The sequence below is a fragment of the Falco cherrug genome, chromosome 7, assembly GCF_023634085.1.
Source record: "Falco cherrug isolate bFalChe1 chromosome 7, bFalChe1.pri, whole genome shotgun sequence".
Taxonomy (NCBI): Eukaryota; Metazoa; Chordata; class Aves; order Falconiformes; family Falconidae; genus Falco; species Falco cherrug.
The window spans coordinates 2,256,073-2,526,494 of NC_073703.1; the positions used below are offsets into that span (position 1 = coordinate 2,256,073).

General features: G+C 55.5%; 19 protein-coding genes across 40 annotated transcripts; 9 read left to right on the forward strand and 10 right to left on the reverse strand.

The window, feature by feature from the left end:
- Positions 1-4,112: 4,112 nt before the first annotated feature.
- CPLX3 (complexin 3) lies at positions 4,113-7,672 on the forward strand. The gene is made up of 4 exons (XM_005437449.3): positions 4,113-4,736; positions 4,879-5,122; positions 5,478-5,565; positions 6,958-7,672. The coding sequence occupies exons 2-4, from the start codon at positions 4,962-4,964 to the stop codon at positions 7,180-7,182; spliced, it is 474 nt and encodes a 157-aa protein (XP_005437506.1). The 5' UTR covers positions 4,113-4,736; positions 4,879-4,961; the 3' UTR covers positions 7,183-7,672.
- Positions 7,673-11,833: 4,161 nt separating this feature from the next.
- ULK3 (unc-51 like kinase 3) lies at positions 11,834-16,248 on the reverse strand. 7 transcript variants are annotated; one of them, XR_008733294.1, is made up of 16 exons: positions 16,079-16,245; positions 15,686-15,826; positions 15,359-15,479; positions 15,171-15,275; positions 14,941-15,084; positions 14,765-14,847; positions 14,509-14,664; positions 14,326-14,431; positions 14,161-14,201; positions 13,946-14,048; positions 13,764-13,828; positions 13,567-13,645; positions 13,437-13,477; positions 13,314-13,384; positions 13,182-13,236; positions 11,834-12,910 (listed from the first exon to the last, which is right to left on the reverse strand). XR_008733294.1 is itself a non-coding variant. In XM_055717046.1 (15 exons), the coding sequence occupies exons 1-15, from the start codon at positions 16,178-16,180 to the stop codon at positions 12,894-12,896; spliced, it is 1,500 nt and encodes a 499-aa protein (XP_055573021.1). In that variant the 5' UTR covers positions 16,181-16,247; the 3' UTR covers positions 11,834-12,893. The 7 variants fall into 7 exon arrangements, 6 of the variants coding, with proteins under 6 accessions (XP_055573021.1, XP_055573023.1, XP_055573024.1 ...); XM_055717046.1 differs by having other exon boundaries at positions 13,314-13,361; positions 14,765-15,084; positions 16,079-16,247; XM_055717048.1 differs by having other exon boundaries at positions 11,834-13,236; positions 13,314-13,361; positions 16,079-16,246.
- A 1,007-nt stretch (positions 16,249-17,255) lies between these two features.
- Positions 17,256-30,110, reverse strand: SCAMP2 (secretory carrier membrane protein 2). The gene is made up of 9 exons (XM_055716319.1): positions 29,948-30,110; positions 24,844-24,924; positions 24,080-24,169; positions 22,962-23,079; positions 22,147-22,275; positions 21,466-21,625; positions 20,857-20,958; positions 18,983-19,100; positions 17,256-17,911 (listed from the first exon to the last, which is right to left on the reverse strand). The coding sequence occupies exons 1-9, from the start codon at positions 30,002-30,004 to the stop codon at positions 17,765-17,767; spliced, it is 1,002 nt and encodes a 333-aa protein (XP_055572294.1). The 5' UTR covers positions 30,005-30,110; the 3' UTR covers positions 17,256-17,764.
- Positions 30,111-30,575: 465 nt separating this feature from the next.
- Positions 30,576-34,182, forward strand: MPI (mannose phosphate isomerase). The gene is made up of 8 exons (XM_055716318.1): positions 30,576-30,712; positions 31,029-31,156; positions 31,433-31,633; positions 31,723-31,864; positions 32,087-32,269; positions 32,391-32,564; positions 32,712-32,920; positions 33,378-34,182. The coding sequence occupies exons 1-8, from the start codon at positions 30,697-30,699 to the stop codon at positions 33,594-33,596; spliced, it is 1,272 nt and encodes a 423-aa protein (XP_055572293.1). The 5' UTR covers positions 30,576-30,696; the 3' UTR covers positions 33,597-34,182.
- A 312-nt stretch (positions 34,183-34,494) lies between these two features.
- FAM219B (family with sequence similarity 219 member B) lies at positions 34,495-39,748 on the reverse strand. Its single transcript, XM_055716320.1, has 6 exons — positions 39,657-39,748; positions 37,443-37,545; positions 37,074-37,164; positions 36,593-36,670; positions 36,270-36,318; positions 34,495-35,718 (listed from the first exon to the last, which is right to left on the reverse strand). The coding sequence occupies exons 1-6, from the start codon at positions 39,732-39,734 to the stop codon at positions 35,560-35,562; spliced, it is 558 nt and encodes a 185-aa protein (XP_055572295.1). The 5' UTR covers positions 39,735-39,748; the 3' UTR covers positions 34,495-35,559.
- An 841-nt stretch (positions 39,749-40,589) lies between these two features.
- On the reverse strand, positions 40,590-48,691 carry LOC102048594 (cytochrome c oxidase subunit 5A, mitochondrial). The gene is made up of 5 exons (XM_055716755.1): positions 48,533-48,691; positions 44,777-44,893; positions 43,561-43,682; positions 42,063-42,185; positions 40,590-40,750 (listed from the first exon to the last, which is right to left on the reverse strand). The coding sequence occupies exons 1-4, from the start codon at positions 48,615-48,617 to the stop codon at positions 42,072-42,074; spliced, it is 438 nt and encodes a 145-aa protein (XP_055572730.1). The 5' UTR covers positions 48,618-48,691; the 3' UTR covers positions 40,590-40,750; positions 42,063-42,071.
- A 1,747-nt stretch (positions 48,692-50,438) lies between these two features.
- RPP25 (ribonuclease P and MRP subunit p25) lies at positions 50,439-54,096 on the reverse strand. The gene has a single exon (XM_027802883.2). It carries the CDS (start codon positions 53,292-53,294, stop codon positions 52,578-52,580), a length of 717 nt encoding a protein of 238 aa, XP_027658684.1. The 5' UTR covers positions 53,295-54,096; the 3' UTR covers positions 50,439-52,577.
- Positions 54,097-59,916: 5,820 nt separating this feature from the next.
- On the forward strand, positions 59,917-68,119 carry SCAMP5 (secretory carrier membrane protein 5). 3 transcript variants are annotated; one of them, XM_027802863.2, is made up of 8 exons: positions 60,883-61,023; positions 61,259-61,354; positions 61,826-61,903; positions 62,209-62,337; positions 64,372-64,528; positions 65,292-65,393; positions 65,610-65,727; positions 65,847-68,119. In XM_027802863.2, the coding sequence occupies exons 3-8, from the start codon at positions 61,897-61,899 to the stop codon at positions 66,039-66,041; spliced, it is 708 nt and encodes a 235-aa protein (XP_027658664.1). In that variant the 5' UTR covers positions 60,883-61,023; positions 61,259-61,354; positions 61,826-61,896; the 3' UTR covers positions 66,042-68,119. The 3 variants fall into 3 exon arrangements, with proteins under 3 accessions (XP_055572982.1, XP_027658664.1, XP_005437505.1); XM_055717007.1 differs by lacking the exons at positions 60,883-61,023; positions 61,259-61,354 and adding an exon at positions 59,917-60,030; XM_005437448.4 differs by lacking the exon at positions 61,259-61,354.
- Positions 68,120-69,168: 1,049 nt separating this feature from the next.
- PPCDC (phosphopantothenoylcysteine decarboxylase) lies at positions 69,169-95,041 on the forward strand. Of its 7 annotated transcripts, none has more exons than XM_027802830.2 (7): positions 69,169-69,356; positions 69,901-70,123; positions 71,296-71,462; positions 76,842-76,937; positions 80,004-80,132; positions 82,174-82,342; positions 94,585-95,041. In XM_027802830.2, exons 3-7 carry the CDS (start codon positions 71,310-71,312, stop codon positions 94,776-94,778), a joined length of 741 nt encoding a protein of 246 aa, XP_027658631.1. In that variant the 5' UTR covers positions 69,169-69,356; positions 69,901-70,123; positions 71,296-71,309; the 3' UTR covers positions 94,779-95,041. The 7 variants fall into 7 exon arrangements, 4 of the variants coding, with proteins under 4 accessions (XP_027658631.1, XP_027658632.1, XP_027658630.1 ...); XM_027802831.2 differs by having other exon boundaries at positions 69,984-70,123; XR_008733208.1 differs by lacking the exons at positions 69,901-70,123; positions 94,585-95,041 and adding exons at positions 83,678-84,102; positions 87,129-88,429 and having other exon boundaries at positions 69,172-69,356.
- Positions 95,042-112,704: 17,663 nt separating this feature from the next.
- Positions 112,705-123,396, forward strand: C7H15orf39 (chromosome 7 C15orf39 homolog). Of its 3 annotated transcripts, none has more exons than XM_055716564.1 (4): positions 112,705-113,090; positions 118,009-121,240; positions 121,716-121,749; positions 121,979-123,396. In XM_055716564.1, exons 2-4 carry the CDS (start codon positions 118,069-118,071, stop codon positions 121,980-121,982), a joined length of 3,210 nt encoding a protein of 1,069 aa, XP_055572539.1. In that variant the 5' UTR covers positions 112,705-113,090; positions 118,009-118,068; the 3' UTR covers positions 121,983-123,396. The 3 variants fall into 3 exon arrangements, with proteins under 3 accessions (XP_055572539.1, XP_055572540.1, XP_055572541.1); XM_055716565.1 differs by lacking the exon at positions 112,705-113,090 and adding an exon at positions 113,496-117,890; XM_055716566.1 differs by lacking the exon at positions 112,705-113,090 and adding an exon at positions 113,496-116,736.
- Positions 123,397-133,654: 10,258 nt separating this feature from the next.
- COMMD4 (COMM domain containing 4) lies at positions 133,655-135,879 on the forward strand. The gene is made up of 8 exons (XM_055715324.1): positions 133,655-133,891; positions 133,972-134,043; positions 134,218-134,283; positions 134,544-134,583; positions 134,695-134,814; positions 135,010-135,090; positions 135,197-135,373; positions 135,673-135,879. The coding sequence occupies exons 1-8, from the start codon at positions 133,889-133,891 to the stop codon at positions 135,711-135,713; spliced, it is 600 nt and encodes a 199-aa protein (XP_055571299.1). The 5' UTR covers positions 133,655-133,888; the 3' UTR covers positions 135,714-135,879.
- A 142-nt stretch (positions 135,880-136,021) lies between these two features.
- Positions 136,022-140,567, forward strand: NEIL1 (nei like DNA glycosylase 1). Of its 2 annotated transcripts, XM_027802793.2 has the most exons (9): positions 136,025-136,514; positions 136,628-136,747; positions 136,913-136,991; positions 138,123-138,222; positions 138,367-138,491; positions 139,004-139,031; positions 139,586-139,647; positions 139,817-140,018; positions 140,176-140,567. In XM_027802793.2, exons 1-9 carry the CDS (start codon positions 136,096-136,098, stop codon positions 140,193-140,195), a joined length of 1,155 nt encoding a protein of 384 aa, XP_027658594.2. In that variant the 5' UTR covers positions 136,025-136,095; the 3' UTR covers positions 140,196-140,567. The 2 variants fall into 2 exon arrangements, with proteins under 2 accessions (XP_055571298.1, XP_027658594.2); XM_055715323.1 differs by lacking the exons at positions 139,004-139,031; positions 140,176-140,567 and having other exon boundaries at positions 136,022-136,514; positions 139,817-139,978.
- Positions 140,568-140,800: 233 nt separating this feature from the next.
- MAN2C1 (mannosidase alpha class 2C member 1) lies at positions 140,801-154,735 on the reverse strand. 2 transcript variants are annotated; one of them, XM_055715320.1, is made up of 26 exons: positions 154,590-154,735; positions 153,890-154,015; positions 152,666-152,789; positions 151,672-151,742; positions 151,257-151,434; positions 150,583-150,772; positions 150,019-150,125; positions 149,735-149,845; positions 149,256-149,348; positions 148,745-148,861; positions 147,901-147,996; positions 147,434-147,579; positions 146,863-146,986; positions 146,263-146,384; positions 145,354-145,439; positions 144,657-144,827; positions 144,466-144,548; positions 144,208-144,302; positions 143,972-144,076; positions 143,617-143,773; positions 143,132-143,275; positions 142,907-143,016; positions 142,221-142,300; positions 141,980-142,125; positions 141,492-141,595; positions 140,801-141,412 (listed from the first exon to the last, which is right to left on the reverse strand). In XM_055715320.1, exons 1-26 carry the CDS (start codon positions 154,679-154,681, stop codon positions 141,295-141,297), a joined length of 3,096 nt encoding a protein of 1,031 aa, XP_055571295.1. In that variant the 5' UTR covers positions 154,682-154,735; the 3' UTR covers positions 140,801-141,294. The 2 variants fall into 2 exon arrangements, with proteins under 2 accessions (XP_055571295.1, XP_055571297.1); XM_055715322.1 differs by lacking the exon at positions 148,745-148,861.
- A 2,809-nt stretch (positions 154,736-157,544) lies between these two features.
- SIN3A (SIN3 transcription regulator family member A) lies at positions 157,545-190,767 on the reverse strand. Its single transcript, XM_005437446.4, is given in 21 exon segments — positions 157,545-157,715; positions 157,717-157,911; positions 160,239-160,446; positions 161,010-161,104; positions 161,438-161,530; positions 162,973-163,146; positions 164,289-164,458; positions 165,002-165,575; positions 165,757-165,940; positions 167,070-167,308; positions 168,030-168,146; positions 170,263-170,473; positions 172,548-172,666; positions 174,123-174,212; positions 175,526-175,684; positions 176,024-176,176; positions 176,689-176,940; positions 179,227-179,509; positions 180,003-180,109; positions 181,580-181,756; positions 183,375-190,767. Coding segments are annotated over 21 exon segments (3,897 nt in total). The 5' UTR covers positions 183,636-190,767; the 3' UTR covers positions 157,545-157,679.
- A 5,664-nt stretch (positions 190,768-196,431) lies between these two features.
- Positions 196,432-209,239, reverse strand: PTPN9 (protein tyrosine phosphatase non-receptor type 9). 4 transcript variants are annotated; one of them, XM_055715727.1, is made up of 13 exons: positions 208,883-209,239; positions 203,985-204,128; positions 203,387-203,476; positions 203,152-203,276; positions 202,236-202,341; positions 201,471-201,581; positions 200,431-200,759; positions 199,940-200,033; positions 199,736-199,805; positions 199,066-199,144; positions 198,660-198,810; positions 198,356-198,563; positions 196,432-198,060 (listed from the first exon to the last, which is right to left on the reverse strand). In XM_055715727.1, exons 1-13 carry the CDS (start codon positions 208,913-208,915, stop codon positions 197,834-197,836), a joined length of 1,767 nt encoding a protein of 588 aa, XP_055571702.1. In that variant the 5' UTR covers positions 208,916-209,239; the 3' UTR covers positions 196,432-197,833. The 4 variants fall into 4 exon arrangements, with proteins under 4 accessions (XP_055571702.1, XP_055571701.1, XP_027658642.1 ...); XM_055715726.1 differs by having other exon boundaries at positions 203,985-207,841; XM_027802841.2 differs by lacking the exon at positions 208,883-209,239 and adding an exon at positions 205,918-208,386.
- A 108-nt stretch (positions 209,240-209,347) lies between these two features.
- On the forward strand, positions 209,348-210,425 carry LOC129736462 (translation initiation factor IF-2-like). Its single transcript, XM_055715730.1, has 2 exons — positions 209,348-209,778; positions 209,933-210,425. Exons 1-2 carry the CDS (start codon positions 209,539-209,541, stop codon positions 210,350-210,352), a joined length of 660 nt encoding a protein of 219 aa, XP_055571705.1. The 5' UTR covers positions 209,348-209,538; the 3' UTR covers positions 210,353-210,425.
- Positions 210,426-211,712: 1,287 nt separating this feature from the next.
- On the reverse strand, positions 211,713-221,430 carry SNUPN (snurportin 1). Its single transcript, XM_055715729.1, has 8 exons — positions 221,238-221,430; positions 220,895-221,051; positions 220,028-220,132; positions 219,798-219,894; positions 219,135-219,232; positions 218,720-218,797; positions 216,749-216,829; positions 211,713-212,782 (listed from the first exon to the last, which is right to left on the reverse strand). The coding sequence occupies exons 1-8, from the start codon at positions 221,387-221,389 to the stop codon at positions 212,453-212,455; spliced, it is 1,098 nt and encodes a 365-aa protein (XP_055571704.1). The 5' UTR covers positions 221,390-221,430; the 3' UTR covers positions 211,713-212,452.
- Positions 221,431-223,062: 1,632 nt separating this feature from the next.
- SNX33 (sorting nexin 33) lies at positions 223,063-227,293 on the forward strand. Its single transcript, XM_005437445.4, has 2 exons — positions 223,063-224,509; positions 226,377-227,293. The coding sequence occupies exons 1-2, from the start codon at positions 223,072-223,074 to the stop codon at positions 226,628-226,630; spliced, it is 1,692 nt and encodes a 563-aa protein (XP_005437502.1). The 5' UTR covers positions 223,063-223,071; the 3' UTR covers positions 226,631-227,293.
- A 9,204-nt stretch (positions 227,294-236,497) lies between these two features.
- Positions 236,498-265,229, reverse strand: CSPG4 (chondroitin sulfate proteoglycan 4). Its single transcript, XM_027802884.2, has 10 exons — positions 265,078-265,229; positions 251,241-251,404; positions 246,543-250,124; positions 245,762-246,241; positions 245,135-245,311; positions 241,535-241,733; positions 241,200-241,334; positions 240,881-241,035; positions 239,850-240,033; positions 236,498-239,485 (listed from the first exon to the last, which is right to left on the reverse strand). The coding sequence occupies exons 1-10, from the start codon at positions 265,157-265,159 to the stop codon at positions 237,573-237,575; spliced, it is 7,071 nt and encodes a 2,356-aa protein (XP_027658685.2). The 5' UTR covers positions 265,160-265,229; the 3' UTR covers positions 236,498-237,572.
- Positions 265,230-270,422: the final 5,193 nt, after the last annotated feature.

The following is a 270,422-nucleotide window of genomic DNA, read 5'->3' on the forward strand; positions in this document are numbered from 1 at the left end:
CCCGCTGAGGGCTGCTCTGCAGGCGCACGGGGGCACGAGAGCTTGGGATGCAATTAAACACAAGTTCAGAAAAGCAACAACAACAACAACAAATTAATTACATGAAGCAACATGTGACATATAGCTGATGTGATACATAACTCTCCCTCAGTATAATTAAGGCCTAATATCAAATAAGAACAGTAATAACACACACACCCACCCCCGCTTTGGGATTTCTTCATCCTTAGGCGATGATGACAGATTTTTGGAACTTAAAGGCTTGGTTCTACAGGAGTAGGAAGGCTTTACATCGGAATGGCCTCCTGAGGTCACGACAAGGCAGCTTTGATTTCGTTTCCGTACAAAGCTGACTGCTGCGTTGCATTTCATCTTCCTCAGCCAAGACAAACTGTGGACACATTCAGCTTTATTTAATTACATCCAAGTGACATGAAAGGAAGTAATTTTATTTGATAATTTACACCACCATTACCCTAAACTTTCTTTATTTCCTATGTTAATGACACTGTGGCACTTTTACCCCAGTGAGTGCTGGGCAGAAGAGAACCTGCTGTCCTTTGAAGGGGTGTTTTGCTCAAGACCGCAGGGTATTTTCTCTTGAGCTTTTGGCAGCTGAAGCTCATGGTGGTCTGTAACAGCGCCGGAACTCTCTGGCCAGGCTGTCCCCACCAAGGCCGCTCTGCACTTCCCGCCCCCCAGACCCCAGTGCTTCAGTGCCTCAGCATTTTCGTAATAACTTTTTAATAGCTGTCACGGAGTAATAGTTACCTTCTCACAGCTAAGCAGTTTACGTGGAGAAGCTGATTGCGTCTGTGAGGATAAAAAAACATACTTTCACCAGCTGTTCTATGGTAAAAAAATGGATGTTTCAGCAGAGATTAATTAGTATTGAGATTTAATCAGTGGTTGCTCTATTGCTTTTTTGCTGGTGAAGACCTCAAAGAAAGGGGGCAGGTGTCTCCCTCTGTCCCCAAGGCAGGATTCACACTGCTGCTGGCCGTAGCTCCCTGCCCAGGGGATGCTCAGCTCCCGGGTCCATTCCAGATGCCACCGTCACCAGACGGATGTCACTGTGCCCGGAGCAGGCAGCTGCCCTAGCTGTGTGGCAGCGATGGGCACAGCAGGGTATCCCTGTCCCCATCCCGCTGGAGCATCCCCATCCAGCATCCCCACCCGCAGGCAGGAAGAGCAAAGGTGACTCCACTCCTCTGTGCCCAGGGTCAGGGCTGAGCACGGAGGTCCCTGTGTTTGCAGTGCCTGTCCCCATCACAAGAAGTGACAATCAACTGCCAAGTGCAAGCAGCACTTCTGCCAGCAGAGAGGCTGCCTGCTTTGTTTAGAAATTCCTTCTCGTTGCCTCCCCGTCGGGTCTCCAGCACACACACACAGAGGCATGTCTTTCCAGCATTAACTCACCTACTCAGGGTCTTCAAAGGTTTACACCTTTGAGTTCCCCTGGATTTCAGGCTGGCAAGGGTCAGATGGCTGCCCTTGGGCGGCCTTACTGCTACTGCATTGCAACTCAAGGTCACAGACCCTTCCCCGCCCCTGTACAATCTATGGGATAACCTCAAGAATCAGCTGCTCCGGGAAGTCCTGGCCATTTCTGGTCCCCTTCAAGGGTCTCTGGAGCATCATATGAAACCCTGGTTGAGGGGAGAGCTTCCAGCTGTGGCTTTGGAGCCAGTTCTCCTGTTACCTGGAAAGAAGAACTGAAATGATCCCTCTCACCGTGGCAGAGGAAACCGAACTGCTCGCATCCTATTTAAATCAGGTGTCGATGTTGCGAGAGGATCCTCTTAACTTCCACCAGCTTGTCTGAGGCTGGCTGCTACGGGGGGACGTTTCATCTCCCTCCTGTCTAATCCATGGAGATGTGTGATATAGCATAAGCTAATATAATAGGTCATGCAAGGATTTACATCTCATTACTGCAGGTTAGAGTCCTGGGAGGAAGGATGAGTCATTCTTACTTGAATATATTTCAGGGATAAGGAACAGTTCAGCTGCCCAAAGAAAAGCAAACAGGAAATCAACCACCTCGAAGCATCACCGTGGGCTCAACCACCAGCCCCCTGTGCCCTCTGGTTGTCACCTCTGCCTCCAGGTGGGACACTGGCCTCCCTGGGAAGAGCACGGGCCGAAGAGCCAAAAGGACAGGAAAGCTGCCAAGCAGCTGCAGGACCTCGCTGAAGGTCCTTTCCTTTGCCTTTTGCTCCATCCCTATAAAACCAGCGCCCCAACCACCCCTGGCTGCAAGAGGCTGCAAAAAGGCCAACCTCGCGGCATGTCCATCGCCTGGTGAGTGAGCAGCCCTGCCGCAAGTGACCGGGCCCCAGCTGCCGCCAGTAATCGTGTGCTCATTTTCACCTAGCTGCTTTGGCCAAACATTTCTGCTCATCAAGAGCTGTTTTCTTTTAGTTTCTCAGACAGGGAGGCTACATGGTAGCTGACCCATCTAACCCAGCTGGAAAAAATCGGTCCTGACTTCAAGTCTCTTACTGTTAGTGAATGCTTAGATAGAAATCCGGACTGAGCAAAGCTCCTAGGACCAGTCCGCTCTGAACTGACCCAAGGCTCAGACCTGCCCGGCATCCAAGGGCAAAGCAGCTCTGGGACACAAGCAGGGATGCTTCTTCTCTCTGCCCCTCTTTTCATCCAGTCTTTGTCTCACTGACAGCCAGAACTTGAACACGCTGTTGGCAATGGGACATCTGCAGGGTGCCTGGGGCTGTCAGCCTATTCCTGAGCAGGCTGTGAAAGCTCACTGTGGGTCAAAATTCCTTTTGCATGGGCTGTCCATGGAAATATGCTTAGGGGGTCTGCAGATCCTGTGAAAAGGGAAAATCCTTGCTTCAAACAGCAGCTAAGGCTCACAAGCACCCAGCTCAGCATTCATCAGGGCGAGCGGCAGCCACAGGGGCATCTGCGTGGTGGGGAGATGCTGTGGGTGATGCCAGAGCTGTGCCAAGCGGTGCCTCGGGCAGGCGTCCCTCAGCCCAGCCCCTGCATGCAAAGGCATTTTGCACATGCAGGTGAACTCAGGGGAACGGCTGGCATCGCTCAGGGGGCTCTGGTCCCCCAGAATTTAACCCTAGCCCTGGGGAGCCGAACAAATCCCCTTTTGCCACTTCCAAAAGTGGGCTCCAACTCTAACAGCAGCGGTCACTGCCTAATTGCTGACAAGATTATTACCCAAGAAAAATACATGGGGTTTTTCAAGTTTTCCTTTTAAGACAAATTTTTGCTTTTTTAGACAAATGGTGCTACCTCGGGCAAGGGGGGAAGGGAGAAGATGGGCCGATTCCCCCTCCCTCTTGCACTTTATCGCTTCGCAGCTGTTCCATCATTTTAATCTGCAGAGATTGTCTTTAAATTTCGGAAATGAAATTATTTCCTGCAAGCCGGGCTTGGGGTTTGGCTCCACACTCATTTTTCATGAGCAGAGAAGAAAAAAGGAAGAAATGTATGTTAAGGCCAGGCTGGCCATCTGGCAGGGAGGTGCGTTCCTGCTGCCATTAATTGCTCACTCCCCAAGGCCTGCGATGCGGCCGCAGTCAGAGGGGATGGCAGGAGTGGGGGTGGGGGTGGGATGGGAGCCGGGGGAGCCGGAGGGGCCGAGGGAATTATGCAACAGGATCGATGCTTGCTCCGTCCTTGGCCTCCAGACCGATGTGACTCGTGAGCCGAGGGTCCCAGGGCCGGCACCCAGCAGCGGGGCAGTGTCTGTGGGGACCGACCGCAGCATTAATGTTAATTAGCAGAATTAATACCACAGGGGAAGGGAGGAGGATGCTCTCGGGCACGTCAGCTTTTACACCTACGGGTGGGCTCACGTACGGTGCCCACCCAGGCTCAGGCCTGGCTTCTCCTTCTTCCACAGCCCGATGATGGGGAATGAAGTGCGAAAAGAACGTTTCGGTGGGTGGGTGCCCCGCCGAGGTGGCGGGGGGGTAAGGCTCCCGCAGCGCCCCCGCGCCATCAGCCCCCGCCGCTGCCCCGGGGACGGGCACCCGCCCCGGGGGCTCCAGTGCGGATGGCTCCCGCGGGGGGGCCGGGACCTGCCGTGCCCCCGGGGCGGGGGGCGCGGCGGGGGCGGGGCGGGGGGCGGGGCGGGGCGGGGCGGGGCGGGGCGGTGGGGAGCCGCGCGCACACCGGAGCTGTCCGTGCCCCGGTGCTGCAGCCCCGGCCGCTCCCGCCCGCGCATCCCCCCCGGGGCCGCGGGGCGGCGGGGCCCCGCTCACCGCCCAGTCCGGACACTCCCGCTCCCGCACCCCGGGAACTCGGCTCCACAGCATCCCGGATCCTCGGTATCCCGGTGCTTCGGCGTCCCGGGAACTCGGATCCACGGCATCCCGGCTGCTCGGTACCCCAGTGCTCCAGCATCCCAGGAACTCGGCTCCACAGCATCTCGGATCCTCGGTATCCCGGTGCTCCGGCGTCCCGGGAACTCGGATCCACAGCATCCCAGCTGCTCCGTAACCCGGTGCTCCGGCATCCCGGCTGCTCCGTAACCCGGTGCTCCAGCATCCCGGGAACTCCGCTCCACAGCATCCCGGCTGCTCGGTAACCTAGGACTCCGGCATCCCAGGAATTCGGCTCCGTTGCACCCGGGGATCCCAGGAATTCGGTGCTCCAGCTTCCCAGGAACTCGGTCCCGCTGACCCCGGCTCCCCGATAATCCAGTACTCCAGCTCCCTGGGCACGTGCACCCGCTGCACCCCAGCTTCCCGGTAACTCCCTACCCCTGGCACCCCCGCACCGGGCACACCCCGGCTCCCCGGGCTTCCCTGTAACTCAGCATCCCCATCTCCCCCCCACCTCGGTATCCCAGCACCCCAACTTCCCATTAACCCCAGTTCTCCTGCACCCCAGCTCCACAGCAGCTCCCCACACCGGCTCCCCAGCACCCGTGCCCCCCTGGCCCGTGGGCTCCCCAGCCCCCCGGGACCGCGACCATGGCATTCATGGTGAAGAGTATGGTGGGGGGGCAGCTGAAGAACCTGACGGGCGGCCTGGGTGGCGAGGAGAAGAGCGAGGGGGAAAAGTCTCCAGCTGAGGCGCAGGGCATGACCCGCGAGGAGTACGAGGAATATCAGCGGCAGCTGGTGGAGGAGAAGTAAGTGCAGCCGGCACCGGGTACTGGGGCAGGCTGGGCACCGGGGGGTCCCACCGGGGAAAGGGGTGCTCCCTCCGCAGCCCCCCATCCCGTGCACGGGAGGCTGGGGGGAGACAGTGCTGGGGGCTGCAGAGCCATGAGGGAGCTTAATGAACCCCCTAATCCCTTAATCCGCTTCCTCGCCCTGGAGATGGGATTGTTTTCTCCTTTCAGGCTGCGCTGGGGGGAGGAAATTGTGGGGAACCGGGACTTTGCAGAGGAGATGAGGGGTACCCGGTTTGGGGGGGGAGGGGGGAAAAGATGCTCCGAGCCGGACTCGGTGCCCTGTGTGGTAACTGCCCTGTGTGGTTCGCAGGATGGAGAGAGATGCCCAGTTTGCCCAGCGCAAGGCAGAGAGGGCCACGGTCAGGTCCCACTTCCGAGACAAGTACCGGCTCCCCAAGGTACAGCCGTGCCGGGCACGGGGGGGGCACAGGGAGGCGAGTCCCCACACAGCCCACCAGCGGATCTTGGTGGATGGGACTGGGGGGACAGACAGCACCCCTGCTCTGCAGGCTCTGCAGGGTGGGGAAGGGGCACCAGCCTCCCTTTGCTGGGTGGGCTTTGAGCCACAAAGCCTAGGTGCAAATCAGTTCCTGTGAAAAGCATCCTTCCCCCCAAATCTTGGTCCCTCACCATCACCCCTGAGCACCGCAAGCCACCAGCCCCAAACAGTGGGACCCCCAACACCCCCCCTCTGCCTTGCTCGATCCCCCTCTTCCTCTTTTTTGCCCCCTAAATCCAGCTGGAGGAGGGAAAGTCACCTTCACCCTGGACTCCCAACCCTGTAGCTGGGAGTGGAGCCGGAGTTACACCCTCCCGGCTGGATTAGCCAGCTCCTCTCCTCGGATTATTTGGCAAACATTTCCTACCTCAACTCCTATTTTGGAATTTCTGCCCAGTGAATGATTCACTGAAAACAAATTAATCAAGAGATAATTCAGCCATTCTTGGAACTGCCACAAGCTCTTCCGCCCCCAGATCCCCCCTTTATTCAGCCAGAGTCTCTCAGTGGTAAATACTCTAGATTGGAACCGGGCTAATATTAGTTGGGGAAGGTCAGCTAAGCCAAGTGATATTGTTCAGATTGTTTGGTGCTGTTCAGCCAGCCTGGATGCACACCCCACTGCTTCTCACACCCCTTTGATTGCCAGGAAATAAACAACTAGAGAATTTATTTTTCCCCTGCCAAAAGCCAGAAAAGGCAGAAAAAGAAGAGACGGGAGATTTTTTTCTCCAGGGGAAATGGGGGTTTGTTCAGATCTGGCCCCCCGCTCCTTTTGCTGCTTTCTCATGCTTGAGATGTCCCTTCTAATCTTTCAACAAGTTTCTTCTGCTCATTACTGATCCTGCTTGGCAGCCAGGCTGCCTCTTGCAAAGTCTCCCTGTGGCTCTCCCGCACAGAGCTGACCCCGATCTCCGGTGGGTGCCGCCGTTAAGCATACGTGTAGATTAATTGGGTGCCTAAACCTCCCCAGCCTCTCCAAAGCCAGCTGAAAGCCAATTTATACTGATGCTGGCACACTCGGGTTTTCATCTCACTTCTTGCTGCGTCCACTGGTGTGTGCCCTGGCTCTGTCAGCCCTGTCCCCTCCGGGTCAGCATCCTACCCACAGCACGGGCATGGCAGTGAGCCCCAGGGACCAGCCCACACAGACCTGAACATGGAAATAGCCCAAAGCCCACGCAGACACTGCCATGAACCTTGCACGTGCTTTTAGTGCCTCCAGAAGCCCACCACCACCACCTTCCCACCTGCCACATCCCCCGCCTGACTTTCTCCTGGCCCATTTCAGAATGAGACGGATGACAACCAGATTCAGCTGGTGGGAGGTGACGTGGAGCTGCCCAAAGAGCTGGCCAAGATGATTGAGCAGGACAACGAGGAGGAGGAAGAGAAGAACTCGGTGATCGGCCAGCTCAGCAACATCCAGAACCTGGACCTTGATTCCTTGAAAGACAAAGCTTCGGCCACACTAGAGGACCTGAAGCAATCGGCTGAGAAATGCACCATGATGTGAGCCGGCTGAACCCCCTGCTCCCCGTCAGCGTGATGGGGGGGGAGACGGGAGGTGATGCAGCCCAGGGTCTGGCGGTGGCTGCTGCCTGCAGCGGGGACCCCACTGATGTTGTCACCCTTGCTTTGTGTGAGTTGGGTCCTCCCTCTGAGCCATGTGAAGCCTCAAGTCCCTGACCCAGATGTCCCTGATGTGTGGTTTTTGTTTTGTTCTCCAGTCTGAGGTTAAAGCAAAGAGCCAGCATGTCCCCCCGGTGCCCCAGCGCCTCCTCCTGTGCCCATGGTAGTGGGTGTCTTCAGCAAGAGCTGGGGGGGTTGCAGGGAAGGAAAGCCCCGAGTGACCTTGGAGTGTTATTGAACCATGTCAGCATGGGAAGGCAAAGGCTTTCCAGCAGAGTGGTGGCCATACACCATGCCTCTGCCTACACATTCCAGCCAAGCCTCCTAGAAATTACAGGGAGTCTCCAATTTGCTTTGCAAGGAGGAGGCACAACCCCCCAGCCTCACATCCTATACCCATCACATAAGACATGACATCCCATCTGTGCAAGAAATGCCAACCACCTTGTCCCTGAGAGCCCCTTTCAAAGGAGTCAGCTGGGAAGGACCTGCTGTGTGATCCCATTTAGCCCAGCGGGAAGGGGGGTGCTGAGGACCAGAGGGCTGAAGCCTGAACTAGTGCTAGAGAGGAATAAACCCCTTCCCCGGTGCTCATCTGAACCCACAAAAGCCCTTCCCCAGAGCAGTGGTGGCACACCCTCCCTCTCCCAGGGTGGGATCCACTCCTGTCCTTGTTCCTTTCAGGTGAAGAACAAAGTAATAAGGGAAAAATCTCTGCCCCCCCCCCCTCCCCCTCCTCCTCCTCCTCCTCCTCCTCTGTCGTGCTGTACTTGTGCACTGTGCTCAGTTGAGTGTCTTCCACCTCCTCTCCTGTCCCCATGCCATGGTACTGTTATAACCAGTGGAATAAATACCAGGAGATGTCTATGCACTTATTTCTCTCCTCGAGCAGTACTTTCCTGCTAAAGGTCTTGGGGTGCCCCAAGGCACGAGGGGCGTAGACAGACCAAGCACATCCCCTTTACAGGGCAGGGGGGGAGCAGTGGTGGGGCTCAAGGGAGAAATCTCTTGTGGCATTATCCAGCAGAAATTATCACGCCTGATTGTGCTTGGCTGTTTTGCCATGTTTCATACCAAAGGGATGCTACGTGTGGCTCTTTGTCAGCAGCTGGGTTTAAAAGCAAACAAAAACCCCAGATTTCACAGATTTGGGGCTATTTTAGTAAAAAGCCTTCAGCTCACTCACCAGCTCCCCGCCTCAGTCTCATGGGCACTGTGGGACGTCTGCGGCACTGCTCCCAGCAAGGACACATCTCCACGGGGACAAGACCATGATAAGTACAGGTGTGACTTCAAGCCGGAGCAGCTCCAGCCTGCTGGCATCTCGGCAGGCGGTGGGCTCCTGCAGCGAGGCTTCCTGGAAAAACTTGGCACAGGCTGGGAATTTACTGTTCCAAATCCCAATGGAGTTGATTAGCTGCGATTTGTTTTCACAGGGGAGTTTGGTTATCCAGGAAAACAGAGGAGAGGGAGCTGGGAAGCTGGTGTAATCATCATTACTGTTATTATTGTTATAATAATAGCAAGGATGCAGGATTAGGCCGTGTCTGGGGCTGCTGGGCTGAGCAAAGCTCCCCGGCAGGGCCAGCAGATTGCTTTCTGCCCCCAGCCCCCTGGGAGAACCGTGTGGGGGCCTGGGAAACTCGGCGTACGCTCCGAAATCAGAGCTCGCCTCACCTCTTAGAGGAAAGCAGGCAGGGCTGTGGCTGGCAGGAGGCAGAGGGAGGCAGCTCAGGCGTGATGCTCTGCCCGTGGGGACGCACGTCGCCAACCCTCTGGCCCCAGGGACCGGCTGCTCTGCAGCCCCCCGGGGACCCGGCGGCAGCTCGGGGGTCACCGGCCCCGGGCAGAGCCTGGCCCAGCCCCGCACAGCGCTGGAGGCTGGTGGGAAGAGAGGGAAGAGTGGCAGAAGCAGCTTTAGCTCCGAAAGGAGATCATACCTGATGAGGATCAGCCCAAGCTCGTCTAATCCCTCACCAGGAAAGGGATAGCAGAGAGCAGGCACTGACCAAGCCAAGCCCTCCGGCACGGCACAGCACGGCACGGCTGTTAAATCCCAGGCTGATGGCAAGGCATGATCAATAACACATCCCGTGGGAGAGCAGGATCCCGACCGGAGCAGGGGGAGGGAGATGGGTCTGGAGGATGCAGCCCTTCGGCTCGCCCCCACCTGTAACCCGCGTAGCCCCACCAGCACACAGCCTGCACCCTCTCCCCCACCTTGTATTCTGCCCCCCTTCCCCACTCCCCCAGCCACAGACCTTCAGCTCGGCGCTCGCTCCTGGCCCACGTGCCGCCACACAAAGGCCGCGTGAAGCTCGGCGGGTTTATTTTAGGAGGCACCATGACCCCCAGGCATGTGAAAAGCAAGCAGCACATGCTCTCCCTGCTTGGCTCCGTGACGTGTTAAGCCTCAGCAAAGCATTCCCAGCAAAGCGTCATGAGCTCCAAGGATGCTGTGAGCCTGCAGCCCTGCTCTCGTGGCTGGCCCGGTGCCCGTACCGGGGAGGAGAGCTTGGGATGGGGGGAGCAGGGCCAGGCAGCCCCTCTCCTGCCTGTCCCCTGCCCATCGAGAGATGCAGCCCATTTGCCAGCATTCCCCGCTGCCACATCCCCGAGCATCCCTGCAGCCGCGCATCCCCACTGCCTGCACACCATACCACCGCTCCGGGCATCAACACGCAGGCTACAAAACTTAAAGCAAAGAATTAGTGCAGATTAAAGTAGAAAATCTAAGTTCTACGCTATAAACCTCTATACAATTCCCTCACCTGCAGGGCCAGGTTTGGGGTGGATTTGTCCAAGCAGGCCCTTGCTGGGTGCTGGGGTGTCTCTGCTGGCAGCAGTGCTTGTGAAGGAGCGTGGGTGGGCAGAGCTCCGCTCCCCCACCAGGCGTGGAGCCACCCTGCAGCCGTGTGCAGGATCGGGCCTCCCTTCTGCTGGTAAGCATGGGAGGATGCGAGTGGTTTCCCCAACGGACAAAGCATTAAATGAGCAATCGTTAAAGCACCGAAACAAATGAACCGTCACCGGAGGATGAGGGATCTCTGCTGAATGCTCCGTTTTTCTTTTTGTAGGCAATTAAACCTCCCTGTGAGCTGCTGCGGGAAGGGGTGGCCCCATCCATCCTACTGCACCATCGCTGTGCTGCTGGTCCAGATATCGGGATTAATCTGGATTAAAGAGCACGGAGGAGAACCCACAATTGGCTTCACACACTGACCCAGCTTTTCCCAACTCTTTCTTTAAAGCCCATTGAGTGTTTGAGCTCACATCACCGAGAGGCCTGTGGGCTGGTACAAGGTGGGTGACAACCCCTCTGCCTCTCTAGGTGACAACTGTGACCCCAGAGCCACCCTGTGAGTGATGCTGGGGATGCTCTGGCTCAGAAGAGCCTTTCCTTTGGGAAGGCTGGATGGTGCCAGGAGGCAGGACCGCTCTGGCACGCGTCCCCACCGGGCTTTGCCATGACACCAATGGAGAAGGTGGCCGGAGCAGCGCTTGTTGCTCCCCACCGTGGCCGAAGCCATGCCGAGTGACAAAGGCCACCGCCGCGGCCAGCCCCTGCTGCCGGCTGGGCACTGCTCACCCCGTGCCTTGTCCCCTCAGCCCGGGCAGTGACATTCAGGCAGCACCTTGCGAGCCCTGGTGCAGAAACGACTCGCATCCGTGCGACACAAAGCCGGGACACCCCCAGCTCCGTCACCCCCGGGGAAGCAGCTGGAGCCTCTCCCAGCTTCAAAAGGCTCCGGATTCGGCCGCATCTTCGGCAGAGCGTAAAGGCAGATGCGATTATCCGCGCCGGCTGCACAGCCGTTCCGCCACCCCGGCAGCTCTGTGCTAGCCACGGGCCGGGGGAGGGCAGGGGGTTTGAAAGCTCTTTAAAGCCTCAGGATATAATCTCTGCTCAGAATAATAATAACAAAGTAATAATAAAATAAATAAAAAAACCAAACAAAAATGCCTTGCCACATCTGCCTGGGAAGCTCTCCAATGGCTTGGGCATGGAGCAGCCCAGACTAAAAGCTAGGGGCTGGGGGGGGAAGAAACCACGTTATGGAGCTGCACCTGGGGTGAAGGCGGCCCTGGGAGCTTTGCTGGGTTCACAGCTCAGACCATCCCTGGGGCCCCCCCAAAATAACCCCACCATTTGCTCCAGGCCCCCTGCCTTTCCCCCACACCTCCCTGCCCAGCCCCGCCATAAAAACCTATTGGAGAAAATGTGATTTTACGTCATCTTTCATGTTGTTCTGTTTTACATGCACACAAAGAAAAAAAGATCTGAAGCAAAAACAAGGTCAAACCTTGCTTTGGCTGCCTCATGTCCCCAGGGAGCACGGGGAGGTAGGGCTCCCCACCAGCACTGCCTGGGGGAGAGAAGGGGACCCTCCGGCTCTGGTCTTGGGCAGGGGGGCAGGGAAGAGGGGTCCCCAGCCCTCCTCAATGGCTCCAGGCACCCCAGGCTGCCTCTCGCTCCTGGGCTTGGCTGGAGACCCCCCCATGGGTCTTCAAGCGCAAACTCGTGACTGGAGGAGTTGGAGAAATCAAAGCATTTATTAAAGACAATAAATTACATTCCCTTGAAATACAGTAGCTAGTGAGACAAGTCCCTTGCTTGGCAGGACAGGCGGACCTCACCACCCTGGATAAGTGACTTCGGCAGGGCTGGGGGGCTCCTGGGATTACGATTGGGATACCGGTGTGGTCAGAGCCCTGAGGAGCGGAGTGGGCAGGATGCCGAGGCTGTGCCTTTGGGGAGGTATCGCCATTTGCAGCCGTGCGACTCTTTCCCTGAAGGTGATTGATTTCTGCTCATCTGTGTTTACCATACCCGTGCAGCACGCACCGTTACCCCCTGCCGAGCACTGCCAGCACCTCGTGACACCAGTGACGAACGCAGCCAGTACCTGCCAGCCCCATGCAGGCAGGTTTAGGAAGCAAATGCCTCGACCTGACGCTCCTGCAGTGAGAGGGAGGCAGGGCCGGTGCAGCTGGGTGCTCGAGGCCAGAGGAGCGACAGCAGGCGCAGAGGTAGTTGCTGGGTGAGAAAGGCACAGCGGAGGGTGGGCACCAGGAGCATCCCCGACCCTCTGCCTGCTGCCGTCACCGACAGCCCAGAGCTCTCAGTGGGGCTCTGTGGGTCTGGGCTGCGCATACACCCACGGCTCCCCTGGAAGAATTTGGGAGGTGGAAGAAACATCCAGCTGAAGAGGCAAGAGACGTATGTGACTGGCAGGGGGGATATGCTGCCGGAGCCCGGTGCCAGGATAAAAATACCCAGCCCGTCGCAGCCGGTGGAGGGAATTAGAGTGGAATAACCCGCCCACTGTGGTCAGGGGAGGCAGACGGTCGAGGCAGGGCCAGGAGGGAACTCTGCCTGTTGGGAAATGATGCCAACGTCCAGGGAGAAGGGCAGGTGGCTCTACACACCCACCCGTGGGACCCTCCCGGGGTGGGAGCCCAAGGGTGAGCCCCTGAGGCGGTTACCCCAAAGCAGTTGGGACAAAAGGCTCATCCTTCCTCCACCCCGGCGGCACCTCTTCGCACGGCAGCGCCAGGGCGGTGAGCAGCATCCCGCCGGCTGGCTCCCGGGCATCACTGCAAGGTACAGGCTGTGCCGGGCGGCACAGAGACCGTTCACTCAGCTGCACACGCCATCGTCACCCAGCCGGGTGGGATCCCAGCCACGCACGGCCCCATGCTGGGGGGAGAGGAAGGCGTGCGGCATCGGGATTACCCATGGGCAGGAATATCCCCGTGGCTGCAGCAGCTGCCGGGATATTGCCCACCACTTCAGCGAAGCCACAAGGGGGGACACTTCCCCAGGCCCCTTTTGTCAAGTCCCCTCCCAGGGGACAAGAGGAGATGGAGACAGGGACTCACTGCTCCGGACGGGCTCCGCCAGCGCCTCCTTGCCCATGGACTGCGCCTCCCGCATCTGCCAGGGGAGAGGGGTGTTTTCCAGGCTGCAGCCCCCCCAGCGTGCTCCAGAGCCCCCCTCAAAAGCAGCCGTACCTTTATCTGATCTTTCAGGTACTCGGCTCGGGCCATCAGGGTCTGGATCTGGTGGACAGAGAGGAAAGTCCCTTCAAAGCCATGCCAACAGGGACACGCCGCAGTCCCACAGCTGGCACTCACCTCCGCGTGGAGCAGCTCCCGCCGCCTCCCTGCAGGCTCCGCTGCGGAGGGAAGAGGGATGTGCCGTCCCATCAGCCCCGCGCGCAGGATGCGTCCCTGCCCCGCAGCACCCACCGCAGCCACAACTCACCGGCCAGGAGGAGCAGCAGCTCCCCCAGGCTCTGCTGGTAGAGCTCCAGGGTGTCACGGTCATCTTTGCCTTCCTCCTCCTGCAACAGACCCCAGGGGCCGGGCTGCAGCCGGGGGGATACACCAGCTCCCCCCTGCCCGGGTTTGCTCTTTCCCCTTCCACTCGAGGGGAGACGGGACCCCCAGTGCACGACCCACCTTAGCGATGGCAGCAGAAGCCATTTCCAGCGCAGCGCAGAGCCGAGGCTTGTCCTTGGCCATCTCTGCAAGGGGATGTCGCAGTGGGAAGCACCCCGGGGAGGGGGTGACACCCTTCAGCCCAACCCCCCACCGGGTGTCCCCTTCCTGCTCTGAGGCTGGGGGTCCCCACAAAGCGCTACCTTTAAGGAGCTCTCTGGCTGGGTTTTCTTTCTGCAAGAGGCTCTTGTTGCTGGAGGTGACCAATGCCTTCAGCTCCTCTGCTCGGGAGATGTACTGCCCCACCTGCCCACAGCAGGGGGGTGAGGGGACCCCCACCACGGGGACTGGGGGGGCATCTTGCCGAGCTAAGCTGGGAGGATGCCATCCCCCACCTCCCCAGGGGTTTTTGGCTCACCTTAGCCCGGATGGCTTCTTTCCGGCGAGCATCACTTTCATCTGGAGGGAGAGCGAATGAATGCTGGGGTGGGTGGGCCGCAAACTGGCCTCTCCCAGGGTGCTGCCCACCCCCCAAAAGCAGCCAGCACTGCCCAGGACCCACACAGCCCCCGGGTGGACTCACAGTGCAGAGCCGGCACAAAATACTCCAGAGCTTTGCAGTACAGGGAGAGGGCGGTGGAGGCGTCCCCCTCCTGGTCCTTCTTCACCGCCTCCACCACCAGGTTGGTCTGGGGGAGACAAGGTGGGGGCTCAGGGCTCAGCCCCGCCATGTCCCCAGGGACCAGCTCCCCAGCACCCCGCTCACCGCCTTGCAGAGGCTCTCAGGGCCGGGGACGTGCTCCATATCCACAAAGGGGTGGGCAAAGAAGCGCTCAAAGGAGATGCGTTTCAAAGGGTCCCTCTCCAAGAGCTGTCCCAAGAGGTCCCGGCACTCCGCGGAGAGTAGGGGTCGGCTGGGCAGCTGGGGAGGGGCAGGGGCTGAGAGACCCCCGGTCCTGCCGCAGCCCCGGCATGCGGATGGACTGCAAGAATCCACCCAGCACCATCCCCTCACGCGTTACCTCAACAGCCCGGTCGCTGCGAATCTTCTCCTCCAGCTCAGCGAAGGAGCGAGAGGCAAAGGGCGGCCTCCCAAAAAGCGCTTCTGCAGGGGGCAAAAAGGGAGCGGCATGGGGAGATGGAGACGGGGAAATCGGCCCTGAGCCAACCCCTGGTGAGCACAAAAGCAAAAGCCCACCATAAAGGATGACGCCCACCGACCACAGGTCCACCCGGGCGTCATACTGCTGGCGGCACACCATCTCGGGAGCCATGTAGAGTGGGGAGCCCCGCAGAACGTGCTTCTCGTCCCACGGGGACATGTGCTGAGCAAACCCAAAATCTGTGGGGCAAAGAACGAGGAGAACTTGTGGGGAGTGGGGAGAAGGAATTACCACCCCCAGCCCCTCCCTGGGGACCTGCCCTGACCTGCCAGCTTCAGCTGGGGGTTCTCCAGGGTGCTCAGGAGGATGTTCTGTGGCTTGAGGTCCAGGTGGGAGATGTTGTGGTCGTGAAGGAACTTCAGGGCACAGGCTGGGCAGGCAGATGGGCACGTGGCAGCAGGAGAACACCTCTACAGCCCTGTCCCCCAAAATCTGCGGGCCAGAAGCCCTTACCGAGCTGCTGCAGGAAGATGCGTGCCACCTTCTCGGGGAGGATCCTGCGCATCCGGATGAAACGGGAGAGGTCTCCCCCAGCGCAGAACTCCATGATCAGATAGATGTGGTCACTGTCCCACTGGGAGGCAAGAGGACCCTGTCACGCTGCGCTGGCCGGTCCCACTGCATATCCCACCCACACAGGGTCCACCTGGACTGGTTTGCCCAGTCACAGGCACCAAGCCCCACGGACACACCCCTGGGGAGCCAGGGGGGACCCCAGGACCTGAGCTGGGCCGGTGCTGGCTCAGTGTCCCCCCTTCGCTGGGAAACACCCAGCCCCACCTGGAAGTCCTTGAGCTCCACGATGTGCGGGTGTCGGATGGTCTTCAGGATCTCGATCTCCGTCAGCAGGTTCTCCACTGACGCCCGGTTAAGGCTCCTCTTGCTCACACACTTGATGGCCACCACCTCGCGCGTGTCCCCCTGCCAAGGGGCACCAACTCTAGGGTCCACCCGTAGCTCCCCCCAAACAGCCACCCTAGGGGTCCTCCCCCAGCCTGGGAGGGGTCCCGGGGGCAAAGGAACCCCTGCCAAGGCGGGGGACAGGTCCCATATAGGGGCTACAGGGCTGGCACCCCATATAGAAGGCTGTGAAAAGGGGGAGCGCCGCACGGGGGAGGAGGCGGGGGGGGGGGGGGGGGGGGGGGGGCCAGGCCGCAGCGGGCCCGACCCTACCTTCCTGTAGGCCTTGTAGACGGTGGCGTAGGTGCCGGCACCGAGGCGCTCGGTGAGGATGAACTCATCGAGGCGCGGCGGGGCCCAGCCGGGCCCGGCCATGGCCGATCGGCCCCGGACCCGCTTCCGCCTTCCCAGCGCGCCACGGCCGCAGGCCCGCCCACTACTTAAGCCCCGCCCAATAACCGCCCACAGCCTGGCTCAGGCCCCGCCCGCCGCTCAGGGCCCCACCTACCGCCCAAGCCCCTCCCACCGCGCAATCAGCGCCCGCCGCACGGCTCAGGCCCCGCCCGTTACCCCAGCTCAGACCCCCGCCCACCGCCCGCAGGGGGATTTTATTCTGAGCACATCTAGGTTTCATTATATTAATTATTAATTTTATTTCATTTTTTTTTTACATGAAAAGATCAGACGCAGCAAAACCCACCCCAGTACCCCCGGAGGAAGGGTGTGTGAGCCCACTGGTGTGTGGCCAAGGGGGCTGGGAGGGCAGTGGGCAGCCTCCCCCCCCCCCAGCACCCACTGCCCCCGCAGGATGCGGGTACACACCGCGACCCCCGCTGCTGGGCAGGCAGAGGACAGGGGCTGCACGAGGTCAAGTCTGCAAGTAAACCCATGGATGGATGGATGGATGGAGGGAGAGCTGGGGGGCTGCAGCGCACAGCCCCCACCACACCATCAGGCCCTGCCCCACACCCCAGGGATGCTGGGCACAGCTCCCAGAGCTGCACACACACCCCAAACCTTGGGCAGAGGAGGAGAAGGAGGAAGGCAGGGAGCTGTCCCTGGAGAAAGATTCATTCATGCTCTCGCCTGGCAGGCTCTCAAGGTTAGCCGGCGAGGGACGTCGCTGGCAGAACTGGCGTCCTCGGTGCCGCTGGAGCAGCGCAGCCAGCGAGTCGGGCGATCCTTCTTCCCCCTCCCTTCCCTGGTTTAAGGCCGCGGTGAAGACTCGGCCCCCCACTGATGGCTTCTCCCCCTCTCCATGCCTTGGGCTGCTGCCCAAAGGGCACAGGAGCCCCGAGGGCCATGATCTCTGCAGGATCCTTGTGGAAGCAGAGGGGGGTATCTGCCACAGAGGGACAAGGAGAAAGGTGTTTCCTCCCTTCTCCAACCCAGCCCTGCTCCCAGGTTTTAATTCATGCCACATTACCCCAACTCTCAGGCAGCCGAGCAGTTAAGAGGTCAAAATGCAGCATTGTTTAAGTGTAATAAACCAAAAGTACAGTTTCTGCTCTTAAAATTAACAACATAAACTACATGCAAGTTACAACCACCCCCACCCCACCCTCCAAAACAGCAGATAATCAAATTCTTCATAGCAAAGGCCAATAGAAGAGAGGAAAAAAAAAATCAAAAAGCCCTTCCCCTTGCCTTCCTGCTACAGGCAGGGCAAGGAGAGGAAGAGAAACAAATGCTCCGTATGTCCTGGACAGAGAAAGGTATTTGCTTCAGAGAATGTCTCCCCTATCTCCCCACACCCTAAAACAAGACAGGGAAAACTAATAGTCATAAATGTAGGCCAGCTGAAGCTAAAAAACCAGACCTCTTCTCATCTGGAGTCGGCATCACAGAGCTAACATGGTACTCCCAAAAAGTGCATCTTCAGGGAAAAAAAAAAAAAAAAAAAAAAAGGTTGGGGTGACAATGGCAGAGGAAGCGAGGGGGTGGCAGCCCCAGGAAGGGCTAGTTTCCCCGGAAAGCACTCTGTGCAGCTGAGGAGGCCACCCCAGCAGCTGCATTCTGGAAGCCCCTGTTGGTGAGGATTCCTTGGGAAAACTCCTCCTGGGCCCTTTGGAAACTGGCTCCCGTGCGCCGATACAGGGAATGCACCTGGAAAACAGAAAGAGAGCGGAAAACAACACAAAATCAGCATGCAGTCATGAGCTCGCTGCACACACCTTGCTTGCCAGCTTGCTTTTCCTCGGCCCTATTGCTAAGCAGCTCTCTTAGCAGCTAGAGAGGATGGGCCGGAGCCACTGGCTTCCACCTCACCCAGCACGTGATGCTGTGGATTTCAGGAGACCCTCAGTTGTCATAAAACGCGGAGCTCTCAGCCAAATGGCAGGCATCAGACCAGAAACCCCGCTCTCCGCACTGTGACGGTATGGACACTTAGCCCCTGCATTTACAGATACTTGCAGAGCAGGACCTGAAGGTGCCCACAACTACAAGCATCAGGTATTTCCTTCAAGACACAATTTAGGAGAACATGAGGAGGAAGCAATGGGAACAGGACCAGTTCAGCCTGTCCTTGCCTTCCCCAAAGCTACATTTCTGCTGTTAATTGCAGAAATACAACCCTCACACAGTCGCTCAGAGGAAGGAAGGGGGGCTTGTGGCTGGGAGCCAGCAGGAAGGTGCTTGTTTCGATCCCACCAGGCTTTCAGAAGTCCCACAACACTGTGGTAGCAGTGACTGTAAGGCCCTGGAAAGCCAAACAAAGCAACGGCCACCTCTGCTCAGCCAGCTCCGGACACACTCAAGGTAAAGGGAGGTGCAAGTTTGATGTCGGTGTTCAGTAAGGTGACATTTGGGACCTCGCTGGTTGTCTTTGGATGGCAGCTGATGCAGCACACCTTGCTACACTCTCCTTTATTCTAACATGCACGGTTAATGGCATGCCTTACTGAAGCACTTGTGCATCCTCTTCCCTCCCCAAAGGCTACTTTCCCACCTGCAAGTCCCCTTAGTGTTCAAGCAATGTGGCATCAATACAGGAAGCACAAGCAAAATTACTTCCATTAAAAGCTCTTGACCTGACAGTGCCCCAATTACACCTTCAAAAGCAAGCTAATCCCCAGAGAGATGAGAGGAGGTGGCAACCTCAGGATACCCTAGGAGCAGCCTGATCTGTGGCTCTGCGATTCAGCCAAAGTCACACCTTGCCTCCGAGCCACTCACCTGCTTCAGGAGGAAGAGTGAGAGAACCGCACACAGCGTGAAGAACCCTGCCACCACCATCATTATAACCGTCACGGCCAGGTTCCCGTGCAGCTCAGACAGCGCTGCAATCCATCCACTGCGAGAGAGAGGAGAGCAGGGTGAGCATGGCAAGCATTCAGTTCACAGGATGAGAGGGAGCAGAGGGAGAAGACGCACCGACAGTTGTGTAAGAGCCTTTGGGGGAAGGCTGCAGGGAAGTGCAAAACCAGCCATAATGGCTGTGGAAACAGGGACCCAGGTGCTCATCCAGGCACTTTTTTGGGGGCCAGAGTTTCCATTCTCATTTTTACAAGCAATGTGCCTCTACACAAGAGAGCTGTGCTCACCTCACCCACCCACGTTACAGCCCTGGCCCCTAGCCCACCCCGCCTTAAGAGGCAAACCCAATACCCTTAGTGCCATCATACATCACGTCACTTCTACAAGCAGCTTCTCAAAATTCAGCCACGTAGCGCAAAGACAGGCTGACACATCTAAATTGGAAATTGGAAGAGATCAGCTGGCAGATCCGAAGCCTAGACTTACATGTCACCATGACAGCTCTGTGTGGCCAGGGATGTAAGTGTTGGATAGGGAGGAAGAGGAAGGAAGGGGTGAAGTCAGAGCTACAGAAAGGAGGAAACTGGCAGTTGTTGAAGGGAAGGGGCAGGGGGGGACGGTGGGAGTTAACAGTGCTTGGCTGTGGGTGAAAATACCAAGATGCCTCACTCAAAACACCCTCCTACGTGCTGGAGAAAGGAACCTTCCAACTGCTAAACCAAGCAAGCCGTGTGCCACCAGGAGAGAGGGAATCAAGTGAGCCAAACCATCCCATTCGATGCACTGCACAACTTCTTGCTCGTTACCAGGAAGCGGAAAGGCACACCATGCACTACAGCCAAAAATAAATGTGCTGCCTGGCTCGAGGAAACACAGCAGAAAGCTCAAAGCACGCTCTCCAAGTCAGCTTAAAAACAGAGTGCCCCCTCCCAGTCCCCCGTGACTCAGGCAGCAGCAGCTAGCAGGGGAGGGAGCACGTGGACAGCTTTGCCCATGAGCCCTTCTGCAGGCAGCGGGCAAAAATAGACAGCAGTTTCATTGTGTTCATCACCTGAAGGCTCCCCCTCAGGAGAAAACACACTAGATGTTAACCTTTTCACTGTTCACAGAAACTCTGGAATCTGACCCACAGCCAAGGCAGCAAGGCGAACAGCAAGACTGTGCCCTCACTGCAGCGAGGCACTGCTGGCAAGAGGATTGTTGGAGCCACGCCAGAAGCCCAGACTCCCCCTTCTGTACAACACCATCCAGAAAGGGTGAGGGTAAAACCCTCTCTGCTTATATTTTTGAAGCACAGCCCACCACCAACACACTTAAGAAATTCAGTAAGAGTTTGGGGACAGAATCAAGCTGCTAACAGCAGGTACCATACCCAGACTCCAGGTCAGAGAGCCCTCCCCTCCACACACTACAGCCCCTGCCAGGGAAAGCTCCATTTTAACACAAGGCAGATGCGGTCAGCAAGGTTCAGCATCAAAAGGGGTAAGTATTATATGTAATAAGTGATGTGGAAGGCAGCAGAGGAGGCATGGAAGGTTTCACATACTCCTTTCTGCACTGGCCCCAAGCAGAAAAAGTACGTGCCTTCGCTGGGGCTAGGATGGGATGAGTGGAGGAGAGAGGCAGCCCAGCTGGGACCTGCCAGACTGTGTGTCGGGCGAGGGAGGAAACCCACGGGAGAAAGAAGAGACAGCTGTCAGAAACGGACCCCAAAGCTTCTGACAGTCACAGACCTGGTGAGAAAAAGCATCCATGCAGGGCTGTGACACAGCAGCGTGTGAAACCAAGCTTACCTGTCTCCCCAGCCAGGAATGCCGACAGCCTGGATGATGTAGATTGCTATTTGGCAAAAGAAGATGAAAAAGAAGACGAAGAAGCTGAAGGAGCTGTCAGACCTGCAGGAGAGACAGCAGCAAGAGTGAAACCCAGGGACGTGATCTCTGCACAGACTCCCTTCTCTACAGGGAGGGAAACTGTTTCAGTGAACTCCCTTCTCCCGGGGAAAGCTGCTAAGGAGAAGCAATTTCAGGAGGAACTTACGCAGCAACACAACTTATGCGTCCACTTCGTATCACTAAACCAGAGCTCTGCCCAGTGCAAGATGGGCCAGAGGCAGCCAAATGCACTGTGCTCAACACACAAATGTACCAAACAGTTTCTCAGAAATTAATAATAAAGCAGGACCCTGTGATTGGCTAGGCTTAGATTTCAAGATGAAAAAGGACCACCACAATTAAGCTCCCTCAGCGACTTCTAGTATGTTTAGGAACAAGTGGCTTTGATCTATTTAATGAAGCAAAGAGCTGGAAAAGTCCTGCAGGCAATGTACGATTGGAACAGATAAAACCAAAACTCCACGCACTAGAGGACACACCCCTGTTACAGAAAAAGCTAGTACTTGCCTGAAAGCCTTGTAAATTGGTCGGTACCAGCAGAGAAAGGCACAAGGTGTGAATAAAACAAACCACAGGATCGAGAGACCAAAGTCTACTCCCCTTTCTGACTCGACTGTGAACCATGCCAGGCAAGCAAGCAGGTTTAGGAGCAGGGTAATCGAATGCACTGTGCAGGATGGGAGAGAGAAAAAAATATCAGTAAGTTCTTGGAAAACTCGGACGCATCCCTAATCTCTCGCTGAACACCTGGAGCTCCACAGAAATTAAGGAGACTTTAGGCCATCTAATTTCCTTGCCTTGCTTGAAAGGAAAACAGAGCTTAACCTAGAGAACCTCATCTGATCCTGCTGCTTACAACCAAATCTTAAATCTTTTCAGAGCACCAAAACTGCCAAATACAGTTGAGACTGTTTTTCACCCAGTCTCTGAACTGTGCTATCCACTGTTTTTCAGAGTCTCAGGAGAGTTGTTAAAGTCTCTCCATTGCGCAAAACCAAAATTCTGTCATGAACAAGCTATTCCCAAAGCATAAACTTTGAGTCCTTTACATTTGCCTTCACAAAAAAGGGAGACATTACTTTACCCTTGCAGACAACACCCACAGAATTTACTGTAGGGCAAAGCTCAGCATTTGATACAGAATCTTCTTAGGAAGAATTTTTAATTGCAGTTCAAGCCATTACTTACGCATCCACAAGTAATACAGCATCTTGCATATCCGCTGGTAGTCAGCTGGGATGTCTGCAGAAAAATCCTGATAAAAACACGGCTTGATCGGACACTTCTTGGGAAGAGGTGGCCAGTTGTTTTGCCTTGCTGTGGAAAACAGAAAGGAGCAGTTCTTCACTTGGTCTTCTCTCATTAAAAGACTAATTTGCATGCCACAATTTGCAAGTAGCCATTCATATACACTGACATTAACAGCTTGGAAGAGGCTAGGTCTTGATAAGAGCAGGTGGCACAGCAGGGATGTGTAAAAAAAATCCGTGGGAGGCAGGACTCCCCTGCAATGGCCCAAGGGCTGTCACAACCATTGCCACTTGGCACTACGAGTCCAGATCCAGCCATCTCAAACCAAGATTAGAGGGTAACACTGTTTTGCAGTGGTTAAGAGAGCCTCAACACTGGAAAAACGCTTTATTGCTCCCAGTGAAAAGCTTCAGTGTGGCAGCATCACACATCAGCTCAGGCACCGATACAAAATTGGTGTCTGAAGAACTTAATGTAGCCAAATGCAGATGCTGAGAGCACGCTCGAGGCAGAGACCCACCAGAGGTGGTCTCCAGAACCTCATCTCTGAGCTCATTTCCTATCTTGTAAGTTATGGGATGACAGGTACAGTCCCAAGAGGGTTGCCACAGCTGTGAAGGACTAGAGGAAAGACACATGGCTTCTAAAAAAGCTGCATACACTCAGACAGGCTGAGCCTTCAGCAAATCCTGACAAACCAAGCGACCCAGGCTTCCCTGGGCATCACGCTCACTGCAGGAAGCAGTACTTACGATTAATGCTGGCTGCATTACTCTGCAATTCCCTTTCCTTCTTCTCCAACTCAGCTGCCTTCCTCTCTAATTCTGCCTGCTGCTGAAGAAGCCCAGCCTGTGCTGCCGCAGCCACAGCCTAGAGCAGGGGGAGAAAAAGGTAAATCCTTCTCTCACTGAGGCACCAGCAACACCACCAGCAAACACAGCAGGTGCCAAACTGGAATGGAAGCAAAGGCAATTCAACAGCAAGGGTTAAGGACAATTTGAAAGCTGAACACCTGTGGCTGAGCTGAAATGTCTTGAGGCTTTCTGCCTTACCTGCTGGAGGATGAAATCAAGATCAATGCAGAACTCCACCCAGACATTCCTCTCTTATCCCATGGGAAGATAGGGCTGGAAGAGCCCTCAGGAGGCTATCCAGCCTGCTGCCCATCCTCTATGCCCTTTCCTTTCAGCAAAGCTATGCTTTTCTTGCAGTTTCTTCTACCTCCCAGTTCACCTCGCTCCTCTAGGCACCTCGCAACAGAGCGGTTGGCGAGACTCCTGAGCTTACCTTCCCTTCCCAGCTAGGAGAGGACGTTCAAAGGAAAGGCAAGACAGATGCCTACCACACCTCTTAAGCATCTCTTCTGCCTACTTGCTAGTCTGAGAACCGATCCTTTCTCCTAGCAGCCTTGGCTTTTCTGCTCTTTGGATGAGATGCTCCTGGCAGCCGAGTACTTGCCAGCCAGTCCAAGCAGCAGCTGCAATATATAGCTAGACTGCATTTACACTCCTGGAACAGAGCACGTCTGAGCAGTCACCAGAACTAAGCTAAAAGCATTAGCAGGATACATTTCAGTGTTTGCAGAGGGAAAGCCAGAGCAAACAGACTACAAGGCAAAGTGAGCTCCGCCACCAGGGGGACAGGGAAAAAGGCCTAAGAAGAACGTATGCATCTATGTACTCCCTATAGAGATCTGCTTCAGCAGGCAGGTACAAATCCAAGTTTAAAAGATCACCTGCAGCTTTCCACATCCAACACATCCAAGAGAATCCTGTTCCCTTCCTACTCCCACAAGCCTCCAGAGGCCACAGGAGCCCTTCACACTCTCTAGCCCAGCTCCTGGGAAGGCAGCAGTGAGGGGCTGCCATACCTGGGGAGTGGGCTCCACGGACGTCTGCAGAACAGCAGGTTGTGAGTGGCCAGAAGGCTGCACGGCTGGCGTCGTCCGTGCCGCATTTGTCTGCAAATAAATGACAAGCAACGAGGCAAAAACATTACATATCGCTTCTTTTAGCAAAGGATAGTTCAAGTTTTAGCGCTACTAAACCAGAAACCACTAGCAGGAAGCAACTCTACATTTTCACAAGTTTGTTAGCTCCTTAATGCACTGGGGGCACAGCACTTGAGGATTATGGCTGTTAGGCAAAGGAGAAACAAAAAGGGATTTCCATCAGTTGTTTAAACCACAAATATTGCTTTACCCTGGTTTCCTGTTCTCCTTTTCCCATCTCACACACGCAGCAGCCAGGAAATAAGAATGAAGTTCTTGCAGCGATCCATCAATGGTATCGCCACAGCACCTCAGCTCCCAACCCAGAGACCAAATAAATATTGATGTGTCCTGCCACAAAACATCTTCCCCTTCACACTTCATATAGCTTTACTGCGAGCCAGCAGTGAGTTTGAGAGAAGCTGTTCCACACGAGTGGAGAGCTCCAGCTGGGAGTTTATTAGTGCTTAGGCGCAGCAGCGGTGGCTCGCAGCTTGCCACACACGCAATGAGCTACACCGTCCGTGAGGAAATCGGCTGCAAAAGCCTCGCTCTTATTTTTTTCAAGCTCCTCCTACCAAGGGACCTTCTACACCACTAAAACCACCACCAAAATACCTAGTGCAAAGACACGTGGCACGTACCAGCTGGGAGTTCTCAGAAAAGGGGTTGAATTCATCCAAGCCACTTTGGCTCGTGTTTGTGAGCTGTGTCACAGAGGGATCCTGAAAGGAGACAGAGCAAAACCAAATCAGCATCGTACATGGCTCATCACGAGCTTATACATTATCTACTGCCTGCCTTCCATCCGCTCGTTAACTGGGAACCAGATGGGGTAAAACACATGCCACAGGCGTGCCCTTGGCTGACAGTGGATTTGAATAACCAAGGAGATGACTATCAGCAAGGCAAGATTTGTGGGCAGAAGTAACCTCCTGTTCAGCCAGGAGTACATCTGAAGAACCACAACACGCTCTCCACACAGGAGCCCTTTCTGCAGATTACTACTGCTTACCTACAGCAAGTTATTCCTGATTTCCAGGGACTCAAAGCAGGACATGGACTCATTCCCCACAGTCAGAATGTTGCTGGGCACCCAGGACCACCTCCCAACCCTCACATGTACCACAAAGCAAGCGAGGATCCACAAAGCATAGGAGAGCCTCACCTCACAAAATTAAATTCCTGGTACAACTGGTCCTGCTATGTCAGCTGCCACCCAGGACATCTGCACCAGCAAGCTAAAATGCCAAGGGTTGCTCTGAAAAAGTGAAACGCCCAGGAAAATTGAGCTGGGTGTGTGACACCAACTACTTCTGGAGGTTTTAATGCTGCTGCCATAACAACTGCGTTCACCTGTACTCACAGCATCTCCCAGTCACTTCCATCAAATAGTTTGATTGTTTAAAAAAGGCTCTCTGCACCTCTGCCGAGAATGCCTTTCTTCCTTCACCTGCAATGCACGAAGCTATTTTTATCTTCTTTTTTATACACACTGCCTTCCATAAAGAAATCCTTCTTTGATAGCCAGAGTTTGACCTCCGGACTGCTTCCCTCCCCAGCTACTAGAGAAACAAGGTGCTTTTTGAACTCAGAAATCCTACTACGAGAACAGCCCGGCAACCAGATAGCTAGGTGTGGGTTAAAAAAAGAATTTAAATGTGGCTTTTTCTCCCTCCCTCCCCAGCAACTCATGTCTCCAGATTGGTCATTTTAATTTTGTGGTTAATGGGGTGAGAAGCAATTGAGACTGTGACAAGGTGAGAGTTACCAACGGAGGCGTGCAGGGGCCGAGCAAGTACCTGTGCTGCAGGAAAGTCATTTGGCTGGTCTGTAACTCTGGAGCCGTTCCTGAGGCTTTAGCGCAGCCTTCTGCTGAACAAGCCTCGTACAGTACAGTTAATGAGTAACTTCACACATCTCCGCGATAGCAGGCACTCCCTACGCAACAGGTTGCACTAGTTTATGAATCACCCTGGGCTGAGGGATCTCAGACAAGTAGGTTTTAGATGCTGCTTGATGAAGTACAACTCCCCAGCCAGGCAGGGCTGTAACAAACGGGGAGCACCAGCAGAACGGCCACGCTGGAAATAAGGGCTGCAAGGACTCCAGGCACAGGTTTTATTTCACCACTTACTCCTCTGGAGGTTTCAGCTTAACCTGTTTTGCAGACGCATGGGCTGTCTACGGAAGCTTACAAGTCAATTAATGCACACTAGCACGACACCCTTTAATCCAGACCAGGCAAGGTCCCAGCCTGACTTTAGTCCAGCAGACAACGACTGCACAAGGAAGAGAAACTCCCTTAAAGGTAGGCGAAGAGGAAAGCAAAGGCTGCGTAATGACCTGAAGAGCTTGAATGGTCAGACTGGGAAGAAAAGTGCTCAGAAATAAGGAGAAACACTAGAACACTGAGGCAAAATACACATTTTTCTTCCCTTTGCTCACCTCCATTCAAAAAGATAGCTCCCAAATTAACCAGCACAGCACTGCTATAGAAAGGGCAGGCTGCCAGCGGCCTGTGCAGGGCAGGGAGAGCGGCACCACCGTTTCACGGCTTCCAGCTGCAGAACAGTTTGATTTCAAAGGGAGACGACCTCTTATCAACCTCTTATCTTACCACGTAGCTTAGAAAAACCCCCACAATAATTTAACTCGGTGGCATGGACAAGGCAAGGCAGCTCAGCTTAACTTGCTTGCTGTTGTGCAAGTCTGTGTAAAGTAGATATACGTAGAGCAAGGAATTTGCAACAAAGCTGAAGTGTGTTTGGACACGTGCCTCTGCACCCTGGCTAGGGCAGGAAGGAAAACAGCAGCTGTGAAACAGAGGGCGATACGAAGGCACCAGCTTCCGCAAGCCTGGACTACACAGTGTTAAGGATGAGTAAGCAGAAGAAATGGAGGGGAGATGAACAAGAAGTTGCCCACAAGCTTCACATTTTACAGTTACTTTCTGCAGGCTAGAAAGGAAAAGGCAGTTGACCCTCTTGCAACAAGCACAGGCTTGATCCTTAACATCATGAAACAGGGACTTAATTCATCCGCTGCACCACTTGAAGCCACGTTAACCAGCTGTTCCCCTCCAAGGAAGTAACGCTCTCCTCTGCTCTGAAGGTCCCCACGTACCTTTCCTTCCAGAGGGTTTAGGTGTTAGGACCCCCAGTTAAACTCAAGCAATTCTCCTCAACTTCTTTCCTGCTTCAGAGCTATGGAAAAGCCTGAGCACCTGAAGGCTCTCTCCAACTATTCCACTCGATTTAATAAGCCCATCCAGCCACAAGCCTCACGCTCACACATCAATTATTAGCTCAACTCAATCTCCAGAACGCCAGCAAGCAGATCCCCATTTGCTGCCCTTCCTACCATTGCTTCCTCAAGCAGCAGGGATAAAGTCATGAAAAATGACATCAAGTTCCCCAGTACAGAATAATTTTGCCTTTCGACCAAATTGCACTGACAGGAAGATTAAAACTGTTATCAAATGCAATGATTAATGCAAATATGTAGTTGCTGTCGCACTGTGACAGCTGACAGAGCTGCTAAAAGATTTTGATACAACAGGTCTATGCAAGAAATTACATTCTTCCATTTCTATCTGTTCCTCCAAGTTAAAGAAACAAAACGAGATGCCTCTCTAGATGAGATTGAGGCATGAGAACTCAATTGAGAGTCACCTGGAACTTCACACAATTGTCTAAATATCAGAGTAACTGCCCCATATATCACCAGTCCTGCAGTCAGTCACCAGCATGAGACTCCGGAGCACTGCCACAGCCTGGAAGATGAACCAAGAGAAACCTCAAGGATTTTATTATCAGTATCTCTAAAAAGGATGGCAGTTGCCAGTCCTGTCTGAAGCTTATATCAAACATCTGGAAATAGCTGCCACTTATAGCAAGTTACTGAATAAACAGAGGCATTTAATCATCTCTCCTTAACTGGTTATAATAAGCAACAGAAAGAAGAGCCACAGATCTTTTCAAGAAGACCAAAACAGCTTATTTTATACCAAGCTTATTGAAAATTGTGAACAAAGTCTCCTTAAAAGGCAAAGATCCCCAGTTAAAGCAGGATTTACAGAGTACGAAGCACTACACTGGGATCCACAGCAAGGAAAGACGACCTGGTGCTCTGCCCAAGAGATATTCATCAGCGTGACAAGGCTGCGAGGGTGAAGATGCTTCTACACTTTCAGCAAGATCTCCAGAGCGTGTGGAAGGGGATGTCAGCACCAGCTGGGTGGCCAAACAGCCTCCCCAGCCCTGCACGGCACCGAGCCAGTGCGTGGACCCAAACCCTGGCAGGGAATGGGGTCATTTCATCAGATTTACTAGAGCAGGACAGCACTGTCCTACGTCGTCAGATGCCACTTTCAAATTGGAGAGACAGGGCTTTGAGGCTCCAGGCAGCAGCAGTCAAGACATTCCTCACATCCAGCTGCTGGCAACTGGGGAGATTTTTCTTTAAAAAAAGGGACAAAGGTGAACATGAGACCTCATGCTCCTGAAAGAAGGATATAAAGGCCACAAAGACCAGCTGTAGCTGCGAAGAGCCATCAGACAATTGCAGAGGCATCCATGGCATGACATATATTTGACCTCATTAAAAAGTAAGCGTGGCATCAGAGCTACCTGCTGTAAATTGCATCCAATCTTTTTTGTTTAACAGTGAGTAAAGCACGGGCATGGCCCTGTTCCATCAGATACCGGGACAGCTTTAATATTTATTTCCTCGTTCCGAAGCGACAAATCCCTGCGTGAACAGCAGCTGTACCCATGAGCCACCCTATATTCCCCATCCCTGGAAGGGATACTATGGGCACAGTCACCCAAACCCTTCCTGAGACACACGAGAGCACATTACAGTGAACACGAGGGTAAGGAAGCATTTTTTTCCTTCTGATTTCACTTGAGATCCTCAAAACACTCAGCTCCATCGATAAACAGTTTCACTTTGGCTTGGCCATGAAATCAGAGGGGAGGACATCACCCCGTCCTGCCGCTCACGTCCCGGCCAGACGGCAAAGGCCAGGCAGTGGGTGAAAGCCAAAGCCCGGACGCTCTCACACCGGAGGGGGCCGGAGAGGCCGTTCCCGGCCAGCTCCCCGGGGCGTCGGTGACCCCCCGGTTCAGAGCGCGGAGGCTGACCCCGCAGATGAGAAACCCGCCGAAAGGAGACCAAGTCCCCCGGAACCTCGAAGGCAGCCCCAGGCCCGGGCCCCCAGAGCCGCCGCCCACGCCGCGGGGTGCCCCGCGGGCCGGTGGCAGGAGCTAGCCGTTACCGGCGGACCCCAGGCGGCAGCGCCCGCCAGGCCGCCGCGCAGCGCTCCCTAAGGGCTCGGCCCCCCGGTTACCGGCCGTGGCTTCCACACCGCCGGCACCTGCACCCAGCCGGGGGGCGCCGAGCCCCCTCCCCAGGCCCGGAGAGGCGGGGCTGGCCGCGCAGGACGGGGGTCCCCCGGGAGGGCTCACGCCGCTCCTGGGGGGTGGGGAGGGGGCGCGGGGACCCCGGGGCTGGCGGGGGGCGACAAGCGAGGCGGGGGGGGGGCGGGCCGGGCCCGCGGCCCGGCCTAGGGGGGTCCCGGCCCCAGCACGCCCCCCCTAGTCCCGCCCCCTTCTCCTGATTGGCCGCGGCGGGGAGAAGCGGCGCCGCCACTGGCTAGCACCGCGTCAGTCAGTGCCACGTCCCGCCGGCGCCGGGCGGGGGAGGGCCGGGCGGGGGGAAGGGGCCGCAGGGCCCTGCGCCCACCTGGAAGGGGTTGATGTCCACCGGGTCGGCGAACGGGTTGGTGTCGAAGCCCGACATGGGCGCGGTCCCCGCTGCTCCGCTCCGCCGCTCCCGCCGCCGCCGCGCCAGGTACTTCCGGGTCAGCCGAGGCGCCTGCGCCGCGTGACCGGCCCGGCGGCGGGGCGGGTCTGCGTGACGTCACAAGGGCGGCCACCTCCTACAGCGCGTGGCGGGGGTTAACCCTATAGGCGGGGCCGGGCTCCATAGGGGGGGGCACCTATAGCGGGATCTGGCGGGGAGGGGTGGGGGATCAGCCTCTGCACGGGGTGTCCCCGCAGGATCTACAGCACGTCCCCTATGGAATGTCCCCTATAGAAGAACGTCCACCACAGGCGAATGTCCTCCATAGAAGACTATCCCCGACAGAAGAGTATCTTTCATAGAAGAACATCCTCTATAGAATATCCCCTATAGAAGGATATCCCCTATAGCCCCCATAGGCCCTGCAGATGTTCCTGCGGGCGGGCATTGCCGGGCCCAGGAGCCTCCGGCTGGGCTCCCCTATGGCCGCTATAGGGTGCGCGGAGGGCGCTGCCCCGCCCCGCCCCGCCCCGCCCCTCCTCTTCCGGCCCCGCCCGGCTCCGTCCCGCCCCGCCCGGCCGGGAGGCGGTGCCGGAGCTGCCGCCGCGGGACTACGGCTCCCGGCCTGCCCCGCCGTGCCGTGCCCCGCCGTGCCGTGCCCCGCCGTGCCGTGCCCCGCCGGCCGAGCCATGACGGAGATCCGCGGTGAGCGGGGCCCGGGGGGGCTGCTGTGCGGGGGGGCTGTCCCCAGCGCGGTGGGGACCCTGTGGGGATAGGAGGCCCTTGGGGGGCAGGTCACCCGCGCGGCCGAGGGACCCCCACGCCCCCTATATAACGATTTGAAATTGCACACGCACCCGGTCCGCACGCCCTGCGCCACACACACACCCTTCCCGCAGGGCTGGGGTCTGCCCGGCCGGGACCCCCCCCTCCTGCCGCGGGGCCCGGGAGGGGTTTGGGGGGGCAGAGGGTTATTATTGTCTCTGTGTGTCCCGCCCCCAATTCTGGCTTCCCCCCGCAGTGTTCCCCCTTTCCTGCGTGGTGCAGAGTTACTCCTGGGGGAAGGTGGGGCTGGAGAGCGAGGTGGCCAGGCTGGTGGCCAGCAGTGACCCCCTTGCCCACATCCAGCCCGACCAGCCCTACGCCGAGGTGAGTGTCCCGCCGTGTGTCCATCGGACTGTGTGTCCGCCCATCCCATCCATCCGTCCATCCATCCATCCATCCCAGGTCCGGCCGGCTAGGGGTGGAGGTTGGGATGCGGGTCCCCTGCCTGTCCCCGGTCCCCTCGAGCCTCTGCGTGACTCAGCCCCCGTGGGAGCTGCCTTGGCCTCATCGATCGCTGCTGGGGCCAAGCAGCCTTGAGAAAAAAACAAGTCATCTCCGCTGGCTGCTCGGCTCAGGGGTCCGTCTGTCTGTCTCCCGTAGCTCTGGATGGGCGCGCACCCCCGGGGCGATGCCATTATCCGGGATAACCGCATCCCCCAAAAAACCCTGGGCCAGTGGATCGCTGCCAACCCTGCCTGCCTGGGGGCAAAGGTGAAGGATGCCTTCCAGGGTCACCTGCCCTTCCTCTTCAAGGTGCTGTCGGTCAACACTGCCCTCTCCATCCAGGCACACCCCAACAAGGTAGGGGGAGCACCCCGAGGATGGGGGGGGCAGCTCCGGCCAGCCCCCGTGTCCCTGGGGAGCTCACCCAGGTCCTCTGCCCTCCGCAGGAGCTGGCGGAGAAGCTGCACGCCCAGTTCCCTGAGCACTACCCCGACGCCAACCACAAGCCCGAGATGGCCATTGCTCTCACCCCCTTCGAGGGCTTGTGCGGCTTTCGGCCAGTGGAGGAGATCGTCTCCTTCCTCCAGAGTAAGGATGGTGAGGGAGGGGGGTCACAGGGGGCGGACCCCTGGTGCCACCTTTCCTTCCTGCAGGGGGTTCGGAGTGGGAGGCAGTGGCTGTGCAATGGTGGTGCTGGGCTCCCCGGCGGTGGGGGTGCTGGGCTCCCGGGCGGTGGGGATGCTGGGCTCTGGGGATGGGGGCGCTGGGCTCCCTGGCGGTGGGGTGACGTGTGCTGGTCACCCCTGGCAGGCGTCCCCGAGCTGCGGGCGCTGATTGGGGAGGTGGCGGCGGAGCAGCTGGAGCGCAGCGGCAGCGATGACCCCCGCGGCGTCTCAGCTGCCCTCCGTGTCTGCTTCACCCGCCTGATGAAGAGTGAGAAGAAGTTCTTTGTCGACCAGTTGAACATGCTGGTGAAGAGGATCTCCCAGGAAGGTGGGTCCCCTCTGCCCGCCGCAGCCCTCCAGGACAGCTGGGGGGGGCTGTGTTTAGGGGAGGGGATGGGGCACCCCCCCAGCTCCCACCCTAGCATTGCGCCTGGTCTCTGCCCACACAGCGGCGGAAGGGAAGGACACGTCAGGGAGCAACGGGGACCTGCTGCTGCGGCTGCACTCCCAGTACCCAGGGGACATCGGCTGCTTCACCATTTATTTCCTCAACCTGGTGAGGCTGGAGCCAGGGGAAGCCATGTTCCTGGGAGCCAACGAGCCCCATGCCTACCTGCACGGAGGTGAGCACCATCGTGGGCTTTCCTAACCCTGCAAAGACCGTCCCCCAGGGTGGCCACGGTCTCCTGCAAGAGGTTGGACCCCCCACTGCCAGCCAGGGACGTGCAGGAGGGCTGGGGTGGGCTGACAGCGCTGCTTCATCCTCGCAGACTGCGTGGAGTGCATGGCATGCTCGGATAACACGGTGCGCGCCGGGCTCACCCCCAAATTCATCGACGTCCTCACCTTGTGCGAGATGCTCAACTACACGCCAGCACCCAGCAGCTCCAAGATCTTCCCGGCTACGCAGAGCCAGCTCGATCCCAGCATCTACCTCTATGACCCACCCGTGCCAGACTTCGCCATCATGAGGATAGAGGTGAGCAGCGAGGGGGACACTTTGGGGACGCAGAGGGAGACCCCAGCCTTCTGCCGCCTTGGCTGTGCTCATGGTAGGACAGCTCGGTGTTGGCTGGGGTCACCTCGGCATGGGTTTGTTCACCCTCATAGCTCCAAGTGAGAATGGAGGGATGCAGGGGATGCTTGTGTCGGCCCTGGGCCGTGCTGCAGGCTCCTCTCCCTCCCCTGTTCCTGCTGCCTAGAGCTCGCTCACCTTCTCCAGCAGCTCTGGGCAGAGGGAGGACCGGGAAGAGGTCTTGATGGGGATGCAGCTTGGATGTTCTCAGCTAAGCCAAGGTCCCTGGATTTGGGCTGCTGCAGGCACAGGGTGGCCTGGGCACAGCAAAGGCTGCAGCGGGGTGGAAATGGGGACAACCCCCTCCAAAAAGAAGCAAAACTGGGGGAGTCTGAAGCTGCGGTGACCCTTTCCATTGCAGATCCCCGCCTCCATCAAGCTGTACCTCGTCTCCGCTGTGGACTCTGCCAGCATCTTACTGGTGATCCAAGGGACAGCCGTGGGCACCTCCACAGCTGCAGCCTCTGAAATGACTCTGCGTCGTGGCTCCGTGCTCTTCATCTCTGCTAATGAGAGCATCTCCCTCCACCTCTCCTCACCAGACGGGATGTTGCTCTTCCGAGCCTGCTGTCTCCTCTGAGCAGGACCTGGGCTGCTTCCCCCTGCATCACTCCACATTTGAGTAGATAGAAACTGGCCTGGGCAAAGTCATCTCGCTTGGAAGTTTCCCTTCCATCTGTTAAACCCCAAAACCAGCCTGCACCTGACATACAGAAAGAGCAATTCCACCAGTCGACTCCTCGGACGTGGCATGGAGCAGAGCAGGCAGAGGAAGAGCATCTCCCCTCGCAGCTTGTTAGCCACATCCCTGTAGCATCGTCCCCTCTGGGTGCTGCTGATGCCATACGATGCACACTCCGTATTTTTATATATTTTTTCCCCCTTCCTTCTTACCAAGAAGAGGGGGGAGGCCCGAGGTCTGCACCCTGGGTCTTGAGCATCTCTTGCCTGGCTTCTAGGAGCTGCTGCTCCCTCCTTTGAATGTGATGCTGAAGTTTTCTGCTGCTCCTGGGTGCCCGGTGGGCTCTTCCCAAGCCTGGCCGACGGCAAGCAGTCCTCTGAGCCCTGTCACCCCTCACCTGGCTATAAAAGGGGGCTGCTTGGCAGGGTGATGGAGCTGGAGAGCCTTTGGTGCTGTGAATAAAGTGATGACTTTGTCCTTGGCACAGGGCAGTGTGGTGCAGGGAGCAGGAGGATGGGGAGAAGCACTGGTGTTTGCAGGGTCAGGGACTGGAGGAGGCTGGGGGTCACTCCAGCACCCCCACCCCAGCACCAGGTGTGACCTTCCCCACATCACCCTGCAGCACCATCAGCCCAGGCAACACAGTAGCTCCCCAGGGAAACGGGACAGTGGTGTAAAACTTGACCAGGGAAACCAGATCACTCCAAAAACCCTCCGGGGCCAGGGAAGGAGCCCTCCAGAGTGGCACTGCTGGGGGGAATGGGGCTGAGCCCCCCGCACAGCACCAACACACCTCTGAGTAATGAGATCGAGTTTATTGAGTGTTCCCTTTAACAACTAAAATACAAAAAACCGCAACAGTTCAGATCTCTAGACATGACGTATTTAAATAAGGTTTCTTCGTAAGAAGCTGATTGTCCTCTATGTAGCAGAGCAGGACGGTGACTTAAGGCAGCTTTGAAGGTTCACAGCTGGCACGGGGGGCTGGGCTGCCCCGCACCTGCATCAGCAGCTTTGGGGACAACTGCCACAAGCCACTCACTCCAAACCCAGAACTTCATGGGTCCCTGGAGAGATGGAAAGCTGGGAGGTCCCAGCGACAGCAGCTGGTGGATGTAACAAGTGCAGGAGCTCGAAGCTCAGCAGCCTGCCGGTGTCTGCTCCCTTGGGTTCCCCCAGCTTCTCTTCTCCATCAGAGCTGCAATCTTTGGCTCAGATCAGCCCAGGGTTTAGGAGGAGGGAACCCGGCAGCAATTAATTGCAAGCAGCACAAGATAAGTAAATGAAGCGGCGCTCTGCCAGCCTGTGCTGACCCCAGCCTCACTGGCTTGGTCTCAGCCTGCCAGGGAGGAGGGGTGACTAAAGCAGAAATAAATAGAAAAGGGGTCTCAGGGCTTCCCAGCCTGGTCCTGCACCGTGGCAGTTCGACCCCACAATCAACTGCCTCTTCATTAGGGAGGGCTGGGGAGCGCAGCCTGCGCCTGGGGACAGGTCCTGATCCTTGATGTGGCTCATTGCAGGAGGAAAAAAGGAGGTCAGGCAAACCGAAGAGCATTTGCTGCTGCACCTCCCCGTTCCTTCCCTTTACACGCCCATGGAGGTGCCCGGGCTCTGCCTCCCCTCCCTCCCCAGCGCAGCCAGGTGACAGGTCCCCTCCCGTGCCACCTCTCTCTGATATTGCTGAGTGTCAGGAAAAGTCCTTCAGGTGGGTTGGTTGGTGCTGCTCACCACCAGCAGCATCGCAGCATCACTCAGTTCTTGTGTCACTGTCCCAGCATGAGACACAGACGCCAACAGCCATCCCACAAGACAAAAAGTGCTGGCTTTTGACCTGTTCCTGCATGGTCCCGGCCGAGCGGCATTACTGGATCACACAGGAGAGATTTTCTCTGAAACAACAGGGGCAAGAAGAGGAGGCGACAGGTTTTGTGGGGATGAGATCCAGATCTTCATCATCGGGGACCTCATCGAGGTGGTACCCATCCTGCAGCAGCTGCCGGCTCAGGTCCTGGTTTACCTGCTGCCAGGGGGGACAAAGGAGGCAGAGCTGGTTAAAATTAGTCCCCGTTTAGCTAAAATTTAGGTCCCAGGGCTTGCAAAGAGCAGGCATGTGAGCAGGACAGGCATCGCATCCTCCCTCCAGTGCCGTTGTGTGTGGAGAAGCAGCACAACCAGAGCAGAGAAGGTAAAGACAAGACCAAAGAGCTTTTCCTGGGCTGCAGCACCCCGACACACACCCCATGCACCCCAAAACACCCCGCAGGCTGTGACACCCTTGTATGACGGAGCTTTTCAGCTGCCCCGCTACAGGGTCTGGGGACAGATGATGCTTTAGGTGCAAAGGGCAAAGCAGCGGCAGCCAGCTGGGGCTTGCAAAAGGGAGATTTGTGCACGGCTGAAACGCATCGGGCAGCAGAGGCAGTGGGTTGCAAAGCAGAGCTCTGCGGGATGGACACACACACATCCCATGGGGTGATGCTTCATCACAGCCCCTACACAGAGCCCTAAGGCATAAGCGGAACAAGGGAGGCCGCGGGAACCACATCGTCAGAGTCAAACCCCTGGACTTGCCTCGGCGGAGGAGTAGCCCGAGGAACATCTGGATCCCAGCTCCCCATCGCTAAGAGAAGAAGGAAACGGTCAGAGCCAGCTGGGAAGCGGCATCTTTGCTTGGGATGCAGACAAGGGAATCTCGGGGGGGAAAAAGGGAGCCAGCAGCATAATCCCGAGGGATTTAAATCTGGGGACAATGGGCGTGTTTTGCTGCTAAGAGATGCCCAGTGCAATCAGGGACACTCTACAAGTGACAAGGAAAATCGGTCCCCCCCCAAAAGCCAGCTCTGAGCCTGCAACAGCCCCCACCCAAAATCCTGGGATATTCATCCAGTCCCCACCTGTCCGAATCGAGGGAGACCAGGTTTTCATCCACCGTCTGGCTGAGCGCTGTGTAGCCCTTGTTAAACCTCACCGATCTGCAGGGAAGCAGAGGAGTGAGCCCGGAACAGATGTTTTGGTGCGGAAATGCAGCCACAGGGCTGCTGGACTGAGGAACTAGGGCAGGAATCCTGGTCCTGAATGTCCCTTGCCAGCCAGGCATTGTCCCAGCTAAGAATAAATTCCACCTAAGCTCTAGACTTCCCGATGAGATCCTGAACACCAAACCATCCCCAAAACCATGAGGAGGAGCATGGCCCCTGCTAGAGCATCTCCTAACTTGTGCAGGAAAGGTGCAATCCTTTGGTCTATTGAATGCTTGCTGGCCACAACACAGCAGCAGACTAAGGTCCCAAACTCATTTTTTAATCCTCTGGAGTTTCCCAGTCTCCTCAAGGAACATGACAAATACATCTTGGGTAAAGAAAAACGGGATCAGACCTTTTAGCTGCCGGCTTCGGCTGGTGCGGCACGGGTCCCCCCAGCAGCCCCTGCCTTCGCAGCGCCGCCTTGGCCAGCTCGCGCTGCCGCTCTGAAAGCCAAGCACAGGGGCAGAGCTGAAAGCACCCAAATGCTCCCCAAGGGTCCTGGTTTTGGGGGGTTGGGGGTGCAGGGCAGGTTGGCCCTAAGGAGAGCATGGAGGCGTTGCGGTGCTTTCCATAGGCAACACCTATGCGTTGCTTTTTTTTAATGGGTTTTGGTTTTGTGGGTTTATCCCATCAAGGAGTAAAAAAGCTTTCAGTCACTGCCCTGGGTGAGAGGTGTCAATGACTCCCCAAATCCCGGCAGAGTCCCCGGGGTGTCACTTACGCAGCTTGGCCTGAATGGAAGGAGGCTTGCTCATGATGTACGGTCCCCTCTTCTCCACCGCATCCGCCGCCTTGCTCGGCCTCTTGCTGTCAGCCCAAATCAGCTAAAACAAGGGGAGAGCAGCGCCGTCAGCAGCACCTCTGGGCGGATGAATTAAACCGGAGTCAGCTCAAAGCATCTGGTTGTTCTGGGGAAAGGTGCCGGCAGCCGGCTGGGAGCTGGGAAGGGACGGCTCCTCCCAGCCCTGCGCCGTGGCCACAGGAGGGAGAGGAAGAGGAATAAGCAGATCTATTAGCAGATGAAGGGATTATTGGGAATGGCGATGCTAAAGTAAAAGCAGTTGCTTTGCGAGCCTAACTGCTGACCAGCAGCTTCTTTGCGAACCTGACTCCAGTAATACTCGGGAGAAAATGTGACGGAGAAGATTTAACTAGCAGGTTCATCAGATAAAATATAAAGATATTTTATTTTAATTTCTCCACAGGTTTTGAGCCTTTCAAGCTTCTTGCCATGCTTTAAGGAAAAGCCTCCCCTGCCTGTAAGGCACTTAGCGCCAAGGAGAGCCAGCACCGCTGAATGACACGGGGGGTGTGGAGGGGTGGAACTTCTATAAATACAATAACTAATGAAGAAAATAGAGGAAAAATCAGAAAATGGAAGTTGGGGGCATCAGTGTGGGAGGGACAGGGAATTAGAGGAAGCAGTTAATGAGGAAACAAGGCAGAAGGGCCCGGGGTGGTGACTGGAGAGCACAGCCAGGGTCAGCGTCAGTGTCTTACACTGGGATTAGCAGGGCAGAGCCTTCCGCGCGGGAGCCACGGTGTGCCGGGAGCCCGGGCAGCGGGATTAACCGGGCAGGCAGCAACCCCCTGCCCCTGCCCTGCATCCCTCTGTGTGTGCCGGACCCCCCCGTGCCCCCCCATACAGCCCCCCTGCACCTGCCCAGCGCTGGGCTAGCACGTGTGTGCCCCCCTACAGCCAGGTGTGCCCCCCCCATACTGCCCACACACACACACCCAGCCCCATAGCCACGATGTACAGACCCCATACAGCCCCCCCACACCTCCCAGCCCCATAGACACGATGTACAGACCCCATACAGCCCCCCCACGCCTCCCAGCCCCATAGCCACGATGTACAGACCCCATACTGCCCCCCCACGCCTCCCAGCCCCATAGCCACGATGTACAGACCCCATACTGCCCCCCCACGCCTCCCAGCCCCATAGCCACGATGTACAGACCCCATACAGCCCCCCCACGCCTCCCAGCCCCATAGCCACGATGTACAGACCCCATACAGCCCCCCCACACACACACACCCAGCCCCATAGCCACGATGTACAGACCCCATACTGCCCCCCCACACCTCCCAGCCCCATAGCCACGATGTAAAGACCCCATACAGCCCCCCCACGCCTCCCAGCCCCATAGCCACGATGTACAGACCCCATACTGCCCCCCCCACCTCCCAGCCCCATAGCCACGATGTACAGACCCCATAAAGCCCCCCCACACCTCCCAGCCTCATAGCCACGATGTACAGACCCCATACAGCCCCCCCACGCCTCCCAGCCCCATAGCCACGATGTACAGACCCCCATACTGCCCCCCCCACCTCCCAGCCCCATAGCCACGATGTACAGACCCCATAAAGCCCCCCCACGCCTCCCAGCCCCATAGACACGATGTACAGACCCCATACAGCCCCCCCACGCCTCCCAGCCCCATAGCCACGATGTACAGACCCCATACAGCCCCCCCACGCCTCCCAGCCCCATAGCCACGATGTACAGACCCCATACAGCCCCCCCACGCCTCCCAGCCCCATAGCCACGATGTACAGACCCCATACTGCCCCCCCACACCTCCCAGCCCCATAGACACGATGTACAGACCCCATACTGCCCCCCCCACCTCCCAGCCCCATAGCCACGATGTACAGACCCCATAAAGCCCCCCCACGCCTCCCAGCCTCATAGCCACGATGTACAGACCCCATAAAGCCCCCCCACGCCTCCCAGCCCCATAGCCACGATGTACAGACCCCATACAGCCCCCCCACGCCTCCCAGCCCCATAGCCACGATGTACAGACCCCATACAGCCCCCCCACGCCTCCCAGCCCCATAGCCACGATGTACAGACCCCATACTGTCCCACAGCCCCCAGCCACGTGCCCCATACAGCTCCATGACCCCCAGCCCCGCACGTACCCCCGGGCCCCGCCACGCGCTGGCTCTGCCCACAGCGGGACCGGCCCCAGCCCCGGCTCCGCCGCCGCCCGTCGCCATGGCCGCCCTCGCCCCGCCCCTGCCCCGCCCCTCGCCCGCCCAGCCAATGGGAGGCGGGGAGGCGGAGCGCCCCCGCGCCGCGCATGCGGAGCGTGCCCGGACCCCGGGCCAGCCGGATCCCGGGACCGCCGGGACTGCCAGATACCAGACTCCCAGGCACCGGGACCACCACACTACTGGGGCAGCTGGGACACCAGACGTCCGGCCCATCAGATACTGGGGCAGCTGGATACGGGCGCCTCCAGGACAGCCAGATGCCAGACACCAGGACCACCAGACACCTGGGACCACTGGGACACAGCAGTGGGTGTCCCTGCTGTGACCCCACTGTGCGACAGGGAACCGCTTCCCTGCACAGATTCCCCTTTTCCTAAAAAATGCCCTTTTTCTGGAGGCAGCTGGAAATAATAAAATATTTTCCTTTTTCTTCCCCTTTTTTTGTTGCCAAACCCCTGCCTGCACCAGAACAGAGGTGGTAAACAGGGTCTTCAGAGCAACGTCTATTCTGGAACAGATCACCAGCCCCACTGGACACCAGCAAAAGCCCACCCCTTGCAGGAGCCTCCCACCCACCTTGGAGGCTTCTTAAGCCCCAACTTTGTCACAGGGAAATTGTTGCTCAAGGGCAGGGGGAGCTTTGCAAGTACTTGTTGGTGTCCTCCTCCCCAAAGGGGTGTGTACCAGAGGGTCACCATGCCCTCCAGGTCCTTTCTCTTCCCAAAGGTGGAGCCAGGAGCTTGGGCAAAGCCACCCCATGCCAGGATTTATAGCCGCCTACTCTCTTGGGAAAGCACATTGTTTCTTCCTTTTCCCCATAAAAGCAAAAAAATAATCACACAAGCCACCACTACCACATCAGTCAAACCAGTTTTTCCTTTATTAGGTCCAACTTCACATCACATACATTGTGACTCAATAAAGGAAGTTATTTCAAATAAGGTAATACGTTAACATTTGTGTCTCCAGGCAACTGTGTACAATCAGGTAAGCACTGGTAAAATGCTCGAGTAATGCACCTGGAACAGAAAAGAATAAAGAACAGAAAAAACGTTAAAGCAGCAGCCCAGTATCTTCACAGAGTTTCCATGGGGTCTCAGATCAGTTACTCCACTGCTTGCTTTTAAGCTCAAAGACCCGTTTAATCACACTCAGCCCCCAAGAGGCATTCCCAGCACAGCTGCCTCACCGTTCCCTTGCACCAAGACATCATATCCCAGGGCAAGGGGGAGGGTAGGGACTTAAACGATCGAGAATTAAGTACTATTTGCCATCTGACCCCCCACACCTCTATTCTGAGTATAAAAAAAAAAAAAAGAATATGACATGGGCCATCTCCTGAAGAATGTTAGACTGCCTTACCTAACTTCACTTCCATGAGGATTTTTATGTAGGGCTTAATTTTAGTCTGGGGTTCAAGTACATTCAGCCTTGCCTATACTTAATGAGAGATCCTCATTTATCAGAGAAATCGCTGTTTAGTAACAACACCTTCATATGCTGCAGCTCACATAAGAGGCTGGTACTTATGACTGAGATCTACATGTCTTAGTTACAGTTGTTTTCAAGTTTAGAAAGCATTCAGAAGTTCAGCTGTAAAAAACCAGTAAAACCAGTGGCTTTCTAAGACCTGAGGCTGCTGGAATCAGCATGAAATATTACATGCCCTGCTCCTGAATTATCAATTGAGGCTAAAGGATATTCTGCACACAGGTCAGCTAAGCTCTGGCTACACTACAGCTGATGTGTTTATTCTGTAAGCAAAGCACCCTTTAATGTAACGTTTAATTACACTAAAAGATGCTATTTTAAGTGTAACATGAAGAAACTTCAGTGTTGCTGGATGACTACCATTAGTGGGGCCTATTTTCTAGCATAACCTAGTAATTAGTATCTCCCAGTTTTCTAAATTGGCTAGACTGTGACAATAAAATGAAAGTTTGTGCATTTCCAGTGGAAATGATCCTGCCGTTTGCTAAAAATGCTTCTGCGGACAAGGTGACAAGGAGCAAAGGTCAACAACACGCTGCCAACAAAGTGCTGCAATACCCATTGTCTTGGCAACTGCTATCTAGAAATTTCTGGGAGGTTGCCAACCACCCTACCCCTTCTCAAGCAACTGCACTGTTCTTTTTTTAAGCCTTCTTTGAAAAGGGTTAGTGCCTTTCCAAGGAGACCTGCAGTGACATGAGATACTTGAAGAACCACATTACAATCTTGAAATTCACAGCCTTTCACAGACCCATGAAGGCAAGGAAGAGGACTCTGGCAGGAGAGTTTTAGGGTACAGGAGTCCCATGCAAGAGTCTCAGAAGCAAGGACATCCCTTACCAATAAGGTCTATGCTTTGTCCAGGCCCAGTTCCTCTGGAGTGGAGATTCCCAGTTCACTCAAAGTTGGTCTAAGTTCCTGGATAACGTAAGGATAGATTTCCTTGTGAGGTCCTGCCTTGTCCTAAATAAAAAGGAACCGTGTTATTTCGACAGCAAGCTGTTGTTAAGGTCAGGTTTGCAATCAAGACGTGTTCACAAATGTGTCTATGGCCTGATCCACCAACTGCTCATGAAAGTAGCTCCTGCAGGACAGGAGAGCATGGCCCAGCTCCACCTGCATGTCAAGTAAACAAGACCTGTATACAGCTACACTGGAAAGTCCTCCTACCATTGACTGTGGCTGCAGAGCACCCCAGAATAATACTGAGCTCCCCTTCAGGGGATTTGCAGATTATTCTTAACACCTGACACCTTTCCCTCATTTGACATCACGCTGATGTGACCCGTGACTTGTGCCAGACCACACAAAACTCAAAGCGGAGCCAGGCTCAAGCTCCTTCAACAGGAGATGCTTTGCAAACCATCCCAAATACCACTTACACCTTAGGAAACAGAATGAAAATGATATCCAATCAGTAAAATGGGAAAAATAAAATCAGCTTTTGGGCAGAGCTGGGAGAAAATTTAACTTGCTCGGAAATCAGAGGAAAAACATCACTCCTTGAGTAATATTTACGTGGAGCTCCACAAAGAGCATATACCTGTCTCCAGGTTCTGATAAACTGAGTTGTCCCCTAGATGGTGGGGACAAAAGACAGGAGAAAAAAATAAGAGAGTTAAGAAAAACATATGAAGGTTCTTCCATTGGTCTTATGTCTCTAAAACCATTAAAAAACTTCCACTATTACAGAAGAATACAGAAAGCAGAAGTGGCAAACTGGGAAGCAACTGATTGTGGAGTAAAGTTTGAAGTGTGTATTTGACAGCTAGCAGCAAAGACCTCCACACCAGTCCTCACTTGTGGCAAAAACCAGTTGGAAGAGCACAGCTGGCTTCTACAACTGAAATAGAACGCCGGCCTCCATCCCCACCCCCTTTAACTCCCTGTTAAATGAAGGCTGGACTCAGGTTTCAAGGTGCTAGTTTATGTTATTTTTCAAGCCTATGCTGCTTCCTGAGTTACTACTCCCAGCCAGCTCAGTATTCATACCTTTTAAGAAGCCAGTAAGGTGCCTTCATTTGAGATATTTCTAGTAATGCTTATTAAAAAAAAAAAAGAAAAATCCTTAAAGACTTTCCCACCAGAGTCAGCATCAAGAAAGGAAAACATGAACGTAAGAATGCTTTACTTGAAGCTGTGCTGTTGAGTACTCTGACCTCAAAATAATTATTTCAAGTCACTGAGCACATGCTCGTAACAAAGCTATTGATTCTGGCAGCAGGAAACAGTGGTTTCCCTTTGCACCACTAAGAGTAAGCCAAGAAAAACTCTTCTGCTGCTGGGCTCTCGGCAGTGCGAACACAGCAGTTACACCCTAGGCTGCCATTCCACTCACCTTTACAACTTCTAAAATGCGGACGGCACTGGCAAAGTCATTTAACCGTCTGCATGCCCTCAGAGCTGCATCGATGATTTTTGGTTCCGGAACCAGGTCATAACCCACAAGTGTGTTTATGCCTGTAAATATAAGGAAATGTCAAAAGGAAACTGGCATCAGCTCATCACGCTACCAAAAGAAACCTGCCAAGCATTACTTTGCTCTCTCGTAAAAGAATAAAGTACTACCAGAACACCAGTCCCTACTAGAAGCTGATCGCAACTTTCACTGCTATTTTGGGGACACACACATCCCCCCCCCCCCAAGGATTTTCTTTTGCTTTCCTCCCTCTCACTTTTGCTCACTGATGTAGATTTTAAGTAGATTCAATGAAATCCCAGTGGGCCAGTTCTATCCAATCTCCCAACAGGAGTCAAGTGTCTGCACCACAGCACATCAGCTATGAAATCTTTAATAAACCCAAATTACTTCATTCCTACAGGTGTTAACGCAACTGGAACTTGAGCTGCTTTCTATTCCCTCCCTCTCCTTTCCAAGGGAAGAGCCCAACACCTTGTCATCCAGGTGATGCTGGAATGATCCCTCTGGCTGCCAAACACATTTTTAGGCCCCAGTTGGGGTATTTTAATGGGACCTGGCAACTCCACAGCAAATAACAACTGGAGACAACCAGGCAAACAGCCTACAGCGTGTTATGGCCAAGCCAGTAAGTCAAAGACCAAAGAAAAATGTGTGTGGTTACACACCAAGCAACAGCTGAACTCGAATACACTTTCCTCAGACCAAACATTTCTCTCCCTCCCACCCAGGTGTTAAAATGCATGTTCTGGGCTACTAAAACTTGCAAAGCCTGGACTCCCACTGTCTTATACCCCTGCTCTCCCTCACTGTGTGTGCTGTGGTTCCTTCTGACCTGCTTGTTTGGTTGGTGAGGTGCCATCACCTGCAGCACCAGGCTCAGAGCTGAGCAGACGGCAGCATGCCAACCACAAGCACATGCAGAGCAGCCAGATAACTCAGAACAAATAAGGCTCACACAGTGCCTTGCCCCAGCTGAGTATTTACAGGATTGCTCTCCTACACCGAACTCCCAGTTTTCACTATTTCTGGTCTCCAACAGCAAAGTAAAAATAAGTTGTTATTTCTGGTCACGAAACTATTACAAACCAGTTATATTTACTCCGTGTTACTGCCCCCTTTTCACTCAACATACCTTTCCTGAGCTCCCAGGCATCAATATCTGGCTTGTTGAAATACGTCACCCAGCGAGCATCGAATTCTTCATCTGATTCTTGTGACCCATGAGAGTAGCAGCGGGCATGCAGTACAGCTGAACGCAAAAAGAACCGAAGAGACTTTGAACAAACAGAAATAACTGCATTTTTAGTCCTGACCAAGAGACCAAAAGCCATAAAATACATATTTCACTCACTACAGTCAGTCTGGATGAGACCTCAGCCTGGATAAGCACTGGATGAATACAGCTTATTAAGTATCGGTTGGGTTTTTTGTGTCAAAGTGGGTATTTTCTGTACTACATCAGACTTCTGAAGTGTTCCCAGACCCTTTGGTCAGAACAGGATTACTTAATGACAGGGGGAAATGCAAGAGAAAAACAATTCTGTGAAACCAGTCCTTAAGAGAATTTTTCTGGGATCCCAGTTTCTATAACATACAAGAATTTTCCATCTCCCCAGAGCCAAGCAAGTCAGAAAAATGTAACATACACATGCTTCATCAACAAGACACTGAAGCAGCACAATCGTTCTGTTCCCCACATTCAATCCTTCTCAAAACCACAAGACTTGTCCATGCAGCGAGTTTAGCTGGGTGAATCAGTTTTGCAGTAGCATTCCTGCCAGAAATAAAACCCTATACCCTATTAGTATACCCATCCACTTCAGATGAATATTCCGGTTTCTTCTGGAGTAACTTCCTACTCCTGAAATTGCTCCATAACCGATTTTGTAATCCAGGAAAAGCAGATTTCCCAACCAACAGACTGACTTTGATGGATGACTCAATAGCAATGAGCTGCAGGTCTTTGATTCCAGCACAAGTTCAGAGCTGATGAAGGCCCATTTTAAAGTGGTTTTAGGAATCTGTGCAAAATGACATGAGCTCAACTATAAAGGCTCTCAAAAGCAAAGGGATGAGAGCTATTTCTTCCAACAGGCTACTGAAGGGTTGAAGGAGAAAAAAAATAATAATAAAAAAAAAACCTGCTGTCTCTGCACCTATCCAAGATAAAACTCCTGGATTCAAGGTTGTAATTGCATTAGTATTTGATAATTAATAAAGCAGAGAAGTCGATTGTACTCCAACGGACAAATAAGGCTGGTATGATTCTGAACTCATTTCTTCCCTCAACACTACTCTTTTATCACAAATTGTTTTTTTTCATTTGCGTGTCTTGTCTTTTTCAACCCACAAAGGTTGGAACAGTTTTTCAAAAGGAACTAAAACCTAGGGCACAGCCAGCCCCACTCACATCAGAGCTGTGCTGGGTCCTCCCTGCAAAGTCCGAGCGCTCTGCAAGCTGCCTTACCAGCAGAACACAAGCCTGGCAAGAGACCACCTCCTCTCCCTGATGGCAATTTCACTCCACTCATATTTGCAGAGAGGTCGTACACCAGATATGACCTTGCCAGTCTGAAGCTCCGCTTCAGAGGAAGTCAGATATAGCTAGTTACTTTTTCCTACTTCACCTAGCATGAACTGCTCATACTGACCCATTACAAAGCTTTAAATAAAGGAAGAAATCCCCAAACTGGGTTGCATTTTCATCTTTCCCAGATAGACTTTTCTACTTTGAAGATCACAGCAAACAGCATACTGCGAACCAGCATCCTAATTCTACATAAAATACAGTGGAGCAATCCACAGCGGTTTCAAGGAGTATCCTCAGTCTCATTAGCTGTCAGCCCAATCAGAACGCAATCCAGATTTTTAATAAAATTTAACATGGTCCAGCATTTCAGCTGCAATTCTGGTTTATGCAATCCCTCCCAAAACATGAAAATATCTTCATTTATCTACGTAAGGGAAAAGTAAACAACAGGCCAAGTCAGAATCATAATGCTCTTTTGCTGTTCTATAGGGAGATTCCCCATCCTCTCCCCAGCTCCAAAACCCACCTTTGACCCCGCTTTCTCCAATAAATCACGTGCACAGCTGATAGCAGAGCAAGAGCACTCCCCTTTAAATGCTCCTGCACCCAGGCAGGGAGCGAGCAGACGCTGCTGAAAGGCCCTCAGATGCTGGCCCATTTGGGGGAAAATACTTTTTTTCTTAATCACAGAGAAAAAGAGAAATAGCAGGTTTCAGTTTGAGAAAGACCTAGTTTGAAGCTCTCAAATGCCATCTCTATGTTGATAAAGTAAAGTCTTTTTCCATTGAGTGCTCAACAAAACCCTTCCCTTTAGTCTTAAAGGACTGACTCAGTTAAAACTAAAAGGATCCTGAAGAAAAATAAAAAAGACCACAAGAATCTGAACTCTGGATTTCCAGGATGCATTTTTCAATTGCTGCTATGTTTCTTTCAAACCCTTTGTCTTCCATCCTAGAACATTTATGTATCGGAGAGCAGGCTCTGCGAGCCTCTCTGGCAAAGCAGAGGGGCTGCAGGAGTGAGCCTGGTGCCTTGCCTTTCAGTGGGGTCCCTCAAGGTCACTGTCACACACACGCTGCATATATGACAGCTGAACCACACCAACCCAGCCGTGTGAAGATTCCCAACTCACGGAAGAAGCAAAGGGCAAGTATGTTTGCAGAGGCGCGTTTTCAAGAGAACTCAACAAACTTCGAGAAGCCAGGAGGCTAAAGTCACCTAACATTATGCAAAGGGGTGTTAAATCTTCCTGGAGCGTCAGAATTTGTCAGCTTTCCCTGTTAATGAGCACAGAAGAAAAACAAACATCAAGAGGAGCATTAATTTACAGAAAAAAGATGGGCAGTGAGAAGCCCAGGAGTGCAAACACATTACAGGCAGAACATTTTGCAGCATTATTTAATGTAAACCTAAAGCCACAGGCACGTGAGGTGGCCCCAGCGTGTCAGATCTGCCGAAACATAAACCGCCGGGGCCAGGAGCAAAGGCGAGGAGGGTCAGAAGTGTTAAGCGAGGCGTTTGTAAGACAAGACCTTGGAGAAGAAGAACACGAGCCCGCGCGGACGGAGAGCAGCCAGCATTCAGCAGGAGCGCAAAGGAACTGCGGGCAAAGAATTTTAATGGATATAAAAGGAAAATGGGGGGGGGGGGGGGGGGGGAGAAGTATGAAAGAAGTCCTAGCGTGCAGACAGAATGACCACAACTGATTTCTTCCCGTTTTTTAAAAATCGCAGCCGTATGCTCGCCGTTGCAAGTATTTGACTCAGCGGTGCTGCAGGAGAGGCATGCACAGGCCTCCCAATGCTGTCACCCTGATGGGTGCCTGCTAATTAGCTTTTAATTGGGACAACAGGCCCTGCAGCCCGGGTGCTTTCGCTCTGCTTCCAGGCAGGCACCGCGCTGCCTGCGGCTGCTCTCCCTCCCGTTCCGATAAACTGGGGGGTTAATGGGGGGGCGGGCTGGGGCAGGGCCGCCCCGGTGCCCCCCGGGGCCGGGCTGCGCAGGTCACCGCCGACCTCCGTCAATGTCACCTTGGCGGGCGACCCGGGGACAGCGCCGCCGCCCGCCCCGCCGCCGCCCCCGGGAAGGGGCCCAGCGCCCCGCAGGAACCGGCGGGGCCGGGGACGGCGGGGGGGGTAGCGGGGGCGGCGGGAGCGGGGCCGCGGCCCGGCCCGCGCACTAGGCCGCAGGGGCGGCCTGCCCTCGAGTGACGCCGCCGGGTCATCGCAAGGACACGGCGCCAGCCGGGCCGGGCCCCGCCGCCTCCCGCCCACCGGGGCCGGACCCCTCAGGGCCGGGCCGAGCCAAACCGGGCTGGGGTCGTGGCAGGCGGGAGGAAAGACGCGGGCGGCCGCTCACCTGCGGGGCCGGCGGGCCGGCGGACGGCTGCGCGGAGGCCGGAGACAGCGCAGCGGCGGAGGAGCGCGGCGGCGGCGGGCAGCATGGCGGCGGGGAGGCAGCACCGGGCAGCGGGGGCGCGCGCCGCTCGCTCCTGGCACCGGCAGCGCGAGGAAGGTACGGCGGCGCCGCAGGGACACGCCGCGCCGGGGCGGGAGGCGGGCGGGGCGCGGGGCGGGGCCGGCCGCCATTTTGTGTGTGTGCCGCCCTCAGCCGCCCTGAGGCGGCGGGCCCGCCGCCCGGCTGAGTGGCCGCGCTGGGCGCCTCGGGGGGATCGCTACGGGGCGATTGCTAGCCGGTCTTAGTGGTGTTATTTTGTGCTCAGAGGGAAAGTCATCTAAAGCTTGTGGTCGCTGAGGCGGCCGTTGTGTGGGTGAGTAATTAAACTCTCCCTGTGAGGGAAGTACATGGAGGTTCGGTGGTCAGTCAGCTGTAGCTGTAGGGTCGACTATCTGGGACCCTTTAAAAGACTCTAAAACGCCCAGAAGAAGCGTGTTTGACGTTTAATCAATCTAGTGCTGCCTACTGAATAGGACTTTCCCAAGAAATGTGATGCATAAACATAAGCGTAGGCTATATAATTCTGCTTGAATGAACGATACAGCATGCATGTTAGGTGGAGTGAGTCCCCCATGCATCCAGCTGTGTGATAAAAGAATACCCACTTCTTCATGCTGCATTAGTGTTCAGGGGTTTCTTATTCCTGATCTTGGTGACATGGCTGCCATTGCCCGTGTGTGGCCTGGCAGCCCTGTTAGCCAAGGTGGTGGAGCATGGCTTGGGGAGGCGAGGGAGGCCCTTCCCTGGCCCTGCCCGCCATGGCTGTGTGCTGCCAGCTCCTGTGAGGGAACAGCACCCGGCTCCTTCCCGTGAGGGGAAAATGGGGGGCCCAGCCCGGCTTTGGCTGCAGCATCCCGCAGCTCTCCAAGGCTTGCTGTGGCTCTGCCCCAGGGCCAGGCCTGGCACCTGGGAAGACAGCCTCCATTGCATCCTTGTGCCCAAACCTCACGGCCCCGGCTGCAGCGTGCTGCCCTCGGCCGCTGCTGTGCCACGTGCTGGCAGGAGGAGAGGGCTGGCCCAGCCACAGCCTGGGCTGCCGCACCGGGCACCGCCGCGCAGGGCACCACCGCGCAGGGCACCGCCATGCAGGGCACCACCACACAGGGCACCGCTGTGCAGGGCACCGCCACACTGGGCACTGCCGCGCAGGGCACCGCTGCACCGGGTACCACCACGCAGGGCATCGCCGTGCAGGGCACCGCTGCACCGGGCATCGCCGCGCAGGGCACTGCAGCGCAGGCCACTGCCACACCGGGCACCACCGTGCAGGGCACTGCCGCGCAGGGCACCACTACGCAGGGCACTGCCACGCAGGGCACCACCACGTAGGGCACCGCCGTGCAGGGCACTGCCACACCGGGCACTGCCACGCAGGGCACCGCTGCACAGGGCACCACCATGCAGGGCACTGCCACGCAGGGCACCGCTGCACAGGGCACCACTACGCAGGGCACCGCCGCGCAGGGCACTGCCACACCGGGCACTGCCGCGCAGGGCACCGCTGCACCGGGTACCACCACGCAGGGCATCGCCGTGCAGGGCACCGCTGCACCGGGCATCGCCGCACAGGGCACCACCACGCAGGGCACCGCTGCACCGGGCACTGCTGGGCTTGCAACAGCATCCTGAAAACTGTTTTTTGCAGGCTCCTGGGGTTGTGCCTCAGCAGTGCAGCACAAGATCATTGTGACAATTTTGCTCGCCCCATCTCCTTAGGACCCTGTGGAGCCAGATGTCATCATGCTATTTTAAATGCTTTGTATTTTTGGTTACAGTCTTTTTATTTTTTAACCATTTTCTCATGCAGGAAATACTTGGTCCACAGCTAGCAAAGCAAGGAGTACAAAATCCCCAGGCTCCTGTTGCCTCCAAGATTGGAAACTGCCTGCATATAGAATCAATTAAAAATAATTTTGCGCATTAATGGAATAATGAGAAATGAGTGATTTGGGTTTTTTTCTCTCCTTGCTGGGAGCAATGTCAGACAGCAGCAGTGGGGCAGGGTTGTGGAGGTGAAGGACTGTTAGTTCTCGGCTGTGTGGCTGTGACAGTCTTTAGGCTTCGATCAGAGCATTTACAGAGGGGTTTATGTATTAGCATGATTTTTAGCACATATGGGCTAAGAGCCTGTACCTGGTGCTCTGGCTCGCGTGTAGGGCAGAGGGTTGAACCAGAATGGTGGCTGCACTGGTGAGAGGAGACTGGGGAAGAGCGGTCACTGGATGGGACAGAGCCCAAAGCTTTCTCAGCCCCAAACCACCAAAAAAATAATTTAAAAATTACAATGGAAAATTAATATTCAACTACATAGTGGCAGATAAGTGAAGTGAATCAATCTGCAGCAGGACAGATAAGGGCAAGCCTCTGGCCCGGAGGAACAGCTGCCTGCTGAGGGAGATAACAAGGTCATCACCAAACAAAACAGACCCCTGCTTCCTCCTCCTCGTCGTTCCCCGGTCTCCTTTCATTCCTGCTCCCAGCCAAGCAAAGCACTTGCCAAGCAAGCCCTTGACAAAAGAGGGGACGCTTGTCGTTGCGGAGAGCGGGAGCGAGGTGGGGAGATAACGCGGCTGCAGCCAGAGCATCCCTCCCGGCTGGCTTTTGGGAAGCAAATGCTTATTAATACCAATTTAATTCATCCCACGGTGCCCCTGGGGGCTGCCTGGGCTGGATCGAGGGGAACCAAGTGGATTGGGGCTTGCTCAGCCTCCCATAACCCATCCCCTGCCCTCCCCACATCACCCTGGTCCCTGCTGTGCTGGCCTGAGGGGCTGACACAGGGGCTTTGCCAGGCTCTGCCATGCCAGTGGGGGCCAGGCTGCTGCCAGGGCACATAGGAGACCCCCATCCTGGTCCCATTCCAGAAAGGGACGGGATTTGGCTGGGATCCCTTGTCCTGGATCAGTAGCAGCCCTCACTGTGATCTGTGCCGTGGTCGGCAGCCAAGGTGATCCCCCCATTTTCCCATAGACTTATTTCAACTATTTCTAAAGAGCTTTTATTTTCTGTTCATTTCCCCTTACCCCCTGGAAGAAGCAGGGATTTTGTTCCAAAGGGCTTTCCCAGGGAGCCAGCCCGCGGCAAGGGCTCTGCAGCCGAGCCCACAACCTGCGCCGAGCACCACATCCAGCCACGACAACAACCCACCTAACACTCCCACTGCCCCCAGCTCGTGATGTCAGGGCTTCACCCCAGCTCCAGACTACAAACACCTCCAGGAGAGCAAAGACCAGAATATCTGATGCGGGAAGAAGAAGAAGAAGGGTTGTTTTATTTTCTTCTGCTGTCCCACAGACAGGCAGCGCAGTGCTTGGCTCCGTGGGCACAGGGAGGGAGCAACCCGTCTGCTTGTTTGTGTGTTTTATCGGGGATGAATCATGGTGCTGCGGGGCACTGAGCCCGGCATTAATAAACCTGACAGCTCCTTGCCAGGCGTAATTGCAGCAGTTTTGATAATGAAGGTATTACTCCAACAGGCTTGGGGCAAAACCATCTCTCCTGATGGCTGGTAAATCACAATGGGGAGCGACGATGTGCAGCCACGTTCCCTGGTCCGGCACCGTTCGGTGAACGGCAGCGGGTGCTCTGGCTCCCTGGAGTGACTGCAGAAAGGTGGCTGGTGGTGGCATTGCCTCTGGGTGGCCAAATTTGGGGTCAGCAGCTTGCCCCGACACATTCTCCCCTGCTTCAGTCCATAACCAAGAGCTGGTTAGGTTTAACCCTTTAACCCTCACCCCAAGTACACAAGGTACACCCCCCCCAGCAGCAAGCCCCCATGCACGGGGCTCAGCTGGAGCAGTAGCAGCGAGTGGGGACACGCTGCGGGGGGGCTGCAGCACACTGGTGACCCCGGAGCAAGCATGACACAGGCTTCCCACTGCCTTTATCCACAGCAAAGCAGCTAAAAAAAAATAACCCGGAGTTCCTCCAGCATACAATCGCCTGCCTATATAGAGGGCATACTCCTGCACATATAGCTGGCATACAGCTGGTCGGGGTGGGAGGTGGTGGGGTCAGTGGTGGTGGTCTGGCTGGAGGTCGGTGGTCCCGAGCCCCTCGGGCTGTCAGGTACCTGTACCTGCAACTTCTTGGTCAGCAGCTCCTCACAGGGAGGTGGCAGGGGCCGCTTCAGCCCCTTGGTGGAGGAGCTCGACGTGTCATCTCCTGCCTTGCCGAGCTCTGTCCCCAGCCCGTGCCAGGGCTCCGGGGGCTGGTAGCCTGTCTGGTTGGGATCCAGGGGGTCTCGGGAGAGCAGGATGCAGATGGAGGGGACATTCTTGTGGACAGTCAGGTTCTGCGCTGGGCCACCAGGCAGTGGGTCCTGGTTCTCCCAGACCTCCAGCAAGGTTTTGTAGCGTACCTTGGTGACCTGGTGAAGACCTCCCAGCTTCCGTTTCATGATCTCCACGCAGGTGATGGTCTTGGTGACCGCCCTGCCACAACCACTGAAGACGATCTGCCGGCTGCCCTTCAGCTCCATCTGGGCCATGGCGAAGTTCATCAGGTTCCTGATCTTGCTGCCCTCCTTCACTTTCATCTCCACCACGTCTGGGGGCAGGTCGGTGAAGGGCAGTGGGCTCTCCTCCTCTGACGTCCTCACCTTTCGGAAGTTCTCCATCCTGGACTGGGTAACAGGCTTGGCTGTCCCTCCTTCAGCAGTCATCCTTCACCTCTTCCCGATGGAACTGCTCAGGCTCTTAGCCCCCCAGGACCATGGCAGGCCTGACTCCACTGCCCTCCAGCCCAGCCCGCAGGAGGGCTGAGTTTAACGCTGCATCCCTGGGACCACCAGCCCTTTCCCCTCTGCTCACCTGGGGCTAGCTGTGGAGGAGCTGGCAGTGGGTCGGTGGCTGTGCTGGAGTCTGTCCCCCAGGGGCTGCAAGGTCCCCTGGGTGCCCCCGGTTGCTCCCAGCAGGGACGACAGCCAGCTCTGGCTCCTGGTGATGCTTGAGCTGCTCCGCTCCCACTGCAGCACTTGCTTCTGCTGCTCTTTGCTTCATTCTGGACTTCAGCAGCCCCCAGAGCTGTTCTGTGTAATTAGCAGATCCTCCCCCTCTCCCTCCCCTTCCTCCCCTCCTCCTCCCCTCGCTCTGCCTCCCATCCCAGCACCCAGCTCCTGCCTTCATCCCTGCTCAGTACCCAGAGTTGGGAAAGGCAAAGGGGAGGGCAGGGAGCCCGGGTCCCCATCCGGGAGCATGAAGGCAGGGAAGCAGCGGGCAGGGAAGGGAAGGTGGAAGGCAGAGGGAGAAGCTCACTCTTGCCTTCATCATGCTCCCGGAGTCCTGCCCCCTTAAAGAGAACCTGGTCTCTTCTGTCAGCGCTTGCTCCCCTCAAGGACGCCAACTGCTAACTGCGAATGTCAGCAGAGTGCGGGCAGCTGGCCTCCTGCCTGCCTCCTGCCTGCCTCCCTGGCACCCTCTACCCGGCAGCATCCCCAGAGGGGTAGGGAGTCCTGGCCACGCTGTGCCCGGGGATGGCATGGAGATGCAGGTGGTACTTTGGGAAGTACCGTGGAGCTTGAGCTCAACCCTTATTAGCCATCAGAGAAGCTAGTGGGACGAGCAGCCAGGAGAAATCCTGGCAGATGGCACTGTGGCCATGCCCGACTGCCTGCTGACCAGCTGTGGGGCTGGGGCATGCACCGAGCGGGCTGGGGCTCTGCTCCCCCGGCACCCCACAGCCTCAGCCCTGGCTCTGCCTGCAGGAAAACCTTTCCATCCCAAAAGCCCTGAGGAGCAGATGCCATGGCAGGCCCAGTTTTCATGGGTGATTTCTCTCCCTCCTCCTTCTCCCTCCCCAGCCCTGCTGCTGTCCCAGCCCCTGTCCCTTGCTCTGTGCCACATCCCTACCAAGGAGCTGCCTGCCGTGGGGTCACCATCATATTTACTGGCAGTACATCCCAGGAGATACCTATTGCAGGCCAGAAAATCTCCCCTTTCTGCCCCCAATGCCTTCCCCGAGCAGAGGCGATGTCCCTGCCCCAGGCCGGCCTTCTGCCTCCCCCTGTCACCTGCTCATCCCCTGCCTGCCCCAGCACCCCCAGCCTCCCGCCCCGCTGGCTGGGGGATCATTGCACAGTGGAAAGACATGCCAAGTATTGACTTGCAGTCAAATCTTATTGGCCTCTGGAGGCCCCTGGATTGTTTTCACTCCAAGCCAGGCTTGAAAAAATACATAAATAAATAAATCAATCTGATGCCCATGGAGGTGAAGGCTGTGGCAAGGCAGGATGTGGCCATCCCCTCCCAGACAGGGCAAACCCCCACATCTCTGTGGTCCCCACAGCAGCTTTCTGTGGGTGCTGCTGCCCTAAATGGGGGCAGGTATGGGCCACCCCCTGATCCAGCCACCAGACTGGGGTCCAGGGGGTCTGCAGGTGAGGGGAGGACAGCACCAGTGTGGGATGGGATGCTCCAGCTAAGAGCAGTGCCCCGCTTCATTGGAAAATCCAAGGGATGGAAAGCATCTTTTTCCAACCCAGCTAATGCCCCATGAGGCCCCTTTGGCACAGAGGGGGAAACTGAGGCAGGGCCCACCATGACCCCAGACTCACCCCCAGCACCGGTGGCAGATTCAGGCTTTGAGCACCCCCCAAGTCCCACCCAGCACTCTGCAGTAGCAAGCATGCCTGGTTGCTGTCCTTCCACCATGAATCCCTCACTCATATGGGACAAAACAATGTCATTTCCCCCCCCTTCTGCTTGATGACTACTTGAGGCATCCTTACAGAAGGTGCTTGGCTCCTTCCTCAGGCAGGCAGGGATGGATTAAGCCTCTCAGGGAAACTGCTGCCTTCAAAAGATGCTAAAACCCTAGGAAAATAATCAGGAAAGATTTTAGCAACCATTTGCAGAGTGTGTGCAGTCGAGGGAGCTGAGAAATCCCTCCGAGTCGCTATTCAGGTGTTCAAACAGCCACCACTGGCACAGGAGGGTTACGTGGCCACCGCGGGCTGATGGCACCAAGGCCCCAGGCGAGCCAGTGCTGCTCAGTGCCGAGCCTGCAGCCGGATGAGTCCCTACTGCTGGGTGAGCCACCCAACCCTTCTTTCCTGGCCCAGAACCAGCTCCTGCCTCCTGTGGCCCATTTTTTGTGCCATCAGGGTGCCTTCCCTACCCATCGCATGATGGAAGCAGCAGCAGCTTCTCCCACCCCCCACCTCTAATTGCTGCTTAACAAACTCTGCTTATTGCAGCCTCTGAAATGGAGGCAGACGAGGTGCAATCACAGCCAAGCCTTTCTGCATCCCTCAGAGGGCTGCGGAGGGTGCCCTCCCCCCAAGGCAAAGGCTGCGGCAGGGGGGCATTCATGACAGGGTCTTGCTTTCCCTCTGCAGTGCTTAAAATGTAAATGAAATTCATTATTAGCAACTCCATTGCTAATTGCCATCTGAAGCTATTCATTGGCCTGTCAGCTTATTTGTTGGAGGACAACAGAGTGGATCGGTTATTCCAAGTGAAGGAATAGCTGAAATGAGCTCAGCCGCAGCAAACAACAGGATGGGAGAGGATGGAGAGTGAGAATGGGGGGACAAAGGCACAGACAGCCCTAGCCTGGGGGGGACTGGTTAAAAAAAACATTGGGAAAGATGGGGAGTCATTTAAAATGGAGAAGAGGTAAATGGTAAAGGCAGGAAAGGAAAAGAAATAAGAACAAAGCAATTACACCCTGCGTATTGTCTGTCTGTCCTGAGCATCCACTCCAGTCACAGTGGGACCCAGGGACAGGTTTCTTCCCCCTTTTCCCCACTATGGTTTCTCTCTGAGCATCCCACATCCCAGTGCTATGGGCTGCCAGCACCCTACAGGGCTGGGGGGGGGGGGGGGTGTGTCCCCCTTCCCTGCAGGACCCTCTTGCCTGGCTCTGACCCCACAGGAGGTGTAAGTTTGGAAGGGGAGCCGAGAGGGGAGGGCTGGCAGTGGTGGGGATGGAGAGGGCTGCAGGGAATGGCATGGAGCCAGAGCTGACAACAGCCCTAGCCAAGCCTGGAAAAGCGGGGAAAAAGCCCAGAAACATATTCTTAATAGACAGGAGGGCAGCTGGACAGGAGCAGTAACCTGAGCCCCTGTCCTCCACCTGCCCTCTCTGTATTTTCTGTCATCCAAGGCGGCCCTGCATGGGAGTGGGTCGGAAAGTCAAAGCATCTGATACAAGGAAAGTCTCAGCGCCACTCTCCATCTCTGCGTCACATCGGCCCCGGCTCAGGTCTCAGGTGCTCATCACATTGCACTTGGCAGCAGGCTGATGCCCAAGCTGATTGCAGCCCCAGGACAGGGTCGGGGGGTGTACGCAGATGGACCCCCAGCGTGCCACAGCTGCAGGGATCCCCTGCTCTGATCTTAACTAAGGTCCAGGGGCCACTGCTTCCCAGGATCAGCCTCCAGATGATGCAACCTCCAGCTGCCCGGCCTGCAGGGGCTGTCTTGAGATGCTAGAGGAACACTAGGAGTATCCTTTGGTAGCACCAGCTCCCTGCTAAGTGAGCCAGCAAGGGAAGTCCCTTGCTCTTACCATAAACAGAAAATAACAGACAATCCTCGTTTTGAGTGGGGCAGGCAGTAAAAGAAGTTCCTTTGCAAAGCTCCAGCACAGCAAGCATAGGGACATCATAAGGGCCCTGAGGGCTTAATAAACCCTAATGGTCCTGACCAGTCCCACCTGGGACCCCACACCCACACCCTGCCCATGGTGCAGGAACTCTGTTTCAGCTCAACTCAGTCCCAGTCTGAGCTATGATGTAGCTGGTCTCTAGGTCAGTTGTAGCTGTCCTTATGTCTGATCTCTGCTGGTCTGGACTCCAACCCATGGGCTGACCCCTAGACCCGACCTGTAAATTGACTTCATGGCTTGCCTTTGAAGCTGTTTGTTCGCTGGGAACTTGCTGGTCGACGTGGACTTTTGGTTGAACCTGCCCAGCCTGCCCTGCTTATGTAGTGCAGCATGGGCAGTGAGGTTCTTACCCTGCCCTGGCATCTGCTTGGCTCCCTGGCCGTCCTGACGAGCAAGGGGAGCACACATCCATTTCATTTCTGAATATCTCTTCTTGTAAAGCCTGCAGGCAGATGGAAATGTGGTGGTGGGGCAGCTCTGCGGTTGGCCATCCTCAAAGCCTCAGTGAGATGGGAAGGTGCTGGGGGAGCTGAGGCAGGCAAAGAAGCAGGTTGGGAGCAAATCTGGCTGAGAGAAAGCTCATGAGATGTGAAATAAGGGACGCAAAGAAGTCCCTGTGGTCCTGGGCCCAGGGGAGGGATCTTGTGGCCCATCTGTGGTAAAATTGGGACTGAGCTGAGTCTGCAAAGGCATCTTCCCCAGGGAGTGGGGGTGGGCGCTGTGGCCAGCCCCAGATCCCCGGGGTGCTCAGTGCCTGCAGGCAGGGCAGTGAGGCAGAGCTGGCACAGCACTCCAAGTCTCAGAGCACCCCCGTGAGGTCTCGCACATGGGTGAGCAGTGGTGCTTGGCAAGAGTGGGGATCCACAGCCATGTCTGTCCCCTTCCCCCCTTGCTCTTCATGTTCTTCCCCTTGCTCTGCTGCTGTCATGCAGGGGATGGAGCTGGATGCACAGGGGTCCCACTCTCTGCAGGGGACAACAACTCCAGGTCCAAGACCCAGAGGGTGCTTAGAGTGGACAGCTGGGTCCCCAGATATGGGGTCGTGTGTGGCATGCTATTTTTCCTGCTTCCCTCTATTTTACCATCTGTGAAATGGGCATTTTCCCTGTTTCTGCCAGGTTTCCTTCCTAGCGTTCCCACAGAGCGATGCTGTTCATCTGCCAAGGGTGTTTGGTGACCAGGGCTCACTGGTGTAAAAAGAGATTTAGCTGCTTCCCTGCCCTGCACACATTCCCACAGTGGGATGCTCTCCTCCATGCCCGATAAAGCATGACCGTATGCCGATGCTGGAGGTTGGACCCTGGGAAGGGAGGGTGATTTAATTGTCAAATAAAGTTGTTTCCATGACACTGCACCGACATGCTCACAACCACCGAGGCAGGAGGCCCAAGCGATTTGCACAGGGCTCCTTGTGATGACACTGAGGACAAGGGACCCTGCTTAGAGTCCTCCTCATGTTGGTTGGAGTTCTCAGGCTGATATGGGATTTATGTCCGCTTTAGGAGCTTTTTGTCCCTGTTCTAGCCCACCTGTGAGTTAATCCAGTCCCTTCCCCTGCCCTTTGCATCCCAGCCTTGGCATTGCTGACAAAAACAATCAAGATATCTTCTGCCCTTCGTGTGGGCCATTAATTAATTACTGCCCGAAGCAGCACTGGGTGTGAGGCAGACCACCATGGGAACCCAGGCAGGGTGGTGGGGACAGTGGCTTCAGGCCTGTCTTGGACAGCGGGAAACTTCCTGCTCTTGGAAGCAGTGATGTGGGATTTTTGACATTCCAGCGAGCAGCCCTGCAGCTGCACGGCTGGGCTGAGAGAGGGAACAACAGCAGCACAGCAGCTCCTCCAGCAGCCCTGGCAGCAGGACTGGTGGCAACCCAGAGGGAGAAATGGCTCCCGTTGTATTGCCAGCACACTTGCTGCAGCGCCTGGGGGTTTTTTAGACTGTTTTCTCATTAAAATACCAACTTCCCTGATGCTGCTTGCAGGCGATGGCTAACAGCCACCTGTGAGCACGGCTCCAGTGGGCTTTGCAGGGCACGGGCTACAAAGCCCCCAGGCATGCATAGACATGTGTGAGCTGCGTGTGCCCATTACTGCTGCTGCAGCTCTGTTGTGCTTGGCTAAAGGGTGAGTAAGGTGACTTAAAAAGTAGTAGTAGTCCCAAAGCATTGTGTAATTCTGCGGGGACAGTGCGACAGCAGTGACACAGAGCAGGGCACTGTGGGCAGATACTGGCTCTGCAGGAACCCGGCCAGGAGCACAGCAGGGTGTGGACATGGGGTGCCCTAAATTTGGTCCTGCTGGTGGGACCTGCAGGCTCAGACTTAGCCTCCTGGGTACAGGCAGCCTGCACTGACCCCTGCCTGCTCTGTCCCCCAGAGCCCCTGCCCCATAGAGGGTCTCCCCTGCCCCATAGAGGCTCTCCTCCTATCCACGTGGAGCTTCCCATACCCATGCTCAATAGAGGGTCTGCCCCACGGAGGGATTACTGTACCCCTGCTCCGTTGAGCTCCCCCCCCTCAATAGAGCCCTTCCCACCCATAGAGCCCCCCAACCCTATAGGAGCCCCGCCCCCTTTCGGCGGCCCCGCCCCTCCCCGCCGGCGGCAGCAGGACCCTGGACAGCGGCAGAGGCTGTTCTCGCGAGATCTCGGGGCTGCCCATAGTGGGGCCGGCGGCGGCGCCGCAGTCTCGCGAGATCGCGGCCGCTGCGGCAGGAGCAGCGCCAGGCGGGCGGGCGGCCGCCGCCACCCGCCGCGGGACGGGTCGGGTCACGCCACGCCAGGCGGGTGAGCCCCGGGGCCGGGGGGCGGGCTGCCTCGGGGTGGGGGGGGCGGGCGGATGCTGCCCCCGAGGGGGACGACCGCCTTCTGCACCGACCCCCGGTCTGCACCCCACGCGTTGGGGGGGGAGCTGCGCGACGTGGAGGCGCCCCCGGGGCTGCCCGCACCCGCGTGGGTGCCGATCCCTGCCCGCGGGGACCGGGCGTGAGGCGGGCCGCCGTTGTCCCCTCGCCAGGCAGCTGCGGGAGGCCCGCGCCCGGTTTCGGGGCGGGGGGGGACGGGAGGCGTGCGTGGGGCACGGAGCCCTTGGCCCGTGGAAACCCCCGGGGGGCGATGGGCGCCGCGGCCGAGCCCTGCTTGCCCTCCCCACCACCCCCGAGCAGCACGCGGGGGGCTGGCACCCCAGGCACGGAGAGGGTGCTGGGGTTTCCCCTCGGGGTTACCGTCCCCCCCATTGCATTGCAGTAGCCCCCCCCACCCCCCCACCCCCCCGGTTCGCAAGCCCTCCCCATATTGTAAAAGCCCCCCTCGGACAGCAGCCCTCCCCCAGTTCTGCGGCAGCCCCCCCAGCTTGGCCAGCCCCCTTTGTTTTGGCCAAGGTGCTGCAGTGCCGGAGCAGGTGTCGTGCCGGGGGGCACACCCGGCCGCATGTCCCCGCTCCCGGCACATGTGCGGGGGCCGTGTCACCCAGCCCTGCCGCGAGACGTCACCGCGCAGGCAGGCGGCTCGTATTTATAGCGCCCAGGGGATGGAGTCATCCGTGGGCTGCCGTCGGATGTTGGGAGACGGTATGCCGGTGAGCCACGCGAGTCTGCTTTGCCTGGCCGGTGTCTGGCGTTGGGTGATGGTTTTGCCCAGGCAGGGACCCTCAAACCCTCCGGAAAGCCCAAAGCGTTGACCCCTGGGACCCCCATCATGAGAGACACGTTTGCTGCTGCCATTCCTCTGCCCGAGGTTGCCTGGGAGAGGGCAAAACCTGGAGGCAGAGCTAGCAGGCAGGTGAGGATATGCAGAGTGGCTGTCTTCACGCTTATATTTAAAACTTCAGCTCTTAATTTTTGCTTTAATTTTGCTTAATTTTCACTGCATGAGTATGGCATGGTCTGGGACTGTCCTGGGATGCTAAGCTCCCCACCTCTCCCACCTGCAAGGTGCCAAGTGATGTGACTAATCATTAAGCCAGCACTCAGGTGACTCATTAGTGACAATCACAACTGATTATTTTTTTTTCCAGCTGATATTTTCAGCCAATTTCCCTGCTCCCTTTTGGCCTGGTTTCTGGCTTAGGCTTGCAGAGATGGGAGCTGCGATGCCATCAGGATGCAGCCAGGTAGTTCCCTGTGCTGGAGCTCTTTGCAAAAACAAAAATGAAAAAAAAAAAAAGTTTTGGGACAGGTAATAAACCTGAGGATTTCAAACTGTCCACAGCTGCCCCATTGCTCAGGGGGCCATGTCCCTTCCCCTGCCATCCAGCCTGGTCCCTCTTCTGGGGCTGGATGTAGGTCAGTTGGGAGTGGGAGGCTAAGCCCGTGCTCTGCCTCACATCACTGGATCTTCTCTTAATCTTCTGCCTTAACTGGTGCATAAGCCTCGGGCCGTAGGAGCTGGGATTTATTCTGCTACCAGCCAGGTGCCAGCGGTAAGCCTGGATGTGTGAATAGTGTAGAGCGTCCATGTAAATAAAGCAAACTGCTTTCTTATAGCACTGTCCTTGAACTATTTTGGAGTGGGGAGGAAGGTGAAGGCTCTTCAGGGAGGTACCTGACCACTTCGTATCACTTTTTCTCTTGTTTTCCTCCAGCTTTGATAAAGCTGCTGGGTTTTTTCCCCCCTACTTTTCCTGCGGAACGGAAAGGCTGAGCGTGTGCCGGCATGGCAGGTATTGGGGGGTCCATGGTGGGGCTGCTCCTTGCCTCTGAAGCCCATCTGGGATGTTACTGGCCATAATATCACATTATTAGTCCCCAGTGGGGTTGCAGGTGTCCACACTTGCAGGATCCATGTGGCCAGTGGGGGCTAAATTTGTCTTGATGCTTTTCTGTGGGTTGGTGGTGGTAACAAGGGGAAATCCTTAATTCCTGCATGAAACTCAATTCCTGGGGCTGAACAAGAATAATTAGGAAGCCTCTTGACCTATGTGCAGCTCTGTGCAGTGCCCAATGCTGGTGAAACTTTTTATTGCAGAAAAAGTGAACAACTTCCCTCCCCTGCCGAAGTTCATCCCCTTGAAGCCATGTTTCTACCAGGACTTCGATGCGGAGATCCCACCGCAGCACCGTACCATGGCCAAACGGCTTTACTACCTCTGGATGCGTGAGTCGCTGGGCGGGGAAGGGCTGGGGCAGGTTTGCATTCGCCTCTCTGAAGGCAGCTGCTCTGGAAGTCATGGGCTGAAAGAGCAGAGCAAGATCAGAGGAAGTCCTTCTGCCCCTCCAGGCCTTGGTGTCTCCTGTTCAAACTCCTCAGGCATGGGACATGGGCTGCAGCATCCCTTGGGTTTCAGCCCTACCAGCTCCAGGAGGCTGGAGCTGGCTTAGTGTCCAAGGGCCATCGGTGGTGACCCTGACATCCCACTGGAGTCCACTGCGAGGAGACAGCTCTGAACCCGCACCTCCTCCTCCTCCGAAAGGATTTACTCCCCTCTCCATCTCGCTCAGCTGCTGGCCTTGTGCCCCAGGAGAGGAGAGGTGCCAACCTTCCGCTGGCTTTGTTTGGTGGCTGGGCAGGGGAAGGGCTTTCTCTGCCACCCCAAGCTCCTTGCAAGTCCTTCGGCAGCGGCCCAAGGCCAAGATGCTGCTTGGACTGGAGGGCTGGTGTGCCTGCTCCCCAAAATGTGGGAGCCCAAGGCTTCCCTCAAAGGTCCTGCCTGTTCCTCTTGCATGCCTCTGTGTGCCGTGCTGTGCTAACAGGGCTGTTGCCATCTTCTAACTCTTAAAACTAGCCTGGATCTCTCTTCCTTACCAGCCCCAGGTGGGGAGAAGAGCCAGAGGGACAGATCACACCCTGCCATACGTGGAAATGTGCGTGGTTCAGGGCAAGCTGGCACCGTTTTATTTCTTTTTAGAAGAACTTAGTTCCTTAATAGGTGTTTTCCCTGAACGCTGGGAGCATCAGTGCCCAGGGAGTGCCTTGTACTTCGGAGGCAGGTTACGAGCTGAGCTGACAGCAGAGAGGTCGGGTGCTTCTGCTCTCAGCACAGCACCAGGCTGGCACCCCTGGGGTGGTGCCTCGCTCCGGCTTTTGGGGGCTGCGTCCCATTGGGAAGGTGACCCTGGGGTAACTTCCCCCATCGTGTCAGGAGGGTTAGCATAGCTTGCCTATGAAAGGGGAAGAAAATAAAACTATGCTTCCCTGGGGAAGCTGTCTTGGGGCTGTTCAACTCCCTCCCCATCCCCATCTGGCTGTTCTCGCTCTTAATTTAATAGAGCTCAGTTCTTGCTCCAGCCTCTCCCACAGCACAAGCACCAGCGCTCTGAGCCAGTCGCCTGTGTCTTGGTTTCTGTCTCTGGAGCTCCTCTCTGGATTGTTTTCTCCCCAGCTCCCCCGCAAACACCCAGCCACACGCGAGGCTGAAAAGTTCCCTCATGTCCTTGGGGGCTCCGGGAGCAGCGAGTGCCCGGTCAGCCCAGCCGACTGAGCTGTCTTTCTTGCCAGCTGCAGCTCTCTTGCAGGCAGTGGTGGGAGGGTTTTAATTCTCGTTGAAATAATGAATCATTCTCAAAAATCAGAGGCGTCAGAATGCAGATGAGCCTCCTCTGCTTTGTCCTGTGTCTGCTAAGCTGGGCTTCATAGTAATAGCCCTTGTATTGTGTAACCCCAAGCAGGGGTGGGAGAAACAAACATGCACCCCCCTGAACTGGCGAGGCGGGGGCCAGGAGTTCAGGACTTCAGCTCTCAGTGATGCTCGGGGAGCACTAGCACAAGCTCCTTCTGCAAAACTGTAGCTGGAGACAAGTGAGGAAGCTTCACTTTGATTCCTCCAGTTTTCTTCTGTTGGTGGAAATGTGCCCCGGCTTGCTGCTAGCAGGAGGATGTGGCTCTTCCCTGTCCTCAGAGCCCCATGAGCCCTGGACCTGCTTAAGACATTACAACTCTGAGTGATATATTTTTATTTTTTTTTCCTCTTGCTCCTCAGCTGAGGTTAGACCTCCTTTGGCTGAGCCAGCCTGGCGACGCTCTCCAGACTCAGCCGGCTTAAGGGCATTCTGGCTAGGGTAACACACTGCTGGCCAAACCCGCTGGAGGTCAGCCCCGCATGGGCATCCCTGGGGTTGGGGTCTCATATTGCACTGACGTCCTTGCGTACACGCTACTCTGCTCCCTCTGTGTGTGTGTGTGTGTTTGCAGTGAACAGCATCACCTTGGCGGTGAATCTCGTTGGCTGCCTCGCATGGCTGATTGGAGGCGGTGGAGCTGTTAATTTTGGACTGGCAATTCTCTGGCTCATTCTCTTTACGCCCTGCTCCTATGTCTGCTGGTTTAGACCTATTTACAAAGCTTTCAAGTAAGTGGTCACACCTGAGCCTGGCTTCTCATGTTTTTTGGTTTGGGTTTTTTTTTTTCCCCTAAATGGTTAGTGCTTAGCTTGGGGCACTGCCTGAATATTTGGGGGAATTTCCGCTCTTTCCATCTAGCCCTTTAACTTTCTAACCTTCAAAGCAAGAATTTGGAATTTCCTGAGGGCCAAAGCCCCAACCATGTGATACAAAGACGCCCTACGTGAGCCTCTGTGCAGCGTTGGGGGGATCGGTGAGGATGCAATGGGGGTGCCACCTTTCCCTCCCTTCCTGCCCATCCTTGAGGCTTCTTTTGTATTTTTCCACAAGTCCTCGAGGTGCTTGTATGGATTATCCGTGCTGCTGAGGTCACTCCCCAGTGCAGTGTCCCCAGATCTAGAAAACTGGGGACATATTTATTCGCGGTGGGGGACAGTTGAGTTTCATGGTAGGGTAGCATGAGCTGAGAGCTGTGTCCGAACACAGATGCCCTCTCGCCTGATGCGCAGAGCTGGCTGAGCCATGGGGAGGGTCTGATGCCCCGTGGCTTTCCCAGGTGCCCCTTCACTACCTTCAGCCTCCCGCAGTTTCTCCCTTGCCTTTAGTTTTTCTCTGATGCCTGCTGTCTGCAGGCAGCTCCGCTTCTCACCACCCTCTCACTAAACCACAGCCACTTCTGCCCTGAAAGAGTCCGAGATGTGGGAGCATCTCCTTTCCCTTGCAGAGCAGCAGGGGTGGAGAGGTACGGAGTGACTGAGCGTTCTTTTGCAGGACAGACAGTTCCTTCAGCTTCATGGCCTTCTTCTTCACCTTCATGGCCCAGCTGGTGATCAGCATTATCCAGGCGGTGGGAATCCCTGGCTGGGGTGTCTGGTAAGAAAGATGCTGCTCTTGTGTTGGGTGCAGGGACAATCACCATTGTGCCGGTGCTGTGGCCTCTGGGTGTTTTAAAGTCCTCAGTGCTTTAGTAGCTTCTCACCTTGGGGAAGATGGTTTGAGGAGCTGGGAGGGATGCTGGCAGGCTGCGGTGTGCAGAGCCAGCCGGGAAAGCCCCCAAGCTGCTGAATGGTTGTTTTGATCTCCTTGCAGTGGCTGGATTGCAGCGATTTCCTTCTTTGGGACCAATGTGGGGTCAGCCGTGGTGATGCTGATCCCCACCGTCCTGTTCACAGGGATGGCAGTCTTCTCCTTCATCGCTCTCACTATGGTACAGGGGGAGAGAGGGGTGCTGCGTTGCTTCAGGGAGCCCTCGCTGCTACCCTGGACGGTCAGTGTGAGCTGCAGTTGCTCAGTGCCTCTGGATTTTCTCTTTCCAACCTGCTACAGGTGCATAAGTTTTACCGGGGGAGTGGTGGGAGCTTCAGCAAAGCTCAGGAGGAGTGGACCACGGGGGCATGGAAGAACCCCCACGTCCAGCAGGCAGCACAGAACGCGGCCATGGGGGCGGCGCAGGGGGCCATGATGCAGCACGAGACGCAGTACTCGGCCACCCCAAACTACACCTACTCCAACGAGATGTGAGCAGCAGGTCTTTGTCCTCTGGCGAAAGATCTGGGGGGGAAGGGAGGAGGAGGAGGAAGAAGGCTGGGCCGAGTTTCTGCAGCTATTTCAGAAAGTCGGAGTGTACCATAACAGTTCTTTTCCCATTCTTTGTAACGAGATCATTTTGGATTTTTTTCCCCCCCCATCCTCCATTATTGTCTTGAGCTCTTTTATTTTTCTCCTTTATTTTTCATTTTGAAGAGGCCATGAGTTGACCTGCAGGGCTCTTGTTGTGCGTGGTAGTAAGTGTACATTCACGTGTCTTCTTTTTCCCTGTGAAACAGTGTACGGTGGTGGTTTTTTAATTACTGTGGTGATAGGTGTATGTTAGAACTACATCAGCCAAAAGCACCCCCACACCCCCATCCCCAAAAGGGAAAGAGAAAAATAGCAACCAGCACCCATCTCCCCTCTTGGAATAAGCCGTGAACCACAGTAAACCACAGGTTTACGACATGCGTGAGTTTTCTCTTTCAGTTGGTAGTGTCCAGCCACTTGCCACTGTCTCAACAAGGGCAAGCAGTCCTGGGAATTCTCCCTTTTCTTTTGCTTTTTAACTAGCAGGTGGCTGGCTGATTTAGCGTTTTAAAAAAAAAGATAAGGGGGGGGGGGCAGGCGGGAGGGAAAGAAACCCTCAGTGCTGCTGTTGATAATGCTGGAAGCCAAGAGATTCCTAATCTACACCCTGGCTCAGGATCTACAACTTCTCTCAGTGTGTGGTATTGTAAATGAGTAGTTTACATTTTGACGTGGAAGACCAGTATTTGTGCGTGGCCGTGGGCAGGAGCCCCGGTGCACTGTGTGTGTGTGCGCGTGCGTGTGCATGTGTTGGGGAGCAAGGACAGGGTTTCCCTGTGGATACAACCATCCGGTTCCAGATTCTGCATCCTGAGTCTGGTGTTTTTTGTTTTTTTTTTTTTAAGGCTTCTATTTTGAAAAGCAGCTATAAAATTGGCAGTGTTTCTCAGAGGACCTATTCTCCAGGTCAAATCTTGCCACTCTGTATGCAAGCACATACAACCAGTCTCACTGACTATGTAAATAGTGAGGCCAAGATCTGTCCCCGTTAGCTTTTGAGCTAATTTAAGGCTCTTTAGGAAACCTCCAGGCTGGTGGGAAGGTTTCCTGCTCACTTGCACTTCTAAAAACCGCAGTGAAACGTGGCCGTGGGTTTTCCTGGTGCAGAAATCCCTGCTCCTGTCAGCCCCGAGTCCTTGCCCAGTTAGGGGATGTTGGGCTTTAAATAAATGATCTTGCACCTTCGTGGGGAGCAGCTGAGCTCAGACTGACACCTCTTTGGCTGTGGCAGCAGGGGAAGGTGACCAGCAGACCCTGGAAAAGATTGGTTTGTAAATGGGAGCTGACAGGACAGTGCAGGGCAGCAGTAGGGAAATCTCCTTCCCAGGGACGCTTTTCAGACTCTAAATGCACTTTAAATAGGCCAATTTTTTCTCTCCAAGTCCTAGATAAGCAGCCCAAACAGAATCTGATCCAGCCCCTTGGCTCAAATATCTCCTCTCTGCTGCAGGCAACAAGCTTAGTGTGCCACCGCTCATGCCCACAGCTAGCCAGAGCTGTGCGAGTCCCCAGCCCTTCGCGCCCCATCCCTCTAGCTGTCTGGTGATGCTTGTATGTGACTCCTAGCCACGAGAATCACCCCAAGGAGGAACTTCTCTTTCCCAGCAAAGCACACCAAGAATAGTTTCCTTTTTAAGGGTATCACTTCAGTCATTCTGCAGTAGACAGTCGTCTCTTGACAAGACTAAAATGCAATTAATGATAAAATGCCTGTCTGTGTGTGTGTATATATATATGTATAAAATGTAAGGAGAAAAGTAATCCTTTGCTGACCCTATTATGTACTTAATCAGGTTTAATTATTGTGCAATTCATTTACAGCTAGCCTAAAACTGACTATGCCAAATCACATGCTCTGTCATCCATGTCTGAGAAATGATGAATTACGTGACTTCACCTTTTGCATTTATAATAAGATGCGTAAATAATAACTGTAACAAGCTGTAACTTACAGACATTGCTTCAGCATCTAACCCTCCTCTCCAGTGTGTCTCCTAAACGTGTGAGTGTCAGTGCTGACCACTGAAACATGCCCCTGTGGTTCCAGCCCTCCTGCCCCGCCAGTGGAAGCTGGGCAGGACACCAATCTGTGACGGCTTTGGGTGGGGGCTGCCGCAGTTGTGATCGAAGGACAGTACCGCTGGAGCCCACAGGAGCCCACAGGGTGGGAGAGCTGGTGCGTGGGTGTTTCTGCAGCTGGGTGAGGAGGCAGCTCCAGACTAGAGAATGCTTGCTTGGGGTTTTACAGAGGTCCCACATTGCCTTCCACATCCCGCAGCTGGTGAGGCAAAGCCCTCTGCCTCTTGCCTTGCTGCTTATTTGTAGCTGACAACATCAGAGGGATGCCCAGGGAGCTGCTGCTTTTAAGCCGTATCTGGAAACCGTTGGGGACTGCCTGGCAAGCGCTGCCCCAGATCTGTCGTGCTTCTGCTTCAGACAATAAACAGGCAGCCCCTTAACTGCCTTCCCCCTGGCACTGCCCTGCGGCTGCCCTGAATCCTGTCCGAAAGGTTTCAGTCCTGCTCTGTAACCCCTCCCTGGGCTCCCCTGTCACCGAGAGCTCCCCACCTCCTGTGGGGATCCGGGGGTGGCCGGAGGCCCTGCGCCCCTCGGATACTCTCCTCAGCCCTGTCCATCCTGCCTCCCCATTTCCCCCCTAGCAGCACGTCTTCTGGTGCCCTCGGCCGTCTCTCTCTGCCCTGAGCCAAGCTCCTCGCTCCAACACCTTTCTGAGGAGCCCGCAGCCGCCTGCCGGCCCTCGCAGCGATGCCGGGCGCTGCGGAGCGGCTGTTGCTGGGGGACCGAGGGGCGCCAGCACCCCCGGTGCCCGCCCGCCTCGGGCAGCCTGAGGCGCCGCCAGCGGAGCCGGCCCAACGCAGCGCTGCGGCGGCTGGCGGGGCCGGAGGGGCAGGGCCCGGGGCGGCGGGCAGGGCCCGGGGCGGGCCGGGGGCGCAGAGGGCCGCGGCCGCCGTGTCACCGCCCCGCCGCGCGCGCGTGCGCAGCCAGCGCCGGGCGGGGCCGCGCTCCCAGCGTGCCCTTCGCCTTCCGGGGCGCGGCGGGGGCGCCGCCCCGTTGCTGGGCGACAGCGGGCGGTGAGGCGGGACGGGGCTGCCGCGGGAGCAGGCCGCGGCTGGGGCCCCGCCGTCGCTGAGGCTTGAGCACGGGGAGTTGTCGCTCTCCTGTCCCTCCTGCCCGCGCTCCGTCGTGCCTCTACCGGTATATAAACGTTGTTTGTTTACGTTTTGGAAATCCCCGGGGTTTCTCGGTTCTGTTCTCTGCCTCAGCGGCCTTTTGGAGCTGTTCCCAGAGTAACTGAGGCATTTAAAAAGCTAATAAGATAGCTAAGTAGGCCTATAAACTGCTTGCTTTGTATTGGCTTCCTAGCTGGTTCCCCAGAGCTGTGTTAGGATAAGAGGGAAGTGCAGCCCAGCGCCCTGCGCTTTTGTTTTATTGTTAATAGCCCTTTTTAAAAGCTGCCTATTAAAAAATAATGTCTTATTCCCCAGGCTTTAAGATGTGTATGCTTCAGTGAATGAATTGTCATCTAGTAATCGTAAGGGAAGTGGATGTTTTCCTTGCTGTGATGGCGTTAATTTTAATTAGATATAGATAAACATGTAAAGTGCTGCAGTAGTGTTGAAATCACCTAGCTAATGTGCATGCTGCATTTCCTTGCCTCTAATTACTCTTGCTAATCAGTGCCTAGAAGCTGAAGCTGAAATGGTGCTCTTACCCTAGCAATATTTTTATAAACACACAGAGAAACCTCAGGGGCCCGAGTTAAGCACATTAATTCCAAGCAGAGCATGGAAAAAGCGTGTTATTGCTGTTGTGTGGCAGCAGATGGGTGCGAGGAGATTAGGAAGGCTGTTTGTGCTGGTGCGCCTGGGTGTGCAGGTCAGACCTCCGTGGAATTGCTGCACAGGCATGAAGGATCCTAAAGTAAACCTGCCCCTGCATCAATCTGGGGAGTGACCGAAGGGGTAAGTTCCTCTCTTTTGGAATCCGGCCCATCACCCCAACATCCGAGTTGGGACCGAAAACAAGAGCAGCATAAACACCTCTTTTTTTTTTTTTTTTTTCCTTTTTGTTCTACCCAAAATGCTTCCAAGTAATACTACATATTATGTATTATTCCAAGTAATATATATATTATATTGCTCTGAGTAACTAGGATGTCACTAAAAAGGAGCAGACTACTAAATCTCTAGATTCTTTGCTAGAAACATGCTAATCTTTCCTAGAAATGCGTTTTTCAGATTTTTCAGGAAGTGAATTTACCCTTTGCTAATTACTTGTTAAGCAGAGACGTTCACATCAGTTCTGTGGAGGAACGCTTTTCCTCACAAGAACAGTAATTTGCGATTTATCGGTATGGCAGCGGCACAGGGAAGCTGGGAGGAGGCAGGAGAGCTGAGCTAAAGCTGCTGGCTCAGCCTGCCTCCCAAAGTGGCTACGTCGCCCTGCAGATTGCTTTGCTTGGCGCCGCTGGAGGAGCGAGCAGTTCTGACTTTCACATCCCTGAAAACGTGTTTTCAGTCAGTGGGCTGTTGTGTTCTACCTCTTATTCACTGTTTTGTCTTTTTCTCCACCTAACAGGGAGTTATTTCCAGTGCTGCTGTAAATATGTAGTGATACACTAGGAAGTAAGGTGATAATGCTTGCCTCAGGGCCCCCAGATTTTTAATTATTAAAATGCCTCCCTGCATTTGTTACTCACCAGAGAGTGCGAAGGGAAACCGACTTAGCAGGGGGTTGCACGTCTTCCCAGCACTCAGTGTGATAGGTGCGTTTATTGTAAATTCTGGACCATGTTCAACATGTAAGAGAGTATCTTTGTTTTGGGGGCTGTGGGCTTTACCAGAGCACTTTTGTGGCCTGCCTGCACAGGTTTTAGCATTCTGTTTACCAGTATCTGAGAGAGAATTGTAATTAAACAGAAGGAATAGGCTAGTGCTATGCTTAAATGTCTGCTGATGATTGGAAGCTTTGTGGATCAAGGTCTGAGTGTTCATCCTCAGGCTGAATTACTCTGGGTACTTCATAGTCCAGGCGTAGGTCCCTGTGCTCAGGGATGTGTCAGTGTTGGGGTCCTGCTCTGCTAGCCTTGCTCAGAGGAACCGTTAGTCAAGTGTCTTTGTTTGTGTGCTTGTAGCGTTTGATTGGAGCATGGAGCCCTTCTCCCCACCAGAACTAGGGCTTCCTGCAGAAAAGAGCTCACCTGTGCCAGAGAAAAAATACCATGTCCTGGTGGGTGTGACGGGAAGTGTGGCTGCCCTGAAGCTGCCTCTCCTTATCACCGAATTGCTGAAAATCACTGGGGTGAGTAAATCTCTTGGTAGAGTATTGTGAAGTTGCTGTTACCCTGTTTCTCTTTTTGAAGAGAGTTTACATGGCTTCTGTTGAAATGAAATGTTTGTTCTGGCTTTGAGCTCTTAAGTTTGAAAATTTTTTTGGGGAGCATTCCTCCTGTTTTTAAAAATAAATTAAGACTTTTTCCTATAATTTCATACTTATCTACACTTAAAAGTTAGCTTTCCATCAGGCTTAAAGAGCACTAAACACCCCTGGATGTTTGCATAAACAGACATTTAAATTCTGGAGTATGAAAGTACTGTTGTTCAGCTCAGCTTGCTTAATTCTCTCAAAAATTATTAAATAGCTGTTTGTTTGTGGTTTTTTTTTTTCCCTGGAATATGTCCTTGTCAGTTGAATTATCAGATCTGGCTACAGACACAGGTGATGTTTTCTGGAACTTGAAATCTGTCACTAGGATACTGTGATTTTCCATAGGTGAGTTATGGAGATTGCAAAGATGTCTGACGAACAAAGGGAAACCAGATCTTGTAAAAACAGAAAATACAAGCTGCTATATGTGTCTGTGCATTGAAGTTTTTTACTAGTTTATTGTCTGGAATAACAGAGGTGTCCAGCAGAGGCCACTGGTGACTAGAATCAGGCAGGGAACCATGCTAACTTTTGCTGTAGAATAAAGTTAGAGGAAAATACAGAAAACCTTTAGCTTTTAAGAAATGGAGCAAATGTTTTGGAACAGTGAAATGAAAGAGTGGCAGGAGCAAGAGGGTGCACTTAAATATGCAGATATGTTGCTTAGAGTTCTTAATGAGTATCCTTTTGGATGATTTGGGAGGCTTTACCTTATAGTTAGATACATTAATGTAGAGTTAGAAGTGCAATCCCTGAGTAACTCTGACTTATCTGGCTCATATTGATATCCCAGCTGGAAAGGGTACTAAAGATTTGGTGATCTGTTGGGCACCACTTCTGCCAGCTGGGTTGGCGTTGTGGATTGCAAAGAGGGACCTCAGTTAATTTATTACGTGACCTGAAATGATGAGTGAGGCCAAAGGTCCTAGGCCTAAGTAAGAAGGCCAAAGAAAAATGATAGCAAGGAAGGGGGCTGACCAGGCCAGAGCCAGGGATATGCACCTTCTAATCCTCTGTCTCTTGGATGGGCTTTGCTGTTGTCTCTTTTCCTTTGCTCTTGGTGCTTGGAAGATCCTTCTTCGCAGATGACAGGAAGAATGTAAATCATCCACTACAGGAATCTAGGTCAAATGCATTCCTTCTCTCTGAGCATTTGATTCATAATTAAAAACTGCAGGTGGCTGGACCTCAATTCACTGTGAAGGCCCATAGGTTTTGTGACATCCGTTGCGGGCTTTGTGGCCTCTGATTTTAGGCTTTAGTTGCATAAAAAGCAGAACTGAAGTGTCCAGTCCAGGAGCTTGTAGTACTTAATTTATTCATTAAAGTTATTTACTCATTCCTGATGTGATTTTAAGACCTGATCTGAAGCCTGCTGAGTCAGTGTAATTTTTCCATTGAGTTTGTTAAGTCCTGCACAAGCCTGTTGCATCAGTTTCTTTACTGATGGAACAGAACTTTAAAAAGCCATTGGTAGAAGCAGGGCAGGAGCAGAGGGAGGCTTTGACACCAAAGGAGACGTGGTCAGCAGCTTGAAACCAGACTGGTTAGTTTAAATTGATGTTTTGGCTGAAATGATCTTTGATGAACAACTTTGCAGTGTGATTTTGCACTCATTAAACTTTAACATCTCCTGAGGGTGGTAATGGATGTGACTACATCTTACTGCCTTTTGTTTAACCTCTTTGAAGATCTAGGAAATTCAGACGGCATCAGTTTACACCTTTCAGGTTATTACCCTTGCACCTGGTGTTGTGGGTAGGCAGCACATAGTGTCTGGTCAAGATGCTGTGGGTAGCTCTTGTGGCAGCGCTATGCTCACACGCATTGTCTCAGGCTGATTCCCAGAATTTTTGAATGGCCTGGCACGAATAAGATGACAAAAATCATATTGGCAGGATATTGGTTAGTCATAAAGAAAGGCAGCAACAGACTTCTCTGTGGGTGGAATGTGTTGCTCTTGAAGCTACAGGACATCATCTGGACTTAAATCATGTCACGTCATTTCATTGTGCTCCTACCAGGTAGCCTCTGCATCAGCTTGTAGTTGCCATTTAACAGGGAAGCTACTCATTCTCTTCTGCAGCAGTTGTTACCAAAGCTCGGTCTGTCCATAAAGATTTTGCTGTCAAAACTGAGAAACTTGTGGAAAAAAAATCACGCACACGCGCCCTTAACCCCGAGCAGAAACGGCTGCCACGGGAGAATTCTCTAACAGAGACTGACAGTATTGCGTGAACACAGGACAGCAGTTTTGCAGTAAAGTTTATTCTGGAGAATTGACTTAAGTGGTCCAAGTAAAAGAGCTCTAAGCAGTCTCCAGTAAAGGAGTTTCTGAGGGTGGCTAGACTGCCTTTACTGTTTAAGCAGAGATACATCCACAGGCAAGCTGAGGGTGTGCCAGCTAAATAGAAAAAACTATGTAGGCTAAAGTGATCTTGAGAACACTGATCTCTTTCCAACATAGCTGGAGGGACTTGAAGGACTTGCTCAGAACAAGGGAATCAGGAGCCCACCCCAACAGAAAACCTTAATTAGGGAGAATATTTGACTAATAGAATAACTTTCTTGGGGGAATGGTGGAGTCATCACCACTCGGAGTCCTTGAACTTCCCTCTGGTATGCTCTGGTTTGTAGTGGGTTGGATGCAGGATGTGATAGCCAGCTATTCCCTATTCCTGTGCTTATGCTTCGAAGAAATATCTATTTTTTTAAGACTGGAGATGGTTATGCAACTATCTTTAAAAAAAAACAAACAAAACAGTGTCTTCTGGGGATTTTTATGTGTCCTTAGAGGGGTCTTTCTGGTGTAGATTAGAAAATTTTGAATAATGATGCAATTGAAGTAGCAAGTGACAAAATATGTTGTCTGGTACATCAAGTTGTATCACCTAAAAATCCTTATACCGTTATGGCTAACTGTAAAATAAGAACACCACTAACAAACACTCCTGCTGAAAACTTTTGGTGCAGACCTGGCCTACTGGTACCATTTCAGAGAGCAGACGTGCCCCTTAAACTGCACATTGCTCTTTAAAATCACCAAATAAATAGTAGTTTGCAGACTGCGAGGTTAACACCTCACTGAAGCCCATGGCATAGCAGAGCGCAGCGTTAGCACCTTTGTGGGTGTTGCTGCTTGGCTCCAAACAGCTTCCTGTGAGGTGAGGTTAGTATGGAAACAATACGGTCGATTGCTGTGAATATGATCTTCACACTTGAAAGCACTAGAAGTGCAGCTGTGATTCCAAGTTAGGGTCACCTGAAAAAGAGCAGACGTTTAGAAGAGGCAACGAACCAACCATATAGTACCAAATACTGGTGTTAGGTGCAGCTATATTTTCCCATTACTTTTTCTTCAGGAAATAGGTAAAATTACCAAAGACCATGATGTGCTAAGGCTGGGATTTTCCACTACTCCCAGCTGTTATTCTAGTCATGTAGGGTGCAGATAATCAACACTGCTCCATTCCCAGTTCAGTAGATAGTGTTGGGGAGATAGGTTAACATGTTTTGTCACTTCAACCGCTGCTGTTGAAGATAGCCTCTTGGAGGTTGGAGGTTTTCAGCAGTTGGTTTTAGCAAGAGTGCACAGAGTGAGTACTTCATCAGTTTTGTACCTCAGGCCACAGTTTCTAGCAGGAATGAGTTGTTGGTGAGGTTGGTTTCTCCCTGTCTCTGTTGGGCTAATAGAGCCACGCAGTGGGTTGCACTGTGAACTGTTTGAAGGAGCAGATGGTGGTTGGAAATGGCCAATAACAGTGAGAAGGGTTATTTTTCACTATAATTGGTGGCCTGAGGTGCGTCTTCCACATTACCAGTCTTTTCGGAACGCTCCCCCCTGCGTGTTCGCCTGTCTATTGACTGATTTTAAGGTACATCCTTGGAAGGAATTGCAGTTGGAAATACAGTTTTGTGTCCTGCTCAGGTGATCAGCGCATGCAGAGCTGCTCCAACACTGGCTCTGCTTTGGGGCTGATCCTGGGGTGTGTAGAGCACCTCTGGTTCACTGCATGTGCCAGGCAGCAGTTCGTGACATTTGTCAGAGCTACAGCTTTGAGCAGGTCATGCAACGAGTAGAAACTAGGGAGAAAACCCTTTTTTCTGTTTAAGATTTCTGCGGGGGGAAATGAAAGGTTCTCATGTCTTAGGGTACCTTAGCACCTCATAAGTGTGCATGTCAAATAAACATCGAAGAAACATGATAGGGTTTCCCCAGTATATACCATTTAACTGAAGGTTCCACTGGCTTTCAAGAAGGCAGGCAGGTTTATCTCAGATTTCTGAGAACCTTCATATACTTTGCCCCAGCCTCTCTTTCCTTTGTGGAAGCTGCTGGGTTACTGTTTTGGTTGCACAGAAACCCTCTGAGTATACCTACATAGATGTTTTCCTTTTTCCAATGTCTTACCCTGGTACCCTGATAGGACAGATAGCTGGAAGATACAACTCTGACTTGCTTCTGGTATTTTTACCCTGGCTGGAGCAAATCTGATCAACACGGTTTTAAAAAGCAGTATCCAGTAATCTGCAGCTACCTCCCCCCAGGAGATCAGAGAGAGAGAGAGAGGCAGGGGCAGAAAGCAACAGAGGGGTGCACAAGGTGGTCCGTTTCACCAATAAATAATTCTATGTTTTCAAAAGCAGCTCTTGCTTGTGCAGCAGAGGCGGGCTTGCTTTGCACTGGTGGGGCTGAGCCCCAACTAACCTGCTTGTCCCTCAGCAGTTCTTTTGATCACTCAGCACTGTGCTTTCCCTTGGCACAGAACTTCCTCTTGGCTGCAAGTGTGGGAAGAGTGATCCTGTGAGTGCTGTGTAGGCATGCCACCCCTCGACAGTCCTCTGTGCTGTGGTTAAGGGAATCCACTGAGGCAAGATGCTCTTCTGCTCCCTTTGGCAGGCATATTTTGAGATTAAAGGACATCTTTCACAGAGTTTTGGTTTGCTGCTTCTTACTGTCTCTTTGAAGTTCTGTGCAGAACTGCATCTCGTTCTGACCTGCTCTGTCCTCTCCGCTGTCCCCGCTGTGAACTGGCCATGTGAACGTGTTCAGCAGGCAGTGACTAATCACCTGCCCATTTTAGGGTGGCATGAAATGAGTCTTTGGCTCTCATGAATACCTGTGGTGTCCTGGCCTTTCAACCATGAATAGGGGAAGGTCCTCTGAGAATGCACATAGCTTTCAGAATCTTTGCAGGCTTTACAGGATTGTCCACAAATCTAACCATTGGTCTGTCTTTCTTTTCTGATTAGCTCGAAGTGAAGGTGGTCACTACTGAGAGAGCAAAGCATTTCTATGATGTCCAGGAGATTCCTGTCACCCTCTATAGCGACGAAGATGAATGGCAGGTGAGTGGTTCTTCCTTAGGAGACTGCAAGGGCTTCTGTCCTGTCCTCACTAGCCACACGTCTTTTAATTCAAGTACTTTTGTCATGTACTTGTGCCTTCTACTTCCAGAAGGGCAATGAGTTGCTTCAGAAAAAACACAGGCTCCCTGGGGGATTCACTTAGTTGTTCAAGCACTGAACAGCAAACAAAAGTGCTCCTCTATGTTTCTGTGCAAGAGACCCCATTTATTTATTTTTTAATCCTGGGCCAATGCTTACTTCTTTGTTGTAGTGATATGTCTTTTGAATTGTGTCTTCCAAAGAATGTGATTCCAACCATGCTGTAAATGAGGAAGGAAAGAAAGGCTGCCCTGGCTGTACCGGAGGATTTTGTACTGCCCTAGCAGACTTGCAGCAAGCTATGGGGGTAGAAGTGGTCTCTCACCACCCTGTGCTCAGCTGCTATCTGCAGCTCTGAGAGCAGTGTCAGGAAATGTCAAGAAAGCCGCTGCAGAGCCGCAGTGAGGGTGTTTGGTGCTTGTCATGAGTCATATTTGTCACGAATGCAACAGTTTAATTCTCCTTAATGCTAAGTATTCTAAATCTGCAGATATCGCTGACAGTTGCAAAACTACTCACGCTGCTTTAAAACTCAGCCTGGTGTCTGGCTGGGTGACCTTGTGCTGGTAGGGCCACCCTGGTGTGGTGGTGCAGAGGAAGGCCAGTACCTGGATATGTCGTGCACCAGTATGACACGTGGCTGGAAGTCAGAGAGCTTCTCCTGCTGGGAGTAGTGTTTGTCTGTTGTGGTTTAACCCCAGCCAGAGACTAACGCAGCCACCCACTCACACTCCCCTTTGCAGCAGGACGGGGAGGAGAATTGGGGAAAAAGGTAAAACTTACGGGTTGAGATACGAACGATTTAATAACTGAAATGAAATAAAATATAATAATTGCAAAGAAAAGGAGAGAGAGGAATAAAAACCAAAAGAAAAAAAACAAACGATGCACAACACAATTGCTCACCACCTGCTGACCAATGCCCAGCCACTCCCCAAGCAGCAATCAGCCTACTCCCCCCAGTTTATATACTGAGCATGACATTCTATGGTATGGAATATCGCTTTGGCCAGTTCGGGTCAGCTGTCCTGGCTGTGTTTCCTCCTGCTTCTTGTGCACCTGCTCACTGGCAGACCATGGGAAACTTGAAAAGTTCTTGATTTAGAGTAAGCATTACTTGGCAACAGCTAAAACCGTCAGTGTGTTATCAACATTATTCTCATATTATTCTCATACTATATCCAGAACACAGCATTGTACCAGCTACTAAGAAGAAAATTAACTGTCCCAGCCAAACCAGGACATTATCTCAGAGGTATCTGCATCTGTGCTCGTGGGCATACATGGAAGAGCCATTCCAGTAAGGGATACCTCAGTTGTCAGGGCTGTGAACATCTCTAGACCTTGTAAAATGGCTTTTTCTCTTCACTACAGTTTTGCTGACATGCTTTGAGAGTCCCTGAGTATGAAGAGTGTATAAACATTAACATTTATTTTTCTGTATGTTTTATCTTTACAGTACTGATCTGGGTACAAGGTGGTCTGCTCTTTACCAGTGTCTTGCTAATGCTCTCCCATGTGAGCATCACTTTTATGTGGAGAGAGGCAGGCTAATGGCAATGGCCAGGAAGCTTTCCTGCGGGTCTAGGAGATTTCTGAGGAATCCTTGGTGGCGTGATAGAAGGGGTGCAAGTCGGGCTTTGAGGTCTGCTGGCACACTGAAAGCAGGCATGGAACCCTTATAACATGCTGTTCTGACATAAGGATGGGAATCACAGAATGGTGTGGGTTGGATGGGACCTTAAAGATCACCCAGTCACACCCCCCTGCCATGGGCACTGACACCCCCCACCAGCCCAGGTTGCTCCCAGCCCCATCCAGCCTGGCCTTGGGCACTGCCAGGGATGAGGCAGCCACAGCTGCTCAGGGCAACCTGTTCCAGCGTCTTGCCAGGGAAATAAGCCCGCCTAGCATCTGTTTGTGAGATATTTCACTCTGAAAATAAAGCTATGATTTTCAGCGCTTCTAGAAAACGTAGAAATGAGCGGAGGAGCTGGGAAAGGTGTTAGGAAGCACCAGCTTTCCGGATGCTGTCTTTTTGTTGTGGTTTCCAGTGACTCAGAGAAGGAACAGTTTGTGGCCCTGATGTGCCTCTTGCTGGCCTGTGGTTGTGTGTGTCCTCTGGGGATTAAGCACCTGATGCTGTTTGCTGCTTCTCTTGACGTTTTCCCAGTTAACTGCGCTCTTATGAAAAGACCAGGCCTCTCCTGAGCAACTTCGAGTTTTTGTGAAAATAGAAATATTCACTTAAGAGCCAAGAGAGGAGGAAGGTACTCAGCTGGCTAAACTTCATCCATCCTAGAGAAAACCAACAGGACTGTTCCCTACTGTACTTAGGAGGGTTTACTTTGCTGCTGTGAGTATGTGTAGGGGTGCACATCTGAATTGAAAGTGACTTGTGCAGTTAGGGGTCTATACCTTGTTAAAAGACAGTGGTCAGTTCACTTCAAAGAAATGCAGAACCTATAAATCACATGGTTTCCTCAGGAAACGTGACCCCTGATTTCATCCTGTCTGGCTTCAGCTGGCTGATAGGATGGAGCTCTTTCCTCCGCTCAGATATGCTCTTACGGACAATTCTGAAGCTGAGGGATGATAAGAATGGGAAGTGGATGGGGAAAGCTCTTTCCTGTGAGTTGATATTTGTGGTTGTTGGACGTGTGAATGGTCTTTGTGTGGAAAGGATACCCATTTGTAGAGCACCAAGTGTGTCAATGCCATCCATTAGGCGTGCTTCCGAAACGTAGCTGCAAGACGGCCTTCACTGGAGGAGGTGGGGGGAATCGGAAAAGGGAGCACTGTGCCTGCAGTCCCTGGCTCCCCGTTCTGTCAGGTCTTGCTTGATGTGAGAGTAATTCTTTCTCCTTAAGTTTCCGTGGTGGTTACTAAGGTGGGATTGATGAAGTGCCTGTTGTTCACAGTGGTCATTGTGAGGGTTTGATAATCTGCATCTTGTCTCATCCGCAGCTGTGGAAAGGTCGTTCGGACCCAGTCCTGCACATTGAGCTTAGGCGGTGGGCTGACCTTATGTTGGTGGCACCTCTTGATGCAAACACGCTGGCAAAGCTTGCAAATGGCATCTGTGACAACCTGCTGGTGAGTAACCAGAGCTCTGCCTGACAGTTCTCTCGCCTCCCAGTGTTAGACTGTCTGACCTTTCTTTCATGGAAACTCTTGTGCTTCTGCAGCATCGAGAACAGTGAGATTTGCATGTTCTGCTCTCACTTTGTGTGTTTGTCTCTCTCTTCCTTCAGTATCGTTCCCCTGTTCCTTCTCAAATAGTCGTTCTTTCCTTCCCTGGCTTACATCTCTTTCCACTTCTTGGCTCTGTCAGTCTCTTCCATTGTTTCCCAGTCCCTGCTTTATCTCTCTTGATTTTTTTGATGGGTGGTATTTTTTTCTTTCTACCTACACACACGCACGCGTGCACACACACACACCCACCCCCTTGCTCTAACTTTTGGGTTTCTCTCTGCATTTTTTAGATGCAATCTGGAAAGACACCTGTGAGATCAGATAAAACTGTTTACTTCCTGCTACCTCACCTCCTCCCTCACCTAACTGCATAGCACAGAAATTCAAACATGTTCACAATTACTTACCTTCCAGTTTCAGCTACAGGGGATTTGGCTTGTTCAGACTTGTTTTTCTGGTATTAAAAGTGCTCTGGCTCAAAGGCTGATCAAAAAGTGTATTAAAAGAGAGTGTGCTTCTCTGCTAGGTGATGATGACCTTCAGTGGGTCTGAACACTTTGTGTCCAGGTGTTAGGTCTTGATTAGGGGAAGGCATAACCATTAACCACCCAAAAGATCTGCCAGGGAGCTGCAGATCTGCAAAGCTGCTGTGGCGCATCGCCCCTCAGTGATGCAAGCAGGCAAGTAATGCAAGAACTAGGAACGGAGGGCAGTGCATCAGCTCTGGCCAGGGAGCCCTGCATGACCACCTTAGCTGTTCAGGTAAGAGGAACTGCATATAAATGAACAAAATACACCCAGAGCAACAGCTCTTATTTGTATGAGTAGATCACTGGAGATCCCAGAGAAGCCAGAAAGAGCTGTGGGAGGGACAAGAGCAATGTCTTTTCCTGCTGGCTCCGGTTGGTACTATAGATGTGATGGTGGTAGCAGAGGGAAGAGCTCAGGAAGGATGTTAGGTATGCGTGGCTTCACAAACACCTGCCAGTCTTTTCAGAGAGCTTGTGGAGGGAAGAGGTAGCTCCAGCAAAGGCAAGCAAATGCTGGAGGTGCTGCTTGGCAAGTTAGAACAGATTCTAGCAGACTTTCCTGTGCTGGGAAGGGTTCAAGTCATAGGGCGTAAAAAAGGATGGGCAGGGTTCTTGTAAGTACTCGGTGATCTGAGCAGAGACCCTGCACCAGGGGCTGTGGCTACCTGGGAAGCTCCCTTTGCATGATTTAAATGCTGCTAGGCCTAGGAAAACTGATGGAGATTGCATTGAGAGCAGTCAGCATTTGTCTTTTTAGGGAGATGAGGTGATACTGGATTATCTGGAAGTTCTGTATTCATGAGGAGTCAGATATGATTCCCTGTAGCATGCAGGAGCTGCTAGGTGGTTCGTAATCTGCCAGCATCTTCTGCAACAGCCCAGATGTGTTCGTGTTATCCTCTATTTATATTCTGGAAGCAGCAGTGCTTCCCTGGTGAGGAGTTATGGATCCAGTTGGCATATCATTTAAAAAAGATTCACTTGCCAACTTTTTGTGTTCAGCTCTGCAGCTGGCTTATCTGAAGTATTGCCTGGGGATTTCTTTATGATATGATCTGTGGCCACCCCTCAGCTTCTCTCGGTCTCCCACACGGGCTGGCAGTCTGCACTCTTCGTGTTTCAGCTTGGTTTGCTCCAGCAATTGGGCTGCTTGCTTGGCCCCAGGCCAGAGTAGGGTGGGATCTATCCTCTTTGTAGCCCCTCTCATCTTTCTTGCCTGTCAGTGATGAGCTTTGCTGGAATGTAATACAAATTAGTATCAGCCCTGTGGGTCTGTCTGTGGGTTAGTCCAGCTGCACTGACAGATTGAGGCGTTTGGCCCTCCAATGACGCCCAGGCTGGGAGATTGCTTCTGTGCAGCGAAGTGATGAGAAGGAATGAGCAAAGACAACCCGTCTTGGCTTCTTTTGCAGACTTGTGTCATCCGTGCTTGGGATCTGAGCAAACCTCTGCTCTTCTGCCCTGCTATGAACACGGCCATGTGGGAGCATCCCATCACAGCTCAGCAGGTGGAGCAGCTGAAAGGCTTTGGCTACACAGAGATCCCCTGTGTGGTGAAGAAACTAGTGTGTGGAGATGAAGGTCAGTCCTTTTGTGTGTCTTCTGACTCTCTTCCTGCACAAGTGCTGCTCTTGTTGTGAAGGGATGTGCATTCTTTTGCTGTATGGCCTGTTGAACTGCAGGGAGCAGGTGCTCACTGCCAGCGTTTTATAGAAACAAACTGAAGCTTTGCCCTGTGCTAGCTGATATCTATTATTCTTGTTCATTAATTTTTAAGTAGTCTTAAGAGACCATCCAAACCAGGCTTTCAAATGAGCCATTAGATAGGCCTGATATTTAAAAGAAATAACTCATTCAAGCAGAGAGTAGATCAAAGAGAAGGAAGGCTTTGTGGTGAGCATTAATAGCCTGGGATTTGGGTGTCCTGACCTTGCCCTCTACTGTGAGTGTGGGCTGTTTTTATCATGCCTCGGTTCTTCATCTCTAACATAAGGATAATATCTTATCCCTGAGAGCAGACAGTGAGAATAAGTGCTTTGCAGACGTGGCTGAGGGTGTAGCAGGGCATGCATTTAACATTTGTTGTTTGTTGCCTGGGTTACTTTTAATCTTCCCAATCGAGTTTTGATTTGGGGTTTTGATATCAGACTTATCTGTGAAGTGAAAGAGCGGGGTAGGGACAGTTGTCATGCTCAGCTTCAAAAAACTTAACTTGCAGTGCTAAGACATACTACTAAAACGGTCTCATTTGTTTTTTAGGAGCTGTTTTCAATGGAAGTATTTTGACTTTTGAAAGTTTTTGAGAAGGGGTTTTAGACAAGCAATTTAGATGAATGGATTCGTTTTAGTCAAAATTTTCTTGGACAAACTTTCTGTAAAATGTCACCCAGTTCTAGACACACTGCACAGTAGTATACTCATACTTCTGTTTAACAACCCCAACTCTAGCAGAATTTTAACCACTCTGTCAGATAGTTCAATACACAGTCGGTAGTGAAGACAGGATGTTAAAATGTTTTTCATGGTTAAATTCTAGGGCTGGCTTAGTTTCTGAATTCTTGGGTAGGTGCAGTGCTTCTAGAGAGTGTTGTTTTGGAACTGAATAGTGAGAAATATTTACAGTTAGGTAAGTGTAGTCAAGTAACTCAGGCATCAGTTGAAATATCCTGGACAACTATGCTTCCGCTGGGATTTTAGACCTGATTACATCAAATTTCTTACGTACTTGTAATAACATTAAGGGAAAATGCCCAAAAGAGGTTGTTCTGCGCAAACATTTTGGCAGAAGTGGAAAGGCCATCTGGCATAGCTTCTTTTGTCTTTTATTTTTTCCCTTTTTGCACATGTATGCAGGATCTCTATTCCTGTAGTAAGCAGCTGAGTGCCTTTTAATGGGTCATGTGCTTGTTCTTGCAGGTTCATGTACCTGAGGCAGAGCTGTGGTGTTGTCATCCCTGTTTCACAGACGGGGATCTGAGATGTACCAGGGCCATGTGAGTTGACTCACCAGCACAAATGGATTAGAGTTGGATGGTGAACGTGATTTCCACCTTCTGCTGCTCAGCCCTGCCCCTTTCCTGGGGGTGCCACCCTTGCGACAGGGATATGTGAGCCACATGAGAAGCAGCATGTGCATTGCTGTGGTTTGTCGCTCAGAATGGCAAAGTAAACCAGCACTGACTGGGAGTTACCTCATTCCACCAGCAGTCATTTGGGAGCCGCTTCACACGCAGTTCATCTGTCTCTGCTGTGAGAACAAACTCCTGAAGGAGCCTTGGAGAGGGATGGTACGAACAGCTGGGGCAGTAGTACCCACATGTGACTGGACTCCACTTGTGCTTGTGAGTCAATTCACAACAAGATATTCCTGTTGGCAAACACCAGGACTTTCCTGGCAGTATGTAGGAAAAGTATGGCAAAGCAGTTGTCGTGGTTTAACCCCAGCCAGCAACTAAGCACCACACAGCTGCTTGCTCATTCCCCCTCAGTGGGATGGGGGGAGAGAATTGGAAGGTTAAATGTGAAAAAACTTGTGAGTTGAGATAGAGTTCTAGTAATTGAAATAAAATAATAATAAATTATAAGGAAAAGGAAAATAACTGAGAGAGAGAAATAAAACCCAGGACAGACAAGTGATGCAAATGAAGACAGTTGGTCACCACCAACCGTCCAATGCCCAACCAGTCCTCGAGCAGTGACCCCCTTGCCAGCCTTCCCCCCAAAGTGTTTTTGTTCAGCGTGACGCCGCATGGTATGGAATATCGCTCTGGACAGCTGGGGTCAGCTGTCCTGGCTGTGTCCCCTCCCAGCTCCTTGTGCATCCCCAGCCTACTCGCTGGTGGGGCAGTGGGAGAAGCAGAAAAAGCCTTGACTCTGTGTAAGCACTGCTCAGCAGTAAGAAAAACAACCCTGAATTATCAACACTTTTCTGCACAAATCCAAATCGTAGCCCATACTAGCTACTATGAAGAAAATGAACTCTATCCCAGCCAAAACCAGCACAGCAGTAATGGACTCCAGGTCTCTGAAGACCCAAGACAGTCTCCACCACTGACTTTTTCTTCTCTTCCCCTCTTTTTTCAAGCCTTTCACACCAAGGCCTCTTCTTCCACAGCAATTTCAGTTTTGTGGGTTTCATCCACACAGGGGTTTGCCCAGCTTCCATCCAAACAGTAGGTAGCAAAGCTCACGCATCTGGTGCAGAAGAAAAGAGATTCAGTTTGCACCAGTTTTGTCTGTTGACATTGTGGTTTGTCTTGCTACAGAAGAGGTTTATCTTCCTCAACTGATGTGGCTGGTCTCACCTGAAATGGGCCAGATCCTGACTGTCACTGAGTTTCTGCATTACAAGCATTGCCTAATTAATTTTTCTTAGTAAATGGGTGGGTTTAGACATAGAGTCTGGCTAAAAGAGAGTTAAAATAACAAATTGAGTTGACAATGAAAATGTTTCCTTGATTGGATAGTTAGATGTAAGCTACCAAGGCTGTTGGCCTTGATGATATCCATGTGCCACAATATAAAGAGAGCTTTGAGAGGTGCTGTGCCACACATGGGCCTGCAACAATCTGCCTTTGCAGAAATGTTTCCAAACTGCTGGTATCTTCGTTATTTTTGGCTGGATTTGTAGAGCCTGGCACACTGGAAGACTTCTATCTGTAGGCATGAGCTGTGCTGTCACAGGCTGCTTAGCAAGATTTTCCTCTGCTAAACCTAAAAATCCAGCTGTGAATTGCCAAAGATGTTGAGGAAGCAGGTGGTGGAGGACAAAGAAGGGCCTTGGAAATGTTCTTGAAGGGTGTAGCTCTGCTGAACTGTGCAATCAGGGAATTTCTCTTACTTAGCAGGACCTGTCAGCTGCAACGCCTCTCCTCGAGGTTAGATCAGAAGGGCCCAAATCTGCCTGCAGCTTTTCCAAGAGGATGCTTCAGACCTCCTGGGATTTACAGGTCTGCAAAAAGCAGAGTGGAGAATGAGTCTTACTTTGCAGGGAAGCCCAATTTTCTTGACCTTCCAAAACTATCGTTCTTCATCACAAATCCTCAGTTATATCCAGTTAACACCTTTTGACCCAGCCAAAACTTAGGTGGCTCATCTGTACGGGAAAACTGAGGGTGTGGGCAGATCACAGCCCTGGATCTGCCCACAAGAAGGCACCTCTCCCTGCTGGTCAGGATGGCCTTTCCCCTTCCCCTCTGGTTCTTGCCTGCCCCCCTATCTCTGTGCACTTGCTAACCCAGCTGTGGAAGCAGGCCAGAAAAAAAAAAAAAAAAAAGAGGAAAACAAAACTTCCCAGAACTGATTTCTGATGACCAATAAGGCACATATTTTAAATTATTGGGACAATTAATGAGCAGGACAAAAATCAATAGAGACTCCTTTTCAGTCTTTCAATGGAAACAAGTGCTGGTGAGAGAAGTATCTTTCTTCAGCCGCAAGCAAATTACAGGAGTGAATGGACTGAGTTCCAAGTGCTGCGTTCGGTACACGGGGTTGGACAAGATGATTTAATGATCTCTGGCCTTAAAATTATGAATCTAAGTTTTAGAAGTATTTCAGAGGGAAGCAACAGCACAGTGTAGATTAGATGTTCATCTGGCAGCTAACCAGTCTGAAAGGAAAAGCTTTTACATTTTGTTCTGTCCAGCACTCGGTCTTCTCCAAGAATTACTCCCGAGGTTCAAGCTGGTGTGAATCCAGGACAGCTTTCTCTAATGTGAGTCTAACTGCAGAGTCATGGGAATGGTATGAATTAAGCAAGTCTTTTTTTTTATAGGCAAAGTCCATTTCAAAAAGATACCGAACACTGTTTACACTGGAGAAAGGAGGTGAAATAGGGTGTTTTGCTACCCACATGCATTTTGGGGGCACTTTTCCACGTTTGCTCCCAGGGCAGTGTGAGCTAAGATAGTAACTCCCTGTGCGGTCAAGGGTTAGATGCAGACACTTCTGGAGACGATTCAGAACATGAGGTACTTATTAAGGTCATATGAGTTGCCTTTGAGGTTTCCTGCCTCTCTCCATTGACTGAGGCGCTTGCGCTCCTCCTTAGACTTCTGAGTTGTGAGCCAAGCTAAGTTAGCATGAATACTCTTCTCGCTGTCCTCCCCTGATGGCATCCTGCCATGCCACAAAACCCCTGCAGAACCAGGTGGCCTGAGCAGATCCTCTGGCCTCCGCAGTTGCTTTCTGTTGGGTGAGTCACGAGGAAACACTTGGTGAGCTTGGCTGTGCTGCGCCACCATTGTGCATCTAATTTTCCGCAGCAGCACAGTGTGTGAAGAAGAGACGGACAGGGAAAGCACGTGCCTCATGCTATCTTGGCAAGACCTGGATTTCACCGCGTGGTTTTGCTGTCATCCTGCAGGTCAAGGTGCCATGGCAGAAGTGTGGACCATTGTGGAGAGCGTGAAAAGGATCCTTGAAGAACGGGACTTGCCAACGCAGAGCTGATGATTTGGCATGTAAATTGTATTTGTGTGCCTCCCTGATGATTTGAAGATAAAACCAACAGGAAGCTGAGTCGAGGTGGCATGCATACCTATAGCGTGCTCTTCAACCGAAGGAGTGAAACGTTTGTCTTCCAGCTGGTGCCAAACTGAATTGTGGTACATCACTGCAGACTTTCAGAAACCAAAGCCAAGAACATGCTGCTTTAGTGTGGGAACACTCTGTGGTATCTCACAGAGAGGGAGTAACGTTCCACTGGGCCACTCAGCCCCCCGTGTTTCACATGTGCTCCTTGCTGAGGAGGCTGCAGAAGGAGTTGCCAGTGTACTTCGGGTCCAGTGGTTCTCCCAGGAGTTGCTCGAGCGGAGAGTGCTGTGCCAGTCTAGGTGATGGGAATAATGCCAGCCTTTTCCAGTATGTGGGTGTGGGGGCACCCCTGCTCTCCCAAGCCTGGTCTGTAGCTGTGCTGGCTTCGCCTTTCCAGCAGGAGTCACTGTCCAAAAAGCATTTCCCCTCCAGGAGCTTAGTAGTAGAGATTTTAATTCCGCTCCTGAAGAATTGCCTCTTGTAGCTTCTCTGGGGGGTGTTTGCACGTGACAACATTGCTAAATCATTGTGTCTGCTTAAGTTTCTTAGCAGAGGTGGGGAAAAAATTGACTGAAAGTAGCTATCTAGTCCCCGAATTAGCCTTTGCCCTTTTGTATCTGTTGACTGCATAGGGATGCGGACGTCAACCATGTACCAAAATGATACCTGCCCAGCTGGGTGCTCCAGTCAGTAAATGAATAGGCTGGGCTCTTGTGGAAGGCCAGGGTGGCTGTTTCCCAAGGGAGTGAAGTCAAACTTTGCCTATGATGATCCCTTTCGGCTTGAAAATTAACCAACTAGCCTGAAAAAAATTGGGAAATCCTGTGACCCCATAGGCATCCAGACCAGTCAGGGCTCCCTCAGTCCCGCCTTTCCTTGGAAATGTGATTCCGCTCCTGAGGGGAATGGGAGCAAACTGGAGCTGTTGAACATGTTACCGTAGCAGAGCACTGCTGACCCAGAGAGTTTATTTTTAACTAGACCCAGTCAAATTTAAGGCCTTCGGTACAGAATGTGCATCCTGCCTATGGGGGCAACCTTCAGACTGCTGTGCGCAAGGGAAGAGGTTATCAGCGTATGTTTGCTTTCCTTATCTATTCCACACAAATAAAACCTCCTGAACTTTCCCATTTTTGGCTCTTCCACTGATAGAGATCTGGGGACTCAGAGCTTCTGAGGATCAAGTCAGAAGGAACCTCATTTGAGCAGAGCTTGTGGCTCACGGGAAGGGCCGTAGCGATACCATCATCATGAGCTTTGTATTTTGCCAGTAAAGTCTTTGTGGTGTCACCTGTATCGTTTGCTCATGTTCTTAGCATGGTGAAAGCTATCCACCTATCCTCAGAGTATCTTACTTTAAGCTTACTGAAGGCAGTAGAAGAGATACTTCTTGGTTTCCATTGAGTCTTGTAGTGAACGTTGTTTCTCCTACTTACAAAGAAATATGTGTTCTGGCAGTTGCAACTGTAACTCGACCTTGCAGCTCTGCTCTGGCTCTGCCGTGGATATCTTGTGTGGTTGGAGTTGCTTGGCCTTCCTCCTAGTCCGTGACTTGGCGATGCAGAAAATCTGACAGTAAGGTTCCTCATACCAGGTCAAAACACCATGTCCTTGATAAGAATGTTCATCTGTTACGAGTCTGGTTTGCTGGCTTAAGCTGCTCCAGAAACGGTGGCAGGTATCATATCATCTGGCTTCTGGCACCAGAGATGGGCAAGAAGGTGTATGGCGTGTGGTGCAGAGCGCAAGCTCTGGTAGTTCAGCAGAAGTTGGGTAACGTGGCATTTTTAGATCCAGAACTTATGCTGGGTCACCTGATGTCTCGTGGAGCTGGCAACCGGTCTTAGTGGGCTGATCTGTAAGGTGGAAGGAAACTGCTAAGACTAGAGTTGCCTCTGAGACTTGTTGAGAGGCTTAAATCAGGGCTTGTAAAGAACTTGCAGATCCCTGAATAAAGGGAGCTAATTCTTTGTCCTGCAAATATATAGGACAGCAATAAAAATGTATAGCTGAGAGAATGAGGGGAGCAGTTCACAGCCAGCGGCCAAAAAAACCCCAAAGAAAACTCCTCTGTAGAGGACACTGCTCCTTATCTGTCTCATCTCTGCTGCAGAAACAGATACTAACTGTGCCGCTAAATGATCCTCTGCATAATTGCTGTGATTTCTAATTGGAGACAGGTTGTGATAGTGTTATAAGTTGGGATAAACCCGTGCTCAAACCACCTTTCCTCCAGGGCAAACAGGAGAAACAGTTGAGTTCCTTTTTGGAGGCAGAGGGCTGAAGCAAGAGCAGCTGCCACACCAGTGCGGGCACGCGTCCCCACCCACGGCAGGGTAGGTGCCAGCAGCCTGCGGGCAGGAACACTTCACGGCTGCTTGCTGTGGAAAAGTGGCAGAAAGAGAAGCTGGGGAAGCCCTGTCTGCTGCGGCATGAGTCGCTGGGCTTTGGGAGGGTGCTTTGGGACGATGCCTTTCTAGGACAAGGCTGGGGGTGATAAGTGAAGGACCTGATTCAAAACCAAGGCTTTGTGCAGGCTCAGTAGATAGGCACTGCCAGCCTCGCCGCCACCGAACAAGGACGGCAGGGCTCCACTTGGCCACCAAGGTCACCAAGAGGTGTGAAGTGCTTAATTACTTGAGGCAGAGACTGACTTCTCTGTCCCTTGCAGTTCTGGGTGTTCCAGGTTCACAGGGGAGGCCCGAGATGCTGCTTGTGTGTTTTTTCTTTTCCTTCAGCTCTTCTTTTTAAGCCATGCACTGATTTTTTGTTTTGCTTTCCCGTGAAACTCTGATGACTGAGGCAGCATCCCTGTAAAACCTGCTGTGTGTTGCGGTTTCATTCATGCTGCTTAAAACCGTTTCTCTCAGCACTGGCTTGGGAGCGATAAACAGCTGGGACAAAAGCTCAGCTAAGGCAGCAGCCCTCCTCCTTTCCTGTGCTCAGCCTCGCCTGGGCTTGGGCATGACTCTGAGCATCCATCCCTCTGGCTGCTTACCCCCGTTCCAAACGGGATGTGATCCCTTTGCTGCTTGGCTCCGTGGGGCACTGGAGGAGGATGGAGGTGCTGTGGTGCTGCTTTGCATCCAGATGGTCTGGCTCCGAGAGTGGTGCTTGGGGCAGGAGTTGGCTCCCCAGGTGTCAAGTCTCTCCACTGTCACTTGGGGTGGGAGATGCATATTCTGTGTGCCTGTCCCATCCCACGCCTTTGTCCTGGGAGCCTGCAGCAAGAGTAGAGGCACATGAACAGACTGCAGAACAAACTCAAAAAGAAAATGGTGAGAAAACCTCCCCACTTTTAGACTTTAAGCAGCCACGTCTCTGCGATGCGCCTGGTTTTGAGAGCCTGCGTGCAGTGACTTTGCGCCCCGGGGCTCCGGATTTGACACCTGCCTGCAGCAAGCTGGGTGGTGGGGTTCGCACCTCTGCGGCGCTGCCGGCCGCCCTGCCTGCCTGGCGAGCGGGGACGCCGCCTGCTTCGTATCTTCGAAAGCGTAGGGCGGCAGGAAGTGTTTTTTCTTCCCCGACCGCAGCGGGGCTGGGTGCTGGGAGAGGGCGATGGGTGCCAAGGGGTGACAAATCGGTGGTGGTAAGCGAGAACGTGGGGGTGCTCATACAGGTGGATTTTCCCTGAAAATACCCAAATGAAGCTCTGAGAAGCGGATCGCCCTTCTGTAAGGTTTACACAGTGATCACAAGACTAGTTATTGACGATACAGAGATTGCAAGACTAGGGCAGCGTGGGATTGCTGTTCTGCTTTTGCAGAGCCAGGTGCTGGTGAGCTTGGTGAGCTGTGGGGCTCAGCAGTGCTGCAGCCCCCAGCCCTACTCCCCATCCTCATCCTAGCGACTCACAACCTCTCTTTGAGTGATGGGCAAGTAATTATGCTGTGGAAAAGAGTTGCTTCCTCGATCTCAGACCCCAAACCGCTGCTGTTTGCAAAGGAGCTGCTGATCCACCTTTTTGTAACCCACTGCAGAAAGCTGGCTTGGGGTTTTTTTCCCATCCACCCCAATCTTGCTGCATGGTTGTTCAGCGCCACCCTGGTACGCCTGCGGCAGAGCCAGGTGCTGAGAAAGACGCAGGCTGAGCACCGGCCATGGCAGAGCTCGCTATAAACCCATCTATACTTGATTTGAACTGGCCCGTTGGTAAGTGGGGGCCTTTGCAGAGCCTTCCACAGCATCAGCCCCCACCTCGCTTCCCTGTTACCCCTCCCCTGCTTCAGGCGCAGGGCAGCACCGTCTCACCCCGGTGGGATGGTGTTGCAGACAGCTGCTGGCAGCGAGCAGGGGAGTGATGCCCTCATCTCCCTGACATCTCCCTTCCTAGGCTGAACCCGGGGTAGCTGCAAATCCAGCTCCCTGCGGGGCTCTGGCCACATTCAGCTGGTCCCGCAGCCCTGTTGGGTGCCATTGGCAGCCCCAGGGATCTCCTGGGCTCTCTGAGAGGTCAGCATCTATCTCTGCCAGGGGGGTGGTCTGAGATTTTTGGATTCGGTCTCCTGCTGGCACATGGAGGCTCCTGTTCTGCTTCCCCTTGGGCATTGGGTGTTTCTGCTGCCAGCAGAGCTGGAGAAAGGGTTCCAAAAGGATCGTGGTGGTCACAGGCTCTGCCCTCGTGGTTTTGCTTTCTATCTGCATCAGTTTTTCTGTCTCGCTGGCCTTCCCGGCTCAGGAGGTGTTAGAACGCAGCTGAGCTGCCCTGGCCTGCGATAAGGATGGTGCCAAAGGACCCAGCACCGCTCGGCACAGACTCCTTGGCACCAACTACGCTGATAGCTTGGCTTCGGCAGTGACAACCTTGCAATTAAAACTTGCAGGTGCAGTGTTCTTGCCCTGGCCAGCAGCCTCAGTGGATAGTTTAAAAATTGTTTCCAGGAGTAATTGAGCTTAATTAGAAGCTTGAATTCCCTGAGGCTGTGCTGCTCAGGGTTTCTGAACTTGCTGGGAGTCATGCAAGGGCTGAAGATGCTCAGAGATGCATGGAGCAGGGAGGGACATAATCTGACTGGGCCAATTCCCTGCTGGATCTCACCCTGTTTGGGTTTTTCTTCTTGAGACATCATGTTGTCCTTCAGATGGAGTCTGAGATTTGTTTCTCTGGGAATGCTGGCTTTGGCGTTGTACCTCGCTTTTCCGACTCTCTGGGGAGAAAACAGAGGATAAAGGGGACAGAACCAGCAGAAAGCCTTCATGCTGGCCAGGGGGATGAAGAATAAAGGCGACTTTTAGGCATGTAGTCATTGCAGTTAAGATAAAAGCAATCTGCTCCTGACTGCAGGCTCCTGGGCTCTCTGGAGGGAGTACAGAGAGATGGGCTTTGACATGGAGACTCAGAAAAGCAGGCTCCATGAAGTGCGATTGCAAAGACATCCCGGTACGGAAGCTGGGAGAGCCCGGCATGCTCCTAGCCCCACACTGATGGCGTGCAGCCTCCGGCACATTATCGATGGCAGCACCAGCTCTGGGCGGCGGAAGGATGAGCATCCCAGGGACCTGCTCAGCCCCCTGGCACCAGCCCTGCCGGCAGCAGGTGTAGCCAGAAAATCCCCCCCATCCTCCCTGCAGCACTGCTGGCACAGCGGGCGAGCGTGCCGGCACAGGCAGCGTGCCGCCCTGTCTTCCCACTGAAACAAGGGAAAGCAGAATTTGTGGCCTTGGGGGGACCAAGTGCAGCAAGAAAAGCTTTCTGGAAGGGTTTACTTTTGCTTGGTTCCTTGCGTGGCTGGAAGAGCTTTTCCCCAGGAGAGCCGTGCCCCCTGAGCGGCCCGAACCCCCAGGCCTGACTCTGCTTTCTGTCTCGCTTGATTTACACAGGTTGCTTTGGTGGTTTATAGTTTTGGAGAAATATGATTCATGAACTCGAGCGTGATAAGGATGAGGGAAGAAAGAAAAGCCACGTCAACCTGAAGGAATGTGGCTGGTAGAGAGCCCAGCCTGTGGCTGGCAGAAGCCCTGAGAGGGGGGATCAGGCGTAAAAAGGGGCAAAATGGTAACATGCCCCAAAAAATAGCTGGAAACGGCCCATCCCTGCTGCAGGAAAGCACAGCTCGCTTTGCCTGGGCTCTCATTCCCGAAATAAGCAGTTTTGAGACCATGGGACAGTTCCAGGCAAACTCCACGGGCACAGGTCAGCCAAGCTTCATAACTGGAAATAATTTATGACCCAAGCTGCTGTGCAGCACTGACTGTGCTCCGCAGACGCTCCCGGGGCTGCAGCCACCCTCCGGACCGCTGCACCGCGTCCCCAAGGATAAGGAGCTGGTGTGAGGTCTGAGAGCAATGCTGGGGGAGCAGCCCCTGACGGCTGTGAGCTCTTGCGTGTGTGGCAAGCGAGGGAAGCATTGTCCCTTGTCCCCTGGCTTTGCCAGGCAGTGCCATGTGTCTGCCAGATGCGTGGACAGGGAAGCCGATGCTGTGCCAAGGCTTCCATCACTGATGGTGGTGGCGGTGGCGGCGAAAGCTCTGAGCTGGTGGCTGCCTGCCGGCAGGTTCCCACTGCCCTCACGTACATCAGCCCCTGTGTCAACACGGCTCGACCTGGCAAAGGCAGCCCCTTTACAAAGGCGGCAAAATTTGCTGCTCACCACAGCAAGGGGAGACCGTGGCTGATAAAGCCACAGGTGTGCGGAGTGGGTCTGCATATCGGAGAGACCAGCTCTGGGGTGGGGTTGCCGAGGCACAGGCAGACCTCTACCCCTTGCTCCGCTTGGGAATAACCTGTTGGCTCTGCCTGAGGGCAGGGAACTCCTGCCCGCAGCCTGCCCTTGCAGCATCCCGTGAGCCCTGCATCCTGCGCACCCCAGGGGCGAGCTCAGCTCTCAGGTGCCCTGGATGGATATTATTCACGGCAGCATTTTTGCATGGGTACGAAATTGCTCTTAGCTGGAAGGATTTTCACAGCGAGGACAGAAGCTGCTGCTTTGCAGGCAGGGTGCAGGCAGGGTGCAGGCAGGGCGCGGCCCAGAGTGAGGTTGGCACAGCCAGAGCACCCGTATGCCTCCAGTCAATGAACCCTGCCGGTTGCTTCAGCAGAAAGTCAATATTGACCCTTTGCCAGTGTTTGCATGCATCGGCACTAAAATTACCAAAAGCAGAACAAAGCCCCACGCTTCCCTCCAGCCCTGGCTTTGTTCACTGATACTTTCAAAAAAAAAAAAGAAAAGTTGTGTTTATTGGGGCTTTATGGGAAGTCGAAGGTCTGGGGAAAGCCATGGAGAAAGAGAGCTCCACCTTTTGCTCTGCTTCTTATTTCTCATCACTCTCTTCCTCCCCTTACCTAGCATCCCTCCTCCCCCAGAGCATCCCTCCAAGCTGGACCACCGCAGGGCAGGAGATCCTGGCATGGCTGCAGCATCACCCCCATCCCCACTGTGTCCCCAGCTCCTCAGAGGGGACCGCGGCTCAGAGGCCAGGCAAGGACCAGTGCGGGACATGGGAACCAGCAGCACCCCTGCGGTTTGTAAACTGGAAATAAAAGCTGAAGCGGTTTGAAGGCTCGGCCTCGAAAGGGGGAAGGTGGTGGGGGAGCAGAGAGGAACCAAAACCCACCAGCAGAGGAACAGGCGGAGGAGCGGAGGAGAAGTGAAAGCAGCTGTGATTACTGAAAGCCCCGATGTGAAAGAGTAGGAGCACTATCTTTGGGGCTTTCACTTCCCTGTCTGGGCAGGTTTTCTTGGCTTTGGTCTATTTTTCCCCCTCCCCAGTCTCTGCTCATAAATTCCTTCCTGGGGTGGGTGGGGTTGGTGCTGCTGGAGGTGGGTGCCCAATCTGTTGCGGGGGGTTCGGAGAGGACTGCAGCTGGGGCCCACTGAGCATCCCCGTCATGGTGGGGTTTGGGGGCTACTGTCTCCCTGCCAGGGATGCAGGCATGGCCAAGCTGCATCACTCCCCACATCCCCTCTCCAGAGGGGGACAGCCGCACCACCGGTCCCTGCGCACAGGCTGCATCTGCGTGTTTGGCCTCCGAATACAGAGATATTTTAATCTTTTAAGCAGACTGCATCTGCTATTGGTCCCTGCCCCCAAATATTTCATGCAGGAGTGGAAGCCTGGTAGCGTGGCAAAGCAGGGTGCTTTGGTACATCAAGCACCTCAATAAAAGCCTTTTTGGTAAAGATGAAACACCGTCGCTAAGGGTTGAAAGCTTCTAGCCTGGAGTTGAGCAAGTGTTTTCTTTCTCCAAAAATAAGAGATGAAGGATGGCCAAGACACGATGTGCTGGCGGTGTGGAGGTGCTCTGGCATCACATCAAGGTGGAAAATAAGTGTTCAGCCATGAAAAGCAGCGATGCTCCCCAGCTCCCCTCTTAGTCCTTATCACTGCAGCCTCCGCGCTTAGTTTTGGGCAACGAAAGAGACTGCAGGTGCATGGATTTAAGCCCATTTAGCAACCCTAATTAAAACAGTGCATCCCCCCCCCGCCTGCCCCATCCCTGGAAAGGGTCATCATAACTCGGCCATGACCTCGGCGGTGGTGTTTGACTGCTTTCCGCCCGGGGAGGAGCCTGCTGTCCTCTGCGGGACCCAAACCTAGGATAAAGTTAAGCCCGGGATTAGAGGCTGTGCTGAAGCCGGCTGGGACGAGTCCCCGCTGTCCTGAATCAGCAGAGCAGCTGCATGGGGAAGGCCGGCAGCAGACGAGGGGTCTGGCAGCTTGTGGTGCTGGATGCCAAGGGGATGGAGCTGGCTCCATCTGACTGGGCATCCATCAGGGGCTCACTGACCAGCCCTGGGCTGGTCCCCTGCATCTGTTAGCTGAGCTCTAGGGGATGTAAACTACGGTTAAATCTTTAGTGTAAATATTTGAGGTGGTGTCAGTGTTCACAGGGGGCTGGACTGAGTCCTCAGTGATGGAGGATGCAGCCCTCCAGGTGGTCAGGTTTGTTTTCTTTCCTAGGTGCTGGAGAATTATTATATATTTAATATTAAATACCCCCACAAGCATCAGGACAAGCACCTTGGAGTGGGTCAGAAGCCCCGAGCCTGGACCCTACCCCTCACCTCCCAGCACATGGCTACGGAGCATCACCTTTGGCTACCAACTAAGGGGTCGGTGGTGATGTAGTGCTGGTGTGGTGGGAGCTGTTTGCAGGCTGCTCGCACCAGCCCTGTTGTTAGAGACAGGGAGATGGTGAGGGGTGAGGGGTGAGGATGCTCCAGGATGGTGCAGCCATGGGGTGACACCCCCAGCTCGCCCTGCCTAAAGGGGAGTTTTGCCAAATGCGGGGCTTTTCCTTGGTGTTTTCTCTGGCTTCTGTTTACACATCAGCACTTTGCTCGCCCTGTCCTGCCAGCATAAGACGTGAAGGCCAAACCACCCTGAATATTTAAGGCAAAGATAAGCATTCCCCAAACACAGGGCTTTGGGGAATAAAAAAAAATCAACATGCCCCACACACAGAGCCATCAGTTTTAGCCTACTTCAGCGTTTCTGACTTTAAAACACCCATGGCCTGTCCTGCTGTGGAAGGAGCATCCTCATCCCCGGCAAACCTCATGCTGAGCTCTCCGCAGGGATGTCCACCCCCATTTAAAACCTTGCTTTTCTCTTCCCACTCCTCCATTAATGAGGCTGGCCCCTACACTTCCTCTATACCAGCCTTAAATTCTATAATTCTATAATTCTATAATTAACAGGTCAACGTGGTCAGTCCTATTCCAGAGGCAGAGGAATCGGGGTGGGGAGGGAGGCAGCAATTTGCCACATCGTGCTCCGTGTGGGGAAGGGGATGCGGAAAGGGCTGGGGGCTTTCCCTCTGAATTAAACCAACAGAAGAAAGAAAGAATAATATAATTAGGGGGGTAAAATGGCAGAAAAGTTAAAGCCACTCCCTGAAACTCAACCACTTTCATCCTGCAGGAGCTCAGCAGATAGATCACAGGCATTGCTGGGTCAGATGCTCTGGAGCTCTTCCAGGCCTGGCCGGTGTTTAAATAGAAAGGTTATGTACCTGGGAGATTTATTTCATCTTTTAATTGGTTGTTTGTTTACACGGCTCGGGAGCTCTTTGCTAATGTTTGCTTTGCTGGCTCACTCAGCTGCTGAAAATCCTGGCCGGCCGCGTCCCAGCCCAGCCGGTGTGCCGGGGGAGCTGCCTTTCGGCTCTGGCTCCTCGGCTTCACCCGGTGAGCGCCAGTGCTTCCCCGTGAGCTCTTCCCAGCCCGGAACCACAGGCACCTGGAGCGGGCATCTCTCCCATCACGCCTTCGCAGGTGTGCGGGAGGGATGGTCCAGGTGAGGGTCCACCACCCCCACATCTCCCCTTCCCTTTCCTTGTGGGCAGGCTGATGGAAAGCAGGAGCAGGGGGCCTCCTGGCTGCGGAGGTGGCGGGGATGGACCCCCCTCAGCTGAGCTCCAGGGCTCCCCCCTCTCCCGAGTGTCCTGCCAGGCCCCACAGAGGATGAAATGCAAAACACCGTGGTTATGAGTTTGGTTTTTCCCAAGCAGGTAGCAAGATCTCAGTTCTCTGCTGGTCTCAATCTGCACAAAGCTTCAGAGGAAAATCAGTTTTCTTCCACTGCAGCTCTAGTGAAAAGGGCTTTGGAAACGACCGGCAAAGCGCAACACTTTTCTCATACCTCTTTTCTTGGTTTTATCTCATTTTATGTTAATTTTCACCTTTCCACGAGTGGTGGGACTGCCTCCGCAGGCATGCCCAGGCGACGGGTGCCCAACAGTCATGTAGGCGGATGGCTGTGGTGCGAGGTGCCCACAGGCTCTTTGGCAGAGCAGGTCTCTGATGGCAGATGGGCTCCTCCACCCCATCCTTGGGGGGCACCCGCGTGGTTCAGGGGTGCCTCTTTGCCTCCCCACCCCAGCACTGGAGCCAACGGATCCCTATCTCAGCTCAGCATGCCTCCCTGGAGGGCAGAAGGGAAGCGATGCTCCCTGGCCTGTGCCAGCAAGGAGCAGCCACCCAGCCGGATCGGTGGGGCGAGCTTGGAAGGAGCGGCCCCAGGGGTGATGGGGAAGCCGCAGACGAAGGAGGGGATCATGCCCAAGATGAGCTGTCGTTGGCAAGAGCCCCTTGGAATTAGGAAGGCCGAGGCAGGTGTTTCCAAGGCAGGCGGGTTTGCTCCAAAAAACCTCCCAGCTTCTGCGGCAGATGGCCACCTTCCCGGCGGGGCAGCTTGCCCGCTCCTCTGCCAGCTCCTGCCCGCATGCATTGAACCCGTGTCAACGGCGGCCACATGTGTTTGGGAGGAGCTGATGGGTGTCACCGCAGGAATGGGGGGGTTGGGGGTATTTTGCATGTTTTTTGGGTTACAAATGTGTTAACGTCTGTTTTGCGCAATCAATCCATTTCTCAATCTTTGCTCCCTGCAAACAACTGGAGGTGAATGTGCGTTGCTTAACCGGGTAAATCAGAGCCACCTCTGTGCCTCCAGCCTCACCGACTGCACGTGGCTGCTCTCCTCTCCTTCCTCCCATCAAAGTCTGCATTACTAATGATAATTAAAACCGTGTTTGGGAGCAGTTTATTGATTTATCCTCCGGGAATTCTTTTTTCTTCTGGACTCCTGAACTGCTTCTCACAGGTGGTACCAAGATGTGTTTCCAGGTGACATGGAGAAGCACCTCCCCAGGTGCTGCCCACACTTTTTTGGGGGGAGGAAGATGATGGGGATGTTGGGGATGGCACCACCTTATGATCGTCCCATGCCTACCGTGGAGGCCATGACGGTGTCTCCAAGCTTTGGTCCATATGGCCGTGAGATTGGCCATGGGACATTCTGTGCTGCCTCCCCACCCTGTTCCCAGCCCCTCAGAGGCAGTCAGCACAGCACGGTGACCACTCAGGCCACTCGCTGACCCACTTGGCTTCACACATGCGGAGATGTTTGGAGCAGAGGTGAGGTCAGACCAGCCACCCAGGAAGCCTCTGAGGTGGTGCTATCCTGAGGTAGGATGAGAGGACCAAAGGCTATGGGGAATTTTGCCCTATTGCTCTAGGGTGTTGGGGAAAACATGTATCATGAAGTGGTGGTGGGAGAGCCACTGCTACGCTGGGCAATGCAGCCTTCTCCAAAAAAGTCATCACTACTTGGGGCTAAACCTGTTGGGGCTACAAGGTCCCATGGAGACCGAGGTGAAAATTAGGTAGGCTGGAGGCACAGAGCCACGGGAGCGGAGGGGAGAGGCCAAGCGTGGGCCCCCGAGGCATGTGATGTCCATGTGTTGCTTCTGTCCCAGCCAAGGGGATTTTCCAGTGACCTGGATACAAGCAGGGCACGCTCCATCCCTCCTGCCGGTCCTGGCTCAGCCAGCCCGGAGCCCTGCGGCACAGGAGCTCAGTCAGGCGAGCACCCCTGAGCCCGGAGGCATCCGCTCAGCCCTTGTGGAGACCCTGAGGGGGTCCCACACCTTCCCTGCTGCACCCTCTAATGAGGGAAATGCCCACAGAGCAGCGTTGGGAGGCGTCAAAGGATGCAGGTGCAAGTCCTGCAGGGAACCACACCAGGATGGATGCTCCCAGGTCGCAGGGATGCTGCACCCCAGCTGAGAGCGGCGCCCACGTCTCGGCTCCTTGGTCTGCGTGTTGAAATCAGGGTTTTTCTGTAACGTGAGGGCTGTGATGTTCCCCTCCGCGTCCTTGGAGGAGCAGTGTCTCGTCTGGCCGGCCTTGTGGTCTGTGAATCATGCCCTGGTGAGCAGAAATGACATCTTCAGGGCTCGCTCCCTACTCCCGTAACCGGCCATCCATCCCTGAGCCGTTGTGCCAAACCCAGGTGGTCCCCGTTGCCCCAAGCTCTCTGCTTATGCTGCCCCCCTCCCTCTGGGTGGGCTATGTGCTGTTATTTCCCAGCGTGTATGCCCCCTCCCCTGCAGAGCACCAGCCACGTGCTCCCTTGGAAAAGCCTCTTGCAAAACCTGAGCTCACAGGCTGAAACACGATGGCTTGCCGGCTCCTCGGCTTCGGAGCGTCCCTTACTGTTGCCATTTGCAAGGCCCTTGGTTGGGTTTTCGGGCTGTTGATGTTGCTGCACATCATTTATCTTGGTTTATCTGCTTCTTTGTGCCCTTTCGGATGTATTTGTAGTTTCTCTTGATACTTCTGAGGAGCAAACCCCAGGCGGCTCTAGGGCTGCTAAAACCCCTGTCCCACAGGCTGCAATGTACAGATCTCTCCAGAGAAGTATTTCTAAGCAAAAATATTTTCGTCTCAATAGATTTCTGTTTCTTTTCTTAAATGCTCTAGCTGTTTCTTCAAGGCATTCCAGCCCCAGCAGCATCCTGTGGCGAGGAGTTCCCCAGCTGAACGCACAGCCTTAGCTCACCTCTGCCGGGGCAGAGACCTGGCACCAGAGCATCACCAGTAATTTTCCACCGACTCTGTGCTGTGGAAATACACCCAGGCACGGAAAAAGCCTGGAAGGGAATAAAGAAGACACTTGGCCAATACAGCTTGGCCGACTCCCAAGTCAAGGAATGGCTTCAGGTTCATCTCCAGCTCCCCAGCAGCTTGGCAGGCTCGGCTGCCTGGGCTCCGCGTGGGCTGTGGGCTCCCTGGGGCCAGATCCTGCACCACCCCCAGCACTATATATGGGATGGGCCAGCTGCATTTTGCCGGGCAGCCGCCGTGCCAAACCCCTGAGTGCTCCTGCTCCCACAGCTCCTGCACCCGCAGCTTCGGTGCAAGACAAAAAGGGCGGTAAAACGGCCTTTTTGTGCGTTTGGGGGTTCTTTTTGGGTTTTTTTTTTCTTCATTCTCGCTGCAGAGCAAATGGGCTTGAGGGCTGCGATGGGAAGGAGGAGAAAAAGCTTGGCTCTGCTGCTTGTAGCTGAGCCCCACCAAGGGTGGTGGTGAGGGCAGAGCGTGCAGGAGTGTGGGGGCAGCGGGAGGTGGCGGTGGGAGGGAGGTGGCCAGCGGTCCCTTTATGGGACTGTAATTGCCCCAGCCAAAAAACGCATTAGCTCGATGAGTGAAATGAGGTTTTTACAAGGACAATAAGACGTTCCAGCATGCTGGGGCGGTAATTGCCTGCTCATGGCTCCAGGCCTCTGCGAGGAGCTGATCGTGCTCCTGCTGCAATACGGCTCCAGCCTGGGCAAGAGGGTCCAGACCATCTCCCAGCCTCCCCGCACTAATCCAGCTTACCTCACCAGTACAGCAATAACCCATCGGGAGTCATCCCCACCGCCCATTGCCAGCAGCTGGAGAGCACAAGATGTTCCCAGACAAGCCTCCCCACACCCTGCACAGCCACGGCAAACAAGAGAGGCTTCCCAAATCCCACGAGCATCCTTCCCTCGGCAGCTCCCTGCGGCAAACGCCCTTGGAGAGCCGTTGTCCCCTGCCCACCTCTGTGAAAACTTGGGTCCCTGTGCAAAGGGTGATGAAACAGGCTGGGAAAGAGATACCGGGGGCAAACGTGACCGAGGTCTGTAATACCGTGATGAGCCCAGAGCAGATAAATGAGGGGGTGATTACTCACTGCCTCTTGTGTAAAAACTAGGGTCATCAAAGGCATCCAGCAGCTGGCAGGTTCAAAGCAACCCCAAGGAGATGCCTCTGCATAGATTAAGCTGTGGAGCACTTTGCTGCAGGGCAGCATGATGCAAAAGGCTGAGGATGGCTTCAAAAAGCAACCCCTGGAAGAGAAAGCCACCCAGGACACAAGGACCTTCACCGGCTCGCTCTGCTGGGTGCTGCAAGGGAAGTAACTTCTGCTCACTGAGTTCTTATGTTTTCCTTTGGTCATATGCTCCAGCTGATGGTTGGGGAGAAAAAAACCCACCGGCATCTGCTCCCCCGGCTGATACTGAGACACCGGGCAGCACTCAGTCCCTGGGACATGCTGGCAAGGGGGGGCTAAGCCCTGGGGGGGGCTCGCAGCCCTGAGCTGGGTCGGGAGCAGGGGAGGGGTATTTGCTGCTGGTGGAGATGAGGGAAAGAGGATATCCCCATTGGCAAGGTGGCCGGAGGGAGCTGGAGCCACTGGGATTTCACCCCACGGGAGGAATGACTCAGTAGGAGCCAGTCACAGGAGCAACCACAAGGATCTGTTATCGGTGGAAAATCTGTCTCATGAGGGCATCAAAGCAGCTCCCTGCATGCCAAAAGAAGGGGGAGGGGAGGAAAAGAGGACAAAGAGGTGCTGTGCTGAGCACAGAGGGGTTTGTGGCCCTCCAGCCGGGCTGGTGCAGAGGGTGGTTGGAAGCCCCCTGTCCCTCCACTGAAGAGCTGCTTCTGCCCATCCTGACAAGCCAAGGGCTGGGCGAGCTGGGAGAGGAAGGTCCCGCTCCCTGACAGCCCCACCGAAGTCAAGCCAGAGCCAGCTGCGTGTGCGTTATTCACCTTGAAACTATGTGAGTAAACAGCGCGGTCTCCTCTTCCTGGTCCCACCTTGGCAATTAAGCTGCCTTTCTGCCGGCTGGAGGAGACCAGCCCTAATCCACCCCGGCAGATAAAGGGGATGGTCTTGCTCTCTCCTTTAGTGAGACCTCCAGCCAAACCACCCAGGAGAGGAAAAATGTGTAGCTCCAGTTAGCCTTCTGTGACATCCCCTCCTGCGTGGAGCTCCTTGGAGATGTCCCACTGGGAGGAAGGCAGCCCTTTCCCACCACTTCTGATGGGTTTATCACCTGTATCACACTCAGTTCTGGTCCCTCAGCCCAGCTTTAGGTACATGCAGCAACGTATGTGCCACCTCCATGGCACGGACACAACTCAGCACCCTCAGTGTTTGCTGGTGAAAACCACTTCCTAACCCAACCCAACGCAACCCACTGAACAGGTCCCACCTCACAGGTCTGCTGCGCTGGCTGCAAACTGTTCCAGAGCTGGAAACAGTGTGGAGCTGGAAATCAGCCCCTGTTTTTTTCCCTCTTGCCAGCTGATCTGTCAGCTGATCAGCTCCTGGGCATCTTCACCTCCTAATCTCACCAGTTATTGCTGGTGGAAGGGAAAGGGCAGGAGCAGATGGACAAAGGCAGGTTGGAGGTGGGAACAGAGCACATGGGTCTGAGGTGGTCTGGAGTTACTGAGGAGCAGCTCCTGGGCTGGGGAGCGTAATGCCCAGGTTGTTGGTCAGGCCCCAGGGGCCACATTCTGCCCAGTTGACTTCTGCCTCTGTCCCTGTGTCCCGTGGGTCCCGATCAGTGGCTCTACACAAGCTCCTGTCCCTGTGTGCCCCGGCTGTGTAATCCAGGCCGCTGGGGTGCAGAAGGCACCCGTGATCCTGCTGCTGGTTGGGAGATGCTCCCACCTCCTCCGTGCCCCTCTGTCTGCCTTCCCAGAGGAGGTGTCACCATCCCCAGTGCACGGAAAGCAGCTGAGGAGCTGAAAATCCTCCAGCCCAGCTGGCAGAGGCCACCTCCATCCTCCACAATCCCAGAACCCGTGGAGAAAGCAAATGACTGCTTGCTGGGACCCTTGTGAGCCTGTTTCTCCTTGGACCAGGCAGCAGTCCTGCCTGGGACAAAGGAGCCTTCGCTCCTGGTGAGGACATTTGGTGCCATGTTGTGTCACTGCCTCAGGGTCTGGTCCAGGTAAAGGGAGGATGTTCACCTCCATCAGCTCCATGGAGAGCCTGGTCCCTCAGTCCACCCATCCTCTCCCATCTCCTTCGACAGCAAAAAAAGCCCCGGGGCAGTGCAAGCCCGAGCTGCCTCCTTAGTCATCGCATCAAGTTCATTTGTGGCTATAGGTGGCATTTCCGAGGCAGCCAAACCACAAGTTTAGCAAGAAATGCAACCCTCAGTTGCTCTTGAGAGGGTGGAAGGCATCAGCGAGCTCAGGGGTTTCTCTCCGGGAGCAAGTGGGGCCGGCACGCTGCGGCCACAGGTGGGGGGAGAAGGGGAGGAAGGTCCACGTGTTGCTGAGGTTCAAACTGGGTGACCTCAACCAGAACAGAAAAAAGAGTAGGGGGGAAAAAAAAGGAGAAAAAAAAAAAAAAAGAAAAAAAAAGAAGTAAACAAATCTGGTATGAAGAAACTGCAACTTCCTCAGGCTGTTCTCTTGCAAGGCTTACCCGGAGTTACATCATGGTGCTCATTAGGTGCCGGCAGCAGGAGCCTGCAGCCCCAGCCCAGCCAGCAGTGCCCCCCCGGGACCCCTCCAGCCTCCTGGGGTGCCTTTCTGCTGCCTCTCCTGCTTCCCCTGCCCGGGGGGTTGGAGCCCAGCCGGCTTGCACAGGGGGTCCCATAGGTACCTCAGCTGATCCCATGGAGGGGACCCCCCTTGGCTTCTTTGCCCCAGGGCGGCATGCACAGCCCCTCGCAGCCCCCTAGACTGGCCACTGGGGCACAGTGGTAACAGAGCCGCTTCCCTGCCAGGACAGTGGGTCCCTGGGGATGGGTGCTGCTGCGGGAGGATGCGGCAGGTCTCCGTGCCCCTCTCTCTGGTGGGCAGCCTGGCTCCCGAGCATCACCGCAACCCTGCACGGAGACTGCGGTGGAGTAAGGGGTAAAGGCTGGAAGAGCCCTCGGAGGTCTGCACCTTCAAAGGATGGTTTCATAGCTCACTGCCAGCCTCCCCGGCAGCTCCAGCTCCGGAGCCCTCTGCTGCCTGAAGGGAAGGGGCTGGGCAGCATCATCCCTGGGGATGTGGAGACCCCCTGGCCAGCAGCCAGGCCAGGAGGGGGTGGCACCCCAATCTCAGCAGGCTCCTGCAAGCAAACAGCCACCACAGCCACACCAGCAAGGCCAGCTTCCCAAAGAGCTGGAAAGCCTGGAGCCATTACCCCTGCCCAGACCAGGCAGCCCCAGATCAGCCTGGCTTGGGCATGGGAGCAGCCAGATGCCGTGCCAGCCGGCACAGGGTCGCTGAGGTGCCCTGCCCTGTGCCACCTTCCTGATGTTAGAACTGAGGCCAAACCTGGATAAAAGACCAGGGCGGTACTGGGGGAGGATGGGGACATGGCTCCATTGATTTGCAGGGTGCAGCAGAGGAGGGGAAGGGTGGCGGACTGAGCTCTGGAGGGGCTCATCCTGCCTGGCTGGGGGCTCAGGGCTCTGGGAGGCTGTGCTGGCCAGGCTGCCCCCTGCCACGGGTGGAGGAGAAAGCTCTCCTGCTCCCTGGGGGCTTGGGGAGCAGCCCCAGGGGGATACCGTGCTGGTGCATGGAAGAGTGGTGGGAGCAGGTCCCACAGAGGGACCTGGCTGGATTTTGGAGCCCGGGGAGGTGAAGAGTGCTTGGACATGGGCCTGGCTCCTGTGTGTGCATGCTCATCCCGATGGTGCCGGCAGGGAGCTGCACGGCTGCTGCTAGCCGGAGCAGAGGGCAGCTTGCCAGCTTCCCCAGGCTTGCTTGTGGCCACATCCAAGCCTTTTTCAAGACCACAGGTCTATTCCTCACTGCAAAGCACTGAGCAAGGTGGTTTCCCTGCCCTGCTTGTGTAGGGCAAGGCCTCAAGGACAAGAGTCCGAGCACTGTTACCCAGATGAATGGAGACAGCCTGATGAATGGAGGCGTGTTAGAACTTGTAGGGCATAAGCCCTGGGAATAAAGGAACAAGTTAACAGCAGACTCTTGAGCCATGGTAGACGGACAAAGAGGGACAAACGGCAAGATAAGGGAACGGATAGTGCTGATGAGGAACGTTGTTATTCATGAAAGTCAAGTAGGAAAAAAGCCCCTAATCTTAGAAGAGATTGTTGCTAAGATAAAATAGACTAATCGGTACCTATTGTTTAAATGATGTGTCTTAGAAGACAACCAATCTGTGTAGTTCACGCTTAAGATTTAACCAATCAGTGTCTAACATGTAGAAGGTAGAAACGTATATTAATGTAAAAGAACCACTAATAAATCCCGTCTCATATCGCGGCATGCTTGCTCTCCTCCTCTTCCTCCAAAGCAGGCTTTGGGGAATGCTGGGGATGTCCCCAGAGATGATGGGAGCTGGGTGCCCAGGGAACAAACCTGGGCAGGGAGCTGTGCCTCCAGGCTGGAAGGGCAGGATGCGGAGGTGGCGAAAGGAGGGGAAGCTCACAGGGGAGCCCCGGCCTGGGGATCTCTGCTCCTGGATGTGGGATTCCTGAGAAAACCCTTTTCTCCTGGCCCAGGAGGCTTGATTTAAAGAATCAGTCACCAATATTCGAGTGAGCGGAGGTTATCTTTATTCGGCAGAGCTGGGTGCATGGGGGATCGCTCCACCAAAGTCATGCACCCCGAGGGAACCTTTCAGCCCCCTCTTTATACAAGTCACTCATGTCTATTCATTAACTTTCCGGGAACTCATTAACATATCTCACACCTGGACAATTAGCACATTCCCATTCAAGGACCTGGTATATCTTCAAGTTAACAACTTTAACATACCTTGTGCCTGGACAACTAGCACACTCCCATTCAAGGATTTAGTATATCTTCAAGTTAACAACATTAACATACCTTGTGCCTGGACAATTAGCACACTCCCATTCACCCATTCAAGGATTTAGTGCATCCTCAAGTCAACAGTAAGGGTCTCCTCAGATAAACATGAGCACACCGTTCTTTAAATAAATCATATATGGCCCATTATTCAGGCTCCTCTGCTCCTGTGCACGCCCTAGTGCTGGGGGGAAGCTGTGCCATGGGGCTGCCCTGGATATTTAATGGGTTGCTGGGTTTGAGGTTGCTTCTTCCCCGCAGGCAGGGAGTGGGTGAGCCACCCCTGTGCCCGTGTCCTGCCCGCCAAAAGAACAGGGAGTACGTCTGGAGCATCCCCCAGGCAGCCCCAGGACTCCTCGCGGCTGGAGCATCCAAACATGCCAAGGCCGACCAAGTCCAGCTGCCAGGCTTCAGCACCGGAGCTACAGGCTTCCAAGCCCATGTCATGATGCCAGAGTGATTTTCCTCGGCTTTGGATGGGTTTCATCAGCCTGTGAGCTGTTCCAAGGGGCAAGTGGCAGCTCAGCTGCTCCAGCCACCTCTCCGGACTCGCCTGGGAACATCCCAGCGGGAGGATTTTGGGCACAGGCTGGAAGCAGGGCACTTGGCAGCCTCACCCCATCACGGATGCGGCCAGGCTCCTGGCAGCCCTGCCCCAGGAAGCCTCCCCTCCGCCGAGGGTGCGGAGAGCTGTCAGGAGCCCTAATTCATTGCCTCCCCAACTGCCAAATGGTGGCTTTGTTTTTGCACTCAAGAAAGAGAAGAATAAAGAAGGGGAGAGGCTGTGTTTTGCAGGACTGTGAAATAAACCCACTGCAAGCTCCACCACCCAGGGAAAGGTGGCAGCGGCAGGACCAGGTGTCCCCGCGGCTGCCTGGCTTCTCCCTCCTCATGTTCTCCCCAAGGGTTTCGCAGGGCAAAGCATCCCGTGCTGGGAAACACAAGCAAAAAGAAACACCAGGACTTTTTTTTTTTTTTTTTTTTTTTAAAGTGGAGGAACGGCGTGTGAATGCAGAAGCAATAATTCAAGCAGGAACACGGAGCTGGAGAGCTTTCAGCTCCCAAACTCTACCCAAGCCTCGGCAGTTTGCTTTGTGCTGCTCATTCATCCGCAGGGTTATTTTTGTTTTCCTCCCCCTGGGAGAACAGGATTTGTTTTGTTTCCGACGTCCCTTTGAGAGCAGCTCGCTGAGGATATGGTTTAGCAGAGAAAAACCCTCTTGGCCAGCCGGGTCTGGCCCCATCCTGCCTGGGGCAGAGGAGCAATGGCACTTCTGCCGCCGTCACATAGGTGTTGCCCATCGTCTGGGTGGGAAGGTGATGTTTTATATCCCTTGGGAATTTATACCCACTCCGCTGTTGCTGGGGGTTGGATATCTCATTATTTACAGATAATTATCTAGAGATAATGAGATACCTGAGTCTATGGTTTACTGGGTCTTGTCTTTATTGCTTTCCTGGGGCAGTGAGTTGTGCAAGTTGGGGTTTTATTTATTTGCAGATAACTGTAGGCTCTGCTGTGGTGTAAATCAAAGTTTTGAAAGAGATGAAGCTGGCAAAATGTTGAGCAAGCAACCAGACCTGCCTGTGCCTTATTTTCTCCTAATTCATCCTGAAAGATCATGTCATCATGGGTGGAAGGAGCTCCAGAGCAAGGAGGGCTGGGAGAAGCTGTAAAGCTGTCCCCTGCTACCAAACAACCCTCCTGGGGCATTTCCAAAATCTCTCAGCCCTCGGAGCATGGAGTCTGACTCCCAGGACTGGGAGAGGTGTGGGACTGGGTGCTGCTGGGGATGCTCAGGTCTCCTCCCCGCACTGCAGTGCTCGCCGGGGCTTGGAGGGAGCCGACAGCTCTCAAGGCTTCAGTTCCATCTTGGCACTGCAAGAAACGTGCAGGAGGAGGAAACTCTGACCTCTCTCTTCTCTGCAAGTGTATTTTAAACTCAGAGACCCTGGAATCTGTTGGGAGCCCGCCCTTACAATCCTCCATCCTCCCCCCTCTGGCTTCCCCACCACCGCTCCATCCCTTCATCCTTGCTTTCCTTTCCTTGCCATCGTGATGTGAAATGCAGCCCCTCTCCTCCAGCCAGGCTGAGCGTGGGAAACAGGCAAAGTGGAAATTAAGACCGTCTGTACAGCTCTCTTACTCCAATTAGCTCAATAATTAGAGCCTCATCAAGGATGTTGCTGCCTCCAAGGATGTCTCCAAGGCGAGAGCTGCTAACAAGGCTAGGAAGTCCCTGGCAGAAGCCCTGGGTGCGGTGGGATGGGATTAAAGCCACCTCTTGTCCTCTTGGACAATGATGGGTGTCCCAGATTCCCCACTGCACCCAGGGGATTTGCCTTCATCCCATATGGGACATGCTTCATCCGGAAGAAGAGGACCCCATCATCCTCTCCCCTCCAAAATGACTCCTGAGCCAAAAAAGCCATCACATCCTGTGGCGGGGGAGGCTGTGCAGCTGCACAAACTGAGATGTCACCCTGCAGCCCCCCAGGCTGCCGCAGCACTGCTCCTGCAGGCAGGCTGCCGCTGGGAGAGACCCCCAGCCGGGGGGCAAATCGCTTACCACCTTCCCACGTTGGCTTCTGTTGACACCAAGCAGAAATTAAAGAAATTGCCGTGAAATCTCCCTGGCCGCTTGAGGAAACTGGAGACAACTGTTGCCGAGACCCCAGAACGGTGGCGAGCGCCTCTGCAGACCCCACGGCCACCTCCCGGCGTCCCCCAGGAGGGCAGCCACAGGGACACCGGTATGGCAGGCATCTCCCGTTCTCTGTCTGGGCTTCGCTGGATGCTTCGGGGGTTGCTAAATGATTTGAGGAGGGGAGAGTAGGTTTCTCATCACTCCCTAAGCAGCTGGTCCCGCCCCAAAGCCTGCCTGGACAGTAGAAGCAAACCCGAAGCCTTTTGGGGAGGATGCTGTATTTCAGAACCTGGTAGCTGTGGTGCTCATGGGCAGTGGGTGGCCTTTAAATCTTACCTCTCCTTGTTGCCCAGGGATCAGCTAAAGCCTACCACAACTTTGTGAGGAAGCAAATGAAAGAGAAGGGGAAAAAGAAGAGGGAAGAGGAATAAAGGCAGGATGCTCCTGGACCAATCTGCCATGGAAAGAGATGGGCAGGGATCTGTCCCCTGGTTTCAGGAGCCACCTGCATCTCTATGGGTCCTGCCTTCCTGAAGGGGGTTAACTCCCCCGAGGGGCTTAATTAGCAGCAGGACAAATTGGGAAGCACCAGCTGGGACAAGAACCAGCCCTTTTTGGTGTACGGGAGAAGTGGCGTGGCTGGGGCACAGCGGTGGCTTGAACACAACACGTTGCCTGGAGGAGGGGGGTGATGCCCAGGCTCCCACCCTGACCCCCTCACCCCGTACCTGCAAGGGGTGAGCCCCAGGAGTGGGTGTCCCCCCTGGGCACGGCATTTGGGGACCTGTCCCCGAGCTGGTGCCCTGGAGGCAGCGGCAATCTGAAGCCGGCAGGTTTCCTGAGCCGGGAGGGAGCCCGGGCACGGCAAACCACAGATCAAATCGCCCAGGCGATGAACCCAAAGATAGACGCCATCGCTGCTGAGGCTGAGAAGCCTCAAAAAGAAAATTGAAAACCACACGGATAGAATTTGCCTAATTCAGTCAAACCCTCACCTGCCCGGGCTCGCACCAAACCCGCTGGGCTGCCTGGGGTCCCCATCAGTGTCCCCGAGCCCCCCCAGGGACTCGCCCACCACGGAGGATGCTGCTGGCTGGAGGGGCAGAGGGTTTCAGCCGTGCCCTGTGTGCATCAGAGCCGGGAATCACCACCCACCTTTCCCCAAAGGCTGTATTCCCAAGTGTTTGTCTTAATTAATTTTTTTAATTTAAAAAATAATAAAAATTTTAAAATAGTGGTTTCTTCTGAGGCTGGTGTCTACTGTGCTCATGGTGCCGGCAGGTTTGATGCTTCAGCCAGGAGCAAGTTTGTCACCACTCGGCCGATTTCAGTTGCTAATGAGGAGATGAATCACGCAGGAAGTCAAGAGAGAAGGAAATTCACAGCAAAAAGAAGAAAACGGAGCAGGTATTTGCTCAGAGGACAGGTAGAAACCCCCCTCTCTGCTCTAGAGAAATGTGACTGACTTATTTCAAGACGGAGGTTATATGGGAAATAATGTGTGTTTTAGAATAAGTCATCACAAAAACAAAACATCCTCTAGATATTAGAGGCAGCTGCCATCAAAACCTCATGCCACATGTCACAGGACTTAAAAAGACAAAAAGGATATTACAGAAATTACAGATTTAAAAAAAAAATATCAGATTGAAAACCAGGGAGAAGATTTTGGTGAGACTGAGTTTTGAGAGTCCAGCTGAACGAGTGGCAGCAGAGATGTGTCCAAACGTGGGTGAGGAAGGGTGTTGCTGGCGTAAAATTAAGCAAATGTATTAACCAGCTCAAGCTTCAAGGGATTATCTGCCACGTCGCATGCATCACAATTCTGTCCAGCCAGGTAAAAATTAACACCGGGGTTTTTTTTATGACCATAAAACCAAATAATCAGATTTACTATTGTCCCATTTGCTCATTGCAATGTATAACCATTACATATTACATACTAATATATAGCATCTCATAATTAAATATATTATAATGATTATACAACTGCATTACAATTTGACCAAAGAAAATACTACAGCAGCACATGATCAATGAACTCCAGGCAAAGCAGTCATGTGTAAACAGCAGAGCTAAGGGACTGGAAATTCAGAGCCAGCTCCTCCCAGCGACTTATTTTCTTTGCAGGAATCAACTGCTGCTGCTACGAACCTACTATAAATTAAATAAAACCATAAGGGGAAAATAGTGGTTGTGAGGCCACAGAGGGGGGAATTCAAACACTGGCTTCTTGGTCTTTGTTTAACAAGGTCCTTAATCACCTGTATTAATAATTAGGCACATTCCTAAGCCCTGTGCTGAATTGGGGCCAAAAAGAGTGAGCGGCTTCACATATCCCCGTGAGCTGGGGCTGGGATAGAGCCTTCCAGAAACCATTCATGTAGCCCGCTCCCCATCAATAATCACGGCGTTGCCTTTACATTTAGTAAATGTAAAGCTCATTCTCTTGGGAAACCTCCAAGGGAACCATTTCCCTCTCCTTTCTCCTGGCACCTGCCATCTGAAGATGCTCGGAGGGTTCAGTTGGCAATAAAACTGTGCTCAGGTGATGCTGTTTTGAGACACCTCCATGCTGCACAAGGAGAAACTTTGACTGTATTGGGAAAAAAGGCTATTCAAAAAGTAGAAATCTTTATTTCTCACTTAGAAACCTTTATCTCCCTTGTCCTGTAGGAGCTGAGCCTCTGCCACCACTTCCCTCCATGGCCTTGAGCAATTCACTTCATCTCACAGCATCTGTGTCACTGGGTTAATCATATTTACGGGCCTTTTATGAGGGTTAATTATTAGTTGGGGAATGTTTGTGTAAACCTTTTCAGATACAACTCCTTGGATAAACGCTGAATGTTAATGCCAGCAAATAGACGTGGGGCTCCACCCTTTGTGCCATGTGGGGGTCCCCTGTGTGGGGATGGGGTAAGTATAGGAGCAGAGACTTTTCTTTGAGATGGGGGGTGACTATGAGGGGGGCTAAGAAACTGTCCCCAGCCCACCCCACCTGTCCCTGCATACGGGAACGGGACGGGAAAGCGCTTGTGTGCAGCTGGATGGACCAGATCCAGACCCTTGTGGCTGCATCCATGCCTGCATCCCAGCTCCCACCCCGGTGGGCTTGGGCTGGGGGCAGCCCTGCGTGGGGGCTCCTGGGTCAGGTCAGGGGGTGTCCCCCTGTAACGGGGGCTCCTCTTTAACAGGGATTCCCCACAATGCAGGGACTGCCTGCAATGGGAGCTCCCCTTAATGGGGACTGCCTGCAGCGGGGGCTCCCCTTAGTGGGGGCTTCCCTTAAAGGGGTCTGCCTGCAATGGGGGCTCCGCTTAATGATGGCTCCTCCCTTATGAGGGCTCTGTACAACAGGGGCTCTGTACAATGGGGGCCCCCCTTAACAAACCTGACCCCAGCACAGGCTCGCCATATGGCTGCTCCTCCCTGTCGGGGGGGGGGGGCTTGCTGCGATGGGGACTCTTCCATAAGAGAGGCTCCCGGCTGCGGGGGTTCCCCGTAACGGAGGAGATCACCCCGCACCGAGAGTCCCCGAGGCTGGGCTGGGCTGTCCCGGGCTATCCCATCCCATCCCATCCCGTCCCGTCCCCTGCCGTGCCGTCCCGTGTCGTCCCCTCCTCCAGCCGGCCCACACGCACACCCGGCCCTCCTCCTCCTCCTCCTCTCCTCCTCCTCCTCTCCTCCTCCTCCCACTTCCTCCGCACAATGCGGGCTGCCGGCCGAGCGGGGCAGCGGCAGCCGCCCCCCCCCCTCCGAGCCCCCCGCCCGGCCCCGTAGCGATGCGCCGGGGCAGCCACCGCGCCGCAGCCGCAGGTGAGTGCGGGGACCGGCCCCGCGGGCGGGGGCAGGGACCGGGGCCGTGCCGGGGGGCACCGGGCCGTGCTGGCGGGGACCGCGGCCGTGCCAGCGCTCCGAGCCGGGCAGACGGCTGGGGGGTCCCCGCGCCCCGTTGGCCTTTGGGCTGCTCAGCTCCCGGGCGGGCTGGGGGGGGGGCACACTGCAGGGGGGCTCCCCGGTGCCCCGTGTAAACGCCTTCCTCCGGATCATCTGGCTCTCGTTGGGCGACGCGGGGAAAAACGGGCTTCAGGCTCCGCACCCCGTGTTTGTACCCGGTACGGACCCCGGGCTCATGCGGCTGATGCACCGCGGGACCGGCAGGGACCGGCCGAGGTGGCTGTGGCGGGGCGGCAGCGCTGCCTGCGCCCATGTGGCTGTGGCCATGCGGAGGGGACAGCGAGGGGACAGTGGCCACCCATCCCTCGGCCGGGCTGGAGCGCGCGCTGCTGCGATGCTCGCGGTTTGCGAGTCTGTGGGTCGCGGCTGGATCCGTGTTTGTGCCTGTGTGTCGGAGGGGTTTAATCCCCTGGATACTCAGATGTCGCTCTTCAGGCAGTCGCTCTGCCCTTCGGGTGGCTGCTACACGCTTCGTTGAGTGGTTTTTTTTATAAAAGTGGACATTGCTGGGGCTTTTTCAGGAACGGCAGCCTGATTTGCAATGCAAGCAGTGGCTTGCTGCCTGTGTTCGGCGAGGATGCTGCCTGTAGAAGTAGCTGGCTCGGTCCGAGCAGGCTTTTGCCTACCTGGCAAGAGCTCCGGAGCTGCAAACTTTTTAAAGAGGGATAAGGTACTAAATGAGGGAGCTGAGGCAGCTGAGGCCTCTTGTTTGCTCCCCCAAATGACCCTAATGGAGGGAGCCTCAGCGGTGATCGCATCCAAACCCACCGGAGAGATGGGAAAGGTGACCTCCTCGGCAGGGACCCGAAGTCCCCACAATTGTAAACCAGTATTGCAGCCAGATGGAAAACTGCCGTCTTACTGGGGGACAAGTCCACTCGCTTCGGGGTGACACGAGGAAAGGCCCCTCCGTTGGCAGCCCACTGCCGCAGGACCCCGAAGGGGGGTGTTTGGTGGAGAGGGGGGCTGCAGCACGGCTGGTGATGTCCGATGCCAGCGGGCTTAAGAGATTTTGGGGTTTATTTCTCAATTCCTGCGGGCTGGCTGGGAGTTGGCGGCTGTTTCTTTGCATCACGTGGCGGCGGCGGAGGCGGGAGGCTGCGATGAGAGGCTCCCACTTATTACTGCCGCGTTAGGGCATCGCATCCTGCGGAGGAAATGCCGGGGAGCCATGTGCTGCGCCTGGCGATAACGCGCACGGCCGCGCTTGCTCGGAGCGGTGGGAGCAAAAAGAGGCGTCTGAGCTGCCCCCAGCAGCCTCGGCAGGCCAAGGAGCCCGGGCAGAGGGGTGCGGGAGGACTCCCGTGCCCCTCGACATCTGGAGCGCGGCAGATAAAGCGGGCTGTGGGCTGCCAGCAGTTACCGGGGAGGTTTCGCTGCACACAGCGTGGCGGCATGTGCTGCTTTTCATTTAGTTTTACTTTTCTCCCTCCCAGCCAAACAGCCCCTTCTGGGAAGAACCCCTGCAAAGAAGGGGGAGGGGGAAAAATAGTAAAAAAAGAGGAATAAATCAGTTGTGTTTAATCCACCCACTCCACTGCTTTCCCCCGCTGTGGGGTTTTGGTATCACAAGTGCTGGCCACGCGTTAGTGCTCGCCCAGGCATCCCCCGGCCCCGATTCCCATGCGTCCCTCTCCTCTCTGCAGACCCCAGCCCCGACAGCTCTCCATGGCTGGGGGAAAAGGAAGAGGGGCATCGCCGCGCCGGCTGCAAGCGGATAGTCCCGGAGGGGCAGGGCTGATGGTGACAGCAAAGGCAGAGCTGTTTGCTTGGGTCTGAAATGGCGCAGGTGTAGGGATGGCGCCAGCCGGGGCGAAGCCCCAGTGTATTTCATAGAAAGAGGGAGCCCATTAGTGCCCTCACCCTGATGAGGTTAATGAGCTCAACCCCTATCAGACATCAGAGAATCCATGTGCCTGGCTTTGGCTGCTGCTGTGGGAAGACTTGCTCTGTTCCGCATTCCTCCAGGGAGGCTGGAAGCTGGAGCTGGCCGCCTGCTTTCCCACCAGATCGGTGGGAAGGGGTTGGGGTGCTCCCAAGGAGAAAGCTCTCCTTCCTCCCCTGCTGAAGAGGGGTCTCCGCTGCTGCCGCTGCAGGCGATTGGGAAACGGGGCCATTGCGTTGGCACTGCCAGCGTTACCAGGTCCTGCGGTAACGGCAGGGCAGGGCTGGTTGCACAACGTCCCTGACACCGCGGGTTTTATAGATCAGTGCCTTTCGGGGAAAGGGGAAAAAGCAGTGGGGAAATGTCAGAAGTCACAAGATCCCAGGTTTCTGTCCCAGCTTGTCCAGCCTGTGCATCATCATCATGTGGAAGGGATCCCATGCCTGCATCTCCTTCCCACACAGCATCTCCCAGCGAGATGGATTGAAACACCACCCTCCCAAGGGATCCCTCTCAGGCAGTTGGTGGGGGGGGGCAGTTGTCAGCTGCAAAGGAAAATAACCCAGCTTGGGACCCCCAGCCCAGCTGAGCCCCCTCCTGCTTCACATCCTCCCAATCGGAGTGTAAGGAAAGCCTGTGGCTTGTTTTGGCAGGACCATGTGCAGCCAACTTCTCCTCCTGGGCATGGCCCCCCAAATGTCTCAGCCAGCACGTGGTGACAGAGGACCCTGCAGCAACAGGCGAGGCCGGGGCTGTGGAAAGCAAGTTTGGGGTTTTGGGGGTTTTCTCCAATCTTTTTCAATTTGAGGTGGGCATTTTCCTTGGGTCAAAGTGATGGCAAATTTAGTTGGTACTGGATGTTGTGGCAATTACCCCGAGGCTCCTGAGGATAAAGCTGTGGGAGGTGATGCGGCTGCCCCACAACCCCTTTCTTTGGGGAGCTGCTACTGCGCGTGCGGGCGGGGTGCTGAGCTTCCTTCTGCACCGCAGGGAAGCATCGACCCTCAAAGAGGCTTTCAGAGGAGTCCAGGGAAGCAGCGTCCTCCCTGGAAAGCGAGAAATTGTTGAAGTTTGGAGAAGAAACCCAAGCCAAAGGAACAGCAGAGGGACACAGCCGGCTCGGTCATGCCGGAGCTGCTGTTTTGGGGGAAATGGCTGGGTTTGAGCTGGGGCTGGGGACAAGCAGGTCTGTGCGGGGCCATCCCCTGGTCCCCCCGGCTGGGCATGGGGGGGGCAGAGCCATGGGGGGGACAGGGGTACCTCTGCTGGCGGCCAGGGGGGCCGGTGGACCTGTGGCCACTGTTCCTGCCTGTGAGTGGCCTGGCAGGGCTCTGCCTGCGCGGTGTGGGGAGCTGGCAGCATGTGGCCTGTGGTTTGCCAGGGCAGGCGGCGTGGCTCTGGGCTGCAGCTGGGCTGCAGAGCACAGCCACCATGCTCGGGTGCCTTATCTGCCCTCACAAGTCTCCCCAGTTATCTGCTCCATTTCCCCTTCTGCGGACAAGGCTTTTATCTTATCTCCATGCACTCTTCCTCTGTTTCCTTCTTTGCTTTCTGCTTACTCTTGCCACAAAAAGAAAAAAAGCACAGGGGGGTGAAGAACAGACATGAGATCCTGCAGCAGTAAGTGCATCCGTGGGTTTGGGGGATGCTGGGCCATGCTTGGGAGATGCTGGGTGACGTTTGGACAGGCTTGAAGGGTGCTGGGTGGTGTTTGGCAATGCTTGGGAGATGCTGGGTTGACGTTTGGCTGTGCTTGGAGGGTGCTGGGAGACATTCGGCCGTGTTGGGAGGGTGCTGGGTGACATTTGGCCACGGTGGGAGGGTGCTGGGTGATGATTGACCAGGCTGGGAGGATGTTCAGCTGTGGTCCAGCAATGCTTAGACAGGTCTTGGGGCTTGCTTGGGTGATGTACACAATGCTCAGGTGATGCTGGGGGATACTGGGCGAAGGTCTAGTGATGCTTTTAGGGCTCGGGCAATGCTCAGGTGTCTCAGTGGGATGATCAGGCGATGCTGGGCAGTACTGGGGGGATGCTGGGTGATGCCAGGAGATACTGGGGGATGCGGGGGGATGCCCGGGAAGGCCGGGCGGTGCTGGGCCGGTCTGCCAGCTCCACCTGCTGGCACACACCGCCTGACACTGCAGCACCCGGCCCCGCCGCAAGCCCAGAACCAGAAGAGACCGTAAGGGAGAGGGTCCCTCTCAGCTGCAGCCTGTTGTGTTGGGGGGAAATTGTCAAATTAGCTTGAAAGGTGAAACGTGGCCAGGGGGTCCCCGCGGAATTTGGGACACACTGTTTGCCTCACTGTAGTCTGCGGGCTCCTCACCTGAGCTGACCCGGCTTTGCTCCCCGCTGCCTGCAACAGACGCTCATTGAGGCTTTGAAACGAAAGCAGCGAGAGCTTTTCAGGCTTTTTCCAAGAAGACGGACAGAGAACACTCCACCGGGATCCCCCCCCGCCAGCTTCAGGCTGTGCAGGGCTGCCCAGGGAGCGCCTGACCGGATCCCTGGCTTCCACGCTGAGGATCAAATGTTGTTTGTCTGTTGGGGTGGGCTGGGTTTTTTTTGGATCTCTGCCAGGTGCCGGGAGGATGGGAGAAGGAAAGCAAGTCCCTGTTGCCCTTGGCAGAGGCTGACTGTCAGATGAGCAAGGCTTTCCGTGGCTCCCCTCCTCTCCTTTAGCCTTCCAGTGTGATGCTGAGCATCACAAATGGATAAAGAAAAGCTGCACATGAAAACCAACGTGTTTTCTCCAGCCAGCGTGTGGGCAAGGTGACGTTTGGGGAGCTCTCGGCAGACCTAGTCACCCCCATGCCTTTCCACCGTGGGCTGAGTGCTTGCCATGGGGAATTGCTTTGCTCATGATTTATTTTCTCTCTTTCCCATTCAGGAAGGCCAGCTCACTTCTCGTGTCACACGTCCTGGTCAGGACGCCGGCAACAACATATAAATGGCCTCAAAACGGCACTTGGAGGCTCTGGACCCTGTGATTTTCAACAAGCTACCTCGGCTGGAGGCAGAGCCTGCCACTGGCTTCCCCGCCGGCCTCTGCAAATCCAGCCCTGTGCCCAACCCTGGCTCCGAAAACCATTTCAACTACAAGGGCTCCTACTTTGCCTGCCCGCTGCAAAGCCCCGACAGTCCCGAGCAGCCCCTGGCACGCTGGAGCCCAGCAGCCGCCTACCTGCACTATGGCACCGGTGCCGGCAGCCAGCCCGTGCCAGCGGAGGGGCCGCTGGGCAGCTGCCTGCTGTACCGGCCCGAGAGCCTGGGGAGCCGGCTGCAGCCCCCAGGCACCGAGAAGGGCAAGGACAGTCTGATGCGGGAGCTGCTGATGGCGAGGGAGAAGTGGAGCAGCCCACCGCCAGCACCCGGACACCCCTTCCCAGTGAAGAAACCGGTGGCGGTGAACAAGGCGGCCCCCCTGGCTGTCCCCAAGCCAGTGTACAGAGCCCCTGTGTGCTTCGTGGACCCCAGGATGGCTCTGCCGCTGGGACCCCGGGCGGAGAGCCTGCAGCAAAGACCGGGGGATGCAGACTGGGCTCTGCCCGCTGCCACCCCCACCAGCCACCCTCTCCACCCCGGCGAGCCCCGCAGCGGCACTGGGCTGCACAAGAGGGGTCCCCACTCTGACCCCAGCCTCCCACCGCTGCACCGCAGCCTGGGACTGCCTGCCAAGGAGAAGGTGGGCTCCCCCATTGCCTTCTCCCCCTACTATGCCGCCTTTGAGAAATACAGGGCCCCCCCTGGCACCCCCTTCCTGGAAGCCAGCTGCCCCACTGCCCACAGCCAGAGGAAGGTGCCCGAAGTCCCCAGCCTGAGCCTGGAGCCCTGGCCCAAGCTCCAGCCACCAGCCACCAGCCCAGTGTACCGGGAGAGGCCACCGCTGTGCTACCCGCACACCCACTACCCGCTGCCCCTCCATAAAGCTGCCCTCCTCTACCACCCCCTGGCTCCCACCATGGAGGCACAGCCCAGTGCCCTGCCCGGCGCCTACAAAGGCTTTGGCTTTGTGGGAAGTGAGGAGCCCCTTCCCAGCTCTTACCTTAAGCCCCAAGCCCCGAGGAGCTACTTTCCCAGCCCCTTGGACACCTATGGACCGAGGGCAGCCGGCACCGGTGCGGTGGCATCACCGCCCACCAAGTCAGCGGCACTGCCGAGGGATGCTGAGCCGCCACAGCCAGCTGGCTACTTGCCGAGCCCTGGGTTTGCTTTCAGCCCCAGTGATGCAGCTGTATTCGGCACCTTCGCTGGCACCGAGCCTGGCTGCAAGCGGCACCAGGAGGAAAGTCCCCGGCGGCAAGTGGCAGCAAGGCACAACAGCGCTTTCCAACCTGTCTGCGCCCCAGAGAAGGTACCCAGGGGCTCTGGTGGGCTCACAGAAACGTTTCCCAAAGGAGAAGAGGGCTGGGTGAAGCCCAGCCAGGGGGAGCAGGAGCCCCCTCACCCAGGCAGGAGAAGGGCCAGCCCAGCCCTGCAGGAGACCCCTCGTGGGGGACCACCGGCTCCCGTCGTGGTAGGGAAGGGAGATGCCTGCAAGGTCAAGGATGCACCCAAGGAGCTCATCCCCCCTTCTCCATCTGCCTCCCCGCCGGAGGGGCTGAAAAACCCAAAGGATGGCGAGGTGTCTCCTTCCTCCCCACCCATGCCAGTGATCAACAACGTCTTCAGCCTGGCACCTTACCGAGACTACCTGGAGGGGACCAAGGGCTCATCCCAGCTCCCCTTCTGCAGGGAGCATCTGCGGGGGGACACCCCACCCCAAAACAAGGGGGACAGCCAGGAGCCCGCCACCCTTGGAGATACCTCAGTGATGTCCAGCCTACTGCCTGCGGGGACACCGGCTGGCCAGTTACCGAGGACGGGCAGCGGCGCGGTCCAGAGCCAAGGGGAAAGCTGCTACAGAAGGGTCCCTGAGAAGCCAAAGCTTGTGCCCCAAGACGCAGGGTCTCAGGAGGGCAGCCCTGGTGGGGTGAGGAGTGGGGACCTGGCCCCTGAGGACATGGTGCTGGACCTCAGCTTGAAGAAGAGACTGGTGAAAGCTGGGGAGACCCAGGGACCCCCCGGCCACGTGGAGGGAACGCTGGATGGGGAGGGTGCAGAAGAGGAGGAGGGTCCAGGGGGGAAGGTTGGGGTGGGAGAGGGGGCCAAGCCCCAGGCGCTGCCCTTGCTGCTTGAGGTGGGCTCTGGGGACAAGAGCCACTTCCAGAGCTCGGCCACCTTCATGTTCAAAAAGTACAAGATCCTGCGCTCCCTCCCGCCCAGGACTGTGCCCCCCCCGCAGGCCAGCAGCCCCCACACCCCCCAGCCCAGCTTGCCACCACCGCCCCCCTCCCGCAGTGTCCCCACACCACCGCCACGGACACCCCCCACCTCCCCACCAGCCAGCAGCCCACCGGCCCCACCAGCCGGCCCCCAACCCAGCATCTCTGCTCTGAGGGGGGCTCACCCTGACCTGCAGCAGCCCCCGCTGCCCGAAGTCCCCCGTGCACCCGCAGAGGGGAGCTTCTCACTGCCCAGGCAGTGTGAGACCCCTGCCCCACAGAGCTCCGCTGGCCAGTACTTCACAACCCTGCACACGTGGCTCTGCGACGTTATTTCATGCTCAGTGTCCAAGTCCTCCCCGGAGCTCCTGCAGGAGTGGTTGAAGGTGGCAGAGCCAGCAGAGCAGTTTGGAGAGATGCCCAAATCCCCCCTCAAGCCCAAGAATGGCTCCAGGATCCCTGAACCTCAGAAGCCCACCAAAGGCAAGGAGATCTGGCTGGCTTTCCAGGATGCGGCCACGCTCCTAACCAACCTGCTCTCTCAGCTGGAGACCTTCATGTTCGCTCGCAAGTGTCCTTTCCCCCACGTAGTCCGGGCAGGGGCTGTCTTCATCCCCATCCATGTGGTGAAGGAGAAGCTCTTCCCCAAGCTCCCGGGGGCCTCGGTTGACCAGGTGCTGCAGGAGCACAAGGTGGAGCTGCGCCCCACCACGCTCTCGGAGGAGAGGCACTTGAGGGACCTGGAGCTGAAGAGCTGCACCTCGCGCATGCTGAAGCTCCTGGCACTTAAGCAGCTCCCTGAGATCTACCCGGACCTGCTGAACCTCCACTGGCACAACTCCATCCGGCAGCAGCTCGGTAGGTAGCCCAACATCTCCCACAGAGGTCTGGGGACACTGACGGGGACTCCTCCGGGGAAGCTCCAGCTGCACCTGCCTCCCCGATGCTGCTGTTTGGTGGGAGCATCCATCACTTGCATGGTCCCTCAGTGCCCGTGTCCTACCAAGGGGTCTGCGGAGCAGGATATTTAGCTTTTCTTCATGGGTTGTGGAAGGAAAAAGCTTGAACTGGGGTGTGTGTGTGGAGCTGATGGGGTTGTCCTCGCCTGCCCGGGTGAGAAAAATCATCCTGGGGATACTGAGGAGGTGTTGGTCACCTCCAGGCCACCTACAAGGGCAGGAACACACTGGGAGCAGGGCAGCGTGTACACTGCATGCTGGACCTGCCACCCATGGCTGTCCCATCCCACCGGTGACAGTCCCACCACCCTTCCCTGTCTGCACATGCTTTTGCTTCTGCTCGAGGCTGTTGCCATCAACTTCATTTCTTACAGGTTCAAGCTCGCAGGCTGGCCAGCATCCCTCCAAGTAGGTAACTCTTCTATGTGTGTCTTTATTGGTATCTATAGGATTTATATGTCGTTTTGAGAAGGGGTGTGCGTATTTGCCATGATGATGGGAGCTTGGGTTGGCTGGGAAGGAGCACACAAGTGGCTCCGCTGCCTGGGCTGGAGTGGGGATTTGTGGCTGGGAGGGGGATTATTCGGGATGGGAAGGTGAAGACCCTGCTGTCCCTAACCATTCTCTCCTCTCCCAGGTAGCCCTGGCGTGGAGGCACTGAAAGCCGATGGCAAAGCGATAGCCCTGGATAGCACGAAGAAAAAGACACTAAGGAATGTGTTGAGGGCAACAGCTGGGCTGCCTGCCCATGAGGACAGGAGCTGCATTTCCTCTAGTGCATCACCTTCCAGTGCGTCTCCCACCTCCATCCACAGCCAGCCAGGCTGCAGGCAGGGAACTGGGAGGGAACAGCTGGAGGTCCAGTGGAGCTGGAGGGCTGGAGCAGCATCTGTACCCTCAAGAGAAGAATGGAAATGGCTACACCATCATCCCCAGCCTTGGAGAAAGGCTGGCTACTGTGGGGATGATTCATCGCATCCCCCCTCTCTCCTCTAAAGTCACCTCTCCTGCTTTATACACGCCGTTCCCCAGAAATGTACCTTCCTCCTGGTTTTTAATCCTCAAAGTGCTACAGACTTACACAATATTAAGGGTCAAGGGATCGCAACTTCTGTAGTTACAGGACTGAATTGTTGTTGTTTTAAATGAAGACATTTTAAAAATGTTACATATTTACCTTTATAAGGAGCTGCTGCCTTCAGGTTATGTGGGTGTTTTTTTAAAAAAACGTAGTAATTTATACTTGCCTTTTTATTTAAACACACAGTTTCACCTGTTTACTGTGCTGGACCAAGGCGGTGGGAACGCGCTGGTTGGGTTCAGAGCATCAGTCCCGATCGCAGCTGAAAAAGGCTGCAAGAAAGACTGACAGGCTGGTGAAACCCAAACCACAACAGCTCCCAGCTGCCCCAAAGGAGAACATGGGAGATGCGCGTTTAGGGATGACTTCTGGATGGAGACGTGGCCACCGGTGCGACCGGAGGGGCAGGAGAGGGGAGGGATGCTGCGAGACCTCGGAAGGAGGGTCTGTCCCACCCCACGGGCACTGAAGGTGGGTGGGCATCCCGGGGGGGCCCGGCAGCTGAGGACAGCAGGACTCCCCCTCGCCCGGTCTCGGTGGCGGTGCACAGCAGAGGCCTTACAAACTCAACACTCAGGTGTTTCTCCAGCTGACGCAGGGATGGAGGAACAAAATGAGGGTGGTTATTATTTTCAATTTCACTACAGGGAATATTTATTTTAAACTAAGAAAAAAGAAAAAAACAACTCTACCCAAACAGTACCATAGACTCTTTCTAGCTGAAAGGTGTGTTTGCTGGTCTGGGGAGGCGATGGCGGCTCTGTGTGTTCTGTGGGTGCCGTTCTGGTTTTCCACTGGGATGTGCTGGCCGTGTGGGGGATGGGGAAGGGGGAACACTGCTGTTCTCCTTGCTCTCCTTTGCCATGCCCCATCCGTGCATAGCATTGTAAAGTGATTCAGAAAGCAGTGTTTGTTAATAATATTGTAAATTGTTTTTATATGTGTGTGTATATATATATATATATATATATATATATAAAATGAGGTTCCAGGGAAGAAAGTTCCTTCACTTTATTTAATGTTTTGTAAGAATATGAATTTCAAGAGGTGCCTCACCTGATTAAAAGGGTTTGGCTTGTTTCCAAACATGCTGTGCTTCAGTCTCTGCTTGCCAGTGTGGGACTGTGGGACCTTTATGGGGATGGCGGGGGGTGTCCCAAATCAGCACCCACCACCACCCAGTGGGCTGGGCAGACCAGACCAAGTCCAATGCACTTGCCTGCTCCCTGCAACAAGTCATGAATGATGTGCCCAGCCCCTCCATCCCATCACTGGAGGGCTGGATCCAGCATCTGATTTTCTGGGGTTGCTGGGAGCCCCAGGGGTCGCCCATCAGTAAGAGAGCACATCCCAGCACCCGTGATGGGTATGTCCTGAGCTCCCTGGGTGACAGCCCAGGAGAAGGATGCTGCTGGGGGTGTCTGTGCATCAGAAACAGGGCAGGAGAGCCATAGGTTGCAGCAGGGATGGCACCAGCCCCCAAGCACTCTTCTGCTAGGGTGATGCACCCTGAGCTGATTCAGCAGGGACCCCTGAGGCACCCTACCCCTTGTAAGCTTCCATCAGAAATACAAAATCTGCCCGGTCCTGAGAGCCAAACACCTTAAGCCATGTTTTTCAGCCCAAATCACTCAACCACCACCATAACCTGCTCCCCACAAGCAGGGCATTTCAAAGAGTATCCATGATGATCAGGGCTGGTGCTTGGGGAACCACCTGCCTGGGCTTAATGAGGAGCAGAGGGAAGCTGGGACCCCTCTAGCCAAGAAAGAGCTTCACCTGGGGGAGTGCAAATGAGTTTGTGTGTTAATTGGGAGCAGCTGGAATGGAGCCACCCCGCCCCCTCCCCCCGAGATAAAAGCACAGGGCTGGGCTGGGGGCTTGGTGCTCTCTTCTCCTTACGTGCTGCTAGGTAAGGGGTGCTGGTGGGCTGGGAGGTCTTGCTGTCCCTGGTGAGGCTCTCTGGGGCAATGTTGGTGTTTTGGGTGGGGAATGCCTGAGCCCAAGGCTTGTCACAGCCCTGCTCTGCACTGTGAGCCTCCTGGGGGGGATGCTGAGACTTGGCACAAACTTCCTTGAGCTGGAGAAGTTGCTCAGTGCTGCTTGAGACCGGAGAGATGCTCTGATGAGGAACCTCCTGTCCCTGACTTGGGTGTGGGGGGTGCTCTGGGGACAGGCCAGTTACTGGGGAAGACTGGGATGGGGGGAGCCTGGAGGGACCCAGCCTAAAGCTCTTGCTGTACCTCTCTGCAGCTGACCTCTCCCCATGGCCTCTCCCAAGCAGGGCCAAGGGGCAAGACCACCAGACCCTGTGGATGTTGCTGCCTTACAGCCAAAAATGCTGCCCTGTGATGAGAGGGAAGGGGCTGTGACCCTGGCTCCTGCTGCCCGTGTGGCCACCACTGCTAGCAGGCTGCTGTGCAAAGCCTTCCTGGTGCTGGCCATCTGCTTGCCTGCCACCGCCCTCCTGTACAGCCTGGGGTCTCTGGGTGCCCTGCCCCAGCCCACCCTGGGCTCCCTACCTCTTTCTCCCACTCAGCTGGGCTTGCCAGCCCCCCAGCGAGGGACAAGTGATGATCTGGTGACAGCATATGGGGACCCGCTCAATGAACCAGCGATGCAGCAGCAGAGGAGGGTGCTGGTGGGCTCTGTGGGCACCCCAGGTTGCTTCCCTGGACTTGAAGGAGATGTGACTCACTGTGCAGATGCTAAGGGATGGACCCTGGGGACACAGACCCCAGCTCCTGCCTCTCCCTCAACAGCTCGGACGTCCCCACAGCAGCCTGGATCCAGGCATGGGGCAGGGCTCCGGCTGGGCACGGCACTGGCTGGGATGCTGTCCCCTGTGCGGTGGCTTGGCACAGAGGTGTCTGCTACCTCTGCTCAGCTCCTCCAGACCACGGGTGAGCCCAGCCCTGGCTCACAGCATCACCTTGCTCCAGGAAGCCTCTGTGGCTCAGGACCAGGCTCACATGATGCACCACAGGTGCCTGTGGTGACCCAAGCCCCCCACCCTGGGCAGCCAGAGGGCACAGCAGAGCCCTGGAGCCCAGCGAGAAGCTCGGAGGGCAGCCCCCCCACGCAGGGTCACACAGCTGCCTGGATCCCTGCTGCCTCCCCAGCACGGCTGCAGCCCCCCTCTCTGCCCATTGCTACCCCTGCCCCCTCCGTGGGGGCTGCGTGGCTGCGAGTGGTGCCCACCCAGCTGGTCTCACCTGGGGGGGGGCATGTTCCAGCTGATGTCCCGTCACTGTCAGCTCTGGGTACTGCCTCCCAGAGCCACAGCATGGCCAGCCAGCCCCGACGTGACCGGACCCCTGGGGCACCCCCTGACCCTCACTCTGTGTCCCATGGAGCAGATCTCCAGCTGACTGTGAGCTCTAAGCCTCCTGCTGTGGTGACAGCCACCAGTTTGTCATCTTTGGCACAAGCTGTGTCAGCAGCAGAGGCTCCCAGCAGCGTGCCTGCGTCTCATCAGTCTACAGCCAGTGGATTCTCTGATACCCAGCATGGAGCTTCAGTTGCCAGAGCCACCATGAGGAGCCACAATGGGCAGAAGGAAGAGGTGAGACCTGACCATGGTATGGGTGAGGACCACCCCTCTGCTCCTCAGCTGGGGCCCCTGCCAGGGCTGCCCTCAGCTATGCCAACGGAAAGGATGCCCACATCAACTGAAATGCCTCCTGGCACTGTGTGGGTGCCCTCTGCTGTGACACCCGAGATGCTCTGGGACACATGGTCTGCTGGCACCTTCCTGCACAGCGAAGCTGCTCTGCTGGTGGACACTGTCTTTACCGAGGCCCTGGGAAATGGGTCTGGACTCCTGGCCACTGTCTTGGCATCTCTTCCCAATGCTGTGTTGGCTCATGACAGCAGCCACCTGCAAGTGCTGGCTCCTTTCCTTCCCACAGCAGCACCTGGGGGACCTGCTGTCACCTCAGGGAAACCAAGTGATGCGCCTCCCCTGCTGCAATGGCAGGCTCTGCCAACACCCACCGAAGCCCACCCTTCCCCTGCTCTGAGCTTGACCCCCAGCGCTGCAGGTCCTGCTGTGACTGGGGTGAGCTTGGTGGCTCCTGATGCCACCCCAGAGCCTGGAGTGACTGAAGCCCCCTGTGAGGACAGAGCTGCTATGGTGTTTTCCCTCTCTCCAAGAGCTGTGGGTGTGACATGTGGCTCCCCCCTGGTGTCACCTACCCAGAGGCCATCTCTGGGTCCAGACCCCTTCCTCACAACAGCATCTGAGGATAGACCCAGCGTGGGGCAACGCCAGGCCATGAAGGTGGAAGAGAAGAGTGTGCTGCCTGGACAGTTGGCTGTGGCAGAAGAAGCTGGACACAGCGAGCTGCTTCTGACACCAGCAGGATCTCTGGGACCCACCCGTGTCAGCCCAGGCTCTGTACCCCCTGCCAGCTCTGAGGACCCCGCTCTGGAGCGTTGCTCTGAGCCGGTGCAGCACACCAGCACCACAAGCTTGGCCTCTCCATCTTACTTGCTGACTTCCACTGGAGCTGTGCATGCAGCCAGCTCCCCAGGAGCGACCCTTGGTGCTGAGTCTGTGTCCAGTCAATCTGTCAACTCCCTGCACCCCTCCACAGCCAGAGAGGATCTCGCTGCAGCTGCAGGAGAGGCCTTCACCCCTGCTGAGCTGGTGACGGTGGGCAAACCTGGCTCCCTGAGTGCGAAGCCCCCTGCACCCCACCCCACTGGGCTCCCCTCTCCTGTGCACGTGCTGCCCTTGTGGTTCCGGCTGTTGGGCATTGCTTACACAGAGGCTCTGAGCAGCAGGGCTTCAGAGAGTTACCTGGAGCTGGAGGAAGAAGTGAGGCTGATGGTGAGTGCAGGAGCTGGCTGGTGGAGATGTTGGGTGCAGGGGGTGCAGCTGAGATGCTACTTCAGGAAGCCCTGCTGGGGCAAGGAGCCTGCAGGCTGCATCAGCCTAGGCATGGTGGGAACGAGTAAATCCCTGGCACTGCTTCACCTGAGCTGGACTGGGATGCTTGGTTTGAGGTGGGTCTGGGCTCCCCTTGCTGCTGGCAGCTAGCAGGGCCGTAACACACCATGCTGGTGCTGGGGTATTCCCTCCTGGGTGCTGTTTCTAGGCTGATGGGAGCCCCGAGTATTGCAGCTTAGCCATGACCATCTCTGGGGGTGCTGGCAGGCCCTATCCTGGGCAAATGGAGCTGAGTTCCCTCTGTATGCACCGCACACCTCCCGGTATGTGCCCCCTTAGCACAGGGGACCTTGTAAAAGCTGCTTGATTAATAGGTGCTTCTCTCCTCCAGCTAAAACAAATGCTGTCTGCCTATGAGACCTTCCTGCAGGCAAACATCCTCGCGTTCCTGTGAGTATGCAGCTCTGCCCTGTGGCAACAGATGGAGGGTGGTGGGTTTGGCTTGGAGGGAAGGGTTTGTCCACAAAATGTTCCAGAAGGATCTTGTGAGGGGCTATGCTCCCTCCTTAGGGCTGTCATCCCAAGGGATCCCTGGGTGAAAGTGTCTGAAGCTCCAGATAAAGCCACCTGACCCCTCTTTTGGGTGGGGTGTTAATGTGAGGATGGTGGGGCTCTTAAGCTGCTCCCAAAGGGGAGGTGGGCTGTCCATCATCTTGTCTTCCTCCCAGGAATGGCTCGGTGGTTGTGCAAGGGGAGGCTCTGTTCCGAGGGGATGCTCCTGCTCCCACCAACTCCCACCTCATCCGGACAGTTGTCACAGAGGCGAGCAAGGGAAGGAGCATCTTCAGCTGGCATCTGGAGCCACAATCTGTCCAGTCCGGTGGTAAGCCATGGAGATCTTCCCACAATGAAGCTGCTGCTGTCAGGTGCCCTCCCTGTACTTCTATAAAATCCAAAACTGGCCCAGTTTGGACTTAAGGCTTCATCTTCACTTATCCTTTTTCCTGACCCATGCTGGACCTGTGTGGTCCAGTGCTTCTGCTAAACTCTCTGGTTTCCCCTCCTTGGCCTGCTTCTCCTGCCCTGGGAGGTGGTGCATCCCAAGCCCTTACCACCACAAAGGTATTCACCTTCCCACAGCTGCCCTGCTGGCTTCCGTTTTCAGTGTGTGGTGGAGGGTGAGCTCAGGGCTGACCACCTAGGGCAGGTGGAGGAGCAGGTGTGAGCATAACTGTCTTCTGAACTTTCAGGCTTCAGCCTGGAGAACCTGGACTCGGAGAAGCTGTCCATCTCTTTCACTGTCTTCCAGCTTGCAAGGAACAGGACAGCCTCCCTGGAGAGGCTGGTAAGTGAGGTACGGTGAGCCTTGGTGGCATCTTCCGAAGGATGATGCTGGGAAAATGAGCATAAGCTGGCTGCTGCGCTGCCTGCAGGGTGGGGTAGCGTGCACCGAAGCAGAGGTGGGGTATGAGCTGTCCTCTCCATCTAGGTGACTCGGTCTCTCAGTGCCCTCTACCATGTGAGGAACTTCTCCATCACACAGCTCAGGTATGGGACACCACTACCCCTCTCCAAAGCGCTTCATTAAATTACCTTCACTACTCCTTGTGCATTCTGCAGCGAATTAGCTGTGCTGCAGAGATGCAGAGGATGAGTTGTGCTGCACTAGCAACCTGGGAGGGTGATGTGCAGCTGGCAGCAAATACTGTAACTGAGCCAAGTAGTCAGAGCTGCTGGAAGAAGACTGGCAAGAGTTTGGCCCTGCCTTGCTTAGAGCCCTCCTCTCCCCTTAGAAACCTCAGTGGGGACCTGGAGATCACTGGAGACCTCTACCTCGACACGATTGTCCATGCTGATGTTGCAGGGGTTCTGCAAGCCTTGACAGCTCTTGCAACCTGCTCTGTGGACCTGACCACTCTCTCAGTGGAGGGTAAGGACAGTCCCTGTGTGTGGTAGGGCTTGCTGCTGGCTCTGCTCACCTGGCACTTGTGTCTTGTCTCTTCAGGAGCCAGGCTTCACCTGCAGGTTTACCCGCTCTCCTTCCTCATCACCAACAGACACTTCAGTGAGGACCTTCTGAACCCGCTTGCTATAGAGCACCAGGAGCTCACCAGAGACCTTGCTGATGTGGTAGGCATGGCTAGTGGGAGGGGGTCAGGGTCCTCCCAGGGTACTGGGAAAGGAGGCTGGGGGCTTCTGGGAGAACAGGGGCTACTTTGGGGTTGTCCAAACCAGACCTTCAGTGGCCAGTACCTGCTGAAGACAGGTACCAAGGCTTTAGTGGCAAGATGTTTTCTTTCTGCTGATGGTGCTTCAATAGTTCAGGCCACCACAATGCATCCAGGGACCCAGAGGGTGCTGCAGGACAGCAGCTGCCCTGTGTCCCTGCTGAAGGGAGCTGGGACAGCCACTAATGGCTGTGGAAGGGGTGGTCTGGCTGGGTGAAACACCCCTGAAGGCTGGTGGGGAGCTGAGCAAAACCTCTCTTCCAGGTGGCGAGAGCCCTGAGGGACCACAGGAGCCTGCTGCAAGTGGTGATAAGAGGATTCCTGTGAGTGAGAGAAGAGGGTTTGCTGGGGCAGGCATGTACAGACCTGGGGAGGGAGGGGAGGTCTCCCTGCAGACACCAACCCCCAGGTTATGGCTGTCAGGTGTATCGCCTGACAGAAGGGTTTGCAGCAGGCAGCTGTGGTCAAGCATTTGCCCACTCTCAGGGGTGACCTGCCAGACCCCCAGGGATGTCCCTTCCATCCCAAAGAGCAGATGCAAAACCAGTGCCTCCCTGAATGGAGAGACATCCTCCTGGGGCCCCTCTGAGCAAAACCAGCTGGGAGTCTGGCTGTGCCATGTGGCCACAGCCCAGCCTGGGGGCTGCAGGGTCACTGGTGGGACTGGCAGCTGCTGGAGCTCTTCCCAACCCTGTCCGCAGGCCTGGCTCCTTGATCTGCCATGGGGATGTGGTCTTCCAGCACCCTGCTCCGACCAGCCTGGAAGTTTTGGAGGCACTTGTGCTCTCAGTTGGGCCAAACAAGACTTTGGCTGGTTCAGCCTTCCAGGTGGACCCATACTCTCTTGCTGTGGGAGGTAAGCTTCCCTTGGGGTACAGGTGTACAAGCTTCACCAGCTTGTAGCTCTGTGCTCACAGTGTGAGCAGAGCAGACCCATTGTGCAAAGGGAGTGTGAGATGCCTTGCCTGGTGAGGTGACCCACTGGCAATGGCTGATCTGAAAGTACAATTCTAGTAACAACTGTGCCCTCTGCACAGCCTGGGGCGCTGGACATGGACCATTTGCTGCATGCCGGCATAGGACAGGAGGGAAGGGTTATCTGGAAGGGGCATGGAGGGTGTCAAATGAGTTATTGGCATTTTATATATTGCCTCCTGTGTACTGAAGGAGAGTGGGTGGCTGCCACCTCATGGAAAGTCCCCATGTCCTGCAGGCTGTACTAACTGCTGTCCTCTCCTCCAGAGGACACCCTGGAGCCCCGGTTGCCAGAAACAGGCTTTCCAGACTATGGTGTGGTCATCGTGGTTGTGTGTAGTCTCTGTATCATTACTGCTGCCATCGTCTCGCTTCTGGTAAGGGTGATGTCTGCCTGGGGTGGACAGAAACAAGCCGGGGCAAAGCAGCCCTGGTGCCTGTGTGAGGTGAGCAGGGAGCAGAGGGACTGATGTGGGGCCAGGCTTGGCTGCAGCCTCTGTGCTCTCCTCCCTAGTGTCTGGGGACCAAGAGGCTTGGCTGGACAGATGTGTCTGTCCTCTGGGACAGAAGAGACCCTGAAGTGGGGACCCAGACCCTGGAAATGGATAACCAAGTGTTCTGGGCATCCTCTGAACAGGTAAGTGGCCTCTACAGTCCCTTGAATTAGAATCTATACCTTGGACCTGGAGCCTTGAAGCACAGCTGCTGTTGCTGCAAGTCACGTCCCTCTTGTGCCTAGTGATGGCCATGGCAGGGGTTGGAGAAACCCCTGGAGGGAAGGAGACTTCACCCCTGCCCTTGCTGGAGGCAGGCACAGCAACTTTTTCCCCTCTCATCCACAGGACCCTGAGGATGTTCATACACACTGGCACAATCACTCTGTCTGCTGAGAGAAGATGTAGCTAATGAGGCAGGGAGGTGGGGGGGAGCCTGAAGAGGGGTAGTGGGGGAGAGCTGCTGAGAAGCTATCCCTGCTCATTGGGTGGCAGCTGCCAAACACTCCCTGAGAAGGATGCATGTTCAGCTGTATAAAGAAATCACTTTTGTATGTTGAACTTCATTAAACTGTTTATAGAATTTCAAACCCAGCTGTGAATGGACTTTGCTTCTGTGGTGTAGGTGGTGGTGGGCACCCCTGCCCTGGGCTTGCAAGGTTCAGGCTGCTGTTTGGAGAGGGAAAAAAAAAGTGTGCTGAAGAGGAAAAACTGCTGCTGAAGCAGGACCAGGTGTAGGCTAGGTCCATTTCTCCTTTCTGAGGCCCTGGATCCCTACTGTGCATGTGATAGCAGGGCCTTACTCACACCTCGGTCTCAAAGGGAACAAAACTTGAAAGATAAAACCTGTTGGCTAAGGGGGAGCACGCATCCAGTGGTATAACACCTTTATGTTGTCTAAATTGATGAAAAAGACTTGCTTATCAAAGTTATCCATACAAAAAGGCTATATAACTGCAAGGCTATAAAATCTTGACACAGGCAGCACTCAATGGAGCTCCCTCTCAGCCAGCCTGAGATTCCCTGCCATCACCATGCTGTGCTTTCCCTCAGAGCAGCTTGTATGTCTATTTACTTTCTTTTGCTTTTAGCTTACTATAATAAGCTGAGCTTCATCTTCTCCAGCACTTGACTAACCACTCTCTAGTGCTAGGGAGTTTAAAAGGCCAAGGAAATACACCCCTGGTGGGGTTGCTTTGGGGGAAATCAAGTGCTGGGCTGCTCCCTGGCTAAGAAGCCCTTCCTGCTCTGTGTGGGGTACTTTCCTTCATCCCAAAATGCAAAGCACCCTGTGATCAGAGCTCTCATTGCTGCCTACTTAATTACAAGCTAAAGTGTTTCCCCCCAAAAAAACCAAACTTAGGTGTGTTTTCCCTTCTTGCTGCATGTTTTTCCCCAGTGTATGGAGGCAGAAAGCAGGCTGTACATGAAGATACTCACTTCAGAAGGAAATGTCAGTTGCTTTTTTTTATTCTATAATCAAGGATCATCCAGTCCCAAGGATCTCCAAGGCAGGCAAGGAAGAGCCTCTCTGCAGTGAGGGGCAGAGCTGACCTCATCCTGCCCTTGGGGCTCTTGTCCTTGCTTGCAGGCTGTATGGGGCGGTCCTGCGGGAGCAGGGAGCCTGCGTGTTGCTGGCAGGGACGTGCTGAGCTCCCCTCTCCCTTTCCAAGAGGAAGAGGAGCTAAAGCCAGCCCTCCCTTGTACTCTGCAAGACAAGGAATCCACGTAGTGCTCCGCAATTCCCACCCTCCCTTGCCAGCTTCTACCTGGAAGTGACCCACAAGCACGTTCCTCAGGGGGAAAAACCTGCTGCATTCCCCAAACTTTGAGAAAATCAGAGGGATGCCCAAAGGCACGGAGCAGGTGCTGGTGCTGCTTGTCAGCTCACAGCTGTAGGGCTGGCTGCACAAAGCAAGGGGTGAGAACTTCCCCAGAACTGACACCTCCTCTCTTGGATGTCACCTACCCCCAGCAGGTGAGTGAAGGGTAATAAGCATAACCCAGAGCCTGACCAGCCTAACCAGACTAGTTCTGCTGCACTTAGGAGGAAAAGAGGAACCTATTCTACAGAAATCTCTTTAAATGCTGGTTTTCTAGAAGTGACACTTACCCGAAGGCGCAGGCAGGAATGAGCCGACCTGCAGTGATGAAAGCAAGCGTGCCAAAAAAGGGGGAATCCCAGCAAATGGGCTGAGTCAGCGGGGGAAAAGCAAAGCAGGGGAAGAAAAAATAATACTCCAACAGCAGTTGGAGGCCACCAGTGTGAACAACCAGGGCTCTGCTGGGCCTGTGGCAGCTGCTGAGTCCTTGCCTGATGCCCTTGAACCCCACAGTGTCCCGCTTGTTCCCGCTGCCGGGTGTCCCAGCTCTGCCCGACGGACCCTCAGCCCAGCATCGTCCCGCCCACGGGTGCTGGTGCCCGGGGAAGCCCCGGAGCGACGCGGGGCGGGCGGAGCCGGGGGCGGAGCCGCGGTGGGCGGGGCGCGGGGCTAGAGAGGAAGGGGCGGGGCTGTAGAGCGAGGGCGGAGCTGTAGGGCGAAGGGCGGGGCTGTAAAGCGAGGGCGGAGCTGTAGAGCGAGGGCGGAGCTGTAGGGCGAAGGGCGGGGCTGTAGGGCGAGGGGCGGGGCGCAGCGGCACCTCCCCGGGCCAGCGGTCGTCGCCGTGCTGCGGCCCTCGGCCCCCCGGCCCTGCCGCGACCCCCGGCGGAGCAGCGCTGCCCGCTGCAGCTCCCTCGGGGGCGCGCAGCACCGCTCCGGGGCAGCACCGGGGCGGGGCCGCGCCGCGGGGGCGGGGAGAGGCGGGGCGGCCGCCCGGTAGCTGTTCCGGGTCGCGGAGGCGGGTATCTGCAGCGGTACCTGGGACCGGCGGCGACATGGTGGGGAGGGGGCCGGCGGGGCCGGCGCGGGGGGGCGCGGCGGGGCTGCGACGGGCTCTGACTGTGCCTTCCCCCCGCAGCGGTTCCGCTTCTGCGGGGACCTGGACTGCCCGGACTGGGTCCTGGCCGAGATCAGCACCCTGGCCAAAATCGTTAAGTGCCGCCCCTCCCTTCCCCGTGTCCCCCTCCCTTCCCCGTGTCCCCCTCCCTTCCCCGTGTCCCCCTCCCTTCCCCGTGTCCCCCTCCCTTCCCCGTGTCCCACTCCCTTCCCCGTGTCCCCCTCCCCTACCTGGGCACGGTGGTCACTTCTGTTTCTGCCCCCGCAGTCCTCAGTGAAGCTGAAGCTGATCTGCGCCCAGGTGCTGCGGGACCTGCTGGGGGAGGCCATCGAGGTGAGTGCGACCCCCCCGTGGGGGGGCCGGGATGGAGACAAAGCGTTGCAACACTATAAATGCATAATTAGCAATAGTACTGATTTTTGTAGTCTTAAGCCAGGCCTCGGTGTTGAGAACGCTGCCAGCCAGTACCAGTAGTAATAATATTAACTATTATTATTGTTAACACAGAGGTGAGAGTGGTCAGCGCTGATGTGGGTGGGGAGGGCATTATGTGGCCATGTGGTACCTGATGCTGACGCTCTGCCCTCCCACAGTACGAGAAGATTCTGAAGCTGACCTCGGATGCCAAGTTGGGTGAGTGGTGCTGACTCACCCCCCAGGGAGCTGCATGCTGGTGACGGGCAGCAATGTGGCAGGGGCCCCATATGCCGAGGCGGTGGAGCTGACCTTCTGTCCTGCCTGCAGAGTCGGGGGATGTGAAGGCAACCATCGCCGTCCTCAGCTTCATCCTCTCCAGTGCCGCCAAGCACAATGTGGACAGCGAGTCCCTGTCAAGTGAGCTGCAGCAGCTGGGGCTGCCCAAAGGTGGGGGACCCTCAGGGGGGACGTGCTAGGGCTGAGCTGGCAGCTTCTGGCACTGCGGCTTCACGCCCAGAGCCACTGTGTGCCATCTATCTCCCCTCTGTGCCATCTATCCCTAGGAGCTCCTCTGAGTGCTTTACTGGGGTTCAGCCAGGTGTGAGCAGGGGGTTTCTTGTCTTGTCTCTCCTCCCTGAGCAGAGCATGCCAGCGGGCTGTGCCGGTCCTACGAGGAGAAGCAGAGCTCCCTACAGGACAGCCTCAGGGCCTGTAGCCTGAGATGTGAGTGCAGCGTTGAGTCTTGCTGGGACATGGGGTTTGGGGGTTGGGGTCAGTCACCCTGCCCAGGGGTGCCAGGGTTCTGACACTGGCCACCCACCCACCCTAGTGAGCCAACTGGGCTCGGTGCGCTGGCGGGTGGATTACACTCTCAGCTCCAGCGAGCTGCGGGAGGTCAACGAGCCCCTTGTGCACCTGATCTTCAACGTGCGGGACAGGGAGCATGGGAAGACAGTGGCCATCCCCATGGCCCTCTCGGCTGACAAGTTCCGGGTGCTGCTGGCAGGTGAGACCAGAGGAGGGGTGGCAGCAGGGACCCCTGGCCCTGGGGGGCTGGGGGGGATGCTGGGGGGATTTTGGTGCCCGGGGGGGGGGGGCGGGATGTTGGTGCTGGGGGGATGCTTGGACCAGGGGGAGATGCTGGGGGGATGCTGTGGGGATTCTGGGATCAGGGGGAGATGCTGAGGGGATGCTTGGACCAGGGGAGGATGCTAGAGGATGCTGGGACCAGGGGGTGGTGCCGGGGCCAAGGAGAGATGCTGTGGTGCTGGCAGCTCCCCCGCCACCTTGCTCCTCTCTCCTCAGAGCTGAAACAGGCGCAGGCCCTGATGAACACCCTTCTCTGAGGAGCTGAAAAGGAGCACCGACGCTGGATCGATCGCGAGGCCGGACTTGGTGCTCCCAGCTGGGCCTTGGCACCGCCGGGCTGGGGAGGGGGAGGCCGGGGGCAGCGTTCCCTGCCCGCGTACTTTAGACCCCCGGGGCCGCCCGGGGCAGCCTCAATAAAGGTGACGGTGACAAAGCCAAGCCGCCTCCCGCCTGTGTGTCCCCGCGGCGGCGCCTTGGGCCTTGCAGGCCGCGGCGGGGCCGTTGCCTGGGCGACGCGGTGGGACTACAGCTCCCGGCATGCCCCGCTCGCGGCGCAGCCAATGGGAGGCGGGGGCGGGGCGGGGCGGCGGGCCCGGTGTGGGGCCGGACCGGGCCGAGGCGGCGGGGCTGCTGCCGGGGATGCCCGAGTGCCCGGAGCTGCACCTGGCCGGGCGCTACATCAATGAAGCGTGCGGCGGGGTGGTGTTCTCGGGCGGCGTGGAGCGCTCGGCGGTGGGCAGGGGCCCGGAGGTGCCCTTCCGCAGCGAGGCCTACCGCATCTCGGCCACCTCCCGGGGCAAGGAGCTGCGGCTGACGCTGGCCCCGCTGGGCCCCGCCGCCACCCAGGATCTCGTCTTCCGCTTCGGTATGTCGGGGTCGTTCCGGCTGTGCCCCGCCGCCCAGCTCCCCCGCCATGCCCACCTCCGCTTCCTCACCCAGGAGAGCCCCCCGCGCGCCCTCTGCTTCGTCGACGCCCGCCGCTTCGGTTCCTGGCGCCTGGGTGACGCCTGGCAGCTGGGCCGCGGGCCCTGCGTCCTCTCCGAGTATCAGGCCTTCAGGTGAGCGTCCTCCCCTTCCCACGGCCGAGGGAAGGCCCCGCTGTGGTGGCTGCTCGTACCGCACAACAGCCATGCCCAGGGGAGCCTTCCTGATGCCCCGTGCTCTGTTGCAGGGAGAACGTGCTGAAGAACCTGGACGACAAAGCTTTTGACAAGCCCATCTGCGAGGCACTCTTAAACCAGAAGTTTTTCAATGGAATTGGGAATTACCTCCGCGCTGAGATCCTGTACAGGTAAGGTTGAGCACCTGCTGACCTGCCATGGAGGTTTGGGCTCCAGGAGTTTGTCAGAGCTCGGCAGCAACTCGGCTGAACCAGCTGGGCCTCCTTGCCTGGTAGACGCAGGCAAGTGCCAGAACCAAGAGTTCAGGCTTACGTGTAACAGATGGATTGTCTCAGGTTGAAGATCCCTCCCTTTGAAAAGGCTCGGACTGTGCTGGAGGCCCTGAAGGATCAGGAGCAGGCAAGGAGGAAGAAGGTAGGGAGCACCTGCTGCTTTTACGTGCTCAGAAAGGGTCAGGTTTCCAGATAGATGCCCTACAGGCATTCATTTGCCTGTGGCCCTGCAGGACATCTCAGCAGCTCCCTGGGGTACTGGGAGCCTCTTGTCTTCAGTGCAGGGAGCCAGACTGAGCTGAGAAGCATCCCTGATTCAGGTTTGGGCTCAGCAGTGGTAGAGGTGGTCTGGCCTCAGCTGGCTGCCCTGCTCCGGCTCTGCTTTGGGCTTAGCTGAGCATAAAGCTCTGGTTCACGGCTGCTGTTCTGGGCTTGTTCCAGCCCAGGGTTCGGGGCCAGTTTCAGTTCGTGTTTGGTTCATCGTTCTGATGAGGCAGAACACCGTCACGAGGCCCTTGCACAGCTCACACAGCCTGTGCCCACACTGCTGTCAGGAGGTATTTGCTGCTCTGGGTCTTTCTCAACCCAGTGGCAGGCATTTCCCCTTCACAGCTATAATGCTTGTGGCACAGGATCTTTCTCCTCAAGCATGTTACTGTCCTTTGCCATAAACACCCGTGTCTAAGCACATCTGCCCCTCCAGCGGAGTGGCAAATGGGGTGCCACAGTTCCATAACCTCACGTGTCTGGCTCTCATTCACACGTGGCCGGGCTGACGAGCTGTGACAGCTCCCCGGGCACATGCCTGCATGCTGTGCTGGTGCTTGGCTGCACCCGGCTTCTGCCGTCAGTAAGCCTCTGGTTATATTTGGGGTGGGTGAAGAGGAAGAAGCAAGGGAAACACACCTTGCAGGTGTAAAATCTCTGGGGAAGGCTGCAGTAGAGGCCACAGCTGATCACGTGGCCTTGGGGGAGAGGAGGTGGCTATTTTAAGGAAGCCTGAAAACAAAGCACACAACCTGAGGGCTGTTTTTACGAACTGCTGGTGTTCCTGGATGTTAGCCCTCTTTCACATCTTTGTAGCTGTGGGGAATACGCTAATGCACAGCTTGGAGCCTGCAGGGGTGAGCTCAGGGCTGGCACATGGCGGGGAGTGTGGCAGCTTGTCCTCAGAAGGGCAAGAGGAGATGGGGAATGTGGCTGCTGTTGGAGAGACCTCAGCAAGGCTGGGGCGGCTGGCGGGTGACTTCCCTCCCCTTCTCCACCCCTGCAGAATCGTTCCCTGACGCTGAGCAAGAAGCTGAAGATGATGCGGGAGAACCCAGATCTCCTGGAGCTGTGCCATACTGTGCCCATGGAGGTCATCGCCACAGGTAAGGTGATGGGACAGGGACAGCTGGGGGTGGCAGGGAGGCCTGGGCTTTGCTGTCCCAGCAGCAGGAGGCTTGGGAGGGCACTCTGACACCATGGTCACTGCTTCCTCTCTACTTCTGTCCTTTCCCTCTCTCCCTTCCTAGAGAAAAACCTCTTAGACCCAGATCACTCTGATAACTACGCCGCTTTCAAGAACTGGCTGCAATGTTACCTGGTGCCCGGCATGAGCTCCCTGCGTGACCGCAACGGCAGGACCATATGGTTCCAGGTAGCAGTCCAGGGTCACCGCCTGGGGCTGGGTGCCTCCCAACCGCTGCTCCATGGGGACACTAGCCATTTTCTGCTTCCTGAGACCCCCCAGCACTACGCTGTGTTGCTGGGGGTCTCCCTCTCTGCCAGACTGCTGTCACTGCTGGCTGCAGAGGTGACAAGGACCATCTGCAGTGACCAGCCGGCCAGGGGATGGCAGGCAGTCTGGAGCAGAGGGACTAATTGTGGGAATGGGGGACTTGGGTGGTCTGGCAGCCCTGTTCCTCCCTCCTGTGCCCCCCTGTCTGGGTGAGGTGCCATGGCGGGGCCTTGCAGAAGGAGCAGGGGCTGATGAGAGAGTCCCCAAGGCACAGGGCAGGCAGAGCAAGCCCAGCTCCCCTGGCTTCCCAGGGAAACATGGCTGTTTCCCATCACTGTCTTGGCTGCGGGATGGAGAAGGGGCACAGATTTTGCTGCTGCTGCCTGCAGAACAAGCGCACCCCAGTCAATGCTGTGTCACCTTCCTTGCAGGGAGAGCCTGGCCCCATGGCTCCCAAAGGTGAGTGTCCTCTCTCCTCCCGGTGGGACCTGCCTTTGCTCCGGGAGGGCTGGAGACTGGGAAGCCCCACGCTTGCGGCACAGCATGGGGCCAGAGGCAGGAGCAAAGCCTCTCTTGCTGGGGTGCTGATGGGCCCATGACAGCCCGTGGCACTGGGGGACAGAGCCCACTGTCCCCAGGGCTTCTTATCAGCACACTGACCTCCCCGGGCATGGCTGTTGCACCTGCAGGATGGTTTCCAGGCCTGCACCTGCATCCCCTTGCTCACCGGCCAGGCTGGGAGCCGTGGGGTGTGCTCTCCCTGGGGGGGTGCTCTCCCTGGGGCTGCAAGCACAAACTGAGCTGTTTTGGCAGGGGAGGGAATCTGGGATGGGGGGAGAGGGGCCCCCTGCAGCCATTCCTCCACCCCAGTGCCAGTTCCTTAGCGCTCAGTTCACACATCACGTGGGACAGCACCCTGAAAGGTCACTGTGCTGCAGCCTGTCCCTCGTGGTGCAGGCGCGCTCTGCCCCATCTCCTCACCCTGCCTAACCTGGGCACGTCTTCTCACACAGGGCAGATGCCCCGCAAGAAGCACGCTCCACCAAAGGCAGATCCTGAGACTCCGACCCCCAAGGTAAGAAGCTTTGTGGTTGTGGCTCCTGCCGGGTCTAGAGGCTCTCCTGTTCCCTGTGCCTTGCTCAGGCTGCTTCCAAATTCATGGTGGTGCTCCTACTCCTGGAGTTTCTCATCATCTGGCGGTCCAAGCACACTTCTGCTAAGCTTTGGCTCTGATGTCCACCCAGGTCACCACACGTGCCTTGAAACGGCGCCCCAAGACTGCAGCAAAACCCCTGAAGTCAGCCGAGGAAGAGGAGGTAGCTGACAGGCAGAGGAAGGGACGTGCTCATGGAAGGAGGAAAGCGACCGCTGCTCCTGCCTTGTCCGAGCCCGAGGTGCTGGTCAAAGCCAGAAGAAGCCGCCGGACAGCTGCGCGCAGGGGCAGAGGTGAGGCGGTAGTCCCTGCGGCTTTCAAACGCACAGGCGGGAGCTGTGGGTGCGCTCCCTCCGGGGGGCCAAAAGGCAGGAGAGGAGCAAGCAGGGCTTCACGGGGCAGAACCAGGCCCCCCCTCACCCCCCGACTTCTCATTTCTCCATCTTGCAGGCACAGCCCCTGCCGTGTGAGTGCCGTGTGCTGCCTTCCTCCTGAGGGGCATTTTAACAGCTGCAAAAGCTCAGGGAGGGCCCGGCCGGGGGCCTGGGTTAGTGCTGGCGAAACGGGGCTGTTCCTGTGCTCACACCCGCTTGCTACCACTGCAGCCTGCTCGTGTGGGACCGAGAAGCTGGGCTTGGTGATGGGGCTGCCTTACCCAGCATCCTCCTGCTGTCCCCAGGCATTCGAGGGGGATAAGGGCCACGGACCAGATATTGTGCTGGACTCTGACCCCATCCCTCTGCCTGAAAGTGGATTCCCTCTTTCTTCCCCTCTTCCCTTCCCGGCTGCTGCCTGGATCACTGGTTTTAGCTGGCTATTAATAAAAGTATTTTGTGTAGGAATCGCCGTGCACACCTTTTTATACTAAGGATAACCCTGCTGTGCCCAGGCTGTTCCCCAGATGGGCTAGAGCAGGCTTCCCCCCCACCTTATCCCGAAAATCCTTGCCTCCCCAGTCCCAGGAGTGAGATCCTGCTGGGGAAGACACTAAGAGAGCAGCAGCTACAACAGAGCCCCTAGGAGGAGACAGACCAGTGCAGTTATCTGGAAATAAGTTAAGAAAACAGGCTGGAGCTTGTTTGCACAGAATTTTCTTGTTTACTTGTGCTTCCCTTCTGCAAGGGCAGTGCAAGAGGCAGCAGAGGGACCAAGGAATGACTGTAGTGTGTCTATACATGTTGCTAGGGTGAAGCTGACACAGGAGCCACTGTGGAAGGCTGCTGCTTCCCAAAGCCCCTGCAGCTGGAGCAGAGCCTGTGCAGGGCCAGCCAGCCTGTCCCACAACTTCACCCCTGCTTCAGCTAGCCAGGCACCCACTCGGGCCCTGCGGCCCTGCCTAGGCAGGGGGCAGCTGTCCTCCTGTGCGGAAGAACATGAGTGCTCTTGAGTGCTGCTCTCCGACAGCTGGGTGGGAGGTGAGGGGGAAACTGCCTTTCGCTGGAACCGCTGCCTTTCCCTGGAACCGCTGCCTCCTTGCACAGCTCTTGGTATTGGGGAAGCCTCAGGCTGTGATTTGAGCTCAAGGTGTTGGTCCAGGTTGCCGTGTATCAGCGAGGGTGGCGAATGATGTCACTGCCTCAAAACCAAGAGGACAGAGAGCACATGGAAGGGTGTGAAGGAAAGCCTTATGCCCCGCTGCTCCAGCGGCAGGTGGCCCTGTCCCACTGGCTGCTCCAGGAGGTCACAGCTGGGGAAGAAAGCAGCAGGTGAAGCTGAAGTGAACGATCTCCATCCCCACAGGCACCCAGCCCTCCACGGGGACTTACAGCATCGCCTCCTTAACGGGCAGGGCGGTCTGCAGCCAGGCGATAACCGTGCTGCCATGCGCTTCGTACAGCCGAACCACCACAGCTTCAGGTCTGTCCTCAGACTGTGGGGGACAGTGCAGATGGGGGTTCAGACAAATGGGACAGGCACATCCTATCCTACGCCTCGGGGTACAGCCCGACCCAAGCAATGGTGGCTGAGCGGCTCTGCCTGCAGGCACGCACGTTCCTGACCCGTGGAGAGGCAGCGCTGACTGTGGCGGCAGTACCCAGGTACAGGTGCGGATGCTACCGCGATCCCTGGTGCGAGTGCCCACCTGGGTGGGCAGAGAGGGGCGTCCTCACCCAGCGGGACACACAAGACCAGAGGGATCACTGCTCCTGCTCAGCTGAGCCTGCCCACCACTCAGCACGGGGGAAAGAGCAAGCCATGCTTAACGAGAGCAGCTTAACCTGCTGCCCTCCCCACTTCTGCCCTGGGGACTTGCCTGCTTGACAGTCTCCAGCACAACTGCAGGTGAGCTGACTGAAAAGGCGCTCCAGGCCTCGCGCTGGGCAGAGCTGGCTGGGAACACGTGGAGGGGGAAATTCAAGTTGTAGGCACGCTGGATCACACCGGCATCCTGGAAGGAACCTGCAACACAAGAACCTCTGGCCAGCCTCTGCACAGGCACAGCCCAAGGCTCAGTGCAGCATCCTCCACCCTGCTCTGCTCTGCCCATCACTCACCCAGGTGAGGCATCACGGCGTAGGTGAACTGGTGATGCGTGATGTCTGCCGTGGCATCGGGGGACTTGGGTGCTCTCAGCCTAAGGCAACGAGAGGTAGGTGAGACTGATGTCTCGGCAGCACCCTCTGTCACCTAGTGCAGAGCCAGGGGAGCACTGTGACAAGACTACGGCCTCCCCCAGCTCCCTCGAGGCTGGGCCCCGAGGTGGAAACCAACATGCTGCTGGTTCCTGGCAACAGCAAACAGACCCTGACAATCCCAGAAACTAAAATAACTGAAGGCTGTTTTCCTGTGAAACTTGGGGCTGATGGAGTCAAACTGAAATGATGCATGGTTTCTTAGCTTTGTACACATCCATAATATTGCTGTTCCTTCCCTCTCCTTAAGCCTCCCCGCTCTTGGGGTGTGTTTTGGCCAGTAACAGAAAAATTACTTGGTGGAAATGTGGATCTTATCTCCTGAATTATCTATGAGCATAACTCATAAGAATTACATTATCTTAGTCAGCTATAATTAAGTCAGCCAAAAGTTCTCAAGACAACAGCCAGCCACTTGGACTAACACCAGACTGATTTCCTTATTTACTATGATCATTTAGGACCAGGCATTGCCTCGACTTCCAAGAGACACCTGAGAAGGCAAAGTGACAGCTGCAGCTCCACCCTCACCCCAACCCTTAACTCACAGTGAGAGGCTGAGGATGTTCCTGTGGGCTGATGCCCCGTATTTGCAGTCATTCAGCAGTGCCACCCCGAAGCCATGCTCAGAGAGATCCAGCCACTTGTGAGCCCATACCTGCGGGAGGTACCAAGGGACATATTCACCACACGGGGCTACTGCCTGGGAGCAAAAGCAGCCCCGCCACGGGAGGAGCAGCTCAGCCCCGGCACCAGACCACCCTTCCTCTCACCTCAAATCGAGCCCAGTCCCAGGATGTGTTCCAGTGCGTTGGCCGCTGCAGGTGTCCAAACTGGATCTCATAGGTGGCATTTGTGCTCCGGACCTGCACGGGGAACTCCACCTTCAGGAACTTGTGGGCCTCCTTCCACTCAACCTAAATGCAGTAGCAGAAGGACATCACCATGGGGGACTGAGGCGCAGAGGCTGCATGTATCCTTCCCCAGTGCACAGCAGCCAGCTCACGCCCTGGCCAGACCAGGTGCAATAAAATCACGCTAGAGTCTGAACACAGATGAACTGGTGGGTCTCTCTTCCACCCTTGTCCCTCAGGTCCCCCACGCCTCCGGCCGCCTTCCCCTGAGGCAGAAGACAGGCAGTGAGGGGCTTCAGAAAAAGAAACAGGACTGGGACCATAATTTGGACACAAGGTTCAGTCCCCAGGACCCTGCCTGCACAGCACAGATGTTTGTATTGCGCTGCAGCTGCTGGCCAGACCTGGGTCAGGAAGCGGAGGTAGGGGCACATCGCATCCAGGATGATCTCCTGTATTAAGGTGCTGCTTTCCCCAATCTGCAGAGAGAAGCTCGCGCTTCCCCGCAGGCCCCCAGCCAGGGTAATTTCCAGAGGCTTCAGCAGCGTTGTCACTGGCTTCCTGCAGAAAGGGATAAAGGCAGAGCTGGTCTCAGCCCGGTAGATCCAGGTTCCCAAATCCCAATCCAGCCTCCCACACAGCAGGCACTCACTTCTCCAGAGCGAATGCTCTGTTACAGCTTTTGTTACAACTAGGACAGGGAGGCCAGAACCTCAGAGCAAAGTCAAAATCCAAGTGCTGCAAGCACTGCTCCTCTACCTCGTTTCTAAGTGATAGTCCATCACGTCCCAAGCATCCCAGTACAGGGGAACATCATCAAAGAGTGCAAACTGGTTGGCATAGCAGCCATCTGGGACTGACTCTCTGGAATGAAGCAGAATGGAGAAACAGCAGCGTAAGAAGAACTGGCAGTGGAGAAGGGCGTACAGTGAAAAGAAGACCTGAGAGAGGTTTGAGGAGCCTGGTTCCAGTAACTAAGGTGGTGACAGACATACCTTGCAGAGCCCACCAGCTGAAGTGAGGTCAGATGGCCCATCATGTCTAGGCAGGCTGTAATCACCCCATTCTCCATGACAATGGAGCCATTCTCCTTCAGGAAAGTACCAGAACAGATTTCACAGACCCACCCCTGCGGGAGTTGAGTGCCCCAGCTGCAAATCTAGCGTGCAGACTTGCTGTGTGCTGGATTCCCTAGATTTCTCCCCAGTCAACCTCTGATGCAGAGATCTGAGGCCGACTGCTGTTGTGCATACCTGCTTCCTCACTGCCACGGGTGAAGGGGACAGCAATGGCTCCCTCACTATAGCATAGCCCATGCTGGGGACCGTCACCAGAGCTGGAAAGCAAAGAGCCACTTGACCAGGCGGTAAAGCCTCCCCAGGGCAGGGAGAGGCAGAGTATGTAAGAAATTCTGAAGCATGAGTTACCCCCAAGTTAGACATACCTAAAGTCTCTGTTCCGGTTGGCTGAGGCCTGGAGATCACCTCGGTCCGTTCCCAGGGCAAAGTGTTCAACACAAGGGTGCCCTCGGCGCTCCCCGCCTCGGGCTGCAGCAGTTCCCTGCAGAAGGACTGCACTGCTTCCTCCTGCAGCCGCGTGCCAACCCTGCGGATCTCTGAGCAACACAAAGCCCCAAGTTGGACCCGGACAGGCTGTTTCTCACATATGAGAGAGTTTCTGGCACTCCTGTGCAATGTACACACACTTTAGCTACTTCCAAGCTATGATTCAATTACTAATTATCATTAATATTAATTATTATTATCTATTAGTAAGTAGTTAAATTTATAATTATTCTTAACTTGGTTATTACAAGATTACAATGAGCTATGCCAGCTCAACTGGAAAACTGTGGCGTTACAATAACGTAAAGCTACTGATGTGCCTGCGGGCAGGCCAGAGCAAACCTTTGCTGGGGTCTATCCTGGCATGCAAGCAGAGTTGTCAGTAACTCAGGATGTTTTTTAATCCCTTGGCTCTCCTGCTAATTCCCTGTTCAGTTAGCACTATTACAGACACATGCCAACACAGGTTCAACCCATAGCACCTGGCAACCGGCACTGAAACCTCTGCAGCCTCACCAGGCAGGACCCAGTGTGCTCCGGCGGGTAAGTGCCCTCCTAGCCAAACTCCCTGCTCACCTCCATAGTATTGCAAGGCATCCTCCACCACGAGCTGGATACAGCTGCCTGGTAAAACATCATGGAATTGGTTGAGCAGCAGTAACCTAAACCAGAGAACAGAAACCAGGTGAGGAAGCAGAGGAGAGCACTGGATTTGTTCTGGCTTATCAAACCCTGTTTGCAAGATGGACAAACTTAGTAACTGTTCCTTATCCCCCTGTTAGCAAACACCTGAGAAAAGCATTTTTTTCCACAGCATCCTTGAAATCCTTTTATGTTAGGACTTGTCAACTGTCATCTTAGTAAACCACAACCATGAGGAGTAAGAGCTATTGGTTTTTTTATCCCTCAGGGCTACTGGATATATTGTTGCAAAAGCCCAGACAAGTCAAGACTGGCAAGGAATAAGCTTCGCTCAGAAATGAAGCTTCCAGCCAGAAAAGTAGTGATGCTCTGGAACTGTCTTCCAACAGGATAACCAAGTAAAGCACTGAAACACTTTTCAGGTGGAGCCCAGATCAGTTTATGGAAGTGGTTGTGTACACACAGCGCCGCAGTACTGAATCTGCAAAGGTCCCTACGCCCTAACGACGCACCGCTCTCCCACTCCCCTAAGAGGCAGTTCAAACGAAGACAGGCTGTGGTCAGTCACCCTTCTGGCTCCAGCTGAACGGAGCTGAGAGATAAGTGACCATCTCCCACCATCAGCCCACTGAGCTCCCCCATAAATGCCCACACCAGTGCGGTCCAACTGGTCCGGGCTAATTTTGGTGCACTGAAAGCAAGGATTTCTACTGAAATTCAGGAGGCATAAAGAGCTGTAGGGGATGGGGAGTGGTACCCCAAGAACAGCCAGCCCTCACGTCGAAGTCCTCAGCCCTCAGCACACCTTCCCCTGCTACCATCAGTGCTCCTGTATGCCCTCACCTCCAGAGCCGCTGCAGCTCGCTGGCAGGATACTGGAACACACCGCCCCGTGCCACAGCCAAGGTGCTGATTACTTCAACATCATGGAGTATTCGCTCACACTCCCGATTCCCCTTCTTTATCTGGTGTCAAAGTAAGGAGAGAAGGAAGAAGTTTAGGAAATTGGTAGCTGGGAGTGGACCTCTCACACCAGCAGCAAAAGCCCAGCTCCAGTGCAGGAAGATTGGTTATTTGTCATGAGTTCACCATCACCAGCGAGTTATTTTTTGCCACAGACCAAACTGAAACTCCCAGCACAGGACACAGCCTTCCCTGTCTCTGTTCCCACCTCCCTCCCCTTCTTCTTCACCCAAGCTCTGCAACTATCTGCTAAGGCGGAGGATATGGCAGCTGTTGACTCAAGGGGCCCTGCTGTGTCCCAGGCTTTCTTCTCATCCCTCGAAGAAAATCTGACAATAGATCTGCCTTTTGGAGTCCCACTGTTGAGGCCTAAAGGGCACTGTCCGAGCCCTGGAGCCACCTGAGCAGTAGTGAAAAGAGCTAATGGCCACCTTGCCCGGGGGCGAGGGAGACCGCTACCCCCACGCTGTGCACACTCACCTGAGCCTGGGTGGTGTACGTGCCATTGTGCAGCTCAAGGAAGAGCTCTCCCACCCAGGTGCACAGCTGCGATGACTCCTTCTCCAGGGCGGAAAAGAGTCGGTCAGGAGTGGAGATCTGAACCCTGCAGGAGAGACGCACAAACAGTGATGAGCCAGGGGAAAAGCCTGTGATACGGCTAATGGTGCATCCCGACCAGAAGGGTGACAGTCCCAGAACCAAGGCCTCAGAAACCCCAACACAATCACAGTGTTCCCCTCAACCTCCTCCTACCCCTCTCCCGCTCCACACTACTCTTGCTGCCTGCCATGGAGATCCGGACATTCCCCGGGCAGGGACTACTGTGCTGGCCACTCACCCCACGGCTCTACCAAGGGCTCACAAGCAGTCCAAGGCTGCCCTGTGTACTTGTTCTTACAGCTCTTGGTGATGGAGAGACTGTCTCCCTGACAATTCTTCCCAGCCCTCTGCTCCCCCCTTCACACATCTTTTCTTTTGGCACTGCTGAAGGCCAGGCTTGGCTCAAAACAAATGCTCCTGCAAGGAGGGAGGAAGGGAGCTCTCCTCTCACCTTGGCAGCCCGTCTGTGTCACTCATTCTTTTCATCCTGTCCAGCATCTTCTGCGTGGGACCCCCTCCTCCATCTCCAAAGCCAAAGAGGAAAGCGCTGTGGTTCACACGTCCTTTGTCTTTGTTGTTCTTCACTGTTTTCAGCATCTAGAGGGATTTCTGGACAGCTACAATCCCCTGGTGCCCAGCCCCAGCTCCCACAGCTCCACGCAAAAAAGCCAGGTCAGCCTTTAGGGTGCAAAGCCCAGTCCTGCCTGCCCCTCTTCCCCAGCCCAAACTGCCAAAATCAGACACGGACCCACCTCAGAGGCAGGCAACTGACTGCCAGGCACCCTAACAGCCTTTGTCCAGTAACGCTGCCAGCTATTCCTGCTCCCTTCCCAGGCAGTGCCCTCTCCTAGGAGCCTCAGCTCTGGCCCTAAGGGGCTGGCATTGCACTTCGCATGCAGGTCTGGCAACCTCACTCACCTCCTCCACTCGCCCGTGCATCCCATAGGAGTCACCAGGGGGGAAATGGGTCAGGACTCGGGAACCATCAATGCCTTCCCAGAAAAAGGTGTGATGCTGGAGGGGCCAAAGGAAAGCATGGTGTCTCATACAGTCCCCCTGTACCACACAGTGCCAAAATGCTAAAGCACAGCCCCACTGCTCCCAGGAGTTCCCAAAAGGAAATCTCTGGTTACACTGGTACCAGAAAGAGATAAATTCACCCTTAGTTCAGTGTTTCAAGGCTCCCAAACTCATATCCCACACAAATGAGTGTGGAGGGCCCACTTCAACCACATCAGCACAGAATTCGTACACTAAAAGCCCAAGCTTCCTTGCAAGCCCTGTCAAACACACAAAGCCCAGCCCTTTGTCACCAGGGAAGCGCACAGTGGACAGGCACCTGACAGCCCTGAGGATTCAAACCGGGCCTTCACTTTCTCTCCATGGGGTTGCAGGATGCCCTGACAGATCAGTGCAAGGAGACAATTACACAAGAACGGGGAAAGCCACAAAGCCAGGGGACAGCAGAGGAGAGGCTGGGTTTGCTGTCTTGTTAGACCTGCATGTGAGTCACAGCTGCCTATCCGGAAGCAGAAGGAATCTGCTGGCCAGGGGCCCAGCTGGGATCTCTAACCATACCCCTCCTCCCCCTAAAGCCTGACAGAACATTGTCACCACCATAAACTGGTGGCTTCTGGAACAAGAACCTGTGTCAGCTGAGCTGAAGGACTGGCTTGACCTGGGGAACCAACAGGTCCAGCCATGCAGACAGACTCCAGTAACCGCAAGTCCATTCCCTGGGAAGAAGGGAAGCACAGCTCACCGGGAAGGCGTTCACCAGGTTCCAGCTGAGCTTCTGTGTGAGGAACCGCCTGATCCCACATCCACGCATCAGCTGGGGCAGCTGGGCCGAGTATCCAAATGTGTCTGGCAGCCAGAACTGGGAGCAGAGGTGACAGTAGCAGAAGGGGAGAGACACACTGTGAGTCACACTGGCCACAAACCACAGCCTGAGCTCATGCAGGGCTCCTTGACTGATAGTCAGGCTCCGAGCCCTTCTTGCAGACGGAGCTGAAGACATGCTGCTGAAGGCAAAGAGCAATTCTAGAGGCCTGCCAGGGACCTACAGGCAATGTAACTAAGGCCTGGGGCTGTGCTAACTGCCATGATACGTGGGGGATTAAGTATTTTTTCATCACAGTTTTAACTGCAAAAAGCAGGCCGATGTGAGGCACCTGAACATTGTCTCTGGAAGGAAAAAGCAGAGAGAAATAGGCACAGCAAGAGTGGAAGGAGATGGGTGCAAGGAAGGTATGCTGGAAAAGAGCAAGTACCTCTGAGCAGATTCGGCCAAACTGCTCCTGGAAGAACCGCTGTCCCTGGAGGAACTGCCGCACCATGGACTCCCCACTCGGCAGGTTCCCATCCTGGGGAGAAAGCACAGGGAGTCCATGGGGCAAGCCAGGCACCAGGGAAGGGGAGCTCTTGCGAACGCTTCCTTCCCACCCACCGTCATCCTGGCCTGGTACATCATGGGGAGGATGTGAACAGAGCTCAGCAGAGGGTGAACGGAGGAACAGAGCTCAGCCAGTCCAGATCAAAACTCCTTTCTCAAGGAATGAGAAGATTTGGGATAGGGATGGTATTTTTGCTAGGCTAGACACTGCAGACAGCTGCTGTTTTCTGGGCCCGGAGACCATCACCAACCAGACAGGCTCAGCAAAGGCTCTGCTCTCCCCCTTCAGTGTCAGGACCGGTCCCAGAGGGATGCCGAAGGGAAGGTTTGGCGAGCCAGGCTCACCGTGCTTCTCACCATTTCCACCCAGGTGCCTCCGACAGGAATGAACTGCCCCTTCGCCACAAAGTCCTGAATCTGTGCGTAGAGCCCAGGGTACCAGCTCCGCACCCACTCAAACTGCTGCGCCTGCCAGAGCAGAGAGATCAGCCTCAGCTCCCACCACATTGCTCCACATCGATGTCCCTCCTCTTTGCAACCACACAGGACACTCCTGGTACCCGTCTCCCATCTTGCTTTCAGTCATGCTGGAGAAGCCACATGCCCTGAGCAGAAGAGGCCCCCAGAGGCAGATCACTCACCTGGGAGCAGGCGAAGGTGAGCTCTGGATTGCACTCCATCAGATGGACCACCGTGACCCAGCTCCGAGCGCACTTGCGGATGGTCTCCTCATACGGCCACAGCCAGGCTGCAGGGAAGGCATGGCCCCACTGCTGTTATTACTCAGCACAAGCTCCTTTGGGAATGCGGCTGTGCTGCCTTTCACAGGTTAGCTGGGGAAAATGCTAGAGCAAAATTCTGTCCTCTGGCTAAGTGCCTGACAGCAACACAGCCTGGGGCCTCCAGCTCCCGCTTCTCCTGGTGCATGTTGAGACTTCACCCCTCTCCAGGGACTGAAAATCGAGGGGTGAAGTCCAACAGGTGGAAGGCAGCAGTCTGTCATTCATCCCTCATCACCAGCCCCATCAGAGCTCCAAATGACACAGCGAGAGCCGGACACACGCTCCCCTGCTTTGGTGACAGACCAGCTGTATGGCAGCACAGAGGTCCCCTTCCCTCAGGGCACAGTACCCAGTGTCTGGAGCCCAGGGGCAGCACGCCTTTGCCTCCAGGTCAGCAGAGAGGGAGCACTGTGCTGCTCTCACCAGAGTCAATGTGGCAGTGACCCATTGCATGGATGGTGTGCTGGCTCTCGCCGTTCCTCTGGCTGAAGATCACTGCAGCCAGATCACGGGCAGCAGGGAAGGTGGAGGGGTCCGTAACGTCACACACGTTGACCATCTGGTTGGCAGTGTACAGTGCCTGGAAACTTCTCTGGTTTTCCTCCCCGAGGAGCTGGGGTTGGGAGGGATTAACAGCTTGACACTGAGCTCAGCACATCCTCTGGTAAAGCAGCTCTCTGTACCAGCTCGGATGCCACCTGCCTCAGGGAGAACCTGCTACCTCCTTCCAACATCTGACTGCCAGCACTGCCAGGTAAACACTGTATCCCTGCTTCACAGACATAACCGCATGTCTTTGCTCATGTACCTTCTAAAGCCAGGTTACACATACACCCATCCCAGGGGGATCTGGTCCAACAGATCCTGCCTTGAAGCAGAAAGTGGATGAAAAACCACCTGTGGCTTCTCCCTGTTCAGTTTTCTCCTACTCTAGGCAACACCAATTGTGCTAAAGCAGCAGCAGCAGCAAACATTTGCTCCTGCAGGGCCTCCTGGTGCGAGGAGATAGGTCATGGAATGGCGGGAGGAGGAGATAAAATGAAGTTGTGGAAGGAGGTGGAAAGGGTGAGAGAAGGGAAGAGAAGAAGTTTGCAGACCTGGGCCATGTCCAGCAGTACTTCCAGATCCACCAGCAGTTCATGGACATCTCTGTTGAAGACGACAAGCTCAGCCTTGCTCAGAGTGAACCTCCTGTCAGGGTCTGGAGGGGCGATCATACTGCCCTTGCCGGCCCCGAAGAGACCGTTGCAGGCCAGTTCCACGTACAGTGTCAGACTGTGGCAATCAAAAGGAAACCATCAGGGACAGGTCACAAGCAATCGGCCAGGAAAGTCCATTCTCCTCCCCGTGGCATGACCAACCCAGCCTGAACAAAGGACAGAGCTTCTCAATGCCAGACACTTTTCAGAGCACCAGGATGCAGACAAGGATGCCTCACCCCAGCCTCTTGGCTTCAAACAATGGCAAGCTCCCCCAGCGGTGGGCAGGGGTCCAGCTAGGCTAACTACCCACCTGTGGGGTTCCATCTCTTTCAGGCTGCTTGTCAGGACGTAGCTGGTCTTCTCACCTTCCTTAGTCAAACCCTGCATGGGAAGATGGCACATTTAACATGTCTTCAGAGGTCCACAACAGCGGGCTGGATGGGCAGGACAAGACACTCCAAAGCCCAGATGGATGGAGGAGCCTGGTCCCACGTGGCGTGGGACAATGCTTCCCACAAGAGCATGGAAACTGGTGCTGCTCCACAACACAAACCCTGCAGGCACCACCACAGAGCAGGGCAGGGCTGCAAAAGGTCACCTACATCTTTCCACCACCCCAAAGCAGGAGTAAAGCTGACATGTGTGACAAGAACCTGTCCCACTGCTCTTGAAGCAGTGGAGATTCACATCTCAGGCCCAATGCTTGCCTATCCTTCTTCCAAGACAGATTTGCTAACACCTAAGCAAGGGACTTTCAGCTGTTACTGGTTTGCAGACTGGAATTTTAACTCCTGGTAGGGGGCAAACTCTTGAAAACAGACTCAAACCCACCACCAGCAGGCTTGCATTTCTGGGCCAGACTTTGGAAATAGCCCACAGACCCTCTGCAGTCTGACAGCACAGCATGCAAACTGTGAGAGCAGTCCTCTCTCCCACCCCATGCATCGGACTCGTCACAAGCACTGCCCTTCTCTGCACAGCAGTTTTTCCTATATTTAAAGACAGCTCTCCTATTGCCTTGGAGATTACCACTTGAAGCTAAACAACTCTACAACCACATATCCCCCTTCTGTTTTTCTTTGTGACCACTCTGTCTAGACCTCCAACTGTTCTTGCCTCTCTCCTGTCAGTCCACATGTTATTTTACACCCCCCAACACGCACAGGCGTTCCTCCGAAGAGCACATAGCAAGCAGGAGGGGGTTTCTTCTACTGCCCCACTGCAGAGAGCTGAGGGATAGAACCACTCTGTACGTAGCAGAGCACCTGGCACAGCTGGCACACTGCTGACCCACAGCTCCTTACCTGGACAGGCTGGGCATCTCGCCACACCATGCCCTCTCCATCACTCTCCCAGACGAAGTGCACTTCCCGCCCTGCCCATGCTGGGGGGATGCTCAGCTCCACCTTAAACCAGCATGTCTCCCACCTGGAACAGAGCAGGCAGCAACTTCAGCCCTCAACCTCAGCGAGACCATCTCCCAAGGGAAACCACACTTCCTCAGAGCCTCCGTGGAAACAGCAGAGCAGGGACAGCACACATGTGTGATGGAATTCAAACGTAACGATGCTACCTGTCCGTTCAGGCCTGCTTTAACCTAACCCCCCAGACACGGCGTAGTCTGGAGGTGGCTCCCAGTACCACTGGCTGGGACACATCTTCAGTTTAAGCAGCACACAGCACCTGCACAGGCCAGCCTTGTTCTGTGCCACGTAAATTCACTGGGCTTTCCCCTCGCTGTGAGCTGACCCAACCAGTCACTCTTTCACCAAGCAAAACTTCTAACTTGTGGCACCCACTGTTGTCGGTCCTTGTTGAAGGTTAGAGATTTGACAGCAAGTTAAAAGCCAAGCGGAGTGGGGTGAGGTGCTCTTTCAAGCTGACAGGGACTGGAGAACTGTTCCTCCAGCCCCACAGCAATCCCACGACAGTGAACCCAGGGAACACTAGGAACTGAATCATGCTGGGGCAGGGCAGTTTATCAATATGCCTGGACTTGTGACCCTTCTGATTGGCCCTAACCCCCAGGGCAGGCTCTTGCCCAGGCAGTGAGGAGGCACGGCAGCCCCAGTGGGTGAGGAAGCTTAGAAGGCAGCACACAAACCCCGTGGTGCTGGCCACAACCCAGCCTCTTCTGGGACCCCAGAGAAACAGACAGTAGCATCATGTCTTTGACAGCTGCTGGGAAAAAAACCCCAATCTTCTCCCAGCCCTGACAAAGCATACAGATCCCATGCAGAAGCAAGCGTCAAGGTCACAACCGTGACTATGAACATGAGCTCTCAGTAGTAAAGATCGATGAACTTCGCTCTTCAGTCCTTGGAAAAACACACATCTCTCTCTGTTTCCTCATGAAATCTCCCTAACGCTTTCTGGGCAGACACCTTCTACCCAAAGCACACAACAGGGGAGAGGATTATCATCTCATTTCTTCACCAGTGAGAGCTCGTGAGGATTCACACACACAAATCTAAGACGCAAGCTCAAGTCCCACCATGGACATGGCACCACTGAAACCTGGTACTCACGTGGGCCCGAAGGAGTCTCCCACTTTAGCTGGTCTGAATTCCTGCCTGACAGCCTCATAGTATGGGATGCGCTGGGGGGTCTGGAAGCAGGAGAGTGACACTGGCGGACAGCGATCCCCAAAAAGCCTGTGGACAGAGATGGCCAGGACACGATTAATAAGCTCAGCATTGCGGGGAACCTCTCTGGGGTTGGGGACAGGGAGCACCCTGCTTTCCCAGCACGGCTGTGCCACTCTGCTACTACTTAATACCCTCACAGTATTAACTGAACAGAGTAATAATCTGCCCCGCAGAGGGGGCCTGCTGGAGTGGGGCTGCCAGCAGCATCCCCCCTCCCTGCCAAGGAGGGCTGGGGGGCAGAGGCGGCCGTGCCAGTGGCGCCCCAAGGCAGGGCTTCAGGCTGGCCAAGGTGTGTGTGTGGGGTGGGGGTGTATGTCTGCTTTTTCACTGAGCCCCCTCAAGACCCCGCAGCCCTGCGGTGCAGGTGGGGGGCACACAGACAGACACAGACATGCATGCACAGACACGCACACACACGTCCCACGCCCCCCACCACACAGCCACACACCCCACACACAACATAACCCCACACACCCCCCACCACAGCCCCCCCACACACCCCCTCCACCCCCCTCACATATACCCCACACAGACACACTGACACACACACCGACACACACACCCCCCGACAGACGCCCACCTGCCCCGCAGGTTGCAGTCGGTGAAGTAGGTCTCGGAGAGGAACTTCTCCACCCGCTCCAGCGCCGTGCGCCGGTGCTTCATGGCGGCCATGGCGGCCGGGCCGGGCCGCCCTGCGCATGCGCGGCCCCTTCCACACACACCGCCCCCCCCCCCGCCATCTCCCGCCGGGGTCCCGTCCCCAGGGCCTGTCCCGGCAGCGGGCCGGGGCCGGCCGCCCGCGGCCTCCCCGAGTGCCAGGGCCCGGCCTGCGCCCCGTAGCGACCTCGCTCGCTCCTGGCTGCGGGGGGCGCGAAGCGCCGCCCGTTACCGCCCGCCGCCCCTCTGAGGAGAAGCGCCGCCGCCGCCCCGCGGCCCGCGCCGGGGCACGGGCGGGAAGCCGGAGGCAGCTGGCCTCTCACGGCCGAGGCTCTGCGGCCTCCTCTCGACCTCCCGACCCCCTTTTCCCCTCAGAACCGCCCCAAAGTGCCGTGGTACGGGATCGGGAAGGAAGAATCTGTACACAGCGAGTAGCCCTGATATTTTAATGGAAATACTGCACTACAGTCAAGTTTACAACATTTGTATAGAAATCACATGGATTGTGGGCCGAGGATCACGTTACAGAATACAAAAAGCAAGTTCAAATAAAAAGAAGAAAAAGAAAAAAAAACCCCAACCCCCAAACCTCTGCTTTTGTACAGGCGGGCGCAGAGCTGGGGTGCCGGCCGCAGGCAGAGGTGCTCCCCTGGCGTGTCCCGGGGGTCCGCGCCAGCCCCCCACGCTCAGTGACATGCAGGCACAGGCTCCTGGGACAAGACACCCACCAAGCAGCAGCAGCAGCTGTTACCTCCAAGCTGGTCAAAAGTCTAAATCACCCAAGATTTTCACTTCCAGATCACCTTGAGCATACAACAGGGAAAAAAAAAAGGGGGCGGGGGGGCGGTATAGAGAGCAGGGGGAGCACGCATGGAACCTTTGCAATGGAAGAGGACACGCAAGAGCCCCTTCCTGCCTGTGACAGCGGAGGAGGAACGAGATGGGTAACTTATTGCTGGCAAACCGTCAGTATTCCCCGCTGGGCTCTTCCCTTTCCCTCTCTCCATAGGAGGTTCCCGTTCAGGTTCAGGCTCTGCCTGCCGCGCAGTGGCCCCTCAGGCCGCACGCTTCCCCCGGCTGGCAAGGCACGCGTCCCCCTCCCCAGCCTCTCCCCAGCTCCCTGCCTCTGGAAAGGGCTGGCGTCCCAAGTGCCGGGAGGAGATGACCTGCTGTCTCAGAAAAAAATAAAATAAACCGTAAATCCCTGGGAGAGGTTCAAGCAGCGGCAAAGCCCTGCTCACGGCTCCCCCAGCCAGGGACGACAGAACCCGTGTTGGGTGCTTAGGACTGGCAGCAAGGGTTTGTGCAAGGAAAGCTGCCTCCTTTGAGGAGGAGAGACAGTGCAGTTGTGTCTGTCGTGGCTTACGAAGTCCATGCCGACTTCTTTTTTTTTTTTTTTTTTTTTTTTTAAATCTGAATCTTCCCCCGTGTTTTAAATATCTGCCAGCGCTAAACTTCTATACTTAAAAAAATATATATCTCATATGTGGATTTCACTAGTGAAATTCACTGAGACCCGTCCCACCCCCTCGCCTTTCTCTTGCACGCACGCACGCACAGAAACACACACGCAGAGCAGCTCTATCAAATACTGGTTTGGTACTTCAGGTGATGTTTTCTCCAACACTGAGAGGGAAAAATACATCAGCACAATCAACCCCAGCTAAGTAGCTCAGCAACACTTCCCAAAAGCGAAGGTCCTTGGAGCTGGAAGACTAGGTGGATAAAAATTACCCACCGGGAAAAACAAAAATTAAAAAAAATTTAAATTATATACTATATATTTATATATCTTAACAGGCTGCTTATACCTCGGTTGTGTTAACCGCAAAATGCACGCGCTGCCTCTGCTTTTTCCTCTCAGATTGTGAAGCCAATCATATAAAATGGTCAGATGTGCCCCCCCACCCCCCACCCCCAAAACTGCATGCTGCACGGTGCCTTTCAGACCAGGAACAGGGCTGTGGGTGAGCGAGTGTCTTCCTCCAGTTAAGAACAAAGACATTATTTTTATTTACAAAAAAAGGAGAAAAAAGTTTCCACACAAAAGCACTACAATGATAACTCCCTTTGGTAAAAAGTGTAATAAATGTCTCCGTCGGTCTGTCGGTACTAATTCTCAAGCCACCTGGTACTATGGTACACAAGAAGCTAGTACAGTTATGCTAGCACATCAAGCATACTTCCTTTAATAAAAAAAAAAACCAAAACAACAAAACAAGCAAAAAACCCCCAAAAAATTGACAATTTGTACATTTATTTACAAAAAGGAGGGGAACATGTTAAAACTGTGTTGTTCTCGGTTGTGTGTGTGTACGTACATGTGTGTGAAAAGCTGGTGCATGGCACTAGGAGAGACTAGTAAACAAGCAGGTACAAAAAAAAAAAAAAAAACCAAAACAAAAACAACCAAACAGAAAAAAAAAACCCAACAGTTCCACTGGCACTAGAAAGGACAGACCGATCTGCACGGGGTGAGTCCAGCCTGGGAGGGAGGAGAGGGAGACGAGAGGAGCCCAGGGTCCAGGGTCCGCTCCGTGAGTGGCGCCGGGCTGCCCCACGGCCCCGCGCAGGAGCCCGGCCGGCTGGCAGCAGTGTGCCGGGAGGAGAATCCGGTCGCGACAGGCACCTGGGGATTTCGGGACACATCCAAGCGGTCTGGTCGTGGAGAGCCTCCGGTTCTCTTCCCTCGCCGCTCAGGGCCTCCAGGGAGTCAAAGCCTCAACACTGCTGGTGTGTACGAGCTCGTTGTGTTTCTCTGGGATGGCTCAGTTCAGAGAAGGGTCCTTCCTGCCCTCAGGGGACGCGTGCCAGCCCAGCGGCCCGGCGGTCCCAGTGGAGGTTCGCGTCCCGGCAGGGAATCCCGCTGGTGACAGGCTGTACCAGCCACGCACTAGTCAAGTGGCCATGTTACGGAGATACACAGTGAGGGGAGAAAGGCATCTTCCTCCTTTCCTTGATGCGCGCACACACACACACATCTCCTGGGCTCTTCCCTCGCCCCGGGGGAGTTTTACGGTGTCTTGAATATCGTGCCATATTTGACGCGGGTACTTGTTAATGCTCACAAAGTGCAGGGTCTCTGTGTCACAGGTGGTGGTGCAGGGCACTAAGCCCTCCAACCCTTCGCCCATTAGCCACTTGTTTGTCTCAGCTGCCATTTCACGGGGCACATGCTCCTTGGTCCATTTGTCCACCCAGGCCTGGAACCGCTGGTGCAGCCGCTTGCTCACTCTTTCATGGGACTACAGAAATAGGAAGAGGTGTTAGAAAAAAGTGGCTTTGGCCCCCAAACCGCAGCATCACACAAAGCTCAGCTACCAGCCGACACAACCAGCAGATCAACAAGCAGGGGGAATCAGTACCAGGCACCAGCCCTTGCTAACAACAGAGGAAAAGCTCTGATAAAGGCCCCTGGGTCTCCTCTCTTGCAGTGTCAAAATGAACTGAGAAATACCAAAAGGTTTATACTCTTGGTTTAATACAGCAGCTCTCAGGCTGGGGACACAAACCATACCACATGGGAGCCCCAGAGCTGCGTGCCCAGCATGGAGGCTCTTCTGCATCACCCAAAAGATGCCACCTCCTCCTCCTCCTCAAGCAGCCAGGAGCCAAGGCAGACCCCAGACCAGGCAAGCCCTGCTCTCCCTAGCCCTCGGGGTCTGCCTCCAGCCTGCCATGAAGGGACACAGCCCCAGGAGAGAACAAGCTCAACATGCTTTACACACCTCGGGGGACCCAGCTGCTATGGAAAATTAAGAGCCTGGTCAGGTCTGAAAGGTTTGACAACCCCTGGCTTAACAGAAGCATGAGGAGAGGAAAAACTGCACACAGTTTTGAGTAAGAGCATCATCTGCTTAAGGAATGTAAAATCCAGGAGAAACGGTTTAAAGCCATGGCTTGAAAGCTATGACTACAGTCATAACTAAAACCAGCAAATACAATTAAACCTCGACATTAAAACTTATTTATATTTGCTTTGTTCTCCCAAGGACTGACTGCTCGGTGTTAACTGTTAAATCCAACAGATTTGTAGTTCAGTGTAGCTTATGCAGCTCCTTCGGTGTACTGCAGTAACCAAGGGGCTATGCTGTGTGCTATATATTTGACAGTTCAATAATTTGACTTATGTTCAGATTCTCTGTGAAAACCACTGGCACATAGTATCCTGTTTATGAGATTGCTTCTCCTGGAGATTTGTGCCAGCTGAATGGACTACATGGAATTCAATCAAAATCCTCTGTACCAGCTTTTCAAAGAGGCAGTACCGAGACAAACCACTTTCATCTGATGTGAATGCAAGTTTAACAAAATTACTTTACAACTAATTAAATAAAGCCATTATTTGTATTTCATCAGCAAGAAACAGATGGGAAGTATTGTTTCATGATTCTAAATACGTGACTAAAACAGAGCTGTGAAGGATGATTTACTAGGCAGGAAGCAGCACGCACCTCTCCCGCTCCCTCAGCTCCCCATGAATTTTCTCAGTGGTCAGTAGTTTGCTCAGAAAAGCAATTAATTTAATAAACTGAAAACGTCTGCAGCCACAGAAGAGACTACTGCTGACAGAGCCTCTCAGGCACCTCTGCTTCTAGTTGCTTAAGTCAGTGACTTTTGCCAGAACCTGGCAGGTTTCACTTTCTTTTACATTCTGGCATTGTAAGCAATGGCACTATAAGCTCTTCAACGTTGTGTTTTAAATAGATTGTAGTAAAATTACAGTAAAGTATTTAAAACCTCAAGTCTAAATAGCCCGACTAGAACCGGAGTTTGTTGTTAAAGCTCTCTGGCTTTCTCTATTGGATGGAAATTTTCCCATGGGATGAGAAAAGTAACTGAATGTCAAAGCGTTCAGAAGACCAGATCAGCTTTCTCCAACCTAATCCTCCTGAATTTGGCTGATCTGGAGTCACAGGCTGTTTTCATCTTGAAGAAACCCCAACCTCTACAGCTCAAGAACCGCCAGAGAGCCTCCTGCATCTGCTCTCCCCTGCCTCCCCACCTATCCCAGTCACCCTCTCCTCCTTTCCCTTGCCCCAACAGTTACTTTTGGCACACAGAACCAGAAGCAAATTTGAGTCACTTCAAAAAGTCAATTTCCAATTTAAACAATCAATCGCAAACACTGGCTGCAAGATGCGAGATGTCACAGACCCTTAGATCCAGGGCTTTCGAGCTCTGGGAAAACATATATGGGGATTTTTCTGTATGGGTGGCCTCACTGCTCCCATCCGTGCCACAAAACCAGCTTTTCCAGAGCTGCTGGTTGTGCTCTGCGACCCGAGGGCTCCCGCTCTCCATGACTTTGGGGACAGGGAACAATGAGGGTATGGTACCCAGCGGGAGGATGAAGAGAGTTGGAGGCAGAAGAAGAAAAGATTACACCTTGGGAACATTCAGGAGATCTTTAGTGCCTGCAACTGGTAGCTTCTGGCAACACCAAGGCCACTAAACATTACCGATCAGGATCCCCGAGGACATTTCATCTGACTCTCCCCACCTGCCTTTTGGGAGCGGGGGGTCCCAGGAAACACCAACGTCCCACCCCAGTCTTTCCACTCACTCCTACCTGCTGAGCTCGCAGCAAAGCGGTCCTCCTGTACATGTAATCCTCCGATTTGATGACGTACACCATCTTATAGGAGTTCAGTTTGAATTTACACTCCAGCTTGTCCAAGCTCTCCACGTTCTCCATGGACTTTTTACTGTTCCCCTCCTTTCCTTCCTTCTCCTGCTGCTCCCGACCACGCTGACACTTACGGATCCGCCTCAGATTCCTGCAAACCAGAGAACCCCTCTTGGAATTAGTGCTTACCCTCTAGCGCTACTAGGCTGGATGCAGCTGGTGGACCTGTGCTGGCCCCTCAGCTGGCAAACAGCTTGGAGCACAACGGCCCATTGCAGTTCTTCAGGCTCAGACCCCTACAACAGGTCAGCCCACTAGGTTTACCTTATTTCTGAAATTACAGCTATAGTGCAATCAGCTCCCCACTCACGAGCAGCCCTGACGTAGCACCCACCATTTTCAGGTAGGGGGTTACTGTAGGCCAAGGCAGGACTGCCAACAAAAATGTCATCTGGCAAGTCACCAGCCCTCACTCCTTCTGCCACCTGTGGGCCATGCCACCTCTGTCACTGGAGAGCAGGAGCCTGGGGAGGACCCACAGGATGAATGGCAGCACGGTACCTCTACACCACGCTGCCAGGGTAATGGCTTCTGTCGTAGCATTAAAATACAGGCACGACTGACCGGCCAGCAGTGCGACGGAGCGCGGTCGCCCTGCCCTGAGCCCACATACAGCCCATCAGGCAGGGTTCACAGCACAGCCCAGCCACTCACCTTGGCAGGAAGACTGGTTTCTGGGCCAGGTGCTCCCGGAGCTCAGGGGAGGTAGAATCGGAGTTGACGTACCGCTCCACGTAGTCTGACCAGCGCTGGAAGCAAGCACAGAGCACAGATCAGCCACTGCCTTCCCACCAAACAACACAGAATGGTTAAGGAGGCTGAGCTAGAAGTTATAGGTTTTGGTTTTTTTTGAACGTTCCGTGCATCTTATCTCCAAAAAGGCAAGTATAACATTTCTCTATACAGTTTTGAGATCTTTCTGATACAAAATAAACCTAGAAGGATTTGCCCACTCACACCACTGAAATCTTTACAGTGTGTCACTGATGTTTCTTTGTGCTAACAGACAACAGTCAACTAGACACCCTCGTCCAGCACACCCTTGACCATCCCAGTCAGCTGTCTGGACAAACCGCTCTTACCTCTGCTTCTACAGGGTCATCAGAGTTCTCCTCTTCTGTGTCCAGCAGTTCAATGGTTAACTGAACTTGACCTCTGCTCTGAATGAACATCAGCTATAAAGAAAAGGCAGAAGGGACTTCAGTAAAAGGTTTCAAAGAGAAAAAACAACCTCCACTTCTCAGTGGGGCAAAGGGAGAATGAAGTAAGTTGGCGTAGTTTTAAGGGAAAAATCTGTGCTTCCCACATGCCTGGCAGTGAAGGGAAAGCACCAGCCAAATTGCACAATCTTTGAGGAACAGAAAAATTGCGAAGCTTTTTGAAAATCTTTTCTTTTTGTTGTTGTTTTTGGAGTGCTGCAGTTCCTTCTTGAGCCCCCAGAATAAGTTTGGGGGCAAGGGAAGAGAGATTATACACGCAGGCTTTTATCCAAAGTACTTTACTCTCTCAGAAAGGGCCTGAGCACTTCCTGTATCTCAGGCGAAGGAAGCACGGATTTGATTAGCACAGTGCACGTTTATTTAGCAATGTATGCAGTCAGCAATGACTTAAGGCCCAGTCAGTCAGTATTAGCAGATCTCCCCACAGTCAACAAAGGTTGAGACACAAGAGAAACTGGAGAGTTTGAGCTAACAAATTAAAGCCAGTGACAGCAAGCAGTCAATAAGATACAACCCAAAGATGTTATGAAGCACAAGAGATATTAATTGCTGTTCAGGAAATACATTTCTCTTTGAAACCTTCTCTCTGAAGCATCCTTATAGAAGGATTAATCTATGATGTGCCAAAAGCTGGGGACACGCATGCTTTGGTTTTGGTTGAGTTAGCGTTAATTTTCTTCACAACAGTTAGCACGGGGCTATGTTTCGGATTTGTGCTGAAAACTGTGTTGATAATTCAGGGATGTTTTCATTACTGCTGTGCAGTGCCTCCATGCAGTCAAGGCCTTTTCTACTCCTCACACCACCCCACCAGTGAGCAGGCTGGGTGTGCACAAGGAGCTGGGAGGGGACACGGCCGGGACAGCTGACCCCAGAGATGTTCCGTGCCGTATGACATCATGCTCGGCATAAAAAGCTGGGGGAAGAACAAGGTGGGGAGGGATGTTTGGAGAGATGACGTTTGCTTTCCCAAGTAACTGTTACATGTGATGGAGCTCTGCTTTCCTGAAGATGGCTGAACACCTGCCTGCTGATGGGAAGTAGGGAATTAATTCCTTGTGTTGCTTTGCTTGTGTGCGCAGCTTTTGCTTTACTTATTCCACTGTCTTTATCTCAACCCATGAGTTTTCTCACTTTTACTCTTCTGATTCTCTCCCCTGTCCCACCACGGGACAGGGAGTGAGTGGCTGTACGGAACTTAAGTCACTGGCTGCAGTTAAACCACGACAACAGGTCACCAAAACTTTCCTTTCAACTTTCCAAGCTACAGAAAGCCCTCAGCACTCTCAGGTGCCTAAACAAGGCTCCTTTTTTAAAGGACTGTTGCCTCTCCCTTCTTAAAGGGCACCCCCTCACTGCTTGCTGCTTTTACACCACGGTTCACAGCCCAGCTTTACCTTGAAACAGTTCTCCTCTGACATGAGCTGCTCAGCTTTGCGTTGGTACGCAGCCTCCAAAAGAGTACGAGAAGACTGAGAGGCAAGAAGACCTCCTGTGGCTCCATTGTTGTTCTCTGACAGGTAGAGGTCCGTTACCTGCACACAGATCTCATCACTCACTATGTGTTGGAGCTGCAAAAAGGAAGAACACGGGAAAGGTGTTTGTCAAAGAGTATGCTACATGCCCATCAGCACAGAACAGAAAGAAACAAAGACGTAACCATGGGTTTAAGCCCTAGCCAAAAAAAAAAAAAAAAAAAAAAAAAAGAAAAAAAGAAGAAAGAAAAAAAAGGCTAAAAAAGCATGAGTTTAAGGCTACATCTTTAGTAACTTCTTCCAGTTGTGATTATCTCTGCTGCTACTGAAAAAAAACACATTATCTTTAAAAAAAAAAAATCAGCAGGTGGCAAAGTACAACTACTTGGAATATAACTACGTGCAGAAAACATCCTGGTCAGCAGCAGGGGAGGAAGGGCTAAAGCACTGTGACACAGCATATCCCCTCCTCAGCAAGGGGCTGCTGCTGCGTCTGAGGAGAGAGGTGGGAGATTTAGTATCAAATCCTTATTTTGTACAAGTTTAAAAATCAAACGTCGCTCAACTGTCTTTTGAATTCAGTTCATCTCTGGACTGAATTAAAGGGCTGCTGAAAAGAAAAGCAGCTCTACCCTTCTGAAAGAGTAAAGGCTTTTCAAGCCATTCCACTTCCAGCCCCTTATGTCTGTTTTTCTTCTTTATGCTACAAAAAGACACATGAAGAATTTTTCCCTCGGTCACACATTCCTCCTACCAGCCCAATAAAAGGACTAGAGTTTAGCAGCCAAAACGAGCTTCTCAAACAGCCAGATAAAAAGAGACAAAGCTTTGCAGAAAGGGCATGCACTGCTCCTACGGCACTGGTGAAAAGGAAGGAAATTACTTAAATGTCATTTAATTATTTTTCAAAGTTAAAGCAAGATTAGCTACGGAGATGCTTTGAAGCTGAACCCTTATACCCTAAAACTTCTGGAAAACAAAGGGGGAACTCTATACACACAGAGATGATACTCTCAATAATTTAAATGCATTAGCCATTACCTTTTGTCATGTCTCTCTACATCAGCGTTAGAGCTTGGTTAAAAAACACCCAGAATTTACCTGCTTACCCCTGAAATTCCCCACTTAGGCATACAACACTGCCCCTCCGACGTGGGCCTGGGCTCTCACTGTAGCAAACAAGACAGCTACTTTCTCTCCCCAGACCCATCCACCCTCCAGCCTTTGCTGGCAGTCACCTGTCGAACAATGCTCTGGATCAGCTTGTCCATGGTAAAGGCGATGTAGGCATGAATGGTGAACATTTCACGCAAGGAGTCCTCGTACTGCGACGAGTCCATGTTCCCATCGAGGAGATTGCGCACCATGTCCAGGAAGGCTGGGTAATAATCCTCAACATCGATGTCCACTGCAACAAGAAAGAAAGGGAGAGATGAAGACACCCCCCAGAAAGGGCTGCTTTGAGCTTTGGTCCTCCGACTACCCACTCAAGCTGAAGGGTTACTGGGATTGGCTTAAATTTGTCTTTTACAGACATTTAAATGAGCACTTTTAAGGCCACAGGTACTTTCATAATCTCTTGCTTTCAAGCCCTAGCCTTCCCCAAGAGGTTATTTCTGAAAGACGGTTTGAAAAGCTTTTAGTTAGGGAACCCAAGGATACTTTAGATATGTGTAAATGAAAGCTCTTAAGAAATAACCGCTACGTATTACCATTCCGCTACTCAAGTCCCATGTACCCCACACCCTCCCATCTCCTCCCTCAGTTCAGTGCTGCCCAGTGACAAAAAGGGAGAGATCCGCACACACACACCCCCCTCCCCCCCATTTTACAGGGGGGGTACATCTTACAGTCAGGGCTGTAACACGCCTGATGACACCAAACAAGCCCTGTAGACATGCTACGAATAGAAGCATCTTTCTTCCCCAGCCTCCCACCAGAAGTGACTCACTAGGCTCCTTCAGTCGCAGCTGGATGGCAGGACTGTCGCCCTTGTCTCGCTTGATGCCCAGCACTTCCCTCTCCCACTCCCTTTCCCGCGTCTCCTCTTCGATCTGCCGCTCAGCCTGGGTGCAGATCCTCAGCAGCCGCAAGCACAGGATCTGATGCAGCCGCATGAATATGTACCAGTTGCTGTTCACGTAGAAGAGGTTGTAGACCTCATCCATGCCCCGCAGCTTCTGGGCCGTCGTGTTGTTGAACATCAGCTTGGTTTTGGGAGGACTGCCCCCAACACCGTTGTGCTTTTTTGCAGCCCCAGTAGCTTCGTCCACATCCATTTCCTCTTCTTCCTCCTCTTCCACATCCGAGAGTTCACCTCGCTGAGCGAACAGCAGGTCTGGAATGAAGTGATACATGATCTGCTTGATTTTGTACTTGTCCTCCTTCTGGATTCCCGTCTGCCGCTTCACATGGTGGATGATGAGAGAGGCAGCATCTTCCAGGATCTGCTTGTCTTCATACGCTAGTGATAGGTGTGGGCCTGTGGGCACTCCGGCATTGTCTTCTGAAGCCTGCTCTTGCCTCTGCGAATGAGAAACACAGCACAACATTTAGTCCTGAACACCCGTCTCCACCCAAGACCCTTTCAGAAAGCTCTGCCAGTGTTGCAGACTCCCTTTTATCGAGCAGCGAGGAACGGGAACCGAAACTGCACTTGCAAAGTACATAAGCCTTAGGGAAGGAAACTATTGGTGACCATCTTACCTCATCATAGATGCTTTCAATCTCATTGAGGAGGCTCTTTGACCTCAGGACCTTGGTATCATTCTGCTTGAAGTTGATGCCCTGGTGGTCCAAGGATTTCAGGTAATACTTCTCATTTTGCTCTCGCCAGACTTTATTAAATCCTCTCTGGGCTTCTCGCCACTCTTCCTCTTTCATCTTTAACCTTGGATCGAGAAAACAAGGGTGAGCTAAGAGGTCTACTCTGAGCATGTAAGGAAAACCTAGGCCCATGGTTTCTGGCCAGTGTTGAGAAGGGCTGAACTCTTCAGGAAATGAGCATAAATGAAAGCCGTCCCACAGAACGGTGCCTTACAGGAGGAGCACCCTGCACGTGCTCTTCTAAAGAAACCCCTCTGGGCACGCCAGAAGAGCTAGGGGGCTTAGCGTCCATTTAGCCTCGCCACCCACAGCAGGGAGAGGGGCTGAAGGGGCAGGAGAGCCACAACAGCTGGCCCAGGTCTCTCAGAAATCCCAAGAAAGTCGTGTAGCTCCAGCTGCTGAAATGGGCAGCTTAGTTTGGACGATTAACAAAGTTATTGCCTTGCAGCACGGACACCTAAGCTTCCTGGGAATGGACCACTGAGCCCTAGCTCAGGATCTCAAGCAAAGCAGCCCTGATGCAGCTCAAGAGCCAGCTCCCAGGAAGAGTGTCCTTGCAGCCAGGTAGCAAAACTGTGACCTAGCAGTTACCCTGGGCAAGGCTGTTACCCCCAGCTCCCAGAGCCCTGAGAAACAGGACCAACAATCCCACAGAGATGAGAAGTGGTCAGGGAAGAGTATCACCTGCTTACACTCTTCCTTGAGCTTCCCCAAGGAGTTGCAGAATCCACTCCCTTTTCTTGACCGAGGAAGGGGAGGTTCACAACAGAAACCAGGCTGGGAATCTGAGGGTAGCACAGCCACTGCAATCTGAGCCCACAGGCATGTACAGCCACAGGATTTGGAAAGGGATCAAATTTAGCCCTAGAACAATCCACACAGCACAGTTTCCTCACCTTACACACAATGCTGACACCAGGGGAGAAACCAGGTTTAAAGAGGAGACAACAAAAGCTCTACATCCCTCCAGGTGAGCTGGAGGGTTTTGTTTCAGAAGGGCAATTCCCTCTTTCTAGGCGATTATTACGAAATACAGCAACTGACCAAACATAAAAGCATTTCTTAATTTACAGCCTGGTGGAGGTCACACCCTTTAGGGGCAGCAATTAGCTACTTTTACATAAATCTGGATCACGTATGATGCGCTATCCTTTGGCAGAGCCCCCAGGGGAGGGTGCTAGAGCAGTCAGTACCTCTTCAGTACAATGGGAACAGCCACGGATGGGTTCTTCCGAAGTCCATCAATGATGTCAGCTGCTTTGTCGGCATATATCCTCTGGAGAGCCTTGCGGTGGATCACCTCCGAAGTGCCACCCAGAGTGTTGTCCAGCCGGAATTTGGCCTGCTCCTCAGCAGACAAGCGCGAGAGTTTCTTTTGGATTGCCTCAAGGACGCGAATCGTTGCCAGGTTGGTCTCCAAGACAACATCCAACTGAAGGGAACGGTGCATTAGCCATCATTGAATAGGCAAAACATGATACTACACAGAGGCTAACATTTAAGCGACATGAAACACGAAGCCATGCATGCTTAACAAGATGTACTTGAGCAGTGGTATCCATATTTGGCTGCTCTAAAATAATCCAATTATATTTTATTCGCTTCCTAGATAATACTGCATAAGAATTTAAAGGCTACTAGAATGATACCGTTCAGAAATTACATTTTCCACCTGGGGATAGAATACAACTGATAGTTACTCTACAAAAGGACGTGCCGAACCTGAGCGTATATGGGTAATTGCCAAGTGAAGTTCCACTTCAAGTCAAGATGTCAATCAGTTAACATCTTGCACGTATCACTTTTCAGATTATTACAGGGGAACACATGTTCTCATGCGCTACGTGGGCAGTAAGAATAGGAAAAATGTATTATGTACTGGCCATCGAACAATTTCATCTGGAGCAATGTGAATGAAATGCTCTACACAAAAACTGAAGGGCAGGGGTGGTAGCTTGGAGCAAGACGTGATTATGCAGCCGCTGCTTCTTGCATTAAAAGAACATAAACTTTTATGCCAAAAAAACCCGGGTGACAGACACAATAAAAATAGATTCTAAGAAGCAGTATTAAAGGTATAATTATATCAAGATCATTAACTGTTCACAGAACCCCAAGCTTTCAGAGACACAGATCAAGGAGAAATAATTTACCTCGAAACGCTCATCCTCACACCTGTAGATGTGCTCTTCATATTGTGTCTTCTTGGAGCTCACAAATGTGGAGTCTTCAGACCAGGACGGAAAGGAGACCCAGGTGTCATTCAAAACCTTCGAGGAAGACAGGGGAGACGAGAGTCATGGTCAGTCTTCTGAGAGGGTCATACACGGCCAGCTCTGAGGCCAGGCTTCTGATGGGAGGATCTAACTCCCCAGTCGGAAAACCATGTGCCCCTTCCAAAGCCCAACATTCACAGGACAACTCCAAACAGCCAGAACCAAAACATCCAGGCAGTCTGAAAAATTCATTAGCTGGAGCTATGAGAAAAAAACTTGGAAGGGAAGAGAAAAATAAAGGTGAAAGGAACTTTTCTGTTACTTTGGATTAGTCAACTGCAACCAGCTGGTCTACCATGTGTGTGATTCACCATCGACAACGCCGGGTGGTCATCACGCGAGACGTGACTGTTAGACAGCACGTGGTTTCTGCCTCCAAGTAAGGCTAATCGGGAGTATAAATCCATACACCAGCAACACCTTTCCTGACAAAGCAGCTGAGCACCTGCAGCTTTAACCACTTCCAAAACAGGAACAGAACACTCAAAAAAACCTCAAAGAGGCCAAAGGCAAACAAACAAGGATTTTGGCAGGCAGTCTTGAAAGTCAGGCCCAGTTTTCATAAACCCAAAGCCTAAACAACGAGTCATTAGATTTCACAGGAAGAAAAGTCTGTAAATACATCACACAAGACACTTTTGAGAGACATGTCAAGACTTAGATTACACAACTGCAATTGCCTTTTGCCCAGGTTATTTTCAATATTCTGCTGGCACTTCAGCTGAACGCCTATCACCACCACCTAACTGCGTGACTTGGTCACCCACATTTGTTCTCCTCATCTCTCAAGGAGCGTAAGGACCCAAAACCCACGATGCTCCCGAAGGGCAACCTACTCACTACGTGTTGCGTGTGCCACTGTTGACTGCAGCCACCCAGGGAAGGGATTTCGGGGGCTCTCCCCTCCTCCAGTGAACGCTCTTAAGAGACACGTTCATTAACTGGCCTTCAGCAAGCTCACTCACCTCCAAAACATTACCTTCAACACCAGTGAAGGAACAGGATCAGCCAGAACCAACCCCACTTTGATCAAAAGGTCATTAGAACACATTAAAGGACTCAATGAGTATATCTGATCCTGCAGGACCTCGTTGGGAGACCAGCTCTGACTCTTGACCAAGAAGGCTGGATCCCTGTAGGGAGCTGGTTTCCCAAAGCAACACACCATTTCCAAAGACAAGAGGTCTTCTTAGCATTTCAGATGGAAAAAAGAAGCATGTGAGGGATATGTGGGAGAACCTGTCTACAGAAAATGTGATTTTCTTTCAAAGCTGGACTAGACACAACTCTGAAAGAAGATTAAGTGGGAATTTGGGTTAAAAGGTAGCAACAATCTTGAATTACATGCCACCTTGAAAAGACCCCTGAGATCACATTAAGACCATAGAGAAAACTAGTTCTGTCATTCCCTACTTAGAGTGCTTAAGTTTGTAATTGTAGTGTTCTTTTCACAGGTTATGCTACGTAAAACATCATACATATATAATGCCCTTATGTTATCTTGAAGTAGTCGAACACCACAAGTATTTGTTGTGTTTTGTTTCCAGCTGCTCTCTCACGCTTCATGCAACCCCCTCACAAGCACCACTGGAGAAGAGCTGATGCCAACCATCAAAGCCACGTGGGTATTGCACCTACCAGCCAGCTCCCAGCATAACCCATTCCTAGACTGACGCCTTACCCTGTGCTACAGCTTCTGGACATGCTCCAGATGTTTGCAGGATTGCCAAGTGCTCACTTGCCACAAGGAACACCTCAGGGTGTGCTCACCTCAGGCTCAGACATGTACCACGATGATCCTGAGCCAGGATGGTATGCCCGCACACGCCCGGGTGCAGGAGCGGCACGGCTCAGTGCTGGATCAGTGCTAACCAGGCAGCTGCCTGGCCCCAGCTCCATGCCCAGCACCAGCTCTGGGGTGCAGGCAGCAGCACAACCCTGCTGCACAGGAGCAGATGTGCCCCGACACCCCCAGGAAACTTCTCAGCACAGAGCAGGGGTACAAAATAAAGTCCCCATTCTTTTCTTCTGTTCCGCTTGCCCTTGCTCCATCAATAAGGCTGGGAAGAGCCTTCCTCTGTCATGCAATTCCCATCTGAGAGCACCTTACCTCTTTACACAGCGGAGTCCGCCCCGTGCACTTGGGTTGCTGGTAGCTCTTGGGTAAGGCTCGGTAGCTGGAGCCCAGTCTTTTACAGGAGGCATAGTCTATCTCCATGGCAATCCCCTCGGTAGCCCGTTCCTTCGGATATGTCTCCATGTGAACAGACTCTTTATATCCCAGAAAGTTTTTAAACCAAGTGAACAGCTCTGGGAATTTCCTAAAAATAAAATAAAGTGAAACACTAGCTAAGTAGAAAATCAAACAGCACTGAGCTGCGATGCCGAGGCTAGAATCGATTGCTATAGACAGTGTCCAAGACAACCCTCTGAACTATCAGTCTAGTGAGAGAGGACACTCTGCTCAATCCCACTCCCACAGAGCCTGATCAAACGGGAAGCGAGAACCTGTTTGTTGGTCAGGTGGCAGACTGCTCTCAGTGCAACTACGGTGCTTTAGGATTACCTTCTCGTATTGCCAGGGATACGCAGACAAGCACCCATACATCCTCCACATGCCTGGTGGGTGCAGACCCTGTGAGACAGGCGGCAAGCAAGGAGCAGCAGCCAAAGCTTTCGCTGCAGGGTCACATTTGGCTCTCCTAAACTACCCCTGCAGCGAACCCAGACCAGATTCCTAATTGTCTGCCAACATTCTTAACCTTAAAACAGACCTTGCCTTTCCAAAAGCAGCAATAAGAAACTAAAAAGCAATTCTGTAACTACACAGTAAAAGGTTTCAGTGCTGAGCAATCATTTCAAGCAGTGCTGCCTCCCCAGACTACACTGACCAGCACAAATGATGAAGAAGCCTTCGCTTGCAAGGCCCAAGTTCGCCTGCTTGCGGAGAAAAGTTTTCTGAAGAATTTATTAGTCTAAAATAGCGCATCTGTTCAACCCCTCTTATCTCATGCAACTCTCCAGCTACATGAGGAATTGAACCTGTTACTGAGGCTAATTGAATCACTGCTCATTTATTGCTTTTTCATTACATGACAGAAGATAATGTCCAACTCCAGAATAAGAAAATTGTATTATACCTTTCCCAGTACAGATATTCACCCTTATAGCTAGAAGCACAGAGAGTAGATGGGAGAAATCCAGAATTTTTTGTTGAATATTTCACCTTTCCTAGCTAAAGGTAGCATCCTGCTGACGCCTGACTAATTCCAGTGGAGCTATGGAGAGACTGGAGGCTCACTGGGGCAGCTTCTTTGCACAGCAGATAGTGTAATGGGGTCCTGAACCCAATTTACGTTGCTATTGCCTTCTCCCTTGGAATCAGGAACTCAACTCATAGGAAGAAGGAACATTAAACTTGCTGCCCAAAGTTGATGAAACGGTATCAGTTGGTTTTAGCAGATTAATACAGAGTTGTTTTGTATACTACTGGCAATTATGGCAGTCATAATTCCTGTTTAAACTATAGTATTCCTTATCGGGTTTGGCTTCACGACAAAATTCAGCTGCTTTTTGCTTTCTGGAAATTTTAGTTGAGTTTATATCAGCACTCTTTTTTTAGGGGACATTTTCTATGTAATTACACAATCTTTTCCCAAATGAAATAATCTGCGATTCCAGAGCAAGAGACTGCAACAACAGACTGCTAAATAATTGTTTGCTCTTCTGAAGAAGGAACAAATACAGCAAGCAATACCGGCACTGCTCTTGAATGCTGCCTGCCTGCCAAGACATAGCTAGGAGCTCCCCTCTTACCTCCTCTTGGCTAAGGAATAGAAAAGGGCAGTGCAGAAGAGCATGAAGTTGGAAAGAAAACTGAAGCAGAGCCTGTATTGACCTGCTCCAATGAAGGAAAAGTCTGAAAGCCTAAAGCACGTGGCCCCTGCACACTATCAGCCACTGAAGGGCTTCCAAGCACTACCAGCATCTTCCTGCCCACACGGCAGCATGTGGCACCTTACCACGTACATTCATGACACTTGGGCCGAGCTGGAGGGAACAGGAGATGAGAGAACGCACTGCCACAGAGGCAACTCATGCAGCCACGGAACAGACAGACAATTAAGCAGCGGCAGGCTATCCAGCTACAAGTCGAGCCAACCAACAGCCCAGGAAGTGGGCAGCACAGGGCGACTCCATCTCAGATGTACTTTGTGGCCCAACGAACCACCGCCTGGCTCCCAGAGCAGCCGTCCCCCTCCATACCACGCCACCACACCAGATACGTTCCCCTGAACGACCACAAAAATTACTGTTTCTTCCCTGGCTTCAGAACAGAAACAGACCCAGCAGATTAAACTTCTCACTTCGTGTAAGGAAATGTGCTCCACTTACCCCAGGAATGGAGAAACCAGCTGCACGAGCTCAGCCCGGGAGATCACCTCCTGGTTGAAAATGACCAGGCAGCGAAGGAAGTTTTCGTATGCTTCTGTGCTACGCAGAGCTTTGCGGACCTTACAGAGAGAAGAAAAAAGAGGCAAACAATTGCAGTCAGGGTGAGAACAAGCTGTCCAGGAGACCTGGACTCAACACTGTGCTTCCCACCGACGCACGGAGATTACGCATGGAATGAGGAGGCAAATCTTTGAGTTGAACAGAGGGTCACTGGCTCCATACACAGGGCCAGACAAACAGATACTGACATGAGCCACCTCTGTGCTGCGTATGCCCTGCGACATCAGCACCCAGAGCGCATCACTCTGAAGAAAGGAGTTCCAAGTGAAGAATGAAATCCCACAAAGAACTTCCTAGCAGCTGGACTATGAAATGCTGGAATCACAGTGTCAGTCATAACTGCAGCACTACAAATGCACCAGGCTGCCTTCTAACACTGGAGAATACTGCAAGTAAGGATCAGGGGTAAGAGACCTGTGCCCTGGGTAGCACCGCTCCAGCCTCTGCCCATGTTACAGCTTAGGTTATCACAGGTAAGCCAGCTTCTGTAACTCTTATCTTCACAGTACAAGGAAACCAAACGATTCATCCCAACACCATTACCTTTCCCAGGAGAACAGTTAGCATCTACGCATCAGACTGAGATCTATCATCATTAAGATATTTGTCATTACAGTTATAATTCTACATCAGGGATTTCTAGGTTTACTCATGTTCACACCTACACATCCTCCGAGAAATAGATTGGTTCCCAGTTACCATTAACTGGTCTACAGCATGCTGCTAAATGCACCACATCATCAGGGAGCAACCAAGACTTTCACCGGCACATGAATATTACTTAAAAGGCTTGTTTAAGTTCACTATATACTCCCCTCTGAGCCATAAGGAAATATAAGGACATCTTAGGGAAGACACCAAGGTACCACTTGGAAACATCCCACATATCCTTCATTTGTTCTGTGTGGTAAACCAGCAACAGGTAACAACTGTGCAATTAGTTAGATTCATCTCTCAAGGAAAAAAAAAAACCCAAACCAAAAACAAAAACACAAAACCCAACGTGGACATGAATCAGCTGCTTTGTAAACTGAGCTCCCACACTGCAGGCAGCTGGTTGCGGATGGGTGCAGCAAGCTGTGCCAACACAGCAAGACATGTCACACACATCATTGGTGGTATGGCGATTTCATAAAGGTGAGAAAAACCTGGAGTGTGCATTACAGGAAAAAAATTCCCTTTCCTCCAAACAAACTGCATGAGCAGCAAATGAAAAGCTGCAGAACGACCTTTGGGGAAAAGACACAAATATCCACGTGAAAAAAGATTACCAGTCTTTTAAAAAAATTAAACGAATTTGACTTAGAGGTTGTATGATACGTCTGAGGTCAAGCTGACAAATGTTACACCGCCCTGATATCTCACATACTTCACTGTGATAAAAATCCGGATGTATACATGCCAAGAACATAAATCAATGACGCGAGACTGCTTGCTCTGACTCTCGCTTCTCACCTTCTCAAAGAAGAGAGATTCTGTCCCCACACCATGTTTGCTGGCTTCCGCCAAAGACTGGTCTTTTAAACCCAGCAGCTTCGGTTTCTTCTGTTAACAAAGAAAAGAAAGGCAAGGAGGAAAAAAAAAAAAAAAAAAAAAAGGGCTGTTCAGCAGAGCAACTTCCCATATTTTGATTATCTGTCCTACGAGGGTTTCAGCTTCCTGACCCCACCATTTGCTTTCAAGTAAAAGAAAGGTGGCTTTCTTTGGAAAGAAACTTGCATGAAAGGGTATGTCACAAGTTAATCTACCAAAGGTTAATCAGTAGCATAGAACTCCAAATATTTTTAATACATTGTTGCATCCTTTCGTGTAACTAGTTGACTGAAACACTATAGTGTATCTCCTATTTCTAACTAGACTGCAAAATTACCAAAATAAATCAAGGGGTTTTTTTCCCATGGCTCACCTGGTTCTTTAAGTCTAACACCTTCCTAAAATTATCATTAACTCTTTCTCTCTCTTGCATTCCACTGCAAGATCCTTTATTGTTCCCATACTAGCACTGCACTCTACATCCTCGGAAATGCCAAAAGCTGCCTCCAAAACAGGTTTTATTTTGCTGCCCTTTATTTGAAGGGGAGGAGAAAGGGCAGAAGGGGAAGTAGATCACTGGGTTTAAATGCTACCATTATGCCTGCTAATTCTTTTTATCACAAAGCAAGATACACCACCTTCAAATAAAGCAGGCAAACTTAGCCTTAACGCACAACCACTAAGCCACCTGGCCACAGGACAATTTTTATTACGCTACAAAGCCCTGCTCTCTCAAAACGTGCGTCATTTGAAAAGGGCAAACTTTGCTAAGAGAATAATCATTCATCATTGTATCATAAGGTTTATCATAGGAAAGATGAGCAAACACGATTCTGCTGCGTCTGCTCCAAGTTCTACTACAACAAAGCTTTCAGGCACACCTTTATCTTTTCCTCTGCTTATCTTCCCACGTGCCTTGGAAACATCGCTAGAAACAAATTTTGGACAAATTTCTTTTGCAACTTTACCAAGACTTTTGCAGCCACACCCCACAAACACTGCTTTATTCACCAATCAAACTACCCCTACGCATTCCGCAGCATCCTAATAAAGTGGGGAAAGCCCTGTTTTTCCCAAGCCAGTAGAGTAACTATTACTACCCTCAGGTACAGGCAAGACCACTGGTTTGTGAAAATCAGAGACAAAGCCTTGCACTTAGAAACAAGGACTTCAAAACAAGTTTCCTTTAAAGGCAAGCATTAGTTCCCGTGTTCTAAAGCTGCAGCCTGTGCTGCAAAAATCACAGATATTCGTAAAACACATCCCTCTCTGCCTCAGCCTCCTGGGAAAAACAGGGCTGCTGAACGAGCAGCACACGCTCTTACCTTCACCGGAGGGGTTGCTCCAGTTCCCGAGTGCCGTCGGATCTGACAGCCATTCTGGTTGGGTCTTTGCTGTTTGTTGTTGAGCTGTGGCTTCTTCACCGTGCCACCATGATCATTTCTTACCGATTCCACTTTCTCTGCAGTTGTCTTACTTAACAGCTTATTTAGAGACAAACCCATAAGACCATTAGAGCTGAGTTCCACACACCCAGGCAAAAAAATCTGCCTGCTCCTCCTAGCTCTAGGTGACCGATGTATTTTACTGCAGTTATTGCAGTCTTAGAACAATCCTTTTAGGCAAAGGGATTGCATTTAAGACTAGTTATGGCCAGAAAGCACAGTCTATCACCCTGATCCCATTCCCACACTCAGTAAAAGATCACTCCAAAAAAACCCCAAGAAACAAACAGCAAAAGCACATTTTTCTGAACTCTGGCTACATACAGAACAGTTTTCCGCTAGGTATTTCTGTTCCAGCCTGTCTCCCAAACAACTCACCACAGAGCTGTTGGCATCAGGCAGGAACTGCCCGAACTCGGAGAGCAGATCCTCCTGGTTCTTGAAGAGACGCGCCACCTGCGCATACACCTCCTGCTCTGTCAAAGCCGGCGTGTAGTTACCTCCTGCCTCCTTGGCGTTACGCTGCTCCTTCTGTCACGGGAAAGAGGAGAAGTGTCAGAAGAAAGGACACACAAACTATTGAAGTGACAAAGAAAAAAAATAAACCCTCGGTGATATAAAGATTGGAACAGCAAAGATCTCAGCACCTTACGTAACGAATCATACTATTGATATGTACCTACACATATTAAATGCCCAACTGGCCCTGGACTAGTAGGAGACTGATCAAGGAAGCGGTTTCTTTACTTTTTAACATAGTACTACAGCCATGTTGTCTCTTCCTGACCCTCATGAAAAAATGTCAAATGCTATTTTTAAAAAGGCATTTCAGACACTTGCAAACAAAAGATGACAGATGAAATCTCTTATTTCATGCTGCTACGTAATCTTCTAACCTGCAAGAATTCTGCTTAGCTTGCTGGCCAGTGCTAATCCAGCAAAAAGACCAAAATGCATGTCTTGGACGGACACAGATAACTCCCCATGGCAGAGAAAGAGAAAAAAACCATACACATACTCAAATCTGCGTTGTTAACACTCACCTGATATGTATGGAGGATCTCCAGGAAGGCTTTGTAGATGTCTGGCTGTCCCTGGAACCGATTCTTGATCTTGTTAACATAGTTGATGGCATGATTAAACTCAACAGGCTGATTGTTCTGCAGGGATGGTGTGGTTCCCAGAGAGATTGTCACAGGCGTGTGAGGTTGGACCGGTGGCGAACGTGGTGATGCGTATGGTGGAATCGGGGGAGTTTGCTGGCTGGCGGGAGTATGTGCCTGCAACTGTGATGGCTAAGAAGAAAAGAAGCCACGTTAGAAATCGGCAGATTCCTTTCTGTTTGCAATAAAGGTACTTTTATTCCCCTTACGGACCACATCCAGACGAAACAACCCAGCACGTAACTGTATCTGATGCCAACAGTGGAACAACATGGATTCAACAGAGGTATCTCCCTGGATCACACCAAGCGGACAATCTCCTGCTACCACATCCAGTCAAACCACCTCTTCCCATACACTGGCCCTGGATGACTTTTTGCTGCACTTCCTTAAAAGAATGGTCTCTTTAAACTGCTAGTAAACAATTATTACTTTTGCAGGTCTAAAGAATTTTAACAATATCTTTTCATAAACTGAACATTTCCTAGTGGTTGTCTAAACAGAAACTGCTGTTAAGAGTCAAAATCAAGAAGTACTATTCCACAGTCAGAGCTGGGTTTTAAAGATTAACAGAAGCACAAATACAGGTAGAGTAAGCAGAAAACTATTATCCAAGAGCAAATAAACAGATAAATACTTAGTGTGCCAGTAGAGACCCTGACTTCCTCAGGAAGACAGAACACCCAGACTATTAAAACTGCTGCTATTAAGAGTTGATTCTCCTTGCTAACTACCTTTGACTGAAACCTGATAAGAGACATATACCATCTCAGAAAATTTTACAGAGGCAACATGCACAGGTATGGCTTGCTCCAACATTGCAAGTTATTTTGCCCCTAGTGAAGAATTCTGGGGCACATAAAAGCAACAGCAAGGGAAAACTGGAATTTCTTTCAACAATGAGACAAAGAAGAGGCAGATAAGGCTCTCAGAGTAATTATTTTGATTATTCTTTTTTAACAGACACCCAACAGCCACAGGAAAATTTAGCAGCAGTTTTGAGGAGGCACCTTCCAAACTTCAAACTTGCACCACACAGTTTTCACGACTGACAGTGCAGATAACCGTCTCAGGATGGCCAGAAGCATCCTATTACAAGACCCTGCCTTGCTTACCTACAGCTTTAGCTCTCTAATAAGGAAATCTCACCTCATTAACTAGCATGTTCCACAGGTTCATTTTCAAGTTTCAGCAAAAATAGTTCAACTTTTTGCAGGTTGATGGGGAGAAAACCACTTAGCCCGTGGTGATGAGAAAGACCGCTGCCTCTTCACTTACAGCATGTACTAGTTCTTTGAAAAAAAGTCTTGAAAACTGGCATAGGTAAGTTAATTCTGGGATGCCTTAGCTTTGCAGTTTTCAGCTTTGCAAATCTTTCAGCCCATTTTTGTTTGCCATTCCTGAACAGGAGGTTGCAAGTCCCACCAGTGCTCATCCAGGATCTTCTAATTGTCACATTTTAAAAATCCTGTACAGTTTAAAAGATTAACCCTTGAAACTATGGGGATTCTTTCCCTCCCTAAGGGTCTCAAATCTTTCTGCATTTTGAGGCTAAAGTACACGAAATTTTATCTAGAGTAAGCTCCCTGAATGCCTATTACCCTATTCTGCTTCCAATCACATAAAACACATTTGTTGAACAGTAGCATCTGGATTACACCTAAAGCAGAGTCAAATTCCCTTTACCATTGAAAGGTCTCTGTTTCAGGCTCGCAAACCAGCACCTAAAGGCACTATCACAGTCATCTTGCCTGAACTCTTGCACTTGAGATTTCGCCAGTTCCTGCACCCATCCAGCTGATGGCTGAACTATACCCTTTAACAAAAAATGGTCCAACCTGAAAGCAAGACTTCAAGCAATGCAGAAACTACCACATAACTAGTCATGCTCTTCCGACTTAATTGCTCCCCGCATTTGAGACACACATGCTTTCACACCAAGAGCAACATCTTTACCACAGCCTCTGTTTTATGGGGAACTTCTTGGAGCTTCAGTTGTTCTGAGGCAATGTGCAAAAAAAGCAGGCAGTTCAACAGGTGCCCAGTGCTTTAACTAGGAAGCCTAGTCTTGCAAAGCCAAATGCATTTCAGGGACCTTTTTCCTGGGGCTGCTAGATCATTCCCTGAATAACCCATGTACATTTTACCAGATGCTCCGAGTACCTTTCAGTTCCCCACTGAAAGCAACAAGGCTTTTCCAAAGCCTTAAGGTGGCTTATTTGAATTATTGTCAAATCAGCTAGCATGCATCTTGAAGTCTGAAAAGGAGAAACAAATCCAGCAGTAGAAGCACAACGCATGCAGGTTCACAAATACTATAAAAAGCAGTGTGGAAGTTCCTTTTTTGCTCCCTAGCAGTTTCAGCAGGAGGCAGCGGGATCCCCATGTTATGGATGTACGTCATTCAAAGCCTCTCACCTTACTGATTTTGGCAGGTGGTGGCTGCGGCGCTGGCTGTGCTGGTGTTGGGGTTGATTGCGCTGAAGGCTGTGACTGATGCTGCGGCTGGGGCTGCGGTTGGGGCTGCAAGCCATGAGTGGGGATCTGGTGAACCTGCCCCGGTGTTGTCACATTCACCATATCGTTCGTCTGCACCTCAATCTTGTAACCAGGTGGCAAGAAGGTGTTGAAACCCATGATCAAGTCTGGGTGGCCCTTGAAGAGCTGCGATACACGGCTGATCACTCCTGGAGTGTCAATACTGGAGAAGGAATAACAACAAAGTGTCACGATCCTCTAAGACCCTCTCAGTGGTACACCAAGTTCTCCAATTCCGAATTTTCCATTATTTTTTTTTACTTTATCACCTCTATATATCTATATATCTATGAAACAATGCAAAACTGATTCCTATAAATACACCACCAAACTTAAGAATGACATTAGAATTGTTTTATTAGCCCAGACAGCATTTTGTATCTATGAGATCTAGTCCCAAGTCTGACCATTATTAATAGGCAGACAACCAGACAGCCAGATGAATCAGCTATCAAGGCTGAACTTGTGAACTCCCACTCTAAGCAGCAATTTAGTATAAATGAAGGGATGCCTCTCAGAAAAGAAAGCACACAACTGCTTTGAAAGTTGTGTTACTCTGCACAGGGAAGGACAGAATTTAGCTCCTGCTCTGTGCTCCTGCGCCCACATACACTCTTTCTAACCTGGAAGGAAGAGGGCAAAATGCAGCTTGTTACCTTTGAGATTTAAATTCCTTCATAATATCCAAGAAGTCATTGTAGACTTGTGGCTGGCTACCAAACTGCAGCTTCACCTGGTCAAGATAAGACAATGCATCCTCCACCTGGTGACAAACCAGACAGGTTATGTTAGCAGAGAAGACTTCATTTCACCTCCCATTGTTCTGCAAAACAGGCACTATTCGAAAACACAGCTGTTAGCCCTGAGCCTGGGCAGAGAATTAAGGAGCAAAAAGATCATGAGCCTGGTTAGTATACTACCAGCACCATATGAATAAGAGATACTCACTCCCCACTCCTGGCTCACAAGATAAAACTGTACCAAAAAGAAACAAAAAGGAAAAAAAAAAAGCAACACAGATCAGCAGAATTACTCAGAGAAAGAAAAAGAAAAACCCAACATACTCCAAATTTACCATCACTGAAGTGACTGCTAGGATAAACAGAACAAGACTGAGTATTTTTCCTGCATTCCTATGTGGAAATTATTATGGAAGTCTAAGAATAAGCAGAAAGTGGAAATGACATATTCAGCGTAGTCGATGTCTGCCAGGTACACACTTGCACTTTTTTCAAAAAGCCAGACATTTCAGTTCGACACATAAGGATTTCAAAAATGGCAACAGCAGGCGGTAAATTGTTTTACACCTCAAACAGCAAGAAGTTTATGAACCGTTCATGTACCAATATCCAATTTTCAGATGTACTGGACAAACAGCCACAGCCTAAAGCGAGAGCTCTGGGTCCCTACTGCCTCCGACAGCCAGGCCACACACTCATCAGCTGCAAGAGCTACGCACAGGACCTCTCTTTTTTCTGAAATTAAATGACAGCAAAGGAAGAAAGACCACCAAGCATAGCCCCAGTCTTGTATCAGCAGAGGACGTGCCATCAGTTTCACTGGGAGAAAGAGCCACACGTTTTGAAACCATTTTCAGCGGTCTCTAGAAACAAGTGTCCCCCATTCAGCAGAAGGAAGGGCCTTTCATCCCACGAGGCAGTGGGTTCCACCAAAACTGGAAGACTTGCAGCATATTTGGAAGAGGCTAAGAAATAGGCATCGATTCATATATATGTGCCTTCTCGCTAGAGCTGAACCAAATGTAGCTACTTAAATGGGTTATTTTTGGTGGAGTTTTCTCTTTTTTGGAGGATTTTACAGCACATAATCCCAGAATAGTGCCTTCCTTACTCCCAAATTACTCCCACGCAACCACCCACATATGCCATGTGTTCAGAAAAGCACCAAATGTTTTGGTAATTTAACCCATTCATCCAAATACTCTGAGCAATACTTCTTCCTTTTCCTTCCTGCCCCTAATCTTTCCCTGGCAAGCCCATTTTCTATTACGGCATTTGAAAACGACAGAATTTCAGCAGAAAAAAGTCCCTTTCCAGATGCAAGGGTCTTCTAAACAGGAGAAGCATCTAAGCCTTGTCAAGAAAGCCCTTAGGAGGTCACCAGCTGGCTTTGCAGGGAGGTCTCCCCTACGCACCAAAGCAAAAAAGGCCCCCAAGCTGCCAAGGATTTAAGCAGGGGTTAGTTGACTTCAGGCAGCAACGCTCAGCATTACCTTGAGCCTCTGGAACTGCTGCTGCCCCTGGACGGGCACGGCCGGCGGCGTGGGGTGAGTGTGGCTCTGCACCACCTGGCTCCCGTGCGGCTGCACCGGCGCGGTGTGGTGGTGGCTGCTGTGGACGGCTGCGATGGCTGGCCCATGGCTGCCCGAGCTCTGCGGCACGGCTGACACCTGGCAAGGCAGAGAGGACGTCACGTACAGCTGTGGCTTTGCGGCCGCCTCCGCTCGCTACATGGGCAGAGAACAAGGTCAGCCTTCCCAGACCCAGGTATACAAGTAAAATTTTAAGGAAGCAGAGCAGTCAGTTTGACCTTTAACGATGACTGCTAACAATGTTACTCAAAAAAATATCTTTTGTTTTCTTCAATGAGGATGCAGAGAGACCTAAAAACAAGACAACACTCATGCCATGCTCCAAACACAGGAGAGCCCTCCCCGCGAACACGTTACTAAGACAGGTTCTCTCCAGCCTGCAGACTCACTGGCTGTCTAGTCACTAAAACTCACATAAAGACCTGCAAAAAGAGCATAAAATGGAATTTTTAGCCTGACAGTGTCAGTCTCTTTTCTCTATGACACATCACAAGCAATCATCTGAATGAACTAATCTTCACGAGCCTCTACACTCTCGCCATTCAGTTTGGGTACTGGCAGTCAAATTGTGGTGCTCTGGCACCAGCAGACTCAGGGAAAGCCCAGCTTGGTGTCTCCCCTAGAAAAACAGGGAAAGGAACAGAAGGCACACTCTTTTCAGGTCTCCTTCACACATTAAGCCAGAAGAGTTTCAATTTGGAAAATCCATTAAAATAGCCTCTAAAAACATTTTTTAAAGTGAATTACTTTTCATTTTACACAAACTGGAGTTTTCCATTCAACCCTCTTTTAGATGAGATACACTTTTTTAAATCCTCCTCATGAACAAGAAATGATTTGCTTGCTGGTCCATCCAAGTTCTTTTCAGGAAGGACTGCCAGCATAAACACACCCTCTTCCAGTCCCTGCAAGTGTCTGCCTGCAGGCTCCTCAGCTCTGCGGCTGCTACTATCAGCACGAACATCCCTTCTGCACAAGAAAAAAATGCTGTGTTTAAAATTAGGCACCAGACAGGGAGAGCAACTCACCAGCAACACAAGCATGGAAGACACAACATGCCAAAAACACGGCGAAGACAAGTAACACAGGAACAGCCTTTCCCTGGTCGGTATCTCCAGTGCACTCTTAAAGTGCATTTTTTTTTCCTCTCCCCAGCTGACAGCTCCTTGCAAAGGAGGCAACAGAGGGAAGAGTGCCACCCAATGACTCTGGGGTAGTGTCTTCTGGAAGATTTCAATTTTGCTGAAAGTCTTCAATCTAAATTCTGATTCGATCCAGTCTGTTAAGCTTAAGATCACCTAAGATACCCTATGTCTGTGACAGTGCAACCATAAGAACAAACTTTTTCCTGGTGACAAAAAGAAAAATGGAGAAAAAGCCCTTACACACTTGCCTCTAGGATTCAGAGGCCATGATCTGAGAGAATAATTTCAAGAATCACACTCAAAAAATCCAAGTCACACCACATTTGTTCAGGTGGCTCTGAACACGAATCAAGCTGATGGTCCTACAGCAATTGCTTAAAATGAGATGTACGATAAGCACGTCGTCCCATCTTAGTTTTTCTCGAGGAATTCCTGGTTACTAAAACAAAACCTTGTCTCAAATACAGAACTCTACTGAGAAACACCACCGTGCTGGCTGGTCACGCAGCAGGACCACAGCTGAGATGCAGCTAAGGGACGAGTGCACATACCTGGTAGCTGGGAGTTACCGAGTACTGAATCCCCGTGGCAGACTGCATGGTCTCCGAAACCGCCTCATACACTGGAGGCGCCGGGGCAAGCACGCGGTGCTGGTGTTGAAAAGCTTCGGTGCTGCTGGTGATACGTCTCTGCTGCGACGCATACACGGGTGACTCCTGCTCATCCAATCGCCGCTTCATTCTGAACTCATGCTCGGGAAGCACAACAAAACCTGTTAAAAACAGACCAATTAACAAATGCAATTGATTCATCGCTCCCTGCCAGTGCCACGGACGCTAAGTTCACCAAGAGCAGGTAGGGCAAGTTTCTGTCTATTCATTTAGGTTACTGATATCTCGGGATAGGAAAGTGGAATTAAGATTCAACTTTCTGCATAAAATATGCAATTGTGGCTTATCACAAAAAATACAGCCTTATCATTGGAAATAAAATACTCCGCTTAGAATTAACAATTTCTTTAGTCTCACTTAAAGGATGTTGCTAGCATGGGTGTGTTAAGCAGACACACCCCCCCTGAGCAATGCAAAGCTCACAGAGTGCAGTATGTGAGCACAAAAGACTGGGGGGAGGGTGCGTTACCTACACACAGCCTGGATAAAGTAACCTATGTTGAAAGCAGAAAAAAACCCTCCTGGGCAGTCCAGGTAGGATGACAGCCAGCTGTGAGAGATGCTTTAAAAATGTGGGAGGAAGGGGGAAGGAGGAGGCAAAAAGCAGGATGCGTAATCAGATTTTGAAATCACTTACAAAGCCCTGAAGTAAAGCGTTCTCTGTTTCATATGCATAAGACGTGTAACCTCAGTGACACCTGCAGATCCACTACACCAGGAGTATTTTGGATACTGTGAGCCACACAACCATGGTCCTCCCAGCACGCTGGCCCCAGCATCAGTACCAAGCTGAAGAGTGCAAACGGGAGCAGAGCTAGCAGGCACTGCGGCTGGTGCCCTGTTTGCCTGCCAGGGATGCCAGCGAGCGCTGATCAGCAGCTCTCCCATTTACTCTCCGGTATTTTTCTTCTCCAACACGCAAGTGTGTTCCTGCCCTACTCCAAGTTGTCTCTGCGCAGCTTCATCTCACTTCAAATCTGACAGGTCATTTTGCCACTGTCCCGGCTCTAAAAAGCGCCACAGATTCTTCGCTCTGTTTGATTGAACTACTCACCTACTCTTTTCTGCAAGCAAATTCCAGTGTTGTTTTCTATGCATTGGTAGCTATTGCCATTTTTGAGATGTTATCTGCTGTTCATCAAAGCACTGGGTGCTCAAAAACATATGCATCCTATTAAGGAATTTGAAGGACAAGAGAACAGAGTAAAATCCATCCTCTTCTGCCTCTAATTCATCAGGACCCCTCCAAAGCAAGTCCTTTCCAGCTCCGGTGCAGTTAAACACATCCATTGCTAACGTGGACAGGGATAAACAAGAGGGAACCACGTTCCCCCAGAATAATGGTACAACAGCTAACTAAACCAATCCTCATCTACCAAGTCAGGGCAGCTCTTCACAGTCTAAATCCGTCACTAACCAAATAACCCAAAGATCATTCACAGTATCTCAGTGCACACCAAATGTGTAAACAGGAACCGGCGGGACAGAGGTTCAGGATAGATCAAGGTGGGCTTGCAAATGCGGGCTTTGTGCAATGAAGTGTTTTTCCCTCTGTGTCCCTCTCTCTATTAGTGTCCCACTTGCAGGGGGTAGGACAAGAAGGAAGATGACTTCATTTGTTTTTGAAGTTGCTCTTCAAGTTTAACCTCTCAGAACAGTCCCTTATCAGGTCCCCAAAGCACCTGGCAGGTAGGAGGCAGCCAGCGGAGGCAGAGCAGGACTCCTCACTCCAAGTAAAGGAGAAAGCTTGCTAACTGGATCTTATTTACAAGTTAAAAATCCAAAGTAGTTCTGATGTCCAGCACACACTCAGATGGCAGAGGAGCACCCTCCAGGAGTTCGTTTTGCTAGCGGTGCCTGCACTGGTTGTGTTTTCCTTCAGCTGGTCTCTGTTGACAAATGAAGAGCTGGGCAGGTTAACTTGGAGCTGCTCCCCTCAAGCACAGCCCATATTCAGCTTTGTAAAAACTCACAGTTTTATGCTAATAGGGCTGGGACTAAACTGAGCAATGCTGGCAAATCTGGCCACGCACCATCATCCCCCAGCAGAGCTAGCCAGGATTTTGCATGACAATGGCTGACTGCATGAGTAAAGTCTGGGCAAGCTTTGGTGGCATCTATTTATAACCCACTCACCAACTTGGATACCCTTCTGCTCTAAACACTGGCATCCCCAGCCAGCCCTTCCGCTTTCTTTTGCTCTCCCAGGCTGGGTCGCCCCTTACCCTTTCAATGGTGCGACAGCTCTCCTTCCCCACGGAAGCAACCGAGAGCTGCTGGCTTCAGACACGTACACGCGATATCCACAAAGCAGGAACGTTCTCAAAAAAAAAAATTCATGTGTGACTTCCTATAAAGAAGCAAAACAGTTCCAGCAGGCTTAACGCGCTGCCTGCGACAAGGTGTGCGTGTGTGCACATAGGTACAGTAGGCAGACGGCCGTGGTGTGTATGTGGCGCGGTGGCTGCCAAGTACCCCACGCCTGCACCTCACTTCACAAAGCGACATTCCGCACTTGTCGCTGCCGACGGACTCGCCAACCTTTAAAGCAGAGGCCATCTGAGGACAGAAGATGGCTGGAAGACTCATGTGCCCTTATCAGGATTAAAATGCCACCTTAGACTGACCGAAAAGCCTCCTCCCCATGGAGCCACCAAACATCTCAGCCCTGTGAGGCCGTGGGAATCACAGTAGCACCGAGGATACACCACCGCATACAAGTCAGCAGCATGAACCTCAGTTTTTGAAGCTCCTGATTCTCACAGACTGAGCGAGCAATCTTCCAGAAACCTACCTAGTTTGCTGTATGGTCAACACTAAAACTTCCGTTTAGTGAAAATTAAAGCTCCTGTAGTTTTTTTCCCCCCTAAATTGCCCTCACCTTCACTAACTGAGCTTGCACTCTGCTTCTATCCAAGCACTGTACCTGCTTCAACTTTAAAAATTCATATTAAAGCCGAGACAGATAGAGAGTGTCAATATTATAGGCAATAGTCAACAGCATTTAGTCAATCTTCCTAGATAACACTTCGCTAAGCTCCTACGGTCTGCATCCACAGTGTAGGAGTGGCTCACGGCAGACCACCACTTAACAAAGATTACTAATACACAAGCTTTTTTAATCCAAGCAGAGCAATGATCTCGATACTCTGCTGCACCTAGAGGAAGACTAGTTGATCTTAACTCTGTGCATCCACCACTACCGAAACTCTGCAGAGAGGGGAAAGCACTGCGGGGCGAGCAAACCAGCACCAGAGCAGAAACTGGTCTGCATCTTGCCGAAGAAAACACGACGCTGCATGCTCCCTAGGTGCATTCACTTCCTCACTGAGGTCCTGCTGATCTTGACTTGGCATCTCCCAAGGACGTCCTCCATTCAAAAGCCGGAGAGATCCGTTGTGCAGCAAGTCCTACCCCTCCTACAGCACACCACATGACTGATAAAGAAAGACACTAATGAAACCCCCAAAACTAGACGTGTCATTTTAAAGTGATTTAGCCGAAGCCTGCTGCTCAAAGGGGCGGTTCTACCCATTTCCACCCTCAGTGACAACTGATTTCTCTCAGCACCCTTGCTGATGGCAAAGCCCAGCCAACGCGGAAAGGTATTTCAAGGATAAATACACAATTGCAATCGGCAGCATCAGAGACTTGTATTGGGTATTTGGCCTCCACTGTGGTGACGTTACGAGAAGTACTACGCTTACTTTGTCTTCTCAGAAATGTAGCACACACCTCTGGCATACCCTTATGAGCTTTAACAACAAGATTTAGAAAGCCCCAATTCAAACTGCATCATCTGTGCTCTTCATTTGAAGGTGGAAAAAAAAACAAACAAAAAAGTTCCCAAAACACAGCAAGGACTGCACAAGACTGAAAGCAAATGACAAACTTCAGGTACTTTCCTTTGTTAAAATCATTAACCCAAGGCACGTATGAGAGCTTGGCAATAACTGAACAGACCAAGTCCTGCTCTGTGCAGTCCACAGAGACCTGCATCCCCTTTCCCCAGCATCATTTCTACCCCAACTATCTTTTGGCTTCAGTTAGAGTACACTACATTCTGCCTACAGGTGAATGAAAACTACTTTTTTTGTTCCCCCCCCCTTCTCTTTTCTGCGGTTTTTAGCGTTCTCCTTCGCAGGGGAAGGACACTGTGTAGGAACACACCTCTGAGCTTCACCTCCCATGCCACCCCCCCCAGCTCACCAGCTTTGATTAGTGCTACAGGTAGGGTGCATGAGGCAGACATACCACAAATACGCACAGGAGCCTTGGCTGGTAAAGCAAGAAAAAAAAATAATTACAAAAAGGTACGTTGCATCTCAGTAACACCCCCAAAATTAGGCAATTCTACTCTGCCAACTTAATCAGAGGATTTCCCCATCCATCTGCCTCGCATAAGCCAGTGGGACCGATAAATGCAAGTGGAGCGCGGAGAGGAGAGGACCAGCAGCGCTGACACAGAAAGAGAAGGAACAAAGCGAGGACAGGGCTGGATTCAGCTGGCAGAGCACCGCACGGCTCCCTCCTCACACTCGGCTCCCTCCTGCCTGCCACTCTGCGGGAGCCACGGAGGCAAGAGAGGTCTGGTACTCTCCTCTTCCCTCACAAAACCGCCTCTCCCATGGCAGCTCCACTCCCCAACTGTTTACCAAATAAGATCTCAAAAATCTGCATTTTTTTATTTTGGGTTTTCTGATCGGACAAGCAGGGTCTTCTGGCATTAAGAGATTAGCTGTTCAAATAGGTGTCACAATCAAAAGCAAAAAGAAAAGAGGCAAACAGAGAATAGGAAGAAAGCAAATCAGGAAGCTCTGCTGCCTCAGCACCTGTTGGAAACACAACACGCCTGTGGGTAAACACCATCTTCACCAAGTTGTAAAAGTGCCACTAGAGAGGTTTTCTGTCCATGTAGAGCTAGGGCCTGTCTGAATAAGGGCAGGGAAAGCGCATAGCTGCAGATGATGTGTTTAACGTGTGGGGGGGCTTCTTAAAAGGCTTCCTTTTGAGGGAGAATGGACTCAAAACAAGAGGAGCATCAAGCGTTAAGTCTCAGCTACGGCTCCGGACCCCAGAGCCGTCACTGATGTCCTGCAGGACAAGTCCCCCGTAGGATTTCAATGCCATATATCACGGTGCCTGCTAGAAAGCAGCCGGCTCAGGTTCCAGCAGCACTGCTGTCTGTCTGTGCACTAACCCAGCCGCACGACTTCCAGAACATGACCCAGCTCATTCAGCAATCGCTGGTACATTTTTTGCGCGGTGCCGCGCAGCCTGGATCCCTTGCCTGTAACACAGGAATAAGCCCTCAGCCCCATTACAGAGGGGTGCTATGCAGAGAGGCACATCTGTGACCAGAGAGCCACTCCAAGAGGAAACAAGAAACATCCCAAAGAAAAGGGCACTGGAAAAGCATTATGCAAAGCTTTAGGAGCAGTTAGGAGAGTTTTCTGCAAGGTGACATGGTGACAGCCTGCGGATTAGGTGCCAGCGCTTGCCCCAAGGCAGATGGGACACGAATAAACCCCACTTATCTCCATCTGATGGGCAACAAGTTGGTAAGGCACTGAGCCCTGCTTTGCCATGGCAGCAAACGGCCTGGGGGTTAAATCCCACCGTGAAGAGCTGATCCAAACTGAGCTTTACACTCACTACAGAAGTTAGCATCATTCTGCCCAGTTCCTGAGTACACCTTCCCCGTGCATGGAGAGAATATTTTAAAGGTGTTTTTTTGGTCTTCTTTTTTTTTTCTTCTTTTTAATAAAAAGAGGCAAGACCCCACAGGAGTTGGAAAAATGCAGCGTGTCCCCAAAAGCACACCCCCTGCCCACCAGGCTGAAATGACAGCTATTACGGGGCTCTCTTTTCTGTTCCAGCTTTAACAGCCATAAAAGCTTTCCAACGCCGGAGAAGACCAGAACAGCAATCTGGACAGAAAACGATTCATAAATCCTGGAAACGTAAATGATCCGCCTGCCAATTCCAACGCGATGCTCCCGGCTCCAAGACCCACACGTGCCAGGAGCCTGCGCGGAGGGCTCCCCCGGCAATCCGGGCTGGGGCGGCGGGGAGAGCATCCCCCTTCCCCACCCTGCTTGCAAACATAAGTCTAAGTCACCTAGAGTTTCCCCAAACTTTAGCAAATTACTACTAAATTGGGTGAATGACCACATTGAAGCTTTTCAAAGAAATTCACGCTGCAACTGTGTGTCTTAACCAGAAGCAGTGGGTGGGAGGGACGAGGACGAGACGCTTTGGGGTAAGAAAGCGCAGTGTCCTTTTTGCAAAGAGCATGCTGGCCTGAAAAACTGCTAACTTCAGCCAGGCAGGGAAGAAAAGGCCTCAAAAAGTGCTTTTCTGCTCCTGGACATCTGGCACAGGCTGACACTAGGTTGCCACAGCACTTTCATATGATGAAGGAATTTTACAGGTGCTTTAAAATCACTGTATTACCATAAGGCGCCATTTTATTACGTAGTATTAGCAGCACGATATTTTAGAACATTGTATACCCCTTTGAAACTGTATTTAAAAACAGAATTACAAGTTAGGACCGGAGGACTGAAGTCCAGATAAGAGCTGTATGTACTGCAATAAGCTGGGCACTTCCCAGTTGTTCACTGACCCCACACTTTTTAACGCGACCGATGAATATAAAAAGTGACAAGTTAGGAAAGAAACACAAGGTGTCAGGTCACCCTTAAGCTAGGCTTTAGCACATCAAACTGGTTTTGATTCCTCTGGACAGATTAAAAATCAGTAATACAGCTGATTACTCAGCTCAAGGCGCTATTTTAAAGACATTATTTTTTGGTTTTGCACCGTTTTAGTGGTCCAATTAAGCGTCTTTTTTTTCCTGGGAGGTGGCCCCATCCATCGGACACACGCGTTTCTTTGCGCAAATAACGACTATTAAAACTGACTCTGAACCTGGGCCAGGGAAAGGCAGAGAAGACGGTGTTTAGCTCAGTGGGCAGCGAGCGCGCCCGTGTTTTTAAAGCTCCGTGAACCCCACGCCAGGAAAAAACCCGAAGGAGTTTCTATGGATGTAGGAGAGCGTGAGAAATTAAAACGGGGGCGGGAATGGGAAGCGCGGGGCTGGAAGTTCAAGGCACACGCAGGGAGGGGAGCTGGGAGAAGGGATGGCAGCTCGCTCTTAAAAACGCCCCCAAATCGGTGCGGGCGAGGGGGGCCCGGGCTGCGCGCGGGAGCTGCGCACCGCACCGACCCCTCCTCGGCGGGGCCGCGCCGCCCAGCCGGGACACCGCACCGGGGGCGCTCCGGTGCGAGGCGGCCCCCGAGGGGCAAAACGCTTCCACCGGCAACTTCCCCGGGAAGTTCGGGCGGGCACCGGAGCGCCCCCCCCCGACTCCCGCCGCGGGGAGCCCCGGGGGAGGGGCCCAGCGCGCAATGCGGCCGGTACCGGGGGCGTGCAATGCGGGAGCGGGCTGGCGGGGGGCGGTCCCGCCGCAGCCCGGGAGCGGCACCGGGCGGAGGGCGGGAGGAGGGGCGGAGGGAGGCGCCCGCCTCGCAGCGCGCCCAGCGGCGGCCGCACGCTCCGCCCGCCGCTCCCGCCATGCCGGGGCCGGGACACCCCCTGGCGCACGGCGGGGCGGGGCGGCCCGGCAGGACGCTTGGCCGCCCGTGTGGGCCGAGGCTGCCCCGGGGAGCCGCGCCGCGGGTACCGACCACCCCCCACCGCCACCTACCTCCTCCCCCCGGGGCCACCGTCCGCCGCCGCCGCCCCCCTCCCGCCCCCCCGCCAGCGCGCGCGGCACCGGCGCCAGGCCCCGCCCCCTACGGATCGCCGGAGGGGGCCGGCACCGGGCCTGGCGACCTCCCCTCCGCCGCCCCCCTCCGGCTCCCCGCGCAACCCCGTACCTCGAAGCGGGCCCTGGCAGCAGCCGAGTTTCCCTCAGGGTCAGGGGGCGGCGGGGCCGCTCCCAGGCGGGCGGCGGGGGCGGGCTGTCCCCGGCGCGGTGAGGTTGGGGGGGGGGGGTCCCCGCGCCACTCCTCCCGGAGGGGGAGGGGGGCGGGCGGGGGCGGCGCCGGGGCCCCGGGCGGGGGGGGGGGGGGGGGGGTTGGCGGAGGAGGGGGGGGGTAAGATGGAGTAACCGTCTCTCGGCCGCCGCGGCGGAGCGCTGCCCGCTTCTCTGTTCCCCGGGAAATCCCGCCCCTCCCCGCGCAGGGGGGGAGCCCCGAACGCTCATTGAACACATCGCATGCCCGTCATCCCTGCGACCAATCAGCGCTTTGATCCCACCCACCTCACCCTCCCCTATTGGCCGCGGCCCCCAGGAAGGGGATGTGGAGAGGAAGGGAGGGAAGAAGGGGGGGGCGGGGGGGGGAAGCGACCGCCGAAGAAAAATGTCCGTATAAGCAACGCGCCCCGCCCCCGTCCCGCCTCCTCCGTTATCCTACTGGTTCAGCCTAAACAACTCCAGCCAATCGCCAGACGGCTAACGCGGCCGTCACGGCGGGGAGCCCGCCCACGCGGCGGCACTGACCCCGCCCCCTCCCAGCGAGACCACGCCCCCTCTCTAGGGAGCCCTTTTGTGGAATGTTTACATCGGCCGCGGCCCGCGCGCGCGCGGTGGGCCCCCACCCCCACGAGGGGGGGCCGCGGCGACAACTCCCCCCCACGCCGCCGGGAGGAGGCGGGAGGGGGGGGGGGGGGGAGTTGTCCCGGTGGCCCCCCGTTGTGGGGACGGGGGGGCGCGGCGCTGCCTTTTGTCCCCGACCCCTTCACTTCCGGGCTGGCAGCGCCCCGCGTGGGGCGGGTCGGTTACACGTGTGGGGGGGGCGCACTCACACACGCACGCACGCACCGGGTGGGAGGACGAAGGGGGTGGGGGGGGGTGGGGGAGAGGCCCGCGCGCCGCGGGGGCGTGCCCACCGCCATTGCGGCCAATAGGAGCGAGGGGGCGGAGCTTAGCCAGTAAGCGCTCCCCCTCCCCTCTTCACTCACTCACGGCCCCCCCGCCACGCTCCCCCCGGCGCCCCCCTCCTCCCCTACCCGCGCGGCGTCTCGCGCTTCCCGCCGCGCGCTTCCCGCCGCGCGCTTCCCGCCGGCGGCCGGCAGAGCGCGCGGGGCCGCTCCTTCCCTCAGGGCTCCGCCGCGTAGCACCGGGCCCCGCTCCCGCCACCCGGGTGGTGCTGAGCGGGGGGGTTGTCGTGAGGGGAGAGCTGAAGGGAAAGCAGCTGTTACATACCCTCAACGCGCAGGCGAGGAGCCCTGAATGGAGGGGAACTCCCCCCGGGGCGGATTGGCCCCGCGATGCCGATCGTCACGGCCGTACCGCCCACCGGGGGAACGGAGGGGGGGCTCGGGCAGAGGCCTCGCCGCGGAGGGCGGGAGGGAGCTGACCCCCGGCCCTGCAGCAAGCCCTCCCCCGCGGGGGTGGGCGTGCGCTACCCTGGCCCCTCCGCCGTTGCTAAAGCACGAGCTGGCGATGAGGAAGCGGGTGCGGGTTTTAATTATTCCCACACACACCGTCGTCCCGGGGTTTACAAAGTTGTGGAGGGAGTTGCTGGCTTCCCCTCTGCTGCAGGCACCGGCCCCTGCCTGCCCGAAATCAAGGCTGGAGGAGCCAGGCCTGGCCTCGGGTTTAGCGCTTGGGAGGGGACATGCAAACGCACGTGCTCCACGCTTCTATTAAAATATGTATTTCGAGCATCTTCACTCAAACAAGGTCTAAACCTCTTCTGTTTTCTTCCTTTTCCACCTGCTTTTCTCCTTCTCAGCTCCAACCCCCAGCCAGGGCAGGGAGCAGGTGGCCTACAGGTGCTGCCAGGAGGCCAGGACGTGTGGGCACGGCTGAGCGAGGAGACTTACTTGCTGCTTCAGCCAGGAGCTGCAGCTCGGTTTAGCTGCTGAAAAGCCCCTGGCACGGGGCATTTGAACCTGCACAGGCTGCCATGTCACTGGGGATCAAGCCCAAACCTAGGAAGCTGATGGCAAGGAAGCAGGAGGGCTGAGAAATGAAACACTCCAGAGCCAGGCTGCTTCCATACTCCAGGGATTCAACATGTGCTGGGCAAATTACAAGCACTAAAGTAATGGTAATTAGCGAGGCAGCGTGCATGCAGCCAAGAAACCCAGAATGCCAAATGAGACAGGTGGGCACAGGGCTGGCATCGCCACTTTGGGGTTTTCCCTGCAACGGCTTTAAATCCCATTTCCATCCTCAAACAGAACTTTGGATTTTGTTCCTGGGCTTGTTTTGATTTAGGATGTCCCTCCTGTGCATTTTGCCCGTGTGACTGATCCCCACCCCCAGGGCACTCCGGCGAAGGGGAGATGCTGTGGGCAGGGCAAGGTAAATCTGCTGCCTGCATGCAGCAGCCAGTTTCTCCCACCACTCTCCAAACAATGCAAAGTTTTACTTTCCAATAACACTTCGCTTAGTTCTCTGCGTGAAGTAGCCATTTCCACGGAAATCCGTTTCTGCTGCCGAGTGGGACCTGCTGGCACAGGGTGAAGGAGTGGATGGAACAAAAATCTCACGTTGTGCAAGAGGACTGAAAACGCTGTCTTTGACAAATGCAGCCCTGGAAATAGTCGGGGTGTGTGTGGGGTGTTTGGGTTGTTTTCCCATGGAAAACACTTACAGCCCTTTCCTCCGCCTCCGGCACAGATGGGATCTTCATCCCTCCCGGAAGGGAGCTGCTCAGGTCTACGACAGTGGTGTGACAGTGGTGTAGCTGAGTGGTTCCCATTCAGAAGGGGTGTTGGTGATCTCCCTCCCCCTCATCTTTGCCTAAGGACGGTTTTCTCTGGGTTAACCCTCCCACTGCACTGCCCCCAGGCTGAGCCCAAAGGATGGAGGCAGCTGAAGAAATCCTCTGCCCTATCTTCTGCTGACATTTTTCTGTTGGAGGCCACCAGAATGGTTAAAAAACACCAAACCTCGAATTTGAAGTCCAAAACCACTGACAGCTGATCTTATCACAAGAAGAGTTGAAAGGGGAAACCTTTTAAAAGAAGTCAAAAAAGAAAAATCAAGCTTAAAAACCGCAATATATATTAACATGAACCTGAAGCGCCCTTTGGCTAAACACTCTCCAGTGCCACGCTGCTATTCCTACTGCGAAACTGACAGACATCCAGGACATGGATCTCCTCAGAAATGTTTCAGTTCTCTGTGCCCACATCATGTGGAATTTTTTCCCCACGTCCACAGCCCAGGCTTGGTTGGGATTTTGGAGTCTATGGAAGGAAGACAGGCTGGGGCCACCCGCGGGGCCACGGGGGACACTTGGCACCAGCTGCAGCGCTTTGTTCTGGACCTGACACCTCACTGAAAGGCCTGCTGGAGCCAGGGAGAGCCACTGCCAACAGCACAGGTTTGAAAACGAGCCACAGACACCCCCTTTCTGCCCATGTGCCGACAAGAAAGCCCAGCTGGGGTGAGGAACATGTTTGGCAGTGAAGAGGAAGGGCCCTGGGATCCTTCCGAGGATGAGGGGCTGCCCCGCATGCTGGAGCCACCCTGCAGTGGGTGCCAGGAGGGAAACTCAAGGCCAGCCTGGGCCAGAGGAGCCACTTGCCGGGTGAGACTGCGCAGGCTGATGCTGCTTGAGGAGCACACGGGGCAGAAAATGGCACCTAGAAGAACAGGACACTCCAGCTGAAAGAAAACTGCACCGCAGGTGGGATGCGCACAGCTCCAGGGATGCCCAAACACCTCTCACACAGCCACAGGCGCTGGGGCACGCAGCCCTTAAAGACAGATGCCGTACTGCCTCTGGACCTTTTCCAGCCATCCAGCCCACACATTTGGCACCAGCTTGGCACAGCCAAGCCTGTCCACACCTCAAGTGCAGAGGAAAGCTTCCCCCTCTGCCAGTCCCAGAAAGGTGCTGGCCTCCTTGGCTTTTGCGGATTCCAGCTGAGCAAACACAGGTGCTGCTCCTCCCACCTGTTGGTGACTCCTCGTCCAGGAGCCTCGCAGGGCTGGCCACTCTGAGGTGCGTGCTTTCCCACTGGCTCTGGGGCTTGATTTGCACCAGCCACCTCTTTTCTTCCCTCGCCTGGAAGCCTCCAGCTGCGGCTGCTGCTCCCAGCCTGGCATTGCTTGCACCGAAGGCGCAGGGGCTGGCTGTCAGCCAGGGAGCCCGCAGGCAGCCCGGCCACGTTGCCCTCAGCCATGCCTGCGGGTTTCTGTGCCCTACACACCTGCTCCAAGTGAGTCCAGCAGCACAGAAGTGACACCCTCACCCTGCAATCCAGCAGCGAAAAGCCTTTCCCCAACATCCCGAAATCACTGTGCCTCGTGAGGTGCAGGCAGCAGCAGGCAGACCCTGCGGCCAGCGCTCCCCATCCAGGGCATGACCTGGCACCTGGAGGCTCCCTGCAGGTGGAGGTTTGGTTTCCTGGAGTGCTCAGCAGGGTGGCCAACACAGCCCCAGGGCTTTCTAAATAATTATTAATAAAAATAGGAGGAAGGTGACAGCTGGAGAAATGGCGTATGCAAAGAGGAGGCTCCACAGAGCCCGTTGCTTGAAGCAGGACAGATTGATGCTCTGAGGCTCGGCCAGGCCCTGGGAAAAAAGGCAGGAGCTCAGATGGGGGCCACTTGTTGTTGCCCCCCAGCAAACAGGGCTGCATACAGCACAGCCCTTCTCGCTGCCCTCCCTCCTGCCCACCCAGGAAAGCAGCCTGGTTATCTCTCACAGGGCCTCACCCGGGACAGGAGGGGGCTGGCCGGCTCTCACAGCTGCTGCCCCAAGCCCTCCAGCCCCATGGGACTTCTACCCCGTGCTCCCCCATGCCACCCTGTGCCCCCCCCCAAAGTTCTGGGGAGCTGCAGCAGGTCCGTGTGTCCCCAGGGATGGGGCCAGCTTGCTTTTGGGGACTGCGGGGTGTGCAAAACCCTAAGTTCCCTCCCTCTCCTCTCCTGCCCCTGATCAACTCCACCACGATAGCCACAAGGACTGGTCACTGGTAGTATATTTATATGTCGATACAAATAAAACAAAACAAAACCCAAAAAGTAACAACAAAAATGTTTCTCTGAACGAGAGCAAAATAGGAACATTTACAAATACTTCTGGCTCTGGCTTGGATCAAGTTAATGTTAAATATAAAAAAAACCAAAACGAAACAAACCCCCCCCCCCCCAAGATTATAAAAAAATAAGAATATACACATTCAAAGAGCTTATTACAGTATAAAGTCACCGAGCCCCAGCGCTGCCAGCCCCAGCTCCCCTGGGCAGCGTGGAGGGGCAGTGGCTGGGGTGGTGGCAGCCGTCCTGGCAGGTGCCACTGCCACCTCTTGAGGGTTTCGGCTCTTTTTGCTCAGCGCTCTTCCAGCCCGTGACTCACCACGGGGCTGGGCCCGCAGGTTCCCACTGCCGGCTTGGGAAAGCCGGGCAACCTGGAGAGCCGGTCGGTCCCCGGCCAGCCCCACCGCCTTGTACCTAGTGACTCCCAGGGGTGCGCCCCGAGGGGCAAAGGATGCCCATGAGTTCCTCACTCCCCCCAGCCAACCTGCCTGCCGTGGCCAAATTCCTCCAGATTCTCCTCCTGGGAGCAAAGCTGCTGGGAGACGATGGCGAGGAAGGTGAAACAGGGGAAGGATGCTGCTGAGCATCCCATGGGATGGACTGGGGAGCAGGTACTGGGTCCCAACGCTGCCCATGAGGAGCAGGAAAGGGAAAAAAGGGGGGTGGGAAAAATTAATAATAAAGACAAGACAGAGCCAGGACCAAACTCACCACTCCAGGGATCACAGCGGTGAGATGGCAGGACAGCAGGGACCCACAGGAGCTGCTAAAACGGGTGCTTGTATATATGTATCTATATAATGGCCGGGGTTGGGCACAGCGTGGATATATTATATACACACATACATACAGACACACAGACTTAGTGGCAGGTAAGACTGACGTAGGTGCCTATTCCTAAGCCCCAGGGCAGGACTGGAAACACATTTCCTAGAGCTTTGCAAAGCCCCTCTCTAAATACACTTTAGATGGTACCAACAAAAAAAATAAAATTAAAAAAACAAAAAACCCCCCAAAAACTCGAAGAGAAGAAAAACCACCTCCCCAAACAACCAACAGACACACTGTGGAGAGGAGCGAGAGCCTCTTCCCACACCATCCTCCACCCCCTGGCGAGCGGCAGCCACCATTTGGTTTGAGTAAGGCACAGTTCGATAGCAGTGCTAACAGCCGGGGACGGGCGGCCACCACGCTCCGGCACCGCCGCGCTCCGGCACTGCCACCCCGACAGCTCTGCCGAGCCCCGGTGGGCACAGAAGCGGCTCCGGCAGCCCCAGGAGGATGGGAAAGGGGCGGGGGGGGAGGTCTGCAGGGAGGCGGAGGGTCTCAGTGTCCCGGCGAGCTCTTCTCCTGGCCGGCCCGGCTGTGGTTGGCGAGCAGCAGGCCCTCGCGCTGGGCGTGCTCGAGGACGGCGGTGTAACAGAAATAATACTGCTCGGGGGTCTGGATGCTGAAGGCACGCTGGGTCCGCATGCGCAGCACCGTCTGGTAGATGTTCAGCGTGCCCATGTCCTGCAGCTGGGACAGGCAGATGTCCAGCGCGCAGAAGGTACCTGGGGACAACGATGTCAACCACCAAAGAGCCATCACTATCCCCTGCAAGAACTGGAACGGGGCAGTGGTGGTCCCCAGCACCCCCCCCAACCTCCCGCACGAGACCATGGGCATCGGGAGAAGCAGGGCAGGGATGTCCCCCAGGTCTGATGGCTCCAGAAAGTCCTGGGGACACGTGTGACGGGTCTGCCAGCTTGCAATCAGACATGGGTCCCTGGGATGGAAATGCCTCGGGGAGGCTGGACTTGCCTCTCGCCCCCTCCAACACCCCCAGCAGCAGGGCTACCCCGTTACCTGTCCTGCCGATGCCGGCACTGCAGTGCACCACAACTGGGGGTCCCCCGGGGTGACCCTTGAAGCGAGGTCCCAGGGCGCTGACTGCCACCCTCTGCTGCTGCTTCACGGCCCCCAAAAAGTCAATGAGAGTGGCCGCAGAGGAGGGGACACCATAATCCGGCCAGCTCAGGTACTGGAAGTGGGACACCAGCCGCCGCTCCCTCGTCTGGGGGAAAGCAGGGGGGGGTTAGACCCTCTCCCCTCCTCTGCCCCCAGCCAGAGAGGACCCCCAGTGCCCCTGTGCCATCCCCTGGCCACACACCTCTGAGCTGTGGATCTCCAGGATGGTTTTCTTGTAATGGTTGAGGTTCTCCACACCCAGGTTGGTGATGGTCAGGGCCCCGAAGCACACCTGGGAATCCTTCTCCAGGGGCCAGTACTGGCCGCACTTTCTCCTGCCTCCCTCCTCCAGCCTGGGAGCAGAAGGACAGGTTGGTGATGTCCTCCTTGCCCTGCTGGGAACGCGCCCCATGCCAACCGGACTTGGCCCCCTGGGATCCCAAAAGGCCCACACAGACCATCCCTGATGTGATGTCCCCACCCTGCGGGGCTCGGGCTGGCACCACAGCTGCGAGGTCACTGCAGAGAGCACAGCACCGCTCATCCAACACCAAAAATGCTCATTTTGCAAAGAAAAACAGGGCTGTGCCCCCGCCATAAGCACTCACCGAGTCGTCATCACGATCACCAGGACATTTTGCTCCCACACCATGCGCCAGAAGTCACCGTAGGTGTTTTCCAGAGGCCCTGCAGGGACAGCCCACGTATCAGCCCAAGACCTGATGGATTTGGGCCAGCCCCTTGGCCCAGCAGCCCCCCTTGCCCCCCCGGGGGAACCACAGCCCCTTCCTGCTAGAACTGACCCCAGTATAGATCCACCAGCCCTGCCTGGAGCTGCCACTGACTGCCCCCCCCAGCGCCGAATCCCTACGGCTCGGCACCGATTCCCCCTCTCTGCTCCATCCCCGGGCAGCCGGGGCAAACCCAGGGGCTGGGTTAGGGGCAGGAGGAGGGGGCTGCCAGCGCTGCTGCCAGCGGGGGTTGCTCAGCCCAGGACCTGTTCTGTGGGAGGTGGCTGAAGGAGGACGGACCCGCTTGCTCCCTCCCAGGAGAAACTGCTCCCGCCTGGCTGGGAACCAGGACGGGAGTAAATACACCCAGAGAGAAGTAAATAAATACACCCAGGGAGGAGTAAATACACCCAAGCGAGGAGGGGGGCTTGCAGTGCCCTGCTCCCAGAATGTCCCCCACCATGGCTGGTGGCTGATGCTGGGCAGGGGGGTGAAGCCCACACGTGCACCAGAAGCAAAATAAGCCCTTGGTGGGCTCAGGCCGTACCTTGAGTCCCGATGTAAGCGTTCCTCTGCTTGTAGCCGTCCATGAAGCTCGCGTTGATGTAGTCGGTCAGCTGCGGGGAGAAGAGCGCGCACAGCATGAGCCCTCCGGAGCCCCACGGCCGGGGCGGCTGAGCTCGGCTTCACTGGGACCCCCGAGCTCGGCTTCACGTGGGACCCCCGCGTTGCCACCCCCGGGCTGGCTCACCTCCGGGCGGCTGTATGGCTTTGCCAGCTTGACGCGGGTTTGGTCCAGGCAGGGCACGTCCCCGTACCGGTTCTTCTCCTGGTTGTAGGGTGCCCTGGGAGGCGGGAGAGAGGGACATGGGGATGTTTTCCAAGCAGGGAAGGAAAAGGCAGCATCCCTCTCTCTGCACAAGCCTCCAGCGCCCATAGCTTGGGCTCTGCTGCCATCACCTGGCCAAAGCCTCGGGAAGCGGAGTCCCGGCCAGGTCCTGGTCCCCACTGTCCCCAGCGCGGCGCCCTCCTACCCCCGGGGGCTGCAGGAGCCATGAAGGGGACTCCCAGCATCGCTGGGCTGGCGGATCTCCATTGCTAACCCAAAGCACTGCACCCCAAAGAGCCAGATGGGCTATCACTGAGCTCCAGAAGTGCAGTGATGGGGGGGACCCAGCTTTTTTGGAGCAGGAGAGGGTGCCCCCATGGTGGCCCGCACCTGGCTCCCTCCCCCCAACTCACAAAGAGCAGACAAAGGTGCCAGCAGGGCTCCGGCGCCGTATATCTTCATACTCTTCATAGATGCCCCGTTTCTGCTTGTGGTTGACGTGATCCAGCAGCTCCTGGAGGGTGACGGACTTGGGCCCGGGGACGTGGACAGAGCCGTTATCTTTGGGGGCCGCCAGCGGCACCAGGATGAGCTCGTCCAGGGGGTCAGGGTGCCCATTCTGCTGGGGCAGGAACCGGCAGTTCCAGCTCAGAGGGTCCAGTTTGAGGGAACCCCCAAGGTACTCAGGGAGGCACTCCCGGGGCAGGTGCTCCTTCAGCTCTGACATCTTCACCATCTGCACCTGCAGGAGGAAGAAGGCAGGGGTGACTCCAAGAAGGATGGAGAGGGTTCACTGCGGACAGGGATGACGAGGTCTCGCACGGTCCCAATGGAGCCTGGAGATTTCCCGCAACAGCATCAGCGTCTTCCCCCTTCTTCCCCTGCCCCGGGAGGGCACCCAGGGGAACACCAGCAGTGGGGCAGGTGCTGGCCCCCCCACGTACCCACGTGGGAGTCCACACTGACACCCAGCTCCAAATTTGCAAGCAGCTCCAAGCTCCTACCAACAGCAGAGGGGCAAACTCCAGCTCAGGGAGACACCGGGCTGGAAACGGGCTCTGCCAGTGGCACCGCTGATGCCGAGAATACTGGTTTAGGTATTTTTGGCTTTGCCAGATAGGGCCTGAGCACAGGTACTTAAGCTTCCATTTTCCCCTGCGTGCTCAGCAGAGGTTTCCTTTCCCTTTAATCATTTACCATGGCCTCCACTTGCTGCTGCTGGCAGCATCACCGCAGAGGAAGTAAAGGGAAGGTGATTTCAGAAGGGGTTCAGTATATTTGCTGAAAAAACTGAAACAGGTTGGCAGCTATGCAGTTGGCTGAGAAAGCCTCCGTTTCCCACAGATTTGGGCTCAGCACCTTCCAGCAGACGGGAAGGGCACAAGCTCCTTACACCATCCCATCCCAAAGGGAAAACAGCCTCAGTCCTCCCTGCTGGGGTGAGCCCACTCACCCGCTCCCGCAGCTTCTCCTTCAGCAGCAGGCTGATGATGGAGTAGGGCACGCGAAACCACATGGGTGCTCCCACGATGAAAACCTTCTTGAGCCGAGCCGGGAAGGCACCCTGCAGGCAGGAGGGGGTCAGATCCATGGTGTCGGGGAGGAACCGGCCCCTCTCCGCGCTCTCCCAGGGGGGACACACGTCCCAGCAGAGGTGACGACGAGCAAAGGGGACCCTGAGGTGGCAATGCCACATCCGAAGCTCCCCTCGCACACAGCTGTTAGCCCACAGCCACACTTAGTTTTATGCTCCGATATGGAAACAAATTATTTCCCTGGAATTATGTAGGCAGAGGGTTTGGCTCTACAGGGGAGAGGTGAAGCCTGGGAGCTGGGATCTGTCCGGAGAACACACCCTGGCCAATATTTACTGCTATTTATTTTTTTTCCGGAGAAGGGAGGAGGCACGAAATGCCAGCATGATTAAAAAATAATTTGCATCTGTTTTCCCAAAAGCGCTGCCAGCAGCTGCGAGAGGAATCCGGCATGGGGACAGCTGATCCCCTCCCACCCGCGGGACCCGCAGCCCCGGGCTGGGTCCAGCCCGGCGGGCTCCCAATGCCAAGGTCCTGCAGGGCTGTAGCTGGTGCTCCTCGGCCAAGACGTGGTCAGCATGGTCTGGCATGAAAATTTCCGTCAAAGCCACAGGACGTTACGTACTCGGCGAGTGAGTGGCCCCTGCGCTGTCCCCAGACAGCGGGACACTCCCAGCCCTTACCTTCAGCAGGTTGAGGATCTTCTTGCTGAGGTCCAGCTCGAAGTTGGTGTACTGTGAGCCTGCCATGTCATAGATGAACACCAGCCCGTTCCTCTGGGTTTCGAAGCTGAGAGAAGGGAAAGAGCAAAGTCAACCCCGCAACACCCAACTGTGCAGCCCCTGCAGGAGGAGACCTACCCCACGCTAAACTCATCTTCAGCTCGCTGACTCCAAAAAATCCCCTTCTGTGCTGCCAGGAGGACTCACGCACCCAAAGCTTGAACCATGAACCAAAGCTTGCTTCTGCCCTTCCCAGCTGCTCCATCACCTCTTCCTAAAACCTTTATTTATGCCTGGCTCTTATCTTAAGCCTGTCACAGCTGCATCGCCCGTGACGGCTAAGTTCAAAAACAGAAAGAGCCCAGCAGGATAAACGGAGCGTCCTGACTTCATATTTTTGGCAGGGCTCACATTACATCTTGCCGGTGGCAGGGCCACCTCCTCCCCGGCCAAAGCCTGCAGGAATCGGGGGCTTTGCTGAACTGAAACCTGGACGTAGGCAGGGAAAGGCTGCTAAGAGCCTGGGTCAGGACTCGGGGGATTTTGTTCCCCTGCTGAACGCCCCCACGGGGATGACCGGCTGGAGTTCAAACCGGGGGAAGGTGGGGAACTTCAGGCCACAGGGAGCTGCGAGCCCTTCTCTCCCCTAACTAGAGACAGGGCACGCAGAGGCACGCAGACAGACTCAGCCACAATTTCACCTTTGGGAATTCACATTCACGGCAGAGACGGCCCATCTTTGCCCCGTGAAGGCTTTTGGAGGGATTTCATCAAAACCTCAGCAAGCAGCAGCACCTGCCCTTGGCCCTGGGTGGGGAAAGGGGCTCTCGGGGACCCGCTGCTGTAGGACGCGGTACCTCGGCGGTGGCAGGCTCACCTCTCCACCGCTCGGTCCAGCAGGTAGAAGAGCGCCTGGAGCACCACATGCTGCACGCTCTTGCTGGGGTGGTGCAGCTTGGCTGTGAAGAGGGCGATGGAGGCTCCCGACGGGTCCCGCACGCTCTGGTGAGGAAACAGGGTCAAGCTCCCACAGCACCCAAGGATGCCCGCACAGAGCAGAGCCAGGACAAGCTGCCCGGCTGGGGTAACTGGGGGGGGATACCCCCGCTTACCAGAATGGTGAACTTGCCACTGAGCAGCTCCGAGCGCAGCGGCTCCTCATGTGGCTTCAGCTTCACAATGCCCTCCTTCAGCCGCGTCTCCTGTGGGCAGGGAGCAGCGTGATGGCCAGCACGGACACCACAGCCCTCCCCAGCCATCGCCACGTCCCCATGGGGCAGCCAGCCCTCCAAGGGAATCCCCAGCAGGGAAACCTCTGCTCCATGGCCCCATTTCCAAGCAGAGGACTGCAGCTGGCTCCAGCACCACAACCCCCAGCACGGGGAGGAGCAGCTTTGCAAAAGCAGCATGGGAAATGTATATATGCATATATCTCCTTTATACAGTGGGAGACGCTCTGCGGGCATCACGCACCAGCCGGGAGGGCACCCTGCGAGCATGCACACTGCTCTCAGCAGGGGGGAGGGGACTGGGGTCGGTGAGATCTCCATGGTGACTTGTCTTGGCTGAAAAAGGATTTTCCAGCTGAATAAAACTCATAAGGGAGCGGGAAAAAGAAGTAAAGCAGGGAGAGGGTCGTCCCTGGGACCAGAGATCTCTCACAGAGCAGAACGCCCTCGGCTGGGGGGGGACCCAGCCCTGCTCGCTTACCCGGTAGGAGTGAAAGAGCTCGATGGCCCGCAGGACATCGAACTTGCGGGCCATGAGGAACTTGACAGCCACATTCCAGGAGAGCGGGGACACATTGTACTGGCCCGTCCACTTGTTGATCTCCTCCAGGAACTGCTTGGTCGCCTGTGGGAGAGGCAGGGGGCATGCAGTGAGATGGGGCAGGAGGAGAAGGAATGCCCAAGGAGCATCCCTGGTCATGGTGGGAGCTACACGGTCCTCGGTACGTGGGCAGGGGCTGGGCACGTCTCGGCAAACCCAACAGTTCCTCGGGGTGAAGCGGGGAGCTCTACGGCAGCTACTGGGAAAGAGGGTGAGGGCAGTGGGGATGGAGACAAAGGCAATGCCAGCGTGGGGAAGGGAGCAAGTGGTAGGAGTGCTGGCACCGGAAAAACATCCTTGGGGCTGGGGGAGACTCATGGAAAGGAGAGGGGAAGCGAAAGGAGGATTTTTACAGGCATTAGACTCCCGTTCAGACACAGCAGCCCTAGCGCAGCGGGAACACCTCAGCAGCAGTGGCCTCCCGGGGCTGCAGCTCCACCGTGGAGCTGCCAGCCCATCCCGGTGAAATAAGAGCAGCATCGAGGGCCGACGCTCTGACATGCCGCGGGACACAGCCCAGTTTCACAGAGTTGCAGATGACCAGATGAGAAAGGTTCAGCTCAGGAGGGTCCCAGGATGCTCCTGCTGCTCCCCACAGCCCTGTTCCGCGCTGGGGTCACCCCGCACAAGCACGCTCCCGTCCCAAAGCACCGACACCACACGTGCCCGAAACCATGAGAAACCAAAAAAGAAAAACTTTTCCAACCCTAGCGCTGCCAGAGCAGAGTCACAAATCCCAACCTGCAACCTCCCGGCAGGCTTAAAGCCCTGAAGGCGAGCAAAACAACCCCAAAAGGTAGTATTTCTACAAGCTGTGTTTGCAAGGTGGGCTTGGGGCTTCCGAACGCCCGTGCTAATGGAAGCAGCTTTGCCTTCTGCTCTGTTATCGATCCCGTGTCCCACATGGGAGCCCCGAGGGAGCCTGGGCAGCACGGCCCAGCCTGCCACCATGTACTGCTCAAGGGATGCGGGCAGGCCAGAGGGAGTCTCTGAAATGCCCTGCTCCCACCCACGTACACCCCAAAACGGAGCAGTTCCCATCCCTGCAAGAGCGGAGGATGGTGATGACGGTGCAAGGAGGACAGCGAGCGCTGAAGGCTGGCTCCTGGCGCAGGGAGCGCAGGCAGGCGGCGGTGTTGGATGTCAGGCAGTGGCACAGAGTTACTGGGAACTATTCAGCCAGAGAAGCTCGTCGGCATTAATGACTTCCGACAGGAGGAAGCGAAAGGCCGGGGTTTATCGGCGGCGCAAAGCTCGGCGGCACAGCAAGCCCCTCTCATGGGATGAGCCGAAGGAGCCCGGTTCGTTTGAGGGGTCTCTCTGCAGCCCACCTGGCATTGATCTGCAGGTGTTTTTGGAAGAAGTATCGGTTCAGCCAGCTGCTGGAAGCTGCTAAGGGCCAGCCCAGACCCCAGCGCATCACAGCCAGAAGCTCCCTAACTCAGTATCAGAATCCTGCAGAGCGGCCGGGTGAGCACCAGCTGGGAGGGAACGCACAGAATTGGGCTGGGTCTGCTGCCGGCAGCTCCAGGAGGAATCTGAAAGCGGATTTCAACAGCCCAGCTCCAAGCTCTAGCAAAAATCCCCTTTAAGCATCACAAGCCCTCCTGGCACAGTGGTGTGCCACTGTCAGCTGGCTGCAGCTTGACAGCCCGATCGGTCCCCCCATCTCTGCAATTGCTGGGGGCAAGGGACCAGAGGGGAGGGGGCAAGGTGGGGAGCAAAGAAGACATGGGGTTGTACACCCCCCTGCCTTGCATTCCCACCTCCCAGCCAGCAGCCGGAGGGAGCTTCTCCTGGGAGCTGTACTTACGGGACGCCCTTATCCCCATGGCTTCGTCTCCAACAGCCTCCACTTTGCCAAAACAAAAGCAACTCTTTGTGGCCCAAAGTGCTCATGGTTTCTCCTCGAACTCAAGAGGGATGGGGAAAATAAACAGGGGAACACAGAAACCATCTTCAGCCTTAACGCAACACACACTCCCACACGTACATATATCAAATATAGCCTATCCATGAGCTCAGGTGGGGAGCCCCACCGGCCGCACCCTGGTGGGCCAGGGAGTGAGTCCCCCTGGGACCCCCCTGCTGCCCAAAAGCCAGGGCTGGGCTGGAGATGCAAACCCAGAGAAACAGCAGAGATGCTCCTTCCCCAGCACACGCAGGATGGCACAGGGATGGGGGTGAGCACCAGGCACGCTCCCACCGCCCTCAGATGGAGACCAGAGCCGGCACCGCAACCTGGGACAAGAAAGACGGCCTGAGACGATGGGAAGGACGCCCCGAGGGGCGCGGTGGCAGCTGGGAGAGGACGCAACATGTGGTTCGGGTCTCCTTCCTCAACACCTAACCCATCACGCCTCATGCGATCCCACTGCCAGCACCCATCATGAGGGATGTCAGGCTTTTTGCAAGGGGGGAAAGACCCAAAAGAACAAGCACCAACTTTGCCACGCCATGAACTCCAACTTTCTCCTGCAGCTAAACGAAATCCCAAACTTACCAGCGCCAACATTCAACAGCAGGCGACCCAGGAGTTACTGAGCCGAGCATCACTGCCAGCCGCAGCTCTGCCCCCTCCCTCCACCGGGTCTCACCGTTGTTCCTGGCCCCGATCCTGTTTGGGTTCGTGCGGGTGCCGAGGTGAGCGCCGCAGGGATCGCTTCACGCGCTGGGTGCGCAGCCCGTGACCCAGAGCTGCAGCAAGCAGCCCCGGTTCTGCGAGTGACGCAGCGCTGGGAGCGAAATGGTCCGTGGCTGGGTGTTTTGAACAATGCTGCTCTTTGGAGCACTGGTGTCATCGAAGTCCCCGCTTCACTGTGCCAGGGCAGGGCGGTGACAAAGCCACCGCCGCAGGAACACGGGGGCTCTTCAAGGCCTCCTCCCCCGGGCTGGCAGGCAGCAAACCCACCCTCATTCTTCAGCCCGGGGACAGGGGGACACAAGTCCTGTGAAAAATCACAGCTGAAAACCCGAGGAAGACCAGTTTGGCTCCTCTGGGATAGGCTGGGGAGGGAACTGCGGAGATCTTGGGGAGTCGGAGGTGTCCCGAGGTTGGCAGGGAGAGGAGAGGGGTGAAATCCCCCCCAGCTTGCTGTTGGTAACGGAGAGAGCGGAGCGAGCAGAGGAAATCCTGATGATGGTCCCGAGGAGGATGAAGAGGTGGCAGGAAGGGGATGTCCCAGCCCCAGCCAGCACTGACCCACCAAGAGAGAATCTGCCACTATTTTGGCTTCCAAGCCATGGAGGGCAGCGCCGAGGGCAGCCTTCCCCACCCCTGCCTGGTGATCCAAACCTGGAGCCATTCCTGAAAATACCTCTTCATCTTCTCCGTCTGATATTCCTGCACAAACCAAACGCCTTGGATCCCTCTCCTGGGATCCTGGCTGCGGAAGCCCAGCCACGGCCCCGCTGCAAACCAAGCTCCCTGCCTTTTTTTTTTTTTTTTTTTCCCAGGTCTTCTAAAACCCCGTTTGCTGGAAGCTTCACCCGCTCCGTGACGCAGGGGAAACACAAATCACAGGCACCGGTGGGGACACAGGGCATGAACACCCCCTTCTCCTCGTGATTTTATTGCCCTGGAGATAGCGGTACCACGCTGATAGCGGGAGGTGTGGTGGAGGAGAAAGCCTGGGAGCACCAGTGTGGGCTGCAGGACTGACTCTGCCAGCTCTGGGCTTGTGCGGCCACGGGGTCTGGGGGAACCTGGGGTCCCCCACCAACCCTCCTAAACCTCCCTGTAGGAATGAAGGATGTTTTTAAAAAAAAGAAAAACAACCAAATAAACAGAACACTGACCAGCTGGTCCCTTTTGCCTTCACATCATAAGCCCCCCAAGGCCAGCGAGGGGGCCAACACGACAGCCCGAGCATCACCCAGGGGAGCTCGGCGGGCGGCTCGGGTGCAGATGCGGAGCCGGGTGGGCATCCCTGGGGGTGAGGGTGAAGTGGGGGGCTGGGGGGGAACAGCCAGAGATGGTTCTCGTCATCTGACGCACCCTGGCTGGCTTATCGGCCCCGTTCCCCGAGCCCGGCGACATCCTCCCGCGCTGACGCAAGGCCGGTGGAGGAAGCCGGGACGTCACGGGAGGCCTGGGGCGTGGGAAGCGCGTGCACACGCATCCCCACGGCTGCCCACGGGGGGAGGCCGGCGAGGAGAGCCCACTGGTGCCCGGGGGGGGACACACGCACTACCACCCCCACTCTGGGGGTGCATGACCCCAACCCCGTGCTGCGGTACCCCTGCTTACCCTGGCATTGCAAAGGCCTCTGGGGTGCTGGGTGGGCAGCTTGGGGGTGTGTGTGGGGGTGTGTGTGGGGGGTGCCAGGATGGGAGTTGCCCGGGTTGGGGGGCTGCATGGGGTGGGGTCTGCCCGTTAAGAGGGCTGCCAGGGTGGGGAGTTGCCCAGTTTGGGGGGCTGCATACGTGGGGGGACTGCCTGGGTGGGGAGTTGCCCGGCTTGGGGGCTGCATAGGTGGGGGGGCTGCCCGGTGAGGGGGCTGCATAGGCGGGGAGTTGTCTGGGTTGGGGGGCTGCCCGGGTGGGGGGTTTGCATAGGTGGGGGATAGGTGGGGGGCTGCCTGGTGAGTGGGCTGCATAGGTGGGGGGCTGCCCGAATCGGGAGGAGGGGGCTTTGCCAATGGGGCTTTCCTTGGGGAGAACCGCCCCGCTGGGAGAAAACAGCCCTGCAACCCGGGACAGCCAAAAAAAAAGGGGGAGGGGGGGCAGAGCCGGGGGTCCTGCCCTGCCCAGCCCGGCCCGGCCCGGCGCGGACATACCTGCTCCTCCTCGGCGCTGAGCTCCGCGGCCATGCTGTGCTGTGCAGCGCGGCCCCGCTGCCCGCGGCGGGCCCTGCCGAGCCGAGCCGAGCCGTGCCAGCCGCGCCGCGCCGCGCCGTGCGAGCCGAGCCGCGCTAGGCGGCGGGCGCCCCACCGGAGCCCATCCCCGGGGGCCGGCGGCGCTGCGGGCACCGGCCCCTCCCGGCCGCCGCAGGCTCGGCACGGGCGGCTCCGCCCCGCGGTCCCCGCCGAAAGTGCCGAAAAAAAATAAATTAAAAAAATAAAAAAAATCGGAATAACCCCCCCGATCCCGCAGCCCCCCGGGAAGTTTCGCTCGCCCCAGGGAAGCGCCGCTCCGCTGGGCTGGGCCGGGCCGGGCTCCCCGCCCCGCTCCGCTCGGCCCCGGCGGGGGCGGCGGCAGGAAGCGCCCGCGGCCCCCTCCCCTCCCGCCCCCTCCCCTCGCTGCCCCCCCCGCGGCGTGGCCGCCCCCGGGCGCGGGACAGGAAGCCCCGGCGGGCGGCGGGGCCGGTGCTCGGCGGCGGGGAGCGGGGGGGGGCGGCGGCGGTGCCCGCCCTCCCTCCGCTCCGGCCCGGCCTGGCTCGGCCTGGCCCCGCCGGGCGGGCGGCGCGTTCCCCGGCACCGCTGCCGCCGCTAAGATGGTGGCGGGCGGCTCTGCCCGGAGCCGTCCCGGGGGGGCGGGCAGCGCGGCGGGGCTCTGCCTCCCAGCCGGGCCCCCCGCCCCCGGCGCCTTCGAGGAAACCCGGAGCCGCGCCGCTTGCCCAGGCCCGGCACCCCCCGCAGCCGGGCTGCAGACCCCGCCGGAGCGCCAGGCTGCAGGGCGGGGGGGCGTGTTGTTCGGCTGGGGGAGACCGGGGGGTGCTGCACCCCCAAGGCGGGTGAGTGGCGATGGCGGCCCCGGCATGGACGGGCTCCCGGCCCCGCCGCCCTTCCCGGTCCTGCCGCCCCCCTTCCCGGTACTCCGGCCCCGCAGCCCTTCCCGGGCTTTCCAGGGTTTCCAGCGGCTTCTTCGCTGCTCTCCCTCCTCTACAGTCCCTCAATGGTGGTTCCCGGGTGGGCGCAGGTGGCGGCGGCGGGATGGAGAGAGCCGATGCTCCTCCGGAGGGGCCACCAAGAAGGAACGGGGACCATGAGCCCACGGAAAAGCCAGGCCGGGGGACGCTTTGTTCAGCCGAGGAGGATTGTGCTGGCAAGGTGCCCACAGCCGGAGCCTTTGCACCTAACTCAGAGAACATGGAAGAAAGGGCAGAGGAAGGGGCCAAGCCATGGGCAAGGGCTGGCCTGTCCTCCCCGGCCCCGGGCCACACTCCACTCTCCTGCCCCAGGCTCCATTTTTGCCCCCGAGGAGGGGAGGTGACCCCACCTCGGTCGCTGCCGAAGCTTCCGCCCCTTCCAGTTGGGAGCAGGGCAGGGAACAGATGGGAGTGGGATCGCACCCAGCAAATAAAATAAGTCACAGCAACAAACTGCGCTGGCCCTGGTGACTTCCCTTTAACACCCTCTCTCCAAACACAGCCCTTCGTTTCCAACTGGAATTGTAACGCAAATATTTATTTCTCCAGCCCAGCTCATGCTTTTAAAAGGGAAACTATGCGGCATCATCTGGAGCCGGCAGAAAGCTACGGTCGCTTCCCCGCCGCTCTCCTCCATCGATCGCAGCGAGCGGCTGAAGGCAGCCCCTCTTCGCCTGCATCCGCTCCCCTGCCCGCTCCCATCCCTCGCTGGAGGACCTTCAGAGGTAGCGGGAGGACCTTTGAGGGCAGCAGGGAGGCAGTAACCTGAGCTGCAGCTTTCTCTGCCCTAAGGGATGCACAAATCCTACATCCAGATGCCCACCTCCGGATTTAATTGCCTGATGGAAGGAAAATTCTACTGATAGGAGGCTGGATGTGGTCTCCCTGGCCCGGGCTCTCCCTGTAGCCCTCTGCCAGCCGGCGAGGCCGAACCACAGGGGGAACGGGCAGCTCGAGCAGCCCAGAGCCTGTGAGGGACAGGGCAGTCCAGGGCAGTCCAGGTGTTGTGTCCTCTTCCCCCAGCTCATTGCTTCACATGCTAAAAAAAAAACCAAGCACACAAAAAAAACCCACCAAAAAAAAACCCCCAAGCAGCAGTTTGAAAAAGACTGCAGCACACTTGGCCTCATCCGAATGCTGCGGAGCTGGGGTGCTGTTCCCCCCCCTCTGGGGAAGGGGAGCAGTGGCCAGCCCCCTCCCACAGCCAGCTCTGGCCGAAGTTAGGACAGTTCGTGCTGCCTGCTGGTATAATCAATAGCGGCTGCACAGCCAGATGATTGCATGCAGACCACACACTTGGCACAGAAACAAGTGTTTTTCTGGGAAAAACAGGGGGTGTGAGGGCAGGATACAAGTGCCCCCGCTATCTGCGGGCAGCCATCCCCACACACCGTATCTCCTCCTGGATACGGGCCCTCTGGCAGCATTTTCACAGGCAGCCGAGAGGAGACTCCCCAGCACCATGTTTAGCCCGATATTTCATCTCCCCCCTCCACGGCGAGTCTTCCTGCTCCAGCCTTTTATTGTCCCTCTGGAAAAGAACCTGGGAATGGTGAGTACAATCGTTTCGTCCCTGCTAAAACCGGTGAAAGGCAGCAGCTGGTGCTCGCAAAGCAGCCTTCAGCTGGGCTACGAGGGACAGCGGCGGGGAAGAGAGTGAACCACCTCGGTGCGTGGAGGAGAATCAAACCCGCACAAGCATTTCCTCTGCTCCAGTTAGCGCTGCAACTGATTTTTCAGTCCCTATTTGGGAGGCACGGCACGCATCCACCCTTAGGTAGCAGGAAGACGCTCAAGAATTTGTCTTTCTGAGAAACCTTTTATTTGGCACAATCAATGCTAGCGTTTTTCAGTGCGAAACCATTCCTTCCTCCCCCTACTGAGAAAAGCCTCGAGTACAGGCTTCTGCCGCGCCGCACAAAGCTGTGCTCGGAAGCAGGGCCCACTGCGCTGCAAGGAAATTTAGTTTTTCTCTGTAAACGTGTGGGTGTGGAAAGCCCAGCCTTTGGATTTACAGCAGCTCGCTGCAAACTTTTTGTTACTAGAAGTGGACTGACCACAAAACTTTCATTGAGGCAGCCTCGGTAAACAGCTGGATCAAAGGCTGAAATGCCCTCGATTCCCGGGGCCAGGGAGGTGGGGCTGCCGCTGGGGCCGGGGTTCCGAGCAGCAGCTGCACCTCAGAGCTCTGAGCACTGTTCCTATGCTGAAGCTTTGCCAGAGGCTTTAACAGAAGCAGGGTCAGGAGCAGAGCCGGGAACCCTGCAGTGTGGGGACAGATCATTGAGTTTCCCAGCGCACGACTGCCTTAGCAAAGAACCAGACAATCCTGTTAAGACCTTACAGAAGCCCTGGCAAAAAGAAAAAAAAAAGAAAAAAAAATCCAGCGGCACTTGGAACAAGATATTCCACTTTAGTGCCCTTTCAACAAAACCATCCTATGATCATTACCTTTGACCCCCTCTCAGGGAGGGTGAGGGACAGTGAGAAGCAGGGAACCTTTTCCTTTCTCCTTACCCAACCGGTCTGTCCCAGCAGCCTAATTCTCCATCTGGCTCACTGCTTCATCCCGGCCCTCGGGAGAGTTTGCTGGCTGAGGGGTAGACAAGTGTTCCAGCTCGTAATGTCCGTTCCTCGCAGCCACCGCGCTGCTCAGGTGACCCTTTTCTGCTGCCAGCTTTTTATTCTTCTTGCTCTCAATGATCTGCTGGAGCTGATGCCCAGCATAGTCTGGTTTGGCAGTGAGCACCGTAGCGGGCACAGCGAGCCCGAGGATCTCGGGGACCATGTAGGGCCGGAGCCAGCCCACCAGCGGGGTGCTGCCGGGGGTATAGTGGGTTTGCTTGTGATAGAAGAGAAGTCCGTCGACCTGTAAAGAGAGAGAGAGTGAATGAAAGGCCAGAGCTGGAGGCTCTTGCAGGTGGATGACAGAGCGCCAGACGACAGCACCGCTCTCCATAGAGGCCAAAACTACCAGCTGGATCATTTTTCTCAAGCAGTGCAATAAATAGCGGAAGGGAAAGAAGAAACCTGCAGAGCTCCTGCCCTGAAAGATCACTACAAGCCCAGCGACTGCCGGATGGCTTTCAGTCATCAGAGGCAAATGATCTCAGCCTGATGTCGGCACGGACAGCACTTTCCCTCTGGTTGCTATGATCCCATTCTGCAGAAAGGCCATCAGGTTTCTGAATAAGGCAGCGCACAGAAAGGCCACTTTACTGGATTAAGGTTATTTTAAATAATACATTTGCAGAGTAATTAGAGCGCATGACGCCAAGGAGCCCTGATTTGTAACGCTGCTACGGCTCTTTCAGCTGGCTTGTATGAAATAAATTCTTAATGTTTCCCAAGAGAGAACTTCACCAGCAATCGATGACAGTTAAGGGCACTCAGGACTTTGAAGGTTTAGGCCCTAACTCTTGTGCTACTATTTCCACACTCTGCAACACTGCAGCTGGCTGACATTTTCCCCCGCTTCCTCGCCACGCTCGGGGATTTTTGCCCCTGCCTTCCTGTGCTTCCCAGGGATGCACTCTGCAAGGTTAGATCCTGCTGTCGGGCTGCCTCACGCTGGAGGTGGTGCTCCTTTTAGCTCAGCCTCGCAAGCTCCTAAAAGGCCATTTGGCTACGAGTAAGAGTGGCTGAGTGGGCAGGAGAGATGAGAAAAAGAGCCCACCTCACGCTGCATTGCTCCCTGGCCCCTCCCCAAGGCCTACAGCCCCCAGAATATATATGGCAGAACGGCACATGTATTGGCAATGAGCAGAGGCATCAGTGAAGCAGGCAGATCAAGGTGATTTCTGCTACTGTGCTAGATTGTGAAAAAAGCAAAAAGCAGCATACATTCCTCTCTGAACCGTGGATGCTAACCTCCAGCAGAGCGGGCAGAGCTGCTTGCACTACTCTCTCCATAATTTTCAGTCACTGTTAAGATCTTGCAAAATAATCCCAGAAAAAGGGGGATTCCTGCGCTAGGAAAACGTAAGACCAGAACGGTAAACATCATGATGAGCTTGTGTAACCCTCTGGATATCTAAACAACAAAGCTTTTCCCTCCCCCTGCCTCCCAGGAAGGCTTGGGAAGAGCCAGATTCTGTGGCACCCCAGCACCATGCCTACACATCCAGCCCATTCCTGTGGGTGCGTGGCACTTGATGAGCAACAGGGATTCTCCAGCACCCACAGGAATGTTTTGGTAAAGATCAGAGCCTGGGAAGGCTTCTGCCTTCCAGACTGCTCCAAAGATCTTCCCCAAGCTGGAGAATTCAAAGGAGTTCAGCCTAGTGGAGAGTTACATCATACTCTTCCTTCCCTTGATTTCCCTTAAGTTACTCCCATATTCCTTCCAGTTTATTTAATTTGTTGGCCAGGTCTCTATTCTGAGTCACCACACTGTCACCAGCCACATCAGAATAAGGGCTGACACTGTCCCTGAACGACCGAACCTGATGGGAAACTGGTCTGGCAGGATTTCATGTGTCGCAGCCAAGCTTTCCAGATTTTAGGTGCTTTACAGTACTCCTATTCCTTCGCATCGGGGCTTCTCAGACTTCGGCTGCCCCTGCCTTCAAGGAAACCCGACTGTTGTTTTACTCAGATCTACGAGTAGGACAGTAGCTCTTAAGATCCACTCCAAAAAACACTTCAAATTCAGGGCCAGTCAATTGATCCAAAGTCCACCGAGTTCCACAGAAAAAGTTTCCGCTGAATATAGCGGATCAGGTCCTAACTCTAAAGGTTAGAGATTAACTATGAAGACCCAGATCTGAAAGCACTGACCACCTCTGTTGCCACCACACACATGAGATCCTTGTAAGGGTAACAAAATGCCAAGCCCAGGCGTAAGGTGACCCCTATTATCCTGCACTGCCTATAGCAAGGCTGCATTTTGCTTTCTGTAAAGTTTATCTCGTTGGGTGCCGCGGGTGGAAGCTCGCGAAGGGGATTTTTTGGGCTCCCTCTTGTGGCACATCACAGGGGACCCGCGGTCCCCTCCACTCCGGGAAGCAGCACCACGGGTTCTGTGGGGTTACTGGCTGCTTCGAGCCAAATTATACCACGTTTCACTCGTTGGGGTCGCACCTCGACTACCAGCTCAGGAACATGGGGGGGCAAGTCACTGCTGGATTACAAGGGAGAGTCTGAACAACTCCACCTCCCTCCCCTGGTGTTTCGCAATGGTCTCCTTCATATGCCGAAAGTTTTTCTGCGCTGACTGCGGTGGGGCAATACTCCTCAGCCTTTTCTCCCGGGAGCAGATGCCTCCAGAAGGAATGAGGCTTTCTTCAGTAAAGACGGGAACGACTGTGTCTACAGAGACACTCCATCTGTAGTTGAGCCAGTCAGCTGAAGGAAATCTGGGATGCCTTCTCAACAAGTCCCCAATTTGTGTTTAGAGCAGGGCCTGGCAAGACCAGCAAGGGGCTGGGACTTTCCAACTCTCTCTAATGACTGTCCTGGTTTTGATGAGCAGAAGGCAAAGTCAGCCCTCCCAGCCAAATCAGTGTCCCTTAAATTTGAACCTGCACTTACGTTAATCGCTGACTTGGGCCGGGAGAGCACAAGACACGCAGTCAAATCCACGTGGCTTTTGGCTTAGGAGGACAAGCAACCTTTACAATGGCTGCCCCTGATCTAGAGACTGGGCACTCCACAGGAACCGCTGCAGCCACAGGAGGAGCTTCTGGCTCCCAGATGTTTGTCACCGACGCTGTGCTGGAACGCGCTCACCTCCTCCATCCTCTTCTGCTTCAGTGCCAAGTCAGCCAGGGCAGTCAAAAGCAGCCTGAGCTGTTTTCATGAGGGGCTCCCACTTGCTGCTCGCAACCGCACAGAGCTGAACTGGGTGGCACATCGATTTGTCTGTCCTGCCCTTCCCCCACAGGTGAGCAGAGAGGCCTGAACAGCACCTACTTCTAAAGCTGATGAAGCAAATGTAGGTGTCCTGTTCAGCCGCTCTTTCTGGGGGGGAATGCCGCCTCAGAGAAAGCCAGGAGCAGCTGCGGCCAAAGGCAGGGAGCTGCTGGTCCTGTACCAGACCAAAAAGCAGAGCTCACGTTACCCCCTCCACAAGATCCAACAGCAGTATAGCAGGAGGACAGTCATCCGAACCCCTCCCCGCCATTTCTGCTACAGCCTCCTGCCCCCAGCTCCGGTACACCTCAGACACCCATCACTAACACCCAAGCACTCCAGAAACCATCGGGAGCTTAGCACCACCATTCTCTTTCCTCCCCACCAGACGCAAGGTAGCTGGGTGCCTTGCACACAAGAGGGATGGAAGCAGCGAGACTAAGGAAACACAGAGCCCGTGACAGAAGTCAGAGAAAGACACCACTTTGCCTACCCCACACAGCTCAAGAAACACCCCTGCATAAGGGATTAAACTGCAGAGATCCTCACGCTTGTAGCCACGCAAGCCCACCCGGGGTAGCAGCTTTGGCCCTATAAATGTCAGCTGCCCATCACGCTGCCACACGAATGCAAGCCACGCTGCTTCTGGGTGTCCACATCAACCCCTCTCTTGCCCCAAGGGCTCTTTCAGACAACAGCAGTAAAGCACCCGGGGCACAGGGAATGCTATGGCTTAACTCCCGCTAATTAGTCGGGTTAGATGCAGCCTGTACCTGGTGACAGGGTAACAGATCAGCTGTGTGCATAAAAGGCACCCATCCCCCACCCAGGGAAACAGCAGCACAGCTCAGCAAGCTTTCCACAGGCCTTGGGACAGCGCCGCTCCCAAGCGGAGGGGATGCACCCCTCTCCAAGCAGCAGCAGATGCGTGGTGGGGCCGTCTCTAAGGCTGAAGTGCAGGTTCCCACCTGCGTGTTCTCACCTTGAAGGGGAAGTCCATAGCCAGCACCTTACACAGGCTGTCTGAGGAGCAGGGGAAGTTCCGCAGGCCCACAAATTTGTACTGAAAGAGTAAGAGAGGGTTAGAAGAGACAACCACATAGCCTAAAGCAGAACAAGTCACTGAATCGAGCACTGGTGCAGAGGCAGCTAAGGAAGGATTTCCACCAGTGAAAATCCAGCATGAGAAGGAAAGGGTGAGGGACAGGCATCACATAAAACAACGAGATCTTGTAAAACTTGAGACAAGATCTCGTAAAACTTGAGACAAGATCTCAAGCAGCCACCCCATCATTAAACTGCTGTCCTTCCTGCCACAGGGTATTGCGGGCCCAAAAGCACAAACAGGCTCTAAAGAGGATTAGACAGCTCCTGAAAGGCAGGTTCCCTGGTGGCCGTTAACTCCATGATCTAGGTACAACCAATGGCAGATGAAGTCAGAGGGAACATGACAGGTATCTCCAATTTCTTACTCTTTCCATAGCCACTGGTGTCTGCGATTAGTACAGGTTATTGGCACAGACAGACCTCTGATGTGATTCAGAACAGCAGTTCATAAGCAAACCCCAGATCTAGAGACAGAACAACAGGACCAAGCTGTCCCATTGGTGCCAGTCACACCCCACTAGAGTAACTGAAACTGCTTGCATGAAAATCTACAAAAATCACCCAAGCCACCAGAGAGGCTAGGGTGGGATCAGCTGTTAGAGAGAACCCCCGCCATCTCTCCAGCAACGCTTGATAAAGGACATACATCACTGCAACTTTACAAATCTCATTCCAAAACCAGAAGATGACCTTCAAGAGAAGACCCCACCATGGATTGCCACCGTGATACCCAGACAGCATGAAATCTAGAGTGTCCAGAATGATCTACTTTGAGTATTTTATCACCCCAGTTTCAAATGACCCTCTCCTTGCATTTAATGAGATGCACACGGCAGAGACAGAGTGTACAGCTCCCACACGCTCCCGATACCTTTTTTCCCCAAAGCATCTAAGACTGCAGGAAGGACTTTTCAGGAGAGCTGACCCTGAGGCACTCTTTTAACCAAAATAGAAAATGATGACCTCTGGGCAGGATGCAAAGCAGACAGACATCTGCTCCAGCCTGCTGGCTCAGCCAAGCAAACCTTTCCACCCAGGAAATGAAAGCTGAAATGACTCCTGCTTCATGAGGTAGCTGTCTTCTGGATATTCCCATTGGAGTCAGAGCAGGATGTTCTGCAAATACAGATACCTCCACTGCTGACACAGGAGTGGTCATCCCCGTTTATGACCGATCTGCTCAATGCACAGGAGCTGTTCTGCTTAGCAGTGCAGCCATTGGATCCCACTTTGTAAACTGCTCCGTAGCCGAGCTGCCAAATCTCTTATGTCTGTCCCCAAAAATCACTTTCCAAGCTGCTGTGGGTTCTAGGTCTGACCTCCATGTGTAAGTCTTTAAAGGGAGACCTTTTATCCTTGCTGAGCAGGGACTCCGGGTAGCAATCCAGCAGCCACCCTGACAACTTCAACGATCCATTTAAGCAGGCGGGAAGGCTAAAGCTTTACAAGCCTTTCCCCTTGCCTCGTGAGTCCGCAAGACTAAACAAGAATAAATCCCATTGTAGTCAGGCTGCCAACCAATGCTACCCCTGTAGAAACCACAATGATTTTCCATTCTGTTTCAAGGTAAAGCTAAAAATGGCATGGAAGTTAGCTGATACCCTGCAGTCTGATCTCCCTCAGCACTTTGGCTGTGGGAGGAAAGCCACACACATTTACAATATTCAATAGTTCTATTTACATCCTGAACACGGCATCCCATTTCATCAGAAGTACACTTTGAAGCTTGATGAGGTGTGGGGTTAAGAAAAAAGCTTCCGCTTGTGAAAGAAAGTGCTGAAGCCTGCTGAACAGGAGACCTTACCCCCCATCCTCCTCCTCCTCCTCTTAGTGCAAAAGAACTTACTGGATTAATCCTGCTTTTCTCTCCCAGCCCTTCCTCCTCTTGGATCTTTGAGGAGAGCCAGAAGAATCTGAAGTCGGTCTGTGAAAGGAGGCAGAAACTTAATGACTATCCACCGCACATTGCTGATCAGCACTTGCTGGGTGTTGCCACTCCTTTGCACTCGCCTGGGAGATTTACAAACTCAGCTTCACCTACAGAACCAGCCAGCCCCATGAACTCTGCTACTTCCCCCAATACCCCCAAAAGATCCACCCAGTTATTCCAGTAACCAGAAGCCCATAAGCTGTAAAGATGCTGGCGCTTAGATGAAATACCCATCCTACTGCACGGTGCACCATGTCCAGTGCTGGCTGCAAAGCAGCTCACGGAACAGGGAACAAAAGGGAGGGGAGGGCAGAGGGGGAAGGTTCAGCACCTGGCAGTCATAAATGGGGTGTCCTCTCCAGCACATCACATCGAGGATATAGTACGTCTGCTGCACCTCGTTGTAGATGCAGTCCAAGATGCAGTACACTGCGCACACAAACACAGGGAGGTTGCAGACATGCCCCTGAGACTGCCTCACCCAGCAGCCAAATGCCAGCACAAATCTCTCCTGCATTAAGCCTGCCCTGATGTAAGGCTGCAAAGCTGCGACCACAAAAAGCCCTGTCCCAGACAGAGGCCCAGCAAGCAAAGGCATGTTTCAGAAAATGGCATTTATCAAACAGTTACCCCTTCTCCTGAGGGCAAGAAAGCAACTACAAGATGTATTAAGGAAGACCACACCGTACACAGCTCTCTGTCAGAAGACAGAAAGGATGTTGAGGTTTAAGAGTGTCAGTTAACCAGGCAGCTAATTAAAAGAAACTCTTACCAAGCATAAAGGTATCTGATACTGTCCACATCTAGTTATCCCCAGAGACACATGAACAGGGCCAAAGCTAACTACTCCCAGCAACAGAGAAGGGCACAGCTCCACGGCTCAAGGGAGCCGGAGGAACAGCACTGAGCCTCCTGGCGCACACGTTCACAGGGAGAAGCAGAAGGTTCCCCTCTCTCTATCCCAAATTCTGTTCCCAAATCCTCACACTGTTACCTTTCTCGCTCGTTGAATTGTGCCGGTTCCCCCCTGGCAGCAGGGATGGGAACCTGTTGACACAGAAACCGCTCTTGGTGTAAGCTGCTGTTGTGCCCTGTGAGGAAACAGGAGAGTAAAAAAAAAAAAAAGAAAAATCAAGCCAGACGCACGGACCAGTCTTATGTTAGCTGGGAAAAAGGTACAGGTCCTTTACCAGATGGTGAGACATCACCACTGCTGCTGCTTACCCTAGACGCTACAACTAGTGACCTTTTCCCGATGGGACACACCACTACAACCCACTCCTGCTCCAGATCCAAGGGGACATCGACCAACCATTCTGACAGCATCAGCTATGGAGAAATCCAGAAAAAAAAATATCAGTTAGTAACAAGTCCCCCAAAGTTATGGAAAACTCATACATCAAGGATAAAGGAAGGTTTTGACTTGGCTTAAACAGCTACACTGGGTGCTTCAGACGCAATTTGCATTGCTCATCACCCAGCGTTAAGCACCAGAGGGGCTCACTCCCTCTCTCTAACCAACCTGCTTAACAGACTCTCCCCAAAGTCCTTCTCTTGCTTCCCAGCTGCTGACTAAGCTACAGACTACAGCATGGGGCTCACAGTCCTTGCCTGGGCACTCCTGTACCTTGGTCCTGGCTCCAGCCTCACTTTCAGCACTTCATTTGTGTATTTTAAATATGTGGCAGAGCATAGAGATTCCTAAACATTAGGAGTAAAGAGCCCAGACAAGCTGACCTCTTCAGAGACTGCCTGGCTATGATCACCTGAGCATCTGTGTGTCTTTTTAGGGCCGATATGGCACCAAGGCTAATAACACCCTCCAGCTGAGGTTTACCTTCCTTCCTGGTATCCCAGACATGGGGAGAACAGAAATCTTTAACTGAGTGCTGCATAACGGGATACAAACGCTGCTGGCTGAGCTGAAACCTCCCAGAGCACGCAGGCAGCTCATCTCCACCTCTCCTCCATTTGAACACAGCACATCGCACGGCTCCCCTCCAAGCACCAGGCCAGGTCAGCACCCCACACCCCTCCCGCTGCCTGGCCTCGCACTCACACCTGCTCCCCTTCACGAGGGACCCTCCTCACCTGATTGCCATAGCGCCTGGGCAGCCTGTGGCCAACATCCACGTCCATTTCCTCTTCCCCCGCATCTTCCCCCTCCTTCTCCTCGTCCCCGCTATCCACCCCTGCCCAGTCGTCATCTGCCAGCCTCCTGGCATGGTTCACGTAGTCCAGCCGCCTCCTGGGAGGTGGGGGGAAAGGAAAGAGCCCCGCTCGCCCTCCGCGGGAGACAGACTACCCCCTCCGCCCTGCACAGCCCCGGGCCCCGGCCCCGCAGCCCCTGCCGCCCGGTGGGCCCAGCACGGGCCTGTCCGCCCCCAGCGGCACCCCCCGGCCGGGCTCTCCCCTTCCTCGGGCCCCAGCTCACTCCCTCTGGAGGCGGAGGAGGCGCTGGCGGCGCTCGGCCTGCCCCAGGCCGCCGCGGGCCTTGTAGGCGGCGAGGCGGGGGTGCGGGGCCGCCGGGCTGTTGGGCCCCGCCAGGGCCACGCCGGCCGCCAGCGCCGCGCTCAGCTCCTCCATGGCAACGCCCGCCCGGCGCCCGCGCGCCGTGACGCACTTCCGCCCGACGGCGGGAACGGCGCCGCAGCCGGCCCGCAGCGCCCCCTCGCGGCGCGGAGGCGCCGCGCCCGACCGCCGCGCCGGCCAGCGGCAGCCCTCCCCCCCTATGACTCAGTTTCCCCTGCCGCCGGGAGGCGGGCAGGGACACTCGAGGCTGTGACCGGGCACGGGCGTAGGGGACATCCCGGGCAGGGACGGAGGGGACACACAGGGAAGGGGTGCGGGGGACAACTGCGGGCAGGGACGTAGGGCACCACCCCGAGCAGGGATGGAGGGGCCACCACGGCCACGGATGGAGGGCACCGTCCCGGGCAGGGACGGAGGGGATACCCCGGGCAGGGATGTAAGGGACATAGAGGGCGGGGATGGCGGGGGACAACGGCAGGCAGGGACATAGGGGACCACCGCGAGCAGGGACAGAGGGGACCGCGGTGGGCAGGGATGTCCGCGGCCATTCCCGCTCACGGCTGCGGGAGCAGCCGGTGCCGGTGCCGGTGCTGGTGCCGTGGGCGGGACCGGTGCCCCCGGGCCGGCTGCCTGCAGAGGGCAGCGTGCGACCTGCCGCGCCGCTCCCCTCCGCTCCCGGGCGGCGAACCGGGGAGCTCGGCGCTGCCGTGCGTCACGGGAGGCTGGCGGCCAGCCCCGCCACCGGCACCGGCACCAGCACCACCACCGCCACCGCCACCGGCACCGGGCAGCAGCACCGACATCGCGCAGCGGCGGCGGGCCCCGACACCGGAACCGGGCGGCGGTACCGAGGGTGGCCCCGGGGCGCCGAGGCCGGGCGGTGGCAGCGAGCGGCGGCCCCGGGCCCTGCCGGGCCATGCGGTGAGGGCGGCTCGCCGGTCCCGCCGACGGACGGGAGGCGCGGCCGGGCCGCGGCTGTGCTCGGCTCCCCGGGCCCGGTACGGCGGCGGCCGGGCCCCCCGTCCCCCCGCTCCCCTCCCCGGCCCGGCAGCGGGACCGGCCCGGTGCTGCCCAGCCAGCGGGCCCTCCCGTCCCGCCCCAGACCCGCGGATTCCTGGGCTACCCCCCCCCCCACACACACACACCCCAACCCCCCTCCCAACCCCCGGGAAAATCGGCCCGGAAAGGAATTGCAAAATTCCGGGATCACCGGGAGGTTGGGCTGGGTTTGGGGCCGGTTCCCGGCACTTCCCCGGGGCCCGGCAGCCGCTGGCGGGAGGGAAGCGGGGGGTTTGTCCACAGGAGCCCCGGAAAAAGTCGCTTTGGATTTCTTTCCTCGCCGGCAGCCAGATCTTTTCCTCCCAGAACGTGGAACGGCGGGATCGGCGTCCCAGCGAGCTCGGACCTGCGCGGCCATGGCAGAGCCCGGCTCCTGGCCCGGCCGGGGGCTGCGTCCCGCCGCGGCCAAGGAAACGCCGCTCGCTTGACCGGGGAATGTTGTTTTTAACCGGGGCGCTGGCATCGGGGGGGGCGCTTGGACATACGGACCTTGGCGTCGCCTCGTAGGGGATTTCTTTTCCACCTTTTTTTTTTTTTTTATTAGTTCATTTCCCTGAGAAACCAGCCAAGCCTTTTCCCACTGGTGGTGGCCTGGAGCTTGTGGCGTTGCCGGGGGGGGGCGGTTTTTGGCTGCGGGGGTTGCGTGACGCTGTGTCCCCCCCACCCTGGGACCAGCCATGGCGTTGAAAGCCAGAGCGCTTTACAACTTCCAGAGCGAAAACAAAGAGGAGATCAGCATCCAGGAGAACGAGGAGCTCGTCATCTTCAGCGAGAACTCCCTGGACGGGTGGTTACAGGGCCAAAACAGCCGCGGGGAGACCGGCCTCTTCCCTGCCTCCTACGTCGAGATCCTCCGCTCCCGGTCAGGCTCCAACTACACGGATTACTCCAGCAGCCCGGCCGGCTCGCCCGGGCACGACTCCTTCTACACAGCTCCCCCCAACCCCGGCATCCCCTACCAGGGCAGTTTTGAGGATGACGATGATGATGATTGGGATGACTGGGACGATGCTTGCACGGTGGTGGAGGAGCCCCGGAGCGCACCGGGCACCAATGGGCACCCCTCGCCCAGCCTGCAGTACCCGACAGCGTACGGCCACCACCAGCACGCCGGTTACCATCCCAAGCCGGCACTGGAAAGGCAGGACAGCATGAGCTCCTCCAAGAGGGGCAGCGTGGTGGGGAGGAACCTCAACCGCTTCTCGTGCTTTGTGCGCTCGGGGGTGGAAGCCTTCATCCTGGGTGATGTGCCCCTGATGTCCAAGATCGCTGAGGTGTACTGCATTGAGATGGGCTCCAAAGGTCCCCAGTGGAGGGCAAACCCACACCCCTTCATCTGCTCCGTGGAGGACCCGACCAAGCAAACCAAGTTCAAGGGCATCAAGAGCTACATCTCCTACAAGCTGACCCCCAGCAACATCAACTCGCCCGTCTACCGGCGGTACAAGCACTTTGACTGGCTCTACAACCGCCTCCTGCACAAGTTCACAGTCATATCGGTGCCCCACCTGCCCGAGAAGCAGGCCACCGGGCGCTTCGAGGAGGACTTCATCGAGAAGCGCAAGCGGCGCCTGATCCTCTGGATGGACCATATGACCAGCCACCCCGTCCTCTCCCAGTATGAGGGCTTCCAGCACTTCCTCTGCTGCCGTGATGAGAAGCAGTGGAAGCTGGGCAAACGCCGGGCAGAGAAGGATGAGATGGTGGGCGCCAGCTTCCTCCTCACCATCCAGATCCCCACGGAGCACCAGGACCTGCAGGATGTGGAGGACCGCGTGGACGCCTTCAAGGCCTTCAGCAAGAAGATGGACGACAGCGTCCTGCAGCTGACCAACGTGGCCTCGGAGCTGGTGCGCAAGCACGTGGGGGGCTTCCGGAAGGAATTCCAGAAGCTGGGCAATGCCTTCCAAGCCATCAGCCACTCCTTCCACATGGACCCCCCCTACAGCTCGGACGCCCTCAACAATGCCATCTCCCACACGGGCAAGACGTACGAGACCGTGGGGGAGATGTTCGCCGAGCAGCCCAAAAATGACCTGTTCCTCATGCTGGACACTCTCTCTTTGTACCAAGGGCTCCTTTCCAACTTTCCGGACATCATCCACCTCCAGAAAGGTAATGGTGGCTTCTTACCCCCCGGTGATGACCTCTCATGTGTGATGGCTCCACCTGAGTGGGGATGCAATGAAGAAACCCTGTGCTGTGCAGGGGTGGGAATGGGGAGGGGGCATGAGGATAGGGATGGGAATGAGGATGGGGACCATTGCCTGTGGCTCCCAGGGAGGTGGCATGGTCCCTGCTGGCATGGCTCCCCCGTCGCCCCAGCCTGGAAGAGGCTGATGGGGCTGGTGGTGCTGCCCCAGGTGCTGCCATGGGCTCCATAACTGCTGCTGACAGTGCCCGAAGCGCTGGCGGGGGGGGGTCAGCACAGTTGTCACTCCCCCCAAGCCATGAGCCCAAGCCAGCACCTCAGCTCTGGGCTCCAGGGTGACCTGCCCAGCACCTTGTGAGCGAGGGGCTGTGTTGCATCCCCACTCACCACCACTTCTCCCTCCTCATCCTCCCTCCCCAGCCAAGGCAGCGGTTGGGTGGCCAGCAGGGATGCTCCAGCTTGCTCCCCCAGGGCTGGGATGCGGCTGGACATGGCCTGGGGTCGGTCAGAGGGGCGGGGGGGGGACGACAACGATGACGACTGTGCAGGTCAAGGTGGGAGGTGGACGTGTCCTTTCTTCCCACCAGCCCCACCGCACTCCCGTGGCTGGGGGACACACACTGAACCTCCTGGGGACAACCAGGGTCAAACTCTTCAAGGTTTAGCACCCCCAGGGCATCGGGGCTCCCTGCATCCCCTTCATCCCCATGTGCTCACTGGTCCCCTGGGTATTTGGGGGGGTAACGAGGGAGGAGGAGGGGTGAGAAGCGTCTGCTCTGCCCTTTTGGTGGGGGGGCTGTGGCGGGCAGGGCTCGGTGTCCCTTTGCACCCTGGCAGCAGGGTGTGACGCAGCTGGGTGTGTGAGCGGGGCTGAAGTCCATGGGGAGGGGACGCCTGTGCCGGCATCCGTGGATCTGGGGGGGGCAGGCAGTTTTCCCCAGGGTGAAGCCAGGGCTGCCCATGCCCGAGCAGCCAGGGGTGCCTGTGCATTGCTCCGCATCCCTGGGGGAGGCTGGGAGGGCACAGGGGGAAGGAGAATGCAATCCTGCCCTGGCGCTTCCTCGCCTTTCCCTCCCCGCGTTGTTTACTGGCGGGTGAGAGGGGCTGGATCCCGTCCGGAAGCAAGGCCGCGTGGGCAGCGGAAGGCAGGATCTGGCCTCCAACTTTTGCTTCTTCCTCCTCCTCCTCCTCGTCTCCACTGGGAGCAGGGCTGGTGCGGCAGGAGCACCGTAACCCCGGGTCCAGTGCTCCCGGCAAGGGGCAGGGAGGAGGGAAGCAAGCCTGGTGAGCTGCAGGCCAGATCCTGTTTTCAGGCGAAAAGCCTCTGTGGTAATGAGGGGGGAGGAATGCAGGGCTGGAGCCAGGCAGGATTCTTTCGAAACCGAGCTGTAAAAAATAAAGGGAAGGAGGGGGAAGAACTGGTGTCAGAGCATCAGCTGCCTGAGGGAGAGGGAGATGCTTTCCCAGCCGAGCTCCGGCTGGTGCTGCATGCCCTTCCCACACCCTGGTTCATCCCCTCCCGAGCTGGGGTCTCCCCACCCGTATCCATGGGGTAGCATCAAACATCGTCAGGGCAGGCTTGGCCGGGGTGCTTGGCTGTGGTAACACTGCCCCACGTTAGCGTTGCACCCCGCGCCTGGCATCGCACCCTTCCAGCAGCCCAGACCCCCAAACCTCCTGCTAAGTTCGAGGCTGTGGGGCCAGGCTGGTGCCCCGGCACAGAGAGTGAGGGGACCTGCCGGGGCCGGCCAGAGATGCCTGTGCCAGGGGGAGGGGGACGGAGGGTCGCACGGATCCATCAGCCTCTCACCCTTCCCCCTGCCTCGCCAGGTGCCTTCGCCAAGGTGAAGGAGAGCCAGCGGATGAGCGACGAGGGCAGGATGGACCAGGAGGAGGCAGACGGGATCCGCAAGCGCTGCCGCGTGGTGGGCTTTGCCCTGCAAGCCGAGATGAACCACTTCCATGAGCGGCGTGTGGCCGACTTCAAGAGGATGATGCAGTCTTACTTAAAGCAGCAGATCGTCTTCTACCAGCGCGTCAGCCAGCAGCTGGAGAAGACGTTACGCATGTACGACAACCTCTAACGCCTCCGCTTGCTGCCCCCCAAAATCACGCACTTGTCTATCCGCAGCCTTGCAGACCTCCTCTGTTTGTGACGGGCTGAGAATGAATGGGAACTCATGACGCTAGTGACCAAATACCTTCGGGCTTTCTTCCCCCTTCCCGGGTGGGCAGGCTGCGCTCCTGCGGGGAAGGGCTTGCCCACGGGCTGGCCATGCCACCTCTTTCCCTGGGGACCTCCCACCCTGCCGCGGGTCTGGCAGGGGCGCAGGGGGGTCACAAGAGAGACGGATGTGGAGGTAACAGGGCCGGTATCTCTGCTCAGTGATTTTTAGCTTTCTGAAAACCCATCCTCCTGGAGCAGAGATGGGTGCATCCCAGCCCGCTGGGAGAAGAAATCAAAGCAGTCGACACTTTGCACACTAGAAGCTTTTCTGATGGAAAAAAAAAGAGCAGAAAAAGATCTTTATTTGGAAGAGAACATTGGAGTTTTTGTCACAAGATATTTTCAATATTTTCCATTTTTCGCAAATGTTTCTGCAGCATTTTTACCAATCAGTTTTTAAGTAGACACACAGAAGCAAAGGGAAATCTCTTTCTTGAGCATGGCTGTTGTCTGGGAAAAGGGAGAAAAAAAACCACCACCCCCCACAGCCTTTTCAATAAAATTGTTGGTAGAAAAACCACCCACCTCCTTCCCAGAGATGTCTGTGGAAAACGGAGCCGCTCCAGGATCCTGGGGAAGGCTCCACATCCGAGCATCCCCAGGCTTCCAGCCAGCTTCCGAAAATCCCTGTGCTGTGGGCAGCAGGGGGCTGAGTGCTGCAGGGGCTCCTGTGCTGGCTGCCCTCCTGCTCTCCAAACAACCCACCGAGGGGCAAATCCTGCCCCGCTTCACCCTGCCCAGTGGTGCAGGACCCAGGGAAGCGTGCAGCTGCCTGGGGAGACAGCGGGGCTGGCACGGGGGCCTTGTTTTTGAAGGGAAATGGCTGGGATAAATCACGGCGAGGAAAGTTAGGGCTGCCTTGGCCTGGCTCCAGGGTTAAAATTAGCCCCGGCATGCAGACCAGCGGGGTATTGTTAAAATAACAGCGGCGCTGGGAATGCGGCGGGCTGCGCTCCATCCTCCCAGAGCCCTCCCTGGCCTCAGCCCGCGGGATCAAGCACAACGAAATACAGCCGGAGATGTCGCGCAGCCGCTGTCCAGGCAGGACGCATTTCCTCCTGCATCCCACAGCCAGGGCAGTCCCCTTCGCCATGGCCCCAGCCTGGCCCCAGCCTGTCTTAGCTCCATCTTACTCCAGCCCCAGCCCACCCTGGCTGTATCCTTCCTTGGCACCATCCCATCCCATCCCATCCCACCCATCCCAACCCCATCCCGTCCCATCCCACCCCATCCCATCCCATCCCATCCCAACCCATCCCATCCCATCTCATCCCATCCTGTCCCGTCCCGTCCCATCCCATCCCATCCCATCCCAACCCAACCCCATCCCATCCCATCCCATCCCATCCCATCCCATCCCATCCCATCCCATCCCATCCCATCCCATCCCATCCCATCCTATCCCATCCCATCCCGTCCCATCCCGTCCCATCCCATCCCATCCCATCCCATCCCATCCCGTCCCGTCCCGTCCCGTCCCATCCCATCCCATCCCATCCCATCCCATCCCAACCCCATCCCACCCTGGCCCTGTCCTTTCTCAGCTCTGTCTTACCCCAGCACCATCCTACCTTGGCCCCATCCCACCCCAGCCACATCTCATCCCAGCACCATCCCAAACCCAGCCCAGCCCAGCTCCCCCAGCAGCAGCAGCTATAGGAATAGGGTGGCTAACCCCCATGCTGACCCCGCAGGGTTAACACCTTGTCCCCAGCCCCGCTGGCCATGCACTGGATGACCGATGACCACAGTTGCCTTGGCCCCATCTGGACGCCAGACGCGGTGTGGGACAGCGGGGCCCTTCCACCCCAGCCCTGCTGTCCCCCGCTTTCCCTCGGGAGCACCATGGGCACTGGGTTTGAGCCTCCCACCGCCACCTCTGGGTGCCCTTGGCACCACAAGCAGCGTCTGGAGCCATGCCGGCTCATCCCAGCTGCCCTGGACCCGGCGCAGCGGGGGCATGCCCTGCCTGGGGTCCCCCATGGCAGCATGGTCCCTAGGGTGTCCCAGAGACAGGTTTTCGAGGGTCTGAATGTGGGGTGGGGGACAGGGACCTGGGAGGGTGGGAGAGCAGATGGCAGTGCTGGGAGGGTGTGTGCAGCTGAGGCAAAGGAGTTAGTCCCCCTCGGAGCCACCCTGATAAACGCCTCTAGATCCGCGCCCTGAAGCCCGGCTGGTTGCACCCTCGGGGAGGGCTGAGCGCTGCAAAGAGCCACCTCTGCTCACAGGGTGTGTGACCAGAGCAGGGACGTGTCCCAGTGCCCCGGGAGCTCTTCCTCCACACCAGTGTCCTGGCATGGGGACAGGGACAGGGCAGGGGGTGCCTTCAGGCTGCGTGCATGCCCTCAGAAGGCTGTGCCTCAGTTTCCCCAAGGGTGGACCTGTGCTCTCTGCAGTCCTTTGGCACCCACAAAGGTCTCCCTGCCCCACCAGCCACCCCTCTGCGTACCCCCACGTCTGGACCATGCTCCCCTGGCTGGCTCAGTGTGGCGAACCCAGCGGCTGGGAGATCCTGCTTCCCATTAACATTCCTGCCTTTTTCCTCCACCACCTGGCAGCAGGCGGCAGGGGCTCTCCCTGCCCATGGGAGAGCGTTTCGGGGTCTGCCTTGGCCGAGCGGTGGGCTCGAGCATCCTCCTGTTGCCGACAGCATCCTGCGAAGGTGCTGAGGTTTGGAGGATGGAACCAGCTCTGAGCATCCCACTGGCTGCCCGGGTGCTCCTGCCACTGGGTGGGCACTCCAGGGTGCAGGGTGGCAGTGGGGAGGGGGGCTGGGGGTGCACGCAGTGCTCCCCGTGCACCAGTGGTTTCAGTTGCTGCCCTTATCCAGGACACAGGCTGTTCCCTGCTCCCGCTCAGGGTCATGACAAGAAAAAAAGTCCCGGGGCGCGCAGGGCCGAGAGGAAATGCTGGGAACATGGGGCAGGTCCGCTTCCTCCTCCCACTTCCCAAGGCTGCTCCTGCGTGGGAAAGCCAAGGCCAAGGCACCGGCACGAGCCCCGCCGGCATGACAGCCGGATGGGGAGGTGGCGGTGGCACTGGTGGCCGGTGCGTCCTCCCCCGGGAGCACCACAGCTGGCACGGGAGATGCTGTCGCTGCCTCTGCTCCGGTGGGTGGCTTCCAAGAGCCCTTGTCTTGCCTTTGGGCCTCTCCCCGCTGTGGAAAGAAAATCTGGCACCTCTGGTTTGACCTCTGGGAGACCAGGGTTTATATGCAGGCGGTAGGGACAACCTATATCCCACCCACGTCATGCACCAGCAAGGCTCGGCTCGGTGGGATGTGCCACCTCCACAGCCACACCAACCCTCTGCTGCTACATGAAGCCGCCCCCAGCAGTGTGCCCGCCAAGCCTGGCCCAGGGCTGGGTGCTCTGGGGTGGGAGGACCCCCTCCCGGGGTCCCCTGCGGACCAGCGAGCGGCTGGAGGGTGGGGATGTGCTGGGTGCCTCTTGCCCCTGCATCTGGGACAAGCGGAGCTGCTGGTCGGAGGCTCAGCCTCACAGACACCCCCACCATCTCCAAGTGCTCAGGAATTCGGGATCCCCAAAGCGGAGCGTGGGGCGCAGCTCCCAGCAGGGCAGCCGGGCAGGATCAGGCCTGTGGGGCGGCTGCGCTGCCAGTGCGCTTGGCAAGCACAGCACAGCTGCCGACGGGGAGCAGGGAGCGGAGTCACGTCAGGGCTGGCAGCAGCTCTGGGGCTGCGTGTGCAGGGGATGGAACCGAGTGGGATTTTGCTGCTGGAACAGCTGCAAGGTCCCATCCGGACCCATCCCCACCGTGCTGCGAGGTGGATGAACCTGTGCCCGCACTGAGGAGCAACACCAGGCAGATGCACACAGGAGGGCACTGGTATGGGGAGGCAACGGACCAGGGGCAGGAGGAGACAGCTCAGACTGCCAGATCAAATCTTTTAATTGCTGCACTTCTCAGTTATTTCCGAAGCATGACCCTGACTCGGCTCCTCCAGGCAAGGCAACGAGCACCAGCTGGTTCCCTTGGCTGCAGCTATAAATGCTCCGTCCCGCTCCCAGCCTAGGGCAATTGTTGGAGACCGGTAGTGCCTGTGCTAGAGGAATGAGCTGGGAACCCATCTTTAATTGCAGCTGGGGTTTGCCAGCCCTCCTCATTCCCCTGCTGCTGAGTGCCTCAGCCCTGGTACTCTGCGAAGTACTGGTTCCCCATGTCAGAGCTGGGGCGATGCCTGGGGCAGGATCTGTCCCAGCTCTCCGTGCCAGAACAGATAACCTCTCTCCAGCTCCTGGGAAGGTGCTGAGCCTGGGGAGGTAGGTCCTGTGCTTCTGGGGAGCTGTGTCACTGGGCGTGTTGTTTTTGCAGGAGGGGTGGAGACCCCAAGCTCTCCCTCCGTCACTGTCTGCTGTGGAGCTGCTGGGTGTGGAAGCAGAGGTTTGGCTCCATCTGTCTTAAATTTAAACGGGCAGCCGGGCTGGAGAGCTCTGGCAGGCAGCAGCTGCGTGGGGGATGCTCTCTGGTGTCCAGGTCCTCACCTTTCTGTCTTTCCCTTTGCTTGCCAGGGCCTCGGGAGCTCCTCTAGCCTGGCAGGAGAAATTTACGTGCTCTATCTCAGGTGGGCAAGGTGCTGGTGGGGATGGCTGACTCCTGGGGACAGGCCTGTCCCCACACTGCTCGTTGCGAGGTGCTCCCAGGGTGATGTGCCTGCAGCCTGCGTGTCCCCCAGGCTCCATCCTGCTCTGCTGGCTGCCAGCCCAGCCTGTTTGGCAGGCTGCGGGCATGGCCTGCCGGGATCAGGCAGGCACGTAGCAGGGACAGGGAGGGCTCCTGCCATGCCTGGGCACTGAGCTCAGCTCAGAGCTGAGAGTGGAGGTGCTGAGCCTCGTCATGCTACACAGCAGCCAGCCTGAGGTCTGGTTCTGACGTCCCACATGGGGCAGCCCCTAGGAGGACCTGGCCACCCCTGGGTGGGTCCTTCATCTGCCTTGGGAGGAATAGAGGTGCTCCTGCTCCTTAGGTAGGGTCTCCTGGAGACTTCCCAGCACTGCTTGCGAGCAGGGTGTGTGACCCAGACCCCCTGAGAGGACCCCAGCATGCTCCTCCTGACTCCCAGCAAAATCCAGAGCATCTCCTGGGGCTGTTAAGAGCTGCTCGGGAAGTTTTGGGATGGGGACAGGGCAGCAGGAGCCCTAGGACCATGCTTTGCCCCCACAAAAGAGGGGGGCTGCCTGTGCAAGTCAGGGGGTTCATGCACTTGCTGTGACTCCATCCCCAGGAGCAACGTGGGCACCATTGCAGGGTCCCGCAGCCTGCTGCAGTGGAGGGTCTTGGAGGCTGGGGACGTGACGCTTACATAGGTCCTGATCTCGTGTGCAGGGCTTGGACGTGCTGGCCTGTAGCCTGGCTGGGAATAAAGTCCCTCTGTTGTTGAACTCATGCATTTGCATGGCTGAAGCTTGTGGGGGAGGGTTCCAAAGCCAAATGATCCTGCCTGCCCTGGGTGGGTGCTGAAAGAAACCTGTTTGGCCTATTGTTTGTTTGCATTTGAACAGGTGCCTGGAAACTGGCTCAGTCACCAGAGCTGTGACAGATTCCCCTCCTACCTGTGAGCTCTGGTGTCTCGGCTCCTGCAGAGTGCTGGCCCTCCCTGAGCTGGTACCACCATGCCGGTATCCTCACGAACCCAGGAGAGGGGTCAGAGCAGCCCGCTGCAGGTGCGATGCCTGGGAGATGGCTGTGGGGTGACGGTCCCCTTCTCCCTTCCCAAGGCAGTGGTGTGGCCCAGGGAAGCTTTGCATTGCTGCAGTGCTTGAAGCCACGGCTAGCACAGGGCAGGGCCAGCCTGCTGGGCATCTCAGAGGAGATTTCCTGGCTGCTTTAAAGGCACTGTGGATCTGCCGAGGAAATGGCAGGGGAAGGTTACTCTTATTCCTTCTCCCTACTGCTTCCAGGCTGGGCTCTGCAGCAGGGCATCGTTTCAGTGTGCCCCGTCCCTGCAGCCCTGCCGTGCCTGCCTGGGGACCAGCGGGCTGCCTTCTCCCTGCGCCGTGCGACAGTACTGCTTCTCCTCTCCTGGCTGATCTGAGCTCAAACTGGGACATTAACCCCAGCGCTGGGCTCAAATCCTGGCAGGGACCTACCGATGGATCCAGGCCAGGCTGCATCCTGCCCTGGGATCTAGCTGTGGGGGCTTCCCGGCAGAGCAGGAGGCATTCCCTGCTTCTGGGGCTCATAGAAAGCAAAGGTGACTTCTGAAATAAGAACAGAAGTGAAGTTCATGGGGGGGGGTTCGCCACTTGTGAGCCCCTGTGTGACTGCCTGTGTAACCTGGTGGTCAGGCACTGAGATGCTTTCACCCAGGTGGTCACTGTGGGGTGTCTGGAGGTGGCACAGAGGACAAGGGACACCTGCATTGAGTCTTCATGTCTTCTGGGTGGCTCTACCTGGTGATATCCTTGCTTTTGATATGCCTCTTCCTACCGTTTAGGAGGTGGTGGCAGGTATGGGCTATCATCTCCATCCTGTCACACCTCTGTGAGTCACTGCAACTTGCTCACTGTCTCTGTGTCTGGGTGTCTGCTGGCTCCTGCCCTGCTTTAAGCCACCCCATGTTTTCCCTTAGTGACTTGAGGCTTTGCTTTAGCTGGGCGGTGGGCTGGCACTCCTTTTTTTTTTTTTTTTTTTTTTTTTCCCCTCTATCCTGCCTCTTATTCCCTGACCCAGGTGTCCTCAGAAGCTGCATGTAGATGTGTAAGGGTCCTGATGACCTGTTGATGCACATGTCCTCAGCATCTTCTTACAGCCCCTCTTCTCCCTTCCTGGTGCTCCCTGAGGGCCTCATTCCACCCAACCCTGAACTTCTGTGCACAGTAATGCCTCCCTGGCACCAGGAGCAGGGACATCTCCCTCCTGGGCAGCACCCACCCATAATGCCCTCTCCCATGGCAGGACTGGGGGACATGTGCACCCCACTGTGGGTGCAAATGCCTTGCCTGCAGCTTGGGTTGAGCCGGGGGCTCAGCTGTGGTGCCACGGGAGAAATGTCTCTGGCCATGTCCTGGGGCAGGTGCTCCCTGGGGACAGCAGTCTTGCTCTGGGTGGCTTTTCTTGCTTTAAAAACATGGGTAGAAGACAGAGGAGGGGCCTGGGTGTGAGACACCGGGGGGTGTGCCCAGTTTGGGGGAGACATCAGCAGCTGCAGGGGCAGGAGGAGATGGGGAGATGCTCCCTGGGAATAAAGCATGTGAGGTCATGGGCAGAGCTGGCTTTTGTTGGCTAGCTGTGCACATCTGGCCCAGCCCAGGAGGGGAGCAGCACATCTGGCAGAGCAGCTGTAAGCATCTCTCTCAGCTGCAGTCAATGGCTCAACGTCCAAGTGGAGACCAGTGATGAGTGGCATTCCTCAGGGGTCTGCACTGGGACCAGTGCTGTTTTACATCTTTGTCAGCAACGTGGACACTGGGATCGAGTGCACCCCGGTGGCACCAGGCTGTGTGGTGCAGCTGACCCTGGAGGGCAGGGGTGCCACCAGGAGGGACCTTGACAGGCTGGGCAGGTGGGGCTGTGTGACCTCATGAAGTTCAGCAAGGCCAAGTGCAAGGTCCTGCGCCTGGGTCAGGGCGATCCCAGCACCGGGGCAGGCTGGGCAGGGAGTGGGTTGGGAGCAGCCCTGGGGAGAAGGACGTGGGGGTGCTGGTGGGGGGGAAGCTCAGCAGGGCTCAGCAAGGTGCGCTCGCCCCCGGCCAGCCGGGTCCTGGGCCGCATCCCAAGCGGCGTGGCCGGTGGGTTGGGGTCATTCCCCCCCGTGCTCTGGTGAGACCCCCCCTGCGGCGCCGCGTTCAGCGCCGGGGCCCCCAGCGCAGGAGGGATGCGGACCTGCTGGAGGAGGGTGTGAAGGTGATGGGGGGGCTGGAGCCCCTCTCCTGTGGGGACAGGGCGAGAGGGTTGGGGCTGTTCAGCCTGGGGAAGAGGCGGCTCCAGGAGACCTTCCAGCACCTCCCAGCACCCAAGGGGGCGACAGGAAAGCTGGGGAGGGGCGTTTTACAAGGGCAGCGATAGGGCAAGGGGGAAACTGAAAGAGGATGGATTTCGATTAGATATCAGGAAGAAATCCTTCCCCGTGCGGGCGGCGAGGCGCTGGCACAGGCTGCCCGGAGAGGCTGTGGGTGCCCCATCCCTGGCAGTGCCCAAGGCCAGGCTGGACGGGGCTGGGGGCAGCCTGGGCTGGGGGGGGTGTCCCTGCCCCTGGCACGGGTGGGACTTGGGTGGTCTTTAAGGTCCCTGCCAACCCAAACACTTCTGTGATCTTTCCTAAACCTCAGCAAGCTTTATAACCAGCTTAGCAGGGAAGGGTGCAGCCCAGCCCCTGTCACCCTCAAAACCTCCCAGACCAGTGTGGTTCTGGCCCAAACTGGGGTGAGGTGGAGGGGCTGCACTTCCACATGAGCAGGCAGCTTTGCTGCTGTGCCCTGGCTGGGCATGATGCCTGCGGGGCTCTGGGGAAGGCAGAGATGCTGCGGTGAATCCCTGTGTGGGGAAGCCAAAGGACCCGGCCAGGAAACTTTTGAGCTTGTTTGGGCTTTGGTTTGCCTGTTCCACAGCTGGGCAGGAGCCCACCCAGACCCTCAGCCCTTCCCCAGGTGGGTGGTGGTGGGCAGCACTGAGGATGGGCCATATCCTGCCCCAGCCATCCTGCTGTGAGTCCCAAAGAGCCCACGGAGGACCAACACCTTTGTTCAGGATTTAAACCCTGCCAGCAGAGCTTGGCCCTGGAGAACCGCAGTCCTCGCTGGCGTTTTCCAGGTTACTGACTGTCCTCCCCTGACCTCAGGAAATGGATGTTTCCCAGCAGCAGGAATAAAACTCCAAGCCTTAAAACTAACCTGCTTTGCTTTCAATGCTCCTTACAAAATAGGCCACGTTCCTTCTCTTTAATCCCTGGGTGCGAGGCAAAAACCATTTGAAAGGAAAACACGGTGGATGCTTCCAAGGGGGCCCATGGTGGATGCCACCGGCTTCCCTGCAAACCTCCGTCTCTCGTGGGGGTATGTGACTAGCAAAGATAATAAATGTGGCGGTGCAGGCACAGAGCTGTGATCTGAGGGAGGGAGGTGACGACATTCCCTCCGCTCTGTGCGGAGAGGTTGTCCCAACCTTTTGGGAGCAGCGCTTCCATGGCAAGCACTGAGTTGTGGCGTGGGTAGCCCAGTCCTGCTGTCCCCCTTTTACAGAGGGGAGAGGATGTCACTTGCCTCTGAGCAGAAGGAAAGATAAATTTTTTTATTTTTTAATTTTTCCCCTCCTCTGGATGGGGCAGGAGGAAGGTTTTGGAGGCAGGGAGGTTGCAGCAGTGCGTGGGCTTGGCACCCATTGGCACCAGCTGCCTGGGGGTGAGAGGGCTCGGAGGTGCCATGCCTGCCTCTGCCGTGCCCTGTCTTGCCTGTACTGGGGGGTACGGGGCTGCCTGCCCACACCCTGGTGGCTGTGGGTGCTGGTGAGATGTGCTAGCACCCGCCAGCTGGAGCGGGGCAGGTGTGATTTACCACTCGGCAAACGTCTGGCACTGTAAATGCAGCCAGGAAAACTGCTGGCATGGTGCAGGCAACCATCCCGGTTCTGCCGCAGCCTTGGAGTGGGACAGCACGGGGTGCTGGTGTGGGGAGGGATCACAGGATGGATTTTACCCTGGGTGAGAGGGGTGCGAATGTAAAACATCCCCCGTGGTCCCTGGGGGCTTGCTTCAGCTTCCCATCGGTGTTGCAAGAGCGGGATGTGCCCTGTGATGAGCTTCCCAGCTGTAGCAGTGCAGGGTATTATTGTTGGGTCCCATCCTGAGCTCAGTGCTCAGTTTTTCCTCTGCTCTTCCTCAGACAGTTTCTATTAAAGTTTTTAGGACTCCAGGCTGGGGAAAATTTGAGCAAGAGCCTGGAGTTTGGTCCGTTACCTCCAAATGTCACTCTGCAGCTTGCTGGGCTTTAAACAGGCCTGGCAAGGGGGACGGCTTACGAAAACAGTGATGCACCTCGGAAAAGGCACTTTATTCTGTTTACTTCTGCTGTACTGGAGTATACAGTGGAAAAACGCGCTGGCTCGGGTTCTCCACTCTCCTCTCTGGTTTCACGCCACCCAGGTGAGCTCCTGCCCCCCTCCCTGCCCAGGGCATCCTACCTGTTGTGCAACCCCCTCCCCGGGGCTCAGTGCAATCTGCTTTATGAAGCACACGGCAAGCACGCAGAGAAAGAGCAAGACGGGGTTTTTTTTCCAAGTGGGTGGGGATTTTTAAATTCCCCTGGCATTGGCCACAGAGTTTTTTCCGAGCCTCTGCTCCAGTGTCTCAGCCCGCCTAGCCCTGGGGGATTTGGGCAGCTTCATCCCCAGCCTGACTCAGCGCAAGCTGCTCCTCATCCTCCCTCTGGCGCCAAGAGCTGCGGCAAACACCTCCGCAGCGATCGGTGCTGCCCATGGAGGAGCCACCACTGGACCCTCCTGGGTGGCTCGGTGGGGACCGGTGCTGTCAGGTCCCCTCCAGCACTGCGGCCACCGTCGGGTGGCCCAAATGAGCACCCAAAGTCAGCGTTCCCCAGGGATGCTCGGGCATTTTGCCTACTCCCACTTGCTTATGCAGTGTCCCCCTCCCCTGCCCAAAGCTACCTGGAAATTTGGGGCTCCCGGGTGGGCCGGACGGGCAGCCCCCATATCCCCAGGGCCCTCCTACATCTGCAGGATGCCAGCTCCCAGGGAGAAGGAGGACAGCTGGGAGGAGGCGGCCGACAGCGCTCCGGGAGGGTGTGGACCCCCAGGTGGTCTCATTGCCCCCGTGCCTGAGCCCTTCACACCCAGTACTGGTTGTTTTTCAAGGGAGGGTTGGAAGTCCGGCAGTACTGGAGGAGCTCAGGGTCTGGTGGTGCTCCAGGACCTGTGCCCTGGGGTGGTGGACCCGTGCCCTTGCCCTCCGGGGCATTGACAGTTGTTAGGGGGATGCCTTGGTTGGGGTCCATCCTCCGGAAGGTCTCCTGGTCTGGCACAGCCCCGTTCTTGGCCTTGGAGGAGGGGGTGCCCTGGACATGGTGCTTCCCTGTCTTGTTGCGCTTGTGCAGGTAGAAGAGCAGGGGCAGGATGAGGGCCAGCAGGAGGAAGATGAGGCAGATGGGGATGATGATGCTGAACATGTTGGCCTCAATGAAGCTGAGGAAGGTGCCCCCCTCCACAGGGCTGGGGCTGGTGGTAGCACCGGGGCCCTGCCAGGCGGTGGGTGGCATGCCCAGCTCGCTGGCATTGAGGCTGCTCCGTGCCGTGCCCTGAGGCTGGGGCACTGGGGATGAGGGTGCCAGGGGGGCTGTGAGCAGGGTGACACCGTAGGCTTTCGAGGTGTTGTAGGGCTCAGTGCTGTACTCCAGGGACGCTAGCGCTGGTGGCACGCTGGCGGCTGCCAGCTCAAAGGCAAAGCTGTCACTCTGCAGGGGCTGGTCAGTCTCCCCAGCACCCAGCACCTCCAGCCCAACCAGCCCTTGCTCCAGCTCACTCTGGGTGAAGGTCTCGATCGGGGTGGTGGGTTGTCCTGGGTCCCTGGAGACCCTCACGAGGCGGCTGGCACGGGGTGCCCTGCGGATCTTGAAGACTGGGATGCTCTTGGTGTGGTTGGCCAGCTCGCTGGCATCAAGGATGCTGGTGTCCAGGAGGGCTGTGGTACCCCTAGGCCACAGGCTGCCCGGCTGAGCCTTCACCAAGGCGCGGACCATCACATTCACCACCCCGGTCCTGTTTGCTGCCCGCGACATGGCGAGGAACTGGAAGTCATCCTCAGGAGAGGTGAGGTCAGTGAAGGTGAACGTCACCTCTCCACGGTCCAGCTGCTTCTGTGAGAAGCCCCGTGATGGCTTCTGGTTGACCTGCACTTGGCCAAACCTTGGGTCCTTGGTGATCCTGTACAGGGCATTGCTGGCCCCCAGCTGTGCAGCTCCCAGGAGGTGACGGTGGGACATGGCAGCCCTGTTCAGGTCTTGGGGCACCTCCAGCAGCACTGGGCTGGCAGTGGTGCTCTCTGCCGGCAGCACCTCGATCTCCAGTGAGGTCAGGGTGGGTGGATGGTGGCCATCGGAGAGGCTCAAGGCTAAAGACCCTGAGGTATGGCTCCTGGTGGCAACAAACACCACATGGCCTGCTTGGACATCTGCTTGGGTGAAGTGGTTGATGGGCTCCTGTGGGTTGTGTGTGTTGGCCAGGTGGCCAGCAAGAGGTCTCTGGAGGACGCTGTACACCATCTTCTCTGGGGACCCTGATGGGTCTGCCACATCCAGGTAGTCCCGGGATAAGGTCACCACGGAGCCTGGTGAGACCCGCAGCACTTCTTGCTGCTTCAGCACCTGCGGTGGCTTGCTGCTGCTGCCGGTCACCGTTATATTGAAAGCTTCGGAGATGACCACCCCTTCTTGTGGAGGACGGATGGACTGCTGCGCCCGGGGCTGGAGCCAAGCCTTAAATCTGAAATGGTCTTCAGAGATGCTGTCTCCACCATGGGCATATGCCAGGCGCCCTGCAGCCAGGTCTGACTGCAGGAAGAATGGCCGGGATCGCTCCAGGGGCACACCAGCCACCAAGAGCTGCCCATGAGCTGGCAGCCCCGTCACCAGGAAGACAACATCATACGCAGCCCGCTCGGGGACCAGGATTTGGCTCAGGAGGTTGGAGGCATCCAATATCGAGGTGCCGATCTCAGCCCGTTGAGCCCGTGAGAGCTGGAGGCCTGGGGAGAAAAGGGAAAACCCAAAGGTTTCTCACCCCTGGCAGGAGGCAGGATCTGCTGGAGAGCAGAGCAGACCCGGACAACAGCAAGTTAAAGCAGAAAAAGGAGGGTTTCAAAGATATGGAGAGGGATGAGAATCAGCTCGGACTTATTAGTCCGGAAGATGATGGGGGAAGGAATTGTGCAGAGAGCCCGTAAAAGGACAGATGCGGTTTTAGATGTTGCTTGACATCATATCAAAGCTCGTGCTTGGCTAGCCATGGGGAACTGCACAAGGGTGTCTCCTTCAGACAAACAAGCCCTCCTGAAGTCTGCAGACTTCAGGAGGGCTCGTTTGTCCCTTGCTTCTCCTTTTCTTCTTTACCTGCATTTCTCCATAGCAGAGTTGAACGCTGGGGACACCTCTCCTCAAAGGAGATCAGCACGAGGAGGATGAAGGAATCGGAGATGGTTGTGGGAGCGACCACGCGGAAACGGATGGCATCTTGGGCCAGCCAGAAGGGTTTCTCTGGCATCTCGTGCTGGTAGAAAATCATCCTACTGTCAACCTAAAAATAACAAAAAAACCCTCAGTGAGCTCTGCTAAATGGCAAAATACCCAGAGTGGGTGTTACCGTGTGGGAAATGGGTGCATCTCTTTCATCTCTGGTGTGATGGGCACCGTAGTGCTTGGGGGGGACCCTGGTGATGCTGTGTTAGAGCCAATGTGTGCACCCTGGGCTCTTATCTTGTCTCTGGGAAGGAGCAGCCAAGCCCTAATTAGGTAAGAAATGGGGATCATCACCACCCAGGACATAGTTGCCACTCTCAGGAGCTCCCTGTGCCTCCCTGTCAGGATGTTTCTGTCCAGCAGCTGGGGAAACTGAGGCTCAGAGGAAGGGCTGAGCTTATTCAGCACCCTCCAAGACCTGGGCCAGGCTTCCTCCAAGGATGAGCACAGCATCGGGGAGCTTGCACGCTTCTGAGTGATGGTTAGAAATAAGTCCTTCGCTGTGCTCTGCAAAAGCTTGGCCCTGTGCGAGAAGGGTGGTAGCAAGGCTTTGCTCAGAGCAGGGGTGAAAGCATCACACTTGGCTCTTGCTGTAGGCAGCAGCCAGGGTGGCTGGGTCTGCAGCAGGGAGGTAGCCTAAGAAGAGGGGATTATAACTCCCTGAGCCTTGCCCAGCACTAAATCCAAGGTTGGTGGCCATGGTAAAGCCGGCGCTGGGGCAGCAGCTCCTAATCCCTCTTAGCATCTGTTGGCAGAGCTGGGAAAGCCATGGTGTGGCTGCGGCCTGGCTCTGCCTCCTGCCTGGGATCGGGTGCCTCTGCCCAGGGTCGGGCTGGGACCCCCGGGCTACAGCGAGCCGCGATGGAGGGCTGTGTCTTGGGATGCTGGGGGAGGCAAAAGCTCACCTGGGCTTGGGTGAAGTTCCTGACTTCCTCCCCCTGGGAGGTGCTCAGCCTGCCCAGGCGCGGGGCTTGCTCGATGCTGTAGTACAGAGCGGTGGAGCTGGTGGGGCTGTTGCTCACTGCCTGCAGGTTCTGGCTGGTGATGGGCTGCAGGGCACCTGGAAAGCATGTTAATTACGGACTTCAACCCATTGCCTTGCCACCTGCCTACGGCCTCTGCCATGGGCATCTCTTGGCAACGCTCAGGCAGCGGGTAATAGAAGGGTCCAAGGGCCCCATTTGCCATCAGACTGGGAGGATGGGGGAACGTGCCTGTACCCACCTGGGCAGACAGTGAGGCTCTGCTTCTTGGCCAGGCTAATGAGGGGCTCTCTCTGGGCCCTGACGAGGAAGAAGTGCCCAGGAGACAGGTTCTCACCATCCCACAGGTCGAAGGCAAAGCCTCCATCCAAGGGTCCTGCAGAAAGCACAAAGCTGGACATTTACAGGGGGCAGAGGGGGCTGCAGCCCCCCATTAACTTGGTGTGGTTTTAGACCAGGGTGCTGTGTGATGGAGTTAGCATTCACTTTGGTGGCACAGGGCTGCCCTCCAGCAGTGTCCCCTCCCTCGGGTTGGGGGTGATGCAAGGGGACTGGGGCACCTCAGCCCTGCCCTACCTTGGTGCACAAAGAGGATGAGGCCGTTGTTTATCTGAGCCTGGGTGAACCGTCGGACCTCAGCTCCAGGGGCTGACCTCAGCACAACCTTCCCGTTGGCTGGGGGCTGGATGGAGTAGGTCACCTCCTCTGCTGGGGAGTCCTCGTCCTCAGCACTCAGGATGTGGGGGCTGATGGCAGCCGTGGCACCTTCCTGCAACTGGGGGATAAGAAGAGGCTATAATCCCCCTGGGATGCTCCCAGCACCTCTCCCCTTTCCCCTAGCCTGTTCTGGATCCTGTCCCCACTCAGAGAGCTCTGCTGGGTGCCTGAGCACATCCCAGTCCAATAAGGGTGCCTTGTCCACATGCTGGGTGATGCCTCCGTCATCTGGCCTCTTCCCAGCCCTGCGTCACCCTGCACCGCTGCCGTGTTTGCCAGCACGTGTGCTGCTGCTGGGTCTGTGCATCTGCACGGCACGAGCATGCAGGCGAGGGTGAGGGCTTGCCCTTCCGTGCCTCAGTTTCCTCAAGGACAGGAAAGGGAAGGAGGCACAGTGCTGGCACAGCCTGTGGGGCTGGGGCAGAGGCTGTGCCTTTGACAGATCTCTCTCTCCGTTGCTCTGCAGGGGAAGGGCTTTTAGTGGGGTCCCCGAGCTCTGAACTTGCTCCCTGAGCTGCTGCTGTGTATGTGATGACGGCAGCCCCGTCTCTCTCCAGCTGGGTGTTTCTCCTAGCTCATGCTCCCAGCAAAGCAGCCATCCCACCACCCCCTCGCAAGGCTGCAGCCAGCCGCCCCCGGCAAACCCTCCAGGAATGACAAGCATGTGGTGAGCTCAGGGTCACTGTGAAGCTTCCCAGGGTCTCGTCCACCCAGCCAGCAGTGCGCTGCCACCCCAAAGCCCTGGCATCTCCCCTTTCCGGCTGGAGGCAACAATTTTCCCCGCTCCTAATGCTGTTCCGTATCTCAGTCTCCGCACACCATGGGGATGAATCCTGAGCTGCCAGACAGGTTCTGCCTGCACACTCCAGAGGTGCCATTCTCCCTCAGGATGCCCCAAAGTGGCAGGGAGCACGGATCGAGCCTTCCTGCAGCTCGTGCAGGGTGGAGGGGCAGGATGCACTGCATCCCACCACATCATGAGCCTGGCCTGCATCCTGCAAACCCACAAGACAACACCCAGGTGCTGGAGGAGCTGCTCAACTGGCTGTGCTGGGTTAGATGAGCTCTTTTCTGCTGTTTTCAGCTGGCCTAACCCAAAACATTTCTTGAGTGGGTGTGGGTGCCGACAGTGAAATTAAATCCCTTGGGCAGTCCCTGCGGGTTAGCAGGAGGCAGGCTGAAAACACAGCTTTGTAGAGATGGGATGAGGGAAGTGCTGCCGGACACGCAGCCTGTGCAGGGGCCGAAGCCTGCGTGCACTGAGGGTTTCAGGCTGCTCCCCTCTCCCCAGCACCCACAGCCAGGTCACTTCAGTGCCTATTGGAATTGCAGTCACACCTGGTGCCAGGGAAAACTTGTGGCCAAAGCCCAGAGAGGTGTTTGCAGGCAGCAGGGACCAGCAGCCCCAGGGCATCGCTGCTGGCTGGGGACAGGCACATGCGGTGGCTCAAGAAGGTGCTCCAGCATGGAGCTCGTCACCGAGAGCCCATGCCACCAGGGCTGACCCGCTTCGCCACGCTCTCCGTCCTCTCTGAATTATTAAAGCCTCCCGCCTGGTTCCTGCTCTCGCTTACTGGGTTTATTATGTTTGCTCAGCCTCTATGTCGCCTCTGCTCTGCAGGAGAGCGAGCGAGGAGGCAGCGGAGCAGCGCCGGCAGCGTGGCCGTGTTTCCCTGCAGCAGTGGAAGCGTCTCTCGGTGGCAGCCAGCCAACCCAAAAAGCCGCTTGAGGCAAATCTGCCTGGTCCTTTGCTGGGGGCTCTACTTGGGGGTCTGAGCCCTGGCTGCTGCCTCCCTGGCCCTGCGTGGACCCCGCACCCCGGCGCTGGCAGGCGCAGGCAGCAGAGGAAGGCTTTGTGCAATCTGTCTCCTGGACCCGGCCTGACCTTTAAACGCTGAAGTCATCCCTCTCCAGAGCACAAACACAGCAGGGCCGGGCCCCTCCTGAGCCCCGGGTTGCTTTAGCATTGCTCCTGCCTGGAGCAGGGAGCCTTGCCCAGCCCCAGAGACCCTCCTGCGGGCAGCCGGGTGCTGCCCTCACCCCTCCCCGGGCCGGGGGGTCCCCCCGATGGAAAGGCGGGTGGACTGCTGCCTCAGAGTTTATTTTGGGAACTTCTTTCTTTTCACCCTTTTTTTAGCATGGTGGCTGGGATGGAAAGCCATGCTCCCCTAAGTGCCTTGCAATCACTGGGCTAATGGGCTGGCTAAAAATAAGGCAGGGAGGGAGCCTCCTCCTCCCCTTGCACAGGGCCAGCTCCGCGCCGCACGCAGGAGTGCATGGCTCTGGGGGCAGAGCTGCCTGCCCTGCCTGCCTCCCCTGCTCCCCACTCCAGCGGCACAAAAGCCCCTCTCTGCTCCCTGAGGACCAGCGCATCCTCAAGGATGCTCCACGCTGGCTTTGGCAGGCCGGGCCGAGGGACTGACACGGGCCCAGCAGCTGAGGGGTTAACTTTTCCTTGCCGGGAGGGCAGCGTTTTGGCACAGCTGGGGCAGATCCTGGAGACATCACTTAGTGCACTAGAAAAGGGATTTGCTGGGAGGGGGCTGAGCTTGCTGGGCTGGGGGTGTAACAGAGGCAGACTCAGCACCAGGGCTGGCTGCGGGTGGGGGCACCCCCAAACCTCTGCCTGCCTCTGGGCCAGGCAGCCCCTACCCTTCCTTTGGGCATCTCCTCCAGAGCCCAGTCTCCCAGACACCTTCCCAAAGCCGCTGTGGTACTCCTGGTGTGATGATCCTGATGGAGGGAGCTGCTTTTCCCTGCTGCCAGCCTGGGAAATCCTGGGATGAGGATAGCCTGGGGGGTGGGGGGGAATGGTCCTGCTGGGCTGACGGTCCTGCATGTTTTCTAATAATTTCGTTGCTGCAGCATTAGTGATCCTGAAGGGAGCAGGGAGGTGCCTGGGGCAGAAGGTGGGATTTCAGCACCAGGTGAGCCCTCTTTGCTCCTGACTTTTTACTGAGGTGGGCATAAGGAGAGGTGTGACTAAATAAATTAAGAGAGCTGCCTAAATAAATTAAGTATTTCCAGTCTGTGCTGATGGAACGTGGGTAAGCTGCTGTCGTGCTCCCCGGGGATTGCTCCGGACGTGGGGAAGGGCGCCCCGGGGAGGGGAGGGGGATGCGGGCTGTGCGGGGCGATGCTCCCACCTTGCGGACGGTGTCAGCATCGGCACTGCGGAGGGATGGGGCGGAGGGAAGGGAGGGGGGAGGGGGGGACGGGGGACGGGACAGCCCCGTCTCCGCCTCCTGCAAAGCCTCGCCCCGCCGGGAAAGCACCTCCCTCCCCCGAGCCCATCGCCTGCCTCTGGGCTGCGCTCCGGCTCTGCTCTGCCCCGGTTCGCGGCGGCTTGGGGGGGGTCCCGTGGGGTCCCCGCGTTGGTCTGGCCGCCCCCTCCGGGTACCTTAGCGCTGAGCACCCGGGGCCCGCTGGGTGCCCGTCGCCGTGGCCTCGCACCCTTACCTGCAGCCCGGCGTTGACCCGCAGCCGGGGCCCCTCGGCGCTGCGGGGCAGGATGGTGACGAAGAGGGTCCTGGGCTGGCTCTGCCGGTCCGGCGCGGAGGCGTTGGCCAGGACGGTGAAGCTGTCGGCCCGGGCCCGGGGTCCGTCCTGCCTGTACTGGATCTGCTGCCTCTGCACCTGCGGGGCAGGGGCTGGTGACCTGCCTGGGGGGCACAGGCCACTGCCCCGCTGGAGGGGGAACCTGTGCAGCCAGCCTGGGAGGGGGGAGCAGGCTGGCCACCCGAGGCATCCCCGTGGGGTGCTTCCACCACAAAGACGGGGAGCGGGATCCCCATGGGAAGCAGACCTGGAGCCCAGCATGGGTGCTCTGCCTGCGTCCCCACCCTGTATCCCCAGTGACATTTAAAAACACACCTCGGGGGTTGATGCGTGCCTTGGCTGCAGGGCAAACCCACCCCTCCAAACCCCTCCGTCCTGAGGGCAAACGTTTCTGATGCGTACAGGAGCCCTGCAGCCCTCCCCAGCCCCTCCCAGTGCCGCTGGGGGCTGGAGCCCACACTGGACCTCTTCCCACCCCCCCCAGGGAAAGCTGTGTGGTGGGCAAGCGGGCACCCCTGGCCGCTGTACCTCGCTCCAGGTGAAGCTGTGCAGCCCACCGTCCTCGGGCCGCTGGTTGTTCCGGAGGGTACCGAACCGCGGAGGCTTGAGCACCCTGAACTCTACACCAAGAGCCGTGTAGTAGGTGTTTGGGATGTTGAGGATGCCTGTGGAGAGGGTAGCATAGCCGCCTCCCGGCACTGTGATGTTGTGGACATCCAGGGGGATGGTGATGGGGAGTATGACCAGGCTCACCACCACCCCCTCCAGGGGGTCTGCACCACCAGCTGTGATGTCCACGACAAACTGGTCATGCTCCTCCTTGGGCTTGGAGTGGAGGTAGAGGACTCTGCCGTTGTTGATGTCCTCCTGGGTGAAGGACTGGATGGGGTCCAGGCTGGGCTGCTCGTTTGAGTCTTGCTCGTGCTGAAGTGTTGCCAGGAAGCCGGAGGCTGGGGGGCTGCTCACCAGGTAGACTATGTCTTGGGGAGGGATCTCTTCGTGGGTCACCTGGCAGTGTGGGGGAGACAACGCATGAGTGGGGAGCTGCTGCCTGTGAGGTTGGGCCTGCCCCACGGCCCACCGCTGTGCAATCCCCCGAGACTTTGCTATGGGATGAGCTGCAAGAGTCACCTTCTTGCCGAGGCCATGCCTGAACCCCACATCTACCCCTGGGCAAAGCCTGACAGGGGCATGAATCCTTTGCTCTGGGCAGGTGGGAGTAAAATGGAATCCCGCTGGTGGTTATCCTAGTTTGGTGGCCAGGGAAGTGATGCAGGCTTGGGGAATGACTAGAGAAGGGGATACTTACCAGTAAGTACTCCTCCTTGATCCCAGCTGCTTCCCCCTGAAAGACGTGGATCTCCTTGTGGTTGACTATGCGCAAGGGGCTGGGATGGGTGTCCAAGAACACGGTGATGGCCAGCGTGTCCTCCACCGCCACCTCGTTTGCTTCTACAGTGAACTGGAGCTCATCTCGGGTGTTCCTGCTCCCGTTGTGGTGGTAGGAGATCTCTCCTGCTAGCAGGTCCCTCTGGGAGAAGGTCACGATCGGCTGCTCCCCTCTCAGCACCGTCCCCCACCTTGGGGGGGTCATTATCAGGAACCGTATCTCTTCATCTGATCTGATGTCCATATTGGTCTCCAGGCTGAGGACAGAGGAGTCGATGCTCCCTCGGCTGCCTTGGTGGATGACTAGACCAGTGTTGTTGACTATTTTGATGTAGGGGTCTGATGCCTGTACTTCCAGGAGGGCCGTGGTTTGGTGGAGGCCATCTGAGACCTGTAGCTGGATCCAGCCCCGGTCGGCCCCCGAATGGACAAAGAGGATCTTCTTCTTCCTCAAGTCATCTTGTGTGAACCGATAGACCTGGTGGCTTCTGTCATCGGCGGACACGATGCTGCCAAACAAAATGTCCTTCCTTGCCAGCACCAGCTGCGTGTCGGAGAAGCCAGAGTCCTTGTCGGTGAAGGCAATGTCATCTGTTGTCAGCAGGTGCTGCCCATTGCGCACCACGTTGAAGACCTTGTTCACTACCTGGACCGGGCTGTGGTCATTGACGGGTTGGATAGAGACCCTGAAAACACCTCTCACCTCCTCCGCATCGGGCTCAGCGCTGCCCTCGCCCTGCCTGATCGCTACGAAGGGGATGTCATCCTCCAGCGTCTCAGAGTCATCGTGCTGGTACAGCAGCCGGCGGTGGAGGATGTCATCGTTGGTGAACTCCGTGATCTCCTCTCTGGAGGCCGAGCCATGGGATGCAGCCCAGGCCAGCCTCCCATGTGCTGGCCCCTCAATGACTTCGTAGAGGTAGTCCATGCTGTTCATGCTCTGTACGAACAAGTGGTCCTTGGAGATGACAGCTTGCCCCCCTTCTGGCACAGTCAGGAGGACGTTGGTCAGGGCTGGTGCGTCGGGGTCCCCACCAATGCTGATTGTGTACGTATAGACAGGAGAGTGCTGCTCACCAGCACGGATGCGAAACTGGAAGGTGTCCTCGGCTTGCTGAGAGTTCCTGATGGTCACGCTGTAGCTCAGGTGGTTCCTTTGCAGGTCGTCTTGGGTAAATCCAAAGCCTTCGGTCAGCCTGTTGCCCAGCAGTTCCAGGTTTCCCTTTTTGGGAGCCTGGATTATCATGTAGTGGAAGGGGACTGGGGCGGAGTTGGGATCTTCCAGCATCGCCTCCAGCTCCTTACTGGTGATATTTCTGTGCCGCTTGTTCTTCATCTGGAGGGGGACCATGGTCCTCATCTTAATGGTGGCTCTTTTAATCGTTACAAGGAAGGTGTTGTTTCGCAAGACTTTCCGCCCTACCTGGACTTCGAATCTCAGCTTCTCCACACTGTCTTCCAGGCGGTGCTCCGGGTCTGTGCTGAAATACTGAATGCGCCCTTGCTCCAGATCTTGCTGGTGGAAGGACTCCACTTTTTTCCATTCCCCTCCCATGCTCCCTTGCTTCTGGACCTCACCATACCGTAGGGGCTCTGTGAGGATGTACAGGATGGCAACCCGTTGTTGCACTGCGTTTGTCTCTACTGACAGGTTGGCTGTGGTAATGCGTGCAGCACCTCCTTGGGAGATGGAGAGGCCGGTGTTGTTGCGCAGGTGGATGTCAGGGTCGATGGCGAGGATCCTCAGGGTGGCAATGGGGCTTGGGGCTGTGCCATCACTCACCTGCAAGGTCAGCTGTAAGTTTGTCCCGCTCTGGTGCACGTAGGCTATGTTGCCTGCTTCCAGGTCCCTGCAGGAGAACTCTTCGATGGGCACTCCAGGGTGAAAGTCATACTCCACATAACCCTCCTCCATCTGCTGGCCACCGTGCAGCTGGAATTCAAGGTCATCACAGGACGTGTCATCATCTAGGACCTGCAGGATGTCCGTGGTCAGGTGTTTCCGTGTGTGCTTCAGGATTGTCATGTGGTTCCCATGGGGAAAGATCACCTGGGGGGCATCATTGATGGGGTTGATCATGATGGGCAGCAGGTACATCTGCCCCTGCCGCAGGCACTCTGGGACTCCTTGCTGGGCAGTCACTGTCACCTCTAGCATCAGCTGGTCCATGGGCCCCTCGGAGCCGTCGTGGATGTATTTGACTTTCCGATTCACGATGTCCAACAGGGTGAACTTCCTTCTGCTCCTGGACCCAGGAATGTCCAGCTCCAGCTGGCCATGCCTGGGGTCGTTGGTGATGCTAAAGAGGATTTGGGACTGTCGGATGTTTGCAAGGCTCAAGTCTACTGTTGGCTGGGCGTGTTTCCACTCCAGATAGGCCATACCCCCTTCGGAGACAATGAGGGGGCTGACGTGCAACAGCCTGCTGATGTTGGCGAAGGCAGGTGGGAAGCTGTTGTCTGGCTGACACGGTTCTGCCACCAGGCCTGGTGCTCCCGACCAGACATCTGGAGGTGTGGAGGTGGGTGCCTCATCCTGCTCATACACCTCATCGTAGTCCCAGTAGTGCTCCTGCTTTCCACAGCCAGATGTGATGTCCTTTGTGATCACGGCATCTTGCAGACTCCGCCTCTGCAGGTTTATCCGCAGGTCCTCCAAGCAGCCAACAAATGAGTTGTTGGTCATGGTCCACACTGAGATGAAAGCAAGATGATGCTCCCTCAGCCTTTGCAAAGCTTTTTCATTCATACCTCCAATGAAGAGATTTCCCTGAAGGTCTAGGTAGTTGTTGATGCCTCGGTTGGACGTGGATGAAGCATAGTAGTCTATTAGGATCTCAAACTTGTGGATGTCTGTGTAGACTTTGACGTAATGCTGCTGCTCATCACTGATGAAGACATTGTTGTGCAGGACGATGATACCGTTCCCCTTCTCAACAAATCCTCTCAGGCGCCCGTTGAAGATCTCCAGGTAGAAGAAGTCATTTTCCAGCCCTGCATGGTAGATGAGGGGTGCCTGGGTGATGCTCGTCATTATCACAAACTCAATGGTCGCTTCCTTCCTTGCGTCCCAAGTGGGAAATGCGATGTAGGAATGTGGTCCCAGGAACCCAAAGGGGTCCTCGGGATCTGCAGAGAACTGCGTGCTGCAGCCTTCCTGGACCTGGTGGAAGATCTTGGAGCTGCCATCAGAGGACAGAGGGGAGAGGACATCCAGGCCATTGAATGTCACTAAGTGGAGGCAACCTCTGAAGGGTGAGCTGGTCTCAGCGAGGTATGGTAGGTCAAGGCTGCCGGTCCCGCCGGCATAGAGGCCATACTGGATGTCCAGCTCCCTTACTGGCCCCGGGATGTCCACAGAGCTGTTGAAGAGGCTGTCAATGGTCAGCATCATCCTGCCATCTTCCACCAGCAGCTCCACATCATGCACCACCAGGTTATTGAGCTGCAGCTCTGCCGGGGACTGCAGGGTCACCTCCTCGGACCCCAGCTGCAGCCTGGCCTGCAGGAAAGGACACAAAGTGCTCAGCCCAAGTGGGGTGTTATCTGCCGCACAGGAGACACCTCTGCACCTACCAGAAATACCCTGTGAAGCATGGACCCGTAGCGTGGGGGCTTGCAGGTGTTTTGGTCCCTCAGTCCACTGATGTGTGCCCTGCTCCTCCCTCACGCCCCTGTGCATGCCCTCTCTGTCCTGGTCTCTGAATTTCTCTCCTTTTTCACTCATTCTCAGCATATTCCAGTCTGGGGGCTGCTTCCCTGAAGTCTTCCATCTCCCAGTCCCACAGCTGGGCTTTTCCTCTCCCTGCACAGAGGGATTCTGCCAGATGCTGGCTCCTCTTTCCTTGCTCCATCCTTCCCCTGCTGCCCTCCATCCCTGCAACCCGGGCTGCTTCCAGCCCTTGCCCTGGGAGCTGGCAGGGGAAATAGCAGGCTTGGTTCCCCACGCACAGCAGCTCGGAGCCTGCCTAAGTAGAGGGTTGGCTGATGGGCCCTGAGACATATGGTCTGCATTAGGGAGACCTCTGGCCAGCTCCTTGCTTGCTCTCCTGCTTTAGTTCAGATGTGGTTGGTGGCCCAGGCCAGGCTGCAGGACAGAGGCGGGATGTGTGCCTCCGCTGCTCCTGGCACTTTCCCTTCATGGCGGATGCCAACGCCGTAACCACGAAAGGGAATTTTATTCTTCTGTCCTGATCCCTTCCCATGCCCTGGGCTTAGTGTGGTGGGACAGGGGAGACCTCTTCTTTCTCTGGATCCTCGTCTCATCCCTTCTCTTCACTAACCCCGTGCACCCCGAGGGGGCTGTGCACCATGCCTGGCCATGTGATGTACGTGGGGGGCCATTGTCCGGGTGCCTCCACGATGCTCCCCAGCATCACCCCCGGCAGTGGGTGAGGAGCTTCCCCCGTTGGACCCTGTTTCTCTGTATTTAACTGATTCTCCCAGGACTGTGTCCACCCCCTTCTTGAACTCTTAACACCCCCTGGCAGGGGTCCTGGCAGCTTGGCTGTCCACGCTTGTGTCTGGCTCTGTGGGCTGCCCCTCCCTCCTTGCGCTGGATGGAGCCGTGCCCCGTGGACCCCAGCCTGGCCGGGGGAGCGGGGTGTCGGGTGCTGACCTGCAGGCTGCCGGCTTGCAGCTGGAGCAGGAGGTGGTCGGGCTGGCCGGCGGCCAGGAAGAGCAGCCCGCTGCCCTGGCTGGTGTACAGCTGCAGGCGAAGCCGCACTGTGCGCGAGGCGTCCACTAGCGGCATCTCCACGAAGCCATCCCCGAAGAAAGAGGCTGGGGAGAAAAGCGAGAAGGTCAGGTAGGGATGGACACCTCCTGCAAGCCCTGTCCGTGTGGGTACCGTGATCTGGAGCCTCCCAAGCCCATCCATCAATCCCTCCCCGTTCCCCCAGTGACAGGGTACTGGAGCCCAGCAGCCTGGAAAGACCCTCAGGGGAGTTGGTTTCCCGATTTTCCTGGAGGAAGAGGTTTCTAGGGGCTAGGTGCTGAGGTGGAGGCTGTGTTTCTCGTTGCCCACACAGCATTTTAGAGGAACCTTCTTGTTACATGGTTGGGACAGATGCTGTAGCACCTGCCATCAGGCTGAGTTCCCAAGCACGGGGAGGCGAGCTGCTACCCTAAGGAGTCTTTCCCACTTCCACCACAGCCATCTCCCTTTGGAAAAACATGAACCCTTCCAGCAGTGGCTGTGCTGTGCCTTGGCTGGATTCCCTGGCTAGTGCCAATCGCTGCCAAAGGGAGAGATGCTGCGTGGGAGCCCTGGGGATACCGCCGAGTCAGCCAACACCACGCTCTGCTCCTCTCCCTATTTTACACTGCTTTCTAACAGCTCTCTGTATCATCCAAACATTGCTGACATCCACCCTTGAAGGTGGCTGCTCTGTCAGTGCCGGAGGAATAAACACGTGTGCCTGCGATCCATATGTGGCTGTGAGACCGTACGGAAACCTCGGCTCAAAGGGGGCGCCTGAAGATGAAGCTGGAACATGTTCAACGCCCAGTATACACCAGCCTTGGAGGGACTCAGCGCAATGGCACGCGGTCACGAAATGAAAGACTGTGTCACAGGGCATATGCGGGAGAAGGCAGAATTAAAAGCACAGGGAGTGGCAAGGCTTAATTTTAGAGTGCCTGTGCTTCTCAGCTGGCTCGACGTGTGTGTGTGCATTGCACGTATGTTAAATGTATGTGTCTGCAATGCACAGCCACCCATCCTGGTTGGCCCCAAAGCGACCCATGGCAAGGTTAACTCTGCGCTTGCAGGGTGAGGCACAAACACTCAGGGCCTGTAAGGTGGAAATGTTTGGGGAGGATATGTTGGGAGGGGGGTGGGGGGTGTGAGCGTGCGCATTTTCAGTCTCTATGTAGTCACGGGCTGTAAAGCCTGCCGTGCTTGAGTTTCTATGTGTGGAGCTGTTCTGCTGTACTTCGCTTTTGCTCTTGTCGTCAAATCCACCCAGCCGTAGACCCACACCTGGGTTTGGGGTCCCACATGCCATTTGCTAAGGTGCCATGGGGCAGTGGGGGCGAGTGTCTGACTTCTCTGCGGATCCCTGCCCAGCCCATGCTCTCCTCTGGAGGAGGAAGGGATGGAGATGCAGCGCTGGGGTGGAACCAGCCTCCTGCAGTCAGGTCTGGGTGTGAACACCTACATGTGCTCTTTACAGCTGCATCCCCAGTTGTGTTTTCCTGTTGCCTGAATTTCTGTGGGGCTAAGGGGGGTGGGAACAGGCAGGACGTTGGGCAGGCCCACCCTGCTCCAGCAGGCATGGGGTGAGGCAGCAAGTGAAGACCCAACCCAACAAGAAGCAGCCACAGTCACGGAGGGTGTGAAACGAGCCCATCGTTAGAGGTGATGGTGAGGGTGTGCCTGGCAGGGGCAGAGCTGGAGCGCTCTGCTTTGGCTCCTTGCATTTTCTTCTGAGCTGAGCTGTGCGGTGCCCTGTGTAGGGGGTGTTATTCTGAGCCCTTCAGGAATGGAGAGACCTCCTTGCCCAGGACACCATGAAAAATCATTTCCTACCACTGGCAGCAGAGGAAGTGTCTCGTCTTTCTCCTGGGGTCTGCGAGAATAATGTGGGTGTTGCAAGGACCGTCACGCCACCCGCCCTGGGCAGGGTAGAAATGGCAGCATGAAAATATCTGGCCCTTGCTGGAACACCAAGCCCTTTGCCCAGCCCTGGGCAGGGCTGCCAGCGCGCCTCACTCAAGCCTGCTCGCTTAATGGCCTTCGTGCCTGCCGCTGGCACGGGGCACTGTGGCTTCCTTGTCCTCTTCGGCCCAGCCAGTGACTCAGAGGAGCTTTGCTGTTCTTTGCAGGGCTGTGAAGGGCTCTGTCCTCTCCTGACCTGCTCCCTCCTTCCAGTGGTCCTTGCAAAACCGGCCAGCCCTGGCACGCCAAGATGGCCAAGGGCGGTGGGTGCTGCCTGGGGCTCTCGGCCCTGCCTTGTCCCGGTGTTTGGTGAGTAGGAGTGACGTGGCGTATTGCAAAAGAGAATTTTGCGCAGATGCAGACAGCTGTGCTCGGGCCCCAGCAAGGCTGCACACATGCATGCAACACATTGTGGCCCCTGCAGACATTGCATGTACATTATGTGCTGGCTCCCACTGAGGTTCCCCTATGCGTGCATGCTCTGTGCTCCAGCTCCCACTAGGATTTTGCTACATTTCAGTTTTGTGGCTTCCCCTAATCCAAAAAACATGCTCTTCAGATGGGCACAAAGCATCTTCCCTCACAGGGAGGGAAAGCCTTGCTGAGGCTGGACCCACCACCTCTGTCATCCCAGGGGCTGGGCAGCATCTCACCATGGGTGCTGGGGATCATGTTTTGGGGCTGGAGAAGCCGGTCCAGCCCAGCCATCCTGTTTTCCAGTGTGACAAGGGGCAGCAGCTCCTGCAGCCAGCACATTTTGTCCCACCTCCTTTCTCTTGAAGCTGCCAGAGATGCTTTTCTTCTCCTTTGCTCGTAAAACACTAATAAAAATTACTGAAAGCGCGGATGCCCAGGGGAGTGGTGCTGTTTGCTGGGGGAGGGAGGAGGGACCCTTGCCTGACTCTGGAGGTGCAGGGATTTTTCTTCAGCAGCAGAGCAGTGTGAGTTACTGCTGTTTGTCTTCCCAAATTTCTGCTTTATTTCAGGGCCGCTCTCTTCCTCTGCTCAGCAGCCTGGCCAGGATACAAACACTGCTCAACCTGTGGTATTTCTCTTTCACAAGGGACTTGCAACTTTTCACCTCCTTCTCCCCTCTTCCTTGCCTTCCACATTGCAAAAGAAGCAGGAAATACAGCTGGCTGGTTTTGTTTTTTTTTTTTTTTTTTAATGCATTTTGCCTTTAAGGAGCCTCCATGGCACAGGGTGCACCATCCCCATCAATTGCTTGGATGGCAGCTCCGATTTGGGCACGCACAGAGAGAGCAGGGACCCCGCCGGCACCCAGCCCCATCTGATGCAGCCGAGCATCCCGGGATCGCCCCATGGGGATGCACTTCTGTGACTCCAAAGCACCTTTCCCAGGTGACTTAAGGGTGCTGTGATCACGTCATAGGCATGTCATTCCCCAAGCCCAGCCTCATCCCTGGATGGAGATGTCTGAGCTGGCCCTTCCTCCCCTGTCATGGGGAGCAGCAGGTCTCCACATTCTGGCTGTGGGTTGGGGTGGGCACCCCGGCCATCCTGCTCATCCTGGCTAAAAATAATCGGCGTTCCCAGCTCACCGTGTCCTGCAGGGAATTGCTGCCCCTGCCTTGCCAGACCGATGGAAAGGCGTTGATGAGGCGAGAGGGGCCTCCGTCACAGTTTCCAAGGAGCCGGCCAGCAGCCAGCAGATTATAGGCTGCACTGTCATTTGGGTTTGGGGTTTGTTCCTTTTTTTTTTTTTTTTTTTTTTTTTTTTTTGCATTGAAAAAAACAAGGAGATGAGCCAAAAGCTCTGAGCAAGGGGCTGGGAGCGAGGCTCCGGGCGTGCTTGGCTCCTCCTGGGGCCGGTGAAGAAGCCAGGGCGCTGTGCAAGCGGATGCTGCCCCAGCACCCTCCCCAGCCACCAGCCACGTGCTGCGGCCGGGGTGCCAGGGCCCCCTCCCCTCGCCCCTCCAGCTCAACACACGGTGGGTTTGGCCTCTCCCAATGATGTTTTTGGCATTCAGGGGGTTTTTTGGCACCCCAGGCCTGATGCGAGCCATCTCCAGCAGCCCAGGGAGCAGAGCCCAGCACTGGGCAGAACCACGGAGGGGCAGGGGTCCCGGTCTGCCCAGGAGACTCCGGGCTGGGGGCTCCCGCAGTGCTCCAGGACTCAGCAGGGCTGTTTTGAGCTTTCCTCCATGCTTTAACATCTTGGCGCACAAGCTTCTCCCACCTCCTCCCCAGCACGCAGGATGATGGAGGAGCCAACTCCCAGCCCAGGCAAGGGAAAGTGCTTGCAAAGCTCAGCACAAGGGTTTGCAGAGCGGACTGGTGCTGGATGTGCGAGTTTTTTGGAGCAGGGAGATGTCTCCTCGGTGTGCAGAGGGAAATGCGAGCTGGTGGATAGATGCCTTCCCTGCCCTCAAGCTCCGACCCCAGCTTGGGGCATCCCCAGTCCTGCTGCAGGACAGCTGGATGCATTTTGGGGTGTGCATGGGGGGGTGCGTTGGTGCATGTGGGACACAAACAAGTCCCTGAGGAGCTGCAGGGGCTCCTGTCACTCTGCCTGGAGGAGGATGCTGAGGCTGGGGAGGAAGGATCAGGGCAAACCCTGCTGGGGAGAGGAGCACGGCGCCGGGGAGGGGCTGGCTGCTCAACAACGCTTCATTCAGGCTGTGGTGGGGGGCAGGTGGGGGCCAGGGCTGATGGCCCATGTGTGTTTGCAGGGAGAGGACTGGAATTCATTAAAGTTGCTCTTTAATTACCAGAGTGGGTGCCAGGAGAGCCCCGTGCAGACACACGGGGCCCACTGAAAGCCTCTCTGTCTTTGCAGCCGCTTCCCGCCCTGGCCACACCGGTTTTCTGGTGGTGGAAAAACAGCCGGGAAGTGAAGGCTCCTTGTTGCCCGAACAGCCCCAGGCTTGTGCGGCCGCTGGTGCAGCCCAGCCCGCCGGCCGCCCCCCTTCCTGCCCGCCGGCCGGTGCCAACAAGCAGCCCCTGTGTCCATGGCATGCCCGGTGCTGCTGAGCCCCCCCTGGCACGGGGGTGCTGCCAGGATGCCCCATGACCAGCCTGGTGCATTCCTCCTCCACAGCATCAGGAGCTTGTTTTGAGGCCCTCTGAGTTGTTTAGGGTTGTTTTTGTATTTTAATGACTTTATAAGGTAGTGAGCAAGCTCAATGCCAGCCATGCTGTACTGCACCCACCCGCTGCGCAAACAGTGGAGGGGCTGGAGGGATGCAAACAACAGGGGGGATGCAAACACCAGAGGGGCTTAGAGGCAGCCGCCCAGGCTGGGGGATGCTGCTTGGCAGCTTGAAGCCCTCCTGGCCCCCTTGCAGCTTGTGCATGAGCTCCTGTCACCACTCCCAGTACAGGAGGGTGGGCAGGACCAGCCATCCTGCCTGCGTCGTGGGTGGCCCCGGGGTTTGGTGTCTCTAATCCCCAGCCTGGCTCTGCGATGCCCAGCAGGACCCACAGCCCCCTGTGCCCTGGCTGCATCCCGGGTGGTGGCAGGGCTGGGCTGTGACCCTGTCCCCACGTGGGGCAGAGGGGCTGGGGGAGGAAGGGAGCAGATGGGCTTTCTGAGAAAGGCTTCATTATGTTACACATTCCCTCCGTTTTACGGCGTGGTTTTATTTATGGCTGGGGAAGGAAATGACCAGCCTGTGAGGCAGGCTAAGGCAAACACAGCCACAGCGGAGCAGCCCTCGGGTCTGGCTGGGGCTTTGCCGGGAGGAGGGAATGCCTGGGGGGGCGGGACACACGCCTGGGGGGCTGCTGCCTTCGGGGATGCCGAGACCTGAGCAGGTGCCTGGGTGCAGCAGGAGGGCTGAGCACCCCCTGGGTCTCTGTCAGCGAGGCAATCCCAGTGCAGTGCAGACAGGTCACACCTGAGCTGGTCTTGGGCTGCGGTGACGGCATCCAAGCCCAGTGGGGACCCTGGGGACACCCCATGGTCCCTCTTGTGCTGGCAGGACCTTCCTCCACAGGCAGCGGGGCTGCCTCCAGGGTGGGCTCGGGCATGTGGGATGGGGCAGAGCCAGCCCAGCAAGCAGCCCCTGCCCTGGCACAAACCTCTCCCTGCTCTCCTGCTCCTGGGATTTAGCCTCAAGACTTATGGGGTGGGGTGTCATCGGCACAGATCCATCCCTGGTGTGATAGCTCCCGGCACAGAGGATGGCTTTTTTTCTTTATCCCCACTTCCAGGTTTTATCCTCCACAGCTCCAGACGGTAATTGCAGCTCCCACATCCCGAGCCAGGGCTGTGCGTGCTTTTCAAACCCCGGCAATAGGAATGAGAGCTCCAGTTCTCGCCTCCCACCCTCCACCTGGCCCTCCCTCGCAGCGGGGCCCCCCAGGGCCAGGGCCGGTGCTTTCCAGGAGTGCCGGCCAGCAGAGATTGCTGGAAAGCAACACCCGGGAAACCGCCAGCAAAGCCACGGCCCATCACCCTCCTTGGAGCTGCCCACCACAAAGCGCTTGCCAGAAGTGGCCATCACCCTTGTTTTGGGTGTGGGAGGAGAGCCCCTGGGCTGGGGTGCTCTGCTTTGCCCCCATCCCATCCCGCTGGCCCCGGCTTCCCAAAGCAGATTGTCCGCCCCCTACCTCTGGCTGCGCTGCGCCGCTTTGAAACCCTCCGCCTGTGTTTATTAATTCAGTTCCTCTCCCCGTTCCCCTGCCAGCTGCTCTCCTGCTCGCCTTCCCCTGGCTCCTGCCTGACAGCTTTGGGGAAAAAAATGCCTTTTTGCAGCCCATGGACTTTGGGTGTCAGGGGAAAACGTCTTCCCTGTTGATGCTGTGCTGCCTGGGAGAGGGGCTTGCCGTAGCACCCCGTGTCCTGCCAGCCCTTGACCCCCTGCCCCACGCGTGTGCCTGCTCCTGCCTGCCACCCCCATCCTCAAGAAGGAGCTGCTATAGCTGGAGGCCATAAAGCAGGGTCCAGGAGGCTTGGCTGGGGTTCTGGAGCTCCAACCCTCGTTTATCCAGCGTGGTTTTACGATGATTCAAGCAGCCCTAAAACTGATGGTATTTCCTGCGCTCTCCTGCTGGACCAGCTGCAGAGCCACGGAGGGGAGGGCAAGGAGCGAATAGCTGGCACTGGCCACGGCCCGGCCGCACGGCGGCTGCATCCCGCATCCCCGGGGGTGAGCACCCCCACAGCCTGGCGGGAGCGGGAGTCAGAATGGAGAGCTTTTAATGACGTGTGCCTAAATGGCTCTGGAGGGACTTAAGGAATAAGCCTGAGCTGGAAGCTGCGGTTAGAGTTTTTGCCCTGGGAAGCAAAGCGGGGGGAGAATGTGGGAGGATTTGGGGAAGCTCAATGGGGCTTTTGTGCTGTCCCCTGCAGCATGACTCAAGCTTGCTCAGACTCCTGCTGCCAGGAGAAGTTGGCCTGGAAATATTGTATCAGCCCCAGAGGACGTGGTTTCCAAACCATCCCAAGTCGGGTTTTGTTCTATTTTTTTCCCCTTCTCTTTCTTTTTCTTTCTCCCAAGCCGTCTCCCCCTCTCTCACTGGCTGGCAGGTTTTCCAGCTCCACCCTGCACATCCAGGCTCCCGCTTCCACAGCTTTCCTTACCCCTGCTCCATGCCCCCCTGCTTCCCACCCGGCAAGGGAAGGGCTTGCAGAGCTGTGGGAGGGCGTGTGGTGGCACATGAGGGACAATCCCAGCCAGCACTGGAGGAGCAGGGGGACCCCGGGGGAAGCCAGAGCTGGAGGCTGGGTTACTGGGGAGTGGGGCACTCAGGGCGCACATCCCACCTGCAGATCCCTGAATCCCATCCCTGCACACCCGGCAGAGCTGGTGCCCATTCCTGAGCCCATCTCCAGTGCCGGTGGGGGGAAGGAGCCTTCCCGGGAGCCGGCGGGGGTGAGCGTGGCCGGGGGATGCTCACAGGCATCCCTGGAACGGCTCGGTGTTACCGGAGAGATCCTCGCCTGCTGTCAACAAACAGTGCGGCCACCGCTGGAGAGGGGCCTGTTTCCAGCCGCCCAGGCTCAGCCGTTTCCCAGCCTTGCTCATTCCAAACGGCTTTTGAAGTGCCAAGATCAGGGAGCTGGCGGCCAAAGCCGGGGTGAGGCGGGGATGGGTGGGCACGAGCGGCGCACAGAGGGAGATGCTGAAGCTCTGCCAGGAGCTACCTGCTGGCTTCAATGTCAGCATCCAGTGCTGCCCTCAAGGTTAGGGAAAGGAGCTTTTCAAATGTGCAGCTTGGGGCGGTCTGGCCATAGCCGTGCTGGCAGGGCAGCACCTGCAGCACCCACAGCACCCGCAGCACCCAAAGCATCCGCAGCACCCACAGCACCCACAGCACGCACAGCATCCTGCGGGGCTGCAAGGGCTGTGGCCGGCGTGCACTTTGGGTGATGCTGGGTGCTGTGAGGGGCAGAGAAAAGTGTCTCCAAGGGCAGGGAAGGGTGTTTGCAGTGTGGAAGGGGAGTATTTTCTGCTCCTCTGGGGCTGACATGCTAAATTGTTTGCCTTGGAGTTCTAACTGCGAAGAAAATAACTATTTTCTTTTTTCTCCCTTTTCTAGAACTGAAATTTCTGCCTCTTCTCTTCTCTTCTCTTCTCTTCTCTTCTCTTCTCTTCTCTTCTCTTCTCTTCTCTTCTCTTCTCTTCTCTTCTCTTCTCTTCTCTTCTCTTCTCTTCTCTTCTCTTCTCTTCTCTTCTCTTCTCTTCTCTTCTCTTCTCTTCTCTTCTCTTCTCTTCTCTTCTTCTCTTCTCTTCTCTTCTCTTCCTCTCCCCTCTCTCCCCATCCTTTTGGAGGTTCCCCTCCCTACCCTGCCTCCCCCTCCCCACTCCTGTTATCCCCCTGGCTTTTCCATCTATGAGAAACAAACAGCGGGGTGATGTTTATAGAGAAAATAAATGCCTGCTCTATTTCTAGAGTGGGGAAATGTATAGCTGGCCGCGTGGGGCTGTGGGGGTGTGGAAGCGGGTTCGCACATCCCCTCCCAGGGCTGCGGGGTGGACAGGAGGCTTTTCTCAGCCTCATCTACCTCGGGCCAAGACTTCGCTCTCTTCTCCCCAACTCCCAGAGGAAATGACCCTGGTGGGCCCAGAAATTTCTGTGGGATGGGATGCAGAAAACCTTGAAGCCCAGCTGAACCCTGGCCAGAGGCTGGGAAAGGGAATAGGAAATTCCTCCTGAACCCCCTTGCTTTCTGCCTGTGTGCTGGGGAGCACCGGGGGGGCTTACAGCATGATAACAGGTGGGAGCATCCATTAACATGCCTGGGGATGGCACTGCAAACAGCTGGGGGCTCTGACCCCAAACCCCCTCTCCCTTCCCCATCTCACCCTGCCTGCCCACAGAAGGAAGAAAAAACAACCACGTGAAAGCCAAGATTTGGGCAAAAGCAGCAGCAGGGATTCATGGGGGCCGCCTCGAGCTGACTCACAGCCCATGACTACTCCTTGAAGAGTCAGTGAGTCATGGTGATGGGTGAACGTTACTTTTCTGTCCCCTTGGCTTGGAGGCACATGATGGGACCGGCTACCTCCAAACAGTGCTGTTTGCCCCATGACTTTCTCCACTCCCATTAATTTTTGGCAGTGCCCTCCCTTCCCCGGGACGTTTTCTGTCTGCTACTGTGTCTGTCCGGCTGTCAGGCAGCCAAGAGCAGCCGTTGGGCGCAGGGCAGCTCCCAGAGGTATTGCACGGAGCAATGCATGACTCGCACGGGTGACACACCCCGGGGAGGAAGGATGGAAAATGGGAATTTTTTACCCTCTTGGATCCAGGGCACGGGACATAAACATCTTTCACCCCACCCGCTGCTGGCTGGCAGGAAGATGCTCGGAGGCCCTAGTTGGTCAGTTCTGAGAATGAGTGACAGCAAACGAGTGACAAACTGGGTGGCAAACCTGCATCCTGCCCATCCCGGGCTCAGGAGGAGCTGTAGCAGTCCCGCTTCTCTGGTTTTAAGCCCGCTTTGCAGAATCCCAAGCTGCCCCAACTCTGGGCTCTCCTTTGCAAAGCAGCCCTTGGCTTTGGAGTGGAGCAAAATGGGTTCTCTCGTTCTGGCACCTTAACGAAAAGTCTTGGGTCCATTTGCAAACTTCACAAGTAAAATGACCATCATGTAGGCATGTCTACTTGCATGTCTATGGCCGCAGCAGCTCAGGGAGAAAAATCATAACATTTTTCTCTTGACCTCAGTTTTTCTGTTACATTTAGCCTAGGAAAACTCAGCGTGGCACCCCATCCACATGCAGCACGGCAACGTGCAGCCAAGCACCGGGCATGATGGAGATTGTTCAGGGAAGGGCTGGCTTGGGAATGATGGGTCTCTGATGGACTCGCTCTGTGTCTCTAGGAGGTTTGGAGTATACGGGTGGTGAAGGGACTGGCTGCAAACCGGGCTGCGCGGCAGGCAGACCTGCCTTGTAGCTGCTGGGGTGACTTGGGAACGTGGAAATGGCCTGGGACGGCCAGGCAAGAGCTGGGAAGTGTACAGATATGAGCCAAGGAGTTTCTAGGACTTTCCTGGCTGAAGGCTGGGGGTGATGCTGATGCCTGGGGAGTCTGGCTTCCCAAAAAGGAGATAAGCCAGAGCCCAGCTTCTCCAGGCACCTGGAAAGGGCCACGGGAGCAACCCCTGGGAGCCGAGGCTGGGCTGAGCCAACGCCTGTTGCGAACAGTCTGTGCTTTGAGCTTTATTTAGGCACACAGACAGCATTAGCCTACTGCCTCCAAAGTCCTGTTACTGTCCAGCCTTCAACCTGACGTTAGTTCCTCCGGGTGAGCTTAACCCTGTCCTGTGATCTTGGAGGAATGCGCTTATTATATATTTGCCCGCAGCCCTCTGTTGCTAAATATAAGAGTGAGACCAGAATATTCCTCCCTGATTCCCACGATACCAGTTTGCATTCTGCCTCCTTTTCAGCCTTTTTCCTGTTCTTTCCCATCAGCTGGAAACTTTTCCAGCTGCTTGGAGCTATGACCTCAAAACATGTGGCGCATTCACAAAAAAGAAAGGTTGAATAAATCTGTCGGATTTCCAAAAGTGGAGGAGAGGAACAGCCGAGGCGGCTCCCTAGAGCTGACCACCCCGGATAAGGCAGGAGGGGTCCTGGCTGGGTATGCTGGGGCAGACACGGTTCCCCCCCCCATGGGCAGGTACCCTACGTGGGGCAGCCATGGACAGGCAGGGTTCCGCTCACCTCCCCCCCATCACCACTGCTGGGGGTCCACCCGAGACTTGGGGGGTTGCATTTTTTGGCACCCCATTGCTGGAAGCTCGGGGCGAACACTGCTCACGGGGACCCTACGCATCAGATTCCCCCTTACTCCCCATCCCTCCTCATTACAGACCCCCAGCAAGAGGGTTTTTGGGGAAGGGGAGCTCAGCCTGTGGGTGACCTCACTGGGAACCGGAGGAGAGCCAGGATGTCTAAAAACAGTTTACTAAAGCTTCACACTCAGATGTCAAGAGGACAAGTTTTATGAGTGTTTTTTCTTTTTGATATAATCTTGTATTTGTTGATGTGCGAGATGACTGTTTCCATTTCAGGCTGGGCAGAAAGCCCAAGCCCCTGAACCTGGGGTCGGAGGCAACACAAAACACAGGTTTTGCCCCTAAAAATGAGCCTGTCCCCTGCCCCGTGCCCCGCATGCTGCTGCTGGGTGCTGTGGCTCTCCCTGATGGGGATGGAGTGATGTCCCAGGGCAGGCTGCCTGTGGGAACACCTGGCACCAGCACTGGTGGTCTCAGCAGGGATGCTGCCAAGGGGAAGGAGCTTGAGGGAAGCTGGTGCCCAAACCCGGGGTCACGCCTGGCACATCTGCTTCGGCCAGGGGCAGAAATAGTCCCCAGCATCAGAAAATGGGTGTAAAACCTCTTTCCTTTCCCAGCCCTGCAGGTCTGTGCCAGGCAGATGCCTGTTGATCTGTGGAGCCATGCCCCTGCCATAGGTGGTGTTACCTGGGGGGAATGTGGGGGTGTTGGCAGATGCCACTGAAAGCCACGTGCTGGTTTTTGGGGTTGCTTCAGCCTGTTCACTGTGAAAGAGCTTGGGAGCGCCAGGGCAGCCCCCAGGAGCAGGGCCCATCCTGGACACCCAAGCAAGCAATAGTTCTGCATAGTGAAATCCCTGCCTGGGATGGAAAGGTCAGGGCTGGAAGGAAGAAGACCACTCTTTTCATTAACAAAAGGGATTTTTTTTTTCCACTCAGCTTGCCAGGCATCTTCCTATTTTGGTGCATGAAAAAAAAAAGGAACGAGTCCAGAGGGAAGGAGAGGAGTGTGTCCTGGAGGCCACCTGCTTGCTGGGGAGGGAATGGGGACAACAAGGGACCTGCAGGGATCTTGCAGGTGCGGAGGGCCACAAGGCTGGGCTCTGGGATCATCCTCATCCTCAACACAGGCTCGAACGCACAAGATGGGTGGGGAGCAAATGACCAGAGGTGGTCAGCTGTTCCTTTGTAAACTGCTTGGAGCAAGCTCCTGACCCACTGTCGGTCAGAGCCCCAGTGCCCAGGAGGAGGTTTGGGGAGGAGAAACTGCTCAGTGAGATATTATATTATTTTTTGGGTGAGTTAGGGAAAAAAAAGTGCTTTTTAAATTCCCTTCACTTCTGAAGCTGTGGACACTGCTGACCTGGAGCAAATGACCCTGCGTGCAACTTGGAGGGCCAGGCTAAGGCACAGACATGTCCCAGGCAGGATGAGACCCGTGTCCATGCCCTGCAGAGCCTGCTGAGGCTCAGACAAGGTACAAGCATCCCAGAGCAGGGGAGGGAGCAGGAGGCAGAAGGCGCAGGGAGGAGGCACAGGGTGGGACCAGGGCTGCGGGATGGCTGTTGGGATGCTGAGGCAGGGCACACCACCGTGCCAAGAGCTGTGTGGTCAAACCTGGCCACTGCCTGGGGAAAACTGGGTATAAATCACCCGCCCTGCTCCCCACCCAGCCCATGCCCTGCAGTAACCCCTCTGCCCAGCTCTGTCCCCGTGCAGCAGCCAGCAGCCCCTGCCCTCCCTGCTGCCTGAGGCCAGCCTGTCCTGTGGCACCATGGATCCTTCTCCTGGCCCTCACCCGGGGATGGTCCCTGGTGCCCCATCACCTGAGGGGTGATCCTGCAACCCTCTGGAGCTGTGCTGGCAGGAGCGGCAAGTCCCCCACCTCATGCACCCAGCTGCCCGGCGTGCACAGGACGGAGCTGGGAGGCGACACACACCCAAGCAAATGCTGCCCAGTTCCATCCTTCCCACTGGCACCATCCAAGCTCCTGCTCCTCGGACGATGAGCGGGGCTGCCCTCGCAGATTGTTACTGTGGCAAGGCCAGACCTGGGCAGGGAGGGCTGGCTGTCCCCACTGGGGCTGCAGGACGTGCTAGTGCCCCGTCCCCATGGTGCAGGGCTTTGGCAGAGCAGGGAAAGGTGCCTTTCTCCTGTGGGCTGCTCACGGCGTACACCAAAGCCCTGTGGCTGCTGCATGTGTGCGGGGAGTGAGCCCCATCCCAGCCAACACCACCTTTGCGTGTGCCCTGGAGGAAAGCATCAGGCACAGCCAGGGTACACAGCACCCTGAGAGCCATGGTGGGGGAGCAGCCCTGCTCCGTCCCTTGGCTTTCCCCGCAGGACAACCTGGCCAAAACACCCTGCCTGAAAACAGGCAGCTGCCTCGCCTTGCTCCTGCCAGCTTGGTGACAGGACCCCTGCACCGTGGGGAGGGACAGCATGCATCCATGGGTGCCCACACTGTTCCCTGCCGAGTCCCCATCCCTCCCAGCCCACACTGTGCACCCGAAGCTGAGCCTCATCCCACTGGTTTCTCCCCGCTCCATCCCCCGAGTGGGCTGGTGGGACGGGGCTTACCTCCGGCCGGGGGTCCTGCGCAGACGGGCTGGCAGGCCAGCAGCAGCAGCAGCAGCATGGCGATGCCACCTTGGGCACCCATGGTGTCCCCCAGGGCTGGAGCAGCACTCGGGCTCCGGGCACGGCACAGCCTCCACCAGCGCCTGCTCCCAAGCCAGGGCTGCTGCTACTACTATATTTAATAAAACGGAGCGAGGGAGGGACCCGTAACTTCTCCCGCCTGTCAGAAAGGAGGAATTCGCTCATATTACAAAGTCAATTTTCTCTCTTAAAGGGCTAGAGGCTCCCACCCGCCACCCACCCACTGCTCAAAGCACCCTTGTTCGTGCTGGGGCGAGGCGAGGGCGGAGCGGCCGCAGCGGGCAGGAGCTGGACACGGGGTGCGACGGGTGGCTCCGGTGACACCCCTGCTCCCGGCAAAGCCGGCCCTGGCACCAGGCACTTTTGGGGGAGCAAAACCAGCTCCTGGTGTCTGCGCAGACCCAGATGGGTGGCGGGGTCCCAAAGCTGTGTTGCCCACTGCTGGCTGTTGTCCCTGGGCAGCCAGCCTGCCTGCTGCTGTGCTGCCTTCCCTGCTGTCTGCCAAAGTGGCTCGCCAAGCCCCACGCCTCTCAGCAGGACTGAAGGCGATTGGGATGATCCTCAGCCCTGGGGGTTTACTAACAGCCCAACTACGCTAGCATGGCACTGCGGAAAGAGCTTTTCAGTTTCTCCCCCTGGAGCAAAGCTGATGCCGCACGTGTTCAGGATGAGGCCACAACCTTCCGGAGATGCAGCATCCCACACAGCCTGGCTCCCTGCTCCTTGCCCCGCAGAGTCCCAGCAGGTTTTTGGGGCTCTCCTTGCTTACAGCATAGCTTGTCTCCCATATCTCCATCCCCCTCCAAAGCTGCCCCTGGCCTCCTAGAATCTTGCACAGCACACCCCTCCTTCCTCTTGGATGTCTGTATTTCAGGTCCTTTTTCCCCTGTGCCATGTTTCACTGACGGATTACATGCGGCTTGTTTCCTGCAGGTTTATTTCTAACCTCTTTAGGGCCCTTGGTGTGACTTCACTGTCTTTGGCAGTATTTGCAACACCTTCCAGCTTACAGTCATCTGCAAACATAATTAATTTGTTGTTTACTCTTTCTTTCAGATCATTAATAAAGACATTAAATAAACCTGGGATGTGCCGTTTTCTCAGTAACTTTTTATGAGTAATTGTCAGGGGCTCAGTAAGTTCATTAGCTAATTCTATTTAGTCTGGGGGTTACATATTATCCAGACTTGCTGATTTGTACAGATTCGATTTTGCCAAGTATTCCCTTTCCTGCTCTTTATCTTGAGATCTACTGAGGACCTCTGAGTTGCTTTGCTGCCTGTCCTCAGTGGTCCCCCTTTCTTTGCCTCGTTAAGGGCAGATTGAGTGATAGAGGTGTGCGGGGTTTGGCCTCCGGGTGGATGTTTGATCTGGGCTGTTTCCATCATAATTCGTGGCTAACAGGCAGGCTGGTGTGTCCACTCCTTTCCTGCCTGCTTGGCACAGGAGGTCCCACTCTGCTCTCTGAAAGGATGCGCCAGGACCACCTCCAACCCATCAGTAAGCATCCGTGGGTTTGCTCCTGGCTCCTGGTCCCCAGGCTTGCCTTGCACCCTGTGGCACAGGGATGAGCCACCGTTTGCCAGGGGAGCATCAGCCTCGGGCAAGGGCAGCAAGTACAGCTTAAGCAAGAAGACAGGTCCAGGCACCCTGAGCATCTTCCACTCTGGGATGCTTCCTGGCCCACTCCTGCCTCTGCAGGTGGGGGTCTCCCTACTCCAGCAGCAGGACAGCCACCTGCAGCAGCAGGGTTTGCCGCTTGCTGGCCCTGCTGGTTTCAGCATCACCCGGCACTGACTGGGAGGAGGCTGGTGGGAAAATACCAGGGACAAACCTGGCCACTGTGAGGACAGAATAAAACCTTCACTGCTTTTTTTATTATTTGTTTTGTTTTTCCCTCCCCTCCAATAAGAAAGTACAACCTCTTGTTGAAACCTCATGTGTTATCCAGAGATATGTCCCCACCAAGTCCCTGTGGCAATGCAGCCGCTCGTGCCGCAGGCTGCTTCGGCTGCCCCCCTTGCCGGAGCCCCCGAGCACAGCCCCATGCCCCACATCTGGCCAGCACATTTGCTCTGCCTCAGCCAGGCCCTGGTGACAGCTGGGGATTTGTTTTTCCTTTTCCGAGCCAACATCTGGCCGAGCAGTGGCGGGGCAGAGCCAGCGTGGAGCGGTGCCTTCGCTCTTCGGGCAGGGCTGGCAGCCTGGCTCTGCACTGAAACCCACTCCGGCACTGCTGCGGCGGGACCCTCACCCTCCCCCCCCTTGAAAGCAGCTTCAGCCAGGGCTTGCCCACTGCTGGCGTGGGAAACCCCTGCCTGGGTGCCCCCACCTCCATTTGCAGGCAGCAGGGAGCTGCCCTCACCCTTTGGTAAGTGCCCACCATGGGAAACCTCGCTGCCAGGGTGGGCAGGGGGCTGGGGGAGCCTGCCGGGGGCTGCTCTGAGGAAAGCTGGGGGAAAAATAAGAAAAGTTCAATTCCTTCCTTGCCCTGCAGCCCAGGGGCTGGTGGATGAGGCAGCCATGGTCTCCATCCTTGCTGGCGCAGGGCTGCTCCCCCGCCTCCTCTCCGTGTCGGCCAGCTTGCCGGCCTCCAGACACATTTATTTATCCGAGCTCAGCTTTTATTTAGGATGTGTTTCCAGGGTAGCCGGTGCGGAGGGAGGTGTGGAGGGGTGCCAAGGGGCTCTGCAGCCACAGTCCCCAGCCCAGAGCCCTGCCATGCCTGCAGGTACCCTGCTCGTGCAGGCACCTCTTGGGCACCCCATCTCTCATGGGAGCCCTGCTTGTTCCACTGCATCTGATCCCAGTGTGGGCTGGCCAAGCCAGGAATCGTTTCCCTGGGGAGCAATGTGCCTTGTTTGTTTGCTGTGGGCAAAGCTGTCCATGACATCTATTTCATGGCATGCCTTTTGCTGTCTCCTGTGCCCTGCAGCCTCTGTGCAAATAACCCAGGATGCACTAAATCTCTGGGGAACCCTGCCAAGCCCACTGCTGCTCTGTTTGAGACTCGAGTGATTCAGAGCGATGGGATGCTGGTGTTCACCTGTGGAGAAAAGACACCCCATGCACCTTTAATAAGCAAAGCTCAGCTTCTGTTCTTGGCTTTTCCCACCAACACAACGTCCTGCACCCCAGCTGGGCTTTGCACCAGCCCCAGACTCCCACCCACCTCCGGCAGAGAGGGTCGGCCGCCTGTGGAGCAAGGATGGAGGTTCCTCATAGCTGTGAGGGGCTGCAGCTGGGGAAGCGAGTCTGTTCGAGGGAGGAGTGCAGCAAGTGTGCTTGGAGCGCACCGCGAGTGCCTGGAAGGAATATCCCATCCGGTGCTGGCAGGAGGGAGTGCATTCATGAATGCTGCTGGGATTTAGCTTCTCAGCATCTGCCTTCCCAAGTGCTGGAGGGGGTTTTAATCAGAAACAAAGTAAAGCCTTTGGATCTGACCTGGCCAAAGCAATGCCCCAGCTGGAGGTGCTGGGCAGATCTGGCCTGGGGTGGCAGGTCCCCAGGCTTGGCCACGTGCCTGTTGCCCCAGGAGTGGGACATCAGCTGGGTGCTTGGGTGCTGTTTCAGCCAGGCTGGAGGCTGGAGCCTCTCCTGTCTCAGCGCGTAGGTGCTGTGCAGACAGCAGTCACCTCGGGGCGGTTTGCTCTCTGTTTGCTTAGGGAGAAAGCAACGGGAGCCTTGTGACCCTGGTTCAAAACAGCTGGGCAGACGTGCAATGTCTCTGCGGTTGGGCTTACCCAGGGGAGCAGAGAGGGATGTCATGGGGTTTAGTTTGGTATGTCAGGCGCGCCCTGCCTCGGGGGTGAAGGAATGAGCTTGAGGAGGAAGAGGATGCTGTGGGGAGTTGGGGATGCAGCATTAGGCAGAAGTGCAGCCCCATCCTCTCGAGCCTTTCACTTGTCTCTTTACAACCACCAACAAAACAGTCTTTGTGTGGCAGGGACTTGTGATGCTGTTTATTTAAGGAGACAAACAGTTCTTCACAGAGATGCAGGGCCCTGAGTGCTAGTTACCCTGACAAGCCCCATCTGGGCTCTCATCCCCTCCCTCCACCCACATTCAAGCTCAGGTGCCACCAGCCCTTGCTCCCCTCCACCAGGGTGGTGCTGTGGCCCTGGGCTGATGCTGGTTGCTGTTGCTGGCTGGGCAGAGGGGCTGCGTCCCTTACTCAGCTGGCTGCTTGCCTGCCTTGCTCCCTTTGCTCACAGTGGGAGCCCTCTGAGGACCAGGATGGGGATCAGGATGTGTCCGCAGTGCGGTGAGCGAGCGTCTCCTCTCTGCTGACTTGATGCTGCTTCAGGGTGTTCCTGCCTGGGTGCATCACAAACAGCCTCTGCCCCAGGGTGGGTTTTTAAGACCCCAACAAGCAACCTGCAGGGGTGACCCTGGGCAGTGCTGGGGGGGCTGCCTCAGTGCCGGGCCGTGGGATAACCCCTGTGGGCCAGACTCGCAGCTCTCCTGCTGCTTTCCCTCTGCCTTGTGCAAGGGGCTTGGTGGGAGACGGGCTTTACTTGCACCCCTGGGGGGTTCGGAGTGCTGTGACTGTACTTGCCTGTGACTAATATACCCTTTGCTCTTCCTTGAACGCTGAAAGCATCGCTCCCCAGTGTTAGCTTAAAAAAGGAAATCGATAAAGCCCATTTATTTTTAGCCTGGATTTAGGGTGCTTTGGAAGAGGAACTGAGCTGTGATTTGGAGCCAGCAGGCTCACCGGCTTCTCTAGGGCTTGTCAGATAGAGGAACCGGCTTTTAACACTAGATAAATATTGACCGATGTATTTTCAAGGAGCGAGTTCCCTGCTGTGTGAGCGGGGAAACCTCTGGGGGCACGGGGAGGGCTGGAGCGAGCCCTTGGAGCGTGTGGGGGAGCAGTGCTGAGCCGTGCTGGATGACTTGGGGTGCCCAGCAAGGGCTGGGGGTCCGCCTGGGATGCGGCAGAGCCGGGCTTGGGCTCGGGGGGCGCCTGCTTGGGGGAACCACTGAAATGCTCGAAACCTGAATTAACCGGTAGCGACACGTCGGTTCTAATTGTTTGGAAGTCAAACTACTGCAAACGGTTCCGTTTGATTAGTCGTTTGATATCAGCGGGGGCTGCCCCGCCCGGGTGCGGGCAGGGAGCGGGCAGGGAGCGGGGAGCCCAGGAGATGGCACCAGCGCACCGCGCTCGCCCGCCCCGGCCGGGGACGGACCCGGGACCAGGGCGCTCCCCCCACCGCCAGGCGGGGGATGCTCACCCCTCGCCGGGCTGGGAAAGGGTC

Bases quoted from the DNA above. Each gene is read 5' to 3' on its own strand.
- LOC129736462 (XM_055715730.1), top strand. From the start codon at position 209,539: ATGGTGGCGGGCGGCTCTGCCCGGAGCCGTCCCGGGGGGGCGGGCAGC. The intron at 209,779-209,932 runs GTGAGTGGCGAT...CCTCCTCTACAG, and splicing joins GTGCTGCACCCCCAAGGCGG to TCCCTCAATGGTGGTTCCCG.
- LOC102048594 (XM_055716755.1), bottom strand. From the start codon at position 48,617: ATGCTGCCCGCCGCCGCCGCGCTCCTCCGCCGCTGCGCTGTCTCCGGC. The intron at 44,894-48,532 runs GTGAGCGGCCGC...TTTTGCGTTCAG, and splicing joins CCGGCCCGCCGGCCCCGCAG to CTGTACTGCATGCCCGCTGC. The intron at 42,186-43,560 runs GTGAGTGGAATG...CTTTTTATTTAG, and splicing joins GCATTTTAGAAGTTGTAAAG to GACAAGGCAGGACCTCACAA.
- RPP25 (XM_027802883.2), bottom strand. From the start codon at position 53,294: ATGACTGCTGAAGGAGGGACAGCCAAGCCTGTTACCCAGTCCAGGATG.
- MAN2C1 (XM_055715320.1), bottom strand. From the start codon at position 154,681: ATGGCCGCCATGAAGCACCGGCGCACGGCGCTGGAGCGGGTGGAGAAG. The intron at 147,580-147,900 runs GTGAGTGAGGTT...AAATCCCTCTAG, and splicing joins TGCACGGGCGAGTGGAGGAG to ATGCTGAAAACAGTGAAGAA. The intron at 144,303-144,465 runs GTATGCACAACA...ACTTTCCTGAAG, and splicing joins CCGTGGCAGTGAGGAAGCAG to GAGAATGGCTCCATTGTCAT.
- CPLX3 (XM_005437449.3), top strand. From the start codon at position 4,962: ATGGCATTCATGGTGAAGAGTATGGTGGGGGGGCAGCTGAAGAACCTG. The intron at 5,123-5,477 runs GTAAGTGCAGCC...TGTGGTTCGCAG, and splicing joins CGGCAGCTGGTGGAGGAGAA to GATGGAGAGAGATGCCCAGT. The intron at 5,566-6,957 runs GTACAGCCGTGC...GGCCCATTTCAG, and splicing joins ACAAGTACCGGCTCCCCAAG to AATGAGACGGATGACAACCA.
- SCAMP2 (XM_055716319.1), bottom strand. From the start codon at position 30,004: ATGTCGGGCTTCGACACCAACCCGTTCGCCGACCCGGTGGACATCAAC. The intron at 23,080-24,079 runs GTATGGCAGCCC...CCCCTGCTCTAG, and splicing joins CCGTGGAGCCCACTCCCCAG to GCTGTGGCTGCGGCAGCACA. The intron at 22,276-22,961 runs GTAAGTACTGCT...TGTTTTCCACAG, and splicing joins TAATGCAGCCAGCATTAATC to CAAGGCAAAACAACTGGCCA.
- SNUPN (XM_055715729.1), bottom strand. From the start codon at position 221,389: ATGGAGGAGCTGAGCGCGGCGCTGGCGGCCGGCGTGGCCCTGGCGGGG. The intron at 221,052-221,237 runs GTGAGCTGGGGC...CCCACCTCCCAG, and splicing joins CTCCTCCGCCTCCAGAGGGA to GAGGCGGCTGGACTACGTGA. The intron at 219,895-220,027 runs GTAAGCAGCAGC...GTTTCCTCACAG, and splicing joins CACTAGTTGTAGCGTCTAGG to GGCACAACAGCAGCTTACAC.
- PTPN9 (XM_055715726.1), bottom strand. From the start codon at position 204,605: ATGTCAGAGCGTCGGCCCTCGATGCTGCTCTTATTTCACCGGGATGGG. The intron at 202,342-203,151 runs GTGAGCCTGCCA...CCCTTCTCTCAG, and splicing joins CTGGACCGAGCGGTGGAGAG to CTTCGAAACCCAGAGGAACG. The intron at 200,760-201,470 runs GTGAGTGGGCTC...TTCCTCCTGCAG, and splicing joins AGGAGAAGCTGCGGGAGCGG to GTGCAGATGGTGAAGATGTC.
- SCAMP5 (XM_055717007.1), top strand. The intron at 65,394-65,609 runs GTAAGAAAGATG...ATCTCCTTGCAG, and splicing joins ATCCCTGGCTGGGGTGTCTG to TGGCTGGATTGCAGCGATTT. The intron at 65,728-65,846 runs GTACAGGGGGAG...AACCTGCTACAG, and splicing joins CCTTCATCGCTCTCACTATG to GTGCATAAGTTTTACCGGGG.
- MPI (XM_055716318.1), top strand. The intron at 31,865-32,086 runs GTAAGGATGGTG...CACCCCTGGCAG, and splicing joins GATCGTCTCCTTCCTCCAGA to GCGTCCCCGAGCTGCGGGCG. The intron at 32,565-32,711 runs GTGAGCACCATC...TCATCCTCGCAG, and splicing joins CCATGCCTACCTGCACGGAG to ACTGCGTGGAGTGCATGGCA.
- PPCDC (XM_027802830.2), top strand. From the start codon at position 71,310: ATGGAGCCCTTCTCCCCACCAGAACTAGGGCTTCCTGCAGAAAAGAGC. The intron at 76,938-80,003 runs GTGAGTGGTTCT...TCTCATCCGCAG, and splicing joins GCGACGAAGATGAATGGCAG to CTGTGGAAAGGTCGTTCGGA. The intron at 80,133-82,173 runs GTGAGTAACCAG...CTTCTTTTGCAG, and splicing joins GCATCTGTGACAACCTGCTG to ACTTGTGTCATCCGTGCTTG.
- COMMD4 (XM_055715324.1), top strand. The intron at 134,044-134,217 runs GTTAAGTGCCGC...CTGCCCCCGCAG, and splicing joins TCAGCACCCTGGCCAAAATC to TCCTCAGTGAAGCTGAAGCT. The intron at 134,815-135,009 runs GTGGGGGACCCT...CTCCCTGAGCAG, and splicing joins GCAGCTGGGGCTGCCCAAAG to AGCATGCCAGCGGGCTGTGC.
- C7H15orf39 (XM_055716564.1), top strand. From the start codon at position 118,069: ATGGCCTCAAAACGGCACTTGGAGGCTCTGGACCCTGTGATTTTCAAC. The intron at 121,241-121,715 runs GTAGGTAGCCCA...CATTTCTTACAG, and splicing joins CTCCATCCGGCAGCAGCTCG to GTTCAAGCTCGCAGGCTGGC.
- ULK3 (XM_055717044.1), bottom strand. From the start codon at position 16,180: ATGGCCGGGCCCGGCTGGGCCCCGCCGCGCCTCGATGAGTTCATCCTC. The intron at 13,646-13,763 runs GTGGGTCGTGCA...GGTCTGTTGCAG, and splicing joins CTTCTGCTGCCATCGCTAAG to GAGGAGGAAGGCAAAGATGA. The intron at 13,478-13,566 runs GTGAGTTGTGGC...TTCCCTCCGCAG, and splicing joins GCTGCTGCTCCTCCTGGCCG to CGGAGCCTGCAGGGAGGCGG.
- SNX33 (XM_005437445.4), top strand. From the start codon at position 223,072: ATGGCGTTGAAAGCCAGAGCGCTTTACAACTTCCAGAGCGAAAACAAA. The intron at 224,510-226,376 runs GTAATGGTGGCT...CTGCCTCGCCAG, and splicing joins CATCATCCACCTCCAGAAAG to GTGCCTTCGCCAAGGTGAAG.
- FAM219B (XM_055716320.1), bottom strand. From the start codon at position 39,734: ATGGCGACGGGCGGCGGCGGAGCCGGGGCTGGGGCCGGTCCCGCTGTG. The intron at 37,546-39,656 runs GTACGTGCGGGG...CCCTTGTTTTAG, and splicing joins GCGCGTGGCGGGGCCCGGGG to CTGATTTGGGCTGACAGCAA. The intron at 36,319-36,592 runs GTGGGGACTGGA...TTCTTCTCTTAG, and splicing joins GTCTCCCTCGATTCGGACAG to CGATGGGGAGCTGGGATCCA.
- NEIL1 (XM_027802793.2), top strand. From the start codon at position 136,096: ATGCCCGAGTGCCCGGAGCTGCACCTGGCCGGGCGCTACATCAATGAA. The intron at 138,223-138,366 runs GTAAGGTGATGG...CTCCCTTCCTAG, and splicing joins CATGGAGGTCATCGCCACAG to AGAAAAACCTCTTAGACCCA. The intron at 139,032-139,585 runs GTGAGTGTCCTC...CTTCTCACACAG, and splicing joins TGGCCCCATGGCTCCCAAAG to GGCAGATGCCCCGCAAGAAG.
- CSPG4 (XM_027802884.2), bottom strand. From the start codon at position 265,159: ATGGGTGCCCAAGGTGGCATCGCCATGCTGCTGCTGCTGCTGCTGGCC. The intron at 251,405-265,077 runs GTAAGCCCCGTC...TTTTCTCCCCAG, and splicing joins CGCAGGACCCCCGGCCGGAG to CCTCTTTCTTCGGGGATGGC. The intron at 241,734-245,134 runs GTAAGGGTGCGA...CTTATCCCCCAG, and splicing joins GGGTCAACGCCGGGCTGCAG to TTGCAGGAAGGTGCCACGGC.